This window comes from Phalangium opilio, unplaced genomic scaffold (genome assembly GCF_054372755.1).
Source record: "Phalangium opilio isolate 3A_F unplaced genomic scaffold, DU_Popi_V2 ptg000082l_1, whole genome shotgun sequence".
NCBI classification, from domain to species: Eukaryota; Metazoa; Arthropoda; class Arachnida; order Opiliones; family Phalangiidae; genus Phalangium; species Phalangium opilio.
This window is the reverse complement of record NW_028324189.1, coordinates 14,925,273-15,193,579: the sequence shown is the minus strand read 5'-3', so window position 1 is coordinate 15,193,579 and position 268,307 is coordinate 14,925,273. Positions and strand designations below refer to the sequence as shown.

Here is a 268,307-nt window from a genome sequence, read left to right as displayed (position 1 = left end):
AATATCGTTACATTTGCTTGAATTAAAGCAAAAAGTATAAAAATAATGGTTTCAGTGGTTATTTTTGAAAATAGTGAAGAAATACTCAAAATATGCTTCTTTGGCCGTGAAACGTCGATTTTTAAAATGTTATTAAAAATCGAGGTACATTTTTAATTATTGTTCAATCGAGATGAAATCACTTTTAATGAGTGTTTTATAGGGAATTAAGCTGAATTCGGTCAAAAATTTCTCCAGAAAAAAATTCATTCAAAAAAGTACCGAAAAAATCGCATGTTTTTTTTCTTCAAGATACAAAATCCGTGACAACGATTTCTTATTTAAAATTTAATTTTAACAGTTTGTTGAATGAATATCGTTACATTTGCTTGAATTAACGCAAAAATTACAAAAATAATGGTTTCAGTGGTTATATTTGAAAACAGTGAAGAAATACTCAAAATGTTTTTCTTAGGCCGAGTTACGTCGATTTTGAAAACGTTATTAAAAATCGAGGTAAATTTTTAATTATTGTTCAATCGAGATGAAATCACTTTTAATGAGTGTTTTATAGGGAATTAAGCTGAATTCGGTCAAAAATTTCCCTAGAAAAAAATGCATTCAAAAAAGTACCGAAAAAATCGCAGGTTTTTCTTCTTCAAGACACAAAATCCGTGAATACGATTTCTTATTGAAAATTGAATTTTAACAGTTTTTTGAATGAATATCGTTACATTGCTTGAATTAAAGCAAAAAGTATAAAAATAATGGTTTCAGTGAACATATTTGAAAATAGTGAAGAAATACTCAAAGTATGCTTCTTTGGCCGTGAAACGTCGATTTTGAAAATGTTATTAAAAATCGAGGTAAATTTTTAATTATTGTTCAATCAAGATGAAATTACTTTCAATGAGTGTTTTATAGGGAATTAAGCTGAATTCGGTCAAATATTTCTCCAGAAAAAAATGCATTCAAAAGTGCACCGAAAAAATCGCATGTTTTTTTCTTCAAGATACAATATCCGTGACAACGATTTCTTATTGAAAATTGAATTTTAACAGTTTGTTGAATGAATATCGTTACATTTGCTTGAATTAACGCAAAAAGTATAAAAATAATGGTTTCAGTGGTTATATTTGAAAACAGTGAACAAATACTCAAAATGTTTTTCTTAGGCCGTGAAACGTCGATTTTGAAAATGTTATTAAAAATCGAGGTACATTTTTAATTATTGTTCAATCGAGATGAAATCACTTTTATTGAGTGTTTTATAGGGAATTAAGCTGAATTCGGTCAAAAATTTCTCCAGAAAAAAATTCATTCAAAAAAGTACCGAAAAAATCGCATGTTTTTCTTCTTCAAGATACAAAATCCGTGACAACAATTTCTTATTGAAAATTGAATTTTAACAGTTTTTTGAATGAATATCGTTACATTGCTTGAATTAAAGCAAAAAGTATAAAAATAATGGTTTCAATGAATATATTTGAAAATAGTGAAGAAATACTCAAAGTATGCTTCTTTGGCCGTGAAACGTCGATTTTGAAAATGTTATTAAAAATCGAGGTAAATTTTTAATTATTGTTCAATCGAGATGAAATCACTTTCAATGAGTGTTTTATAGGAAATTAAGCTGAATTCGGTCAAAAATTTCTCCAGAAAAAAATGCATTCAAAAAAGTACCAAAAAATCGCATGTTTTTCTTCTTCAAGATACAAAATCAGTGACAACGATTTCTTATTGAAAAATTGAATTTTAACAGTTTTTGAATGAATATCGTTACATTTGCTTGAATTAAAGCAAAAAGTATAAAAATAATGGTTTCAGTGGTTATATTTGAAAATAGTGAAGAAATACTCAAAATATGCTTCTTTGGCCGTGAAACGTCGATCTTGAAAATGTTATTAAAAATCGAGGTACATTTTTATTTATTGTTCAATCGAGATGAAATCACTTTTAATGAGTGTTTTATAGGGAATTAAGCTGAATTCGGTCAAAAATTTCTCCTGAAAAAAATGCATTCAAAAAAGTACCGAAAAAATCGCATGTTTTTCTTCTTCAAGATACAAAATTCGTGACAACGATTTCTTATTTAAAATTGAATTTTAACAGTTTGTTGAATGAATATCGTTACATTTGCTTGAATTAAAGCAAAAATTACAAAAATAATGGTTTCAGTGGTTATATTTGAAAACAGTGAACAAATACTCAAAATGTTTTTCTTAGGCCGAGTTACGTCGATTTTGAAAATGTTATTAAAAATCGAGGTACATTTTTATTTATTGTTCAATCGAGATGAAATCACTTTTATTGAGTGTTTTATAGGCAATTAAGCTGAATTCGGTCAAAAATTTCTCCAGAAAAAAATGCATTCAAAAAAGTTCCGAAAAAATCGCATGTTTTTCTTCTTCAAGATACAAAATTCGTGACAACGATTTCTTATTGAAAAATTGAATTTTAACAGTTTTTTGAATGAATATCGTTACATTTGCTTGAATTAAAGCAAAAAGTATAAAAATAATGGTTTCGGTGGTTATTTTTGAAAATAGTGAAGAAATACTCAAAGTATGCTTCTTTGGCCGTGAAACGTCGATTTTGAAAATGTTATTAAAAATCGAGGTACATTTTTATTTATTGTTCAATCGAGATGAAATCACTTTTAATGAGTGTTTAATAGGGAATTAAGCTGAATTCGGTCAAGGATTTCTCCAGAAAAAAATGCATTCAAAAAAGTACCGAAAAAAATCGCATGTTTTTCTTCTTCAAGATACAAAATCCGTGACAACGATTTCTTATTGAAAAATTTAATTTTAACAGTTTTTTGATTGAATATCGTTACATTTGCTTGAATTAAAGCAAAAAGTATAAAAATAATGGTTTCAGTGAACATATTTGAAAATAGTGAAGAAATACTCAAAGTAAGCTTCTTTGGCCGTGAAACGTCGATTTTGAAAATGTTATTAAAAATCGAGGTAAATTTTTAATTATTGTTCAATCGAGATGAAATCACTTTCAATGAGTGTTTTATAGGGAATTAAGATGAATTCGGTCAAACATTTCTCCAGAAAAAAGTGCATTCAAAAGTGTACCGAAAAAATCGCATGTTTTTTTTCTTCAAGATACAAAATCCGTGACAACGATTTCTTATTTAAAATTGAATTTTAACAGTTTGTTGAATGAATATCGTTACATTTGCTTGAATTAAAGTAAAAAGTATAAAAATAATGGTTTCAGTGGTTATTTTTGAAAATAGTGAAGAAATACTCAAAATATGCTTCTTTGGCCGTGAAACGTCGATTTTGAAAATATTATTAAAAATCGAGGTACATCTTTATTATTGTTCAATCAAGATGAAATCACTTTTAATGAGTGTTTTATAGGGAATTAAGCTGAATTCGGTCAAAAATTTCTCCTGAAAAAAATGCATTCAAAAAAGTACCGAAAAAATCGCATGTTTTTCTTCTTCAAGATACAAAATCCGTGACAACGATTTCTTATTGAAAAATTTAATTTTAACAGTTTTTTGATTGAATATCGTTACATTTGCTTGAATTAAAGCAAAAAGTATAAAAATAATGGTTTCAGTGGTTATTTTTGAAAATAGTGAAGAAATACTCAAAATATGCTTCTTTGGCCGTGAAACGTCGATTTTGAAAATGTTATTAAAAATCGAGGTCCATTTTTATTTATTGTTCAATCGAGATGAAATCACTTTTAATGAGTGTTTTATAGGGAATTAAGCTGAATTCGGTCAAAAATTTCTCCTGAAAAAAATGCATTCAAAAAAGTACCGAAAAAATCGCATGTTTTTCTTCTTCAAGATACAAAATCCGTGACCACGATTTCTTATTGAAAAATTGAATTTTAACAGTTTTTTGAATGAATATCGTTACATTTGCTTGAATTAAAGCAAAAAGTATAAAAATAATGGTTTCAGTGAATATATTTGTAAATAGTGAACAAATACTCAAAATGTTTTTCTTAGGCCGAGTTACGTCGATTTTGAAAATGTTATTAAAAATCGAGGTACATTTTTATTTATTGTTCAATCGAGATGAAATCACTTTTATTGAGTGTTTTATAGGGAATTAAGCTGAATTCGGTCAAGGATTTCTCCAGAAAAAAATGCATTCAAAAAAGTACCGAAAAAAATCGCATGTTTTTCTTCTTCAAGATACAAAATCCGTGACAACGATTTCTTATTGAAAAATTTAATTTTAACAGTTTTTTGATTGAATATCGTTACATTTGCTTGAATTAAAGCAAAAAGTATAAAAATAATGGTTTCAGTGAACATATTTGAAAATAGTGAAGAAATACTCAAAGTAAGCTTCTTTGGCCGTGAAACGTCGATTTTGAAAATGTTATTAAAAATCGAGGTAAATTTTTAATTATTGTTCAATCGAGATGAAATCACTTTCAATGAGTGTTTTATAGGGAATTAAGATGAATTCGGTCAAACATTTCTCCAGAAAAAAGTGCATTCAAAAGTGTACCGAAAAAATCGCATGTTTTTTTTCTTCAAGATACAAAATCCGTGACAACGATTTCTTATTTAAAGTTGAATTTTAACAGTTTGTTGAATGAATATCGTTACATTTGCTTGAATTAACGCAAAAATTACAAAAATAATGGTTTCAGTGGTTATATTTGAAAACAGTGAACAAATACTCAAAATGTTTTTCTTAGGCCGAGTTACGTCGATTTTGAAAATGTTATTAAAAATCGAGGTACATTTTTATTTATTGTTCAATCGAGATGAAATCACTTTTATTGAGTGTTTTATAGGGAATTAAGCTGAATTCGGTCAAAAATTTCTCCAGAAAAAAATGCATTCAAAAAAGTACCGAAAAAATCGCATGTTTTTTTCTTCAAGATACAAAATCCGTGACAACGATTTCTTATTTAAAATTGAATTTTAACAGTTTGTTGAATGAATATCGTTACATTTGCTTGAATTAAAGTAAAAAGTATAAAAATAATGGTTTCAGTGGTTATTTTTGAAAATAGTGAAGAAATACTCAAAATATGCTTCTTTGGCCGTGAAACGTCGATTTTGAAAATATTATTAAAAATCGAGGTACATCTTTATTATTGTTCAATCGAGATGAAATCACTTTTAATGAGTGTTTTATAGGGAATTAAGCTGAATTCGGTCAAAAATTTCTCCTGAAAAAAATGCATTCAAAAAAGTACCGAAAAAATCGCATGTTTTTCTTCTTCAAGATACAAAATCCGTGACAACGATTTCTTATTGAAAAATTTAATTTTAACAGTTTTTTGATTGAATATCGTTACATTTGCTTGAATTAAAGCAAAAAGTATAAAAATAATGGTTTCAGTGGTTATTTTTGAAAATAGTGAAGAAATACTCAAAATATGCTTCTTTGGCCGTGAAACGTCGATTTTGAAAATGTTATTAAAAATCGAGGTTCATTTTTATTTATTGTTCAATCGAGATGAAATCACTTTTAATGAGTGTTTTATAGGGAATTAAGCTGAATTCGGTCAAAAATTTCTCCTGAAAAAAATGCATTCAAAAAAGTACCGAAAAAATCGCATGTTTTTCTTCTTCAAGATACAAAATCCGTGACCACGATTTCTTATTGAAAAATTGAATTTTAACAGTTTTTTGAATGAATATCGTTACATTTGCTTGAATTAAAGCAAAAAGTATAAAAATAATGGTTTCAGTGAATATATTTGTAAATAGTGAACAAATACTCAAAATGTTTTTCTTAGGCCGAGTTACGTCGATTTTGAAAATGTTATTAAAAATCGAGGTACATTTTTATTTATTGTTCAATCGAGATGAAATCACTTTTATTGAGTGTTTTATAGGGAATTAAGCTGAATTCGGTCAAAAATTTCTCCAGAAAAAAATGCATTCAAAAAAGTACCGAAAAAATCGCATGTTTTTTTCTTCAAGTAACAAAATCCGTGACAACGATTTCTTATTTAAAATTGAATTTTAACAGTTTGTTGAATGAATATCGTTACATTTGCTTGAATTAAGCTGAATTCGGTCAAAAATTTCTCCAGAAAAAAATTCATTCCAAAAAGTACCGAAAAAATCGCAGGTTTTTCTTCTTCAAGACACAAAATCCGTGAATACGATTTCTTACTGAAAATTGAATTTTAACAGTTTTTTGAATGAATATCGTTACATTGCTTGAATTAAAGCAAAAAGTATAAAAATAATGGTTTCAATGAATATATTTGAAAATAGTGAAGAAATACTCAAAGTATGCTTCTTTGGCCGTGAAACGTCGATTTTGAAAATGTTATTAAAAATCGAGGTAAATTTTTAATTATTGTTCAATCGAGATGAAATCACTTTAAATGAGTGTTTTATAGGGAATTAAGCTGAATTCAGTCAAAAATTTCTCCAGAAAAAAATTCATTCAAAAAAGTACCGAAAAAATCGCAGGTTTTTTTTCTTCAAGATACAAAATCCGTGACAACGATTTCTTATTGAAAAATTTAATTTTAACAGTTTTTTGATTGAATATCGTTACATTTGCTTGAATTAAAGCAAAAAGTATAAAAATAATGGTTTCAGTGAACATTTTTGGAAATAGTGAAGAAATAGTCAAAGTAAGCTTCTTTGGCCGTGAAATTCGATTTTGAAAATGTTATTAAAAATCGAGGTAAATTTTTAATTATTGTTCAATCGAGATGAAATCACTTTTATTGAGTGTTTTATAGGGAATTAAGCTGAATTCGGTCAAAAATTTCTCCAGAAAAAAATGCATTCAAAAAAGTACCGATAAAAATCGCATGTTTTTCTTCTTCAAGATACAAAATCCGTGACAACGATTTCTTATTTAAAATTGAATTTTAACAGTTTGTTGAATGAATATCGTTACATTTGCTTCAATTAAAGCAAAAAGTATAAAAATAATGGTTTCAGTGGTTATTTTTGAAAATAGTGAAGAAATACTCAAAATATGCTTCGTTGGCGGTGAAACGTCGATTTTTAAAATGTTATTAAAAATCGAGGTACTTTTTTAATTATTGTTCAATCGAGATGAAATCACTTTTAATGAGTGTTTTATAGGGAATTAAGCTGAATTCGGTCAAAAGTTTCTCCAGAAAAAAATTCATTCAAAAAAGTACCGAAAAAATCGCAGGTTTTTCTTCTTCATGACACAAAATCCGTGAATACGATTTCTTATTGAAAATTGAATTTTAACAGTTTTTTGAATGAATATCGTTACATTGCTTGAATTAAAGCAAAAAGTATAAAAATAATGGTTTCAATGAATATATTTGAAAATAGTGAAGAAATACTCAAAGTATGCTTCTTTGGCCGTGAAACGTCGATTTTGAAAATGTTATTAAAAATCGAGGTAAATTTTTAATTATTGTTCAATCGAGATGAAATCACTTTAAATGAGTGTTTTATAGGGAATTAAGCTGAATTCGGTCAAACATTTCTCCAGAAAAAAAATGCATTCAAAAGTGTACCGAAAAAATCGCATGTTTTTTTTCTTCAAGATACAAAATCCGTGACAACGATTTCTTATTTAAAATTGAATTTTAACAGTTTGTTGAATGAATATCGTTACATTTGCTTGAATTAACGCAAAAATTACAAAAATAATGGTTTCAGTGGTTATATTTGAAAACAGTCAACAAATACTCAAAATGTTTTTCTTTGGCCGAGTTACGTCGATTTTGAAAATGTTATTAAAAATCGAGGTACATTTCTATTTATTGTTCAATCGAGATGAAATCACTTTTATTGAGTGTTTTATAGGGAATTAAGCTGAATTCGGTCAAAAATTTCTCCAGAAAAAAATGCATTCAAAAGTGTACCGAAAAAATCCCATGTTTTTTTCTTCAAGATACAAAATCCGTGACAACGATTTCTTATTTAAAATTGAATTTTAACAGTTTGTTGAATGAATATCGTTACATTTGCTTGAATTAAAGCAAAAAGTATAAAAATAATGGTTTCAGTGGTTATTTTTGAAAATAGTGAAGAAATACTCAAAATATGCTTCTTTGGCCGTGAAACGTCGATTTTGAAAATGTTATTAAAAATCGAGGTACATTTTTATTTATTGTTCAATCGAGATGAAATCACTTTTAATGAGTGTTTTATAGGGAATTAAGCTGAATTCGGTCAAAAATTTCTCCAGAAAAAAATTCATTCCAAAAAGTACCGAAAAAATCGCAGGTTTTTCTTCTTCAAGACACAAAATCCGTGAATACGATTTCTTACTGAAAATTGAATTTTAACAGTTTTTTGAATGAATATCGTTACATTGCTTGAATTAAAGCAAAAAGTATAAAAATAATGGTTTCAGTGAACATATTTGAAAATAGTGAAGAAATACTCAAAGTATGCTTCTTTGGCCGTGAAACGTCGATTTTGAAAATGTTATTAAAAATCGAGGTAAATTTTTAATTATTGTTCAATCGAGATGAAATCACTTTCAATGAGTGTTTTATAGGGAATTAAGATGAATTCGGTCAAACATTTCTCCAGAAAAAAATGCATTCAAAAGTGTACCGAAAAAAATCGCATGTTTTTTTTCTTCAAGATACAAAATCCGTGACAACGATTTCTTATTTAAAATTGAATTTTAACAGTTTGTTGAATGAATATCGTTACATTTGCTTGAATTAACGCAAAAATTACAAAAATAATGGTTTCAGTGGTTATATTTGAAAACAGTGAACAAATACTCAAAATGTTTTTCTTAGGCCGAGTTACGTCGATTTTGAAAACGTTATTAAAAATCGAGGTACATTTTTATTTATTGTTCAATCGAGATGAAATCACTTTCAATGAGTGTTTTATAGGGAATTAAGCTGAATTCGGTCAAAAATTTCCCCAGAAAAAAATGCATTCAAAAGTGTACCGAAAAAATCGCATGTTTTTTTTCTTCAAGATACAAAATCCGTGACAACAATTTCTTATTGAAAATTGAATTTTAACAGTTTTTTGAATGAATATCGTTACATTGCTTGAATTAAAGCAAAAAGTATAAAAATAATGGTTTCAATGAATATATTTGAAAATAGTGAAGAAATACTCAAAGTATGCTTCTTTGGCCGTGAAACGTCGATTTTGAAAATGTTATTAAAAATCGAGGTAAATTTTTAATTATTGTTCAATCGAGATGAAATCACTTTCAATGAGTGTTTTATAGGAAATTAAGCTGAATTCGGTCAAAAATTTCTCCAGAAAAAAATGCATTCAAAAAAGTACCAAAATATCGCATGTTTTTCTTCTTCAAGATACAAAATCAGTGACAACGATTTCTTATTGAAAAATTGAATTTTAACAGTTTGTTGAATGAATATCGTTACATTTGCTTGAATTAACGCAAAAAGTATAAAAATAATGGTTTCAGTGGTTATATTTGAAAACAGTGAACAAATACTCAAAATGTTTTTCTTAGGCCGTGAAACGTCGATTTTGAAAATGTTATTAAAAATCGAGGTACATTTTTAATTATTGTTCAATCGAGATGAAATCACTTTTATTGAGTGTTTTATAGGGAATTAAGCTGAATTCGGTCAAAAATTTCTCCAGAAAAAAATTCATTCAAAAAAGTACAGAAAAAATCGCATGTTTTTCTTCTTCAAGATACAAAATCCGTGACAACAATTTCTTATTGAAAATTGAATTTTAACAGTTTTTTGAATGAATATCGTTACATTGCTTGAATTAAAGCAAAAAGTATAAAAATAATGGTTTCAATGAATATATTTGAAAATAGTGAAGAAATACTCAAAGTATGCTTCTTTGGCCGTGAAACGTCGATTTTGAAAATGTTATTAAAAATCGAGGTAAATTTTTAATTATTGTTCAATCGAGATGAAATCACTTTCAATGAGTGTTTTATAGGAAATTAAGCTGAATTCGGTCAAAAATTTCTCCAGAAAAAAATGCATTCAAAAAAGTACCAAAAAATCGCATGTTTTTCTTCTTCAAGATACAAAATCAGTGACAACGATTTCTTATTGAAAAATTGAACTTTAACAGTTTTTTGAATGAATATCGTTACATTTGCTTGAATTAAAGCAAAAAGTATAAAAATAATGGTTTCAGTGGTTATATTTGAAAATAGTGAAGAAATACTCAAAATATGCTTCTTTGGCCGTGAAACGTCGATCTTGAAAATGTTATTAAAAATCGAGGTACATTTTTATTTATTGTTCAATCGAGATGAAATCACTTTTAATGAGTGTTTTATAGGGAATTAAGCTGAATTCGGTCAAAAATTTCTCCTGAAAAAAATGCATTCAAAAAAGTACCGAAAAAATCGCTTGTTTTTCTTCTTCAAGATACAAAATTCGTGACAACGATTTCTTATTTAAAATTGAATTTTAACAGTTTGTTGAATGAATATCGTTACATTTGCTTGAATTAAAGCAAAAATTACAAAAATAATGGTTTCAGTGGTTATATTTGAAAACAGTGAACAAATACTCAAAATGTTTTTCTTAGGCCGAGTTACGTCGATTTTGAAAATGTTATTAAAAATCGAGGTACATTTTTATTTATTGTTCAATCGAGATGAAATCACTTTTATTGAGTGTTTTATAGGCAATTAAGCTGAATTCGGTCAAAAATTTCTCCAGAAAAAAATGCATTCAAAAAAGTTCCGAAAAAATCGCATGTTTTTCTTCTTCAAGATACAAAATTCGTGACAACGATTTCTTATTGAAAAATTGAATTTTAACAGTTTTTTGAATGAATATCGTTACATTTGCTTGAATTAAAGCAAAAAGTATAAAAATAATGGTTTCGGTGGTTATTTTTGAAAATAGTGAAGAAATACTCAAAGTATGCTTCTTTGGCCGTGAAACGTCGATTTTGAAAATGTTATTAAAAATCGAGGTACATTTTTATTTTTTGTTCAATCGAGATGAAATCACTTTTAATGAGTGTTTAATAGGGAATTAAGCTGAATTCGGTCAAGGATTTCTCCAGAAAAAAATGCATTCAAAAAAGTACCGAAAAAAATCGCATGTTTTTCTTCTTCAAGATACAAAATCCGTGACAACGATTTCTTATTGAAAAATTTAATTTTAACAGTTTTTTGATTGAATATCGTTACATTTGCTTGAATTAAAGCAAAAAGTATAAAAATAATGGTTTCAGAGAACATATTTGAAAATTGTGAAGAAATACTCAAAGTAAGCTTCTTTGGCCGTGAAACGTCGATTTTGAAAATGTTATTAAAAATCGAGGTAAATTTTTAATTATTGTTCAATCGAGATGAAATCACTTTCAATGAGTGTTTTATAGGGAATTAAGATGAATTCGGTCAAACATTTCTCCAGAAAAAAAATGCATTCAAAAGTGTACCGAAAAAAATCGCATGTTTTTTTTCTTCAAGATACAAAATCCGTGACAACGATTTCTTATTTAAAATTGAATTTTAACAGTTTGTTGAATGAATATCGTTACATTTGCTTGAATTAACGCAAAAATTACAAAAATAATGGTTTCAGTGGTTATATTTGAAAACAGTGAACAAATACTCAAAATGTTTTTCTTAGGCCGAGTTACGTCGATTTTGAAAACGTTATTAAAAATCGAGGTACATTTTTATTTATTGTTCAATCGAGATGAAATCACTTTCAATGAGTGTTTTATAGGGAATTAAGCTGAATTCGGTCAAAAATTTCCCCAGAAAAAAATGCATTCAAAAGTGTACCGAAAAAATCGCATGTTTTTTTTCTTCAAGATACAAAATCCGTGACAACAATTTCTTATTGAAAATTGAATTTTAACAGTTTTTTGAATGAATATCGTTACATTGCTTGAATTAAAGCAAAAAGTATAAAAATAATGGTTTCAATGAATATATTTGAAAATAGTGAAGAAATACTCAAAGTATGCTTCTTTGGCCGTGAAACGTCGATTTTGAAAATGTTATTAAAAATCGAGGTAAATTTTTAATTATTGTTCAATCGAGATGAAATCACTTTCAATGAGTGTTTTATAGGAAATTAAGCTGAATTCGGTCAAAAATTTCTCCAGAAAAAAATGCATTCAAAAAAGTACCAAAATATCGCATGTTTTTCTTCTTCAAGATACAAAATCAGTGACAACGATTTCTTATTGAAAAATTGAATTTTAACAGTTTTTTGAATGAATATCGTTACATTTGCTTGAATTAAAGCAAAAAGTATAAAAATAATGGTTTCAGTGAATATATTTGTAAATAGTGAACAAATACTCAAAATGTTTTTCTTAGGCCGAGTTACGTCGATTTTGAAAATGTTATTAAAAATCGAGGTACATTTTTATTTATTGTTCAATCGAGATGAAATCACTTTTATTGAGTGTGTCAAACTTTTTCCATAATACGTGATAACCATTTATTTTCTGAGCTTCCGTGGCTCAATGGTTAGCGCGTTCGGCTGTTATCCAATAGGTTGGTGGTTCGAGCCCACCCGGGAGCGGTGTTTTGGGATCTCAAATGTAACGTAAATAGCCAAAGTTTTTCCACAATACCCGACGACCATTTAATTTTTGGGCCTCAGTGGCGCAATGGTTAGCGCGTTCAGCTGTTAACCGAAAGGTTGGTGGTTCGAGCCCAAACGAGAGAGGATTTGTGGGGTCTCAGAAGTAGCGTGAAAAGTCGTAACTTTTCAACAATACCTGACAACCATTTAATTTTTGGGCGTCCTTGGCGCAATGGTTAGCGCGTTCGGCTGTTAACCGAAAGGTTGGTGGTTCGAGCCCATCCAGGAGCGGTGTTGTGACGTCTCAGATGTGACGTAAAAAGTCAAGGTTTTTACACAATATCTGACGAGCATCTAATTTTTGGGCTTCCGTATCGCAATGGTTAGCGCGTTCAGCTGTTAATCGAAAGGTTGGTGGTTCGAGCCCACCCGGGACAGGTGTTGTGGGGTCTCAAATGTAACGTAGAAAGCCAAAGTTTTTCCACAATACCTGACAACCGTTTAATTTCTGAGCTTCCGTGGCTCAATGGTTAGCGCGTTCAGCTGTTAACCAATAGGTTGGTGGTTCGAGCCCACCCGGGAGCGGTGTTGTGTGATCTCAAATGTAACGTAGAAAGCCAAAGTTTTTCCACAGTACCTGACGACCATTTAATTTTTGAGCTTCCGTGGCTCAATGGTTAGCGCGTTCGGCTGTTAACCAATAGGTTGGTGGTTCGAGCCCAACCGGGAGCGGTGTTGTGGGATCTGAAATGTAACGTAGAAAGACAAAGTTTTTGCACAATAAATGACGACCATTTAATTTTTGGGCTTCCGTGGCGCAATGGTTAGCGCGTTCGGCTGTTAACCAATAGGTTGGTGGTTCGACCCCATCCGGGAGCGGTGTTGTGAGGTCTCAGATGTGACGTAAAAAGTCAAGGTTTTTACATAATACCTGACGAGCATTTAACTTTTGGGCTTCCGTGGCGCAATGGTTAGCGCGTTCGGCTGTTAACCAATAGGTTGGTGGTTCGAGCCCATCCGGGAGCGGTGTTGTGAGGTCTCGGATGTGACGTAAAAAGTCAAGGTTTTTACACAATACCTAACAAGCATTTAACTTTTGGGCTTCCGTGGCGCAATGGTTAGCGCGTTCGGCTGTTAACCAATAGGTTGGTGGTTCGAGCCCATCCGGGAGCGGTGTTGTGAGGTCTCAGATGTGACGTAAAAAGTCAAGGTTTTTACACAATACCTGACGAGCATTTAACTTTTGGGCTTCCGTGGCGCAATGGTTTGCGCGTTCGGCTGTTAACCAATAGGTTGGTGGTTCGAGCCCATCCGGGAGCGGTGTTGTGAGGTCTCAGATGTGACGTAAAAAGTCAAGGTTTTTACACAATATCTGACGAGCATCTAATTTTTGGGCTTCCGTGGCGCAATGGTTAGCGCGTTCAGCTGTTAACCAATAGGTTATTGGTTCGAGCCCACCCGGGAGCGGTGTTGTGTGATCTCAAATGTAACGTAGAAAGCCAAAGTTTTTCCACAGTACCTGACGACCATTTAATTTTTGAGCTTCCGTGGCTCAATGGTTAGCGCGTTCGGCTGTTAACCAATAGGTTGGTGGTTCGAGCCCACCCGGGAGCGGTGTTGTGGGATCTGAAATGTAACGTAGAAAGCCAAAGTTTTTGCACAATAAATGACGACCATTTAATTTTTGGGCTTCCGTGGCGCAAAGGTTAGCGCGTTCGGCTGTTAACCAATAGGTTGGTGGTTCGAGCCCATCCGGGAGCGGTGTTGTGAGGTCTCAGATGTGACGTAAAAAGTCAAGGTTTTTACACAATACCTGACGAGCATTTAATTTTTGGGCTTCCGTGGCACAATGGTTAGCGCGTTCAGCTGTTAATCGAAAGGTTGGTGGTTCGAGCCCACCCGGGAGAGGTGTTGTGGGGTCTCAAATGTAACGTAGAAAGCCAAAGTTTTTCCACAATACCTGACAACAATTTAATTTCTGAGCTTCCGTGGCTCAATGGTTAGCGCGTTCGGCTGTTAACAAATAGGTTGGTGGTTCGACCCCATCCGGGAGCGGTGTTGTGAGGTCTCAGATGTGACGTAAAAAGTCAAGGTTTTTACATAATACCCCCAGTAGCACTGCCGACGTAGGGCCTACATGGTCGGCTTTGTGTGTTACCGACGAGTTGGTAAAAAGTCACTAATAAGTCGGGAGAGTAATGGTTTGAAAGTCGAAATGTCCGCCTGGAGGGACGATGGCCCGCCGGTTTTCCTACTGTTTTGAGGCTACTATAAAACGACTGTTGGCCGACTATATGTCGGCGTCATTATGCCTACCTAAAGCCGCGCTCAATCCGACGATTTCGCGGCTTTTTAGTATAGGAACGGTAAATCGTCGGTAAAGGGCTGGTAGAGTAAGGGTTTGAGAATCGAAATGTCCGCCCGGTGGGACGACGGCCCACTGGTTTACCGACTGTTACGACACGAATGAAATACGACCCTCATCCAACACGTTTGAGAGTCGACTTAACCGCCTGTCAGCAAGAGGTCCGACGTATTTGCGACGATCAAACCTTAACTCGAGGCCCGACGGTTTTGCGACGATCAAGCCTTAACTCGAGGCTTCATTCGCTTATAGTAAAGGATACTGATACCAAGTATTGAAATTTCTTTAATACATTTTCAATGAAAATCACTTTAGAATTTGTACTTTGGTTATTTCAAGTAACATACAGGTTGAGCATCAATTATAACAATTTCAAATATTAAACAATGTATTCGATATTACACGACTAGTCGAATGGTTGCCTAGCTAATTGGTTTTAACCAAAAGTAAAATTTTTCAGGGCGAGTATAATATTTAAATCAGTTAAAGCATTAATATTCATTGTTAATATCTTCGATGTGGCCAGTTACTATCTCTTAAATTAAAAAAATTCTTAATGAAAAATATACAGGGTTGCTACGGAATTTTCAGAACAAAATTCCCGGACTTTTCAAGGTTTTCCCTGACCTTTTTCTCAGATTTTCCCTGACCTTTTTCTCAGATTTTCCCAGACCTTTTAGGGCGGTAGGGTAAATTTTTACAGCACGTTTTAAGTGCTTATAATTAAATAAACTCTCTACATTAAGTTTTCCAATGTATTTGTTGCACCAAAATGAATAAGAATCATTTTAACTATAAATAACAGTCTTAAGAGCTTTTTTGAAGGCATTTACTTTATAAAAACAAATCTAGACATTTTTAAGGATTGCTCATGGAGTTTTCTGTGTTAAGAGAGGATAAGGAGAAACTTTCATTACTCTTTCAATAAATACTTTTACCCACTAAAATCAAGTTCCCAGAATTTGCTAAAATTTTTAAAATTTCCCGACTTTTCCCTGACCTTTTGGCCCATTTTTAAATTCCCTGACTTTTCCAGGATATCCAGGTACTGTGGCAACCCTGATATACACTTACAGATTTTTTTAAGGAAAAAGAAAAACATACAATTCTAAAGGGTATTATTTCACACATTTTTCTCTTAAAATGTTTGAAACCGCAAAAACATTCTGTAACTAAAAAAAATTTGAGATCTATTTTGGAATTCAGTATTATTTTCACAACCAAAAATCTTTAATATATAAGGTTTTTATTTCCAAGCGCCCCAAAGCACTTGCTTCTTTTATATTCAAACAAATAAACTGAAGGTATACATAAACAAAGTTTTGGTTTCACTTTATAGGGGTGTGGTTCCCAGCAGATGAGAAGCTAGGTAAAGAAGCAAAGGCTTATGCATAAAACTGGCTCTAAAAGGTAGATAAATTGATAAATCAATAACAAAATTCAAACCTTACGTGACAAACGAAGACGTTTCTAGTTTATATAGTGTGACAAAGAACCTTAGCGATGAAATTAAAAGTTAGCAAGCCTAGAACTAATCATTTTCGACCACAAAAATCTCGTTTAAACATTCTGACGACCCAGCCGCGTCAGAGATACTGGAAAGGCTATCTTGCTTTCGCACTAGCAGCGCCCTCTTCGATGATGACGTGCATGGCGTTATCTTAGTTACGCCAATAGAACAGAGGCGTGTCACCTGACCCGAGAAATTACAGGAGGGAAAATTCAAACTAGAAAATCAGATGTGTTTTCTTGCTTTGTAGTTTTTTTGTAACGTTATGTTTCTAGTGTTGCCAAAAATATAGTATTATCAACTTCTGCTTGTGGGTCGAAATATAGTATAAGTTAAATATATAACAAAAAAAAATTTGGTGGCATATGCGGAATAGTAAAAGTCAAAAAAACCGTCCCACGGAAAAAGAAGGCCTATATTACAACTTCGTTTATCATTTTACTCTTTTAAAACGTGACCATACCGACTAGCGGGAAGGAGATGGTAATCAATTGGCAGAAATGGGTTACATGATTAGGACGGTAGGCAAGCCTACTTCAAACCACCACAGTTCCAACAGTCGGATAAATGTCGGTTACAAAACGGCCTAAGAATAACTTTGATTTTAATTTTACTCGTCTTAAACGTCATAATAACGACTAGCGCGAGAGAGTCGGTAATCAATTGGCAAAAAATATGTTGAAATTCTTTAGACTGTAGGCAAGCCTACTTTAAACCATCTCAGTTCCAACTGTCGGATAAATGTCGGTTACTAAACGGCCTAAGCATAACTTTGCTTTTAAATTTACTCTTCTTAAACGTCACAATACCGACTAGCGCGAGAGAGTCGGTAATCAATTGGCAAAAAATATGTTGAAATTTTCTAGACGGTAGGCAAGCCTACTTTAAACCATCTCTGTTCCAACTGTCAGATAGATGTCGGCATTGCCAACTAAAAGAAGTAGTCGGCTTCATGAGTCGGAAAAGTATCGCAATAAGCATGGTACAGCTGACTGGACCGTAAACCGACTATTCGACCTTTAACCGACTGTTATGCGGAAGGCTTGTGCTACTGGGGACCTGACGAGCATTTAAGTTTTGGGCTTCCGTGTCGCAATGGTTAGCGCGTTCGGCTGTTAACCAATAGGTTGGTGGTTCGAGCCCATCCGGGAGCGGTGTTGTGTGGTCTCAGATGTGACGTAAAAAGTCAAGGTTTTTACACAATACCTAACGAGCATTTAACTTTTGGGCTTCCGTGGCACAATGGTTAGCGCGTTCAGCTGTTAATCGAAAGGTTGGTGGTTCGAGCCCACCCGGGAGAGGTGTTGTTGGGTCTCAAATGTAACGTAGAAAGCCAAAGTTTTTCCACAATACCTGACAAAAATTTAATTTCTGAGCTTCCGTGGCTCAATGGTTAGCGCGTTCGGCTGTTAACCAATAGGTTGGTGGTTCGAGCCCACCCGGGAGCGGTGTTGTGGGATCTGAAATGTAACGTAGAAAGCCAAAGTTTTTGCACAATAAATGACGACCATTTAATTTTTGGGCTTCCGTGGCGCAATGGTTAGCGCGTTCGGCTGTTAAGTAATAGGTTGGTGGTTCGAGCCCATCCGGGAGCGGTGTTGTGAGGTCTCAGATGTGACGTAAAAAGTCAAGTTTTTTGCACAATACCTGACGAGCAGTTAGCTTTTGGGCTTCCGTGGCGCAATGGTTAGCGCGTTCGGCTGTTAAGTAATAGGTTGGTGGTTCGAGCCCATCCGGGAGCGGTGTTGTGAGGTCTCAGATGTGACGTAAAAAGTCAAGGTTTTTACACAATATCTGACGAGCATTTAAATTTTGGGCTTCCTTGTCGCAATGGTTAGCGCGTTCGGCTGTTAACCAATAGGTTGGTGGTTCGAGCCCACCCGGGAGCGGTGTTGTGTGATCTCAAATGTAACGTAGAAAGCCAAAGTTTTTCCACAATACCTGACGACCATTTAATTTTTGGGCTTCCGTGGCGCAATGGTTAGCACGTTCGGCTGTTAACCAATAGGTTGGTGGTTCGACCCCATCCGGGAGCGGTGTTGTGAGGTCTCAGATGTGACGTAAAAAGTCAAGGTTTTTACATAATACCTGACGAGCATTTAACTTTTGGGCTTCCGTGGCGCAATGGTTAGCGCGTTCGGCTGTTAACCAATAGGTTGGTGGTTCGAGCCCATCCGGGAGCGGTGTTGTGAGGTCTCAGATGTGACGTAAAAAGTCAAGTTTTTTGCACAATACCTGACGAGCAGTTAGCTTTTGGGCTTCCGTGGCGCAATGGTTAGCGCGTTCGGCTGTTAAGTAATAGGTTGGTGGTTCGAGCCCATCCGGGAGCGGTGTTGTGAGGTCTCAGATGTGACGTAAAAAGTCAAGGTTTTTACACAATATCTGACGAGCATTTAAATTTTGGGCTTCCTTGTCGCAATGGTTAGCGCGTTCGGCTGTTAACCAATAGGTTGGTGGTTCGAGCCCACCCGGGAGCGGTGTTGTGGGATCTGAAATGTAACGTAGAAAGCCAAAGTTTTTGCACAATAAATGACGACCATTTAATTTTTGGGCTTCCGTGGCGCAATGGTTAGCGCGTTCGGCTGTTAACCAATAGGTTGGTGGTTCGACCCCATCCGGGAGCGGTGTTGTGAGGTCTCAGATGTGACGTAAAAAGTCAAGGTTATAAAGATGAAGGTTAATTTGTCTCACTTAATTTAAATTCGAATTTTTAACTAGCACTCTCGGCAACGGCCATATCACGCTGAGAACACCGGTTCTCGTCCGATCGCCGACGTTAGCAGCGTCGAGCGCAGTCAGTACTTGGGAATACTGCGTGCCGTTGGTTTTTCACTTTTGTTTCCTCTATTAAATTCCACCCGATTTGAAAAAAGCACACATATCTTCTTTTTGTTATTGTTTTATAAAGATGAAAGTTAATTAAATTCAAATTATTAACTAGCACTCTCGGCAACGGCCATATCACGCTGAATACACCGGTGTTCGTCCGAAAACCGAAGTTAATCAGCGTCGAGCGTAGTCACTTCTTGGGAGGGAGACCACTTAGGTACACTGCGTGCCGTTGGCTTTTTCACTTTTTTTGCTCTTTTAAATTCCAATAGATTTGAAAAGAGCAAACTTATTTTCTTTTTGTTATTGTTTTAAAAAGATGATGGTTTGTTTGTCTCACTTAATTTAAATTCGAATTATTAACTAGCACTCTCGGCAACGACCATATCACGCTGAAAAAAGCGGTTCTCGTCCGATCACCGAAGTTAAGCAGCGTCGAGCGCAGTCAGTACTTGGGATGGAGACCACTTAGGAACACTGCGAGCCGTTGGCTTTTTCACTTTTTTTCCTCTTTTAAATTTTAATAGATATGAAAAAAGCAAACATATCTTCTTTTTTGTTATTGTTTTATAAAGATGAAAGTTAATTAAATTCAAATTATTAACTAGCACTCTCGGCAACGGCCATATCACGCTGAATACACCGGTTCTCGTCCGATTACCGAAGTTAAGCAGCGTCGAGCGCAGTCGTACTTGGGAGGGAGACCACTTAGGAACACTGCGTGCCGTTGGCTTTTTCACTTTTGTTTCCTCTTTTAAATTCCACCCGATATGAAAAAAGCAAACATATCTTCTTTTTGTTATTGTTTTATAAAGATGAAAGTTAATTAAATTAAAATTATTAACCAGCACTCTCGGCAACGGCCATATCACGCTGAATACACCGGTTCTCGTCCGATAACCGATGTTAAGCAGCGTCGAGCGCAGTCACTACTTGGGAGGGAGACCACTTAGGAACACTGCGTGCCGTTGGCTTTTTCACTTTTTTTTCCTCTTTTAAATTTTAATAGATATGAAAAAAGCAAACATGTTTTCATTTTGTTATTGTTTTAAAATGATGAAGGTTAATTTGTCTCACTTAATTTAAATTCGAATTATTAACTAGCACTCTCGGCAACGACCATATCACGCTGAATACAGCGGTTCTCGTCCGATCACCGAAGTTAAGCAGCGTCGAGCGCAGTCAGTACTTGGGAGGGAGACCACTTAGGAACACTGCGTGCCGTTGGCTTTTTCACTTTTTTTTCCTCTTTTAAATTTTAATAGATATGAAAAAAGCAAACATGTTTTTTTGTTATTGTTTTAAAAAGATGAAGGTTAATTTGTCTCACTTAATTTAAATTCGAATTATTATCTAGCACTCTCGGCAACGGCCATATCACGCTGAGAACAACGGTTCTCGTCCGATCGCCGACGTTAGCAGCGTCGAGCGCAGTCAGTACTTGGGAATACTGCGTGCCGTTGGCTTTTTCACTTTTGTTTCCTCTTTTAAATTCCACCCGATATGAAAAAAGCAAATATATCTTCTTTTTGTTATTGTTTTATAAAGATGAAAGTTAATTAAATTAAAATTATTAACCAGCACTCTCGGCAACGGCCATATCACGCTGAATACACCGGTTCTCGTCCGATAACCGATGTTAAGCAGCGTCGAGCGCAGTCACTACTTGGGAGGGAGACCACTTAGGAACACTGCGTGCCGTTGGCTTTTTCACTTTTTTTTCCTCTTTTAAATTTTAATAGATATGAAAAAAGCAAACATGTTTTCATTTTGTTATTGTTTTAAAATGATGAAGGTTAATTTGTCTCACTTAATTTAAATTCGAATTATTATCTAGCACTCTCGGCAACGGCCATATCACGCTGAGAACAACGGTTCTCGTCCGATCGCCGACGTTAGCAGCGTCGAGCGCAGTCAGTACTTGGGAATACTGCGTGCCGTTGGCTTTTTCACTTTTGTTTCCTCTTTTAAATTCCACCCGATATGAAAAAAGCAAACATATCTTCTTTTTGTTATTGTTTTATAAAGATGAAAGTTAATTAAATTAAAATTATTAACCAGCACTCTCGGCAACGGCCATATCACGCTGAATACACCGGTTCTCGTCCGATAACCGATGTTAAGCAGCGTCGAGCGCAGTCACTACTTGGGAGGGAGACCACTTAGGAACACTGCGTGCCGTTGGCTTTTTCACTTTTTTTCCTCTTTTAAATTTTAATAGATATGAAAAAAGCAAACATGTTTTCATTTTGTTATTGTTTTAAAATGATGAAGGTTAATTTGTCTCACTTAATTTAAATTCGAATTATTAACTAGCACTCTCGGCAACGACCATATCACGCTGAATACAGCGGTTCTCGTCCGATCACCGAAGTTAAGCAGCGTCGAGCGCAGTCAGTACTTGGGAGGGAGACCACTTAGGAACATTGCGTGCCGTTGGCTTTTTCACTTTTTTTTCCTCTTTTAAATTTTAATAGATATGAAAAAAGCAAACATGTTTTTTTGTCATTGTTTTAAAATGATGAAGGTTAATTTGTCTCACTTAATTTAAATTCGAATTATTAACTAGCACTCTCGGCAACGGCCATATCACGCTGAAAACACCGGTTCTCGTCCGATCACCGAAGTTAAGCAGCGTCGAGCGCATACAGTACTTGGGAATACAGCGTGTTGTTGGCTTTTTCACTTTTATTTCCTCTTTCAAATTCCACCAGATATGAAAAAAGCAAACATATCTTCTTTTTGTTATTGTTTTATAAAGATGAAAGTTAATTTAATTCAAATTATTAACTAGCACTCTCGGCAACGGCCATATCACGCTGAGAACACCGGTTCTCGTCCGATCGCCGACGTTAGCAGCGTCGAGCGCAGTCAGTACTTGGGAATACTGCGTGCCGTTGGCTTTTTCACTTTTGTTTCCTCTTTTAAATTCCACCCGTTATGAAAAAAGCAAACATATTTTCTTTTTGTTAATGTTTTATAAAGATGAAGGTTAATTTGTCTCACTTAATTTAAATTCGAATTTTTAACTAGCACTCTCGGCAACGGCCATATCACGTTGAGAACACCGGTTCTCGTCCGATCGCCCTGGTAGCAGCGTCGAGCGCAGTCAGTACTTGGGAATACTGCGTGCCGTTGGTTTTTTCACTTTTGTTTCCTCTTTTAAATTCCACCCGATATGAAAAAAGCAAACATATCTTCTTTTTGTTATTGTTTTATAAAGATGAAAGTTAATTAAATTAAAATTATTAACCAGCACTCTCGGCAACGGCCATATCACGCTGAATACACCGGTTCTCGTCCGATAACCGATGTTAAGCAGCGTCGAGCGCAGTCACTACTTGGGAGGGAGACCACTTAGGAACACTGCGTGCCGTTGGCTTTTTCACTTTTTTTTCCTCTTTTAAATTCCAATAGATATGAAAAAAGCAAACATATTTTCTTTTTGTTATTGTTTTAAAAAGATGAAGGTTAATTTGTCTCACTTAATTTAAATTCGAATTATTATCTAGCACTCTCGGCAACGGCCATATCACGCTGAGAACAACGGTTCTCGTCCGATCGCCGACGTTAGCAGCGTCGAGCGCAGTCAGTACTTGGGAATACTGCGTGCCGTTGGCTTTTTCACTTTTGTTTCCTCTTTTAAATTCCACCCGATATGAAAAAAGCAAACATATCTTCTTTTTGTTATTGTTTTATAAAGATGAAAGTTAATTAAATTAAAATTATTAACCAGCACTCTCGGCAACGGCCATATCACGCTGAATACACCGGTTCTCGTCCGATAACCGATGTTAAGCAGCGTCGAGCGCAGTCACTACTTGGGTGGGAGACCACTTAGGAACACTGCGTGCCGTTGGCTTTTTCACTTTTTTTTCCTCTTTTAAATTTTAATAGATATGAAAAAAGCAAACATGTTTTCATTTTGTTATTGTTTTAAAATGATGAAGGTTAATTTGTCTCACTTAATTTAAATTCGAATTATTAACTGGCACTCTCGGCAACGACCATATCACGCTGAATACAGCGGTTCTCGTCCGATCACCGAAGTTAAGCAGCGTCGAGCGCAGTCAGTACTTGGGAGGGAGACCACTTAGGAACACTGCGTGCCGTTGGCTTTTTCACTTTTTTTTCCTCTTTTAAATTTTAATAGATATGAAAAAAGCAAACATGTTTTTTTGTTATTGTTTTAAAATGATGAAGGTTAATTTGTCTCACTTAATTTAAATTCGAATTATTAACTAGCACTCTCGGCAACGGCCATATCACGCTGAAAACACCGGTTCTCGTCCGATCACCGAAGTTAAGCAGCGTCGAGCGCATACAGTACTTGGGAATACAGCGTGCCGTTGGCTTTTTCACTTTTATTTCCTCTTTCAAATTCCACCAGATATGAAAAAAGCAAACATATCTTCTTTTTGTTATTGTTTTATAAAGATGAAAGTTAATTTAATTCAAATTATTAACTAGCACTCTCGGCAACGGCCATATCACGCTGAGAACACCGGTTCTCGTTCGATCGCCGACGTTAGCAGCGTCGAGCGCAGTCAGTACTTGGGAATACTGCGTGCCGTTGGCTTTTTCACTTTTGTTTCCTCTTTTAAATTCCACCCGTTATGAAAAAAGCAAACATATTTTCTTTTTGTTAATGTTTTATAAAGATGAAGGTTAATTTGTCTCACTTAATTTAATTTCGAATTTTTAACTAGCACTCTCGGCAACGGCCATATCACGTTGAGAACACCGGTTCTCGTCCGATCGCCCTGGTAGCAGCGTCGAGCGCAGTCAGTACTTGGGAATACTGCGTGCCGTTGGTTTTTTCACTTTTGTTTCCTCTTTTAAATTCCACCCGATATGAAAAAAGCAAACATATCTTCTTTTTGTTATTGTTTTATAAAGATGAAAGTTAATTAAATTAAAATTATTAACCAGCACTCTCGGCAACGGCCATATCACGCTGAATACACCGGTTCTCGTCCGATAACCGATGTTAAGCAGCGTCGAGCGCAGTCACTACTTGGGAGGGAGACCACTTAGGAACACTGCGTGCCGTTGGCTTTTTCACTTTTTTTTCCTCTAATAAATTTTAATAGATATGAAAAAAGCAAACATGTTTTCATTTTGTTATTGTTTTAAAATGATGAAGGTTAATTTGTCTCACTTATTTTAAATTCGAATTATTAACTAGCACTCTCGGCAACGACCATATCACGCTGAATACAGCGGTTCTCGTCCGATCACCGAAGTTAAGCAGCGTCGAGCGCAGTCAGTACTTGGGAGGGAGACCACTTAGGAACACTGCGTGCCGTTGGCTTTTTCACTTTTTTTTCCTCTTTTAAATTTTAATAGATATGAAAAAAGCAAACATGTTTTTTTGTTATTGTTTTAAAATGATGAAGGTTAATTTGTCTCACTTAATTTAAATTCGAATTATTAACTAGCACTCACGGCAACGGCCATATCACGCTGAAAACACCGGTTTTCGTCCGATCACCGAAGTTAAGCAGCGTCGAGCGCATACAGTACTTGGGAATACAGCGTGCCGTTGGCTTTTTCACTTTTATTTCCTCTTTCAAATTCCACCAGATATGAAAAAAGCAAACATATCTTCTTTTTGTTATTGTTTTATAAAGATGAAAGTTAATTTAATTCAAATTATTAACTAGCACTCTCGGCAACGGCCATATCACGCTGAGAACACCGGTTCTCGTCCGATCGCCGACGTTAGCAGCGTCGAGCGCAGTCAGTACTTGGGAATACTGCGTGCCGTTGGCTTTTTCACTTTTGTTTCCTCTTTTAAATTCCACCCGTTATGAAAAAAGCAAACATATTTTCTTTTTGTTAATGTTTTATAAAGATGAAGGTTAATTTGTCTCACTTAATTTAAATTCGAATTTTTAACTAGCACTCTCGGCAACGGCCATATCACGTTGAGAACACCGGTTCTCGTCCGATCGCCCTGGTAGCAGCGTCGAGCGCAGTCAGTACTTGGGAATACTGCGTGCCGTTGGTTTTTCACTTTTGTTTCCTCTTTTAAATTCCACCCGAATTGAAAAAAGCACACATATCTTCTTTTTGTTATTGTTTTATAAAGATGAAAGTTAATTTAATTCAAATTATTAACTAGCACTATCGGCAACGGCCATAACACGCTGAATACACCGGTTCTCGTACGATAACCGAAGTTAAGCAGCGTCGAGCGCAGTCAGTATTTGGGGGGCGACCACTTAGGAACACTGCGTGCCGTTAGCTTTTTCACTTTTTTTTCCTCTTTTAAATTCCAATAGATATGAAAAAAGCAAACATATTTTCTTTTTGTTATTGTTTTAAAAAGATGAAGGTTAATTGGTCTCACTTAATTTAAATTCGAATTATTATCTAGCACTCTCGGCAACGGCCATATCACGCTGAGAACACCGGTTCTCGTCCGATCGCCGACGTTAGCAGCGTCGAGCGCAGTCAGTACTTGGGAATACTGCGAGCCGTTGGCTTTTTCACTTTTGTTTCCTCTTTTAAATTCCACCCGATATGAAAAAAGCAAACATATCTTCTTTTTGTTATTGTTTTAGAAAGATGAAGGTTAATTTGTCTCACTTAATTTAAATTCGAATTTTTACCTAGCACTCTTGGCAACGGCCATATCACGCTGAATTCACCGGTTCTCGTCCGATAACCGAAGTTAAGCAGCGTCGAGCGCATACAGTACTTGGGAATACTGCGTGCCGTTTGCTTTTTCACTTTTGTTTCCTCTTTCAAATTCCACCAAATATGAAAAAAGCAAACATATCTTCTTTTTGTTATTGTTTTATAAAGATGAAAGTTAATTAAATTAAGATTATTAACTAGCACTCTCGGCAACGGCCATATCACGCTGAATACACCGGTTCTCGTCCGATAACTGAAGTTAAGCAGCGTCGAGCGCAGTCACTACTTGGGAGGGAGACCACTTAGGAACACTGCGTGCCGTTGGCTTTTTCACTTTTTTTTCCTCTTTTAAATTTTAATAGATATGAAAAAAGCAAACATGTTTTCATTTTGTTATTGTTTTAAAATGATGAAGGTTAATTTGTCTCACTTAATTTAAATTCGAATTATTAACTAGCACTCTCGGCAACGACCATATCACGCTGAGAACACCGGTTCTCGTCCGATCGCCGACGTTAGCAGCGTCGAGCGCAGTCAGTACTTGGGAATACTGCGTGCCGTTGGCTTTTTCACTTTTGTTTCCTCTTTTAAATTCCACCCGATATGAAAAAAGCAAACATATCTTCTTTTTGTTATTGTTTTATAAAGATGAAGGTTAATTAAATTCAAATTATTAACTAGCACTCTCGGCAACGGCCATATCACGCTGAATACACCGGTTCTCGTCCGATCGCCGACGTTAGCAGCGTCGAGCGCAGTCAGTACTTGGGAATACTGCGTGCCGTTGGCTTTTTCACTTTTGTTTCCTCTTTTAAATTCCACCCGATATGAAAAAAGCAAACATATCTTCTTTTGGTTATTGTTTTATAAAGATGAAAGTTGATTTAGTTCAAATTATTAACTAGCACTCTCGGCAACGGCCATATCACGCTGAATACACCGGTTCTCGTCCGATAACTGAAGTTAAGCAGCGTCGAGCGCAGTCACTACTTGGGAGGGAGACCACTTAGGAACACTGCGTGCCGTTGGCTTTTTCACTTTTTTTTCCTCTTTTAAATTTTAATAGATATGAAAAAAGCAAACATGTTTTCATTTTGTTATTGTTTTAAAATGATGAAGGTTAATTTGTCTCACTTAATTTAAATTCGAATTATTAACTAGCACTCTCGGCAACGACCATATCACGCTGAATACAGCGGTTCTCGTCCGATCACCGAAGTTAAGCAGCGTCGAGCGCAGTCAGTACTTGGGATGAAGACCACTTAGGAACACTGCGTGCCGTTTTTTCACTTTTTTTCCCTCTTATAAATTTTAATAGATATGAAAAAGCAAACATATCTTCTTTTTTGTTATTGTTTTATAAAGATGAAAGTTAATTAAATTCAAATTATTAACTAGCACTCTCGGCAACGGCCATATCACGCTGAATACACCGGTTCTCGTCCGATAACCGAAGTTAAGCAGCGTCGAGCGCATACAGTACTTGGGAATACTGCGTTCCGTTGGTTTTTCACTTTTGTTTCCTCTTTTAAATTACACCCGATATGAAAGAAGCAAACATATCTTCTTTTTGTTATTGTTTTATAAAGATGAAAGTTAATTAAATTCAAATTATTAACTAGCACTCTCGGCAACGGCCATATCACGCTGAATACACCGGTTCTCGTCCGATCACCGAAGTTAAGAAGCGTCGAGCGCAGTCAGTACTTGGGAGGGCGACCACTTAGGAACACTGCGTGCCGTTAGCTTTTTCACTTTTTTTCCTCTTTTAAATTCCAATAGATATAAAAAAGCAAACATATTTTCTTTTTGTTATTGTTTTATAAAGATGAAAGTTAATTAAATTCAAATTATTAACTAGCACTCTCGCAAACGGCCATATCACGCTGAATACACCGGTTCTCGTCCGATCGCCGACGTTAGCAGCGTCGAGCGCAGTCAGTACTTGGGAATACTGCGTGCCGTTGGCTTTTTCACTTTTGTTTCCTCTTTTAAATTCCACCCGATATGAAAAAAGCAAACATATCTTCTTTTGGTTATTGTTTTATAAAGATGAAAGATGATTTAGTTCAAATTATTAACTAGCACTCTCGGCAACGGCCATAACACGCTGAATACACCGGTTCTCGTCCGATCACCGAAGTTAAGCAGCGTCGAGCGCAGTCAGTACTTGGGAGGGAGACCACTTAGGAACACTGCGTGCCGTTGGGTTTTTCACTTTTTTTCCTCTTTTAAATTTTAATAGATATGAAAAAAGCAAACATGTTTTTTTTTGTTATTGTTTTAAAATTATGAAGGTTAATTTGTCTCACTTAATTTAAATTCGAATGATTAACTAGCACTCTCGGCAACGGCCATATCACGCTGAAAACACCGGTTCTCGTCCGATCACCGAAGTTAAGCAGCGTCGAGCGCAGTCAGTACTTGGGATGGAGACCACTTAGGAACACTGCGTGCCGTTGGCTTTTTCACTTTTTTTTCCTCTTTTAAATTTTAATAGATATGAAAAAAGCAAACATATCTTCTTTTTTGTTATTGTTTTATAAAGATGAAAGTTAATTAAATTCAAATTATTAACTAGCACTCTCGGCAACGGCCATATCACGCTGAATACACCGGTTCTCGTCCGATCACCGAAGTTAAGCAGCGTCGAGCGCAGTCAGTACTTGGGAGGGAGACCACTTAGGAACACTGCGTGCCGTTGGGTTTTTCACTTTTTTCCTCTTTTAAATTTTAATAGATATGAAAAAAGCAAACATGTTTTTTTTTGTTATTGTTTTAAAATTATGAAGGTTAATTTGTCTCACTTAATTTAAATTCGAATTATTAACTAGCACTCTCGGCAACGGCCATATCACGCTGAAAACACCGGTTCTCGTCCGATCACCGAAGTTAAGCAGCGTCGAGCGCATACAGTACTTGGGAATACTGCGTGCCGTTGGCTTTTTCACTTTTGTTTCCTCTTTCAAATTCCACCAGATATGAAAAAAAGCAAACATATCTTCTTTCTGTTATTGTTTTATAAAGATGAAAGATAATTTAAATCAAATTATTAACTAGCACTATCGGCAACGGCCATAACACGCTGAATACACCGGTTCTCGTACGATAACCGAAGTTCAGCAGCGTCGTGCGCAGTCAGTATTTGGGAGGGCGACCACTTAGGAACACTGCGTGCCGTTAGCTTTTTCACTTTTTTTTTCCTCTTTTAAATTCCAATAGATATGAAACAAGCAAACATATTTTCTTTTTGTTATTGTTTTAAAAAGATGAAGGTTAATTTGTCTCACTTAATTTAAATTCGAATTATTATCTAGCACTCTCGGCAACGGCCATATCACGCTGAGAACAACGGTTCTCGTCCGATCGCCGACGTTAGCAGCGTCGAGCGCAGTCAGTACTTGGGAATAATGCGTGCCGTTGGCTTTTTCACTTTTGTTTCCTCTTTTAAATTCCACCCGATATGAAAAAAGCAAACATATCTTCTTTTTGTTATTGTTTTATAAAGATGAAAGTTAATTAAATTAAAATTATTAACCAGCACTCTCGGCAACGGCCATATCACGCTGAATACACCGGTTCTCGTCCGATAACCGATGTTAAGCAGCGTCGAGCGCAGTCACTACTTGGGAGGGAGACCACTTAGGAACACTGCGTGCCGTTGGCTTTTTCACTTTTTTTTCCTCTTTTAAATTTTAATAGATATGAAAAAAGCAAACATGTTTTCATTTTGTTATTGTTTTAAAATGATGAAGGTTAATTTGTCTCACTTAATTTAAATTCGAATTATTAACTAGCACTCTCGGCAACGACCATATCACGCTGAATACAGCGGTTCTCGTCCGATCACCGAAGTTAAGCAGCGTCGAGCGCAGTCAGTACTTGGGAGGGAGACCACTTAGGAACACTGCGTGCCGTTGGCTTTTTCACTTTTTTTTCCTCTTTTAAATTTTAATAGATATGAAAAAAGCAAACATGTTTTTTTGTTATTGTTTTAAAAAGATGAAGGTTAATTTGTCTCACTTAATTTAAATTCGAATTATTATCTAGCACTCTCGGCAACGGCCATATCACGCTGAGAACAACGGTTCTCGTCCGATCGCCGACGTTAGCAGCGTCGAGCGCAGTCAGTACTTGGGAATACTGCGTGCCGTTGGCTTTTTCACTTTTGTTTCCTCTTTTAAATCCCACCCGATATGAAAAAAGCAAATATATCTTCTTTTTGTTATTGTTTTATAAAGATGAAAGTTAATTAAATTAAAATTATTAACCAGCACTCTCGGCAACGGCCATATCACGCTGAATACACCGGTTCTCGTCCGATAACCGATGTTAAGCAGCGTCGAGCGCAGTCACTACTTGGGAGGGAGACCACTTAGGAACACTGCGTGCCGTTGGCTTTTTCACTTTTTTTTCCTCTTTTAAATTTTAATAGATATGAAAAAAGCAAACATGTTTTCATTTTGTTATTGTTTTAAAATGATGAAGGTTAATTTGTCTCACTTAATTTAAATTCGAATTATTAACTAGCACTCTCGGCAACGACCATATCACGCTGAGAACACCGGTTCTCGTCCGATCGCCGACGTTAGCAGCGTCGAGCGCAGTCAGTACTTGGGAATACTGCGTGCCGTTGGCTTTTTCACTTTTGTTTCCTCTTTTAAATTCCACCCGATATGAAAAAAGCAAACATATCTTCTTTTTGTTATTGTTTTATAAAGATGAAGGTTAATTTTTCTCACTTAATTTAAATTCGAATTTTTAACTAGCACTCTCGGCAACGGCCAAATCACGCTGAGAACACCGGTTCTCGTCCGATCGCCGACGTTAGCAGCGTCGAGCGCAGTCAGTACTTGGGAATACTGCGTGCCGTTGGTTTTTCACTTTTGTTTCCTCTTTTAAATTCCACCCGATTTGAAAAAAGCACACATATCTTCTTTTTGTTATGGTTTTATAAAGATGAAAGTTAATTAAATTCAAATTAAGTTTCCAAAGTTTCCAAAGTTTATTTCCAATTCACGTTTACATTAGATTCGTTTTATAAGGGCCTAAGTCAACTAGCGACTTTTTAGCCCTGCTTCGCATAGATTTTTATAACAATACAAATAATAAAATTCTAGTATTTAAAACTGGTAATAAATTAATAAATAAATTAATTTAAAAACAAAGTTAATAATAAAAACAAAGTTTAAATCAAAAAATCAAGAAAAGTTGAGCCTATTATATTATTTCGATTAATTGAATCTACAACAGCTAATCCAAATTGAAAAGGGTTATTATCATGAAGGGTTTATTATCTAGGAGGTCCCAATTTAAATTCTTATCAGTTTTAATAATATAAGTTCTTTTAGTTTGAATTTGAATAGTTTAATATTATCCAAATCTCGTATTTCTTGGGGAAGGGTGTTAAATAACATCGGACCCATGTAAAATACGGAATTTAATTTTTTCGAGGTGTTACACTTGCTTACACTAAGTGTATCTTTAGACCTAGTATAAACGATTTTGTTAGCTCTGATCGTAAAGAAGGAATTCGTTAATAAATCTCTATATAATATTGTTAATGTTACAAAGTTTACTACTTCGCTTATTTTTAGCAGACGAGACTTTTCGAAGAGAGGTTCCGTATGAGCAAGGAAAGGAACATTATAAATATTTCTTATGGTGCGTTTTTGGATAATTTGTATTCTCTTAATGTTATGATTAGTAGTCCAACCCCAGATGGATATCCCGTATGTAAGGGTTGAGTAGAATAAGGAGTAGTAAATTTCAAATTATTAACTAGCACTCTCGGCAACGGCCATATCACGCTGAATACACCGGTTTTCGTCCGAAAACCGAAGTTTAGCAGCGTCGAGCGCAGTCAATACTTGGGAGGGAGACCACTTAGGTACACTGCGTGCCGTTGGCTTTTTCACTTTTTTTCCTCTTTTAAATTAAAATAGATTTGAAAAAAGCAAACTTATTTTCTTTTTGTTTTTGTTTTAAAAAGATGATGGTTAATTTGTCTCACTTAATTTAAATTCGAATTATTACCTAGCACTCTTGGCAACGGCCATATCACGCTGAATTCACCGGTTATCGTCCGATAACCGAAGTTAAGCAGCGTCGAGCGCATACAGTACTTGGGAATACTGCGTGCCGTTTGCTTTTTCACTTTTGTTTCCTCTTTCAAATTCCACCAAATATGAAAAAAGCAAACATATCTTCTTTTTGTTATTGTTTTATAAAGATGAAAGTTAATTAAATTAAGATTATTAACTAGCACTCTCGGCAACGGCCATATCACGCTGAATACACCGGTTCTAGTCCGATAACTGAAGTTAAGCAGCGTCGAGCGCAGTCACTACTTGGGAGGGAGACCACTTAGGAACACTGCGTGCCGTTGGCTTTTTCACTTTTTTTTCCTCTTTTAAATTTTAATAGATATGAAAAAAGCAAACATATCTTCTTTTTTGTTATTGTTTTATAAAGATGAAAGTTAATTAAATTCAAATTATTAACTAGCACTCTCGGCAACGGCCATATCACGCTGAATACACCCGTTCTCGTCCGATCAACGAAGTTAAGCAGCGTCGAGCGCAGTCAGTACTTGGGAGGGCGACCACTTAGGAACACTGCGTGCCGTTAGGTTTTTCACTTTTGTTTCCTCTTTTAAATTCCACCCGATATGAAAAAAGCAAACATATCTTCTTTTTGTTATTGTTTTATAAAGATGAAGGTTAATTTGTCTAACTTAATTTAAATTCGAATTTTTAACTAGCACTCTCGGCAACGGCCATATCACGCTGAGAACACCGGTTCTCGTCCGATCGCCGACGTTAGCAGCGTCGAGCGCAGTCAGTACTTGGGAATACTGCGTGCCGTTGGCTTTTTCACTTTTGTTTCCTCTTTTAAATTCCACCCGATATGAAAAAAGCAAACATATCTTCTTTTTGTTATTGTTTTATAAAGATGAAGGTTAATTTTTCTCACTTAATTTAAATTCGAATTTTTAACTAGCACTCTCGGCAACGGCCAAATCACGCTGAGAACACCGGTTCTCGTCCGATCGCCGACGTTAGCAGCGTCGAGCGCAGTCAGTACTTGGGAATACTGCGTGCCGTTGGTTTTTCACTTTTGTTTCCTCTTTTAAATTCCACCCGATTTGAAAAAAGCACACATATCTTCTTTTTGTTATGGTTTTATAAAGATGAAAGTTAATTAAATTCAAATTATTAACTAGCACTCTCGGCAACGGCCATATCACGCTGAATACACCGGTTTTCGTCCGAAAACCGAAGTTTAGCAGCGTCGAGCGCAGTCAATACTTGGGAGGGAGACCACTTAGGTACACTGCGTGCCGTTGGCTTTTTCACTTTTTTTTCCTCTTTTAAATTAAAATAGATTTGAAAAAAGCAAACTTATTTTCTTTTTGTTTTTGTTTTAAAAAGATGATGGTTAATTTGTCTCACTTAATTTAAATTCGAATTATTACCTAGCACTCTTGGCAACGGCCATATCACGCTGAATTCACCGGTTCTCGTCCGATAACCGAAGTTAAGCAGCGTCGAGCGCATACAGTACTTGGGAATACTGCGTGCCGTTTGCTTTTTCACTTTTGTTTCCTCTTTCAAATTCCACCAAATATGAAAAAAGCAAACATATCTTCTTTTTGTTATTGTTTTATAAAGATGAAAGTTAATTAAATTAAGATTATTAACTAGCACTCTCGGCAACGGCCATATCACGCTGAATACACCGGTTCTCGTCCGATAACTGAAGTTAAGCAGCGTCGAGCGCAGTCACTACTTGGGAGGGAGACCACTTAGGAACACTGCGTGCCGTTGGCTTTTTCACTTTTTTTTCCTCTTTTAAATTTTAATAGATATGAAAAAAGCAAACATGTTTTCATTTTGTTATTGTTTTAAAATGATGAAGGTTAATTTGTCTCACTTAATTTAAATTCGAATTATTAACTAGCACTCTCGGCAACGACCATATCACGCTGAATACAGCGGTTCTCGTCCGATCACCGAAGTTAAGCAGCGTCGAGCGCAGTCAGTACTTGGGATGGAGACCACTTAGGAACACTGCGTGCCGTTTTTTCACTTTTTTCCCTCTTATAAATTTTAATAGATATGAAAAAGCAAACATATCTTCTTTTTTGTTATTGTTTTATAAAGATGAAAGTTAATTAAATTCAAATTATTAACTAGCACTCTCGGCAACGGCCATATCACGCTGAATACACCGGTTCTCGTCCGATAACCGAAGTTAAGCAGCGTCGAGCGCATACAGTACTTGGGAATACTGCGTTCCGTTGGTTTTTCACTTTTGTTTCCTCTTTTAAATTACACCCGATATGAAAGAAGCAAACATATCTTCTTTTTGTTATTGTTTTATAAAGATGAAAGTTAATTAAATTCAAATTATTAACTAGCACTCTCGGCAACGGCCATATCACGCTGAATACACCGGTTCTCGTCCGATCACCGAAGTTAAGAAGCGTCGAGCGCAGTCAGTACTTGGGAGGGCGACCACTTAGGAACACTGCGTGCCGTTAGCTTTTTCACTTTTTTTCCTCTTTTAAATTCCAATAGATATAAAAAAGCAAACATATTTTCTTTTTGTTATTGTTTTATAAAGATGAAAGTTAATTAAATTCAAATTATTAACTAGCACTCTCGGCAACGGCCATATCACGCTGAATACACCGGTTCTCGTCCGATCGCCGACGTTAGCAGCGTCGAGCGCAGTCAGTACTTGGGAATACTGCGTGCCGTTGGCTTTTTCACTTTTGTTTCCTCTTTTAAATTCCACCCGATATGAAAAAAGCAAACATATCTTCTTTTGGTTATTGTTTTATAAAGATGAAAGTTGATTTAGTTCAAATTATTAACTAGCACTCTCGGCAACGGCCATAACACGCTGAATACACCGGTTCTCGTCCGATCACCGAAGTTAAGCAGCGTCGAGTGCAGTCAGTACTTGGGAGGGAGACCACTTAGGAACACTGCGTGCCGTTGGGTTTTTCACTTTTTTTCCTCTTTTAAATTTTAATAGATATGAAAAAAGCAAACATGTTTTTTTTTGTTATTGTTTTAAAATTATGAAGGTTAATTTGTCTCACTTAATTTAAATTCGAATGATTAACTAGCACTCTCGGCAACGGCCATAACACGCTGAATACACCGGTTCTCGTCCGATCACCGAAGTTAAGCAGCGTCGAGCGCAGTCAGTACTTGGGATGGAGACCACTTAGGAACACTGCGTGCCGTTGGCTTTTTCACTTTTTTTTCCTCTTTTAAATTTTAATAGATATGAAAAAAGCAAACATATCTTCTTTTTTGTTATTGTTTTATAAAGATGAAAGTTAATTAAATTCAAATTATTAACTAGCACTCTCGGCAACGGCCATATCACGCTGAATACACCGGTTCTCGTCCGATCACCGAAGTTAAGCAGCGTCGAGCGCAGTCAGTACTTGGGAGGGAGACCACTTAGGAACACTGCGTGCCGTTGGGTTTTTCACTTTTTTTCCTCTTTTAAATTTTAATAGATATGAAAAAAGCAAACATGTTTTTTTTGTTATTGTTTTAAAATTATGAAGGTTAATTTGTCTCACTTAATTTAAATTCGAATTATTAACTAGCACTCTCGGCAACGGCCATATCACGCTGAAAACACCGGTTCTCGTCCGATCACCGAAGTTAAGCAGCGTCGAGCGCATACAGTACTTGGGAATACTGCGTGCCGTTGGCTTTTTCACTTTTGTTTCCTCTTTCAAATTCCACCAGATATGAAAAAAAGCAAACATATCTTCTTTCTGTTATTGTTTTATAAAGATGAAAGATAATTTAAATCAAATTATTAACTAGCACTATCGGCAACGGCCATAACACGCTGAATACACCGGTTCTCGTACGATAACCGAAGTTCAGCAGCGTCGTGCGCAGTCAGTATTTGGGAGGGCGACCACTTAGGAACACTGCGTGCCGTTAGCTTTTTCACTTTTTTTTTCCTCTTTTAAATTCCAATAGATATGAAACAAGCAAACATATTTTCTTTTTGTTATTGTTTTAAAAAGATGAAGGTTAATTTGTCTCACTTAATTTAAATTCGAATTATTATCTAGCACTCTCGGCAACGGCCATATCACGCTGAGAACAACGGTTCTCGTCCGATCGCCGACGTTAGCAGCGTCGAGCGCAGTCAGTACTTGGGAATACTGCGTGCCGTTGGCTTTTTCACTTTTGTTTCCTCTTTTAAATTCCACCCGATATGAAAAAAGCAAACATATCTTCTTTTTGTTATTGTTTTATAAAGATGAAAGTTAATTAAATTAAAATTATTAACCAGCACTCTCGGCAACGGCCATATCACGCTGAATACACCGGTTCTCGTCCGATAACCGATGTTAAGCAGCGTCGAGCGCAGTCACTACTTGGGAGGGAGACCACTTAGGAACACTGCGTGCCGTTGGCTTTTTCACTTTTTTTTCCTCTTTTAAATTTTAATAGATATGAAAAAAGCAAACATGTTTTCATTTTGTTATTGTTTTAAAATGAAGGTTAATTTGTCTCACTTAATTTAAATTCGAATTATTAACTAGCACTCTCGGCAACGACCATATCACGCTGAATACAGCGGTTCTCGTCCGATCACCGAAGTTAAGCAGCGTCGAGCGCAGTCAGTACTTGGGAGGGAGACCACTTAGGAACACTGCGTGCCGTTGGCTTTTTCACTTTTTTTTCCTCTTTTAAATTTTAATAGATATGAAAAAAGCAAACATGTTTTTTTGTTATTGTTTTAAAAAGATGAAGGTTAATTTGTCTCACTTAATTTAAATTCGAATTATTATCTAGCACTCTCGGCAACGGCCATATCACGCTGAGAACAACGGTTCTCGTCCGATCGCCGACGTTAGCAGCGTCGAGCGCAGTCAGTACTTGGGAATACTGCGTGCCGTTGGCTTTTTCACTTTTGTTTCCTCTTTTAAATTCCACCCGATATGAAAAAAGCAAATATATCTTCTTTTTGTTATTGTTTTATAAAGATGAAAGTTAATTAAATTAAAATTATTAACCAGCACTCTCGGCAACGGCCATATCACGCTGAATACACCGGTTCTCGTCCGATAACCGATGTTAAGCAGCGTCGAGCGCAGTCACTACTTGGGAGGGAGACCACTTAGGAACACTGCGTGCCGTTGGCTTTTTCACTTTTTTTTCCTCTTTTAAATTTTAATAGATATGAAAAAAGCAAACATGTTTTCATTTTGTTATTGTTTTAAAATGATGAAGGTTAATTTGTCTCACTTAATTTAAATTCGAATTATTATCTAGCACTCTCGGCAACGGCCATATCACGCTGAGAACAACGGTTCTCGTCCGATCGCCGACGTTAGCAGCGTCGAGCGCAGTCAGTACTTGGGAATACTGCGTGCCGTTGGCTTTTTCACTTTTGTTTCCTCTTTTAAATTCCACCCGATATGAAAAAAGCAAACATATCTTCTTTTTGTTATTGTTTTATAAAGATGAAAGTTAATTAAATTAAAATTATTAACCAGCACTCTCGGCAACGGCCATATCACGCTGAATACACCGGTTCTCGTCCGATAACCGATGTTAAGCAGCGTCGAGCGCAGTCACTACTTGGGAGGGAGACCACTTAGGAACACTGCGTGCCGTTGGCTTTTTCACTTTTTTTCCTCTTTTAAATTTTAATAGATATGAAAAAAGCAAACATGTTTTCATTTTGTTATTGTTTTAAAATGATGAAGGTTAATTTGTCTCACTTAATTTAAATTCGAATTATTAACTAGCACTCTCGGCAACGACCATATCACGCTGAATACAGCGGTTCTCGTCCGATCACCGAAGTTAAGCAGCGTCGAGCGCAGTCAGTACTTGGGAGGGAGACCACTTAGGAACACTGCGTGCCGTTGGCTTTTTCACTTTTTTTTCCTCTTTTAAATTTTAATAGATATGAAAAAAGCAAACATGTTTTTTTGTCATTGTTTTAAAATGATGAAGGTTAATTTGTCTCACTTAATTTAAATTCGAATTATTAACTAGCACTCTCGGCAACGGCCATATCACGCTGAAAACACCGGTTCTCGTCCGATCACCGAAGTTAAGCAGCGTCGAGCGCATACAGTACTTGGGAATACAGCGTGTTGTTGGCTTTTTCACTTTTATTTCCTCTTTCAAATTCCACCAGATATGAAAAAAGCAAACATATCTTCTTTTTGTTATTGTTTTATAAAGATGAAAGTTAATTTAATTCAAATTATTAACTAGCACTCTCGGCAACGGCCATATCACGCTGAGAACACCGGTTCTCGTCCGATCGCCGACGTTAGCAGCGTCAAGCGCAGTCAGTACTTGGGAATACTGCGTGCCGTTGGCTTTTTCACTTTTGTTTCCTCTTTTAAATTCCACCCGTTATGAAAAAAGCAAACATATTTTCTTTTTGTTAATGTTTTATAAAGATGAAGGTTAATTTGTCTCACTTAATTTAAATTCGAATTTTTAACTAGCACTCTCGGCAACGGCCATATCACGTTGAGAACACCGGTTCTCGTCCGATCGCCCTGGTAGCAGCGTCGAGCGCAGTCAGTACTTGGGAATACTGCGTGCCGTTGGTTTTTTCACTTTTGTTTCCTCTTTTAAATTCCACCCGATATGAAAAAAGCAAACATATCTTCTTTTTGTTATTGTTTTATAAAGATGAAAGTTAATTAAATTAAAATTATTAACCAGCACTCTCGGCAACGGCCATATCACGCTGAATACACCGGTTCTCGTCCGATAACCGATGTTAAGCAGCGTCGAGCGCAGTCACTACTTGGGAGGGAGACCACTTAGGAACACTGCGTGCCGTTGGCTTTTTCACTTTTTTTTCCTCTTTTAAATTCCAATAGATATGAAAAAAGCAAACATATTTTCTTTTTGTTATTGTTTTAAAAAGATGAAGGTTAATTTGTCTCACTTAATTTAAATTCGAATTATTATCTAGCACTCTCGGCAACGGCCATATCACGCTGAGAACAACGGTTCTCGTCCGATCGCCGACGTTAGCAGCGTCGAGCGCAGTCAGTACTTGGGAATACTGCGTGCCGTTGGCTTTTTCACTTTTGTTTCCTCTTTTAAATTCCACCCGATATGAAAAAAGCAAACATATCTTCTTTTTGTTATTGTTTTATAAAGATGAAAGTTAATTAAATTAAAATTATTAACCAGCACTCTCGGCAACGGCCATATCACGCTGAATACACCGGTTCTCGTCCGATAACCGATGTTAAGCAGCGTCGAGCGCAGTCACTACTTGGGTGGGAGACCACTTAGGAACACTGCGTGCCGTTGGCTTTTTCACTTTTTTTTCCTCTTTTAAATTTTAATAGATATGAAAAAAGCAAACATGTTTTCATTTTGTTATTGTTTTAAAATGATGAAGGTTAATTTGTCTCACTTAATTTAAATTCGAATTATTAACTGGCACTCTCGGCAACGACCATATCACGCTGAATACAGCGGTTCTCGTCCGATCACCGAAGTTAAGCAGCGTCGAGCGCAGTCAGTACTTGGGAGGGAGACCACTTAGGAACACTGCGTGCCGTTGGCTTTTTCACTTTTTTTTCCTCTTTTAAATTTTAATAGATATGAAAAAAGCAAACATGTTTTTTTGTTATTGTTTTAAAATGATGAAGGTTAATTTGTCTCACTTAATTTAAATTCGAATTATTAACTAGCACTCTCGGCAACGGCCATATCACGCTGAAAACACCGGTTCTCGTCCGATCACCGAAGTTAAGCAGCGTCGAGCGCATACAGTACTTGGGAATACAGCGTGCCGTTGGCTTTTTCACTTTTATTTCCTCTTTCAAATTCCACCAGATATGAAAAAAGCAAACATATCTTCTTTTTGTTATTGTTTTATAAAGATGAAAGTTAATTTAATTCAAATTATTAACTAGCACTCTCGGCAACGGCCATATCACGCTGAGAACACCGGTTCTCGTTCGATCGCCGACGTTAGCAGCGTCGAGCGCAGTCAGTACTTGGGAATACTGCGTGCCGTTGGCTTTTTCACTTTTGTTTCCTCTTTTAAATTCCACCCGTTATGAAAAAAGCAAACATATTTTCTTTTTGTTAATGTTTTATAAAGATGAAGGTTAATTTGTCTCACTTAATTTAATTTCGAATTTTTAACTAGCACTCTCGGCAACGGCCATATCACGTTGAGAACACCGGTTCTCGTCCGATCGCCCTGGTAGCAGCGTCGAGCGCAGTCAGTACTTGGGAATACTGCGTGCCGTTGGTTTTTTCACTTTTGTTTCCTCTTTTAAATTCCACCCGATATGAAAAAAGCAAACATATCTTCTTTTTGTTATTGTTTTATAAAGATGAAAGTTAATTAAATTAAAATTATTAACCAGCACTCTCGGCAACGGCCATATCACGCTGAATACACCGGTTCTCGTCCGATAACCGATGTTAAGCAGCGTCGAGCGCAGTCACTACTTGGGAGGGAGACCACTTTGGAACACTGCGTGCCGTTGGCTTTTTCACTTTTTTTTCCTCTAATAAATTTTAATAGATATGAAAAAAGCAAACATGTTTTCATTTTGTTATTGTTTTAAAATGATGAAGGTTAATTTGTCTCACTTAATTTAAATTCGAATTATTAACTAGCACTCTCGGTAACGACCATATCACGCTGAATACAGCGGTTCTCGTCCGATCACCGAAGTTAAGCAGCGTCGAGCGCAGTCAGTACTTGGGAGGGAGACCACTTAGGAACACTGCGTGCCGTTGGCTTTTTCACTTTTTTTTCCTCTTTTAAATTTTAATAGATATGAAAAAAGCAAACATGTTTTTTTGTTATTGTTTTAAAATGATGAAGGTTAATTTGTCTCACTTAATTTAAATTCGAATTATTAACTAGCACTCTCGGCAACGGCCATATCACGCTGAAAACACCGGTTTTCGTCCGATCACCGAAGTTAAGCAGCGTCGAGCGCATACAGTACTTGGGAATACAGCGTGCCGTTGGCTTTTTCACTTTTATTTCCTCTTTCAAATTCCACCAGATATGAAAAAAGCAAACATATCTTCTTTTTGTTATTGTTTTATAAAGATGAAAGTTAATTTAATTCAAATTATTAACTAGCACTCTCGGCAACGGCCATATCACGCTGAGAACAACGGTTCTCGTCCGATCGCCGACGTTAGCAGCGTCGAGCGCAGTCAGTACTTGGGAATACTGCGTGCCGTTGGCTTTTTCACTTTTGTTTCCTCTTTTAAATTCCACCCGTTATGAAAAAAGCAAACATATTTTCTTTTTGTTAATGTGTTACGAGCCTCCAGAATTTAGTCTAATGTATTTCCTATGGAGGGGGTTTGTTTGTTTACGATTAGCTTAATTACTCGACTACTGTTTGTCGTAGCCCTAATTCTTGGTATGGCTAGATGAAGGACAAATTGGTCTATAACATACTCAAAGGACATCCCCGTATCTCCAGTAGAAACAGAGTTACGAGCCTGCAAAATTTATTTTCAAAAATCAAAAGTAACCTTCTAACAATAAGTGAGACAAAAAATAAGTTGACGACGATATTGCGGTAGCCTCAAGTTTAAAGTATCCTTGTATGGGGAGCAAAGAGTACTATAACATGTCCAAAGGAGATCCCAGTATCTCTTGTAGAACAAGAGTTATGAGCCTCCAAAGTTTAGTGCAAAAATCATAAGTAACATAATAAAAATAAGTGAGACGATACAAAAGTTGACGAACATTTTGCTTAATATCTCGGACCCTGTTTGTCCTAGCTCAATGTTTTTAGTATGGTTAGATGGGGGACAATTTGGACTATAACATATCCTAAGGACATCCCCGTATCTCTAGTAGACACAGAGTTATGGGCCTGCAAAGTATAGTCTAATGCATTTGCTATGGACGGGTTGTTTGTTTACGTTTAGCTTAATCACTCGGCCCCTGTTTGTCGTAGCTCAATGTTTTTAGTATGGTTAGATGGGGGACAAATTGGACTATAACATACTCAAAGGACATCCCCGTATCTCCAATAGAAACAGAGTTACGAGCCTGCAAACTATAGTCTAATGCATTTCCTATGGAGGGGGTTTGTTTCGTTACGTTTTGCTTAAGTACTCGGCCCCTGTTTGTCGTAGCCCAAAGTTTTTAGTATGGTTAGATGGGGACAATTTGGACTATAACATATCCTAAGGAAATCCCCGTGTCTCTAGTAGACACAGAGTTATGGGCCTGCAAAATATAGTCTAATGCATTTCCTATGGACGGGTTGTTTGTTTACGTTTAGCTTAATTACTCGGCCCTTGTTTGTCGTAGCTCATTATTTGTAGTATGGTTAGATGGGGGACAAATTGGACTATAACATACTCAAAGGACATCCCCGTATCTCCAGTAGAAACAGATATACGAGCCTGCAAAGTATAGTCTAATGCATTTCCTATGGAGGGGGTTTGTTTCGTTACGTTTTGCTTAAGTACTCGGCCCCTGTTTGTCGTAGCCCAAAGTTTTTAGTATGGTTAGATGGGGGACAATTTGGACTATAACATATCCTAAGGACATCCCCGTATCTCTAGTAGACACAGAGTTATGGGCCTGCAAAATATAGTCTACTGCATTTCCTATGGACGGGTTGTTTGTTTACGTTTAGCTTAATTACTCGGCCCCTGTTGGTCGTAGCTCAATATTTTTAGTATGGTTAGATGGGGGACAAATTGGACTATAACATACTTAAAGGACATCCCCGTATCTCCAGTAGAAACAGAGTTAGGAGCCTGCAAAGTATAGTCTAATGCATTTTCTATGGAGGGGTTTGTTTTTTCACGTATTGCTTAATTACTTGACCCTGTTCTTTCGATTAAAAATAATAACATATCTTTAGTGTAGCGGTTATCGCATCCGCCTCACTCCCGGAAGGCCACAGGTTCGAAACCGCGAAGTTTTTTTTTATAATTATCCGAACATTTGTGTCAAGGTCACATTATTTACATCCCCGTATCTCTGGTAGAACCAGAGTTACGAGCCTCCAGAATTTAGTCTAATGTATTTCCTATGGAGGGGGTTTGTTTGTTTACGATTAGCTTAATTACTCGACTACTGTTTGTCGTAGCCCTAATTCTTGGTATGGCTAGATGAAGGACAAATTGGTCTATAACATACTCAAAGGACATCCCCGTATCTCCAGTAGAAACAGAGTTACGAGCCTGCAAAATTTATTTTCAAAAATCAAAAGTAACCTTCTAACAATAAGTGAGACAAAAAATAAGTTGACGACGATATTGCGGTAGCCTCAAGTTTAAAGTATCCTTGTATGGGGAGCAAAGAGTACTATAACATATCCAAAGGAGATCCCAGTATCTCTTGTAGAACAAGAGTTATGAGCCTCCAAAGTTTAGTGCAAAAATCATAAGTAACATAATAAAAATAAGTGAGACGATACAAAAGTTGACGAACATTTTGCTTAATATCTCGGACCCTGTTTGTCCTAGCTCAATGTTTTTAGTATGGTTAGATGGGGGACAATTTGGACTATAACATATCCTAAGGACATCCCCGTATCTCTAGTAGACACAGAGTTATGGGCCTGCAAAGTATAGTCTAATGCATTTGCTATGGACGGGTTGTTTGTTTACGTTTAGCTTAATTACTCGGCCCCTGTTTGTCGTAGCTCAATGTTTTTAGTATGGTTAGATGGGGGACAAATTGGACTATAACATACTCAAAGGACATCCCCGTATCTCCAATAGAAACAGAGTTACGAGCCTGCAAACTATAGTCTAATGCATTTCCTATGGAGGGGGTTTGTTTCGTTACGTTTTGCTTAAGTACTCGGCCCCTGTTTGTCGTAGCCCAAAGTTTTTAGTATGGTTAGATGGCGACAATTTGGACTATAACATATCCTAAGGACATCCCCGTATCTCTAGTAGACACAGAGTTATGGGCCTGCAAAATATAGTCTAATGCATTTCCTATGGACGGGTTGTTTGTTTACGTTTAGCTTAATTACTCGGCCCTTGTTTGTCGTAGCTCATTATTTGTAGTATGGTTAGATGGGGGACAAATTGGACTATAACATACTCAAAGGACATCCCCGTATCTCCAGTAGAAACAGATTTACGAGCCTGCAAAGTATAGTCTAATGCATTTCCTATGGAGGGGGTTTGTTTCGTTACGTTTTGCTTAAGTACTCGGCCCCTGTTTGTCGTAGCCCAAAGTTTTTAGTATGGTTAGATGGGGGATAATTTGGACTATAACATATCCTAAGGACATCCCCGTATCTCTAGTAGACACAGAGTTATGGGCCTGCAAAATATAGTCTACTGCATTTCCTATGGACGGGTTGTTTGTTTACGTTTAGCTTAATTACTCGGCCCCTGTTGGTCGTAGCTCAATATTTTTAGTATGGTTAGATGGGGGACAAATTGGACTATAACATACTTAAAGGACATCACCGTATCTCCAGTAGAAACAGAGTTAGGAGCCTGCAAAGTATAGTCTAATGCATTTTCTATGGAGGGGTTTGTTTTTTCACGTATTGCTTAATTACTTGACCCTGTTCTTTCGATTAAAAATAATAACATATCTTTAGTGTAGCGGTTATCGCATCCGCCTCACTCTCGGAAGGCCACAGGTTCGAAACCGCGAAGTTTTTTTTTTGCTTGGAACATGCAAAGACCTTTATAATTATCCGAACATTTGTGTCAAGGTCACATTATTTACATCCCCGTATGTCTGGTAGAACCAGAGTTACGAGCCTGCAAAGTTTATTTTCAAAAATCAAAAGTAACCTTCTAACAATAAGTGAGACAAAAAATAAGTTGACGACGATATTGAGGTAGCCTCAAGTTTAAAGTATCCTTGTATGGGGAGCAAAGAATACTATAACATATCCAAAGGAGATCCCAGTATCTCTTGTAGAACAAGAGTTATGAGCCTCCAAAGTTTAGTGCAAAAATCATAAGTAACATAATAAAAATAAGTGAGACGATACAAAAGTTGACGAACATTTTGCTTAATATCTCGGACCCTGTTTGTCCTAGCTCAATGTTTTTAGTATGGTTAGATGGGGGACAATTTGGACTATAACATATCCTAAGGACATCCCCGTATCTCTAGTAGACACAGAGTTATGGGCCTGCAAAGTATAGTCTAATGCATTTGCTATGGACGGGTTGTTTGTTTACGTTTAGCTTAATTACTCGGCCCCTGTTTGTCGTAGCTCAATGTTTTTAGTATGGTTAGATGGGGGACAAATTGGACTATAACATACTCAAAGGACATCCCCGTATCTACAATAGAAACAGAGTTACGAGCCTGCAAACTATAGTCTAATGCATTTCCTATGGAGGGGGTTTGTTTCGTTACGTTTTGCTTAAGTACTCGGCCCCTGTTTGTCGTAGCCCAAAGTTTTTAGTATGGTTAGATGGCGACAATTTGGACTATAACATATCCTAAGGACATCCCCGTATCTCTAGTAGACACAGAGTTATGGGCCTGCAAAATATAGTCTAATGCATTTCCTATGGACGGGTTGTTTGTTTACGTTTAGCTTAATTACTCGGCCCTTGTTTGTCGTAGCTCATTATTTGTAGTATGGTTAGATGGGGGACAAATTGGACTATAACATACTCAAAGGACATCCCCGTATCTCCAGTAGAAACAGATTTACGAGCCTGCAAAGTATAGTCTAATGCATTTCCTATGGAGGGGGTTTGTTTCGTTACGTTTTGCTTAAGTACTCGGCCCCTGTTTGTCGTAGCCCAAAGTTTTTAGTATGGTTAGATGGGGGACAATTTGGACTATAACATATCCTAAGGACATCCCCGTATCTCTAGTAGACACAGAGTTATGGGCCTGCAAAGTATAGTCTAATGCATTTCCTATGGAGGGGTTTGTTTGTTTACGATTAGCTTAATTACTCGACTGCTGTTTGTCGTAGCTCAATGTTTTTAGTATGGTTAGATGGGGGACAAATTGGACTATAACATACTCAAAGGACATCCCCGTATCTCCAGTAGAAACAGAGTTACGAGCCTGCAAAGTATAGTCTAATGCATTTTCTATGGAGGGGTTTGTTTGTTCACGTATTGCTTAATTACTTGACCCTGTTCTTTCGATTAAAAATAATAACATATCTTTAGTGTAGCGGTTATCGCATCCGCCTCACTCTCGGAAGGCCACAGGTTCGAAACCGCGAAGTTTTTTTTTTGCTTGGAACATGCAAAGACCTTTATAATTATCCGAACATTTGTGTCAAGGTCACATTATTTACATCCCCGTATCTCTGGTAGAACCAGAGTTACGAGCCTGCAAAGTTTATTTTCAAAAATCAAAAGTAACCTTCTAACAATAAGTGAGACAAAAAATAAGTTGACGACGATATTGAGGTAGCCTCAAGTTTAAAGTATCCTTGTATGGGGAGCAAAGAGTACTATAACATATCCAAAGGAGATCCCAGTATCTCTTGTAGAACAAGAGTTATGAGCCTCCAAAGTTTAGTGCAAAAATCATAAGTAACATAATAAAAATAAGTGAGACGATACCAAAGTTGACGAACATTTTGCTTTTATCTCGGCCAATGTTTGTCGTAGCTCAATGTTTTTAGTATGGTTAGATGGGGGACAATTTGGACTATAACATATCCTAAGGACATCCCCGTATCTCCAGTAGAAACAGAGTTAGGAGCCTGCAAAGTATAGTCTAATGCATTTTCTATGGAGGGGTTTGTTTTTTCACGTATTGCTTAATTACTTGACCCTGTTCTTTCGATTAAAAATAATAACATATCTTTAGTGTAGCGGTTATCGCATCCGCCTCACTCCCGGAAGGCCACAGGTTCGAAACCGCGAAGATTTTTTTTATAATTATCCGAACATTTGTGTCAAGGTCACATTATTTACATCCCCGTATCTCTGGTAGAACCAGAGTTACGAGCCTCCAGAATTTAGTCTAATGTATTTCCTATGGAGGGGGTTTGTTTGTTTACGATTAGCTTAATTACTCGACTACTGTTTGTCGTAGCCCTAATTCTTGGTATGGCTAGATGAAGGACAAATTGGTCTATAACATACTCAAAGGACATCCCCGTATCTCCAGTAGAAACAGAGTTACGAGCCTGCAAAATTTATTTTCAAAAATCAAAAGTAACCTTCTAACAATAAGTGAGACAAAAAATAAGTTGACGACGATATTGCGGTAGCCTCAAGTTTAAAGTATCCTTGTATGGGGAGCAAAGAGTACTATAACATATCCAAAGGAGATCCCAGTATCTCTTGTAGAACAAGAGTTATGAGCCTCCAAAGTTTAGTGCAAAAATCATAAGTAACATAATAAAAATAAGTGAGACGATACAAAAGTTGACGAACATTTTGCTTAATATCTCGGACCCTGTTTGTCCTAGCTCAATGTTTTTAGTATGGTTAGATGGGGGACAATTTGGACTATAACATATCCTAAGGACATCCCCGTATCTCTAGTAGACACAGAGTTATGGGCCTGCAAAGTATAGTCTAATGCATTTCCTATGGAGGGGTTTGTTTGTTTACGATTAGCTTAATTACTCGACTGCTGTTTGTCGTAGCTCAATGTTTTTAGTATGGTTAGATGGGGGACAAATTGGACTATAACATACTCAAAGGACATCCCCGTATCTCCAGTAGAAACAGAGTTACGAGCCTGCAAAGTATAGTCTAATGCATTTTCTATGGAGGGGTTTGTTTGTTCACGTATTGCTTAATTACTTGACCCTGTTCTTTCGATTAAAAATAATAACATATCTTTAGTGTAGCGGTTATCGCATCCGCCTCACTCTCGGAAGGCCACAGGTTTGAAACCGCGAAGTTTTTTTTTTGCTTGGAACATGCAAAGACCTTTATAATTATCCGAACATTTGTGTCAAGGTCACATTATTTACATCCCCGTATCTCTGGTAGAACCAGAGTTACGAGCCTGCAAAGTTTATTTTCAAAAATCAAAAGTAACCTTCTAACAATAAGTGAGACAAAAAATAAGTTGACGACGATATTGAGGTAGCCTCAAGTTTAAAGTATCCTTGTATGGGGAGCAAAGAGTACTATAACATATCCAAAGGAGATCCCAGTATCTCTTGTAGAACAAGAGTTATGAGCCTCCAAAGTTTAGTGCAAAAATCATAAGTAACATAATAAAAATAAGTGAGACGATACCAAAGTTGACGGACATTTTGCTTTTATCTCGGCCAATGTTTGTCGTAGCTCAATGTTTTTAGTATGGTTAGATGGGGGACAATTTGGACTATAACATATCCTAAGGACATCCCCGTATCTCCAGTAGAAACAGAGTTAGGAGCCTGCAAAGTATAGTCTAATGCATTTTCTATGGAGGGGTTTGTTTTTTCACGTATTGCTTAATTACTTGACCCTGTTCTTTCGATTAAAAATAATAACATATCTTTAGTGTAGCGGTTATCGCATCCGCCTCACTCCCGGAAGGCCACAGGTTCGAAACCGCGAAGGTTTTTTTTATAATTATCCGAACATTTGTGTCAAGGTCACATTATTTACATCCCCGTATCTCTGGTAGAACCAGAGTTACGAGCCTCCAGAATTTAGTCTAATGTATTTCCTATGGAGGGGGTTTGTTTGTTTACGATTAGCTTAATTACTCGACTACTGTTTGTCGTAGCCCTAATTCTTGGTATGGCTAGATGAAGGACAAATTGGTCTATAACATACTCAAAGGACATCCCCGTATCTCCAGTAGAAACAGAGTTACGAGCCTGCAAAATTTATTTTCAAAAATCAAAAGTAACCTTCTAACAATAAGTGAGACAAAAAATAAGTTGACGACGATATTGCGGTAGCCTCAAGTTTAAAGTATCCTTGTATGGGGAGCAAAGAGTACTATAACATATCCAAAGGAGATCCCAGTATCTCTTGTAGAACAAGAGTTATGAGCCTCCAAAGTTTAGTGCAAAAATCATAAGTAACATAATAAAAATAAGTGAGACGATACAAAAGTTGACGAACATTTTGCTTAATATCTCGGACCCTGTTTGTCCTAGCTCAATGTTTTTAGTATGGTTAGATGGGGGACAATTTGGACTATAACATATCCTAAGGACATCCCCGTATCTCTAGTAGACACAGAGTTATGGGCCTGCAAAGTATAGTCTAATGCATTTGCTATGGACGGGTTGTTTGTTTACGTTTAGCTTAATTACTCGGCCCCTGTTTGTCGTAGCTCAATGTTTTTAGTATGGTTAGATGGGGGACAAATTGGACTATAACATACTCAAAGGACATCCCCGTATCTCCAATAGAAACAGAGTTACGAGCCTGCAAACTATAGTCTAATGCATTTCCTATGGAGGGGGTTTGTTTCGTTACGTTTTGCTTAAGTACTCGGCCCCTGTTTGTCGTAGCCCAAAGTTTTTAGTATGGTTAGATGGGGGACAATTTGGACTATAACATATCCTAAGGACATTCCCGTATCTCTAGTAGACACAGAGTTATGGGCCTGCAAAGTATAGTCTAATGCATTTCCTATGGAGGGGTTTGTTTGTTTACGATTAGCTTAATTACTCGACTACTGTTTGTCGTAGCTCAATGTTTTTAGTATGGTTAGATGGGGGACAAATTGGACTATAACATACTCAAAGGACATCCCCGTATCTCCAGTAGAAACAGAGTTACGAGCCTGCAAAGTATATTTTCAAAAATCAAAAGTAACCTTCTAACAATAAGTGAGACAAAAAGTATGTTGACGACGATATTGAGGTAGCCTCAAGTTTAAAGTATCCTTGTATGGGGAGCAAAGAGTACTATAACATATCCAAAGGAGATCCCAGTATCTCTTGTAGAACAAGAGTTATGAGCCTCCAAAGTTTAGTGCAAAAATCATAAGTAACATAATAAAAATAAGTGAGACGATACCAAAGTTGACGAACATTTTGCTTAATATCTCGGCTCTACGACAAACAGGGGCCGAACCACCAACCTATTGGTTAACAGCCGAACGCGCTAACCATTGCGCCACGGAAGCCCAAAAATTAAATGCTCGTCAGGTATTGTGTAAAAACCTTGACTTTTTACGTCACATCTGAGACCTCACAACACCGTTCCCGGATGGGCTCGAACCACTAACCTATAGGTTAACAGCCGAACGCGCTAACCATTGAGCCACGGAAGCTCAGAAATTAAATGGTTGTCACGAATTGTGGAAAAGTTATGACCTTTTACGCTACATCTGAGACCCCACAACACCTCTCCCGGGTGGGCTCGTACCACCAACCTTTCGATTAACAGCCGAACGCGCTAACCATTGAGCCACGGAAGCCCAAAGTTAAATGCTCGTCAGGTATTGTGTAAAAACCTTGACTTTTTACGTCACATCTGAGACCTCACAACACCGCTCCCGGATGGGCTCGAACCACCAACCTATTGGTTAACAGCCGAACGCGCTAACCATTGAGCCACGGAAGCTCAGAAATTAAATGGTTGTCACGTATTGTGGAAAAGTTTTGACTTTTTACGCTACATCTGAGACCCCACAACACCTCTCCCGGGTGGGTTCGAACCTTCAACCTTTCGATTAACAGCTGAACGCGCTAATCATTGCGCCACGGAAGCCCAAAAATTAAATGTTCGTCAGGTATTGTGGAAAAACTCTGACATTTTACGTTACATCTGAGACCTCACAACACCGCTCCCGGATGGGCTCGAACCACCAACCCATTGGTTAACAGCCGAACGCGCTAACCATTGCGCCACGGAAGCCCAAAAATTAAATGGTCGTCAGGTGTTGTGGAAAAAACCTTGACTTTTTACGTCACATCTGAGACCTCACAACACCGCTCCCGGATGAGCTCGAACCACCAACCTATTGGTTAACAGCCGAACGCGCTAACCATTGAGCCACGGAAGCTCAGAAATTAAATGATTGTCACGTATTGTGGATAAGTTTTGACTTTTTACGCTACATATGAGACCCTACAACACCTCTCCCGGGTGGGCTCGAACCTTCAACCTTTCGATTAACAGCTGAACGCGCTAATCATTGCGCCACGGAAGCCCAAAAATTGAATGTTCGTCAGGTATTGTGGATAAGTTATGACTTATTACGTTATATCTGATACCCTACAACACCTCTCCCGGTTGGCATCGAACCACCAACCTTTCGGTTAACAGCCGAACGCGCTAACCATTGCCCCAAGGAACCCCAAAAATTAAATGTTCGTCAGGTATTGTGGAAAAACCTTGAATTTTTACGTTACATTTGAGATCCCACAACACCGCTCCCGGGTGGGCTCGAACCACCAACCTATTGGTTAACAGCCGAACGCGCTAATCATTGAGCCACGGAAGCTCAGAAATTAATTGTTGTCACGTATTGTGGAAAAGTTTTGACTTTTTACGCTACATCTGAGACCCCACAACACCTCTCCCGGGAGGGCTCAAACCACCAGTCTTTTGAATAGCAGCTGAACGCGATAACCATTGCGCCACGGAAGCCCAAAAATTAAATGGTCGTCAGGTATTTTGGAAAAACCTTGACTTTTAACGTCACATCTGAGACGTCACAATACCGCTCCCGGATGGGCTCGAACCACCAACCGATTGGTTAACAGCCGAACGCGCTAACCATTGAGCCACGGAAGCCCAAAGTTAAATGCTCGTCAGGTATTGTGTAAAAACGTTGACTTTTTACGTCACATCTGAGACCTCACAACACCGCTCCCGGATGGGCTCGAACCACCAACCTATTTGTTAACAGCAGAACGCGCTAACCATTGAGCCACGGAAGCTCAGAAATTAAATGGTTGTCACGTATTGTGGAAAAGTTTTGACTTTTTACGCTACATCTGAGACCCCACAACACCTCTCCCGGGTGGGCTCGAACCTTCAACCTTTCGATTAACAGCTGAACGCGCTAATCATTGCGCCACGGAAGCCCGAAAATTAAATGTTCGTCAGGTATTGTGATAAAAACTCTGACATTTTACGTTACATCTGAGACCTCACAACACCGCTCCCGGATGGGCTCGAGCCACACACCTATTGGTTAACAGCCGAACGCGCTAACCTTTGAGCCACGGAAGCTCAGAAATTAAATGGTTGTCAGGTATTGTGGATAAGTTATGACTTTTTACGTTACATCTGAGACCCTACAACACCTCTTCCGGTTGGGCTCGAACCACCAACCTTTCGGTTAACAGCCGAACGCGCTAACCATTGCGCCAAGAAAGCCCAATAATTTAATGGTCGTCAGGTATTGTGGCAAAACTTTGGCTTTCTACGTTACATTTGAGATCCCACACCAACCGCTCCCGGGTGGGCTCGAACCACCAACCTATTGGTTAACAGCCGAACGCGCTAACCATTGCCCCAAGGAACCCCAAAAATTAAATGTTCGTCAGGTATTGTGGAAAAACCTTGAATTTTTACGTTACATTTGAGATCCCACAACACCGCTCCCGGGTGGGCTCGAACCACCAACCTATTGGTTAACAGCCGAACGCGCTAATCATTGAGCCACGGAAGCTCAGAAATTAGATGGTTGTCACGTATTGTGGAAAAGTTTTGACTTTTTACGCTACATCTGAGACCCCACAACACCTCTCCCGGGTGGGCTCGTACCACCAACCTTTCGATTAACAGCTGAACGCGCTAACCATTGCGCCACGGAAGCCCAAAAATTCAATGTTCGACAGGTATTGTGGAAAAACTCTGACATTTTATGTTACATTTGAGACGTCACAACACCGCTCCCGGGAGGGCTCAAACCACCAGTCTTTTGAATAGGAGCTGAACGCGATAACCATTGCGCCACGGAAGCCCAAAAATTAAATGGTCGTCAGGTATTTTGGAAAAACCTTGACTTTTAACGTCACATCTGAGACGTCACAATACCGCTCCCGGATGGGCTCGAACCACCAACCTATTGGTTAACAGCCGAACGCGCTAACCATTGAGCCACGGAAGCTCAGAAATTAAATGGTTGTCACGTATTGTGGAAAAGTTTTGACTTTTTACGCTTCATCTGAGACGTCACAACACCGCTCCCGGATGGGCTCGAACCACCAACCTATTGGTTAACAGCCGAACGCGCTAACCATTGAGCCACGGAAGCTCAGAAATTAAATGGTTGTCACGTATTGTGGAAAAGTTTTGACTTTTTACGCTACATCTGAGACCCCACAACACCTCTCCCGGGTGGGCTCGAACCTTCAACCTTTCGATTAACAGCTGAACGCGCTAATCATTGCGCCACGGAAGCCCAAAAATTAAATGTTCGTCAGGTATTGTGATAAAAACTCTGACATTTTACGTTACATCTGAGACCTCACAACACCGCTCCCGGATGGGCTCGAGCCACACACCTATTGGTTAACAGCCGAACGCGCTAACCTTTGAGCCACGGAAGCTCAGAAATTAAATGGTTGTCAGGTATTGTGGATAAGTTATGACTTTTTACGTTACATCTGAGACCCTACAACACCTCTTCCGGTTGGGCTCGAACCACCAACCTTTCGGTAAACAGCCGAACGCGCTAACCATTGCGCCAAGAAAGCCCAATAATTTAATGGTCGTCAGGTATTGTGGCAAAACTTTGGCTTTCTACGTTACATTTGAGATCCCACACCAACCGCTCCCGGGTGGGCTCGAACCACCAACCTATTGGTTAACAGCCGAACGCGCTAACCATTGCCCCAAGGAACCAAAAAAATTAAATGTTCGTCAGGTATTGTGGAAAAACCTTGAATTTTTACGTTACATTTGAGATCCCACAACACCGCTCCCGGGTGGGCTCGAACCACCAACCTATTGGTTAACAGCCGAACGCGCTAATCATTGAGCCACGGAAGCTCAGAAATTAAATGGTTGTCACGTATTGTGGAAAAGTTTTGACTTTTTACGCTACATCTGAGACCCCACAACACCTCTCCCGGGTGGGCTCGTACCACCAACCTTTCGATTAACAGCTGAACGCGCTAACCATTGCGCCACGGAAGCCCAAAAGTTAAATGTTCGACAGGTATTGTGGAAAAACTCTGACATTTTATGTTACATTTGAGACCTCACAACACCGCTCCCGGATGGGCTCAAACCACCAACCTTTTGAATAGCAGCCGAACGCGCTAACCATTGCGCCACGGAAGCCCAAAAGCTAAATGCCCGTCAGGTATTGTGCAAAAACCATGACTTTTTACGTCACATCTGAAACCTCACAACACCGCTCCCGGATGGGCTCGAACCACCAACCTATTGGTTAACAGCCGAACGCGCTAACCATTGCGCCACGGAAGCCCAAAAGTTAAATGCTCGTCAGGTATTGTGCAAAAACCATGACTTTTTACGTCACATCTGAGACCTCACAACACCGCTCCCGGATGGGCTCGAACCACCAACCTATTGGTTAACAGCCGAACGCGCTAACCATTGAGCCACGGAAGCTCAGAAATTTAATGGTTGTCAGGTGTTGTGGAAAAACTTTGGCTTTCTACGTTACATTTGAGACCCCACAACACCTCTCCCGGGTGGGCTCGAACCACCAACCTTTCGATTAACAGCTGAACGCGCTAACCATTGCGCCACGGAATCCCAAAAATTAAATGCTCGTCAGGTATTGTGTAAAAACCTTGACTTTTTACGTCACATCTGAGACCTCACAACACCGCTCCCGGATGGGCTCGAACCACCAACCTATTGGTTAACAGCCGAACGCGCTAACCATTGCGCCACGGAAGCCCAAAAGTTAAATGCTCGTCAGGTATTATGTAAAAACCTTGACTTTTTACGTCACATCTGAGACCTCACAACACCGCTCCCGGATGGGGTCGAACCACCAACCTATTGGTTAACAGCCGAACGCGCTAACCATTGAGCCACAGAAGCTCAGAAATTAAATGGTTGGCAGGTATTGTGGAAAACCTTGACTTTTTACGTCACATCTGAGACCTCACAACACCGCTCCCGGATGGGCTCGAACCACCAATCTATTGGTTAAAAGCCGAACGTGCTAACCATTGCGCCACGGAAGCCCAAAAGTTAAATGGTCGTCAGGTATTGTGGGAAAACTTTGGCTTTCTACGTTACATTTGAGATCACACAACACTGCTCCCGGATGGGCTCGAACCACCAACCTATTGGTTAACAGCCGAACGCGCTAACCATTGATCCACGGAAGCTCAGAAATTAAATGGTTGTCAGGTATTGTGGAAAAACTTTGGCTTTGTACGTTACATTTGAGACCCCACAACACCTCTCCCGGGTGGGCTCGAACCACCAACCTTTCGATTAACAGCTGAACGCGCTAACCATTGCGCCACGGAATCCCAAAAATTAAATGCTCGTCAGGTATTGTGTAAAAACCTTGACTTTTTACATCACATCTGAGACCTCACAACACCGCTCCCGGATGGGCTCGAACCACCAACCTATTGGTTAACAGCCGAACGCGCTAACCATTGATCCACGGAAGCTCAGAAATTAAATGGTTGTCAGGTATTGTGGAAAAACTTTGGCTTTGTACGTTACATTTGAGACCCCACAACACCTTTCCCGGATGGGCTCGAACCACCAACCTATTGCTTAACAGCCGAACGCGCTAACCATTGCGCCACGGAAGCCCAAAAGTCATAACTCGTCAGGTATTGTGCAAAAAAATTTACTTCTTACGTCACATCTGAGACCTCACAACACCGCTCCCGGATGGGCTCGAACCACCAACCTATTGGTTAACAGCCGAACGCGCTAACCATTGCGCCACGGAAGCCCAAAAGTTAAATGCTCGTCAGGTATTGTGTCAAAACCTTGACTTTTTACGTCACATCTGAGACCTCACAACACCGCTCCCGGATGGGCTCGAACCACCAACCTATTGGTTAACAGCCGAACGCGCTAACCATTGAGCCACGGAAGCTCAGAAATTAAATGGTTGTCAGGTGTTGTGGAAAAACTTTGGCTTTCTACGTTACATTTGAGACCCCACAACACCTCTCCCGGATGGGCTCGAACCACCAACCTTTCGATTAACAGCTGAACGCGCTAACCATTGCGCCACGGAATCCCAAAAATTAAATGGTCGTCAGGTATTGTGGAAAAACTTTGGCTTTCTACGTTACATTTGAGATCACACAACACCGCTCCCGGGTGGGCTCGAACCACCAACCTATTGGTTAACAGCCGAACGCGCTAACCATTGCGCCAAGGAAGCCCAAAATTTAAATGTTCGTCAGGTATTGTGTAAAAACCTTGACTTTTTACGTCACATCTGAGACCTCACAACACCGCTCCCGGATGGGCTCGAACCACCAACCTATTGCTTAACAGCCGAACGCGCTAACCATTGCGCCACGGAAGCCCAAAACCTAAATGCTCGTCAGGTATTGTGCAAAAAACTTGACTTTTTACGTCACAATTGAGACGTCACAACACCGCTCCCGGATGGGCTCGAACCACCAACCTATTGGTTAACAGCCGAACGCGCTAACCATTGCGCCACGGAAGCCCAAAAGTTAAATACTCGTCAGGTATTGTGTAAAAACCTTGACTTCTTACGTCACAATCAAGACCTCACAACACCGCTCCCGGATGGGCTCGAACCACCAATATTACCTCTCCGAGTCAAGAGAAGGACTACCTACAAACTTATTTACCCAGTTATTGAAATGTTTCTTTTTTTTTATGAACAAATACTGAAGTTAAAATTTATGAAATATTAAAGCAGTATACAAAGCATAGAAAATATACTGTAAATCAGACGACATTTTACATCCAATAAGGATATACTTGTACACATTAAAATCATCCGATGGGGGAAAAACGGGAAATGAAGAGATAAAACTTTGGAGGGATATTACCTTTACGTGTTTGTAAAGGCCCAACTTGCTACTCCTCAACTGTATACCCTCTATGTTCAAAGCCATATTCACAACAGGGTTGCCATGTAAACACTATCCTCTCCTTTCACCTCAACAATTTTCTTAGTTTGTCAACATGACGATTAAAGTTACATAACACCAAAGCTAATTTGTGGCTACACACACTGAAAGTAAACGTGCACCATTAAAATCATGATAACACGAAGCTATAATCCGATTACGATCAGACCTTTCACTGATCTGGGCTGCGTTCAGCAGAGCTCACCAAAAAAGACAGCGGATTTTGGAAAACGTTTACCGGGAGATCTGTCGTCATAGCTTTTCTCCGGTCATCGGTGTTTTAAAAATGAAGCTAGCGCAATAAAGCGTGCAAGGTACAAAGGCTTAACAAAAATTGTATGATAACATATTTATGGAGATAGATAAGAACAACTTTTATAATTAAACATAGAAACTAACATATCTCTTAAAATTCTCGCGTGATCAACTGGTTTCACGTCAAATAAATAGCTATAGTCCCATCAGAACATAGAGACTAGAAACCCCAAGGAGTGGCAGGTCCCCCGCTCTACAAGCGCAAATAATATGTTGCTCATAAATTGGTACATGAGAGCTTCCGGCCCGTTTAATTTTGCTTAGCGGAAGTCGCCGTGTACCCATTGCGTGTACCATGAAAAGGGCAACAAGTTGAGGCATTCCTGCCACTCCTTGGGGTTTCTAGTCTCTATGATCAGAATCAGCAAGAGCTATTTGTATTAATTCCTCCATGTTTTTTTCGTCAAGCTGAGAACTACGCGTTTTACGTCACGTTATCCAAAAACCTGACTATTTTCTTTGGTGACCGCGCTGGCTCAACGCTGAGCACCGTGCCGTCAAAATTCATAACCAAAATCCCGTTCTGTAGGACACTGCTAACAGCGCTGAGCTCTGCTCAACGCGGCCCAGACTTCCACCATGATTATAAAATCTTAGCCTGATTATTTAAAAGTGTAATTAACTTTCGGCTCACTCTGAACCGTTAATGTCTCTGCATTACAGAAACGAAAACCTAGCGTTTACTTTATGGTTCACTAGGCCTATTGACAGATGAAAGTTCATTTGACCAATATAGTGGCGTTCTTCTTGAAATCACTTTAGAAAGGATTATGCTATAAACAGATGTAGTATAGCTTAAGTAATATATAAACATCGATTTCAAATAATAATATTAAAAAAAGTTCTTGGGATATCAAAATGAAACAGAGCTTTATAGCTACAAAACCACTAAAGGCATCGAAATTACGAAAAATATTTCCATATATTAATTATACATTATGAGAAAACCAAATATTAAGGTTTTGTAGGATTTCTTTCCACAAAACAAAGCGAACTGCTAACGCGATGCACTAACGGACGGACATACACAGACTAAAACATAGACTGCTTTTTAACTCTTTCCGTTTTAATTTTGAGTTGAGAAACAAGATTATCTTAAATATTAAAATAAATATAATTAATATTAAATATTTTCTTCGTTAGTTGTTCGCCTTATTGAGCGTTACATCGCGTTGATAAAGAACAATTAGACATTCTTGAGAGACTTGACTAATATTGGCGTTTGAAATGAAGCATACGCCGGTTGCATTACCTTACTCAAATAGGTAGTATATAAGGGTGTCGAACTACAGCTAAAAGCAAGAACAACCGCAATTGCGAAAACCTTTGGTGGACAACCCACCCTAGGGAGGCTAGACGTTTCTCGTAACCCTAGCTGATCGCCGCGAATGTCTTAAACCCAACGATGACGATGGAGTAGAAGCCAGGTGTACAGACTGGTGTCCAAGTGGAATGGACGAAGACCAGAAGATGGTGGTGATTAGAAGCCAGTATGTACAGACTGGTGTCCATGTGGGATGGACGAAGACCAGAAGATGGTGGTGATTAGAAGCCAGTATGTACAGACTGGTGTCCATGTGGGATGGACGAAGACCAAAAGATGGTGGTGATTAGAAGCCAGTATGTACAGACTGGTGTCGAAGTGGAATGGACGAAGACGAGAAGATGGTGGTGTGAGAACTCAAGTAAAGGAGCCATTTCTGTGACTGTGAAAGCAGTTCGGAAATGGCGAACACGTTTGCTCCGATTTGGAAACTGCGAACGCGGTCACGTGGGTGTAACAACAGACACACACACACACAGACACACACACAGACACACACACAGACACACACACACGTCGAAATTAGAACCTCTCCGTGACATACGTCACTCGGAGAGGTAAAAAGTCAAGGTTTTTACACAATACCTGACGAGCATTTAACTTTTGGGCTTCCGTGGCGCAATGGTTAGCGCGTTCGGCTGTTAACCAATAGGTTGGTGGTTCGAGCCCATCCGGGAGCGGTGTTGTGAGGTCTCAGATGTGACGTAAAAAGTCATGGTTTTTGCACAATACCTGACGGGCATTTAGCTTTTGGGCTTCCGTGGCGCAATGGTTAGCGCGTTCGGCTGTTAACCAATAGGTTGGTGGTTCGAACCCATCCGGGAGCGGTGTTGTGAGGTCTCAGATGTGACGTAAAAAGTCAAGGTTTTTACACAATACCTGACGACCATTTAATTTTTGGGCTTCCGTGGCGCAATGGTTAGCACGTTCGGCTGTTAACCAATAGGTTGGTGGTTCGAGCTCATCCGGGAGCGGTGTTGTGAGGTCTCAGATGTGACGTAAAAAGTCAAGGTTTTCCACAATACCTGACAACCATTTAATTTCTGAGCTTCCGTGGCTCAATGGTTAGCGCGTTCGGCTGTTAACCAATAGGTTGGTGGTTCGAGCCCACCCGGGAGCGGTGTTGTGGGATCTGAAATGTAACGTAGAAAGCCAAAGTTTTTGCACAATAAATGACGACCATTTAATTTTTGGGCGTCCGTGGCGCAATGGTTAGCGCGTTCGGCTGTTAACCCATAGGGTGGTGGTTCGACCCCATCCGGGAGCGGTGTTGTGAGGTCTCAGATGTGACGTAAAAAATCAAGGTTTTTACATAATACCTGACGAGCGTTTAACTTTTGGGCTTCCGTGGCGCAATGGTTAGCGCGTTCGGCTGTTAACCAATAGGTTGGTGGTTCGAGCCCATCCGGGAGCGGTGTTGTGAGGTCTCAGATGTGACGTAAAAAGTCAAGGTTTTTACACAATACCTGACGAGCATTTAACTTTTGGGCTTCCGTGGCGCAATGGTTAGCGCGTTCGGCTGTTAACCAATAGGTTGGTGGTTTGAGCCCATCCGGGAGCGGTGTTGTGAGGTCTCAGATGTGACGTAAAAAGTCAAGGTTTTTACACAATACCTGACGAGCATTTAACTTTTGGGCTTCCGTGGCGCAATGGTTAGCGCGTTCGGCTGTTAACCAATAGGTTGGTGGTTCGAGCCCATCCGGGAGCGGTGTTGTGAGGTATCAGATGTGACGTAAAAAGTCATGGTTTTTGCACAATACCTGACGGGCATTTAGCTTTTGTGCTTCCGTGGCGCAATGGTTAGCGCGTTCGGCTGTTAACCAATAGGTTGGTGGTTCGAGCCCATCCGGGAGCGGTGTTGTGGGATCTCAAATGTAACGTAGAAAGCCAAAGTTTTTCCACAATACGTGACGACCATTTAATTTCTGAGCTTCCGTGGCTCAATGGTTAGCGCGTTCGGCTGTTAACCAATAGGTTGGTGGTTCGAGCCCATCCGGGAGCGGTGTTGTCAGGTCTCAGAAGTGACGTAAAAAGTCAAGGTTTTTCCACAATACCTGACGAACATTTAATTTTTGGGCTTCCTTGGCGCAATGGTTAGCGCGTTCGGCTGTTAACCGAAAGGTTGGTGGTTCGAGCCCAACCGGGAGAGGTGTTGTAGGGTCTCAGATGTAACGTAATAAGTCATAACTTATCCACAACACCTGACAACCATTTAATTTCTGAGCTTCCGTGGCTCAATGGTTAGCGCGTTCGGCTGTTAACCAATAGGTTGGTGGTTCGAGCCCATCCGGGAGCGGTGTTGTGACGTCTCAGATGTAACGTAAAATGTCAGAGTTTTTCCACAATACCTGACGAACATTTAATTTTTGGGCTTCCTTGGCGCAATTATTAGCACGTTCAACTGTTAATCGAAAGGCTGGTGGTTCAAGCCCACCCAGAAGAGGTGTTGTGGGGTCCCAGATGTAGCGTAACACGTCAAAACTTATCCACAATACGTGACAACCATTTAATTTCTGAGCTTCCGTGGCTCAATGGTTAGCGCGTTCGGCTGTTATCCAATAGGTTGGTGGTTCGAGCCCACCCGGGAGCGGTGGTGTGGGATCTCAAATGTAACGTAGAAAGCCAAAGTTTTGCCACAAAAACTGACGACCATTAAATTTTTGGGCTTCCTTGGCGCAATTGTTAGTGCGTTCGGCTGTTAACCGAAAGGTTGGTGGTTCGAGCCCAACCGGAAGAGGTGTTGTAGGGTCTCAGATGTAACGTAAAAAGTCATAACTTATCTACAATACCTGACAACCATTTAATTTCTGAGGTTCCGTTGCTCAAAGGTTAGCGCGTTCGGCTGTTAACCAATAGGTGTGTGGTTCGAGCCCATCCGGGAGCGGTGTTGTGACGTCTCAGATGTGACGTAAAAAGTCAAGGTTTTTTCCACAACATCTAACGACCATTTAAATTTTGGGCTTCCGTGGCGCAATGGTTAGCGCGTTCGGCTGTTAACCAATAGGTTGGTGGTTCGAGCCCATCCGGGAGCGGTGTTGTGAGGTCTCAGATGTAACGTAAAATGTCAGAGTTTTCCACAATACCTGACGAACATTTAATTTTTGGGCTTCCGTGGCGCAATGGTCAGCGCGTTCAGCTGTTAACCGAAAGGTTGGTGGTTCGAGCCCATCCGGGAGCGGTGTTGTGACGTCTCAGATGTAACGTAAAATGTCAGAGTTTTCCCACAATACCTGACGAACATTTAATTTTTGGGCTTCCGTGGCGCAATTATTAGCGCGTTCAACTGTTAATCGAAAGGCTGGTGGTTCAAGCGCACCCGGAAGAGGTGTTGTGGGGTCTCAGATGTAGCGTAAAAAGTCAAAACTTATCCACAATACGTGACAACCATTTAATTTCTGAGCTTCCGTGGCTCAATGGTTAGCGCGTTCGGCTGTTAACCAATAGGTTGGTGGTTCGAGCCCACCCGGGAGCGGTTGGTGTGGGATCTCAAATGTAACGTAGAAAGCCAAAGTTTTGCCACAATACCTGACGACCATTAAATTTTTGGGCTTTCTTGGCGCAATGGTTAGCGCGTTCGGCTGTTAACCGAAAGGTTGGTGGTTCGAGCCCAACCGGAAGAGGTGTTGTAGGGTCTCAGATGTAACGTAAAAAGTCATAACTTATCCACAATACCTGACAACCATTTAATTTCTGAGCTTCCGTGGCTCAAAGGTTAGCGCGTTCGGCTGTTAACCAATAGGTGTGTGGCTCGAGCCCATCCGGGAGCGGTGTTGTGACGTCTCAGATGTGACGTAAAAAGTCAAGGTTTTTTCCACAACACCTGACGACCATTTAATTTTTGGGCTTCCGTGGCGCAATGATTAGCGCGTTCGGCTGTTAACCAATAGGTTGGTGGTTCGAGCCCATCCGGGAGCGGTGTTGTGAGGTCTCAGATGTAACGTAAAATGTCAGAGTTTTTATCACAATACCTGACGAACATTTAATTTTTGGGCTTCCGTGGCGCAATGATTAGCGCGTTCAGCTGTTAATCGAAAGGTTGAAGGTTCGAGCCCACCCGGGAGAGGTGTTGTGGGGTCTCAGATGTAGCGTAAAAAGTCAAAACTTTTCCACAATACGTGACAACCATTTAATTTCTGAGCTTCCGTGGCTCAATGGTTAGCGCGTTCGGCTGTTAACCAATAGGTTGGTGGTTCGAGCCCATCCGGGAGCGGTATTGTGACGTCTCAGATGTGACGTTAAAAGTCAAGGTTTTTCCAAAATACCTGACGACCATTTAATTTTTGGGCTTCCGTGGCGCAATGGTTATCGCGTTCAGCTGCTATTCAAAAGACTGGTGGTTTGAGCCCTCCCGGGAGCGGTGTTGTGACGTCTCAAATGTAACATAAAATGTCAGAGTTTTTCCACAATACCTGTCGAACATTGAATTTTTGGGCTTCCGTGGCGCAATGGTTAGCGCGTTCAGCTGTTAATCGAAAGGTTGGTGGTACGAGCCCACCCGGGAGAGGTGCTGTGGGGTCTCAGATGTAGCGTAAAAAGTCAAAACTTTTCCACAATACGTGACAACCATTTAATTTCTGAGCTTCCGTGGCTCAATGATTAGCGCGTTCGGCTGTTAACCAATAGGTTGGTGGTTCGAGCCCACCCGGGAGCGGTGTTGTGGGATCTCAAATGTAACGTAAAAATTCAAGGTTTTTCCACAATACCTGACGAACATTTAATTTTTGGGGTTCCTTGGGGCAATGGTTAGCGCGTTCGGCTGTTAACCAATAGGTTGGTGGTTCGAGCCCACCCGGGAGCGGTTGGTGTGGGATCTCAAATGTAACGTAGAAAGCCAAAGTTTTGCCACAATACCTGACGACCATTAAATTTTTGGGCTTTCTTGGCGCAATGGTTAGCGCGTTCGGCTGTTAACCGAAAGGTTGGTGGTTCGAGCCCAACCGGAAGAGGTGTTGTAGGGTCTCAGATTTAACGTAAAAAGTCATAACTTATCCACAATACCTGACAACCATTTAATTTCTGAGCTTCCGTGGCTCAAAGGTTAGCGCGTTCGGCTGTTAACCAATAGGTGTGTGGCTCGAGCCCATCCGGGAGCGGTGTTGTGACGTCTCAGATGTGACGTAAAAAGTCAAGGTTTTTTCCACAACACCTGACGACCATTTAATTTTTGGGCTTCCGTGGCGCAATGGTTAGCGCGTTCGGCTGTTAACCAATAGATTGGTGGTTCGAGCCCACCCGGGAGCGGTGGTGTGGGATCTCAAATGTAACGTAGAAAGCCAAAGTTTTGCCACAATAACTGACGACCATTAAATTTTTGGGCTTCCTTGGCGCAATTGTTAGTGCGTTCGGCTGTTAACCGAAAGGTTGGTGGTTCGAGCCCAACCGGAAGAGGTGTTGTAGGGTCTCAGATGTAACGTAAAAAGTCATAACTTATCTACAATACCTGACAACCATTTAATTTCTGAGCTTCCGTTGCTCAAAGGTTAGCGCGTTCGGCTGTTAACCAATAGGTGTGTGGTTCGAGCCCATCCGGGAGCGGTGTTGTGACGTCTCAGATGTGACGTAAAAAGTCAAGGTTTTTTCCACAACATCTAACGACCATTTAAATTTTGGGCTTCCGTGGCGCAATGGTTAGCGCGTTCGGCTGTTAACCAATAGGTTGGTGGTTCGAGCCCATCCGGGAGCGGTGTTGTGAGGTCTCAGATGTAACGTAAAATGTCAGAGTTTTTCCACAATACCTGACGAACATTTAATTTTTGGGCTTCCGTGGCGCAATGGTCAGCGCGTTCAGCTGTTAACCGAAAGGTTGGTGGTTCGAGCCCATCCGGGAGCGGTGTTGTGACGTCTCAGATGTAACGTAAAATGTCAGAGTTTTCCCACAATACCTGACAACCATTTAATTTCTGAGCTTCCGTGGCTCAATGGTTAGCGCGTTCGGCTGTTAACCAATAGGTTGGTGGTTCGAGCCCATCCGGGAGCGGTGTTGTGACGTCTCAGATGAAGCGTAAAAAGTCAAAACTTTTCCACAATACGTGACAACCATTTAATTTCTGAGCTTCCGTGGCTCAATGGTTAGCGCGTTCGGCTGTTAACCAATAGGTTGGTGGTTCTAGCCCATCCGGGAGCGGTATTGTGACGTCTCAGATGTGACGTTAAAAGTCAAGGTTTTTCCAAAATACCTGACGACCATTTAATTTTTGGGCTTCCGTGGCGCAATGGTTATCGCGTTCAGCTGCTATTCAAAAGACTGGTGGTTTGAGCCCTCCCGGGAGCGGTGTTGTGACGTCTCAAATGTAACATAAAATGTCAGAGTTTTTCCACAATACCTGTCGAACATTGAATTTTTGGGCTTCCGTGGCGCAATGGTTAGCGCGTTCAGCTGTTAATCGAAAGGTTGGTGGTACGAGCCCACCCGGGAGAGGTGTTGTGGGGTCTCAGATGTAGCGTAAAAAGTCAAAACTTTTCCACAATACGTGACAACAATTAATTTCTGAGCTTCCGTGGCTCAATGATTAGCGCGTTCGGCTGTTAACCAATAGGTTGGTGGTTCGAGCCCACCCGGGAGCGGTGTTGTGGGATCTCAAATGTAACGTAAAAATTCAAGGTTTTTCCACAATACCTGACGAACATTTAATTTTTGGGGTTCCTTGGGGCAATGGTTAGCGCGTTCGGCTGTTAACCGAAAGGTTGGTGGTTCGATGCCAACCGGGAGAGGTGTTGTAGGGTATCAGATATAACGTAATAAGTCATAACTTATCCACAATACCTGACGAACATTTAATTTTTGGGCTTCCGTGGCGCAATGATTAGCGCGTTCAGCTGTTAATCGAAAGGTTGAAGGTTCGAGCCCACCCGGGAGAGGTGTTGTGGGGTCTCAGATGTAGCGTAAAAAGTCAAAACTTTTCCACGATACGTGACAACCATTTAATTTCTGAGCTTCCGTGGCTCAATGGTTAGCGCGTTCGGCTGTTAACCAATAGGTTGGTGGTTCGAGCCCATCCGGGAGCGGTGTTGTGAGGTCTCAGATGTGACGTAAAAAGTCAAGGTTTTTACACAATACCTGACGAGCATTTAACTTTGGGCTTCCGTGGCTCAATGGTTAGCGCGTTCGGCTGTTAACCAATAGGTTGGTGGTTCGAGCCCATCCGGGAGCGGTGTTGTGAGGTCTCAGATGTAACGTAAAATGTCAGAGTTTTTCCACAATACCTGACGAACATTTAATTTTTGGGTTTCCGTGACGCAATGATTAGCGCGTTCAGCTGTTAATCGAAAGGTTGAAGGTTCGAGCCCACCCGGGAGAGGTGTTGTGGGGTCTCAGATGTAGCGTAAAAAGTCAAAACTTTTCCACAATACGTGACAACCATTTAATTTCTGAGCTTCCGTGGCTCAATGGTTAGCGCGTTCCGCTGTTAACCAATAGGTTGGTGGTTCGAGCCCATCCGGGAGCGGTATTGTGACGTCTCAGATGTGACGTTAAAGGTCAAGGTTTTTCCAAAATACCTGACGACCATTTAATTTTTGGGCTTCCGTGGCGCAATGGTTAGCGCGTTCAGCTGCTATTCAAAAGACTGGTGGTTTGAGCCCTCCCGGGAGCGGTGTTGTGACGTCTCAAATGTAACATAAAATGTCAGAGTTTTTCCACAATACCTGTCGAACATTGAATTTTTGGGCTTCCGTGGCGCAATGGTTAGCGCGATCAGCTGTTAATCGAAAGGTTGGTGGTACGAGCCCACCCGGGAGAGGTGTTGTGGGGTCTCAGATGTAGCGTAAAAGGTCATAACTTTTCCACAATACGTGACATCCATTTAATTTCTGAGCTTCCTTGGGGCAATGGTTAGCGCGTTCGGCTGTTAACCAATAGGTTGGTGGTTCGAGCCCCCCCGGGAGCGGTTGGTGTGGGATCTCAAATGTAACGTAGAAAGCCAAAGTTTTGCCACAATACCTGACGACCATTAAATTTTTGGGCTTTCTTGGCGCAATGGTTAGCGCGTTCGGCTGTTAACCGAAAGGTTGGTGGTTCGAGCCCAACCGGAAGAGGTGTTGTAGGGTCTCAGATGTAACGTAAAAAGTCATAACTTATCCACAATACCTGACAACCATTTAATTTCTGAGCTTCCGTGGCTCAAAGGTTAGCGCGTTCGGCTGTTAACCAATAGGTGTGTGGCTCGAGCCCATCCGGGAGCGGTGTTGTGACGTCTCAGGTGTGACGTAAAAAGTCAAGGTTTTTTCCACAACACCGGACGACCATCTAATTTTTGGGCTTCCGTGGCGCAATGGTTAGCGCGTTCGGCTGTTAACCAATAGGTTGGTGGTTCGAGCCCATCCGGGAGCGGTGTTGTGAGGTCTCAGATGTAACGTAAAATGTCAGAGTTTTTATCACAATACCTGACGAACATTTAATTTTTGGGCTTCCGTGGCGCAATGATTAGCGCGTTCAGCTGTTAATCGAAAGGTTGAAGGTTCGAGCCCACCCGGGAGAGGTGTTGTGGGGTCTCAGATGTAGCGTAAAAAGTCAAAACTTTTCCACAATACGTGACAACCATTTAATTTCTGAGCTTCCGTGGCTCAATGGTTAGCGCGTTCGGCTGTTAACCAATAGGTTGGTGGTTCGAGCCCATCCGGGAGCGGTGTTGTGAGGTCTCAGATGTGACGTAAAAAGTCAACGTTTTTACACAATACCTGACGAGCATTTAACTTTGGGCTTCCGTGGCTCAATGGTTAGCGCGTTCGGCTGTTAACCAATCGGTTGGTGGTTCGAGCCCATCCGGGAGCGGTATTGTGACGTCTCAGATGTGACGTTAAAAGTCAAGGTTTTTCCAAAATACCTGACGACCATTTAATTTTTGGGCTTCCGTGGCGCAATGGTTATCGCGTTCAGCTGCTATTCAAAAGACTGGTGGTTTGAGCCCTCCCGGGAGCGGTGTTGTGACGTCTCAAATGTAACATAAAATGTCAGAGTTTTTCCACAATACCTGTCGAACATTGAATTTTTGGGCTTCCGTGGCGCAATGGTTAGCGCGTTCAGCTGTTAATCGAAAGGTTGGTGGTACGAGCCCACCCGGGAGAGGTGTTGTGGGGTCTCAGATGTAGCGTAAAAAGTCAAAACTTTTCCACAATACGTGACAACAATTAATTTCTGAGCTTCCGTGGCTCAATGATTAGCGCGTTCGGCTGTTAACCAATAGGTTGGTGGTTCGAGCCCACCCGGGAGCGGTGTTGTGGGATCTCAAATGTAACGTAAAAATTCAAGGTTTTTCCACAATACCTGACGAACATTTAATTTTTGGGGTTCCTTGGGGCAATGGTTAGCGCGTTCGGCTGTTAACCGAAAGGTTGGTGGTTCGATGCCAACCGGGAGAGGTGTTGTAGGGTATCAGATATAACGTAATAAGTCATAACTTATCCACAATACCTGACGAACATTTAATTTTTGGTCTTCCGTGGCGCAATGATTAGCGCGTTCAGCTGTTAATCGAAAGGTTGAAGGTTCGAGCCCACCCGGGAGAGGTGTTGTGGGGTCTCATATGTAGCGTAAAAAGTCAAAACTTATCCACAATACGTGACAATCATTTAATTTCTGAGCTTCCGTGGCTCAATGGTTAGCGCGTTCGGCTGTTAACCAATAGGTTGGTGGTTCGAGCTCATCCGGGAGCGGTGTTGTGAGGTCTCAGATGTGACGTAAAAAGTCAAGGTTTTTTCCACAACACCTGACGACCATTTAATTTTTGGGCTTCCGTGGCGCAATGGTTAGCGCGTTCGGCTGTTAACCAATGGGTTGGTGGTTCGAGCCCATCCGGGAGCGGTGTTGTGAGGTCTCAGATGTAACGTAAAATGTCAGAGTTTTTCCACAATACCTGACGAACATTTAATTTTTGGGCTTCCGTGGCGCAATGATTAGCGCGTTCAGCTGTTAATTGAAAGGTTGAAGGTTCGAGCCCACCCGGGAGAGGTGTTGTGGGGTCTCAGATGTAGCGTAAAAAGTCAAAACTTTTCCACAATACGTGACAACCATTTAATTTCTGAGCTTCCGTGGCTCAATGGTTAGCGCGTTCGGCTGTTAACCAATAGGTTGGTGGTTCGAGCCCATCCGGGAGCGGTGTTGTGAGGTCTCAGATGTGACGTAAAAAGTCAAGGTTTTTACACAATACCTGACGAGCATTTAACTTTGGGCTTCCGTGGCTCAATGGTTAGCGCGTTCGGCTGTTAACCAATAGGTTGGTGGTTCGAGCCCATCCGGGAGCGGTGTTGTGAGGTCTCAGATGTAACGTAAAATGTCAGAGTTTTTCCACAATACCTGACGAACATTTAATTTTTGGGTTTCCGTGACGCAATGATTAGCGCGTTCAGCTGTTAATCGAAAGGTTGAAGGTTCGAGCCCACCCGGGAGAGGTGTTGTGGGGTCTCAGATGTAGCGTAAAAAGTCAAAACTTTTCCACAATACGTGACAACCATTTAATTTCTGAGCCACCGTGGCTCAATGGTTAGCGCGTTTCGCTGTTAACCAATAGGTTGGTGGTTCGAGCCCATCCGGGAGCGGTATTGTGACGTCTCAGATGTGACGTTAAAGGTCAAGGTTTTTCCACAACACCTGACGACCATTTAATTTTTGGGCTTCCGTGGCGCAATGGTTAGCGCGTTCAGCTGCTATTCAAAAGACTGGTGGTTTGAGCCCTCCCGGGAGCGGTGTTGTGACGTCTCAAATGTAACATAAAATGTCAGAGTTTTTCCACAATACCTGTCGAACATTGAATTTTTGGGCTTCCGTGGCGCAATGGTTAGCGCGATCAGCTGTTAATCGAAAGGTTGGTGGTACGAGCCCACCCGGGAGAGGTGTTGTGGGGTCTCAGATGTAGCGTAAAAGGTCATAACTTTTCCACAATACGTGACAACCATTTAATTTCTGAGCTTCCGTGGCTCAATGGTTAGCGCGTTCGGCTGTTAACCTATAGGTTAGTGGTTCGAGCCCATCCGGGAACGGTGTTGTGAGGTCTCAGATGTGACGTAAAAAGTCAAGGTTTTTACACAATACCTGACGAGCATTTAATTTTTGGGCTTCCGTGGCGCAATGGTTAGCGCGTTCGGCTGTTAACCAATAGGTTGGTGGTTCGGCCCCTGTTTGTCGTAGAGCCGAGATATTAAGCAAAATGTTCGTCAACTTTGGTATCGTCTCACTTATTTTTATTATGTTACTTATGATTTTTGCACTAAACTTTGGAGGCTCATAACTCTTGTTCTACAAGAGATACTGGGATCTCCTTTGGATATGTTATAGTACTCTTTGCTCCCCATACAAGGATACTTTAAACTTGAGGCTACCTCAATATCGTCGTCAACATACTTTTTGTCTCACTTATTGTTAGAAGGTTACTTTTGATTTTTGAAAATATACTTTGCAGGCTCGTAACTCTGTTTCTACTGGAGATACGGGGATGTCCTTTGAGTATGTTATAGACCAATTTGTCCCCCATCTAGCCATACTAAGAATTAGGGCTACGACAAACAGTAGTCGAGTAATTAAGCTAATCGTATACAAACAAACCCCTCCATAGGAAATACATTAGACTAAATTCTGGAGGCTCGTAACTCTGGTTCTACCAGAGATACGGGGATGTAAATAATGTGACCTTGACACAAATGTTCGGATAATTATAAAAAAAAACTTCGCGGTTTCGAACCTGTGGCCTTCCGGGAGTGAGGCGGATGCGATAACCGCTACACTAAATATATGTTATTATTTTTAATCGAAAGAACAGGGTCAATTAATTAAGCAATACGTGAACAAACAAACCCCTCCATAGAAAATGCATTAGACTATACTTTGCAGGCTCGTAACTCTGTTTCTACAGGAGATACGGGGATGTCCTTTGAGTATGTTATAGTCCAATTTGTCCCCCATCTAACCATACTAAAAACATTGAGCTACGACAAACAGCAGTCGAGTAATTAAGCTAATCGTAAACAAACAAACCCCTCCATAGGAAATGCATTAGACTATACTTTGCAGGCCCATAACTCTGTGTCTACTAGAGATACGGGGATGTCCATAGGATATGTTATAGTCCAAATTGTCCCCCATCTAACCATACTAAAAACTTTGGGCTACGACAAGCAGGGGCCGAGTACTTAAGCAAAACGTAACGAAACAAACCCCCTCCATAGGAAATGCATTAGACTATACTTTGCAGGCTCGTAAATCTGTTTCTACTGGAGATACGGGGATGTCCTTTGAGTATGTTATAGTCCAATTTGTCCCCCATCTAACCATACTACAAATAATGAGCTACGACAAACAAGGGCCGAGTAATTAAGCTAAACGTAAACAAACAACCCGTCCATAGGAAATGCATTAGACTATACTTTGCAGGCCCATAACTCTGTGTATACTAGAGATACGGGGATGTCCTTAGGATATGTTATAGTCCAAATTGTCCCCCATCTAACCATACTAAAAACATTGAGCTACGACAAACATTGGCCGAGATATTAAGCAAAATGTTCGTCAACTTTGGTATCGTCTCACTTATTTTTATTATGTTACTTAAGATTTTTGCACTAAACTTTGGAGGCTCATAACTCTTGTTCTACAAGAGATACTGGGATCTCCTTTGGATATGTTATAGTACTCTTTGCTCCCCATACAAGGATACTTTAAACTTGAGGCTACCTCAATATCGTCGTCAACTTATTTTTTGTCTCACTTATTGTTAGAAGGTTACTTTTGATTTTTGAAAATAAACTTTGCAGGCTCGTAACTCTGGTTCTACCAGAGATACGGGGATGTAAATAATGTGACCTTGACACAAATGTTCGGATAATTATAAAGGTCTTTGCATGTTCCAAGCAAAAAAAAACTTCGCGGTTTCGAACCTGTGGCCTTCCGAAAGTGAGGCGGATGCGATAACCGCTACACTAAAGATATGTTATTATTTTTAATCGAAAGAACAGGGTCAATTAATTAAGCAATACGTGAACAAACAAACCCCTCCATAGAAAATGCATTAGACTATACTTTGCAGGCTCGTAACTCTGTTTCTACTGGAGATACGGGGATGTCCTTTGAGTATGTTATAGTCCAATTTGTCCCCCATCTAACCATACTAAAAACATTGAGCTACGACAAACAGCAGTCGAGTAATTAAGCTAATCGTAAACAAACAAACCCCTCCATAGGAAATGCATTAGACTATACTTTGCAGGCCCATAACTCTGTGTCTACTAGAGATACGGGGATGTCCTTAGGATATGTTATAGTCCAAATTGTCCCCCATCTAACCATACTAAAAACTTTGGGCTACGACAAACAGGGGCCGAGTACTTAAGCAAAACGTAACGAAACAAACCCCCTCCATAGGAAATGCATTAGACTATACTTTGCAGGCTCGTAAATCTGTTTCTACTGGAGATACGGGGATGTCCTTTGAGTATGTTATAGTCCAATTTGTCCCCCATCTAACCATACTACAAATAATGAGCTACGACAAACAAGGGCCGAGTAATTAAGCTAAACGTAAACAAACAACCCGTCCATAGGAAATGCATTAGACTATATTTTGCAGGCCCATAACTCTGTGTCTACTAGAGATACGGGGATGTCCTTAGGATATGTTATAGTCCAAATTGTCCCCCATCTAACCATACTAAAAACTTTGGGCTACGACAAGCAGGGGCCGAGTACTTAAGCAAAACGTAACGAAACAAACCCCCTCCATAGGAAATGCATTAGACTATACTTTGCAGGCTCGTAAATCTGTTTCTACTGGAGATACGGGGATGTCCTTTGAGTATGTTATAGTCCAATTTGTCCCCCATCTAACCATACTACAAATAATGAGCTACGACAAACAAGGGCCGAGTAATTAAGCTAAACGTAAACAAACAACCCGTCCATAGGAAATGCATTAGACTATATTTTGCAGGCCCATAACTCTGTGTCTACTAGAGATACGGGGATGTCCTTAGGATATGTTATAGTCCAAATTGTCGCCATCTAACCATACTAAAAACTTTGGGCTACGACAAACAGGGGCCGAGTACTTAAGCAAAACGTAACGAAACAAACCCCCTCCATAGGAAATGCATTAGACTATAGTTTGCAGGCTCGTAACTCTGTTTCTATTGGAGATACGGGGATGTCCTTTGAGTATGTTATAGTCCAATTTGTCCCCCATCTAACCATACTAAAAACATTTAGCTACGACAAACAGGGGCCGAGTAATTAAGCTAAACGTAAACAAACAACCCGTCCATAGCAAATGCATTAGACTATACTTTGCAGGCCCATAACTCTGTGTCTACTAGAGATACGGGGATGTCCTTAGGATATGTTATAGTCCAAATTGTCCCCCATCTAGCCATACTAAAAACATTGAGCTACGACAAACATTGGCCGAGATATTAAGCAAAATGTTCGTCAACTTTGGTATCGTCTCACTTATTTTTATTATGTTACTTAAGATTTTTGCACTAAACTTTGGAGGCTCATAACTCTTGTTCTACAAGAGATACTGGGATCTCCTTTGGATATGTTATAGTACTCTTTGCTCCCCATACAAGGATACTTTAAACTTGAGGCTACCTCAATATCGTCGTCAACTTATTTTTTGTCTCACTTATTGTTAGAAGGTTACTTTTGATTTTTGAAAATAAACTTTGCAGGCTCGTAACTCTGGTTCTACCAGAGATACGGGGATGTAAATAATGTGACCTTGACACAAATGTTCGGATAATTATAAAGGTCTTTGCATGTTCCAAGCAAAAAAAAACTTCGCAGTTTCGAACCTGTGGCCTTCCGAGAGTGAGGCGGATGCGATAACCGCTACACTAAAGATATGTTATTATTTTTAATCGAAAGAACAGGGTCAATTAATTAAGCAATACGTGAACAAACAAACCCCTCCATAGAAAATGCATTAGACTATACTTTGCAGGCTCGTAACTCTGTTTCTACTGGAGATACGGGGATGTCCTTTGAGTATGTTATAGTCCAATTTGTCCCCCATCTAACCATACTAAAAACATTGAGCTACGACAAACAGCAGTCGAGTAATTAAGCTAATCGTAAACAAACAAACCCCTCCATAGGAAATGCATTAGACTATACTTTGCAGGCCCATAACTCTGTTTCTATTGGAGATACGGGGATGTCCTTTGAGTATGTTATAGTCCAATTTGTCCCCCATCTAACCATACTAAAAACATTGAGCTACGACAAACAGCAGTCGAGTAATTAAGCTAATCGTAAACAAACAAACCCCTCCATAGGAAATGCATTAGACTATACTTTGCAGGCCCATAACTCTGTGTCTACTAGAGATACGGGGATGTCCTTAGGATATGTTATAGTCCAAATTGTCCCCCATCTAACCATACTAAAAACTTTGGGCTACGACAAACAGGGGCCGAGTACTTAAGCAAAACGTAACGAAACAAACCCCCTCCATAGGAAATGCATTAGACTATACTTTGCAGGCTCGTAAATCTGTTTCTACTGGAGATACGGGGATGTCCTTTGAGTATGTTATAGTCCAATTTGTCCCCCATCTAACCATACTACAAATAATGAGCTACGACAAACAAGGGCCGAGTAATTAAGCTAAACGTAAACAAACAACCCGTCCATAGGAAATGCATTAGACTATATTTTGCAGGCCCATAACTCTGTGTCTACTAGAGATACGGGGATGTCCTTAGGATATGTTATAGTCCAAATTGTCCCCATCTAACCATACTAAAAACTTTGGGCTACGACAAACAGGGGCCGAGTACTTAAGCAAAACGTAACGAAACAAACCCCCTCCATAGGAAATGCATTAGACTATAGTTTGCAGGCTCGTAACTCTGTTTCTATTGGAGATACGGGGATGTCCTTTGAGTATGTTATAGTCCAATTTGTCCCCCATCTAACCATACTAAAAACATTGAGCTACGACAAACAGGGGCCGAGTAATTAAGCTAAACGTAAACAAACAACCCGTCCATAGCAAATGCATTAGACTATACTTTGCAGGCCCATAACTCTGTGTCTACTAGAGATACGGGGATGTCCTTAGGATATGTTATAGTCCAAATTGTCCCCCATCTAACCATACTAAAAACATTGAGCTACGACAAACATTGGCCGAGATATTAAGCAAAATGTTCGTCAACTTTGGTATCGTCTCACTTATTTTTATTATGTTACTTATGATTTTTGCACTAAACTTTGGAGGCTCATAACTCTTGTTCTACAAGAGATACTGGGATCTCCTTTGGATATGTTATAGTACTCTTTGCTCCCCATACAAGGATACTTTAAACTTGAGGCTACCTCAATATCGTCGTCAACTTATTTTTTGTCTCACTTATTGTTAGAAGGTTACTTTTGATTTTTGAAAATAAACTTTGCAGGCTCGTAACTCTGGTTCTACCAGAGATACGGGGATGTAAATAATGTGACCTTGACACAAATGTTCGGATAATTATAAAGGTCTTTGCATGTTCCAAGCAAAAAAAACTTCGCGGTTTCGAACCTGTGGCCTTCCGAGAGTGAGGCGGACAATTTGGACTATAACATATCCTAAGGACATCCCCGTATCTCTAGTAGACACAGAGTTATGGGCCTGCAAAGTATAGTCTAATGCATTTCCTATGGAGGGGTTTGTTTGTTTACGATTAGCTTAATTACTCGACTGCTGTTTGTCGTAGCTCAATGTTTTTAGTATGGTTAGATGGGGGACAAATTGGACTATAACATACTCAAAGGACATCCCCGTATCTCCAGTAGAAACAGAGTTAGGAGCCTGCAAAGTATAGTCTAATGCATTTTCTATGGAGGGGTTTGTTTTTTCACGTATTGCTTAATTACTTGACCCTGTTCTTTCGATTAAAAATAATAACATATCTTTAGTGTAGCGGTTATCGCATCCGCCTCACTCCCGGAAGGCCACAGGTTTGAAACCGCGAAGTTTTTTTTTATAATTATCCGAACATTTGTGTCAAGGTCACATTATTTACATCCCCGTATCTCTGGTAGAACCAGAGTTACGAGCCTCCAGAATTTAGTCTAATGTATTTCCTATGGAAGGGGTTTGTTTGTTTACGATTACCTTAATTACTCGACTGCTGTTTGTCGTAGCTCAATGTTTTTAGTATGGTTAGATGGGGGACAAATTGGACTATAACATACTTAAAGGACATCCCCGTATCTCCAGTAGAAACAGAGTTAGGAGCCTGCAAAGTATAGTCTAATGCATTTTCTATGGAGGGGTTTGTTTTTTCACGTATTGCTTAATTACTTGACCCTGTTCTTTCGATTAAAAATAATAACATATCTTTAGTGTAGCGGTTATCGCATCCGCCTCACTCCCGGAAGGCCACAGGTTCGAAACCGCGAAGTTTTTTTTTATAATTATCCGAACATTTGTGTCAAGGTCACATTATTTACATCCCCGTATCTCTGGTAGAACCAGAGTTACGAGCCTCCAGAATTTAGTCTAATGTATTTCCTATGGAGGGGGTTTGTTTGTTTACGATTAGCTTAATTACTTGACTACTGTTTGTCGTAGCCCTAATTCTTGGTATGGCTAGATGAAGGACAAATTGGTCTATAACATACTCAAAGGACATCCCCGTATCTCCAGTAGAAACAGAGTTACGAGCCTGCAAAATTTATTTTCAAAAATCAAAAGTAACCTTCTAACAATAAGTGAGACAAAAAATAAGTTGACGACGATATTGCGGTAGCCTCAAGTTTAAAGTATCCTTGTATGGGGAGCAAAGAGTACTATAACATATCCAAAGGAGATCCCAGTATCTCTTGTAGAACAAGAGTTATGAGCCTCCAAAGTTTAGTGCAAAAATCATAAGTAACATAATAAAAATAAGTGAGACGATACAAAAGTTGACGAACATTTTGCTTAATATCTCGGACCCTGTTTGTCCTAGCTCAATGTTTTTAGTATGGTTAGATGGGGGACAATTTGGACTATAACATATCCTAAGGACATCCCCGTATCTCTAGTAGACACAGAGTTATGGGCCTGCAAAATATAGTCTAATGCATTTCCTATGGACGGGTTGTTTGTTTACGTTTAGCTTAATTACTCGGCCCTTGTTTGTCGTAGCTCATTATTTGTAGTATGGTTAGATGGGGGACAAATTGGACTATAACATACTCAAAGGACATCCCCGTATCTCCAGTAGAAACAGATTTACGAGCCTGCAAAGTATAGTCTAATGCATTTCCTATGGAGGGGGTTTGTTTCGTTACGTTTTGCTTAAGTACTCGGCTCCTGTTTGTCGTAGCCCAAAGTTTTTAGTATGGTTAGATGGGGGACAATTTGGACTATAACATATCGTAAGGACATCCCCGTATCTCTAGTAGACACAGAGTTATGGGCCTGCAAATTATAGTCTACTGCATTTCCTATGGACGGGTTGTTTGTTTACGTTTAGCTTAATTACTCGGCCCCTGTTGGTCGTAGCTCAATATTTTTAGTATGGTTAGATGGGGGACAAATTGGACTATAACATACTTAAAGGACATCCCCGTATCTCCAGTAGAAACAGAGTTAGGAGCCTGCAAAGTATAGTCTAATGCATTTTCTATGGAGGGGTTTGTTTTTTCACGTATTGCTTAATTACTTGACCCTGTTCTTTCGATTAAAAATAATAACATATCTTTAGTGTAGCGGTTATCGCATCCGCCTCACTCCCGGAAGGCCACAGGTTCGAAACCGCGAGGTTTTTTTTTATAATTATCCGAACATTTGTGTCAAGGTCACATTATTTACATCCCCGTATCTCTGGTAGAACCAGAGTTACGAGCCTCCAGAATTTAGTCTAATGTATTTCCTATGGAGGGGGTTTGTTTGTTTACGATTAGCTTAATTACTCGACTACTGTTTGTCGTAGCCCTAATTCTTGGTATGGCTAGATGAAGGACAAATTGGTCTATAACATACTCAAAGGACATCCCCGTATCTCCAGTAGAAACAGAGTTACGAGCCTGCAAAATTTATTTTCAAAAATCAAAAGTAACCTTCTAACAATAAGTGAGACAAAAAATAAGTTGACGACGATATTGCGGTAGCCTCAAGTTTAAAGTATCCTTGTATGGGGAGCAAAGAGTACTATAACATATCCAAAGGAGATCCCAGTATCTCTTGTAGAACAAGAGTTATGAGCCTCCAAAGTTTAGTGCAAAAATCATAAGTAACATAATAAAAATAAGTGAGACGATACAAAAGTTGACGAACATTTTGCTTAATATCTCGGACCCTGTTTGTCCTAGCTCAATGTTTTTAGTATGGTTAGATGGGGGACAATTTGGACTATAACATATCCTAAGGACATCCCCGTATCTCTAGTAGACACAGAGTTATGGGCCTGCAAAGTATAGTCTAATGCATTTGCTATGGACGGGTTGTTTGTTTACGTTTAGCTTAATTACTCGGCCCCTGTTTGTCGTAGCTCAATGTTTTTAGTATGGTTAGATGGGGGACAAATTGGACTATAACATACTCAAAGGACATCCCCGTATCTCCAATAGAAACAGAGTTACGAGCCTGCAAACTATAGTCTAATGCATTTCCTATGGAGGCGGTTTGTTTCGTTACGTTTTGCTTAAGTACTCGGCCCCTGTTTGTCGTAGCCCAAAGTTTTTAGTATGGTTAGATGGGGACAATTTGGACTATAACATATCCTAAGGACATCCCCGTATCTCTAGTAGACACAGAGTTATGGGCCTGCAAAATATAGTCTAATGCATTTCCTATGGACGGGTTGTTTGTTTACGTTTAGCTTAATTACTCGGCCCTTGTTTGTCGTAGCTCATTATTTGTAGTATGGTTAGATGGGGGACAAATTGGACTATAACATACTCAAAGGACATCCCCGTATCTCCAATAGAAACAGAGTTACGAGCCTGCAAACTATAGTCTAATGCATTTCCTATGGAGGGGGTTTGTTTCGTTACGTTTTGCTTAAGTACTCGGCCCCTGTTTGTCGTAGCCCAAAGTTTTTATTATGGTTAGATGGGGGACAATTTGGACTATGACATATCCTAAGGACATCCCCGTATCTCTAGTAGACACAGAGTTATGGGCCTGCAAAATATAGTCTACTGCATTTCCTATGGACGGGTTGTTTGTTTACGTTTAGCTTAATTACTCGGCCCCTGTTGGTCGTAGCTCAATATTTTTAGTATGGTTAGATGGGGGACAAATTGGACTATAACATACTCAAAGGACATCCCCGTATCTCCAGTAGAAACAGAGTTACGAGCCTGCAAAGTATAGTCTAATGCATTTTCTATGGAGGGGTTTGTTTGTTCACGTATTGCTTAATTACTTGACCCTGTTCTTTCGATTAAAAATAATAACATATCTTTAGTGTAGCGGTTATCGCATCCGCCTCACTCTCGGAAGGCCACAGGTTCGAAACCGCGAAGTTTTTTTTTTGCTTGGAACATGCAAAGACCTTTATAATTATCCGAACATTTGTGTCAAGGTCACATTATTTACATCCCCGTATCTCTGGTAGAACCAGAGTTACGAGCCTGCAAAGTTTATTTTCAAAAATCAAAAGTAACCTTCTAACAATAAGTGAGACAAAAAATAAGTTGACGACGATATTGAGGTAGCCTCAAGTTTAAAGTATCCTTGTATGGGGAGCAAAGAGTACTATAACATATCCAAAGGAGATCCCAGTATCTCTTGTAGAACAAGAGTTATGAGCCTCCAAAGTTTAGTGCAAAAATCATAAGTAACATAATAAAAATAAGTGAGACGATACCAAAGTTGACGAACATTTTGCTTAATATCTCGGCCAATGTTTGTCGTAGCTCAATGTTTTTAGTATGGTTAGATGGGGGACAATTTGGACTATAACATATCCTAAGGACATCCCCGTATCTCCAGTAGAAACAGAGTTAGGAGCCTGCAAAGTATAGTCTAATGCATTTTCTATGGAGGGGTTTGTTTTTTCACGTATTGCTTAATTACTTGACCCTGTTCTTTCGATTAAAAATAATAACATATCTTTAGTGTAGCGGTTATCGCATCCGCCTCACTCCCGGAAGGCCACAGGTTCGAAACCGCGAAGGTTTTTTTTATAATTATCCGAACATTTGTGTCAAGGTCACATTATTTACATCCCCGTATCTCTGGTAGAACCAGAGTTACGAGCCTCCAGAATTTAGTCTAATGTATTTCCTATGGAGGGGGTTTGTTTGTTTACGATTAGCTTAATTACTCGACTACTGTTTGTCGTAGCCCTAATTCTTGGTATGGCTAGATGAAGGACAAATTGGTCTATAACATACTCAAAGGACATCCCCGTATCTCCAGTAGAAACAGAGTTACGAGCCTGCAAAATTTATTTTCAAAAATCAAAAGTAACCTTCTAACAATAAGTGAGACAAAAAATAAGTTGACGACGATATTGCGGTAGCCTCAAGTTTAAAGTATCCTTGTATGGGGAGCAAAGAGTACTATAACATATCCAAAGGAGATCCCAGTATCTCTTGTAGAACAAGAGTTATGAGCCTCCAAAGTTTAGTGCAAAAATCATAAGTAACATAATAAAAATAAGTGAGACGATACAAAAGTTGACGAACATTTTGCTTAATATCTCGGACCCTGTTTGTCCTAGCTCAATGTTTTTAGTATGGTTAGATGGGGGACAATTTGGACTATAACATATCCTAAGGACATCCCTGTATCTCTAGTAGACACAGAGTTATGGGCCTGCAAAGTATAGTCTAATGCATTTGCTATGGACGGGTTGTTTGTTTACGTTTAGCTTAATTACTCGGCCCCTGTTTGTCGTAGCTCAATGTTTTTAGTATGGTTAGATGGGAGACAAATTGGACTATAACATACTCAAAGGACATCCCCGTATCTCCAATAGAAACAGAGTTACGAGCCTGCAAACTATAGTCTAATGCATTTCCTATGGAGGGGGTTTGTTTCGTTACGTTTTGCTTAAGTACTCGGCCCCTGTTTGTCGTAGCCCAAAGTTTTTAGTATGGTTAGATGGGGGACAATTTGTACTATAACATATCCTAAGGACATCCCCGTATCTCTAGTAGACACAGAGTTATGGGCCTGCAAAATATAGTCTAATGCATTTCCTATGGACGGGTTGTTTGTTTACGTTTAGCTTAATTACTCGGCCCTTGTTTGTCGTAGCTCATTATTTGTAGTATGGTTAGATGGGGGACAAATTGGACTATAACACACTCAAAGGACATCCCCGTATCTCCAGTAGAAACAGAGTTACGAGCCTGCAAAATATAGTCTAATGCATTTTCTATGGAGGGGTTTGTTTGTTCACGTATTGCTTAATTACTTGACCCTGTTCTTTCGATTAAAAATAATAACATATCTTTAGTGTAGCGGTTATCGCATCCGCCTCACTCTCGGAAGGCCACAGGTTCGAAACCACGAATTTTTTTTTTTTTGTTTGGAACATGCAAAGACCTTTATAATTATCCGAACATTTGTGTCAAGGTCACATTATTTACATCCCCGTATCTCTGGTAGAACCAGAGTTACGAGCCTCCAGAATTTAGTCTAATGTATTTCCTATGGAGGGGTTTGTTTGTATACGATTAGCTTAATTACTCGACTACTGTTTGTCGTAGCCCTAATTCTTAGTATGGCTAGATGGGGGACAAATTGGTCTATAACATACTCAAAGGACATCCCCGTATCTCCAGTAGAAACAGAGTTACGAGCCTGCAAAGTATATTTTCAAAAATCAAAAGTAACCTTCTAACATTAAGTGAGACAAAAAGTATGTTGACGACGATATTGAGGTAGCCTCAAGTTTAAAGTATCCTTGTATGGGGAGCAAAGAGTACTATAACATATCCAAAGGAGATCCCAGTATCTCTTGTAGAACAAGAGTTATGAGCCTCCAAAGTTTAGTGCAAAAATCATAAGTAACATAATAAAAATAAGTGAGACTATACCAAAGTTGACGAACATTTTGCTTAATATCTCGGCTCTACGACAAACAGGGGCCGAACCACCAACCTATTGGTTAACAGCCGAACGCGCTAACCATTGCGCCACGGAAGCCCAAAAATTAAATGCTCGTCAGGTATTGTGTAAAAACCTTGACTTTTTACGTCACATCTGAGACCTCACAACACCGTTCCCGGATGGGCTCGAACCACTAACCTATAGGTTAACAGCCGAACGCGCTAACCATTGAGCCACGGAAGCTCAGAAATTAAATGGTTGTCACGTATTGTGGAAAAGTTATGACCTTTTACGCTACATCTGAGACCCCACAACACCTCTCCCGGGTGGGCTCGTACCACCAACCTTTCGATTAACAGCTGATCGCGCTAACCATTGCGCCACGGAAGCCCAAAAATTCAATGTTCGACAGGTATTGTGGAAAAACTCTGACATTTTATGTTACATTTGAGACGACACAACACCGCTCCCGGGAGGGCTCAAACCACCAGTCTTTTGAATAGCAGCTGAACGCGCTAACCATTGCGCCACGGAAGCCCAAAAATTAAATGGTCGTCAGGTATTTTGGAAACACCTTGACCTTTAACGTCACATCTGAGACGTCACAATACCGCTCCCGGATGGGCTCGAACCACCAACCTATTGGTTAACAGCGGAACGCGCTAACCATTGAGCCACGGAAGCTCAGAAATTAAATGGTTGTCACGTATTGTGGATAAGTTTTGACTTTTTACGCTACATCTGAGACCCCACAACACCTCTCCCGGGTGGGCTCGAACCTTCAACCTTTCGATTAACAGCTGAACGCGCTAATCATTGCGTCACGGAAACCCAAAAATTAAATGGTCGTCAGGTGTTGTGGAAAAAACCTTGACTTTTTACGTCACATCTGAGACCTCACAACACCGCTCCCGGATGAGCTCGAACCACCAACCTATTGGTTAACAGCCGAACGCGCTAACCATTGAGCCACGGAAGCTCAGAAATTAAATGATTGTCACGTATTGTGGATAAGTTTTGACTTTTTACGCTACATATGAGACCCTACAACACCTCTCCCGGGTGGGCTCGAACCTTCAACCTTTCGATTAACAGCTGAACGCGCTAATCATTGCGCCACGGAAGCCCAAAAATTAAATGTTCGTCAGGTATTGTGGATAAGTTATGACTTATTACGTTATATCTGATACCCTACAACACCTCTCCCGGTTGGCATCGAACCACCAACCTTTCGGTTAACAGCCGAACGCGCTAACCATTGCCCCAAGGAACCCCAAAAATTAAATGTTCGTCAGGTATTGTGGAAAAACCTTGAATTTTTACGTTACATTTGAGATCCCACAACACCGCTCCCGGGTGGGCTCGAACCACCAACCTATTGGTTAACAGCCGAACGCGCTAATCATTGAGCCACGGAAGCTCAGAAATTAATTGTTGTCACGTATTGTGGAAAAGTTTTGACTTTTTACGCTACATCTGAGACCCCACAACACCTCTCCCGGGAGGGCTCAAACCACCAGTCTTTTGAATAGGAGCTGAACGCGATAACCATTGCGCCACGGAAGCCCAAAAATTAAATGGTCGTCAGGTATTTTGGAAAAACCTTGACTTTTAACGTCACATCTGAGACGTCACAATACCGCTCCCGGATGGGCTCGAACCACCAACCGATTGGTTAACAGCCGAACGCGCTAACCATTGAGCCACGGAAGCCCAAAGTTAAATGCTCGTCAGGTATTGTGTAAAAACGTTGACTTTTTACGTCACATCTGAGACCTCACAACACCGCTCCCGGATGGGCTCGAACCACCAACCTATTGGTTAACAGCCGAACGCGCTAACCATTGAGCCACGGAAGCTCAGAAATTAAATGGTTGTCACGTATTGTGGAAAAGTTTTGACTTTTTACGCTACATCTGAGACCCCACAACACCTCTCCCGGGTGGGCTCGAACCTTCAACCTTTCGATTAACAGCTGAACGCGCTAATCATTGCGCCACGGAAGCCCAAAAATTAAATGTTCGTCAGGTATTGTGATAAAAACTCTGACATTTTACGTTACCTCTGAGACCTCACAACACCGCTCCCGGATGGGCTCGAGCCACACACCTATTGGTTAACAGCCGAACGCGCTAACCTTTGAGCCACGGAAGCTCAGAAATTAAATGGTTGTCAGGTATTGTGGATAAGTTATGACTTTTTACGTTACATCTGAGACCCTACAACACCTCTTCCGGTTGGGCTCGAACCACCAACCTTTCGGTTAACAGCCGAACGCGCTAACCATTGCGCCAAGAAAGCCCAATAATTTAATGGTCGTCAGGTATTGTGGCAAAACTTTGGCTTTCTACGTTACATTTGAGATCCCACACCAACCGCTCCCGGGTGGGCTCGAACCACCAACCTATTGGTTAACAGCCGAACGCGCTAACCATTGCCCCAAGGAACCCCAAAAATTAAATGTTCGTCAGGTATTGTGGAAAAACCTTGAATTTTTACGTTACATTTGAGATCCCACAACACCGCTCCCGGGTGGGCTTGAACCACCAACCTATTGGTTAACAGCCGAACGCGCTAATCATTGAGCCACGGAAGCTCAGAAATTAGATGGTTGTCACGTATTGTGGAAAAGTTTTGACTTTTTACGCTACATCTGAGACCCCACAACACCTCTCCCGGGTGGGCTCGTACCACCAACCTTTCGATTAACAGCTGAACGCGCTAACCATTGCGCCACGGAAGCCCAAAAATTCAATGTTCGACAGGTATTGTGGAAAAACTCTGACATTTTATGTTACATTTGAGACGTCACAACACCGCTCCCGGGAGGGCTCAAACCACCAGTCTTTTGAATAGGAGCTGAACGCGATAACCATTGCGCCACGGAAGCCCAAAAATTAAATGGTCGTCAGGTATTTTGGAAAAACCTTGACTTTTAACGTCACATCTGAGACGTCACAATACCGCTCCCGGATGGGCTCGAACCACCAACCTATTGGTTAACAGCCGAACGCGCTAACCATTGAGCCACGGAAGCTCAGAAATTAAATGGTTGTCACGTATTGTGGAAAAGTTTTGACTTTTTACGCTTCATCTGAGACGTCACAACACCGCTCCCGGATGGGCTCGAACCACCAACCTATTGGTTAACAGCCGAACGCGCTAACCATTGAGCCACGGAAGCTCAGAAATTAAATGGTTGTCACGTATTGTGGAAAAGTTTTGACTTTTTACGCTACATCTGAGACCCCACAACACCTCTCCCGGCTGGGCTCGAACCTTCAACCTTTCGATTAACAGCTGAACGCGCTAATCATTGCGCCACGGAAGCCCAAAAATTAAATGTTCGTCAGGTATTGTGATAAAAACTCTGACATTTTACGTTACATCTGAGACCTCACAACACCGCTCCCGGATGGGCTCGAGCCACACACCTATTGGTTAACAGCCGAACGCGCTAACCTTTGAGCCACGGAAGCTCAGAAATTAAATGGTTGTCAGGTATTGTGGATAAGTTATGACTTTTTACGTTACATCTGAGACCCTACAACACCTCTTCCGGTTGGGCTCGAACCACCAACCTTTCGGTAAACAGCCGAACGCGCTAACCATTGCGCCAAGAAAGCCCAATAATTTAATGGTCGTCAGGTATTGTGGCAAAACTTTGGCTTTCTACGTTACATTTGAGATCCCACACCAACCGCTCCCGAGTGGGCTCGAACCACCAACCTATTGGTTAACAGCCGAACGCGCTAACCATTGCCCCAAGGAACCAAAAAAATTAAATGTTCGTCAGGTATTGTGGAAAAACCTTGAATTTTTACGTTACATTTGAGATCCCACAACACCGCTCCCGGGTGGGCTCGAACCACCAACCTATTGGTTAACAGCCGAACGCGCTAATCATTGAGCCACGGAAGCTCAGAAATTAAATGGTTGTCACGTATTGTGGAAAAGTTTTGACTTTTTACGCTACATCTGAGACCCCACAACACCTCTCCCGGGTGGGCTCGTACCACCAACCTTTTGAATAGCAGCCGAACGCGCTAACCATTGCGCCACGGAAGCCCAAAAGCTAAATGCCCGTCAGGTATTGTGCAAAAACCATGACTTTTTACGTCACATCTGAGACCTCACAACACCGCTCCCGGATGGGCTCGAACCACCAACCTATTGGTTAACAGCCGAACGCGCTAACCATTGCGCCACGGAAGCCCAAAAGTTAAATGCTCGTCAGGTATTGTGCAAAAACCATGACTTTTTACGTCACATCTGAGACCTCACAACACCGCTCCCGGATGGGCTCGAACCACCAACCTATTGGTTAACAGCCGAACGCGCTAACCATTGAGCCACGGAAGCTCAGAAATTTAATGGTTGTCAGGTGTTGTGGAAAAACTTTGGCTTTCTACGTTACATTTGAGACCCCACAACACCTCTCCCGGGTGGGCTCGAACCACCAACCTTTCGATTAACAGCTGAACGCGCTAACCATTGCGCCACGGAATCCCAAAAATTAAATGCTCGTCAGGTATTGTGTAAAAACCTTGACTTTTTACGTCACATCTGAGACCTCACAACACCGCTCCCGGATGGGCTCGAACCACCAACCTATTGGTTAACAGCCGAACGCGCTAACCATTGCGCCACGGAAGCCCAAAAGTTAAATGCTCGTCAGGTATTATGTAAAAACCTTGACTTTTTACGTCACATCTGAGACCTCACAACACCGCTCCCGGATGGGGTCGAACCACCAACCTATTGGTTAACAGCCGAACGCGCTAACCATTGAGCCACAGTAGCTCAGAAATTAAATGGTTGGCAGGTATTGTGGAAAACCTTGACTTTTTACGTCACATCTGAGACCTCACAACACCGCTCCCGGATGGGCTCGAACCACCAATCTATTGGTTAAAAGCCGAACGTGCTAACCATTGCGCCACGGAAGCCCAAAAGTTAAATGGTCGTCAGGTATTGTGGGAAAACTTTGGCTTTCTACGTTACATTTGAGATCACACAACACTGCTCCCGGATGGGCTCGAACCACCAACCTATTGGTTAACAGCCGAACGCGCTAACCATTGATCCACGGAAGCTCAGAAATTAAATGGTTGTCAGGTATTGTGGAAAAACTTTGGCTTTGTACGTTACATTTGAGACCCCACAACACCTCTCCCGGGTGGGCTCGAACCACCAACCTTTCGATTAACAGCTGAACGCGCTAACCATTGCGCCACGGAATCCCAAAAATTAAATGCTCGTCAGGTATTGTGTAAAAACCTTGACTTTTTACATCACATCTGAGACCTCACAACACCGCTCCCGGATGGGCTCGAACCACCAACCTATTGGTTAACAGCCGAACGCGCTAACCATTGCGCCACGGAAGCCCAAAAGTTAAATGCTCGTCAGGTATTATGTAAAAACCTTGACTTTTTACGTCACATCTGAGACCTCACAACACCGCTCCCGGATGGGCTCGAACCACCAACCTATTGGTTAACAGCCGAACGCGCTAACCATTGCGCCACGGAAGCCCAAAAGTTAAATGCTCGTCAGGTATTGTGCAAAAACCATGACTTTTTACGTCACATCTGAGACCTCACAACACCGCTCCCGGATGGGCTCGAACCACCAACCTATTGGTTAACAGCCGAACGCGCTAACCATTGAGCCACGGAAGCTCAGAAATTTAATGGTTGTCAGGTATTGTGGAAAAACTTTGGCTTTGTACGTTACATTTGAGACCCCACAACACCTCTCCCGGGTGGGCTCGAACCACCAACCTTTCGATTAACAGCTGAACGCGCTAACCATTGCGCCACGGAATCCCAAAAATTAAATGCTCGTCAGGTATTGTGTAAAAACCTTGACTTTTTACATCACATCTGAGACCTCACAACACCGCTCCCGGATGGGCTCAAACCACCAACCTTTTGAATAGCAGCCGAACGCGCTAACCATTGCGCCACGGAAGCCCAAAAGCTAAATGCCCGTCAGGTATTGTGCAAAAACCATGACTTTTTACGTCACATCTGAGACCTCACAACACCGCTCCCGGATGGGCTCGAACCACCAACCTATTGGTTAACAGCCGAACGCGCTAACCATTGCGCCACGGAAGCCCAAAAGTTAAATGCTCGTCAGGTATTGTGCAAAAACCATGACTTTTTACGTCACATCTGAGACCTCACAACACCGCTCCCGGATGGGCTCGAACCACCAACCTATTGGTTAACAGCCGAACGCGCTAACCATTGAGCCACGGAAGCTCAGAAATTTAATGGTTGTCAGGTGTTGTGGAAAAACTTTGGCTTTCTACGTTACATTTGAGACCCCACAACACCTCTCCCGGGTGGGCTCGAACCACCAACCTTTCGATTAACAGCTGAACGCGCTAACCATTGCGCCACGGAATCCCAAAAATTAAATGCTCGTCAGGTATTGTGTAAAAACCTTGACTTTTTACGTCACATCTGAGACCTCACAACACCGCTCCCGGATGGGCTCGAACCACCAACCTATTGGTTAACAGCCGAACGCGCTAACCATTGCGCCACGGAAGCCCAAAAGTTAAATGCTCGTCAGGTATTATGTAAAAACCTTGACTTTTTACGTCACATCTGAGACCTCACAACACCGCTCCCGGATGGGGTCGAACCACCAACCTATTGGTTAACAGCCGAACGCGCTAACCATTGAGCCACAGTAGCTCAGAAATTAAATGGTTGGCAGGTATTGTGGAAAACCTTGACTTTTTACGTCACATCTGAGACCTCACAACACCGCTCCCGGATGGGCTCGAACCACCAATCTATTGGTTAAAAGCCGAACGTGCTAACCATTGCGCCACGGAAGCCCAAAAGTTAAATGGTCGTCAGGTATTGTGGGAAAACTTTGGCTTTCTACGTTACATTTGAGATCACACAACACTGCTCCCGGATGGGCTCGAACCACCAACCTATTGGTTAACAGCCGAACGCGCTAACCATTGATCCACGGAAGCTCAGAAATTAAATGGTTGTCAGGTATTGTGGAAAAACTTTGGCTTTGTACGTTACATTTGAGACCCCACAACACCTCTCCCGGGTGGGCTCGAACCACCAACCTTTCGATTAACAGCTGAACGCGCTAACCATTGCGCCACGGAATCCCAAAAATTAAATGCTCGTCAGGTATTGTGTAAAAACCTTGACTTTTTACATCACATCTGAGACCTCACAACACCGCTCCCGGATGGGCTCGAACCACCAACCTATTGGTTAACAGCCGAACGCGCTAACCATTGCGCCACGGAAGCCCAAAAGTTAAATGCTCGTCAGGTATTATGTAAAAACCTTGACTTTTTACGTCACATCTGAGACCTCACAACACCGCTCCCGGATGGGCTCGAACCACCAATCTATTGGTTAAAAGCCGAACGTGCTAACCATTGCGCCACGGAAGCCCAAAAGTTAAATGGTCGTCAGGTATTGTGGAAAAACTTTGGCTTTCTACGTTACATTTGAGATCACACAACACCGCTCCCGGATGGGCTCGAACCACCAACCTATTGGTTAACAGCCGAACGCGCTAACCATTGATCCACGGAAGCTCAGAAATTAAATGGTTGTCAGGTATTGTGGAAAAACTTTGGCTTTGTACGTTACATTTGAGACCCCACAACACCTTTCCCGGATGGGCTCGAACCACCAACCTATTGCTTAACAGCCGAACGCGCTAACCATTGCGCCACGGAAGCCCAAAAGTTATAACTCGTCAGGTATTGTGCAAAAAAATTTACTTCTTACGTCACATCTGAGACCTCACAACACCGCTCCCGGATGGGCTCGAACCACCAACCTATTGTTTAACAGCCGAACGCGCTAACCATTGCGCCACGGAAGCCCAAAAGTTAAATGCTCGTCAGGTATTGTGTCAAAACCTTGACTTTTTACGTCACATCTGAGACCTCACAACACCGCTCCCGGATGGGCTCGAACCACCAACCTATTGGTTAACAGCCGAACGCGCTAACCATTGAGCCACGGAAGCTCAGAAATTAAATGGTTGTCAGGTGTTGTGGAAAAACTTTGGCTTTCTACGTTACATTTGAGACCCCACAACACCTCTCCCGGATGGGCTCGAACCACCAACCTTTCGATTAACAGCTGAACGCGCTAACCATTGCGCCACGGAATCCCAAAAATTAAATGGTCGTCAGGTATTGTGGAAAAACTTTGGCTTTCTACGTTACATTTGAGATCACACAACACCGCTTCCGGGTGGGCTCGAACCACCAACCTATTGGTTAACAGCCGAACGCGCTAACCATTGCGCCAAGGAAGCCCAAAATTTAAATGTTCGTCTTGTATTGTGTAAAAACCTTTACTTTTTACGTCACATCTGAGACCTCACAACACCGCTCCCGGATGGGCTCGAACCACCAACCTATTGGTTAACAGCCGAACGCGCTAACCATTGCGCCACGGAAGCCCAATAGTTAAATACTCGTCAGGTATTGTGTAAAAACCTTGACTTCTTACGTCACAATCAAGACCTCACAACACCGCTCCCGGATGGGCTCGAACCACCAATATTACCTCTCCGAGTCAAGAGAAGGACTACCTACAAACTTATTTACCCAGTTATTGAAATGTTTCTTTTTTTTATGAACAAATACTGAAGTTAAAATTTATGAAATATTAAAGCAGTATACAAAGCATAGAAAATATACTGTAAATCAGACGACATTTTACATCCAATAAGGATATACTTGTACACATTAAAATCATCCGATGGGGGAAAAACGGGAAATGAAGAGATAAAACTTTGGAGGGATATTACCTTTACGTGTTTGTAAAGGCCCAATTTGCTACTCCTCAACTGTATACCCTCTATGTTCAAAGCCATATTCACAACAGGGTTGCCATGTAAACACTATCCTCTCCTTTCACCTCAACAATTTTCTTAGTTTGTCAACATGACGATTAAAGTTACATAACACCAAAGCTAATCTGTGGCTACACACACTGAAAGTAAACGTGCACCATTAAAATCATGATAACACGAAGCTATAATCCGATTACGATCAGACCTTTCACTGATCTGGGCTGCGTTCAGCAGAGCTCACCAAAAAAGACAGCGGATTTTGGAAAACGTTTACCGGGAGATCTGTCGTCATAGCTTTTCTCCGGTCATCGGTGTTTTAAAAATGAAGCTAGCGCAATAAAGCGTGCAAGGTACAAAGGCTTAACAAAAATTGTATGATAACATATTTATGGAGATAGATAAGAACAACTTTTATAATTAAACATAGAAACTAACATATCTCTTAAAATTCTCGCGTGATCAACTGGTTTCACGTCAAATAAATAGCTATAGTCCCATCAGAACATAGAGACTAGAAACCCCAAGGAGTGGCAGGTCCCCCGCTCTACAAGCGCAAATAATATGTTGCTCATAAATTGGTACATGAGAGCTTCCGGCCCGTTTAATTTTGCTTAGCGGAAGTCGCCGTGTACCCATTGCGTGTACCATGAAAAGGGCAACAAGTTGAGGCATTCCTGCCACTCCTTGGGGTTTCTAGTCTCTATGATCAGAATCAGCAAGAGCTATTTGTATTAATTCCTCCATGTTTTTTTCGTCAAGCTGAGAACTACGCGTTTTACGTCACGTTATCCAAAAACCTGACTATTTTCTTTGGTGACCGCGCTGGCTCAACGCTGAGCACCGTGCCGTCAAAATTCATAACCAAAATCCCGTTCTGTAGGACACTGCTAACAGCGCTGAGCTCTGCTCAACGCGGCCCAGACTTCCACCATGATTATAAAATCTTAGCCTGATTATTTAAAAGTGTAATTAACTTTCGGCTCACTCTGAACCGTTAATGTCTCTGCATTACAGAAACGAAAACCTAGCGTTTACTTTATGGTTCACTAGGCCTATTGACAGATGAAAGTTCATTTGGCGTTCTTCTTGAAATCACTTTAGAAAGGATTATGCTATAAACAGATGTAGTATAGCTTAAGTAATATATAAACATCGATTTCAAATAATAATATTAAAAAAAGTTCTTGGGATATCAAAATGAAACAGAGCTTTATAGCTACAAAACCACTAAAGGCATCGAAATTACGAAAAATATTTCCATATATTAATTATACATTATGAGAAAACCAAATATTAAGGTTTTGTAGGATTTCTTTCCACAAAACAAAGCGAACTGCTAACGCGATGCACTAACGGACGGACATACACAGACTAAAACATAGACTGCTTTTTAACTCTTTCCGTTTTAATTTTGAGTTGAGAAACAAGATTATCTTAAATATTAAAATAAATATAATTAATATTAAATATTTTCTTCGTTAGTTGTTCGCCTTATTGAGCGTTACATCGCGTTGATAAAGAACAATTAGACATTCTTGAGAGACTTGACTAATATTGGCGTTTGAAATGAAGCATACGCCGGTTGCATTACCTTACTCAAATAGGTAGTATATAAGGGTGTCGAACTACAGCTAAAAGCAAGAACAACCGCAATTGCGAAAACCTTTGGTGGACAACCCACCCTAGGGAGGCTAGACGTTTCTCGTAACCCTAGCTGATCGCCGCGAATGTCTTAAACCCAACGATGACGATGGAGTAGAAGCCAGGTGTACAGACTGGTGTCCAAGTGGAATGGACGAAGACCAGAAGATGGTGGTGATTAGAAGCCAGTATGTACAGACTGGTGTCCATGTGGGATGGACGAAGACCAGAAGATGGTGGTGATTAGAAGCCAGTATGTACAGACTGGTGTCCATGTGGGAAGGACGAAGACCAAAAGATGGTGGTGATTAGAAGCCAGTATGTACAGACTGATGTCCATGTGGGATGGACGAAGACCAAAAGATGGTGGTGATTAGAAGCCAGTATGTACAGACTGGTGTCGAAGTGGAATGGACGAAGACGTGAAGATGGTGGTGTGAGAACTCAAGTAAAGGAGCCATTTCCGTGACTGTGAAAGCAGTTCGGAAATGGCGAACACGTTTGCTCCGATTTGGAAACTGCGAACGCTGTCACGTGGGTGTAACAACAGACACACACACACACAGACACACACACACGTCGAAATTAGAACCTCTCCGTGACATACGTCACTCGGAGAGGTAAAAAGTCAAGGTTTTTACACAATACCTGACGAGCATTTAACTTTTGGGCTTCCGTGGCGCAATGGTTAGCGCGTTCGGCTGTTAACCAATAGGTTGGTGGTTCGAGCCCATCCGGGAGCGGTGTTGTGAGGTCTCAGATGTGACGTAAAAAGTCATGGTTTTTGCACAATACCTGACGGGCATTTAGCTTTTGGGCTTCCGTGGCGCAATGGTTAGCGCGTTCGGCTGTTAACCAATAGGTTGGTGGTTCGAACCCATCCGGGAGCGGTGTTGTGAGGTCTCAGATGTGACGTAAAAAGTCAAGGTTTTTACACAATACCTGACGACCATTTAATTTTTGGGCTTCCGTGGCGCAATGGTTAGCACGTTCGGCTGTTAACCAATAGGTTGGTGGTTCGAGCTCATCCGGGAGCGGTGTTGTGAGGTCTCAGATGTGACGTAAAAAGTCAAGGTTTTCCACAATACCTGACAACCATTTAATTTCTGAGCTTCCGTGGCTCAATGGTTAGCGCGTTCGGCTGTTAACCAATAGGTTGGTGGTTCGAGCCCACCCGGGAGCGGTGTTGTGGGATCTGAAATGTAACGTAGAAAGCCAAAGTTTTTGCACAATAAATGACGACCATTTAATTTTTGGGCGTCCGTGGCGCAATGGTTAGCGCGTTCGGCTGTTAACCCATAGGGTGGTGGTTCGACCCCATCCGGGAGCGGTGTTGTGAGGTCTCAGATGTGACGTAAAAAATCAAGGTTTTTACATAATACCTGACGAGCGTTTAACTTTTGGGCTTCCGTGGCGCAATGGTTAGCGCGTTCGGCTGTTAACCAATAGGTTGGTGGTTCGAGCCCATCCGGGAGCGGTGTTGTGAGGTCTCAGATGTGACGTAAAAAGTCAAGGTTTTTACACAATACCTGACGAGCATTTAACTTTTGGGCTTCCGTGGCGCAATGGTTAGCGCGTTCGGCTGTTAACCAATAGGTTGGTGGTTTGAGCCCATCCGGGAGCGGTGTTGTGAGGTCTCAGATGTGACGTAAAAAGTCAAGGTTTTTACACAATACCTGACGAGCATTTAACTTTTGGGCTTCCGTGGCGCAATGGTTAGCGCGTTCGGCTGTTAACCAATAGGTTGGTGGTTCGAGCCCATCCGGGAGCGGTGTTGTGAGGTATCAGATGTGACGTAAAAAGTCATGGTTTTTGCACAATACCTGACGGGCATTTAGCTTTTGTGCTTCCGTGGCGCAATGGTTAGCGCGTTCGGCTGTTAACCAATAGGTTGGTGGTTCGAGCCCATCCGGGAGCGGTGTTGTGGGATCTCAAATGTAACGTAGAAAGCCAAAGTTTTTCCACAATACGTGACGACCATTTAATTTCTGAGCTTCCGTGGCTCAATGGTTAGCGCGTTCGGCTGTTAACCAATAGGTTGGTGGTTCGAGCCCATCCGGGAGCGGTGTTGTCAGGTCTCAGAAGTGACGTAAAAAGTCAAGGTTTTTCCACAATACCTGACGAACATTCAATTTTTGGGCTTCCTTGGCGCAATGGTTAGCGCGTTCGGCTGTTAACCGAAAGGTTGGTGGTTCGAGCCCAACCGGGAGAGGTGTTGTAGGGTCTCAGATGTAACGTAATAAGTCATAACTTATCCACAACACCTGACAACCATTTAATTTCTGAGCTTCCGTGGCTCAATGGTTAGCGCGTTCGGCTGTTAACCAATAGGTTGGTGGTTCGAGCCCATCCGGGAGCGGTGTTGTGACGTCTCAGATGTAACGTAAAATGTCAGAGTTTTTCCACAATACCTGACGAACATTTAATTTTTGGGCTTCCTTGGCGCAATTATTAGCGCGTTCAACTGTTAATCGAAAGGCTGGTGGTTCAAGCCCACCCAGAAGAGGTGTTGTGGGGTCCCAGATGTAGCGTAACACGTCAAAACTTATCCACAATACGTGACAACCATTTAATTTCTGAGCTTCCGTGGCTCAATGGTTAGCGCGTTCGGCTGTTATCCAATAGGTTGGTGGTTCGAGCCCACCCGGGAGCGGTGGTGTGGGATCTCAAATGTAACGTAGAAAGCCAAAGTTTTGCCACAATAACTGACGACCATTAAATTTTTGGGCTTCCTTGGCGCAATTGTTAGTGCGTTCGGCTGTTAACCGAAAGGTTGGTGGTTCGAGCCCAACCGGAAGAGGTGTTGTAGGGTCTCAGATGTAACGTAAAAAGTCATAACTTATCTACAATACCTGACAACCATTTAATTTCTGAGCTTCCGTTGCTCAAAGGTTAGCGCGTTCGGCTGTTAACCAATAGGTGTGTGGTTCGAGCCCATCCGGGAGCGGTGTTGTGACGTCTCAGATGTGACGTAAAAAGTCAAGGTTTTTTCCACAACATCTAACGACCATTTAATTTCTGAGCTTCCGTGGCTCAATGGTTAGCGCGTTCGGCTGTTATCCAATAGGTTGGTGGTTCGAGCCCACCCGGGAGCGGTGGTGTGGGATCTCAAATGTAACGTAGAAAGCCAAAGTTTTGCCACAATAACTGACGACCATTAAATTTTTGGGCTTCCTTGGCGCAATTGTTAGTGCGTTCGGCTGTTAACCGAAAGGTTGGTGGTTCGAGCCCAACCGGAAGAGGTGTTGTAGGGTCTCAGATGTAACGTAAAAAGTCATAACTTATCTACAATACCTGACAACCATTTAATTTCTGAGCTTCCGTTGCTCAAAGGTTAGCGCGTTCGGCTGTTAACCAATAGGTTGGTGGTTCGAGCCCATCCGGGAGCGGTGTTGTGAGGTCTCAGATGTAACGTAAAATGTCAGAGTTTTTCCACAATACCTGACGAACATTTAATTTTTGGGCTTCCGTGGCGCAATGGTCAGCGCGTTCAGCTGTTAACCGAAAGGTTGGTGGTTCGAGCCCATCCGGGAGCGGTGTTGTGACGTCTCAGATGTAACGTAAAATGTCAGAGTTTTCCCACAATACCTGACGAACATTTAATTTTTGGGCTTCCGTGGCGCAATTATTAGCGCGTTCAACTGTTAATCGAAAGGCTGGTGGTTCAAGCGCACCCGGAAGAGGTGTTGTGGGGTCTCAGATGTAGCGTAAAAAGTCAAAACTTATCCACAATACGTGACAACCATTTAATTTCTGAGCTTCCGTGGCTCAATGGTTAGCGCGTTCGGCTGTTAACCAATAGGTTGGTGGTTCGAGCCCACCCGGGAGCGGTTGGTGTGGGATCTCAAATGTAACGTAGAAAGCCAAAGTTTTGCCACAATACCTGACGACCATTAAATTTTTGGGCTTTCTTGGCGCAATGGTTAGCGCGTTCGGCTGTTAACCGAAAGGTTGGTGGTTCGAGCCCAACCGGAAGAGGTGTTGTAGGGTCTCAGATGTAACGTAAAAAGTCATAACTTATCCACAATACCTGACAACCATTTAATTTCTGAGCTTCCGTGGCTCAAAGGTTAGCGCGTTCGGCTGTTAACCAATAGGTGTGTGGCTCGAGCCCATCCGGGAGCGGTGTTGTGACGTCTCAGATGTGACGTAAAAAGTCAAGGTTTTTTCCACAACACCTGACGACCATTTAATTTTTGGGCTTCCGTGGCGCAATGATTAGCGCGTTCGGCTGTTAACCAATAGGTTGGTGGTTCGAGCCCATCCGGGAGCGGTGTTGTGAGGTCTCAGATGTGACGTAAAAAGTCATGGTTTTTGCACAATACCTGACGGGCATTTAGCTTTTGGGCTTCCGTGGCGCAATGGTTAGCGCGTTCGGCTGTTAACCAATAGGTTGGTGGTTCGAACCCATCCGGGAGCGGTGTTGTGAGGTCTCAGATGTGACGTAAAAAGTCAAGGTTTTTACACAATACCTGACGACCATTTAATTTTTGGGCTTCCGTGGCGCAATGGTTAGCACGTTCGGCTGTTAACCAATAGGTTGGTGGTTCGAGCTCATCCGGGAGCGGTGTTGTGAGGTCTCAGATGTGACGTAAAAAGTCAAGGTTTTCCACAATACCTGACAACCATTTAATTTCTGAGCTTCCGTGGCTCAATGGTTAGCGCGTTCGGCTGTTAACCAATAGGTTGGTGGTTCGAGCCCACCCGGGAGCGGTGTTGTGGGATCTGAAATGTAACGTAGAAAGCCAAAGTTTTTGCACAATAAATGACGACCATTTAATTTTTGGGCGTCCGTGGCGCAATGGTTAGCGCGTTCGGCTGTTAACCCATAGGGTGGTGGTTCGACCCCATCCGGGAGCGGTGTTGTGAGGTCTCAGATGTGACGTAAAAAGTCAAGGTTTTTACACAATACCTGACGAGCATTTAACTTTTGGGCTTCCGTGGCGCAATGGTTAGCGCGTTCGGCTGTTAACCAATAGGTTGGTGGTTTGAGCCCATCCGGGAGCGGTGTTGTGAGGTCTCAGATGTGACGTAAAAAGTCAAGGTTTTTACACAATACCTGACGAGCATTTAACTTTTGGGCTTCCGTGGCGCAATGGTTAGCGCGTTCGGCTGTTAACCAATAGGTTGGTGGTTCGAGCCCATCCGGGAGCGGTGTTGTGAGGTATCAGATGTGACGTAAAAAGTCATGGTTTTTGCACAATACCTGACGGGCATTTAGCTTTTGTGCTTCCGTGGCGCAATGGTTAGCGCGTTCGGCTGTTAACCAATAGGTTGGTGGTTCGAGCCCATCCGGGAGCGGTGTTGTGGGATCTCAAATGTAACGTAGAAAGCCAAAGTTTTTCCACAATACGTGACGACCATTTAATTTCTGAGCTTCCGTGGCTCAATGGTTAGCGCGTTCGGCTGTTAACCAATAGGTTGGTGGTTCGAGCCCATCCGGGAGCGGTGTTGTCAGGTCTCAGAAGTGACGTAAAAAGTCAAGGTTTTTCCACAATACCTGACGAACATTCAATTTTTGGGCTTCCTTGGCGCAATGGTTAGCGCGTTCGGCTGTTAACCGAAAGGTTGGTGGTTCGAGCCCAACCGGGAGAGGTGTTGTAGGGTCTCAGATGTAACGTAATAAGTCATAACTTATCCACAACACCTGACAACCATTTAATTTCTGAGCTTCCGTGGCTCAATGGTTAGCGCGTTCGGCTGTTAACCAATAGGTTGGTGGTTCGAGCCCATCCGGGAGCGGTGTTGTGACGTCTCAGATGTAACGTAAAATGTCAGAGTTTTTCCACAATACCTGACGAACATTTAATTTTTGGGCTTCCTTGGCGCAATTATTAGCGCGTTCAACTGTTAATCGAAAGGCTGGTGGTTCAAGCCCACCCAGAAGAGGTGTTGTGGGGTCCCAGATGTAGCGTAACACGTCAAAACTTATCCACAATACGTGACAACCATTTAATTTCTGAGCTTCCGTGGCTCAATGGTTAGCGCGTTCGGCTGTTATCCAATAGGTTGGTGGTTCGAGCCCACCCGGGAGCGGTGGTGTGGGATCTCAAATGTAACGTAGAAAGCCAAAGTTTTGCCACAATAACTGACGACCATTAAATTTTTGGGCTTCCTTGGCGCAATTGTTAGTGCGTTCGGCTGTTAACCGAAAGGTTGGTGGTTCGAGCCCAACCGGAAGAGGTGTTGTAGGGTCTCAGATGTAACGTAAAAAGTCATAACTTATCTACAATACCTGACAACCATTTAATTTCTGAGCTTCCGTTGCTCAAAGGTTAGCGCGTTCGGCTGTTAACCAATAGGTGTGTGGTTCGAGCCCATCCGGGAGCGGTGTTGTGACGTCTCAGATGTGACGTAAAAAGTCAAGGTTTTTTCCACAACATCTAACGACCATTTAAATTTTGGGCTTCCGTGGCGCAATGGTTAGCGCGTTCGGCTGTTAACCAATAGGTTGGTGGTTCGAGCCCATCCGGGAGCGGTGTTGTGAGGTCTCAGATGTAACGTAAAATGTCAGAGTTTTTCCACAATACCTGACGAACATTTAATTTTTGGGCTTCCGTGGCGCAATGGTCAGCGCGTTCAGCTGTTAACCGAAAGGTTGGTGGTTCGAGCCCATCCGGGAGCGGTGTTGTGACGTCTCAGATGTAACGTAAAATGTCAGAGTTTTCCCACAATACCTGACGAACATTTAATTTTTGGGCTTCCGTGGCGCAATTATTAGCGCGTTCAACTGTTAATCGAAAGGCTGGTGGTTCAAGCGCACCCGGAAGAGGTGTTGTGGGGTCTCAGATGTAGCGTAAAAAGTCAAAACTTATCCACAATACGTGACAACCATTTAATTTCTGAGCTTCCGTGGCTCAATGGTTAGCGCGTTCGGCTGTTAACCAATAGGTTGGTGGTTCGAGCCCACCCGGGAGCGGTTGGTGTGGGATCTCAAATGTAACGTAGAAAGCCAAAGTTTTGCCACAATACCTGACGACCATTAAATTTTTGGGCTTTCTTGGCGCAATGGTTAGCGCGTTCGGCTGTTAACCGAAAGGTTGGTGGTTCGAGCCCAACCGGAAGAGGTGTTGTAGGGTCTCAGATGTAACGTAAAAAGTCATAACTTATCCACAATACCTGACAACCATTTAATTTCTGAGCTTCCGTGGCTCAAAGGTTAGCGCGTTCGGCTGTTAACCAATAGGTGTGTGGCTCGAGCCCATCCGGGAGCGGTGTTGTGACGTCTCAGATGTGACGTAAAAAGTCAAGGTTTTTTCCACAACACCTGACGACCATTTAATTTTTGGGCTTCCGTGGCGCAATGATTAGCGCGTTCGGCTGTTAACCAATAGGTTGGTGGTTCGAGCCCATCCGGGAGCGGTGTTGTGAGGTCTCAGATGTAACGTAAAATGTCAGAGTTTTTATCACAATACCTGACGAACATTTAATTTTTGGGCTTCCGTGGCGCAATGATTAGCGCGTTCAGCTGTTAATCGAAAGGTTGAAGGTTCGAGCCCACCCGGGAGAGGTGTTGTGGGGTCTCAGATGTAGCGTAAAAAGTCAAAACTTTTCCACAATACGTGACAACCATTTAATTTCTGAGCTTCCGTGGCTCAATGGTTAGCGCGTTCGGCTGTTAACCAATAGGTTGGTGGTTCGAGCCCATCCGGGAGCGGTATTGTGACGTCTCAGATGTGACGTTAAAAGTCAAGGTTTTTCCAAAATACCTGACGACCATTTAATTTTTGGGCTTCCGTGGCGCAATGGTTATCGCGTTCAGCTGCTATTCAAAAGACTGGTGGTTTGAGCCCATCCGGGAGCGGTGTTGTGAGGTCTCAGATGTAACGTAAAATGTCAGAGTTTTTATCACAATACCTGACGAACATTTAATTTTTGGGCTTCCGTGGCGCAATGGTTAGCGCGTTCAGCTGTTAATCGAAAGGTTGGTGGTACGAGCCCACCCGGGAGAGGTGCTGTGGGGTCTCAGATGTAGCGTAAAAAGTCAAAACTTTTCCACAATACGTGACAACCATTTAATTTCTGAGCTTCCGTGGCTCAATGATTAGCGCGTTCGGCTGTTAACCAATAGGTTGGTGGTTCGAGCCCACCCGGGAGCGGTGTTGTGGGATCTCAAATGTAACGTAAAAATTCAAGGTTTTTCCACAATACCTGACGAACATTTAATTTTTGGGGTTCCTTGGGGCAATGGTTAGCGCGTTCGGCTGTTAACCAATAGGTTGGTGGTTCGAGCCCACCCGAGAGCGGTTGGTGTGGGATCTCAAATGTAACGTAGAAAGCCAAAGTTTTGCCACAATACCTGACGACCATTAAATTTTTGGGCTTTCTTGGCGCAATGGTTAGCGCGTTCGGCTGTTAACCGAAAGGTTGGTGGTTCGAGCCCAACCGGAAGAGGTGTTGTAGGGTCTCAGATGTAACGTAAAAAGTCATAACTTATCCACAATACCTGACAACCATTTAATTTCTGAGCTTCCGTGGCTCAAAGGTTAGCGCGTTCGGCTGTTAACCAATAGGTGTGTGGCTCGAGCCCATCCGGGAGCGGTGTTGTGACGTCTCAGATGTGACGTAAAAAGTCAAGGTTTTTTCCACAACACCTGACGACCATTTAATTTTTGGGCTTCCGTGGCGCAATGGTTAGCGCGTTCGGCTGTTAACCAATAGGTTGGTGGTTCGAGCCCACCCGGGAGCGGTGGTGTGGGATCTCAAATGTAACGTAGAAAGCCAAAGTTTTGCCACAATAACTGACGACCATTAAATTTTTGGGCTTCCTTGGCGCAATTGTTAGTGCGTTCGGCTGTTAACCGAAAGGTTGGTGGTTCGAGCCCAACCGGAAGAGGTGTTGTAGGGTCTCAGATGTAACGTAAAAAGTCATAACTTATCTACAATACCTGACAACCATTTAATTTCTGAGCTTCCGTTGCTCAAAGGTTAGCGCGTTCGGCTGTTAACCAATAGGTGTGTGGTTCGAGCCCATCCGGGAGCGGTGTTGTGACGTCTCAGATGTGACGTAAAAAGTCAAGGTTTTTTCCACAACATCTAACGACCATTTAAATTTTGGGCTTCCGTGGCGCAATGGTTAGCGCGTTCGGCTGTTAACCAATAGGTTGGTGGTTCGAGCCCATCCGGGAGCGGTGTTGTGAGGTCTCAGATGTAACGTAAAATGTCAGAGTTTTTCCACAATACCTGACGAACATTTAATTTTTGGGCTTCCGTGGCGCAATGGTCACCGCGTTCAGCTGTTAACCGAAAGGTTGGTGGTTCGAGCCCATCCGGGAGCGGTGTTGTGACGTCTCAGATGTAACGTAAAATGTCAGAGTTTTCCCACAATACCTGACGAACATTTAATTTTTGGGCTTCCGTGGCGCAATTATTAGCGCGTTCAACTGTTAATCGAAAGGCTGGTGGTTCAAGCGCACCCGGAAGAGGTGTTGTGGGTACTCAGATGTAGCGTAAAAAGTCAAAACTTATCCACAATACGTGACAACCATTTAATTTCTGAGCTTCCGTGGCTCAATGGTTAGCGCGTTCGGCTGTTAACCAATAGGTTGGTGGTTCGAGCCCACCCGGGAGCGGTTGGTGTGGGATCTCAAATGTAACGTAGAAAGCCAAAGTTTTGCCACAATACCTGACGACCATTAAATTTTTGGGCTTTCTTGGCGCAATGGTTAGCGCGTTCGGCTGTTAACCGAAAGGTTGGTGGTTCGAGCCCAACCGGAAGAGGTGTTGTAGGGTATCAGATGTAACGTAAAAAGTCATAACTTATCCACAATACCTGACAACCATTTAATTTCTGAGCTTCCGTGGCTCAAAGGTTAGCGCGTTCGGCTGTTAACCAATAGGTGTGTGGCTCGAGCCCATCCGGGAGCGGTGTTGTGACGTCTCAGATGTGACGTAAAAAGTCAAGGTTTTTTCCACAACACCTGACGACCATTTAATTTTTGGGCTTCCGTGGCGCAATGGTTAGCGCGTTCGGCTGTTAACCAATAGGTTGGTGGTTCGAGCCCATCCGGGAGCGGTGTTGTGAGGTCTCAGATGTAACGTAAAATGTCAGAGTTTTTATCACAATACCTGACGAACATTTAATTTTTGGGCTTCCGTGGCGCAATGATTAGCGCGTTCAACTGTTAATCGAAAGGTTGAAGGTTCGAGCCCACCCGGGAGAGGTGTTGTGGGGTCTCAGATGTAGCGTAAAAAGTCAAAACTTTTCCACAATACGTGACAACCATTTAATTTCTGAGCTTCCGTGGCTCAATGGTTAGCGCGTTCGGCTGTTAACCAATAGGTTGGTGGTTCTAGCCCATCCGGGAGCGGTATTGTGACGTCTCAGATGTGACGTTAAAAGTCAAGGTTTTTCCAAAATACCTGACGACCATTTAATTTTTGGGCTTCCGTGGCGCAATGTTTATCGCGTTCAGCTGCTATTCAAAAGACTGGTGGTTTGAGCCCTCCCGGGAGCGGTGTTGTGACGTCTCAAATGTAACATAAAATGTCAGAGTTTTTCCACAATACCTGTCGAACATTGAATTTTTGGGCTTCCGTGGCGCAATGGTTAGCGCGTTCAGCTGTTAATCGAAAGGTTGGTGGTACGAGCCCACCCGGGAGAGGTGTTGTGGGGTCTCAGATGTAGCGTAAAAAGTCAAAACTTTTCCACAATACGTGACAACAATTAATTTCTGAGCTTCCGTGGCTCAATGATTAGCGCGTTCGGCTGTTAACCAATAGGTTGGTGGTTCGAGCCCACCCGGGAGCGGTGTTGTGGGATCTCAAATGTAACGTAAAAATTCAAGGTTTTTCCACAATACCTGACGAACATTTAATTTTTGGGGTTCCTTGGGGCAATGGTTAGCGCGTTCGGCTGTTAACCGAAAGGTTGGTGGTTCGATGCCAACCGGGAGAGGTGTTGTAGGGTATCAGATATAACGTAATAAGTCATAACTTATCCACAATACCTGACGAACATTTAATTTTTGGGCTTCCGTGGCGCAATGATTAGCGCGTTCAGCTGTTAATCGAAAGGTTGAAGGTTCGAGCCCACCCGGGAGAGGTGTTGTGGGGTCTCATATGTAGCGTAAAAAGTCAAAACTTATCCACAATACGTGACAATCATTTAATTTCTGAGCTTCCATGGCTCAATGGTTAGCGCGTTCGGCTGTTAACCAATAGGTTGGTGGTTCGAGCTCATCCGGGAGCGGTGTTGTGAGGTCTCAGATGTGACGTAAAAAGTCTAGGTTTTTTCCACAACACCTGACGACCATTTAATTTTTGGGCTTCCGTGGCGCAATGGTTAGCGCGTTCGGCTGTTAACCAATAGGTTGGTGGTTCGAGCCCACCCGGGAGCGGTTGGTGTGGGATCTCAAATGTAACGTAGAAAGCCAAAGTTTTGCCACAATACCTGACGACCATTAAATTTTTGGGCTTTCTTGGCGCAATGGTTAGCGCGTTCGGCTGTTAACCGAAAGGTTGGTGGTTCGAGCCCAACCGGAAGAGGTGTTGTAGGGTCTCAGATGTAACGTAAAAAGTCATAACTTATCCACAATACCTGACAACCATTTAATTTCTGAGCTTCCGTGGCTCAAAGGTTAGCGCGTTCGGCTGTTAACCAATAGGTGTGTGGCTCGAGCCCATCCGGGAGCGGTGTTGTGACGTCTCAGATGTGACGTAAAAAGTCAAGGTTTTTTCCACAACACCTGACGACCATTTAATTTTTGGGCTTCCGTGGCGCAATGGTTAGCGCGTTCGGCTGTTAACCAATAGGTTGGTGGTTCGAGCCCACCCGGGAGCGGTGGTGTGGGATCTCAAATGTAACGTAGAAAGCCAAAGTTTTGCCACAATAACTGACGACCATTAAATTTTTGGGCTTCCTTGGCGCAATTGTTAGTGCGTTCGGCTGTTAACCGAAAGGTTGGTGGTTCGAGCCCAACCGGAAGAGGTGTTGTAGGGTCTCAGATGTAACGTAAAAAGTCATAACTTATCTACAATACCTGACAACCATTTAATTTCTGAGCTTCCGTTGCTCAAAGGTTAGCGCGTTCGGCTGTTAACCAATAGGTGTGTGGTTCGAGCCCATCCGGGAGCGGTGTTGTGACGTCTCAGATGTGACGTAAAAAGTCAAGGTTTTTTCCACAACATCTAACGACCATTTAAATTTTGGGCTTCCGTGGCGCAATGGTTAGCGCGTTCGGCTGTTAACCAATAGGTTGGTGGTTCGAGCCCATCCGGGAGCGGTGTTGTGAGGTCTCAGATGTAACGTAAAATGTCAGAGTTTTTCCACAATACCTGACGAACATTTAATTTTTGGGCTTCCGTGGCGCAATGGTCAGCGCGTTCAGCTGTTAACCGAAAGGTTGGTGGTTCGAGCCCATCCGGGAGCGGTGTTGTGACGTCTCAGATGTAACGTAAAATGTCAGAGTTTTCCCACAATACCTGACGAACATTTAATTTTTGGGCTTCCGTGGCGCAATTATTAGCGCGTTCAACTGTTAATCGAAAGGCTGGTGGTTCAAGCGCACCCGGAAGAGGTGTTGTGGGTACTCAGATGTAGCGTAAAAAGCCAAAACTTATCCACAATACGTGACAACCATTTAATTTCTGAGCTTCCGTGGCTCAATGGTTAGCGCGTTCGGCTGTTAACCAATAGGTTGGTGGTTCGAGCCCACCCGGGAGCGGTTGGTGTGGGATCTCAAATGTAACGTAGAAAGCCAAAGTTTTGCCACAATACCTGACGACCATTAAATTTTTGGGCTTTCTTGGCGCAATGGTTAGCGCGTTCGGCTGTTAACCGAAAGGTTGGTGGTTCGAGCCCAACCGGAAGAGGTGTTGTGGGGTCTCAGATGTAGCGTAAAAAGTCAAAACTTTTCCACAATACGTGACAACCATTTAATTTCTGAGCTTCCGTGGCTCAATGGTTAGCGCGTTCGGCTGTTAACCAATAGGTTGGTGGTTCGAGCCCATCCGGGAGCGGTGTTGTGACGTCTCAGATGAAGCGTAAAAAGTCAAAACTTTTCCACAATACGTGACAACCATTTAATTTCTGAGCTTCCGTGGCTCAATGGTTAGCGCGTTCGGCTGTTAACCAATAGGTTGGTGGTTCTAGCCCATCCGGGAGCGGTATTGTGACGTCTCAGATGTGACGTTAAAAGTCAAGGTTTTTCCAAAATACCTGACGACCATTTAATTTTTGGGGTTCCTTGGGGCAATGGTTAGCGCGTTCGGCTGTTAACCGAAAGGTTGGTGGTTCGATGCCAACCGGGAGAGGTGTTGTAGGGTATCAGATATAACGTAATAAGTCATAACTTATCCACAATACCTGACGAACATTTAATTTTTGGGCTTCCGTGGCGCAATGATTAGCGCGTTCAGCTGTTAATCGAAAGGTTGAAGGTTCGAGCCCACCCGGGAGAGGTGTTGTGGGGTCTCATATGTAGCGTAAAAAGTCAAAACTTATCCACAATACGTGACAATCATTTAATTTCTGAGCTTCCATGGCTCAATGGTTAGCGCGTTCGGCTGTTAACCAATAGGTTGGTGGTTCGAGCTCATCCGGGAGCGGTGTTGTGAGGTCTCAGATGTGACGTAAAAAGTCAAGGTTTTTTCCACAACACCTGACGACCATTTAATTTTTGGGCTTCCGTGGCGCAATGGTTAGCGCGTTCGGCTGTTAACCAATGGGTTGGTGGTTCGAGCCCATCCGGGAGCGGTGTTGTGAGGTCTCAGATGTAACGTAAAATGTCAGAGTTTTTCCACAATACCTGACGAACATTTAATTTTTGGGCTTCCGTGGCGCAATGATTAGCGCGTTCAGCTGTTAATCGAAAGGTTGAAGGTTCGAGCCCACCCGGGAGAGGTGTTGTGGGGTCTCAGATGTAGCGTAAAAAGTCAAAACTTTTCCACGATACGTGACAACCATTTAATTTCTGAGCTTCCGTGGCTCAATGGTTAGCGCGTTCGGCTGTTAACCAATAGGTTGGTGGTTCGAGCCCATCCGGGAGCGGTGTTGTGAGGTCTCAGATGTGACGTAAAAAGTCAAGGTTTTTACACAATACCTGACGAGCATTTAACTTTGGGCTTCCGTGGCTCAATGGTTAGCGCGTTCGGCTGTTAACCAATAGGTTGGTGGTTCGAGCCCATCCGGGAGCGGTGTTGTGAGGTCTCAGATGTAACGTAAAATGTCAGAGTTTTTCCACAATACCTGACGAACATTTAATTTTTGGGTTTCCGTGACGCAATGATTAGCGCGTTCAGCTGTTAATCGAAAGGTTGAAGGTTCGAGCCCACCCGGGAGAGGTGTTGTGGGGTCTCAGATGTAGCGTAAAAAGTCAAAACTTTTCCACAATACGTGACAACCATTTAATTTCTGAGCTTCCGTGGCTCAATGGTTAGCGCGTTCCGCTGTTAACCAATAGGTTGGTGGTTCGAGCCCATCCGGGAGCGGTATTGTGACGTCTCAGATGTGACGTTAAAGGTCAAGGTTTTTCCAAAATACCTGACGACCATTTAATTTTTGGGCTTCCGTGGCGCAATGGTTAGCGCGTTCAGCTGCTATTCAAAAGACTGGTGGTTTGAGCCCTCCCGGGAGCGGTGTTGTGACGTCTCAAATGTAACATAAAATGTCAGAGTTTTTCCACAATACCTGTCGAACATTGAATTTTTGGGCTTCCGTGGCGCAATGGTTAGCGCGATCAGCTGTTAATCGAAAGGTTGGTGGTACGAGCCCACCCGGGAGAGGTGTTGTGGGGTCTCAGATGTAGCGTAAAAGGTCATAACTTTTCCACAATACGTGACAACCATTTAATTTCTGAGCTTCCGTGGCTCAATGGTTAGCGCGTTCGGCTGTTAACCTATAGGTTAGTGGTTCGAGCCCATCCGGGAACGGTGTTGTGAGGTCTCAAATGTAACGTAAAAAGTCAAGGTTTTTACACAATACCTGACGAGCATTTAATTTTTGGGGTTCCTTGGGGCAATGGTTAGCGCGTTCGGCTGTTAACCAATAGGTTGGTGGTTCGAGCCCACCCGGGAGCGGTTGGTGTGGGATCTCAAATGTAACGTAGAAAGCCAAAGTTTTGCCACAATACCTGACGACCATTAAATTTTTGGGCTTTCTTGGCGCAATGGTTAGCGCGTTCGGCTGTTAACCGAAAGGTTGGTGGTTCGAGCCCAACCGGAAGAGGTGTTGTAGGGTCTCAGATGTAACGTAAAAAGTCATAACTTATCCACAATACCTGACAACCATTTAATTTCTGAGCTTCCGTGGCTCAAAGGTTAGCGCGTTCGGCTGTTAACCAATCGGTGTGTGGCTCGAGCCCATCCGGGAGCGGTGTTGTGACGTCTCAGGTGTGACGTAAAAAGTCAAGGTTTTTTCCACAACACCTGACGACCATTTAATTTTTGGGCTTCCGTGGCGCAATGGTTAGCGCGTTCGGCTGTTAACCAATAGGTTGGTGGTTCGAGCCCATCCGGGAGCGGTGTTGTGAGGTCTCAGATGTAACGTAAAATGTCAGAGTTTTTATCACAATACCTGACGAACATTTAATTTTTGGGCTTCCGTGGCGCAATGATTAGCGCGTTCAGCTGTTAATCGAAAGGTTGAAGGTTCGAGCCCACCCGGGAGAGGTGTTGTGGGGTCTCAGATGTAGCGTAAAAAGTCAAAACTTTTCCACAATACGTGACAACCATTTAATTTCTGAGCTTCCGTGGCTCAATGGTTAGCGCGTTCGGCTGTTAACCAATAGGTTGGTGGTTCGAGCCCATCCGGGAGCGGTGTTGTGAGGTCTCAGATGTGACGTAAAAAGTCAACGTTTTTACACAATACCTGACGAGCATTTAACTTTGGGCTTCCGTGGCTCAATGGTTAGCGCGTTCGGCTGTTAACCAATCGGTTGGTGGTTCGAGCCCATCCGGGAGCGGTATTGTGACGTCTCAGATGTGACGTTAAAAGTCAAGGTTTTTCCAAAATACCTGACGACCATTTAATTTTTGGGCTTCCGTGGCGCAATGGTTATCGCGTTCAGCTGCTATTCAAAAGACTGGTGGTTTGAGCCCTCCCGGGAGCGGTGTTGTGACGTCTCAAATGTAACATAAAATGTCAGAGTTTTTCCACAATACCTGTCGAACATTGAATTTTTGGGCTTCCGTGGCGCAATGGTTAGCGCGTTCAGCTGTTAATCGAAAGGTTGGTGGTACGAGCCCACCCGGGAGAGGTGTTGTGGGGTCTCAGATGTAGCGTAAAAAGTCAAAACTTTTCCACAATACGTGACAACAATTAATTTCTGAGCTTCCGTGGCTCAATGATTAGCGCGTTCGGCTGTTAACCAATAGGTTGGTGGTTCGAGCCCACCCGGGAGCGGTGTTGTGGGATCTCAAATGTAACGTAAAAATTCAAGGTTTTTCCACAATACCTGACGAACATTTAATTTTTGGGGTTCCTTGGGGCAATGGTTAGCGCGTTCGGCTGTTAACCGAAAGGTTGGTGGTTCGATGCCAACCGGGAGAGGTGTTGTAGGGTATCAGATATAACGTAATAAGTCATAACTTATCCACAATACCTGACGAACATTTAATTTTTGGGCTTCCGTGGCGCAATGATTAGCGCGTTCAGCTGTTAATCGAAAGGTTGAAGGTTCGAGCCCACCTGGGAGAGGTGTTGTGGGGTCTCATATGTAGCGTAAAAAGTCAAAACTTATCCACAATACGTGACAATCATTTAATTTCTGAGCTTCCGTGGCTCAATGGTTAGCGCGTTCGGCTGTTAACCAATAGGTTGGTGGTTCGAGCTCATCCGGGAGCGGTGTTGTGAGGTCTCAGATGTGACGTAAAAAGTCAAGGTTTTTTCCACAACACCTGACGACCATTTAATTTTTGGGCTTCCGTGGCGCAATGGTTAGCGCGTTCGGCTGTTAACCAATGGGTTGGTGGTTCGAGCCCATCCGGGAGCGGTGTTGTGAGGTCTCAGATGTAACGTAAAATGTCAGAGTTTTTCCACAATACCTGACGAACATTTAATTTTTGGGCTTCCGTGGCGCAATGATTAGCGCGTTCAGCTGTTAATCGAAAGGTTGAAGGTTCGAGCCCACCCGGGAGAGGTGTTGTGGGGTCTCAGATGTAGCGTAAAAAGTCAAAACTTTTCCACAATACGTGACAACCATTTAATTTCTGAGCTTCCGTGGCTCAATGGTTAGCGCGTTCGGCTGTTAACCAATAGGTTGGTGGTTCGAGCCCATCCGGGAGCGGTGTTGTGAGGTCTCAGATGTGACGTAAAAAGTCAAGGTTTTTACACAATACCTGACGAGCATTTAACTTTGGGCTTCCGTGGCTCAATGGTTAGCGCGTTCGGCTGTTAACCAATAGGTTGGTGGTTCGAGCCCATCCGGGAGCGGTGTTGTGAGGTCTCAGATGTAACGTAAAATGTCAGAGTTTTTCCACAATACCTGACGAACATTTAATTTTTGGGTTTCCGTGACGCAATGATTAGCGCGTTCAGCTGTTAATCGAAAGGTTGAAGGTTCGAGCCCACCCGGGAGAGGTGTTGTGGGGTCTCAGATGTAGCGTAAAAAGTCAAAACTTTTCCACAATACGTGACAACCATTTAATTTCTGAGCTTCCGTGGCTCAATGGTTAGCGCGTTTCGCTGTTAACCAATAGGTTGGTGGTTCGAGCCCATCCGGGAGCGGTATTGTGACGTCTCAGATGTGACGTTAAAGGTCAAGGTTTTTCCAAAATACCTGACGACCATTTAATTTTTGGGCTTCCGTGGCGCAATGGTTAGCGCGTTCAGCTGCTATTCAAAAGACTGGTGGTTTGAGCCCTCCCGGGAGCGGTGTTGTGACGTCTCAAATGTAACATAAAATGTCAGAGTTTTTCCACAATACCTGTCGAACATTGAATTTTTGGGCTTCCGTGGCGCAATGGTTAGCGCGATCAGCTGTTAATCGAAAGGTTGGTGGTACGAGCCCACCCGGGAGAGGTGTTGTGGGGTCTCAGATGTAGCGTAAAAGGTCATAACTTTTCCACAATACGTGACAACCATTTAATTTCTGAGCTTCCGTGGCTCAATGGTTAGCGCGTTCGGCTGTTAACCTATAGGTTAGTGGTTCGAGCCCATCCGGGAACGGTGTTGTGAGGTCTCAGATGTGACGTAAAAAGTCAAGGTTTTTACACAATACCTGACGAGCATTTAATTTTTGGGCTTCCGTGGCGCAATGGTTAGCGCGTTCGGCTGTTAACCAATAGGTTGGTGGTTCGGCCCCTGTTTGTCGTAGAGCCGAGATATTAAGCAAAATGTTCGTCAACTTTGGTATCGTCTCACTTATTTTTATTATGTTACTTATGATTTTTGCACTAAACTTTGGAGGCTCATAACTCTTGTTCTACAAGAGATACTGGGATCTCCTTTGGATATGTTATAGTACTCTTTGCTCCCCATACAAGGATACTTTAAACTTGAGGCTACCTCAATATCGTCGTCAACATACTTTTTGTCTCACTTATTGTTAGAAGGTTACTTTTGATTTTTGAAAATATACTTTGCAGGCTCGTAACTCTGTTTCTACTGGAGATACGGGGATGTCCTTTGAGTATGTTATAGACCAATTTGTCCCCCATCTAGCCATACTAAGAATTAGGGCTACGACAAACAGTAGTCGAGTAATTAAGCTAATCGTATACAAACAAACCCCTCCATAGGAAATACATTAGACTAAATTCTGGAGGCTCGTAACTCTGGTTCTACCAGAGATACGGGGATGTAAATAATGTGACCTTGACACAAATGTTCGGATAATTATAAAAAAAACTTCGCGGTTTCGAACCTGTGGCCTTCCGGGAGTGAGGCGGATGCGATAACCGCTACACTAAAGATATGTTATTATTTTTAATCGAAAGAACAGGGTCAATTAATTAAGCAATACGTGAACAAACAAACCCCTCCATAGAAAATGCATTAGACTATACTTTGCAGGCTCGTAACTCTGTTTCTACTGGAGATACGGGGATGTCCTTTGAGTATGTTATAGTCCAATTTGTCCCCCATCTAACCATACTAAAAACATTGAGCTACGACAAACAGCAGTCGAGTAATTAAGCTAATCGTAAACAAACAAACCCCTCCATAGGAAATGCATTAGACTATACTTTGCAGGCCCATAACTCTGTGTCTACTAGAGATACGGGGATGTCCTTAGGATATGTTATAGTCCAAATTGTCCCCCATCTAACCATACTAAAAACTTTGGGCTACGACAAACAGGGGCCGAGTACTTAAGCAAAACGTAACGAAACAAACCCCCTCCATAGGAAATGCATTAGACTATACTTTGCAGGCTCGTAAATCTGTTTCTACTGGAGATACGGGGATGTCCTTTGAGTATGTTATAGTCCAATTTGTCCCCCATCTAACCATACTACAAATAATGAGCTACGACAAACAAGGGCCGAGTAATTAAGCTAAACGTAAACAAACAACCCGTCCATAGGAAATGCATTAGACTATATTTTGCAGGCCCATAACTCTGTGTCTACTAGAGATACGGGGATGTCCTTAGGATATGTTATAGTCCAAATTGTCGCCATCTAACCATACTAAAAACTTTGGGCTACGACAAACAGGGGCCGAGTACTTAAGCAAAACGTAACGAAACAAACCCCCTCCATAGGAAATGCATTAGACTATAGTTTGCAGGCTCGTAACTCTGTTTCTATTGGAGATACGGGGATGTCCTTTGAGTATGTTATAGTCCAATTTGTCCCCCATCTAACCATACTAAAAACATTTAGCTACGACAAACAGGGGCCGAGTAATTAAGCTAAACGTAAACAAACAACCCGTCCATAGCAAATGCATTAGACTATACTTTGCAGGCCCATAACTCTGTGTCTACTAGAGATACGGGGATGTCCTTAGGATATGTTATAGTCCAAATTGTCCCCCATCTAACCATACTAAAAACATTGAGCTACGACAAACATTGGCCGAGATATTAAGCAAAATGTTCGTCAACTTTGGTATCGTCTCACTTATTTTTATTATGTTACTTAAGATTTTTGCACTAAACTTTGGAGGCTCATAACTCTTGTTCTACAAGAGATACTGGGATCTCCTTTGGATATGTTATAGTACTCTTTGCTCCCCATACAAGGATACTTTAAACTTGAGGCTACCTCAATATCGTCGTCAACTTATTTTTTGTCTCACTTATTGTTAGAAGGTTACTTTTGATTTTTGAAAATAAACTTTGCAGGCTCGTAACTCTGGTTCTACCAGAGATACGGGGATGTAAATAATGTGACCTTGACACAAATGTTCGGATAATTATAAAGGTCTTTGCATGTTCCAAGCAAAAAAAAAACTTCGCGGTTTCGAACCTGTGGCCTTCCGAGAGTGAGGCGGATGCGATAACCGCTACACTAAAGATATGTTATTATTTTTAATCGAAAGAACAGGGTCAATTAATTAAGCAATACGTGAACAAACAAACCCCTCCATAGAAAATGCATTAGACTATACTTTGCAGGCTCGTAACTCTGTTTCTACTGGAGATACGGGGATGTCCTTTGAGTATGTTATAGTCCAATTTGTCCCCCATCTAACCATACTAAAAACATTGAGCTACGACAAACAGCAGTCGAGTAATTAAGCTAATCGTAAACAAACAAACCCCTCCATAGGAAATGCATTAGACTATACTTTGCAGGCCCATAACTCTGTGTCTACTAGAGATACGGGGATGTCCTTAGGATATGTTATAGTCCAAATTGTCCCCCATCTAACCATACTAAAAACTTTGGGCTACGACAAACAGGGGCCGAGTACTTAAGCAAAACGTAACGAAACAAACCCCCTCCATAGGAAATGCATTAGACCATACTTTGCAGGCTCGTAAATCTGTTTCTACTGGAGATACGGGGATGTACTTTGAGTATGTTATAGTCCAATTTGTCCCCCATCTAACCATACTACAAATAATGAGCTACGACAAACAAGGGCCGAGTAATTAAGCTAAACGTAAACAAACAACCCGTCCATAGGAAATGCATTAGACTATATTTTGCAGGCCCATAACTCTGTGTCTACTAGAGATACGGGGATGTCCTTAGGATATGTTATAGTCCAAATTGTCCCCATCTAACCATACTAAAAACTTTGGGCTACGACAAACAGGGGCCGAGTACTTAAGCAAAACGTAACGAAACAAACCCCCTCCATAGGAAATGCATTAGACTATAGTTTGCAGGCTCGTAACTCTGTTTCTATTGGAGATACGGGGATGTCCTTTGAGTATGCTATAGTCCAATTTGTCCCCCATCTAACCATACTAAAAACATTGAGCTACGACAAACAGGGGCCGAGTAATTAAGCTAAACGTAAACAAACAACCCGTCCATAGGAAATGCATTAGACTATATTTTGCAGGCCCATAACTCTGTGTCTACTAGAGATACGGGGATGTCCTTAGGATATGTTATAGTCCAAATTGTCCCCCATCTAACCATACTAAAAACATTGAGCTAGGACAAACAGGGTCCGAGATATTAAGCAAAATGTTCGTCAACTTTTGTATCGTCTCACTTATTTTTATTATGTTACTTATGATTTTTGCACTAAACTTTGGAGGCTCATAACTCTTGTTCTACAAGAGATACTGGGATCTCCTTTGGATATGTTATAGTACTCTTTCCTCCCCATACAAGGATACTTTAAACTTGAGGCTACCTCAATATCGTCGTCAACTTATTTTTTGTCTCACTTATTGTTAGAAGGTTACTTTTGATTTTTGAAAATAAACTTTGCAGGCTCGTAACTCTGGTTCTACCAGAGATACGGGGATGTAAATAATGTGACCTTGACACAAATGTTCGGATAATTATAAAGGTCTTTGCATGTTCCAAGCAAAAAAAAAACTTCGCGGTTTCGAACCTGTGGCCTTCCGAGAGTGAGGCGGATGCGATAACCGCTACACTAAAGATATGTTATTATTTTTAATCGAAAGAACAGGGTCAATTAATTAAGCAATACGTGAACAAACAAACCCCTCCATAGAAAATGCATTAGACTATACTTTGCAGGCTCGTAACTCTGTTTCTACTGGAGATACGGGGATGTCCTTTGAGTATGTTATAGTCCAATTTGTCCGCCATCTAACCATACTAAAAACATTGAGCTACGACAAACAGCAGTCGAGTAATTAAGCTAATCGTAAACAAACAAACCCCTCCATAGGAAATGCATTAGACTATACTTTGCAGGCCCATAACTCTGTGTCTACTAGAGATACGGGGATGTCCTTAGGATATGTTATAGTCCAAATTGTCCCCCATCTAACCATACTAAAAACTTTGGGCTACGACAAACAGGGGCCGAGTACTTAAGCAAAACGTAACGAAACAAACCCCCTCCATAGGAAATGCATTAGACCATACTTTGCAGGCTCGTAAATCTGTTTCTACTGGAGATACGGGGATGTACTTTGAGTATGTTATAGTCCAATTTGTCCCCCATCTAACCATACTACAAATAATGAGCTACGACAAACAAGGGCCGAGTAATTAAGCTAAACGTAAACAAACAACCCGTCCATAGGAAATGCATTAGACTATATTTTGCAGGCCCATAACTCTGTGTCTACTAGAGATACGGGGATGTCCTTAGGATATGTTATAGTCCAAATTGTCCCCATCTAACCATACTAAAAACTTTGGGCTACGACAAACAGGGGCCGAGTACTTAAGCAAAACGTAACGAAACAAACCCCCTCCATAGGAAATGCATTAGACTATAGTTTGCAGGCTCGTAACTCTGTTTCTATTGGAGATACGGGGATGTCCTTTGAGTATGCTATAGTCCAATTTGTCCCCCATCTAACCATACTAAAAACATTGAGCTACGACAAACAGGGGCCGAGTAATTAAGCTAAACGTAAACAAACAACCCGTCCATAGGAAATGCATTAGACTATATTTTGCAGGCCCATAACTCTGTGTCTACTAGAGATACGGGGATGTCCTTAGGATATGTTATAGTCCAAATTGTCCCCCATCTAACCATACTAAAAACATTGAGCTAGGACAAACAGGGTCCGAGATATTAAGCAAAATGTTCGTCAACTTTTGTATCGTCTCACTTATTTTTATTATGTTACTTATGATTTTTGCACTAAACTTTGGAGGCTCATAACTCTTGTTCTACAAGAGATACTGGGATCTCCTTTGGATATGTTATAGTACTCTTTCCTCCCCATACAAGGATACTTTAAACTTGAGGCTACCTCAATATCGTCGTCAACTTATTTTTTGTCTCACTTATTGTTAGAAGGTTACTTTTGATTTTTGAAAATAAACTTTGCAGGCTCGTAACTCTGGTTCTACCAGAGATACGGGGATGTAAATAATGTGACCTTGACACAAATGTTCGGATAATTATAAAGGTCTTTGCATGTTCCAAGCAAAAAAAAAACTTCGCGGTTTCGAACCTGTGGCCTTCCGAGAGTGAGGCGGATGCGATAACCGCTACACTAAAGATATGTTATTATTTTTAATCGAAAGAACAGGGTCAATTAATTAAGCAATACGTGAACAAACAAACCCCTCCATAGAAAATGCATTAGACTATACTTTGCAGGCTCGTAACTCTGTTTCTACTGGAGATACGGGGATGTCCTTTGAGTATGTTATAGTCCAATTTGTCCCCCATCTAACCATACTAAAAACATTGAGCTACGACAAACAGCAGTCGAGTAATTAAGCTAATCGTAAACAAACAAACCCCTCCATAGGAAATGCATTAGACTATACTTTGCAGGCCCATAACTCTGTGTCTACTAGAGATACGGGGATGTCCTTAGGATATGTTATAGTCCAAATTGTCCCCCATCTAACCATACTAAAAACTTTGGGCTACGACAAACAGGGGCCGAGTACTTAAGCAAAACGTAACGAAACAAACCCCCTCCATAGGAAATGCATTAGACCATACTTTGCAGGCTCGTAAATCTGTTTCTACTGGAGATACGGGGATGTACTTTGAGTATGTTATAGTCCAATTTGTCCCCCATCTAACCATACTACAAATAATGAGCTACGACAAACAAGGGCCGAGTAATTAAGCTAAACGTAAACAAACAACCCGTCCATAGGAAATGCATTAGACTATATTTTGCAGGCCCATAACTCTGTGTCTACTAGAGATACGGGGATGTCCTTAGGATATGTTATAGTCCAAATTGTCCCCATCTAACCATACTAAAAACTTTGGGCTACGACAAACAGGGGCCGAGTACTTAAGCAAAACGTAACGAAACAAACCCCCTCCATAGGAAATGCATTAGACTATAGTTTGCAGGCTCGTAACTCTGTTTCTATTGGAGATACGGGGATGTCCTTTGAGTATGCTATAGTCCAATTTGTCCCCCATCTAACCATACTAAAAACATTGAGCTACGACAAACAGGGGCCGAGTAATTAAGCTAAACGTAAACAAACAACCCGTCCATAGGAAATGCATTAGACTATATTTTGCAGGCCCATAACTCTGTGTCTACTAGAGATACGGGGATGTCCTTAGGATATGTTATAGTCCAAATTGTCCCCCATCTAACCATACTAAAAACATTGAGCTAGGACAAACAGGGTCCGAGATATTAAGCAAAATGTTCGTCAACTTTTGTATCGTCTCACTTATTTTTATTATGTTACTTATGATTTTTGCACTAAACTTTGGAGGCTCATAACTCTTGTTCTACAAGAGATACTGGGATCTCCTTTGGATATGTTATAGTACTCTTTCCTCCCCATACAAGGATACTTTAAACTTGAGGCTACCTCAATATCGTCGTCAACTTATTTTTTGTCTCACTTATTGTTAGAAGGTTACTTTTGATTTTTGAAAATAAACTTTGCAGGCTCGTAACTCTGGTTCTACCAGAGATACGGGGATGTAAATAATGTGACCTTGACACAAATGTTCGGATAATTATAAAGGTCTTTGCATGTTCCAAGCAAAAAAAAACTTCGCGGTTTCGAACCTGTGGCCTTCCGAGAGTGAGGCGGATGCGATAACCGCTACACTAAAGATATGTTATTATTTTTAATCGAAAGAACAGGGTCAAGTAATTAAGCAATACGTGAACAAACAAACCACTCCATAGAAAATGCATTAGACTATACTTTGCAGGCTCGTAACTCTGTTTCTACTGGAGATACGGGGATGTCCTTTGAGTATGTTATAGTCCAATTTGTCCCCCATCTAACCATACTAAAAACATTGAGCTACGACAAACAGCAGTCGAGTAATTAAGCTAATCGTAAACAAACAAACCCCTCCATAGGAAATGCATTAGACTATACTTTGCAGGCCCATAACTCTGTGTCTACTAGAGATACGGGGATGTCCTTAGGATATGTTATAGTCCAAATTGTCCTTCATCTAACCATACTAAAAACTTTGGGCTACGACAAACAGGGGCCGAGTACTTAAGCAAAACGTAACGAAACAAACCCCCTCCATAGGAAATGCATTAGACCATACTTTGCAGGCTCGTAAATCTGTTTCTACTGGAGATACGGGGATGTCCTTTGAGTATGTTATAGTCCAATTTGTCCCCCATCTAACCATACTACAAATAATGAGCTACGACAAACAAGGGCCGAGTAATTAAGCTAAACGTAAACAAACAACCCGTCCATAGGAAATGCATTAGACTATATTTTGCAGGCCCATAACTCTGTGTCTACTAGAGATACGGGGATGTCCTTAGGATATGTTATAGTCCAAATTGTCCCCATCTAACCATACTAAAAACTTTGGGCTACGACAAACAGGGGCCGAGTACTTAAGCAAAACGTAACGAAACAAACCCCCTCCATAGGAAATGCATTAGACTATAGTTTGCAGGCTCGTAACTCTGTTTCTATTGGAGATACGGGGATGTCCTTTGAGTATGTTATAGTCCAATTTGTCCCCCATCTAACCATACTAAAAACATTGAGCTACGACAAACAGGGGCCGAGTAATTAAGCTAAACGTAAACAAACAACCCGTCCATAGCAAATGCATTAGACTATACTTTGCAGGCCCATAACTCTGTGTCTACTAGAGATACGGGGATGTCCTTAGGATATGTTATAGTCCAAATTGTCCCCCATCTAACCATACTAAAAACATTGAGCTACGACAAACATTGGCCGAGATATTAAGCAAAATGTTCGTCAACTTTGGTATCGTCTCACTTATTTTTATTATGTTACTTATGATTTTTGCACTAAACTTTGGAGGCTCATAACTCTTGTTCTACAAGAGATACTGGGATCTCCTTTGGGTATGTTATAGTACTCTTTGCTCCCCATACAAGGATACTTTAAACTTGAGGCTACCTCAATATCGTCGTCAACTTATTTTTTGTCTCACTTATTGTTAGAAGGTTACTTTTGATTTTTGAAAATAAACTTTGCAGGCTCGTAACTCTGGTTCTACCAGAGATACGGGGATGTAAATAATGTGACCTTGACACAAATGTTCGGATAATTATAAAGGTCTTTGCATGTTCCAAGCAAAAAAAAACTTCGCGGTTTCGAACCTGTGGCCTTCCGAGAGTGAGGCGGATGCGATAACCGCTACACTAAAGATATGTTATTATTTTTAATCGAAAGAACAGGGTCAAGTAATTAAGCAATACGTGAACAAACAAACCACTCCATAGAAAATGCTTTAGACTATACTTTGCAGGCTCGTAACTCTGTTTCTACTGGAGATACGGGGATGTCCTTTGAGTATGTTATAGTCCAATTTGTCCCCCATCTAACCATACTAAAAACATTGAGCTACGACAAACAGCAGTCGAGTAATTAAGCTAATCGTAAACAAACAAACCCCTCCATAGGAAATGCATTAGACTAATTATTAAATTAAATGCTCGTCAGGTATTGTGTAAAAACCTTGACTTTTTACGTCACATCTGAGACCTCACAACACCGCTCCCGGATGGGCTCGAACCACCAACCTATTGGTTAACAGCCGAACGCGCTAACCATTGCGCCACGGAAGCCCAAAAGTTAAATGCTCGTCAGGTATTGTGTAAAACCTTGACTTTTTACGTCAAATCTGAGACCTCACAACACCGCTCCCGGATGGGGTCGAACCACCAACCTATTGGTTCACAGCCGAACGCGCTAACCATTGCGCCACGGAAGCCCAAAAATTAAATGGTCGTCATTTATTGTGCAAAAACTTTGGCTTTCTACGTTACATTTGAGATCCCACAACACCGCTCCCGGATGGGCTCGAACCACCAACCTATTGGTTAACAGCCGAACGCGCTAACCATTGCGCCACGGAAGCCAAAAAATTAAAAGGTTGTCAGGTATTGTGGAAAAGTTTTGACTTTTCACGCTACGTCTGAGACCCCACAACACCTCTCTCGGGTGGGCTCGAACCACCAACCTTTTGAATAACAGCTGAGCGCGCTAACCATTGCGCCACGGAAGCCCAAAAATTAAATGTTCGTCAGGTATTGTGGAAAAACTCTGACATTTTACGTTACATCTGAGACGTCACAACACCGCTCCAGGGAGGGCTCAAACAAACAGTCTTCTGAATAGCAGCTGAACGCGCTAACCATTGCGCCACGCTAGCCCATAAATTAAATGGTCGTCAGGTATTGTGGAAAAACCTTGACTTTTTACGTTACATCTGAGACCTCACAACACCGCTCCCAGATGGGCTCGAACCACCAACCTTTCAGTCGGTTAACAGCCGAACGCGCTAACCATTGCGCCACGGAAGCCCAAATATTAAATGGTCGTCAGGTATTGTGGAAAAACCTTGACTTCTTACGTCACATCTGAGACCTCACAACACCGCTCCCGGGTGGGCTCGAACCTTCAACCTTTTGTATAACAGTTGAGCGCGCTAACCATTGCGCCACGGAAGCCCAAAAATAAAATGTTCGTCAGGTATTGTGGAAAAACCTTGATTTTACTTCACATCTGAGACGTCACAACATCGCTCCCGGATGGGCTCGAACCACCAATCTATTGGTTAACAGCCGAACGCGCTAACCATTGAGCCACGGAAGCTCAGAAATTAAATCGTTGTCAGGTATTGTGGAAAAACCTTGATTTTTTACGTCACATCTGAGACGTCACAACACCGCTCCTGGATTGGCTCGAACCACCAACCTATTTGTTAACAGCCAAACGCGCTAACCATTGAGCCACGGAAGCTCAGAAATTAAATGTTTGTCAGGTATTGTGGAAAAGTTATGACTTTTTACGTTACATCTGAGACCCTACAACACCTCTCCCGGGTGGGCTCGAACCACCAACCTTTCGGTTAACAGCCGAACGCGCTAACCATTGAGCCACGGAAGCTCAGAAATTAAATGGTTGTCACGTAATGTGTAAAAGTTTTGACTTTTTGCGCTACATCTGAGACCACACAACACCTCTCCCGGTTGGGCTCGAACCAACAATCTTTCGATTAACAGCTGAACGCGCTAACCAATTGCGCCACGGACGCCCAAAAATTAAATGTTCGTCAGGTATTTTGGAAAAACTAACATTTTACGTTACATCTGAGACGTCACAACACCGCTCCCGGGTGGGCTCAAACCACCAGTCTTTTGAATAGCAGCTGAACGCGCTAACCATTGCGCCACGGAAGCCCAAAAATTAATTGGTCGTCAGGTATTGTGGAAAAACCTTGACTTTTGACGTCATCTTGAGACGTCACAACACCTCTCCCGGATGGGCTCGAACCACCCATCTTTCGGTTAACAGCCGAACGCGCTAACCATTGAGCCACGGAAGCTCTGAAATTAAATGGTTGTCAAGTATTGTGGAAAAGTTTTGACTTTTTACGCTACATCTGAGACCACACAACACCTCTCCCGGATGGGCTCGAACCACCAACCTTTCGATTAACAGCTGAACGCGCTAACCAATTGCGCCACGGACGCCCAAAAATTAAATGTTCGTCAGGTATTTTGGAAAAACTCTAACATTTTACGTTACATCTGAGACGTCACAACACCGCTCCCGGGTGGGCTCAAACCACCAGTCTTTTGAATAGCAGCTGAACGCGCTAACCATTGCGCCACGGAAGCCCAAAAATTAATTGGTCGTCAGGTATTGTGGAAAAACCTTGACTTTTGACGTCATCTTGAGACGTCACAACACCGCTCCCGGATGGGCTCGAACCACCAACCTATTTGTTAACAGCCGAACGCGCTAACCATTGAGCCACGGAAGCTCTGAAATTAAATGGTTGTCACGTATTGTGGAAATGTTTTGACTTTTTCCGCTACATCTGAGACCGTACAACACCTCTCCCGGGTGGGCTCGAACCACCAACCTTTCGATTAACAGCTGAACGCGCTAACCATTGCGCCACGGAAGCGAAAAAATTAAATGTTCGTCAGGGATTGTGGAAAAACTCTGACATTTTACGTTACATCTGAGACGTCACAACAACGCTCCCGGGAGGGCTCAAACCACCAGTCTTTTGAATAGCAGCTGAACGCGCTAACCATTGCGCCACGGAAGCCCAAAAATTAAATGGTCGTCAGGTATTTTGGAAAAACCTTGACTTTTTACGTCACATCTGAGACGTCACAACACCGCTCCCGGATGGGCTCGAACCACCAACCTATTTGTTAACAGCCGAACGCGCTAACCATTGAGCCACGGAAGCTCAGAAATTAAATGGTTGTCACGTATTGTGGAAAAGGTTTGACTTTTTACGCTACATCTGAGACCACACAACACCTCTCCCGGGTGTGCTCGAACCACCAATCTTTCGATTAACAGCTGAACGCGCTAACCATTGCGCCACGGAAGCCCAAAAATTAAATGTTCGTCAGGTATTGTGGAAAAACTCTGATATTTTACGTTACATCTGAGACGTCACAACACCGCTCCCGGGAGGGCTCAACGATTTTGAAAATGTTATTAAAAATCGAGGTACATTTTTAATTATTGTTCAATCGAGATGAAATCACTTTCAATGAGTGTTTTATAGGGAATTAAGCTGAATTCGGTCAAACATTTCTCCAGAAAAAAATGCATTCAAAAGTGTACCGAAAAAATCGCATGTTTTTCTTCTTCAAGATACAAAATCCGTGACAACGATTTCTTATTGAAAAATTGAATTTTAACAGTTTTTTGAAGGAATATCGTTACATTTGCTTGAATTAAAGCCAAAAGTATAAAAATAATGGTTTCAGTGGTTATATTTGAAAATAGTGAAGAAATACTCAAAATATGCTTCTTTGGCCGTGAAACGTCGATTTTGAAAATGTTATTAAAAATCGAGGTACATTTTTATTTATTGTTCAATCGAGATGAAATCACTTTTAATGAGTGTTTTATAGGGAATTAAGCTGAATTCGGTCAAAAATTTCTCCAGAAAAAAATTCATTCAAAAAAGTACCGAAAAAATCGCATGTTTTTCTTCTTCAAGATACAAAATCCGTGACAACGATTTCTTATTGAAACATTTAATTTTAACAGTTTTTTGAATGAATATCGTTACATTGCTTGAATTAAAGCAAAAAGTATAAAAATAATGGTTTCAATGAATATATTTGAAAATAGAGAAGAACTACTCAAAATATGCTTCTTTGGCCGTGAAACGCCGATTTTGAAAATGTTATTAAAAATCGAGGTAAATTTTTAATTATGTTCAATCGAGATGAAATCACTTTTTATGGGTGTTTTATAGGGAATTAAGCTGAATTCGGTCAAACATTTCTCCAGAAAAAAATGCATTCAAAAGTGTACCGAAAAAATCGCATGTTTTTCTTCTTCAAGATACAAAATCCGTGACAACGATTTCTTATTGAAAAATTGAATTTTAACAGTTTTTTGAAGGAATATCGTTACATTTGCTTGAATTAAAGCCAAAAGTATAAAAATAATGGTTTCAGTGGTTATATTTGAAAATAATGAAGAAATACTCAAAATATGCTTCTTTGGCCGTGAAACGTCGATTTTGAAAATGTTATTAAAAATCGAGGTACATTTTTATTTATTGTTCAATCGAGATGAAATCACTTTTAATGAGTGTTTTATAGGGAATTAAGCTGAATTCGGTCAAAAATTTCTCCAGAAAAAAATTCATTCAAAAAAGTACCGAAAAAATCGCATGTTTTTCTTCTTCAAGATACAAAATCCGTGACAACGATTTCTTATTGAAACATTTAATTTTAACAGTTTTTTGATTGAATATCGTTACATTTGCTTGAATTAAAGCAAAAAGTATAAAAATAATGGTTTCAGTCAATATATTTGTAAATAGTGAAGAAATACTCAAAATATGCTTCGTTGGCGGTGAAACGTCGATTTTGAAAATGTTATTAAAAATCGAGGTACATTTTTAATTATTGTTCAATCGAGATGAAATCACTTTCAATGAGTGTTTTATGGGGAATTAAGCTGAATTCGGTCAAACATTTCTCCAGAAAAAATGCATTCAAAAGCGTACCGAAAAAATCGCATGTTTTTCTTCTTCAAGATACAAAATCCGTGACAACGATTTCTTATTGAAAAATTGAATTTTAACAGTTTTTTATAAAAGTATAAAAATAATGGTTTCAGTGATCATATTTGAAAATAGTGAGGAAATACTCAAAGTATGCTTCTTTGGCCGTGAAACGTCGATTTTGAAAATGTTATTAAAATCGAGGTAAATTTTTAATTATTGTTCAATCGAGATGAAATCACTTTCAATGAGTGTTTTATAGGGAATTAAGCTGAATTCGGTCAAACATTTCTCCAGAAAAAAATGCATTCAAAAGTGTACCGAAAAAATCGCTTGTTTTTTTTCTTCAAGATACAAAATCCGTGACAACGATTTCTTATTGAAAAATTGAAATTTAACAGTTTTTTATAAAAGTATAAAAATAATGGTTTCAGTGATCATATTTGAAAATAGTGAAGAAATACTCAAAGTATGCTTCTTTGGCCGTGAAACGTCGATTTTGAAAATGTTATTAAAAATCGAGGTAAATTTTTAATTATTGTTCAATCGAGATGAAATCACTTTCAATGAGTGTTTTATGGGGAATTAAGCTGAATTCGGTCAAACATTTCTCCAGAAAAAAATGCATTCAAAAGCGTACCGAAAAAATCGCATGTTTTTCTTCTTCAAGATACAAAATCCGTGACAACGATTTCTTATTGAAAAATTGAATTTTAACAGTTTTTTATAAAAGTATAAAAATAATGGTTTCAGTGATCATATTTGAAAATAGTGAAGAAATACTCAAAGTATGCTTCTTTGGCCGTGAAACGTCGATTTTGAAAATGTTATTAAAAATCGAGGTAAATTTTTAATTATTGTTCAATCGAGATGAAATCACTTTCAATGAGTGTTTTATAGGGAATTAAGCTGAATTCGGTCAAAAATTTCTCCAGAAAAAAATGCATTCAAAAAAGTACCGAAAAAATCGCATGTTTTTCTTCTTCAAGATACAAAATCCGTGACAACGATTTCTTATTGAAAAATTTAATTTAAACAGTTTTTTGATTGAATATCGTTACATTTGCTTGAATTAAAGCAAAAAGTATAAAAATAATGGTTTCAGTGATCATATTTGAAAATAGTGAAGAAATACTCAAAGTGGTCTCCCTCCCAAGTACTGACTGCGCTCGACGCTTCTTAACTTCGGTTATCGGACGAGAACCGGTGTATTCAGCGTGTTATGGCCGTTTCTCGAGAGTGCTAGTTAATAATTTGAATTAAATTAAATTTCATCTTTATAAAACAATAACAAAAAGAAGATATGTTTGCTTTTTTCATATTTGGTTTAATTTGAAAGAGGAAACAAAAGTGAAAAAGCCGACGGCACGCAGTATTCCCAAGTACTGTATGCGCTCGACGCTGCTTAACTTCGGTTATCGGACGAGAACCGGTGTATTCAGCGTGATATGGCCGTTGCCGAGAGTGCTAGGTAATAATTCGAATTTAAATTAAGTGAGACAAATTAACCATCATCTTTTTAAAACAATAACAAAAAGAAAATAAGTTTGCTTTTTTCAAATCTATTGGAATTTAAAAGAGGAAAAAAAAGTGAAAAAAAGCCAACGGCACGCAGTGTTCCTAAGTGGTCTCCCTCCCAAGTAGTGACTGCGCTCGACGCTGCTTAACTTCGGTTATCGGACGAGAACCGGTGTATTCAGCGTGATATGGCCGTTGCCGAGAGTGCTAGTTAATAATTTGAATTTAATTAACTTTCATCTTTATAAAACAATAACAAAATGAAGATATGTGTGCTTTTTTCAAATCGGGTGGAATTTAAAAGAGGAAACAAAAGTGAAAAACCAACGGCACGCAATATTCCCAAGTACTGACTGCGCTCGACGCTGCTAACGTCGGCGATCGGACGAGAACCGGTGTTCTCAGCGTGATATGGCCGTTGCCGAGAGTGCTAGTTAAAAATTCGAATTTAAATTAAGTGAGACAAATTAACCTTCATCTTTCTAAAACAATAACAAAAAGAAGATATGTTTGCTTTTTTCATATCGGGTGGAATTTAAAAGAGGAAACAAAAGTGAAAAAGCCAACGGCTCGCAGTATTCCCAAGTACTGACTGCGCTCGACGCTGCTAACGTCGGCGATCGGACGAGAACCGGTGTTCTCAGCGTGATATGGCCGTTGCCGAGAGTGCTAGATAATAATTCGAATTTAAATTAAGTGAGACAAATTAACCTTCATCTTTTTAAAACAATAACAAAAAGAAAATGTGTTTGCTTTTTTCATATCTATTGGAATTTAAAAGAGGAAAAAAAGTGAAAAAGCTAACGGCACGCAGTGTTCCTAAGTGGTCGCCCTCCCAAATACTGACTGCGCTCGACGCTGCTTAACTTCGGTTATCGTACGAGAACCGGTGTATTCAGCGTGTTATGGCCGTTGCCGATAGCGCTAGTTAATAATTTGAATTAAATTAACTTTCATCTTTATAAAACAATAACAAAAAGAAGATATGTGTGCTTTTTTCAATTCGGGTGGAATTTAAAAGAGGAAACAAAAGTGAAAAACCAACGGCACGCAGTATTCCCAAGTACTGACTGCGCTCGACGCTGCTACCAGGGCGATCGGACGAGAACCGGTGTTCTCAACGTGATATGGCCGTTGCCAAGAGTGCTAGTTAAAAATTCGAATTTAAATTAAGTGAGACAAATTAACCTTCATCTTTATAAAACATTAACAAAAAGAAAATATGTTTGCTTTTTTCATATCGGGTGGAATTTAAAAGAGGAAACAAAAGTGAAAAAGCCAACGGCACGCAGTATTCCCAAGTACTGACTGCGCTCGACGCTGCTAACGTCGGCGATCGGACGAGAACCGGTGTTCTCAGCGTGATATGGCCGTTGCCGAGAGTGCTAGTTAATAATTCGAATTTAAATTAAGTGAGACAAATTAACCTTCATCATTTTAAAACAATAACAAAAAAACATGTTTGCTTTTTTCATATCTATTAAAATTTAAAAGAGGAAAAAAAAGTGAAAAAGCCAACGGCACGCAGTGTTCCTAAGTGGTCTCCATCCCAAGTACTGACTGCGCTCGACGCTGCTTAACTTCGGTGATCGGACGAGAACCGCTGTATTCAGCGTGATATGGTCGTTGCCGAGAGTGCTAGTTAATAATTCGAATTTAAATTAAGTGAGACAAATTAACCTTCATCATTTTAAAACAATAACAAAATGAAAACATGTTTGCTTTTTTCATATCTATTAAAATTTAAAAGAGGAAAAAAAAGTGAAAAAGCAAACGGCACGCAGTGTTCCTAAGTGGTCTCCCTCCCAAGTACTGACTGCGCTCGACGCTGCCTAACTTCGGTGATCGGACGAGAACCGCTGTATTCAGCGTGATATGGTCGTTGCCGAGAGTGCTAGTTAATAATTCGAATTTAAATTAAGTGAGACAAATTAACCTTCATCATTTTAAAACAATAACAAAATGAAAACATGTTTGCTTTTTTCATATCTATTAAAATTTAAAAGAGGAAAAAAAAGTGAAAAAGCCAACGGCACGCAGTGTTCCTAAGTGGTCTCCCTCCCAAGTAGTGACTGCGCTCGACGCTGCTTAACATCGGTTATCGGACGAGAACCGGTGTATTCAGCGTGATATGGCCGTTGCCGAGAGTGCTGGTTAATAATTTTAATTTAATTAACTTTCATCTTTATAAAACAATAACAAAAAGAAGATATGTTTGCTTTTTTCATATCGGGTGGAATTTAAAAGAGGAAACAAAAGTGAAAAAGCCAACGGCACGCAGTATTCCCAAGGACCGACTGCGCTCGACGCTGCTAACGTCGGCGATCGGACGATAACCGTTGTTCTCAGCGTGATATGGCCGTTGCCAAGAGTGCTAGATAATAATTCGAATTTAAATTAAGTGAGACAAATTAACCTTCATCTTTTTAAAACAATAACAAAAAGAAAATATGTTTGCTTTTTTCATATCTGTTGGAATTTAAAAGAGGAAAAAAAATGTGAAAAAGCTAACGGCACGCAGTGTTCCTAAGTGGTCGCCCTCCCAAATACTGACTGCGCACGACGCTGCTTAACTTCGGTTATCGTACGAGAACCGGTGTATTCAGCGTGTTATGGCCGTTGCCGATAGTGCTAGTTAATAATTTGATTTAAATTAACTTTCATCTTTATAAAACAATAACAGAAAGAAGATATGTTTGCTTTTTTTCATATCTGGTGGAATTTGAAAGAGGAAACAAAAGTGAAAAAGCCAACGGCACGCAGTATACCCAAGTACTGTATGCGCTCGACGCTGCTTAACTTCGGTGATCGGACGAGAACCGGTGTTTTCAGCGTGATATGGCCGTTGCCGAGAGTGCTAGTTAATAATTCGAATTTAAATTAAGTGAGACAAATTAATCTTCATAATTTTAAAACAATAACAAAAAAAACATGTTTGCTTTTTTCATATCTATTAAAATTTAAAAGAGGAAAAAAAGTGAAAAACCCAACGGCACGCAGTGTTCCTAAGTGGTCACCCTCCCAAGTACTGACTGCGCTCGACGCTGCTTAACTTCGGTGATCGGACGAGAACCGGTGTATTCAGCGTGATATGGCCGTTGCCGAGAGTGCTAGTTAATAATTTGAATTTAATTAACTTTCATCTTTATAAAACAATAACAAAAAAGAAGATATGTTTGCTTTTTTCATATCTATTAAAATTTAAAAGAGGAAAAAAAAGTGAAAAAGCCAACGGCACGCAGTGTTCCTAAGTGGTCTCCATCCCAAGTACTGACTGCGCTCGACGCTGCTTAACTTCGGTGATCGGACGAGAACCGCTTTATTCAGCGTGATATGGTCGTTGCCGAGAGTGCTAGTTAATAATTCGAATTTAAATTAAGTGAGACAAATTAACCTTCATCATTTTAAAACAATAACAAAATGAAAACATGTTTGCTTTTTTCATATCTATTAAAATTTAAAAGAGGAAAAAAAAGTGAAAAAGCCAACGGCACGCAGTGTTCCTAAGTGGTCTCCATCCCAAGTACTGACTGCGCTCGACGCTGCTTAACTTCGGTGATCGGACGAGAACCGCTGTATTCAGCGTGATATGGTCGTTGCCGAGAGTGCTAGTTAATAATTCGAATTTAAATTAAGTGAGTCAAATTAACCTTCATCATTTTAAAACAATAACAAAAAAACATGTTTGCTTTTTTCATATCTATTAAAATTTAAAAGAGGAAAAAAAAGTGAAAAAGCCAACGGCACGCAGTGTTCCTAAGTGGTCTCCATCCCAAGTACTGACTGCGCTCGACGCTGCTTAACTTCGGTGATCGGACGAGAACCGCTGTATTCAGCGTGATATGGTCGTTGCCGAGAGTGCTAGTTAATAATTCGAATTTAAATTAAGTGAGACAAATTAACCTTCATCATTTTAAAACAATAACAAAATGAAAACATGTTTGCTTTTTTCATATCTATTAAAATTTAAAAGAGGAAAAAAAAAGTGAAAAAGCCAACGGCACGCAGTGTTCCTAAGTGGTCTCCCTCCCAAGTACTGACTGCGCTCGACGCTGCTTAACTTCGGTGATCGGACGAGAACCGCTGTATTCAGCGTGATATGGTCGTTGCCGAGAGTGCTAGTTAATAATTCGAATTTAAATTAAGTGAGACAAATTAACCTTCATCATTTTAAAACAATAACAAAATGAAAACATGTTTGCTTTTTTCATATCTATTAAAATTTAAAAGAGGAAAAAAAAGTGAAAAAGCCAACGGCACGCAGTGTTCCTAAGTGGTCTCCCTCCCAAGTAGTGACTGCGCTCGACGCTGCTTAACATCGGTTATCGGACGAGAACCGGTGTATTCAGCGTGATATGGCCGTTGCCGAGAGTGCTGGTTAATAATTTTAATTTAATTAACTTTCATCTTTATAAAACAATAACAAAAAGAAGATATGTTTGCTTTTTTCATATCGGGTGGAATTTAAAAGAGGAACTAAAAGTGAAAAAGCCAACGGCACGCAGTATTCCCAAGGACCGACTGCGCTCGACGCTGCTAACGTCGGCGATCGGTCGAGAACCGTTGTTCTCAGCGTGATATGGCCGTTGCCGAGAGTGCTAGATAATAATTCGAATTTAAATTAAGTGAGACAAATTAACCTTCATCTTTATAAAACATTAACAAAAAGAAAATATGTTTGCTTTTTTCATATCGGGTGGAATTTAAAAGAGGAAACAAAAGTGAAAAAGCCAACGGCACGCAGTATTCCCAAGGACCGACTGCGCTCGACGCTGCTAACGTCGGCGATCGGACGAGAACCGTTGTTCTCAGCGTGATATGGCCGTTGCCGAGAGTGCTAGATAATAATTCGAATTTAAATTAAGTGAGACAAATTAACCTTCATCTTTTTAAAACAATAACAAAAAGAAAATATGTTTGCTTTTTTCATATCTGTTGGAATTTAAAAGAGGAAAAAAAATGTGAAAAAGCTAACGGCACGCAGTGTTCCTAAGTGGTCGCCCTCCCAAATACTGACTGCGCACGACGCTGCTTAACTTCGGTTATCGTACGAGAACCGGTGTATTCAGCGTGTTATGGCCGTTGCCGATAGTGCTAGTTAATAATTTGATTTAAATTAACTTTCATCTTTATAAAACAATAACAGAAAGAAGATATGTTTGCTTTTTTTCATATCTGGTGGAATTTGAAAGAGGAAACAAAAGTGAAAAAGCCAACGGCACGCAGTATACCCAAGTACTGTATGCGCTCGACGCTGCTTAACTTCGGTGATCGGACGAGAACCGGTGTTTTCAGCGTGATATGGCCGTTGCCGAGAGTGCTAGTTAATAATTCGAATTTAAATTAAGTGAGACAAATTAACCTTCATAATTTTAAAACAATAACAAAAAAAACATGTTTGCTTTTTTCATATCTATTAAAATTTAAAAGAGGAAAAAAAGTGAAAAACCCAACGGCACGCAGTGTTCCTAAGTGGTCACCCTCCCAAGTACTGACTGCGCTCGACGCTGCTTAACTTCGGTGATCGGACGAGAACCGGTGTATTCAGCGTGATATGGCCGTTGCCGAGAGTGCTAGTTAATAATTTGAATTTAATTAACTTTCATCTTTATAAAACAATAACAAAAAAGAAGATATGTTTGCTTTTTTCATATCTATTAAAATTTAAAAGAGGAAAAAAAAGTGAAAAAGCCAACGGCACGCAGTGTTCCTAAGTGGTCTCCATCCCAAGTACTGACTGCGCTCGACGCTGCTTAACTTCGGTGATCGGACGAGAACCGCTTTATTCAGCGTGATATGGTCGTTGCCGAGAGTGCTAGTTAATAATTCGAATTTAAATTAAGTGAGACAAATTAACCTTCATCATTTTAAAACAATAACAAAATGAAAACATGTTTGCTTTTTTCATATCTATTAAAATTTAAAAGAGGAAAAAAAAGTGAAAAAGCCAACGGCACGCAGTGTTCCTAAGTGGTCTCCATCCCAAGTACTGACTGCGCTCGACGCTGCTTAACTTCGGTGATCGGACGAGAACCGCTGTATTCAGCGTGATATGGTCGTTGCCGAGAGTGCTAGTTAATAATTCGAATTTAAATTAAGTGAGACAAATTAACCTTCATCATTTTAAAACAATAACAAAAAAACATGTTTGCTTTTTTCATATCTATTAAAATTTAAAAGAGGAAAAAAAAGTGAAAAAGCCAACGGCACGCAGTGTTCCTAAGTGGTCTCCATCCCAAGTACTGACTGCGCTCGACGCTGCTTAACTTCGGTGATCGGACGAGAACCGCTGTATTCAGCGTGATATGGTCGTTGCCGAGAGTGCTAGTTAATAATTCGAATTTAAATTAAGTGAGACAAATTAACCTTCATCATTTTAAAACAATAACAAAATGAAAACATGTTTGCTTTTTTCATATCTATTAAAATTTAAAAGAGGAAAAAAAAAGTGAAAAAGCCAACGGCACGCAGTGTTCCTAAGTGGTCTCCCTCCCAAGTACTGACTGCGCTCGACGCTGCTTAACTTCGGTGATCGGACGAGAACCGCTGTATTCAGCGTGATATGGTCGTTGCCGAGAGTGCTAGTTAATAATTCGAATTTAAATTAAGTGAGACAAATTAACCTTCATCATTTTAAAACAATAACAAAATGAAAACATGTTTGCTTTTTTCATATCTATTAAAATTTAAAAGAGGAAAAAAAAGTGAAAAAGCCAACGGCACGCAGTGTTCCTAAGTGGTCTCCCTCCCAAGTAGTGACTGCGCTCGACGCTGCTTAACATCGGTTATCGGACGAGAACCGGTGTATTCAGCGTGATATGGCCGTTGCCGAGAGTGCTGGTTAATAATTTTAATTTAATTAACTTTCATCTTTATAAAACAATAACAAAAAGAAGATATGTTTGCTTTTTTCATATCGGGTGGAATTTAAAAGAGGAACTAAAAGTGAAAAAGCCAACGGCACGCAGTATTCCCAAGGACCGACTGCGCTCGACGCTGCTAACGTCGGCGATCGGACGAGAACCGTTGTTCTCAGCGTGATATGGCCGTTGCCGAGAGTGCTAGATAATAATTCGAATTTAAATTAAGTGAGACAAATTAACCTTCATCTTTATAAAACATTAACAAAAAGAAAATATGTTTGCTTTTTTCATATCGGGTGGAATTTAAAAGAGGAAACAAAAGTGAAAAAGCCAACGGCACGCAGTATTCCCAAGTACTGACTGCGCTCGACGCTGCTAACGTCGGCGATCGGACGAGAACCGGTGTTCTCAGCGTGATATGGCCGTTGCCGAGAGTGCTAGTTAATAATTCGAATTTAAATTAAGTGAGACAAATTAACCTTCATCATTTTAAAACAATAACAAAAAAACATGTTTGCTTTTTTCATATCTATTAAAATTTAAAAGAGGAAAAAAAAGTGAAAAAGCCAACGGCACGCAGTGTTCCTAAGTGGTCTCCATCCCAAGTACTGACTGCGCTCGACGCTGCTTAACTTCGGTGATCGGACGAGAACCGCTGTATTCAGCGTGATATGGTCGTTGCCGAGAGTGCTAGTTAATAATTCGAATTTAAATTAAGTGAGACAAATTAACCTTCATCATTTTAAAACAATAACAAAATGAAAACATGTTTGCTTTTTTCATATCTATTAAAATTTAAAAGAGGAAAAAAAAAGTGAAAAAGCCAACGGCACGCAGTGTTCCTAAGTGGTCTCCCTCCCAAGTACTGACTGCGCTCGACGCTGCTTAACTTCGGTGATCGGACGAGAACCGGTGTATTCAGCGTGATATGGCCGTTGCCGAGAGTGCTGGTTAATAATTTTAATTTAATTAACTTTCATCTTTATAAAACAATAACAAAAAGAAGATATGTTTGCTTTTTTCATATCGGGTGGAATTTAAAAGAGGAACTAAAAGTGAAAAAGCCAACGGCACGCAGTATTCCCAAGGACCGACTGCGATCGACGCTGCTAACGTCGGCGATCGGACGAGAACCGTTGTTCTCAGCGTGATATGGCCGTTGCCGAGAGTGCTAGATAATAATTCGAATTTAAATTAAGTGAGACAAATTAACCTTCATCTTTATAAAACATTAACAAAAAGAAAATATGTTTGCTTTTTTCATATCGGGTGGAATTTAAAAGAGGAAACAAAAGTGAAAAAGCCAACGGCACGCAGTATTCCCAAGGACCGACTGCGCTCGACGCTGCTAACGTCGGCGATCGGACGAGAACCGTTGTTCTCAGCGTGATATGGCCGTTGCCGAGAGTGCTAGATAATAATTCGAATTTAAATTAAGTGAGACAAATTAACCTTCATCTTTTTAAAACAATAACAAAAAGAAAATATGTTTGCTTTTTTCATATCTGTTGGAATTTAAAAGAGGAAAAAAAATGTGAAAAAGCTAACGGCACGCAGTGTTCCTAAGTGGTCGCCCTCCCAAATACTGACTGCGCACGACGCTGCTTAACTTCGGTTATCGTACGAGAACCGGTGTATTCAGCGTGTTATGGCCGTTGCCGATAGTGCTAGTTAATAATTTGATTTAAATTAACTTTCATCTTTATAAAACAATAACAGAAAGAAGATATGTTTGCTTTTTTTCATATCTGGTGGAATTTGAAAGAGGAAACAAAAGTGAAAAAGCCAACGGCACGCAGTATACCCAAGTACTGTATGCGCTCGACGCTGCTTAACTTCGGTGATCGGACGAGAACCGGTGTTTTCAGCGTGATATGGCCGTTGCCGAGAGTGCTAGTTAATAATTCGAATTTAAATTAAGTGAGACAAATTAACCTTCATAATTTTAAAACAATAACAAAAAAAACATGTTTGCTTTTTTCATATCTATTAAAATTTAAAAGAGGAAAAAAAGTGAAAAACCCAACGGCACGCAGTGTTCCTAAGTGGTCACCCTCCCAAGTACTGACTGCGCTCGACGCTGCTTAACTTCGGTGATCGGACGAGAACCGGTGTATTCAGCGTGATATGGCCGTTGCCGAGAGTGCTAGTTAATAATTTGAATTTAATTAACTTTCATCTTTATAAAACAATAACAAAAAAGAAGATATGTTTGCTTTTTTCATATCTATTAAAATTTAAAAGAGGAAAAAAAAGTGAAAAAGCCAACGGCACGCAGTGTTCCTAAGTGGTCTCCATCCCAAGTACTGACTGCGCTCGACGCTGCTTAACTTCGGTGATCGGACGAGAACCGCTTTATTCAGCGTGATATGGTCGTTGCCGAGAGTGCTAGTTAATAATTCGAATTTAAATTAAGTGAGACAAATTAACCTTCATCATTTTAAAACAATAACAAAATGAAAACATGTTTGCTTTTTTCATATCTATTAAAATTTAAAAGAGGAAAAAAAAGTGAAAAAGCCAACGGCACGCAGTGTTCCTAAGTGGTCTCCATCCCAAGTACTGACTGCGCTCGACGCTGCTTAACTTCGGTGATCGGACGAGAACCGCTGTATTCAGCGTGATATGGTCGTTGCCGAGAGTGCTAGTTAATAATTCGAATTTAAATTAAGTGAGACAAATTAACCTTCATCATTTTAAAACAATAACAAAAAAACATGTTTGCTTTTTTCATATCTATTAAAATTTAAAAGAGGAAAAAAAAGTGAAAAAGCCAACGGCACGCAGTGTTCCTAAGTGGTCTCCATCCCAAGTACTGACTGCGCTCGACGCTGCTTAACTTCGGTGATCGGACGAGAACCGCTGTATTCAGCGTGATATGGTCGTTGCCGAGAGTGCTAGTTAATAATTCGAATTTAAATTAAGTGAGACAAATTAACCTTCATCATTTTAAAACAATAACAAAATGAAAACATGTTTGCTTTTTTCATATCTATTAAAATTTAAAAGAGGAAAAAAAAAGTGAAAAAGCCAACGGCACGCAGTGTTCCTAAGTGGTCTCCCTCCCAAGTACTGACTGCGCTCGACGCTGCTTAACTTCGGTGATCGGACGAGAACCGCTGTATTCAGCGTGATATGGTCGTTGCCGAGAGTGCTAGTTAATAATTCGAATTTAAATTAAGTGAGACAAATTAACCTTCATCATTTTAAAACAATAACAAAATGAAAACATGTTTGCTTTTTTCATATCTATTAAAATTTAAAAGAGGAAAAAAAAGTGAAAAAGCCAACGGCACGCAGTGTTCCTAAGTGGTCTCCCTCCCAAGTAGTGACTGCGCTCGACGCTGCTTAACATCGGTTATCGGACGAGAACCGGTGTATTCAGCGTGATATGGCCGTTGCCGAGAGTGCTGGTTAATAATTTTAATTTAATTAACTTTCATCTTTATAAAACAATAACAAAAAGAAGATATGTTTGCTTTTTTCATATCGGGTGGAATTTAAAAGAGGAACTAAAAGTGAAAAAGCCAACGGCACGCAGTATTCCCAAGGACCGACTGCGCTCGACGCTGCTAACGTCGGCGATCGGACGAGAACCGTTGTTCTCAGCGTGATATGGCCGTTGCCGAGAGTGCTAGATAATAATTCGAATTTAAATTAAGTGAGACAAATTAACCTTCATCTTTATAAAACATTAACAAAAAGAAAATATGTTTGCTTTTTTCATATCGGGTGGAATTTAAAAGAGGAAACAAAAGTGAAAAAGCCAACGGCACGCAGTATTCCCAAGTACTGACTGCGCTCGACGCTGCTAACGTCGGCGATCGGACGAGAACCGGTGTTCTCAGCGTGATATGGCCGTTGCCGAGAGTGCTAGTTAATAATTCGAATTTAAATTAAGTGAGACAAATTAACCTTCATCATTTTAAAACAATAACAAAAAAACATGTTTGCTTTTTTCATATCTATTAAAATTTAAAAGAGGAAAAAAAAGTGAAAAAGCCAACGGCACGCAGTGTTCCTAAGTGGTCTCCATCCCAAGTACTGACTGCGCTCGACGCTGCTTAACTTCGGTGATCGGACGAGAACCGCTGTATTCAGCGTGATATGGTCGTTGCCGAGAGTGCTAGTTAATAATTCGAATTTAAATTAAGTGAGACAAATTAACCTTCATCATTTTAAAACAATAACAAAATGAAAACATGTTTGCTTTTTTCATATCTATTAAAATTTAAAAGAGGAAAAAAAAAGTGAAAAAGCCAACGGCACGCAGTGTTCCTAAGTGGTCTCCCTCCCAAGTACTGACTGCGCTCGACGCTGCTTAACTTCGGTGATCGGACGAGAACCGCTGTATTCAGCGTGATATGGTCGTTGCCGAGAGTGCTAGTTAATAATTCGAATTTAAATTAAGTGAGACAAATTAACCTTCATCATTTTAAAACAATAACAAAATGAAAACATGTTTGCTTTTTTCATATCTATTAAAATTTAAAAGAGGAAAAAAAAGTGAAAAGGCCAACGGCACGCAGTGTTCCTAAGTGGTCTCCCTCCCAAGTAGTGACTGCGCTCGACGCTGCTTAACATCGGTTATCGGACGAGAACCGGTGTATTCAGCGTGATATGACCGTTGCCGAGAGTGCTGGTTAATAATTTTAATTTAATTAACTTTCATCTTTATAAAACAATAACAAAAAGAAGATATGTTTGCTTTTTTCATATCTGTTGGAATTTAAAAGAGGAAAAAAAATGTGAAAAAGCTAACGGCACGCAGTGTTCCTAAGTGGTCGCCCTCCCAAATACTGACTGCGCACGACGCTGCTTAACTTCGGTTATCGTACGAGAACCGGTGTATTCAGCGTGTTATGGCCGTTGCCGATAGTGCTAGTTAATAATTTGATTTAAATTAACTTTCATCTTTATAAAACAATAACAGAAAGAAGATATGTTTGCTTTTTTTCATATCTGGTGGAATTTGAAAGAGGAAACAAAAGTGAAAAAGCCAACGGCACGCAGTATACCCAAGTACTGTATGCGCTCGACGCTGCTTAACTTCGGTGATCGGACGAGAACCGGTGTTTTCAGCGTGATATGGCCGTTGCCGAGAGTGCTAGTTAATAATTCGAATTTAAATTAAGTGAGACAAATTAACCTTCATAATTTTAAAACAATAACAAAAAAAACATGTTTGCTTTTTTCATATCTATTAAAATTTAAAAGAGGAAAAAAAGTGAAAAACCCAACGGCACGCAGTGTTCCTAAGTGGTCACCCTCCCAAGTACTGACTGCGCTCGACGCTGCTTAACTTCGGTGATCGGACGAGAACCGGTGTATTCAGCGTGATATGGCCGTTGCCGAGAGTGCTAGTTAATAATTTGAATTTAATTAACTTTCATCTTTATAAAACAATAACAAAAAAGAAGATATGTTTGCTTTTTTCATATCTATTAAAATTTAAAAGAGGAAAAAAAAGTGAAAAAGCCAACGGCACGCAGTGTTCCTAAGTGGTCTCCATCCCAAGTACTGACTGCGCTCGACGCTGCTTAACTTCGGTGATCGGACGAGAACCGCTTTATTCAGCGTGATATGGTCGTTGCCGAGAGTGCTAGTTAATAATTCGAATTTAAATTAAGTGAGACAAATTAACCTTCATCATTTTAAAACAATAACAAAATGAAAACATGTTTGCTTTTTTCATATCTATTAAAATTTAAAAGAGGAAAAAAAAGTGAAAAAGCCAACGGCACGCAGTGTTCCTAAGTGGTCTCCATCCCAAGTACTGACTGCGCTCGACGCTGCTTAACTTCGGTGATCGGACGAGAACCGCTGTATTCAGCGTGATATGGTCGTTGCCGAGAGTGCTAGTTAATAATTCGAATTTAAATTAAGTGAGACAAATTAACCTTCATCATTTTAAAACAATAACAAAAAAACATGTTTGCTTTTTTCATATCTATTAAAATTTAAAAGAGGAAAAAAAAGTGAAAAAGCCAACGGCACGCAGTGTTCCTAAGTGGTCTCCATCCCAAGTACTGACTGCGCTCGACGCTGCTTAACTTCGGTGATCGGACGAGAACCGCTGTATTCAGCGTGATATGGTCGTTGCCGAGAGAGCTAGTTAATAATTCGAATTTAAATTAAGTGAGACAAATTAACCTTCATCATTTTAAAACAATAACAAAATGAAAACATGTTTGCTTTTTTCATATCTATTAAAATTTAAAAGAGGAAAAAAAAAGTGAAAAAGCCAACGGCACGCAGTGTTCCTAAGTGGTCTCCCTCCCAAGTACTGACTGCGCTCGACGCTGCTTAACTTCGGTGATCGGACGAGAACCGCTGTATTCAGCGTGATATGGTCGTTGCCGAGAGTGCTAGTTAATAATTCGAATTTAAATTAAGTGAGACAAATTAACCTTCATCATTTTAAAACAATAACAAAATGAAAACATGTTTGCTTTTTTCATATCTATTAAAATTTAAAAGAGGAAAAAAAAGTGAAAAAGCCAACGGCACGCAGTGTTCCTAAGTGGTCTCCCTCCCAAGTAGTGACTGCGCTCGACGCTGCTTAACATCGGTTATCGGACGAGAACCGGTGTATTCAGCGTGATATGGCCGTTGCCGAGAGTGCTGGTTAATAATTTTAATTTAATTAACTTTCATCTTTATAAAACAATAACAAAAAGAAGATATGTTTGCTTTTTTCATATCGGGTGGAATTTAAAAGAGGAACTAAAAGTGAAAAAGCCAACGGCACGCAGTATTCCCAAGGACCGACTGCGCTCGACGCTGCTAACGTCGGCGATCGGACGAGAACCGTTGTTCTCAGCGTGATATGGCCGTTGCCGAGAGTGCTAGATAATAATTCGAATTTAAATTAAGTGAGACAAATTAACCTTCATCTTTATAAAACATTAACAAAAAGAAAATATGTTTGCTTTTTTCATATCGGGTGGAATTTAAAAGAGGAAACAAAAGTGAAAAAGCCAACGGCACGCAGTATTCCCAAGTACTGACTGCGCTCGACGCTGCTAACGTCGGCGATCGGACGAGAACCGGTGTTCTCAGCGTGATATGGCCGTTGCCGAGAGTGCTAGTTAATAATTCGAATTTAAATTAAGTGAGACAAATTAACCTTCATCATTTTAAAACAATAACAAAAAAACATGTTTGCTTTTTTCATATCTATTAAAATTTAAAAGAGGAAAAAAAAGTGAAAAAGCCAACGGCACGCAGTGTTCCTAAGTGGTCTCCATCCCAAGTACTGACTGCGCTCGACGCTGCTTAACTTCGGTGATCGGACGAGAACCGCTGTATTCAGCGTGATATGGTCGTTGCCGAGAGTGCTAGTTAATAATTCGAATTTAAATTAAGTGAGACAAATTAACCTTCATCATTTTAAAACAATAACAAAATGAAAACATGTTTGCTTTTTTCATATCTATTAAAATTTAAAAGAGGAAAAAAAAAGTGAAAAAGCCAACGGCACGCAGTGTTCCTAAGTGGTCTCCCTCCCAAGTACTGACTGCGCTCGACGCTGCTTAACTTCGGTGATCGGACGAGAACCGCTGTATTCAGCGTGATATGGTCGTTGCCGAGAGTGCTAGTTAATAATTCGAATTTAAATTAAGTGAGACAAATTAACCTTCATCATTTTAAAACAATAACAAAATGAAAACATGTTTGCTTTTTTCATATCTATTAAAATTTAAAAGAGGAAAAAAAAGTGAAAAAGCCAACGGCACGCAGTGTTCCTAAGTGGTCTCCCTCCCAAGTAGTGACTGCGCTCGACGCTGCTTAACATCGGTTATCGGACGAGAACCGGTGTATTCAGCGTGATATGACCGTTGCCGAGAGTGCTGGTTAATAATTTTAATTTAATTAACTTTCATCTTTATAAAACAATAACAAAAAGAAGATATGTTTGCTTTTTTCATATCGGGTGGAATTTAAAAGAGGAACTAAAAGTGAAAAAGCCAACGGCACGCAGTATTCCCAAGGACCGACTGCGCTCGACGCTGCTAACGTCGGCGATCGGACGAGAACCGTTGTTCTCAGCGTGATATGGCCGTTGCCGAGAGTGCTAGATAATAATTCGAATTTAAATTAAGTGAGACAAATTAACCTTCATCTTTATAAAACATTAACAAAAAGAAAATATGTTTGCTTTTTTCATATCGGGTGGAATTTAAAAGAGGAAACAAAAGTGAAAAAGCCAACGGCACGCAGTATTCCCAAGTACTGACTGCGCTCGACGCTGCTAACGTCGGCGATCGGACGAGAACCGGTGTTCTCAGCGTGATATGGCCGTTGCCGAGAGTGCTAGTTAATAATTCGAATTTAAATTAAGTGAGACAAATTAACCTTCATCATTTTAAAACAATAACAAAAAAACATGTTTGCTTTTTTCATATCTATTAAAATTTAAAAGAGGAAAAAAAAGTGAAAAAGCCAACGGCACGCAGTGTTCCTAAGTGGTCTCCATCCCAAGTACTGACTGCGCTCGACGCTGCTTAACTTCGGTGATCGGACGAGAACCGCTGTATTCAGCGTGATATGGTCGTTGCCGAGAGTGCTAGTTAATAATTCGAATTTAAATTAAGTGAGACAAATTAACCTTCATCATTTTAAAACAATAACAAAATGAAAACATGTTTGCTTTTTTCATATCTATTAAAATTTAAAAGAGGAAAAAAAAGTGAAAAAGCAAACGGCACGCAGTGTTCCTAAGTGGTCTCCCTCCCAAGTACTGACTGCGCTCGACGCTGCTTAACATCGGTTATCGGACGAGAACCGGTGTATTCAGCATGATATGGCCGTTGCCGAGAGTGCTGGTTAATAATTTTAATTTAATTAACTTTCATCTTTATAAAACAATAACAAAAAGAAGATATGTTTGCTTTTTTCATATCGGGTGGAATTTAAAAGAGGAAACAAAAGTGAAAAAGCCAACGGCACGCAGTATTCCCAAGGACCGACTGCGCTCGACGCTGCTAACGTCGGCGATCGGACGAGAACCGTTGTTCTCAGCGTGATATGGCCGTTGCCGAGAGTGCTAGATAATAATTCGAATTTAAATTAAGTGAGACAAATTAACCTTCATCTTTTTAAAACAATAACAAAAAGAAAATATGTTTGCTTTTTTCATATCTGTTGGAATTTAAAAGAGGAAAAAAAATGTGAAAAAGCTAACGGCACGCAGTGTTCCTAAGTGGTCGCCCTCCCAAATACTGACTGCGCACGACGCTGCTTAACTTCGGTTATCGTACGAGAACCGGTGTATTCAGCGTGTTATGGCCGTTGCCGATAGTGCTAGTTAATAATTTGATTTAAATTAACTTTCATATTTATAAAACAATAACAGAAAGAAGATATGTTTGCTTTTTTTCATATCTGGTGGAATTTGAAAGAGGAAACAAAAGTGAAAAAGCCAACGGCACGCAGTATACCCAAGTACTGTATGCGCTCGACGCTGCTTAACTTCGGTGATCGGACGAGAACCGGTGTTTTCAGCGTGATATGGCCGTTGCCGAGAGTGCTAGTTAATAATTCGAATTTAAATTAAGTGAGACAAATTAACCTTCATAATTTTAAAACAATAACAAAATGAAAACATGTTTGCTTTTTTCATATCTATTAAAATTTAAAAGAGGAAAAAAAAAGTGAAAAAGCCAACGGCACGCAGTGTTCCTAAGTGGTCTCCCTCCCAAGTACTGACTGCGCTCGACGCTGCTTAACTTCGGTGATCGGACGAGAACCGCTGTATTCAGCGTGATATGGTCGTTGCCGAGAGTGCTAGTTAATAATTCGAATTTAAATTAAGTGAGACAAATTAACCTTCATCATTTTAAAACAATAACAAAATGAAAACATGTTAGCTTTTTTCATATCTATTAAAATTTAAAAGAGGAAAAAAAAGTGAAAAAGCCAACGGCACGCAGTGTTCCTAAGTGGTCTCCCTCCCAAGTAGTGACTGCGCTCGACGCTGCTTAACATCGGTTATCGGACGAGAACCGGTGTATTCAGCGTGATATGGCCGTTGCCGAGAGTGCTGGTTAATAATTTTAATTTAATTAACTTTCATCTTTATAAAACAATAACAAAAAGAAGATATGTTTGCTTTTTTCATATCGGGTGGAATTTAAAAGAGGAACTAAAAGTGAAAAAGCCAACGGCACGCAGTATTCCCAAGGACCGACTGCGCTCGACGCTGCTAACGTCGGCGATCGGACGAGAACCGTTGTTCTCAGCGTGATATGGCCGTTGCCGAGAGTGCTAGATAATAATTCGAATTTAAATTAAGTGAGACAAATTAACCTTCATCTTTATAAAACATTAACAAAAAGAAAATATGTTTGCTTTTTTCATATCGGGTGGAATTTAAAAGAGGAAACAAAAGTGAAAAAGCCAACGGCACGCAGTATTCCCAAGTACTGACTGCGCTCGACGCTGCTAACGTCGGCGATCGGACGAGAACCGGTGTTCTCAGCGTGATATGGCCGTTGCCGAGAGTGCTAGTTAATAATTCGAATTTAAATTAAGTGAGACAAATTAACCTTCATCATTTTAAAACAATAACAAAAAAACATGTTTGCTTTTTTCATATCTATTAAAATTTAAAAGAGGAAAAAAAAGTGAAAAAGCCAACGGCACGCAGTGTTCCTAAGTGGTCTCCATCCCAAGTACTGTATGCGCTCGACGCTGCTTAACTTCGGTGATCGGACGAGAACCGGTGTTTTCAGCGTGATATGGCCGTTGCCGAGAGTGCTAGTTAATAATTCGAATTTAAATTAAGTGAGACAAATTAACCTTCATAATTTTAAAACAATAACAAAAAAAACATGTTTGCTTTTTTCATATCTATTAAAATTTAAAAGAGGAAAAAAAAGTGAAAAAGCCAACGGCACGCAGTGTTCCTAAGTGGTCTCCATCCCAAGTACTGACTGCGCTCGACGCTGCTTAACTTCGGTGATCGGACGAGAACCGCTGTATTCAGCGTGATATGGTCGTTGCCGAGAGTGCTAGTTAATAATTCGAATTTAAATTAAGTGAGACAAATTAACCTTCATCATTTTAAAACAATAACAAAATGAAAACATGTTTGCTTTTTTCATATCTATTAAAATTTAAAAGAGGAAAAAAAAGTGAAAAAGCAAACGGCACGCAGTGTTCCTAAGTGGTCTCCCTCCCAAGTACTGACTGCGCTCGACGCTGCTTAACATCGGTTATCGGACGAGAACCGGTGTATTCAGCATGATATGGCCGTTGCCGAGAGTGCTGGTTAATAATTTTAATTTAATTAACTTTCATCTTTATAAAACAATAACAAAAAGAAGATATGTTTGCTTTTTTCATATCGGGTGGAATTTAAAAGAGGAAACAAAAGTGAAAAAGCCAACGGCACGCAGTATTCCCAAGGACCGACTGCGCTCGACGCTGCTAACGTCGGCGATCGGACGAGAACCGTTGTTCTCAGCGTGATATGGCCGTTGCCGAGAGTGCTAGATAATAATTCGAATTTAAATTAAGTGAGACAAATTAACCTTCATCTTTTTAAAACAATAACAAAAAGAAAATATGTTTGCTTTTTTCATATCTGTTGGAATTTAAAAGAGGAAAAAAAATGTGAAAAAGCTAACGGCACGCAGTGTTCCTAAGTGGTCGCCCTCCCAAATACTGACTGCGCACGACGCTGCTTAACTTCGGTTATCGTACGAGAACCGGTGTATTCAGCGTGTTATGGCCGTTGCCGATAGTGCTAGTTAATAATTTGATTTAAATTAACTTTCATATTTATAAAACAATAACAGAAAGAAGATATGTTTGCTTTTTTTCATATCTGGTGGAATTTGAAAGAGGAAACAAAAGTGAAAAAGCCAACGGCACGCAGTATACCCAAGTACTGTATGCGCTCGACGCTGCTTAACTTCGGTGATCGGACGAGAACCGGTGTTTTCAGCGTGATATGGCCGTTGCCGAGAGTGCTAGTTAATAATTCGAATTTAAATTAAGTGAGACAAATTAACCTTCATAATTTTAAAACAATAACAAAATGAAAACATGTTTGCTTTTTTCATATCTATTAAAATTTAAAAGAGGAAAAAAAAAGTGAAAAAGCCAACGGCACGCAGTGTTCCTAAGTGGTCTCCATCCCAAGTACTGACTGCGCTCGACGCTGCTTAACTTCGGTGATCGGACGAGAACCGCTGTATTCAGCGTGATATGGTCGTTGCCGAGAGTGCTAGTTAATAATTCGAATTTAAATTAAGTGAGACAAATTAACCTTCATCATTTTAAAACAATAACAAAATGAAAACATGTTTGCTTTTTTCATATCTATTAAAATTTAAAAGAGGAAAAAAAAAGTGAAAAAGCCAACGGCACGCAGTGTTCCTAAGTGGTCTCCCTCCCAAGTACTGACTGCGCTCGACGCTGCTTAACTTCGGTGATCGGACGAGAACCGCTGTATTCAGCGTGATATGGTCGTTGCCGAGAGTGCTAGTTAATAATTCGAATTTAAATTAAGTGAGACAAATTAACCTTCATCATTTTAAAACAATAACAAAATGAAAACATGTTAGCTTTTTTCATATCTATTAAAATTTAAAAGAGGAAAAAAAAGTGAAAAAGCCAACGGCACGCAGTGTTCCTAAGTGGTCTCCCTCCCAAGTAGTGACTGCGCTCGACGCTGCTTAACATCGGTTATCGGACGAGAACCGGTGTATTCAGCGTGATATGGCCGTTGCCGAGAGTGCTGGTTAATAATTTTAATTTAATTAACTTTCATCTTTATAAAACAATAACAAAAAGAAGATATGTTTGCTTTTTTCATATCGGGTGGAATTTAAAAGAGGAACTAAAAGTGAAAAAGCCAACGGCACGCAGTATTCCCAAGGACCGACTGCGCTCGACGCTGCTAACGTCGGCGATCGGACGAGAACCGTTGTTCTCAGCGTGATATGGCCGTTGCCGAGAGTGCTAGATAATAATTCGAATTTAAATTAAGTGAGACAAATTAACCTTCATCTTTATAAAACATTAACAAAAAGAAAATATGTTTGCTTTTTTCATATCGGGTGGAATTTAAAAGAGGAAACAAAAGTGAAAAAGCCAACGGCACGCAGTATTCCCAAGTACTGACTGCGCTCGACGCTGCTAACGTCGGCGATCGGACGAGAACCGGTGTTCTCAGCGTGATATGGCCGTTGCCGAGAGTGCTAGTTAATAATTCGAATTTAAATTAAGTGAGACAAATTAACCTTCATCATTTTAAAACAATAACAAAAAAACATGTTTGCTTTTTTCATATCTATTAAAATTTAAAAGAGGAAAAAAAAGTGAAAAAGCCAACGGCACGCAGTGTTCCTAAGTGGTCTCCATCCCAAGTACTGTATGCGCTCGACGCTGCTTAACTTCGGTGATCGGACGAGAACCGGTGTTTTCAGCGTGATATGGCCGTTGCCGAGAGTGCTAGTTAATAATTCGAATTTAAATTAAGTGAGACAAATTAACCTTCATAATTTTAAAACAATAACAAAAAAAACATGTTTGCTTTTTTCATATCTATTAAAATTTAAAAGAGGAAAAAAAAAGTGAAAAAGCCAACGGCACGCAGTGTTCCTAAGTGGTCTCCCTCCCAAGTACTGACTGCGCTCGACGCTGCTTAACTTCGGTGATCGGACGAGAACCGCTGTATTCAGCGTGATATGGTCGTTGCCGAGAGTGCTAGTTAATAATTCGAATTTAAATTAAGTGAGACAAATTAACCTTCATCATTTTAAAACAATAACAAAATGAAAACATGTTTGCTTTTTTCATATCTATTAAAATTTAAAAGAGGAAAAAAAGTGAAAAAGCCAACAGCACGCAGTGTTCCTAAGTGGTCTCCCTCCCAGGTAGTGACTGCGCTCGACGCTGCTTAACATCGGTTATCGGACGAGAACCGGTGTATTCAGCGTGATATGACCGTTGCCGAGAGTGCTGGTTAATAATTTTAATTTAATTAACTTTCATCTTTATAAAACAATAACAAAAAGAAGATATGTTTGCTTTTTTCATATCGGGTGGAATTTAAAAGAGGAACTAAAAGTGAAAAAGCCAACGGCACGCAGTATTCCCAAGGACCGACTGCGCTCGACGCTGCTAACGTCGGCGATCGGACGAGAACCGTTGTTCTCAGCGTGATATGGCCGTTGCCGAGAGTGCTAGATAATAATTCGAATTTAAATTAAGTGAGACAATTAACCTTCATCTTTATAAAACATTAACAAAAAGAAAATATGTTTGCTTTTTTCATATCGGGTGGAATTTAAAAGAGGAAACAAAAGTGAAAAAGCCAACGGCACGCAGTATTCCCAAGTACTGACTGCGCTCGACGCTGCTAACGTCGGCGATCGGACGAGAACCGGTGTTCTCAGCGTGATATGTCCGTTGCCGAGAGTGCTAGTTAATAATTCGAATTTAAATTAAGTGAGACAAATTAACCTTCATCATTTTAAAACAATAACAAAAAAACATGTTTGCTTTTTTCATATCTATTAAAATTTAAAAGAGGAAAAAAAAGTGAAAAAGCCAACGGCACGCAGTGTTCCTAAGTGGTCTCCATCCCAAGTACTGACTGCGCTCGACGCTGCTTAACTTCGGTGATCGGACGAGAACCGCTGTATTCAGCGTGATATGGTCGTTGCCGAGAGTGCTAGTTAATAATTCGAATTTAAATTAAGTGAGACAAATTAACCTTCATCATTTTAAAACAATAACAAAATGAAAACATGTTTGCTTTTTTCATATCTATTAAAATTTAAAAGAGGAAAAAAAAGTGAAAAAGCAAACGGCACGCAGTGTTCCTAAGTGGTCTCCCTCCCAAGTACTGACTGCGCTCGACGCTGCTTAACATCGGTTATCGGACGAGAACCGGTGTATTCAGCATGATATGGCCGTTGCCGAGAGTGCTGGTTAATAATTTTAATTTAATTAACTTTCATCTTTATAAAACAATAACAAAAAGAAGATATGTTTGCTTTTTTCATATCGGGTGGAATTTAAAAGAGGAAACAAAAGTGAAAAAGCCAACGGCACGCAGTATTCCCAAGGACCGACTGCGCTCGACGCTGCTAACGTCGGCGATCGGACGAGAACCGTTGTTCTCAGCGTGATATGGCCGTTGCCGAGAGTGCTAGATAATAATTCGAATTTAAATTAAGTGAGACAAATTAACCTTCATCTTTTTAAAACAATAACAAAAAGAAAATATGTTTGCTTTTTTCATATCTGTTGGAATTTAAAAGAGGAAAAAAAATGTGAAAAAGCTAACGGCACGCAGTGTTCCTAAGTGGTCGCCCTCCCAAATACTGACTGCGCACGACGCTGCTTAACTTCGGTTATCGTACGAGAACCGGTGTATTCAGCGTGTTATGGCCGTTGCCGATAGTGCTAGTTAATAATTTGATTTAAATTAACTTTCATATTTATAAAACAATAACAGAAAGAAGATATGTTTGCTTTTTTTCATATCTGGTGGAATTTGAAAGAGGAAACAAAAGTGAAAAAGCCAACGGCACGCAGTATACCCAAGTACTGTATGCGCTCGACGCTGCTTAACTTCGGTGATCGGACGAGAACCGGTGTTTTCAGCGTGATATGGCCGTTGCCGAGAGTGCTAGTTAATAATTCGAATTTAAATTAAGTGAGACAAATTAACCTTCATAATTTTAAAACAATAACAAAATGAAAACATGTTTGCTTTTTTCATATCTATTAAAATTTAAAAGAGGAAAAAAAAAGTGAAAAAGCCAACGGCACGCAGTGTTCCTAAGTGGTCTCCATCCCAAGTACTGACTGCGCTCGACGCTGCTTAACTTCGGTGATCGGACGAGAACCGCTGTATTCAGCGTGATATGGTCGTTGCCGAGAGTGCTAGTTAATAATTCGAATTTAAATTAAGTGAGACAAATTAACCTTCATCATTTTAAAACAATAACAAAATGAAAACATGTTTGCTTTTTTCATATCTATTAAAATTTAAAAGAGGAAAAAAAAGTGAAAAAGCCAACGGCACGCAGTGTTCCTAAGTGGTCTCCCTCCCAAGTACTGACTGCGCTCGACGCTGCTTAACTTCGGTGATCGGACGAGAACCGCTGTATTCAGCGTGATATGGTCGTTGCCGAGAGTGCTAGTTAATAATTCGAATTTAAATTAAGTGAGACAAATTAACCTTCATCATTTTAAAACAATAACAAAATGAAAACATGTTAGCTTTTTTCATATCTATTAAAATTTAAAAGAGGAAAAAAAAGTGAAAAAGCCAACGGCACGCAGTGTTCCTAAGTGGTCTCCCTCCCAAGTAGTGACTGCGCTCGACGCTGCTTAACATCGGTTATCGGACGAGAACCGGTGTATTCAGCGTGATATGGCCGTTGCCGAGAGTGCTGGTTAATAATTTTAATTTAATTAACTTTCATCTTTATAAAACAATAACAAAAAGAAGATATGTTTGCTTTTTTCATATCGGGTGGAATTTAAAAGAGGAACTAAAAGTGAAAAAGCCAACGGCACGCAGTATTCCCAAGGACCGACTGCGCTCGACGCTGCTAACGTCGGCGATCGGACGAGAACCGTTGTTCTCAGCGTGATATGGCCGTTGCCGAGAGTGCTAGATAATAATTCGAATTTAAATTAAGTGAGACAAATTAACCTTCATCTTTATAAAACATTAACAAAAAGAAAATATGTTTGCTTTTTTCATATCGGGTGGAATTTAAAAGAGGAAACAAAAGTGAAAAAGCCAACGGCACGCAGTATTCCCAAGTACTGACTGCGCTCGACGCTGCTAACGTCGGCGATCGGACGAGAACCGGTGTTCTCAGCGTGATATGGCCGTTGCCGAGAGTGCTAGTTAATAATTCGAATTTAAATTAAGTGAGACAAATTAACCTTCATCATTTTAAAACAATAACAAAAAAACATGTTTGCTTTTTTCATATCTATTAAAATTTAAAAGAGGAAAAAAAGTGAAAAAGCCAACGGCACGCAGTGTTCCTAAGTGGTCTCCATCCCAAGTACTGACTGCGCTCGACGCTGCTTAACTTCGGTGATCGGACGAGAACCGCTGTATTCAGCGTGATATGGTCGTTGCCGAGAGTGCTAGTTAATAATTCGAATTTAAATTAAGTGAGACAAATTAACCTTCATCATTTTAAAACAATAACAAAATGAAAACATGTTTGCTTTTTTCATATCTATTAAAATTTAAAAGAGGAAAAAAAAGTGAAAAAGCAAACGGCACGCAGTGTTCCTAAGTGGTCTCCCTCCCAAGTACTGACTGCGCTCGACGCTGCTTAACATCGGTTATCGGACGAGAACCGGTGTATTCAGCATGATATGGCCGTTGCCGAGAGTGCTGGTTAATAATTTTAATTTAATTAACTTTCATCTTTATAAAACAATAACAAAAAGAAGATATGTTTGCTTTTTTCATATCGGGTGGAATTTAAAAGAGGAAACAAAAGTGAAAAAGCCAACGGCACGCAGTATTCCCAAGGACCGACTGCGCTCGACGCTGCTAACGTCGGCGATCGGACGAGAACCGTTGTTCTCAGCGTGATATGGCCGTTGCCGAGAGTGCTAGATAATAATTCGAATTTAAATTAAGTGAGACAAATTAACCTTCATCTTTTTAAAACAATAACAAAAAGAAAATATGTTTGCTTTTTTCATATCTGTTGGAATTTAAAAGAGGAAAAAAAATGTGAAAAAGCTAACGGCACGCAGTGTTCCTAAGTGGTCGCCCTCCCAAATACTGACTGCGCACGACGCTGCTTAACTTCGGTTATCGTACGAGAACCGGTGTATTCAGCGTGTTATGGCCGTTGCCGATAGTGCTAGTTAATAATTTGATTTAAATTAACTTTCATATTTATAAAACAATAACAGAAAGAAGATATGTTTGCTTTTTTTCATATCTGGTGGAATTTGAAAGAGGAAACAAAAGTGAAAAAGCCAACGGCACGCAGTATACCCAAGTACTGTATGCGCTCGACGCTGCTTAACTTCGGTGATCGGACGAGAACCGGTGTTTTCAGCGTGATATGGCCGTTGCCGAGAGTGCTAGTTAATAATTCGAATTTAAATTAAGTGAGACAAATTAACCTTCATAATTTTAAAACAATAACAAAATGAAAACATGTTTGCTTTTTTCATATCTATTAAAATTTAAAAGAGGAAAAAAAAAGTGAAAAAGCCAACGGCACGCAGTGTTCCTAAGTGGTCTCCATCCCAAGTACTGACTGCGCTCGACGCTGCTTAACTTCGGTGATCGGACGAGAACCGCTGTATTCAGCGTGATATGGTCGTTGCCGAGAGTGCTAGTTAATAATTCGAATTTAAATTAAGTGAGACAAATTAACCTTCATCATTTTAAAACAATAACAAAATGAAAACATGTTTGCTTTTTTCATATCTATTAAAATTTAAAAGAGGAAAAAAAAATCGAAAAAGCCAACGGCACGCAGTGTTCCTAAGTGGTCTCCCTCCCAAGTACTGACTGCGCTCGACGCTGCTTAACTTCGGTGATCGGACGAGAACCGCTGTATTCAGCGTGATATGGTCGTTGCCGAGAGTGCTAGTTAATAATTCGAATTTAAATTAAGTGAGACAAATTAACCTTCATCATTTTAAAACAATAACAAAATGAAAACATGTTTGCTTTTTTCATATCTATTAAAATTTAAAAGAGGAAAAAAAAGTGAAAAAGCCAACGGCACGCAGTGTTCCTAAGTGGTCTCCCTCCCAAGTAGTGACTGCGCTCGACGCTGCTTAACATCGGTTATCGGACGAGAACCGGTGTATTCAGCGTGATATGGCCGTTGCCGAGAGTGCTGGTTAATAATTTTAATTTAATTAACTTTCATCTTTATAAAACAATAACAAAAAGAAGATATGTTTGCTTTTTTCATATCGGGTGGAATTTAAAAGAGGAACTAAAAGTGAAAAAGCCAACGGCACGCAGTATTCCCAAGGACCGACTGCGCTCGACGCTGCTAACGTCGGCGATCGGACGAGAACCGTTGTTCTCAGCGTGATATGGCCGTTGCCGAGAGTGCTAGATAATAATTCGAATTTAAATTAAGTGAGACAAATTAACCTTCATCTTTATAAAACATTAACAAAAAGAAAATATGTTTGCTTTTTTCATATCGGGTGGAATTTAAAAGAGGAAACAAAAGTGAAAAAGCCAACGGCACGCAGTATTCCCAAGTACTGACTGCGCTCGACGCTGCTAACGTCGGCGATCGGACGAGAACCGGTGTTCTCAGCGTGATATGGCCGTTGCCGAGAGTGCTAGTTAATAATTCGAATTTAAATTAAGTGAGACAAATTAACCTTCATCATTTTAAAACAATAACAAAAAAACATGTTTGCTTTTTTCATATCTATTAAAATTTAAAAGAGGAAAAAAAAGTGAAAAAGCCAACGGCACGCAGTGTTCCTAAGTGGTCTAACTCCCAAGTACTGACTGCGCTCGACGCTGCTTAACTTCGGTGATCGGACGAGAACCGCTGTATTCAGCGTGATATGGTCGTTGCCGAGAGTGCTAGTTAATAATTCGAATTTAAATTAAGTGAGACAAATTAACCTTCATCATTTTAAAACAATAACAAAATGAAAACATGTTTGCTTTTTTCATATCTATTAAAATTTAAAAGAGGAAAAAAAAGTGAAAAAGCCAACGGCACGCAGTGTTCCTAAGTGGTCTCCCTCCCAAGTAGTGACTGCGCTCGACGCTGCTTAACATCGGTTATCGGACGAGAACCGGTGTATTCAGCGTGATATGGCCGTTGCCGAGAGTGCTGGTTAATAATTTTAATTTAATTAACTTTCATCTTTATAAAACAATAACAGAAAGAAGATATGTTTGCTTTTTTTCATATCTGGTGGAATTTGAAAGAGGAAACAAAAGTGAAAAAGCCAACGGCACGCAGTATTCCCAAGTACTGTATGCGCTCGACGCTGCTTAACTTCGGTGATCGGACGAGAACCGGTGTTTTCAGCGTGATATGGCCGTTGCCGAGAGTGCTAGTTAATAATTCGAATTTAAATTAAGTGAGACAAATTAACCTTCATCATTTTAAAACAATAACAAAATGAAAACATGTTTGCTTTTTTCATATCTATTAAAATTTAAAAGAGGAAAAAAAAGTGAAAAAGCCAACGGCACGCAGTGTTCCTAAGTGGTCTCCCTCCCAAGTAGTGACTGCGCTCGACGCTGCTTAACATCGGTTATCGGACGAGAACCGGTGTATTCAGCGTGATATGGCCGTTGCCGAGAGTGCTGGTTAATAATTTTAATTTAATTAACTTTCATCTTTATAAAACAATAACAAAAAGAAGATATGTTTGCTTTTTTCATATCGGGTGGAATTTAAAAGAGGAAACAAAAGTGAAAAAGCCAACGGCACGCAGTATTCCCAAGGACCGACTGCGCTCGACGCTGCTAACGTCGGCGATCGGACGAGAACCGTTGTTCTCAGCGTGATATGGCCGTTGCCGAGAGTGCTAGATAATAATTCGAATTTAAATTAAGTGAGACAAATTAACCTTCATCTTTTTAAAACAATAACAAAAAGAAAATATGTTTGCTTTTTTCATATCTATTGGAATTTAAAAGAGGAAAAAAAAAAGTGAAAAAGCTAACGGCACACAGTGTTCCTAAGTGGTCGCCCTCCCAAGTACTGACTGCGCTAAACGCTGTTTAACTTCGGTGATCGGACGAGAACCGGTGTATTCAGCTTGATATGGCCGTTGCCGAGAGTGCTAGTTAATAATTTGAATTTAATTAACTTTCATCTTTATAAAACAATAACAAAAAAGAAGATATGTTTGCTTTTTTCATATCTATTAAAATTTAAAAGAGGAAAAAAAAGTGAAAAAGCCAACGGCACGCAGTGTTCCTAAGTGGTCTCCATCCCAAGTACTGACTGCGCTCGACGCTGCTTAACTTCGGTGATCGGACGAGAACCGCTGTATTCAGCGTGATATGGTCGTTGCCGAGAGTGCTAGTTAATAATTCGAATTTAAATTAAGTGAGACAAATTAACCTTCATCATTTTAAAACAATAACAAAATGAAAACATGTTTGCTTTTTTCATATCTATTAAAATTTAAAAGAGGAAAAAAAAGTGAAAAAGCCAACGGCACGCAGTGTTCCTAAGTGGACTCCCTCCCAAGTAGTGACTGCGCTCGACGCTGCTTAACATCGGTTATCGGACGAGAACCGGTGTATTCAGCGTGATATGGCCGTTGCCGAGAGTGCTGGTTAATAATTTTAATTTAATTAACTTTCATCTTTATAAAACAATAACAAAAAGAAGATATGTTTGCTTTTTTCATATCGGGTGGAATTTAAAAGAGGAAACAAAAGTGAAAAAGCCAACGGCACGCAGTATTCCCAAGGACCGACTGCGCTCGACGCTGCTAACGTCGGCGATCGGACGAGAACCGTTGTTCTCAGCGTGATATGGCCGTTGCCGAGAGTGCTAGATAATAATTCGAATTTAAATTAAGTGAGACAAATTAACCTTCATCTTTTTAAAACAATAACAAAAAGAAAATATGTTTGCTTTTTTCATATCTATTGGAATTTAAAAGAGGAAAAAAAAAAAGTGAAAAAGCTAACGGCACACAGTGTTCCTAAGTGGTCGCCCTCCCAAGTACTGACTGCGCTAAACGCTGTTTAACTTCGGTGATCGGACGAGAACCGGTGTATTCAGCTTGATATGGCCGTTGCCGAGAGTGCTAGTTAATAATTTGAATTTAATTAACTTTCATCTTTATAAAACAATAACAAAAAAGAAGATATGTTTGCTTTTTTCATATCTATTAAAATTTAAAAGAGGAAAAAAAGTGAAAAAGCCAACGGCACGCAGTGTTCCTAAGTGGTCTAACTCCCAAGTACTGACTGCGCTCGACGCTGCTTAACTTCGGTGATCGGACGAGAACCGCTGTATTCAGCGTGATATGGTCGTTGCCGAGAGTGCTAGTTAATAATTCGAATTTAAATTAAGTGAGACAAATTAACCTTCATCATTTTAAAACAATAACAAAATGAAAACATGTTTGCTTTTTTCATATCTATTAAAATTTAAAAGAGGAAAAAAAGTGAAAAACCCAACCGCACGCAGTGTTCCTAAGTGGTCTCCCTCCCAAGTACTGACTGTGCTCGACGCTGCTTAACTTCGGTGATCGGACGAGAACCGGTGTATTCAGCGTGTTATGGCCGTTGCCGAGAGTGCTAGTTAATAATTTGAACTAAATCAACTTTCATCTTTATAAAACAATAACAAAAAGAAGATATGTTTGCTTTTTTCATATCGGGTGGAATTTAAAAGAGGAAACAAAAGTGAAAAAGCCAACGGCACGCAGTATTCCCAAGGACCGACTGCGCTCGACGCTGCTAACGTCGGCGATCGGACGAGAACCGTTGTTCTCAGCGTGATATGGCCGTTGCCGAGAGTGCTAGATAATAATTCGAATTTAAATTAAGTGAGACAAATTAACCTTCATCTTTTTAAAACAATAACAAAAAGAAAATATGTTTGCTTTTTTCATATCTATTGGAATTTAAAAGAGGAAAAAAAAAAGTGAAAAAGCTAACGGCACACAGTGTTCCTAAGTGGTCGCCCTCCCAAGTACTGACTGCGCTAAACGCTGTTTAACTTCGGTGATCGGACGAGAACCGGTGTATTCAGCTTGATATGGCCGTTGCCGAGAGTGCTAGTTAATAATTTGAATTTAATTAACTTTCATCTTTATAAAACAATAACAAAAAAGAAGATATGTTTGCTTTTTTCATATCTATTAAAATTTAAAAGAGGAAAAAAAAGTGAAAAAGCCAACGGCACGCAGTGTTCCTAAGTGGTCTCCATCCCAAGTACTGACTGCGCTCGACGCTGCTTAACTTCGGTGATCGGACGAGAACCGCTGTATTCAGCGTGATATGGTCGTTGCCGAGAGTGCTAGTTAATAATTCGAATTTAAATTAAGTGAGACAAATTAACCTTCATCATTTTAAAACAATAACAAAATGAAAACATGTTTGCTTTTTTCATATCTATTAAAATTTAAAAGAGGAAAAAAAAGTGAAAAAGCCAACGGCACGCAGTGTTCCTAAGTGGACTCCCTCCCAAGTAGTGACTGCGCTCGACGCTGCTTAACATCGGTTATCGGACGAGAACCGGTGTATTCAGCGTGATATGGCCGTTGCCGAGAGTGCTGGTTAATAATTTTAATTTAATTAACTTTCATCTTTATAAAACAATAACAAAAAGAAGATATGTTTGCTTTTTTCATATCGGGTGGAATTTAAAAGAGGAAACAAAAGTGAAAAAGCCAACGGCACGCAGTATTCCCAAGGACCGACTGCGCTCGACGCTGCTAACGTCGGCGATCGGACGAGAACCGTTGTTCTCAGCGTGATATGGCCGTTGCCGAGAGTGCTAGATAATAATTCGAATTTAAATTAAGTGAGACAAATTAACCTTCATCTTTTTAAAACAATAACAAAAAGAAAATATGTTTGCTTTTTTCATATCTATTGGAATTTAAAAGAGGAAAAAAAAAAAGTGAAAAAGCTAACGGCACACAGTGTTCCTAAGTGGTCGCCCTCCCAAGTACTGACTGCGCTAAACGCTGTTTAACTTCGGTGATCGGACGAGAACCGGTGTATTCAGCTTGATATGGCCGTTGCCGAGAGTGCTAGTTAATAATTTGAATTTAATTAACTTTCATCTTTATAAAACAATAACAAAAAAGAAGATATGTTTGCTTTTTTCATATCTATTAAAATTTAAAAGAGGAAAAAAAGTGAAAAAGCCATCGGCACGCAGTGTTCCTAAGTGGTCTAACTCCCAAGTACTGACTGCGCTCGACGCTGCTTAACTTCGGTGATCGGACGAGAACCGCTGTATTCAGCGTGATATGGTCGTTGCCGAGAGTGCTAGTTAATAATTCGAATTTAAATTAAGTGAGACAAATTAACCTTCATCATTTTAAAACAATAACAAAATGAAAACATGTTTGCTTTTTTCATATCTATTAAAATTTAAAAGAGGAAAAAAAGTGAAAAACCCAACCGCACGCAGTGTTCCTAAGTGGTCTCCCTCCCAAGTACTGACTGTGCTCGACGCTGCTTAACTTCGGTGATCGGACGAGAACCGGTGTATTCAGCGTGTTATGGCCGTTGCCGAGAGTGCTAGTTAATAATTTGAACTAAATCAACTTTCATCTTTATAAAACAATAACAAAAAGAAGATATGTTTGCTTTTTTCATATCGGGTGGAATTTAAAAGAGGAAACAAAAGTGAAAAAGCCAACGGCACGCAGTATTCCCAAGTACTGACTGCGCTCGACGCTGCTAACGTCGGCGATCGGACGAGAACCGGTGTTCTCAGCGTGATATGGCCGTTGCCGAGAGTGCTAGATAATAATTCGAACTTAAATTAAGTGAGACAAATTAACCTTCATCTTTTTAAAACAATAACAAAAAGAAAATATGTTTGCTTTTTTCAAATCTATTGGAATTTAAAAGAGGAAAAAAAGTGAAAAAGCCAACGGCACGCAGTGTACCTAAGTGGTCTCCCTCCCAAGTAGTGACTGCGCTCGACGCTGCTTAACTTCGGTTTTCGGACGAAAACCGGTGTATTCAGCGTGATATGGCCTTTGCCGAGAGTGCTAGTTAATAATTTGAATTTAATTAACTTTCATCTTTATAAAACAATAACAAAAAGAAGATATGTGTGCTTTTTTCAAATCGGGTAGAATTTAAAAGAGGAAACAAAAGTGAAAAACCAACGGCACGCAGTATTCCCAAGTACTGACTGCGCTCGACGCTGCTAACGTCGGCGATCGGACGAGAACCGGTGTTCTCAGCGTGATATGGCCGTTGCCGAGAGTGCTAGTTAAAAATTCGAATTTAAATTAAGTTAGACAAATTAACCTTCATCTTTATAAAACAATAACAAAAAGAAGATATGTTTGCTTTTTTCATATCGGGTGGAATTTAAAAGAGGAAACAAAAGTGAAAAAGCCAACGGCACACAGTGTTCCTAAGTGGTCGCCCTCCCAAGTACTGACTGCGCTAAACGCTGTTTAACTTCGGTGATCGGACGAGAACCGGTGTATTCAGCTTGATATGGCCGTTGCCGAGAGTGCTAGTTAATAATTTGAATTTAATTAACTTTCATCTTTATAAAACAATAACAAAAAAGAAGATATGTTTGCTTTTTTCATATCTATTAAAATTTAAAAGAGGAAAAAAAAGTGAAAAAGCCAACGGCACGCTGTGTTCTTAAGTGGTCTCCATCCCAAGTACTGACTGCGCTCGACGCTGCTTAACTTCGGTGATCGGACGAGAACCACTGTATTCAGCGTGATATGGTCGTTGCCGAGAGTGCTAGTTAATAATTCGAATTTAAATTAAGTGAGACAAATTAACCTTCATCATTTTAAAACAATAACAAAATGAAAACATGTTTGCTTTTTTCATATCTATTAAAATTTAAAAGAGGAAAAAAAAGTGAAAAAGCCAACGGCACGCAATGTTCCTAAGTGGTCTCCCTCCCAAGTAGTGACTGCGCTCGACGCTGCTTAACTTCAGTTATCGGACGAGAACCGGTGTATTCAGCGTGATATGGCCGTTGCCGAGAGTGCTAGTTAATAATTTTAATTTAATTAACTTTCATCTTTATAAAACAATATATATATATAAAACAATTTATTGTTCAATCGAGATGAAATCACTTTCAATGAGTGTTTTATAGGGAATTAAGCTGAATTCGGTCAAAAATTTCTCCAGAAAAAAATTCATTCAAAAAAGTACCGAAAAAATCGCAGGTTTTTCTTCTTCAAGACACAAAATCCGTGAATACGATTTCTTACTGAAAATTGAATTTTAACAGTTTTTTGAATGAATATCGTTACATTGCTTGAATTAAAGCAAAAAGTATAAAAATAATGGTTTCAGTGAACATATTTGAAAATAGTGAAGAAATACTCAAAGTATGCTTCTTTGGCCGTGAAACGTCGATTTTGAAAATGTTATTTAAAATCGAGGTAAATTTTTAATTATTGTTCAATCAAGATGAAATCACTTTCAAAGAGTGTTTTATAGGGAATTAAGCTGAATTCGGTCAAACATTTCTCCAAAAAAATGCATTCTAAAGTGTACCGAAAAAATCGCATGTTTTTTTCTTCAAGATACAATATCCGTGACAACGATTTCTTATTGAAAATTGAATTTTAACAGTTTTTTGAATGAATATCGTTACATTGCTTGAATTAATGCAAAAAGTATAAAAATAATGGTTACAGTGGTTATATTTGAAAATAGTGAAGAAATACTCAAAATATGCTTCTTTGGCCGTGAAACGTCGATTTTGAAAATGTTATTAAAAATCGAGTTACATTTTTATTTATTGTTCAATCGAGATGAAATCACTTTTAATGAGTGTTTTATAGGGAATTAAGCTGAATTCGGTCAAAAATTTCTCCTGAAAAAAATGCATTCAAAAAAGTACCGAAAAAATCGCATGTTTTTCTTCTTCAAGATACAAAATCCGTGACAACGATTTGTTATTGAAAAATTTAATTTTAACAGTTTTTTGATTGAATATCGTTACATTTGCTTGAATTAAAGCAAAAAGTATAAAAATAATGGTTTCAGTGGTTATTTTTGAAAATAGTGAAGAAATACTCAAAATATGCTTCTTTGGCCGTGAATCGTCGATTTTGAAAATGTTATTAAAATCGAGGTACATTTTTATTTATTGTTCAATCGAGATGAAATCACTTTTAATGAGTGTTTTATAGGGAATTAAGCTGAATTCGGTCAAAAATTTCTCCTGAAAAAAATGCATTCAAAAAAGTACCGAAAAAATCGCATGTTTTTCTTCTTCAAGATACAAAATCCGTGACAACGATTTCTTATTGAAAAATTTAATTTTAACAGTTTTTTGATTGAATATAGTTACATTTGCTTGAATTAAAGCAAAAAGTATAAAAATAATGCTTTCAGTGAACATATTTGAAAATAGTGTAGAAATACTCAAAGTATGCTTCTTTGGCCGTGAAACGTCGATTTTGAAAATGTTATTAAAAATCGAGGTAAATTTTTAATTATTGTTCAATCGAGATGAAATCACTTTCAATGAGTGTTTTATAGGGAATTAAGCTGAATTCGGTCAAAAATTTCTCCAGAAAAAAATGCATTCAAAAAAGTACCGAAAAAAATCGCATGTTATTCTTCTTCAAGATACAAAATCCGTGACAACGATTTCTTATTGAAAAATTGAATTTTAACAGTTTTTTGAATGAATATCGTTACATTTGCTTGAATTAAAGCAAAAAGTATAAAAATAATGGTTTCAGTGGTTATATTTGAAAATAGTGAAGAAATACTCAAAATATGCTTCTTTGGCCGTGAAACGTCGATTTTGAAAATGTTATTAAAAATCGAGGTAAATTTTTATTTATTGTTCAATCGAGATGAAATCACTTTTAATGAGTGTTTTATAGGGAATTAAGCTGAATTCGGTCAAAAATTTCTCCTGAAAAAAATGCATTCAAAAAAGTACCGAAAAATCGCATGTTTTTCTTCTTCAAGATACAAAATCCGTGACAACGATTTCTTATTGAAAAATTTAATTTTAACAGTTTTTTGATTGAATATCGTTACATTTGCTTGAATTAAAGCAAAAAGTATAAAACTAATGCTTTCAGTGAACATATTTGAAAATAGTGAAGAAATACTCAAAGTATGCTTCTTTGGCCGTGAAACGTCGATTTTGAAAATGTTATTAAAAATCGAGGTAAATTTTTAATTATTGTTCAATCGAGATGAAATCACTTTCAGTGAGTGTTTTATAGGAAATTAAGCTGAATTCGGTCAAAAATTTCTCCAGAAAAAAATTCATTCAAAAAAGTACCGAAAAAATCACAGGTTTTTCTTCAAGACACAAAATCCGTGAATACCATATCTTATTGAAAATTGAATTTTAACAGTTTTTTGAATGAATATCGTTACATTGCTTGAATTAAAGCAAAAAGTATAAAAATAATGGTTTCAATGAATATATTTGAAAATAGTGAAGAAATACTCAAAGTATGCTTCTTTGGCCGTGAAACGTCGATTTTGAAAATGTTATTAAAAATCGAGGTAAATTTTTAATTATTGTTCAATCGAGATGAAATCACTTTCAATGAGTGTTTTATAGGCAATGAAGCTGAATTCGGTCAAACATTTCTCCAGAAAAAAATGCATTCAAAAAAGTACCGAAAAAATCGCATGTTTTTCTTCTTCAAGATACAAAATCCGTGACAACGATTTCTTATTTAAAATTGAATTTTAACAGTTTGTTGAATGAATATCGTTACATTTGCTTGAATTAACGCAAAAATTACAAAAATAATGGTTTCAGTGGTTATATTTGAAAACAGTGAACAAATACTCAAAATGTTTTTCTTAGGCCGAGTTACGTCGATTTTGAAAATGTTATTAAAAATCGAGGTACATTTTTATTTATTGTTCAATCGAGATGAAATCACTTTTATTGAGTGTTTTATAGGGAATTAAGCTGAATTCGGTCAAAAATTTCTCCAGAAAAAATGCACTCAAAAGTGTACCGAAAAAATCGCATGTTTTTTTTCTTCAAGATACAAAATCCGTGACAACGATTTCTTATTTAAAATTGAATTTTAACAGTTTGTTGAATGAATATCGTTTCATTTTCTTGAATTAAAGCAAAAAGTATAAAAATAATGGTTTCAGTGGTTATTTTTGAAAATAGTGAAGAAATACTCAAAATATGCTTCTTTGGTCGTGAAACGTCGATTTTGAAAATGTTATTAAAAATCGAGGTACATTTATATTTATTGTTCAATCGAGATGAAATCACTTTTAATGAGTTTTTTATAGGGAATTAAGCTGAATTCGGTCAAAAATTTCTCCTGAAAAAAATGCATTCAAAAAAGTACCGAAAAAATCGCATGTTTTTCTTCTTCAAGATACAAAATCCGTGACAACGATTTCTTATTGAAAAATTTAATTTTAACAGTTTTTTGATTGAATATCGTTACATTTGCTTGAATTAAAGCAAAAAGTATAAAAATAATGGTTTCAGTGAACATATTTGAAAATAGTGAAGAAATAGTCAAAGTAAGCTTCTTTGGCCGTGAAACGTCGATATTGAAAATGTTATTAAAAATCGAGGTACATTTTTAATTATTGTTCAATCGAGATGAAATCACTTTTTATGAGTGTTTTATAGGGAATTAAGCTGAATTCGGTCAAAAATTTCTCCTGAAAAAAATGCATTCAAAAAAGTACCGAAAAATCGCATGTTTTTCTTCTTCAAGATACAAAATCCGTGACAACGATTTCTTATTGAAAAATTTAATTTTAACAGTTTTTTGATTGAATATCGTTACATTTGCTTGAATTAAAGCAAAAAGTATAAAACTAATGCTTTCAGTGAACATATTTGAAAATAGTGAAGAAATACTCAAAGTATGCTTCTTTGGCCGTGAAACGTCGATTTTGAAAATGTTATTAAAAATCGAGGTAAATTTTTAATTATTGTTCAATCGAGATGAAATCACTTTCAATGAGTGTTTTATAGGAAACTAAGCTGAATTCGGTCAAAAATTTCTCCAGAAAAAAATTCATTCAAAAAAGTACCGAAAAAATCACAGGTTTTTCTTCTTCAAGACACAAAATCCGTGAATACCATATCTTATTGAAAATTGAATTTTAACAGTTTTTTGAATGAATATCGTTACATTGCTTGAATTAAAGCAAAAAGTATAAAAATAATGGTTTCAATGAATATATTTGAAAATAGTGAAGAAATACTCAAAGTATGCTTCTTTGGCCGTGAAACGTCGATTTTGAAAATGTTATTAAAAATCGAGGTAAATTTTTAATTATTGTTCAATCGAGATGAAATCACTTTCAATGAGTGTTTTATAGGGAATTAAGCTGAATTCGCTCAAACATTTCTCCAGAAAAAAATGCATTCAAAAGTGTACCGAAAAAATCGCATGTTTTTTTTCTTCAAGATACAAAATCCGTGACAACGATTTCTTATTTAAAATTGAATTTTAACAGTTTGTTGAATGAATATCGTTACATTTGCTTGAATTAACGCAAAAATTACAAAAATAATGGTTTCAGTGGTTATATTTGAAAACAGTGAACAAATACTCAAAATGTTTTTCTTTGGCCGAGTTACGTCGATTTTGAAAATGTTATTAAAAATCGAGGTACATTTTTATTTATTGTTCAATCGAGATGAAATCACTTTTATTGAGTGTTTTATAGGGAATTAAGCTGAATTCGGTCAAAAATTTCTCCAGAAAAAAATGCATTCAAAAGTGTACCGAAAAAATCGCATGTTTTATTTCTTCAAGATACAAAATCCGTGACAACGATTTCTTATTTAAAATTGAATTTTAACAGTTTGTTGAATGAATATCGTTACATTTGCTTCAATTAAAGCAAAAAGTATAAAAATAATGGTTTCAGTGGTTATTTTTGAAAATAGTGAAGAAATACTCAAAATATGCTTCGTTGGCGGTGAACGTCGATTTTTAAAATGTTATTAAAAATCGAGGTACATTTTTAATTATTGTTCAATCGAGATGAAATCACTTTTAATGAGTGTTTTATAGGGAATTAAGCTGAATTCGGTCAAAAATTTCTCCAGAAAAAAATTCATTCAAAAAAGTACCGAAAAAATCGCAGGTTTTTTTTCTTCAAGATACAAAATCCGTGACAACGATTTTTTATTGAAAAATTTAATTTTAACAGTTTTTTGATTGAATATCGTTACATTTGCTTGAATTAAAGCAAAAAGTATAAAAATAATGGTTTCAGTGAACATATTTGAAAATAGTGAAGAAATAGTCAAAGTAAGCTTCTTTGGCCGTGAAACGTCGATTTTGAAAATGTTATTAAAAATCGAGGTAAATTTTTAATTATTGTTCAATCGAGATGAAATCACTTTCAATGAGTGTTTTATAGGGAATTAAGCTGAATTCGGTAAAAAATTTCTCCTGAAAAAAATGCATTCAAAAAAGTACCGAAAAAATCGCATGTTTTTCTTCTTCAAGATACAAAATCCGTGACAACGATTTCTTATTGAAAAATTTAATTTTAACAGTTTTTTGATTGAATATCGTTTCATTTGCTTGAATTAAAGCAAAAAGTATAAAAATAATGGTTTCAGTGAACATATTTGAAAATAGTGAAGAAATAGTCAAAGTAAGCTTCTTTGGCCGTGAAACGTCGATTTTGAAAATGTTATTAAAAATCGAGGTAAATTTTTAATTATTGTTCAATCGAGATGAAATCACTTTTATTGAGTGTTTTATAGGGAATTAAGCTGAATTCGGTCAAAAATTTCTCCAGAAAAAAATGCATTCAAAAAAGTACCGAAAAAATCGCATGTTTTTTTTCTTCAAGATACAAAATCCGTGACAACGATTTCTTATTTAAAATTGAATTTTAACAGTTTGTTGAATGAATATCGTTACATTTGCTTCAATTAAAGCAAAAAGTATAAAAATAATGGTTTCAGTGGTTATTTTTGAAAATAGTGAAGAAATACTCAAAATATGCTTCGTTGGCGGTGAAACGTCGATTTTTAAAATGTTATTAAAAATCGAGGTACATTTTTAATTATTGTTCAATCGAGATGAAATCACTTTTAATGAGTGTTTTATAGGGAATTAAGCTGAATTCGGTCAAAAATTTCTCCAGAAAAAAATTCATTCAAAAAAGTACCGAAAAAATCGCAGGTTTTTCTTCTTCATGACACAAAATCCGTGAATACGATTTCTTATTGAAAAATTGAATTTTAACAGTTTTTTGAATGAATATCGTTACATTTGCTTGAATTAAAGCAAAAAGTATAAAAATAATGGTTTCAGTGGTAATTTTTGAAAATAGTGAAGAAATACTCAAAATATGCTTCTTTGGCCGTGAAACGTCGATTTTGAAAATGTTATTAAAAATCGAGGTACATTTTTATTTATTGTTCAATCGAGATGAAATTACATTTAATGAGTGTTTTATAGGGAATTAAGCTGAATTCGGTCAAAAATTTCTCCTGAAAAAAATGCATTCAAAAAAGTACCGAAAAAATCGCATGTTTTTCTTCTTCAAGATACAAAATCCGTGACAACGATTTCTTATTGAAAAATTTAATTTTAACAGTTTTTTGATTGAATATCGTTACATTTGCTTGAATTAAAGCAAAAAGTATAAAAATAATGGTTTCAGTGAACATATTTGAAAATAGTGAAGAAATAGTCAAAGTAAGCTTCTTTGGCCGTGAAACGTCGATTTTGAAAATGTTATTAAAAATCGAGGTAAGTTTTTAATTATTGTTCAATCGAGATGAAATCACTTTCAATGAGTGTTTTATAGGGAATTAAGCTGAATTCGGTCAAACATTTCTCCAGAAAAAAATGCATTCAAAAGTGTACCGAAAAAATCGCATGTTTTTTTTCTTCAAGATACAAAATCCGTGACAACGATTTCTTATTTAAAATTGAATTTTAACAGTTTGTTGAATGAATATCGTTACATTTGCTTGAATTAACGCAAAAATTACAAAAATAATGGTTTCAGTGGTTATATTTGAAAACAGTGAACAAATACTCAAAATGTTTTTCTTTGGCCGAGTTACGTCGATTTTGAAAATGTTATTAAAAATCGAGGTACATTTTTATTTATTGTTCAATCGAGATGAAATCACTTTTATTGAGTGTTTTATAGGGAATTAAGCTGAATTCGGTCAAAAATTTCTCCAGAAAAAAATGCATTCAAAAGTGTACCGAAAAAATCCCATGTTTTTTTCTTCAAGATACAAAATCCGTGACAACGATTTCTTATTTAAAATTGAATTTTAACAGTTTGTTGAATGAATATCGTTACATTTGCTTGAATTAAAGCAAAAAGTATAAAAATAATGGTTTCAGTGGTTATTTTTGAAAATAGTGAAGAAATACTCAAAATATGCTTCTTTGGCCGTGAAACGTCGATTTTTAAAATGTTATTAAAAATCGAGGTACATTTTTAATTATTGTTCAATCGAGATGAAATCACTTTTAATGAGTGTTTTATAGGGAATTAAGCTGAATTCGGTCAAAAATTTCTCCAGAAAAAAATTCATTCAAAAAAGTACCGAAAAAATCGCAGGTTTTTTTTCTTCAAGATACAAAATCCGTGACAACGATTTCTTATTGAAAAATTTAATTTTAACAGTTTTTTGATTGAATATCGTTACATTTGCTTGAATTAAAGCAAAATGTATAAAAATAATGGTTTCAGTGAACATATTTGAAAATAGTGAAGAAATAGTCAAAGTAAGCTTCTTTGGCCGTGAAACGTCGATTTTGAAAATGTTATTAAAAATCGAGGTAAATTTTTAATTATTGTTCAATCGAGATGAAATCACTTTTATTGAGTGTTTTATAGGGAATTAAGCTGAATTCGGTCAAAAATTTCTCAAATGTAACGTAAAAATTCAAAGTTTTTCCACAGTACCTGACGAACATTTAATTTTTGGGGCTTCCGTTGCGCAATGGTTAGCGCGTTCAGCTGTTAAAAGAAAGGTTGGTGGTTCGAGCACACTCGGGAGCGGTGTTGTGAGATCTCAAATGTAACGTAAAAATCCAAAGTTTTTCCACAATACCTGACGAACATTTAATTTTTGGGCTTCCGTTGCGCAATGGTTAGCGCGTTCGGCTGTTAACCGAAAGGTTGGTGGTTCGAGCCCATCCGGGAGCGGTGTTGTGAGATCTCAGATGTAACTTAAAAAGTCAAAGTTTTTCCACAATACCTGACGACCATTTAATTTTTGGGCTTCTTTGGCTCCATGGTTAGCGCGTTCGGATGTTAAACAAAAGGTTGGTGGTTCGGGCCCACCCGGGTGCGGTGTTGTGAAGTTTCAAATGTAACGTAAAAAGCCAAAGTTTTTCCACAATACCTGACGAACATTTAATTTTTGGGCTTCCGTGTTGCAATGGTTAGCGCGTTCAGCTGTTAATCGAAAGGTTGGTGGTTCGAGCCCACCCGGGAGCGGTGTTGTGAGATCTCAAATGTAACGTAAAAATTCAAAGTTTTTCCACAATACCTGACGAACATATAATTTTTGGGCTTCCGTTGCGCAATGGTTAGCGCGTTCAGCTGTTAAGAGAAAGGTTGGTGGTTCGAGCCCACTCGGGAGCGGTGTTGTGAGATCTCAAATATAACGTAAAAATCCAAAGTTTTTCCACAATACCTGACGAACATTTAATTTTTGGGGCTTCCGTTGCGCAATGGTTAGCGCGTTCAGCTGTTAAAAGAAAGGTTGGTGGTTCGAGCACACTCGGGAGCGGTGTTGTGAGATCTCAAATGTAACGTAAAAATCCAAAGTTTTTCCACAATACCTGACGAACATTTAATTTTTGGGCTTCCGTTGCACAATGGTTAGCGCGTTCGGCTGTTAACCGAAAGGTTGGTGGTTCGAGCCCATCCGGGAGCGGTGTTGTGAGATCTCAGATGTAACTTAAAAAGTCAAAGTTTTTCCACAATACCTGACGACCATTTAATTTTTGGGCTTCTTTGGCTCCATGGTTAGCGCGTTCGGATGTTAAAAAAAAGGTTGGTGGTTCGGGCCCACCCGGGTGCGGTGTTGTGAAGTTTCAAATGTAACGTAAAAAGCCAAAGTTTTTCCACAATACCTGACGAACATTTAATTTTTGGGCTTCCGTGTTGCAATGGTTAGCGCGTTCAGCTGTTAATCGAAAGGTTGGTATTTCGAGCCCACCCGGGAGCGGTGTTGTGAGATCTCAAATGTAACGTAAAAATTCAAAGTTTTTCCACAATACCTGACGAACATTTAATTTTTGGGGCTTCCGTTGCGCAATGGTTAGCGCGTTCAGCTGTTAAAAGAAAGGTTGGTGGTTCGAGCACACTCGGGAGCGGTGTTGTGAGATCTCAAATGTAACGTAAAAATCCAAAGTTTTTCCACAATACCTGACGGCCATTTATTTTGTGAGCTTCCATGGCTCAATGGTTAGCGCGTTTGACTGTCAATCGAAAGGTTGGTGGTTCGAGCCCACCCGGGAGCGGTGTTGTGAGATCTCAAATGTAACGTAAAAATCCAAAGTTTTTCCACAATACCTGACGGCCATTTATTTTCTGAGCTTCCATGGCTCAATGGTTAGCGCGATCGACTGTCAATCGAAAGGTTGGTGGTTCGAGCCCACCCGGGAGCGGTGTTGTGAGATCTCAGATGTAACGTAAAAATCCAAAGTTTTTCCACAATACCTGACGAACATTTAATTTTTGGGCTTCCAAGGCTCAATGGTTAGCGCGTTCGGCTGTTAACCGAAAGGTTGGTGGTTCGAGCCCACCCGGGAGCGGTGTTGTGAGATCTCAAATGTAACGTAAAAATCCAAAGCTTTTCCACAATACCTGACGAACATTTAATTTTTGGGCTTCCGTTGCGCAATGGTTAGCGCGTTCGGCTGTTAACCGAAAGGTTGGTGGTTCGAGCCCATCCGGGAGCGGTGTTGTGAGGTCTTAGATGTATTGTAAAATCCAAAGTTTTTCCACAATACCTGACGGCCATTTATTTTCTGAGCTTCCATGGCTCAATGGTTAGCAAGTTCGGCTGTTAAGCGAAAGGTTGGTGGTTGTAGCCCATCCGGGAGCGGTGTTGTGAGATCTCAGATGTAACTTAAAAAGTCAAAGTTTTTCCACAATACCTGACGACCATTTAATTTTTGGGCTTCTTTGGCTCCATGGTTAGCGCGTTCGGATGTTAAACAAAAGGTTGGTGGTTCGGGACCACCCGGGTGCGGTGTTGTGAAGTTTCAAATGTAACGTAAAAAGCCAAAGTTTTTCCACAATACCTGACGAACATTTAATTTTTGGGCTTCCGTGTTGCAATGGTTAGCGCGTTCAGCTGTTAATCGAAAGGTTGTTATTTCGAGGCCACCCGGGAGCGGTGTTGTGAGATCTCTGATGTAACGTAAAAAGTCAAAGTTTTTCCACAATACCTGACGAACATTTAATTTTTGGGCTTCCGTGTTGCAATGGTTAGCGCGTTCAGCTGTTAATCGAAAGGTTGGTGGTTCGAGCCCACCCGGGAGCGGTGTTGTGAGGTCTCAGATGTGACGTAAAAAGTCAAAGTTTTTCCATAATACCTGACGGCCATTTATTTTCTGAGCTTCCATGGCTCAATGGTTAGCGCGTTCGACAGTCAATCGAAAGGTTGGTGGTTCGAGCCCATCCGGGAGCGGTGTTGTGAGATCTCAGATGTAACGTAAAAAGTCAAAGTTTTTCCACAATACCTGACGACCATTTAATTTTTGGGCTTCTTTGGCTCCGTGGTTAGCGCGTTCGGATGTTAAAGAAAAGGTTGGTGATTCAGGCCCACCCGGGTGCGGTGTTGTGAAGTTTCAAATGTAACGTAAAAAGCCAAAGTCTTTCACAATACCTGACGAACATTTAATTTTTGGGCTACCGTGTTGCAATGGTTAGCGCGTTCAGCTGTTAATCGAAAGGTTGGTGGTTCGAGCCCACCCGGGAGCGGTGTTGTGAGATCTCTGATGTAACGTAAAAATCCAAAGTTTTTCCACAATACCTGACGAACATTTAATTTTTGGGCTTCCGTGTTGCAATGGTTAGCGCGTTCAGCTGTTAATCGAAAGGTTGGTGGTTCGAGCCCACCCGGGAGCGGTGTTGTGAGGTCTCAGATGTGACGTAAAAAGTCAAAGTTTTTCCACAATACCTGACGACCATTTAATTTCTGAGCTTCCGTGGATCAATGGTTAGCGCGTTCGGCTGTTAACCAATAGGTTGGTGGTTCGAGCCCATCCGGGAGCAGTGTTGTGTGATCTCAAATGTAACGTAGAAAGCCAAAGTTTTCCCACAATACCTGACGACCATTTAACTTTTGGGCTTCCGTGGCGCAATGGTTAGCACGTTCGGCTTTTAACCAATAGATTGGTGGTTCGAGCCCATCCGGGAGCGGTGTTGTGAGGTCTCAGATGTGACGTAAAAAGTCAAGGTTTTCCACAATACCTGCCAACCATTTAATTTCTGAGCTTCTGTGGCTCAATGGTTAGCGCGTTCGGCTGTTAACCAATAGGTTGGTGGTTCGACCCCATCCGGGAGCGGTGTTGTGAGGTCTCAGATGTGACGTAAAAAGTCAAGGTTTTTACATAATACCTGACGAGCATTTAACTTTTGGGCTTCCGTGGCGCAATGGTTAGCGCGTTCGGCTGTTAACCAATAGGTTGGTGGTTCGAGCCCATCCGGGAGCGGTGTTGTGAGGTCTCAGATGTGACGTAAAAAGTCAAGGTTTTTACACAATACCTGACGAGCATTTAATTTTTGGGATTCCGTGGCGCAATGGTTAGCGCGTTCAGCTGTTAATCGAAAGGTTGGTGGTTCGAGCCCACCCGGGAGAGGTGTTGTGGGGTCTCAAATGTAACGTAGAAAGCCAAAGTTTTTCCACAACACCTGACAACCATTAAATTTCTGAGCTTCCGTGGCTCAATGGTTAGCGCGTTCGGCTGTTAACCAATAGGTTGGTGGTTCGAGCCCATCCGGGAGCGGTGTTGTGAGGTCTCAGATGTGACGTAAAAAGTCATGGTTTTTGCACAATACCTGACGAGCATTTAACTTTTGGGCTTCCGTGGCGCAATGGTTAGCGCGTTCGGCTGTTAACCAATAGGTTGGTGGTTCGAGCCCATCCGGGAGCGGTGTTGTGAGGTCTCAGATGTGACGTAAAAAGTCATGGTTTTTGCACAATACCTGACGGGCATTTAGCTTTTGGGCTTCCGTGGCGCAATGGTTAGCGCGTTCGGCTGCTATTCAAAAGGTTGGTGGTTTGAGCCCATCCGGGAGCGGTGTTGTGAGGTCTCAAATGTAACATAAAATGTCAGAGTTTTTCCACAATACCTGTCGAACATTTAACTTTTGGGCTTCCGTGGCGCAATGGTTAGCGCGTTCAGCTGTTAATCGAAAGGTTGGTGGTACGAGCCCACCCGGGAGAGGTGTTGTGGGGTCTCAGATGTAGCGTAAAAAGTCAAAACTTTTCCACAATACGTGACAACCATTTAATTTCTGAGCTTCCGTGGCTCAATGATTAGCGCGTTCGGCTGTTAACCAATAGGTTGGTGGTTCGAGCCCACCCGGGAGCGGTGTTGTGGGATCTCAAATGTAACGTAAAAATTCAAGGTTTTTCCACAATACCTGACGAACATTTAATTTTTTTGGTTCCTTGGGGCAATGGTTAGCGCGTTCGGCTGTTAACCAATAGGTTGGTGGTTCGAGCCCACCCGGGAGCGGTGTTGTGTGATCTCAAATGTAACGTAGAAAGCCAAAGTTTTTCCACAATACCTGACGACCATTTAATTTTTGGGCTTCCGTGGCGCAATGGTTAGCACGTTCGGCTGTTAACCAATAGGTTGGTGGTTCGACCCCATCCGGGAGCGGTGTTGTGAGGTCTCAGATGTGACGTAAAAAGTCAAGGTTTTTACATAATACCTGACGAGCATTTAACTTTTGGGCTTCCGTGGCGCAATGGTTAGCGCGTTCGGCTGTTAACCAATAGGTTGGTGGTTCGAGCCCATCCGGGAGCGGTGTTGTGAGGTCTCAGATGTGACGTAAAAAGTCAAGTTTTTTGCACAATACCTGACGAGCAGTTAGCTTTTGGGCTTCCGTGGCGCAATGGTTAGCGCGTTCGGCTGTTAAGTAATAGGTTGGTGGTTCGAGCCCATCCGGGAGCGGTGTTGTGAGGTCTCAGATGTGACGTAAAAAGTCAAGGTTTTTACACAATATCTGACGAGCATTTAAATTTTGGGCTTCCTTGTCGCAATGGTTAGCGCGTTCGGCTGTTAACCAATAGGTTGGTGGTTCGAGCCCACCCGGGAGCGGTGTTGTGGGATCTGAAATGTAACGTAGAAAGCCAAAGTTTTTGCACAATAAATGACGACCATTTAATTTTTGGGCTTCCGTGGCGCAATGGTTAGCGCGTTCGGCTGTTAACCAATAGGTTGGTGGTTCGACCCCATCCGGGAGCGGTGTTGTGAGGTCTCAGATGTGACGTAAAAAGTCAAGGTTATAAAGATGAAGGTTAATTTGTCTCACTTAATTTAAATTCGAATTTTTAACTAGCACTCTCGGCAACGGCCATATCACGCTGAGAACACCGGTTCTCGTCCGATCGCCGACGTTAGCAGCGTCGAGCGCAGTCAGTACTTGGGAATACTGCGTGCCGTTGGTTTTTCACTTTTGTTTCCTCTATTAAATTCCACCCGATTTGAAAAAAGCACACATATCTTCTTTTTGTTATTGTTTTATAAAGATGAAAGTTAATTAAATTCAAATTATTAACTAGCACTCTCGGCAACGGCCATATCACGCTGAATACACCGGTGTTCGTCCGAAAACCGAAGTTAATCAGCGTCGAGCGTAGTCACTTCTTGGGAGGGAGACCACTTAGGTACACTGCGTGCCGTTGGCTTTTTCACTTTTTTTGCTCTTTTAAATTCCAATAGATTTGAAAAGAGCAAACTTATTTTCTTTTTGTTATTGTTTTAAAAAGATGATGGTTAGTTTGTCTCACTTAATTTAAATTCGAATTATTAACTAGCACTCTCGGCAACGACCATATCACGCTGAAAAAAGCGGTTCTCGTCCGATCACCGAAGTTAAGCAGCGTCGAGCGCAGTCAGTACTTGGGATGGAGACCACTTAGGAACACTGCGAGCCGTTGGCTTTTTCACTTTTTTTCCTCTTTTAAATTTTAATAGATATGAAAAAAGCAAACATATCTTCTTTTTTGTTATTGTTTTATAAAGATGAAAGTTAATTAAATTGAAATTATTAACTAGCACTCTCGGCAACGGCCATATCACGCTGAATACACCGGTTCTCGTCCGATTACCGAAGTTAAGCAGCGTCGAGCGCAGTCGTACTTGGGAGGGAGACCACTTAGGAACACTGCGTGCCGTTGGCTTTTTCACTTTTGTTTCCTCTTTTAAATTCCACCCGATATGAAAAAAGCAAACATATCTTCTTTTTGTTATTGTTTTATAAAGATGAAAGTTAATTAAATTAAAATTATTAACCAGCACTCTCGGCAACGGCCATATCACGCTGAATACACCGGTTCTCGTCCGATAACCGATGTTAAGCAGCGTCGAGCGCAGTCACTACTTGGGAGGGAGACCACTTAGGAACACTGCGTGCCGTTGGCTTTTTCACTTTTTTTTCCTCTTTTAAATTTTAATAGATATGAAAAAAGCAAACATGTTTTCATTTTGTTATTGTTTTAAAATGATGAAGGTTAATTTGTCTCACTTAATTTAAATTCGAATTATTAACTAGCACTCTCGGCAACGACCATATCACGCTGAATACAGCGGTTCTCGTCCGATCACCGAAGTTAAGCAGCGTCGAGCGCAGTCAGTACTTGGGAGGGAGACCACTTAGGAACACTGCGTGCCGTTGGCTTTTTCACTTTTTTTTCCTCTTTTAAATTTTAATAGATATGAAAAAAGCAAACATGTTTTTTTGTTATTGTTTTAAAAAGATGAAGGTTAATTTGTCTCACTTAATTTAAATTCGAATTATTATCTAGCACTCTCGGCAACGGCCATATCACGCTGAGAACAACGGTTCTCGTCCGATCGCCGACGTTAGCAGCGTCGAGCGCAGTCAGTACTTGGGAATACTGCGTGCCGTTGGCTTTTTCACTTTTGTTTCCTCTTTTAAATTCCACCCGATATGAAAAAAGCAAATATATCTTCTTTTTGTTATTGTTTTATAAAGATGAAAGTTAATTAAATTAAAATTATTAACCAGCACTCTCGGCAACGGCCATATCACGCTGAATACACCGGTTCTCGTCCGATAACCGATGTTAAGCAGCGTCGAGCGCAGTCACTACTTGGGAGGGAGACCACTTAGGAACACTGCGTGCCGTTGGCTTTTTCACTTTTTTTCCTCTTTTAAATTTTAATAGATATGAAAAAAGCAAACATGTTTTCATTTTGTTATTGTTTTAAAATGATGAAGGTTAATTTGTCTCACTTAATTTAAATTCGAATTATTATCTAGCACTCTCGGCAACGGCCATATCACGCTGAGAACAACGGTTCTCGTCCGATCGCCGACGTTAGCAGCGTCGAGCGCAGTCAGTACTTGGGAATACTGCGTGCCGTTGGCTTTTTCACTTTTGTTTCCTCTTTTAAATTCCACCCGATATGAAAAAAGCAAACATATCTTCTTTTTGTTATTGTTTTATAAAGATGAAAGTTAATTAAATTAAAATTATTAACCAGCACTCTCGGCAACGGCCATATCACGCTGAATACACCGGTTCTCGTCCGATAACCGATGTTAAGCAGCGTCGAGCGCAGTCACTACTTGGGAGGGAGACCACTTAGGAACACTGCGTGCCGTTGGCTTTTTCACTTTTTTTCCTCTTTTAAATTTTAATAGATATGAAAAAAGCAAACATGTTTTCATTTTGTTATTGTTTTAAAATGATGAAGGTTAATTTGTCTCACTTAATTTAAATTCGAATTATTAACTAGCACTCTCGGCAACGACCATATCACGCTGAATACAGCGGTTCTCGTCCGATCACCGAAGTTAAGCAGCGTCGAGCGCAGTCAGTACTTGGGAGGGAGACCACTTAGGAACATTGCGTGCCGTTGGCTTTTTCACTTTTTTTTCCTCTTTTAAATTTTAATAGATATGAAAAAAGCAAACATGTTTTTTTGTCATTGTTTTAAAATGATGAAGGTTAATTTGTCTCACTTAATTTAAATTCGAATTATTAACTAGCACTCTCGGCAACGGCCATATCACGCTGAAAACACCGGTTCTCGTCCGATCACCGAAGTTAAGCAGCGTCGAGCGCATACAGTACTTGGGAATACAGCGTGTTGTTGGCTTTTTCACTTTTATTTCCTCTTTCAAATTCCACCAGATATGAAAAAAGCAAACATATCTTCTTTTTGTTATTGTTTTATAAAGATGAAAGTTAATTTAATTCAAATTATTAACTAGCACTCTCGGCAACGGCCATATCACGCTGAGAACACCGGTTCTCGTCCGATCGCCGACGTTAGCAGCGTCGAGCGCAGTCAGTACTTGGGAATACTGCGTGCCGTTGGCTTTTTCACTTTTGTTTCCTCTTTTAAATTCCACCCGTTATGAAAAAAGCAAACATATTTTCTTTTTGTTAATGTTTTATAAAGATGAAGGTTAATTTGTCTCACTTAATTTAAATTCGAATTTTTAACTAGCACTCTCGGCAACGGCCATATCACGTTGAGAACACCGGTTCTCGTCCGATCGCCCTGGTAGCAGCGTCGAGCGCAGTCAGTACTTGGGAATACTGCGTGCCGTTGGTTTTTTCACTTTTGTTTCCTCTTTTAAATTCCACCCGATATGAAAAAAGCAAACATATCTTCTTTTTGTTATTGTTTTATAAAGATGAAAGTTAATTAAATTAAAATTATTAACCAGCACTCTCGGCAACGGCCATATCACGCTGAATACACCGGTTCTCGTCCGATAACCGATGTTAAGCAGCGTCGAGCGCAGTCACTACTTGGGAGGGAGACCACTTAGGAACACTGCGTGCCGTTGGCTTTTTCACTTTTTTTTCCTCTTTTAAATTCCAATAGATATGAAAAAAGCAAACATATTTTCTTTTTGTTATTGTTTTAAAAAGATGAAGGTTAATTTGTCTCACTTAATTTAAATTCGAATTATTATCTAGCACTCTCGGCAACGGCCATATCACGCTGAGAACAACGGTTCTCGTCCGATCGCCGACGTTAGCAGCGTCGAGCGCAGTCAGTACTTGGGAATACTGCGTGCCGTTGGCTTTTTCACTTTTGTTTCCTCTTTTAAATTCCACCCGATATGAAAAAAGCAAACATATCTTCTTTTTGTTATTGTTTTATAAAGATGAAAGTTAATTAAATTAAAATTATTAACCAGCACTCTCGGCAACGGCCATATCACGCTGAATACACCGGTTCTCGTCCGATAACCGATGTTAAGCAGCGTCGAGCGCAGTCACTACTTGGGTGGGAGACCACTTAGGAACACTGCGTGCCGTTGGCTTTTTCACTTTTTTTTCCTCTTTTAAATTTTAATAGATATGAAAAAAGCAAACATGTTTTCATTTTGTTATTGTTTTAAAATGATGAAGGTTAATTTGTCTCACTTAATTTAAATTCGAATTATTAACTGGCACTCTCGGCAACGACCATATCACGCTGAATACAGCGGTTCTCGTCCGATCACCGAAGTTAAGCAGCGTCGAGCGCAGTCAGTACTTGGGAGGGAGACCACTTAGGAACACTGCGTGCCGTTGGCTTTTTCACTTTTTTTTCCTCTTTTAAATTTTAATAGATATGAAAAAAGCAAACATGTTTTTTTGTTATTGTTTTAAAATGATGAAGGTTAATTTGTCTCACTTAATTTAAATTCGAATTATTAACTAGCACTCTCGGCAACGGCCATATCACGCTGAAAACACCGGTTCTCGTCCGATCACCGAAGTTAAGCAGCGTCGAGCGCATACAGTACTTGGGAATACAGCGTGCCGTTGGCTTTTTCACTTTTATTTCCTCTTTCAAATTCCACCAGATATGAAAAAAGCAAACATATCTTCTTTTTGTTATTGTTTTATAAAGATGAAAGTTAATTTAATTCAAATTATTAACTAGCACTCTCGGCAACGGCCATATCACGCTGAGAACACCGGTTCTCGTTCGATCGCCGACGTTAGCAGCGTCGAGCGCAGTCAGTACTTGGGAATACTGCGTGCCGTTGGCTTTTTCACTTTTGTTTCCTCTTTTAAATTCCACCCGTTATGAAAAAAGCAAACATATTTTTTTTTTGTTAATGTTTTATAAAGATGAAGGTTAATTTGTCTCACTTAATTTAATTTCGAATTTTTAACTAGCACTCTCGGCAACGGCCATATCACGTTGAGAACACCGGTTCTCGTCCGATCGCCCTGGTAGCAGCGTCGAGCGCAGTCAGTACTTGGGAATACTGCGTGCCGTTGGTTTTTTCACTTTTGTTTCCTCTTTTAAATTCCACCCGATATGAAAAAAGCAAACATATCTTCTTTTTGTTATTGTTTTATAAAGATGAAAGTTAATTAAATTAAAATTATTAACCAGCACTCTCGGCAACGGCCATATCACGCTGAATACACCGGTTCTCGTCCGATAACCGATGTTAAGCAGCGTCGAGCGCAGTCACTACTTGGGAGGGAGACCACTTAGGAACACTGCGTGCCGTTGGCTTTTTCACTTTTTTTTCCTCTAATAAATTTTAATAGATATGAAAAAAGCAAACATGTTTTCATTTTGTTATTGTTTTAAAATGATGAAGGTTAATTTGTCTCACTTATTTTAAATTCGAATTATTAACTAGCACTCTCGGCAACGACCATATCACGCTGAATACAGCGGTTCTCGTCCGATCACCGAAGTTAAGCAGCGTCGAGCGCAGTCAGTACTTGGGAGGGAGACCACTTAGGAACACTGCGTGCCGTTGGCTTTTTCACTTTTTTTTCCTCTTTTAAATTTTAATAGATATGAAAAAAGCAAACATGTTTTTTTGTTATTGTTTTAAAATGATGAAGGTTAATTTGTCTCACTTAATTTAAATTCGAATTATTAACTAGCACTCACGGCAACGGCCATATCACGCTGAAAACACCGGTTTTCGTCCGATCACCGAAGTTAAGCAGCGTCGAGCGCATACAGTACTTGGGAATACAGCGTGCCGTTGGCTTTTTCACTTTTATTTCCTCTTTCAAATTCCACCAGATATGAAAAAAGCAAACATATCTTCTTTTTGTTATTGTTTTATAAAGATGAAAGTTAATTTAATTCAAATTATTAACTAGCACTCTCGGCAACGGCCATATCACGCTGAGAACACCGGTTCTCGTCCGATCGCCGACGTTAGCAGCGTCGAGCGCAGTCAGTACTTGGGAATACTGCGTGCCGTTGGCTTTTTCACTTTTGTTTCCTCTTTTAAATTCCACCCGTTATGAAAAAAGCAAACATATTTTCTTTTTGTTAATGTTTTATAAAGATGAAGGTTAATTTGTCTCACTTAATTTAAATTCGAATTTTTAACTAGCACTCTCGGCAACGGCCATATCACGTTGAGAACACCGGTTCTCGTCCGATCGCCCTGGTAGCAGCGTCGAGCGCAGTCAGTACTTGGGAATACTGCGTGCCGTTGGTTTTTCACTTTTGTTTCCTCTTTTAAATTCCACCCGAATTGAAAAAAGCACACATATCTTCTTTTTGTTATTGTTTTATAAAGATGAAAGTTAATTTAATTCAAATTATTAACTAGCACTATCGGCAACGGCCATAACACGCTGAATACACCGGTTCTCGTACGATAACCGAAGTTAAGCAGCGTCGAGCGCAGTCAGTATTTGGGGGGCGACCACTTAGGAACACTGCGTGCCGTTAGCTTTTTCACTTTTTTTTCCTCTTTTAAATTCCAATAGATATGAAAAAAGCAAACATATTTTCTTTTTGTTATTGTTTTAAAAAGATGAAGGTTAATTGGTCTCACTTAATTTAAATTCGAATTATTATCTAGCACTCTCGGCAACGGCCATATCACGCTGAGAACACCGGTTCTCGTCCGATCGCCGACGTTAGCAGCGTCGAGCGCAGTCAGTACTTGGGAATACTGCGAGCCGTTGGCTTTTTCACTTTTGTTTCCTCTTTTAAATTCCACCCGATATGAAAAAAGCAAACATATCTTCTTTTTGTTATTGTTTTAGAAAGATGAAGGTTAATTTGTCTCACTTAATTTAAATTCGAATTTTTACCTAGCACTCTTGGCAACGGCCATATCACGCTGAATTCACCGGTTCTCGTCCGATAACCGAAGTTAAGCAGCGTCGAGCGCATACAGTACTTGGGAATACTGCGTGCCGTTTGCTTTTTCACTTTTGTTTCCTCTTTCAAATTCCACCAAATATGAAAAAAGCAAACATATCTTCTTTTTGTTATTGTTTTATAAAGATGAAAGTTAATTAAATTAAGATTATTAACTAGCACTCTCGGCAACGGCCATATCACGCTGAATACACCGGTTCTCGTCCGATAACTGAAGTTAAGCAGCGTCGAGCGCAGTCACTACTTGGGAGGGAGACCACTTAGGAACACTGCGTGCCGTTGGCTTTTTCACTTTTTTTTCCTCTTTTAAATTTTAATAGATATGAAAAAAGCAAACATGTTTTCATTTTGTTATTGTTTTAAAATGATGAAGGTTAATTTGTCTCACTTAATTTAAATTCGAATTATTAACTAGCACTCTCGGCAACGACCATATCACGCTGAGAACACCGGTTCTCGTCCGATCGCCGACGTTAGCAGCGTCGAGCGCAGTCAGTACTTGGGAATACTGCGTGCCGTTGGCTTTTTCACTTTTGTTTCCTCTTTTAAATTCCACCCGATATGAAAAAAGCAAACATATCTTCTTTTTGTTATTGTTTTATAAAGATGAAGGTTAATTAAATTCAAATTATTAACTAGCACTCTCGGCAACGGCCATATCACGCTGAATACACCGGTTCTCGTCCGATCGCCGACGTTAGCAGCGTCGAGCGCAGTCAGTACTTGGGAATACTGCGTGCCGTTGGCTTTTTCACTTTTGTTTCCTCTTTTAAATTCCACCCGATATGAAAAAAGCAAACATATCTTCTTTTGGTTATTGTTTTATAAAGATGAAAGTTGATTTAGTTCAAATTATTAACTAGCACTCTCGGCAACGGCCATATCACGCTGAATACACCGGTTCTCGTCCGATAACTGAAGTTAAGCAGCGTCGAGCGCAGTCACTACTTGGGAGGGAGACCACTTAGGAACACTGCGTGCCGTTGGCTTTTTCACTTTTTTTTCCTCTTTTAAATTTTAATAGATATGAAAAAAGCAAACATGTTTTCATTTTGTTATTGTTTTAAAATGATGAAGGTTAATTTGTCTCACTTAATTTAAATTCGAATTATTAACTAGCACTCTCGGCAACGACCATATCACGCTGAATACAGCGGTTCTCGTCCGATCACCGAAGTTAAGCAGCGTCGAGCGCAGTCAGTACTTGGGATGGAGACCACTTAGGAACACTGCGTGCCGTTTTTTCACTTTTTTTCCCTCTTATAAATTTTAATAGATATGAAAAAGCAAACATATCTTCTTTTTTGTTATTGTTTTATAAAGATGAAAGTTAATTAAATTCAAATTATTAACTAGCACTCTCGGCAACGGCCATATCACGCTGAATACACCGGTTCTCGTCCGATAACCGAAGTTAAGCAGCGTCGAGCGCATACAGTACTTGGGAATACTGCGTTCCGTTGGTTTTTCACTTTTGTTTCCTCTTTTAAATTACACCCGATATGAAAGAAGCAAACATATCTTCTTTTTGTTATTGTTTTATAAAGATGAAAGTTAATTAAATTCAAATTATTAACTAGCACTCTCGGCAACGGCCATATCACGCTGAATACACCGGTTCTCGTCCGATCACCGAAGTTAAGAAGCGTCGAGCGCAGTCAGTACTTGGGAGGGCGACCACTTAGGAACACTGCGTGCCGTTAGCTTTTTCACTTTTTTTCCTCTTTTAAATTCCAATAGATATAAAAAAGCAAACATATTTTCTTTTTGTTATTGTTTTATAAAGATGAAAGTTAATTAAATTCAAATTATTAACTAGCACTCTCGGCAACGGCCATATCACGCTGAATACACCGGTTCTCGTCCGATCGCCGACGTTAGCAGCGTCGAGCGCAGTCAGTACTTGGGAATACTGCGTGCCGTTGGCTTTTTCACTTTTGTTTCCTCTTTTAAATTCCACCCGATATGAAAAAAGCAAACATATCTTCTTTTGGTTATTGTTTTATAAAGATGAAAGATGATTTAGTTCAAATTATTAACTAGCACTCTCGGCAACGGCCATAACACGCTGAATACACCGGTTCTCGTCCGATCACCGAAGTTAAGCAGCGTCGAGCGCAGTCAGTACTTGGGAGGGAGACCACTTAGGAACACTGCGTGCCGTTGGGTTTTTCACTTTTTTTCCTCTTTTAAATTTTAATAGATATGAAAAAAGCAAACATGTTTTTTTTTGTTATTGTTTTAAAATTATGAAGGTTAATTTGTCTCACTTAATTTAAATTCGAATGATTAACTAGCACTCTCGGCAACGGCCATATCACGCTGAAAACACCGGTTCTCGTCCGATCACCGAAGTTAAGCAGCGTCGAGCGCAGTCAGTACTTGGGATGGAGACCACTTAGGAACACTGCGTGCCGTTGGCTTTTTCACTTTTTTTTCCTCTTTTAAATTTTAATAGATATGAAAAAAGCAAACATATCTTCTTTTTTGTTATTGTTTTATAAAGATGAAAGTTAATTAAATTCAAATTATTAACTAGCACTCTCGGCAACGGCCATATCACGCTGAATACACCGGTTCTCGTCCGATCACCGAAGTTAAGCAGCGTCGAGCGCAGTCAGTACTTGGGAGGGAGACCACTTAGGAACACTGCGTGCCGTTGGGTTTTTCACTTTTTTCCTCTTTTAAATTTTAATAGATATGAAAAAAGCAAACATGTTTTTTTTTGTTATTGTTTTAAAATTATGAAGGTTAATTTGTCTCACTTAATTTAAATTCGAATTATTAACTAGCACTCTCGGCAACGGCCATATCACGCTGAAAACACCGGTTCTCGTCCGATCACCGAAGTTAAGCAGCGTCGAGCGCATACAGTACTTGGGAATACTGCGTGCCGTTGGCTTTTTCACTTTTGTTTCCTCTTTCAAATTCCACCAGATATGAAAAAAAGCAAACATATCTTCTTTCTGTTATTGTTTTATAAAGATGAAAGATAATTTAAATCAAATTATTAACTAGCACTATCGGCAACGGCCATAACACGCTGAATACACCGGTTCTCGTACGATAACCGAAGTTCAGCAGCGTCGTGCGCAGTCAGTATTTGGGAGGGCGACCACTTAGGAACACTGCGTGCCGTTAGCTTTTTCACTTTTTTTTTCCTCTTTTAAATTCCAATAGATATGAAACAAGCAAACATATTTTCTTTTTGTTATTGTTTTAAAAAGATGAAGGTTAATTTGTCTCACTTAATTTAAATTCGAATTATTATCTAGCACTCTCGGCAACGGCCATATCACGCTGAGAACAACGGTTCTCGTCCGATCGCCGACGTTAGCAGCGTCGAGCGCAGTCAGTACTTGGGAATAATGCGTGCCGTTGGCTTTTTCACTTTTGTTTCCTCTTTTAAATTCCACCCGATATGAAAAAAGCAAACATATCTTCTTTTTGTTATTGTTTTATAAAGATGAAAGTTAATTAAATTAAAATTATTAACCAGCACTCTCGGCAACGGCCATATCACGCTGAATACACCGGTTCTCGTCCGATAACCGATGTTAAGCAGCGTCGAGCGCAGTCACTACTTGGGAGGGAGACCACTTAGGAACACTGCGTGCCGTTGGCTTTTTCACTTTTTTTTCCTCTTTTAAATTTTAATAGATATGAAAAAAGCAAACATGTTTTCATTTTGTTATTGTTTTAAAATGATGAAGGTTAATTTGTCTCACTTAATTTAAATTCGAATTATTAACTAGCACTCTCGGCAACGACCATATCACGCTGAATACAGCGGTTCTCGTCCGATCACCGAAGTTAAGCAGCGTCGAGCGCAGTCAGTACTTGGGAGGGAGACCACTTAGGAACACTGCGTGCCGTTGGCTTTTTCACTTTTTTTTCCTCTTTTAAATTTTAATAGATATGAAAAAAGCAAACATGTTTTTTTGTTATTGTTTTAAAAAGATGAAGGTTAATTTGTCTCACTTAATTTAAATTCGAATTATTATCTAGCACTCTCGGCAACGGCCATATCACGCTGAGAACAACGGTTCTCGTCCGATCGCCGACGTTAGCAGCGTCGAGCGCAGTCAGTACTTGGGAATACTGCGTGCCGTTGGCTTTTTCACTTTTGTTTCCTCTTTTAAATTCCACCCGATATGAAAAAAGCAAATATATCTTCTTTTTGTTATTGTTTTATAAAGATGAAAGTTAATTAAATTAAAATTATTAACCAGCACTCTCGGCAACGGCCATATCACGCTGAATACACCGGTTCTCGTCCGATAACCGATGTTAAGCAGCGTCGAGCGCAGTCACTACTTGGGAGGGAGACCACTTAGGAACACTGCGTGCCGTTGGCTTTTTCACTTTTTTTTCCTCTTTTAAATTTTAATAGATATGAAAAAAGCAAACATGTTTTCATTTTGTTATTGTTTTAAAATGATGAAGGTTAATTTGTCTCACTTAATTTAAATTCGAATTATTAACTAGCACTCTCGGCAACGACCATATCACGCTGAGAACACCGGTTCTCGTCCGATCGCCGACGTTAGCAGCGTCGAGCGCAGTCAGTACTTGGGAATACTGCGTGCCGTTGGCTTTTTCACTTTTGTTTCCTCTTTTAAATTCCACCCGATATGAAAAAAGCAAACATATCTTCTTTTTGTTATTGTTTTATAAAGATGAAGGTTAATTTTTCTCACTTAATTTAAATTCGAATTTTTAACTAGCACTCTCGGCAACGGCCAAATCACGCTGAGAACACCGGTTCTCGTCCGATCGCCGACGTTAGCAGCGTCGAGCGCAGTCAGTACTTGGGAATACTGCGTGCCGTTGGTTTTTCACTTTTGTTTCCTCTTTTAAATTCCACCCGATTTGAAAAAAGCACACATATCTTCTTTTTGTTATGGTTTTATAAAGATGAAAGTTAATTAAATTCAAATTAAGTTTCCAAAGTTTCCAAAGTTTATTTCCAATTCACGTTTACATTAGATTCGTTTTATAAGGGCCTAAGTCAACTAGCGACTTTTTAGCCCTGCTTCGCATAGATTTTTATAACAATACAAATAATAAAATTCTAGTATTTAAAACTGGTAATAAATTAATAAATAAATTAATTTAAAAACAAAGTTAATAATAAAAACAAAGTTTAAATCAAAAAATCAAGAAAAGTTGAGCCTATTATATTATTTCGATTAATTGAATCTACAACAGCTAATCCAAATTGAAAAGGGTTATTATCATGAAGGGTTTATTATCTAGGAGGTCCCAATTTAAATTCTTATCAGTTTTAATAATATAAGTTCTTTTAGTTTGAATTTGAATAGTTTAATATTATCCAAATCTCGTATTTCTTGGGGAAGGGTGTTAAATAACATCGGACCCATGTAAAATACGGAATTTAATTTTTTCGAGGTGTTACACTTGCTTACACTAAGTGTATCTTTAGACCTAGTATAAACGATTTTGTTAGCTCTGATCGTAAAGAAGGAATTCGTTAATAAATCTCTATATAATATTGTTAATGTTACAAAGTTTACTACTTCGCTTATTTTTAGCAGACGAGACTTTTCGAAGAGAGGTTCCGTATGAGCAAGGAAAGGAACATTATAAATATTTCTTATGGTGCGTTTTTGGATAATTTGTATTCTCTTAATGTTATGATTAGTAGTCCAACCCCAGATGGATATCCCGTATGTAAGGGTTGAGTAGAATAAGGAGTAGTAAATTTCAAATTATTAACTAGCACTCTCGGCAACGGCCATATCACGCTGAATACACCGGTTTTCGTCCGAAAACCGAAGTTTAGCAGCGTCGAGCGCAGTCAATACTTGGGAGGGAGACCACTTAGGTACACTGCGTGCCGTTGGCTCTTTCACTTTTTTTTCCTCTTTTAAATTAAAATAGATTTGAAAAAAGCAAACTTATTTTCTTTTTGTTTTTGTTTTAAAAAGATGATGGTTAATTTGTCTCACTTAATTTAAATTCGAATTATTACCTAGCACTCTTGGCAACGGCCATATCACGCTGAATTCACCGGTTCTCGTCCGATAACCGAAGTTAAGCAGCGTCGAGCGCATACAGTACTTGGGAATACTGCGTGCCGTTTGCTTTTTCACTTTTGTTTCCTCTTTCAAATTCCACCAAATATGAAAAAAGCAAACATATCTTCTTTTTGTTATTGTTTTATAAAGATGAAAGTTAATTAAATTAAGATTATTAACTAGCACTCTCGGCAACGGCCATATCACGCTGAATACACCGGTTCTAGTCCGATAACTGAAGTTAAGCAGCGTCGAGCGCAGTCACTACTTGGGAGGGAGACCACTTAGGAACACTGCGTGCCGTTGGCTTTTTCACTTTTTTTTCCTCTTTTAAATTTTAATAGATATGAAAAAAGCAAACATATCTTCTTTTTTGTTATTGTTTTATAAAGATGAAAGTTAATTAAATTCAAATTATTAACTAGCACTCTCGGCAACGGCCATATCACGCTGAATACACCCGTTCTCGTCCGATCAACGAAGTTAAGCAGCGTCGAGCGCAGTCAGTACTTGGGAGGGCGACCACTTAGGAACACTGCGTGCCGTTAGGTTTTTCACTTTTGTTTCCTCTTTTAAATTCCACCCGATATGAAAAAAGCAAACATATCTTCTTTTTGTTATTGTTTTATAAAGATGAAGGTTAATTTGTCTAACTTAATTTAAATTCGAATTTTTAACTAGCACTCTCGGCAACGGCCATATCACGCTGAGAACACCGGTTCTCGTCCGATCGCCGACGTTAGCAGCGTCGAGCGCAGTCAGTACTTGGGAATACTGCGTGCCGTTGGCTTTTTCACTTTTGTTTCCTCTTTTAAATTCCACCCGATATGAAAAAAGCAAACATATCTTCTTTTTGTTATTGTTTTATAAAGATGAAGGTTAATTTTTCTCACTTAATTTAAATTCGAATTTTTAACTAGCACTCTCGGCAACGGCCAAATCACGCTGAGAACACCGGTTCTCGTCCGATCGCCGACGTTAGCAGCGTCGAGCGCAGTCAGTACTTGGGAATACTGCGTGCCGTTGGTTTTTCACTTTTGTTTCCTCTTTTAAATTCCACCCGATTTGAAAAAAGCACACATATCTTCTTTTTGTTATGGTTTTATAAAGATGAAAGTTAATTAAATTCAAATTATTAACTAGCACTCTCGGCAACGGCCATATCACGCTGAATACACCGGTTTTCGTCCGAAAACCGAAGTTTAGCAGCGTCGAGCGCAGTCAATACTTGGGAGGGAGACCACTTAGGTACACTGCGTGCCGTTGGCTTTTTCACTTTTTTTTCCTCTTTTAAATTAAAATAGATTTGAAAAAAGCAAACTTATTTTCTTTTTGTTTTTGTTTTAAAAAGATGATGGTTAATTTGTCTCACTTAATTTAAATTCGAATTATTACCTAGCACTCTTGGCAACGGCCATATCACGCTGAATTCACCGGTTCTCGTCCGATAACCGAAGTTAAGCAGCGTCGAGCGCATACAGTACTTGGGAATACTGCGTGCCGTTTGCTTTTTCACTTTTGTTTCCTCTTTCAAATTCCACCAAATATGAAAAAAGCAAACATATCTTCTTTTTGTTATTGTTTTATAAAGATGAAAGTTAATTAAATTAAGATTATTAACTAGCACTCTCGGCAACGGCCATATCACGCTGAATACACCGGTTCTCGTCCGATAACTGAAGTTAAGCAGCGTCGAGCGCAGTCACTACTTGGGAGGGAGACCACTTAGGAACACTGCGTGCCGTTGGCTTTTTCACTTTTTTTTCCTCTTTTAAATTTTAATAGATATGAAAAAAGCAAACATGTTTTCATTTTGTTATTGTTTTAAAATGATGAAGGTTAATTTGTCTCACTTAATTTAAATTCGAATTATTAACTAGCACTCTCGGCAACGACCATATCACGCTGAATACAGCGGTTCTCGTCCGATCACCGAAGTTAAGCAGCGTCGAGCGCAGTCAGTACTTGGGATGGAGACCACTTAGGAACACTGCGTGCCGTTTTTTCACTTTTTTCCCTCTTATAAATTTTAATAGATATGAAAAAGCAAACATATCTTCTTTTTTGTTATTGTTTTATAAAGATGAAAGTTAATTAAATTCAAATTATTAACTAGCACTCTCGGCAACGGCCATATCACGCTGAATACACCGGTTCTCGTCCGATAACCGAAGTTAAGCAGCGTCGAGCGCATACAGTACTTGGGAATACTGCGTTCCGTTGGTTTTTCACTTTTGTTTCCTCTTTTAAATTACACCCGATATGAAAGAAGCAAACATATCTTCTTTTTGTTATTGTTTTATAAAGATGAAAGTTAATTAAATTCAAATTATTAACTAGCACTCTCGGCAACGGCCATATCACGCTGAATACACCGGTTCTCGTCCGATCACCGAAGTTAAGAAGCGTCGAGCGCAGTCAGTACTTGGGAGGGCGACCACTTAGGAACACTGCGTGCCGTTAGCTTTTTCACTTTTTTTCCTCTTTTAAATTCCAATAGATATAAAAAAGCAAACATATTTTCTTTTTGTTATTGTTTTATAAAGATGAAAGTTAATTAAATTCAAATTATTAACTAGCACTCTCGGCAACGGCCATATCACGCTGAATACACCGGTTCTCGTCCGATCACCGAAGTTAAGCAGCGTCGAGCGCAGTCAGTACTTGGGAGGGAGACCACTTAGGAACACTGCGTGCCGTTGGGTTTTTCACTTTTTTTCCTCTTTTAAATTTTAATAGATATGAAAAAAGCAAACATGTTTTTTTTTGTTATTGTTTTAAAATTATGAAGGTTAATTTGTCTCACTTAATTTAAATTCGAATGATTAACTAGCACTCTCGGCAACGGCCATATCACGCTGAAAACACCGGTTCTCGTCCGATCACCGAAGTTAAGCAGCGTCGAGCGCATACAGTACTTGGGAATACTGCGTGCCGTTGGCTTTTTCACTTTTGTTTCCTCTTTCAAATTCCACCAGATATGAAAAAAAGCAAACATATCTTCTTTCTGTTATTGTTTTATAAAGATGAAAGATAATTTAAATCAAATTATTAACTAGCACTATCGGCAACGGCCATAACACGCTGAATACACCGGTTCTCGTACGATAACCGAAGTTCAGCAGCGTCGTGCGCAGTCAGTATTTGGGAGGGCGACCACTTAGGAACACTGCGTGCCGTTAGCTTTTTCACTTTTTTTTTCCTCTTTTAAATTCCAATAGATATGAAACAAGCAAACATATTTTCTTTTTGTTATTGTTTTAAAAAGATGAAGGTTAATTTGTCTCACTTAATTTAAATTCGAATTATTATCTAGCACTCTCGGCAACGGCCATATCACGCTGAGAACAACGGTTCTCGTCCGATCGCCGACGTTAGCAGCGTCGAGCGCAGTCAGTACTTGGGAATACTGCGTGCCGTTGGCTTTTTCACTTTTGTTTCCTCTTTTAAATTCCACCCGATATGAAAAAAGCAAACATATCTTCTTTTTGTTATTGTTTTATAAAGATGAAAGTTAATTAAATTAAAATTATTAACCAGCACTCTCGGCAACGGCCATATCACGCTGAATTATATAAAAACGTCTTGGTTTGGACCAAGGCCGAAAAAACAAACGATATGTGTGAGGTTTATCAATTGACTGAAGTTTCAGATATTGAAATTTTTTCTAGTTATTTTTATACACTCAATCCTTAATCATTATTTAATTCAATCAACTGATTTTACTGTTAATCGACCTAGTCCCTCTAAATTAATTTAAAAAATTACATATCTACGCTTTTTCAAGAACAATTACATTTTCCGAAAACATTTTATCGTGAAATTAATTTATCATGTTGAGGATACAGTATTGAATATTTGAAATGTTCTACTGGATGTCTAAAAAAAGCAAGCGAACTTTGGCATAACTCGAATGGAAAATGTAAATATTTGATCGTGGATGCCAAACAAGGGTGTTGCGCGAATTTATACATTTAATTTCGTATATCGAAATGCTACATTTCTATTGTCGCCTCTTTGATGGTAAAGTTGCACTGGAACTTCCTTTTCCGTACTTAAGTATTTCTTGGTCATAACTCAGTCTATGGTAATATTGGCTGAGTGTGTTGCGACGGCTCAGATGACTCATACACTGAAACCACTGGTGATTATAAAATGCCATATATTGGGAAAATAGAGGAAGGGAGGGGGTGTCGGAGTTAAATGTGACCTTCTTGGCATAACAAGTAATGAATGATGTGTTTAACCATATTATTTCCGCGGGAAATGAATATAACAAGTCTGAGAAGTATTTCTGTTTATGTGATCTTTACCCTTTACCACACAGGATAAACTTTGTTGCTTTGTCTTAAGTAGACGACATTCACTCTAAACGACAGTCTTATCAACAACTTAAAACAGATTTAAACTTCTTTTGGTGCAAACTTGAAAATTTGTCAAGCCAGCAACAATTAAAACTATGTCGGTCAAGATGCTCACAAGTTAGTGAGCATCGACACGAAATCCCTTCAAAATAATTAATTTCATGATAAAATGTTTTCGGAAAATGTAATTGTTCTTGAAAAAGCGTAGATATGTAATTTTTTAAATTAATTTAGAGGGACTAGGTCGATTAACAGTAAAATCAGTTGATTGAATTAAATAATGATTAAGGATTGAGTGTATAAAAATAACTAGAAAAAATTTCAATATCTGAAACTTCAGTCAATTGATAAACCTCACACATATCGTTTGTTTTTTCGGCCTTGGTCCAAACCAAGACGTTTTTATATAATATCTGTCGCTTCAGTCTTAATGTAATTAAATTTTGATTAATTATGTTTTCTTTACCGCTTATTATTATGTCCAATTACGATGGTCAAAACATGTATCAAGCAGGGCCCGAACGTTGCACCTTCCGCGTGTTAGGCGGACGAGATAACCACTACACTACACATACCTGGTAATACTGAGATTCCTAAGAGATCTAGCTTATTATTATGTCCAATCACGATGGTCAAAACATGTATCTACCTGGGCTCGAACCCGGGACCTTCCGCGTGTAAAGCGGACGTGATAACCACTACACAATGAATACTTGGTTATTCTGAGTTTTCGAAGAGCTCTAGCTTATTATTGTGTCCAATAACTATAGTCAAGTCATGTATCTACCAGGGCTCGAACCTGGGACCTTCCGAGTGTAAAGCGGACGTGATAACCACTACACCATAGATACTTGGTTATTTTGAGTTTTCGAAGAGCTCTAGCATTATTATTATGTCCAATCACGATGGTCGAAACAAGTACTTCTGTAATTAACTAAAATTAACATACTTAGACTTAATTGTTTCTGATTAGACTAGCCGATCGCACACCCTGAATACTTAATTGTTAAATTAAGAGTATTCCGAAAAGTAACTTCGCTCTAGTTTTTCAGTTAGAGGTGGTTAAATATCACGAAAAACCCCATGTTAATCTCCATAGGAAAATTGGTAAAAGCATGTGAATTTTGCTTTAACGTTACAAAAGAGTATGAAGTCATATCTACAAGGGCCTACCGGCCCTGTAGAATACACCGGTTCTCGTCCGATAACCGATGTTAAGCAGCGTCGAGCGCAGTCACTACTTGGGAGGGAGACCACTTAGGAACACTGCGTGCCGTTGGCTTTTTCACTTTTTTTTCCTCTTTTAAATTTTAATAGATATGAAAAAAGCAAACATGTTTTCATTTTGTTATTGTTTTAAAATGAAGGTTAATTTGTCTCACTTAATTTAAATTCGAATTATTAACTAGCACTCTCGGCAACGACCATATCACGCTGAATACAGCGGTTCTCGTCCGATCACCGAAGTTAAGCAGCGTCGAGCGCAGTCAGTACTTGGGAGGGAGACCACTTAGGAACACTGCGTGCCGTTGGCTTTTTCACTTTTTTTTCCTCTTTTAAATTTTAATAGATATGAAAAAAGCAAACATGTTTTTTTGTTATTGTTTTAAAAAGATGAAGGTTAATTTGTCTCACTTAATTTAAATTCGAATTATTATCTAGCACTCTCGGCAACGGCCATATCACGCTGAGAACAACGGTTCTCGTCCGATCGCCGACGTTAGCAGCGTCGAGCGCAGTCAGTACTTGGGAATACTGCGTGCCGTTGGCTTTTTCACTTTTGTTTCCTCTTTTAAATTCCACCCGATATGAAAAAAGCAAATATATCTTCTTTTTGTTATTGTTTTATAAAGATGAAAGTTAATTAAATTAAAATTATTAACCAGCACTCTCGGCAACGGCCATATCACGCTGAATACACCGGTTCTCGTCCGATAACCGATGTTAAGCAGCGTCGAGCGCAGTCACTACTTGGGAGGGAGACCACTTAGGAACACTGCGTGCCGTTGGCTTTTTCACTTTTTTTTCCTCTTTTAAATTTTAATAGATATGAAAAAAGCAAACATGTTTTCATTTTGTTATTGTTTTAAAATGATGAAGGTTAATTTGTCTCACTTAATTTAAATTCGAATTATTATCTAGCACTCTCGGCAACGGCCATATCACGCTGAGAACAACGGTTCTCGTCCGATCGCCGACGTTAGCAGCGTCGAGCGCAGTCAGTACTTGGGAATACTGCGTGCCGTTGGCTTTTTCACTTTTGTTTCCTCTTTTAAATTCCACCCGATATGAAAAAAGCAAACATATCTTCTTTTTGTTATTGTTTTATAAAGATGAAAGTTAATTAAATTAAAATTATTAACCAGCACTCTCGGCAACGGCCATATCACGCTGAATACACCGGTTCTCGTCCGATAACCGATGTTAAGCAGCGTCGAGCGCAGTCACTACTTGGGAGGGAGACCACTTAGGAACACTGCGTGCCGTTGGCTTTTTCACTTTTTTTCCTCTTTTAAATTTTAATAGATATGAAAAAAGCAAACATGTTTTCATTTTGTTATTGTTTTAAAATGATGAAGGTTAATTTGTCTCACTTAATTTAAATTCGAATTATTAACTAGCACTCTCGGCAACGACCATATCACGCTGAATACAGCGGTTCTCGTCCGATCACCGAAGTTAAGCAGCGTCGAGCGCAGTCAGTACTTGGGAGGGAGACCACTTAGGAACACTGCGTGCCGTTGGCTTTTTCACTTTTTTTTCCTCTTTTAAATTTTAATAGATATGAAAAAAGCAAACATGTTTTTTTGTCATTGTTTTAAAATGATGAAGGTTAATTTGTCTCACTTAATTTAAATTCGAATTATTAACTAGCACTCTCGGCAACGGCCATATCACGCTGAAAACACCGGTTCTCGTCCGATCACCGAAGTTAAGCAGCGTCGAGCGCATACAGTACTTGGGAATACAGCGTGTTGTTGGCTTTTTCACTTTTATTTCCTCTTTCAAATTCCACCAGATATGAAAAAAGCAAACATATCTTCTTTTTGTTATTGTTTTATAAAGATGAAAGTTAATTTAATTCAAATTATTAACTAGCACTCTCGGCAACGGCCATATCACGCTGAGAACACCGGTTCTCGTCCGATCGCCGACGTTAGCAGCGTCAAGCGCAGTCAGTACTTGGGAATACTGCGTGCCGTTGGCTTTTTCACTTTTGTTTCCTCTTTTAAATTCCACCCGTTATGAAAAAAGCAAACATATTTTCTTTTTGTTAATGTTTTATAAAGATGAAGGTTAATTTGTCTCACTTAATTTAAATTCGAATTTTTAACTAGCACTCTCGGCAACGGCCATATCACGTTGAGAACACCGGTTCTCGTCCGATCGCCCTGGTAGCAGCGTCGAGCGCAGTCAGTACTTGGGAATACTGCGTGCCGTTGGTTTTTTCACTTTTGTTTCCTCTTTTAAATTCCACCCGATATGAAAAAAGCAAACATATCTTCTTTTTGTTATTGTTTTATAAAGATGAAAGTTAATTAAATTAAAATTATTAACCAGCACTCTCGGCAACGGCCATATCACGCTGAATACACCGGTTCTCGTCCGATAACCGATGTTAAGCAGCGTCGAGCGCAGTCACTACTTGGGAGGGAGACCACTTAGGAACACTGCGTGCCGTTGGCTTTTTCACTTTTTTTTCCTCTTTTAAATTCCAATAGATATGAAAAAAGCAAACATATTTTCTTTTTGTTATTGTTTTAAAAAGATGAAGGTTAATTTGTCTCACTTAATTTAAATTCGAATTATTATCTAGCACTCTCGGCAACGGCCATATCACGCTGAGAACAACGGTTCTCGTCCGATCGCCGACGTTAGCAGCGTCGAGCGCAGTCAGTACTTGGGAATACTGCGTGCCGTTGGCTTTTTCACTTTTGTTTCCTCTTTTAAATTCCACCCGATATGAAAAAAGCAAACATATCTTCTTTTTGTTATTGTTTTATAAAGATGAAAGTTAATTAAATTAAAATTATTAACCAGCACTCTCGGCAACGGCCATATCACGCTGAATACACCGGTTCTCGTCCGATAACCGATGTTAAGCAGCGTCGAGCGCAGTCACTACTTGGGTGGGAGACCACTTAGGAACACTGCGTGCCGTTGGCTTTTTCACTTTTTTTTCCTCTTTTAAATTTTAATAGATATGAAAAAAGCAAACATGTTTTCATTTTGTTATTGTTTTAAAATGATGAAGGTTAATTTGTCTCACTTAATTTAAATTCGAATTATTAACTGGCACTCTCGGCAACGACCATATCACGCTGAATACAGCGGTTCTCGTCCGATCACCGAAGTTAAGCAGCGTCGAGCGCAGTCAGTACTTGGGAGGGAGACCACTTAGGAACACTGCGTGCCGTTGGCTTTTTCACTTTTTTTTCCTCTTTTAAATTTTAATAGATATGAAAAAAGCAAACATGTTTTTTTGTTATTGTTTTAAAATGATGAAGGTTAATTTGTCTCACTTAATTTAAATTCGAATTATTAACTAGCACTCTCGGCAACGGCCATATCACGCTGAAAACACCGGTTCTCGTCCGATCACCGAAGTTAAGCAGCGTCGAGCGCATACAGTACTTGGGAATACAGCGTGCCGTTGGCTTTTTCACTTTTATTTCCTCTTTCAAATTCCACCAGATATGAAAAAAGCAAACATATCTTCTTTTTGTTATTGTTTTATAAAGATGAAAGTTAATTTAATTCAAATTATTAACTAGCACTCTCGGCAACGGCCATATCACGCTGAGAACACCGGTTCTCGTTCGATCGCCGACGTTAGCAGCGTCGAGCGCAGTCAGTACTTGGGAATACTGCGTGCCGTTGGCTTTTTCACTTTTGTTTCCTCTTTTAAATTCCACCCGTTATGAAAAAAGCAAACATATTTTCTTTTTGTTAATGTTTTATAAAGATGAAGGTTAATTTGTCTCACTTAATTTAATTTCGAATTTTTAACTAGCACTCTCGGCAACGGCCATATCACGTTGAGAACACCGGTTCTCGTCCGATCGCCCTGGTAGCAGCGTCGAGCGCAGTCAGTACTTGGGAATACTGCGTGCCGTTGGTTTTTTCACTTTTGTTTCCTCTTTTAAATTCCACCCGATATGAAAAAAGCAAACATATCTTCTTTTTGTTATTGTTTTATAAAGATGAAAGTTAATTAAATTAAAATTATTAACCAGCACTCTCGGCAACGGCCATATCACGCTGAATACACCGGTTCTCGTCCGATAACCGATGTTAAGCAGCGTCGAGCGCAGTCACTACTTGGGAGGGAGACCACTTTGGAACACTGCGTGCCGTTGGCTTTTTCACTTTTTTTTCCTCTAATAAATTTTAATAGATATGAAAAAAGCAAACATGTTTTCATTTTGTTATTGTTTTAAAATGATGAAGGTTAATTTGTCTCACTTAATTTAAATTCGAATTATTAACTAGCACTCTCGGTAACGACCATATCACGCTGAATACAGCGGTTCTCGTCCGATCACCGAAGTTAAGCAGCGTCGAGCGCAGTCAGTACTTGGGAGGGAGACCACTTAGGAACACTGCGTGCCGTTGGCTTTTTCACTTTTTTTTCCTCTTTTAAATTTTAATAGATATGAAAAAAGCAAACATGTTTTTTTGTTATTGTTTTAAAATGATGAAGGTTAATTTGTCTCACTTAATTTAAATTCGAATTATTAACTAGCACTCTCGGCAACGGCCATATCACGCTGAAAACACCGGTTTTCGTCCGATCACCGAAGTTAAGCAGCGTCGAGCGCATACAGTACTTGGGAATACAGCGTGCCGTTGGCTTTTTCACTTTTATTTCCTCTTTCAAATTCCACCAGATATGAAAAAAGCAAACATATCTTCTTTTTGTTATTGTTTTATAAAGATGAAAGTTAATTTAATTCAAATTATTAACTAGCACTCTCGGCAACGGCCATATCACGCTGAGAACAACGGTTCTCGTCCGATCGCCGACGTTAGCAGCGTCGAGCGCAGTCAGTACTTGGGAATACTGCGTGCCGTTGGCTTTTTCACTTTTGTTTCCTCTTTTAAATTCCACCCGTTATGAAAAAAGCAAACATATTTTCTTTTTGTTAATGTTTTATAAAGATGAAGGTTAATTTGTCTCACTTAATTTAATTTCGAATTTTTAACTAGCACTCTCGGCAACGGCCATATCACGTTGAGAACACCGGTTCTCGTCCGATCGCCCTGGTAGCAGCGTCGAGCGCAGTCAGTACTTGGGAATACTGCGTGCCGTTGGTTTTTTCACTTTTGTTTCCTCTTTTAAATTCCACCCGATATGAAAAAAGCAAACATATCTTCTTTTTGTTATTGTTTTATAAAGATGAAAGTTAATTAAATTAAAATTATTAACCAGCACTCTCGGCAACGGCCATATCACGCTGAATACACCGGTTCTCGTCCGATAACCGATGTTAAGCAGCGTCGAGCGCAGTCACTACTTGGGAGGGAGACCACTTAGGAACACTGCGTGCCGTTGGCTTTTTCACTTTTTTTTCCTCTAATAAATTTTAATAGATATGAAAAAAGCAAACATGTTTTCATTTTGTTATTGTTTTAAAATGATGAAGGTTAATTTGTCTCACTTAATTTAAATTCGAATTATTAACTAGCACTCTCGGCAACGACCATATCACGCTGAATACAGCGGTTCTCGTCCGATCACCGAAGTTAAGCAGCGTCGAGCGCAGTCAGTACTTGGGAGGGAGACCACTTAGGAACACTGCGTGCCGTTGGCTTTTTCACTTTTTTTTCCTCTTTTAAATTTTAATAGATATGAAAAAAGCAAACATGTTTTTTTGTTATTGTTTTAAAATGATGAAGGTTAATTTGTCTCACTTAATTTAAATTCGAATTATTAACTAGCACTCTCGGCAACGGCCATATCACGCTGAAAACACCGGTTTTCGTCCGATCACCGAAGTTAAGCAGCGTCGAGCGCATACAGTACTTGGGAATACAGCGTGCCGTTGGCTTTTTCACTTTTATTTCCTCTTTCAAATTCCACCAGATATGAAAAAAGCAAACATATCTTCTTTTTGTTATTGTTTTATAAAGATGAAAGTTAATTTAATTCAAATTATTAACTAGCACTCTCGGCAACGGCCATATCACGCTGAGAACACCGGTTCTCGTCCGATCGCCGACGTTAGCAGCGTCGAGCGCAGTCAGTACTTGGGAATACTGCGTGCCGTTGGCTTTTTCACTTTTGTTTCCTCTTTTAAATTCCACCCGTTATGAAAAAAGCAAACATATTTTCTTTTTGTTAATGTTTTATAAAGATGAAGGTTAATTTGTCTCACTTAATTTAAATTCGAATTTTTAACTAGCACTCTCGGCAACGGCCATATCACGTTGAGAACACCGGTTCTCGTCCGATCGCCCTGGTAGCAGCGTCGAGCGCAGTCAGTACTTGGGAATACTGCGTGCCGTTGGTTTTTCACTTTTGTTTCCTCTTTTAAATTCCACCCGAATTGAAAAAAGCACACATATCTTCTTTTTGTTATTGTTTTATAAAGATGAAAGTTAATTTAATTCAAATTATTAACTAGCACTATCGGCAACGGCCATAACACGCTGAATACACCGGTTCTCGTACGATAACCGAAGTTAAGCAGCGTCGAGCGCAGTCAGTATTTGGGGGGCGACCACTTAGGAACACTGCGTGCCGTTAGCTTTTTCACTTTTTTTTCCTCTTTTAAATTCCAATAGATATGAAAAAAGCAAACATATTTTCTTTTTGTTATTGTTTTAAAAAGATGAAGGTTAATTGGTCTCACTTAATTTAAATTCGAATTATTATCTAGCACTCTCGGCAACGGCCATATCACGCTGAGAACACCGGTTCTCGTCCGATCGCCGACGTTAGCAGCGTCGAGCGCAGTCAGTACTTGGGAATACTGCGAGCCGTTGGCTTTTTCACTTTTGTTTCCTCTTTTAAATTCCACCCGATATGAAAAAAGCAAACATATCTTCTTTTTGTTATTGTTTTAGAAAGATGAAGGTTAATTTGTCTCACTTAATTTAAATTCGAATTTTTAACTAGCACTCTCGGCAACGGCCATATCACGTTGAGAACACCGGTTCTCGTCCGATCGCCCTGGTAGCAGCGTCGAGCGCAGTCAGTACTTGGGAATACTGCGTGCCGTTGGTTTTTTCACTTTTGTTTCCTCTTTTAAATTCCACCCGATATGAAAAAAGCAAACATATCTTCTTTTTGTTATTGTTTTATAAAGATGAAAGTTAATTAAATTAAAATTATTAACCAGCACTCTCGGCAACGGCCATATCACGCTGAATACACCGGTTCTCGTCCGATAACCGATGTTAAGCAGCGTCGAGCGCAGTCACTACTTGGGAGGGAGACCACTTAGGAACACTGCGTGCCGTTGGCTTTTTCACTTTTTTTTCCTCTTTTAAATTCCAATAGATATGAAAAAAGCAAACATATTTTCTTTTTGTTATTGTTTTAAAAAGATGAAGGTTAATTTGTCTCACTTAATTTAAATTCGAATTATTATCTAGCACTCTCGGCAACGGCCATATCACGCTGAGAACAACGGTTCTCGTCCGATCGCCGACGTTAGCAGCGTCGAGCGCAGTCAGTACTTGGGAATACTGCGTGCCGTTGGCTTTTTCACTTTTGTTTCCTCTTTTAAATTCCACCCGATATGAAAAAAGCAAACATATCTTCTTTTTGTTATTGTTTTATAAAGATGAAAGTTAATTAAATTAAAATTATTAACCAGCACTCTCGGCAACGGCCATATCACGCTGAATACACCGGTTCTCGTCCGATAACCGATGTTAAGCAGCGTCGAGCGCAGTCACTACTTGGGTGGGAGACCACTTAGGAACACTGCGTGCCGTTGGCTTTTTCACTTTTTTTTCCTCTTTTAAATTTTAATAGATATGAAAAAAGCAAACATGTTTTCATTTTGTTATTGTTTTAAAATGATGAAGGTTAATTTGTCTCACTTAATTTAAATTCGAATTATTAACTGGCACTCTCGGCAACGACCATATCACGCTGAATACAGCGGTTCTCGTCCGATCACCGAAGTTAAGCAGCGTCGAGCGCAGTCAGTACTTGGGAGGGAGACCACTTAGGAACACTGCGTGCCGTTGGCTTTTTCACTTTTTTTTCCTCTTTTAAATTTTAATAGATATGAAAAAAGCAAACATGTTTTTTGTTATTGTTTTAAAATGATGAAGGTTAATTTGTCTCACTTAATTTAAATTCGAATTATTAACTAGCACTCTCGGCAACGGCCATATCACGCTGAAAACACCGGTTCTCGTCCGATCACCGAAGTTAAGCAGCGTCGAGCGCATACAGTACTTGGGAATACAGCGTGCCGTTGGCTTTTTCACTTTTATTTCCTCTTTCAAATTCCACCAGATATGAAAAAAGCAAACATATCTTCTTTTTGTTATTGTTTTATAAAGATGAAAGTTAATTTAATTCAAATTATTAACTAGCACTCTCGGCAACGGCCATATCACGCTGAGAACACCGGTTCTCGTTCGATCGCCGACGTTAGCAGCGTCGAGCGCAGTCAGTACTTGGGAATACTGCGTGCCGTTGGCTTTTTCACTTTTGTTTCCTCTTTTAAATTCCACCCGTTATGAAAAAAGCAAACATATTTTCTTTTTGTTAATGTTTTATAAAGATGAAGGTTAATTTGTCTCACTTAATTTAATTTCGAATTTTTAACTAGCACTCTCGGCAACGGCCATATCACGTTGAGAACACCGGTTCTCGTCCGATCGCCCTGGTAGCAGCGTCGAGCGCAGTCAGTACTTGGGAATACTGCGTGCCGTTGGTTTTTTCACTTTTGTTTCCTCTTTTAAATTCCACCCGATATGAAAAAAGCAAACATATCTTCTTTTTGTTATTGTTTTATAAAGATGAAAGTTAATTAAATTAAAATTATTAACCAGCACTCTCGGCAACGGCCATATCACGCTGAATACACCGGTTCTCGTCCGATAACCGATGTTAAGCAGCGTCGAGCGCAGTCACTACTTGGGAGGGAGACCACTTAGGAACACTGCGTGCCGTTGGCTTTTTCACTTTTTTTTCCTCTAATAAATTTTAATAGATATGAAAAAAGCAAACATGTTTTCATTTTGTTATTGTTTTAAAATGATGAAGGTTAATTTGTCTCACTTAATTTAAATTCGAATTATTAACTAGCACTCTCGGCAACGACCATATCACGCTGAATACAGCGGTTCTCGTCCGATCACCGAAGTTAAGCAGCGTCGAGCGCAGTCAGTACTTGGGAGGGAGACCACTTAGGAACACTGCGTGCCGTTGGCTTTTTCACTTTTTTTTCCTCTTTTAAATTTTAATAGATATGAAAAAAGCAAACATGTTTTTTTGTTATTGTTTTAAAATGATGAAGGTTAATTTGTCTCACTTAATTTAAATTCGAATTATTAACTAGCACTCTCGGCAACGGCCATATCACGCTGAAAACACCGGTTTTCGTCCGATCACCGAAGTTAAGCAGCGTCGAGCGCATACAGTACTTGGGAATACAGCGTGCCGTTGGCTTTTTCACTTTTATTTCCTCTTTCAAATTCCACCAGATATGAAAAAAGCAAACATATCTTCTTTTTGTTATTGTTTTATAAAGATGAAAGTTAATTTAATTCAAATTATTAACTAGCACTCTCGGCAACGGTCATATCACGCTGAGAACAACGGTTCTCGTCCGATCGCCGACGTTAGCAGCGTCGAGCGCAGTCAGTACTTGGGAATACTGCGTGCCGTTGGCTTTTTCACTTTTGTTTCCTCTTTTAAATTCCACCCGATATGAAAAAAGCAAACATATCTTCTTTTTGTTATTGTTTTATAAAGATGAAAGTTAATTAAATTAAAATTATTAACCAGCACTCTCGGCAACGGCCATATCACGCTGAATACACCGGTTCTCGTCCGATAACCGATGTTAAGCAGCGTCGAGCGCAGTCACTACTTGGGTGGGAGACCACTTAGGAACACTGCGTGCCGTTGGCTTTTTCACTTTTTTTTCCTCTTTTAAATTTTAATAGATATGAAAAAAGCAAACATGTTTTCATTTTGTTATTGTTTTAAAATGATGAAGGTTAATTTGTCTCACTTAATTTAAATTCGAATTATTAACTGGCACTCTCGGCAACGACCATATCACGCTGAATACAGCGGTTCTCGTCCGATCACCGAAGTTAAGCAGCGTCGAGCGCAGTCAGTACTTGGGAGGGAGACCACTTAGGAACACTGCGTGCCGTTGGCTTTTTCACTTTTTTTTCCTCTTTTAAATTTTAATAGATATGAAAAAAGCAAACATGTTTTTTTGTTATTGTTTTAAAATGATGAAGGTTAATTTGTCTCACTTAATTTAAATTCGAATTATTAACTAGCACTCTCGGCAACGGCCATATCACGCTGAAAACACCGGTTCTCGTCCGATCACCGAAGTTAAGCAGCGTCGAGCGCATACAGTACTTGGGAATACAGCGTGCCGTTGGCTTTTTCACTTTTATTTCCTCTTTCAAATTCCACCAGATATGAAAAAAGCAAACATATCTTCTTTTTGTTATTGTTTTATAAAGATGAAAGTTAATTTAATTCAAATTATTAACTAGCACTCTCGGCAACGGCCATATCACGCTGAGAACACCGGTTCTCGTTCGATCGCCGACGTTAGCAGCGTCGAGCGCAGTCAGTACTTGGGAATACTGCGTGCCGTTGGCTTTTTCACTTTTGTTTCCTCTTTTAAATTCCACCCGTTATGAAAAAAGCAAACATATTTTCTTTTTGTTAATGTTTTATAAAGATGAAGGTTAATTTGTCTCACTTAATTTAATTTCGAATTTTTAACTAGCACTCTCGGCAACGGCCATATCACGTTGAGAACACCGGTTCTCGTCCGATCGCCCTGGTAGCAGCGTCGAGCGCAGTCAGTACTTGGGAATACTGCGTGCCGTTGGTTTTTTCACTTTTGTTTCCTCTTTTAAATTCCACCCGATATGAAAAAAGCAAACATATCTTCTTTTTGTTATTGTTTTATAAAGATGAAAGTTAATTAAATTAAAATTATTAACCAGCACTCTCGGCAACGGCCATATCACGCTGAATACACCGGTTCTCGTCCGATAACCGATGTTAAGCAGCGTCGAGCGCAGTCACTACTTGGGAGGGAGACCACTTAGGAACACTGCGTGCCGTTGGCTTTTTCACTTTTTTTTCCTCTAATAAATTTTAATAGATATGAAAAAAGCAAACATGTTTTCATTTTGTTATTGTTTTAAAATGATGAAGGTTAATTTGTCTCACTTAATTTAAATTCGAATTATTAACTAGCACTCTCGGCAACGACAATATCACGCTGAATACAGCGGTTCTCGTCCGATCACCGAAGTTAAGCAGCGTCGAGCGCAGTCAGTACTTGGGAGGGAGACCACTTAGGAACACTGCGTGCCGTTGGCTTTTTCACTTTTTTTTCCTCTTTTAAATTTTAATAGATATGAAAAAAGCAAACATGTTTTTTTGTTATTGTTTTAAAATGATGAAGGTTAATTTGTCTCACTTAATTTAAATTCGAATTATTAACTAGCACTCTCGGCAACGGCCATATCACGCTGAAAACACCGGTTTTCGTCCGATCACCGAAGTTAAGCAGCGTCGAGCGCATACAGTACTTGGGAATACAGCGTGCCGTTGGCTTTTTCACTTTTATTTCCTCTTTCAAATTCCACCAGATATGAAAAAAGCAAACATATCTTCTTTTTGTTATTGTTTTATAAAGATGAAAGTTAATTTAATTCAAATTATTAACTAGCACTCTCGGCAACGGCCATATCACGCTGAGAACACCGGTTCTCGTCCGATCGCCGACGTTAGCAGCGTCGAGCGCAGTCAGTACTTGGGAATACTGCGTGCCGTTGGCTTTTTCACTTTTGTTTCCTCTTTTAAATTCCACCCGTTATGAAAAAAGCAAACATATTTTCTTTTTGTTAATGTTTTATAAAGATGAAGGTTAATTTGTCTCACTTAATTTAAATTCGAATTTTTAACTAGCACTCTCGGCAACGGCCATATCACGTTGAGAACACCGGTTCTCGTCCGATCGCCGACGTTAGCAGCGTCGAGCGCAGTCAGTACTTGGGAATACTGCGTGCCGTTGGTTTTTCACTTTTGTTTCCTCTTTTAAATTCCACCCGATTTGAAAAAAGCACACATATCTTCATTTTGTTATTGTTTTATAAAGATGAAAGTTAATTAAATTCAAATTATTAACTAGCACTCTCGGCAACGGCCATATCACGCTGAATACACCGGTTTTCGTCCGAAAACCGAAGTTTAGCAACGTCGAGCGCAGTCAATACTTGGGAGGGAGACCACTTAGGTACACTGCGTGCCGTTGGCTTTTTCACTTTTTTTCCTCTTTTAAATTAAAATAGATTTGAAAAAAGCAAACTTATTTTCTTTTTGTTATTGTTTAAAAAAGATGATGGTTAATTTGTCTCACTTAATTTAAATTCGAATTATTACCTAGCACTCTCGGCAACGGCCATATCACGCTGAAAACACCGGTTCTCGTCCGATCACCGAAGTTAAGCAGCGTCGAGCGCATACAGTACTTGGGAATACAGCGTGTTGTTGGCTTTTTCACTTTTATTTCCTCTTTCAAATTCCACCAGATATGAAAAAAGCAAACATATCTTCTTTTTGTTATTGTTTTATAAAGATGAAAGTTAATTTAATTCAAATTATTAACTAGCACTCTCGGCAACGGCCATATCACGCTGAGAACACCGGTTCTCGTCCGATCGCCGACGTTAGCAGCGTCGAGCGCAGTCAGTACTTGGGAATACTGCGTGCCGTTGGCTTTTTCACTTTTGTTTCCTCTTTTAAATTCCACCCGTTATGAAAAAAGCAAACATATTTTCTTTTTGTTAATGTTTTATAAAGATGAAGGTTAATTTGTCTCACTTAATTTAAATTCGAATTTTTAACTAGCACTCTCGGCAACGGCCATATCACGTTGAGAACACCGGTTCTCGTCCGATCGCCGACGTTAGCAGCGTCGAGCGCAGTCAGTACTTGGGAATACTGCGTGCCGTTGGTTTTTCACTTTTGTTTCCTCTTTTAAATTCCACCCGATTTGAAAAAAGCACACATATCTTCATTTTGTTATTGTTTTATAAAGATGAAAGTTAATTAAATTCAAATTATTAACTAGCACTCTCGGCAACGGCCATATCACGCTGAATACACCGGTTTTCGTCCGAAAACCGAAGTTTAGCAGCGTCGAGCGCAGTCAATACTTGGGAGGGAGACCACTTAGGTACACTGCGTGCCGTTGGCTTTTTCACTTTTTTTCCTCTTTTAAATTAAAATAGATTTGAAAAAAGCAAACTTATTTTCTTTTTGTTATTGTTTAAAAAAGATGATGGTTAATTTGTCTCACTTAATTTAAATTCGAATTATTACCTAGCACTCTCGGCAACGGCCATATCACGCTGAAAACACCGGTTCTCGTCCGATCACCGAAGTTAAGCAGCGTCGAGCGCATACAGTACTTGGGAATACAGCGTGTTGTTGGCTTTTTCACTTTTATTTCCTCTTTCAAATTCCACCAGATATGAAAAAAGCAAACATATCTTCTTTTTGTTATTGTTTTATAAAGATGAAAGTTAATTTAATTCAAATTATTAACTAGCACTCTCGGCAACGGCCATATCACGCTGAGAACACCGGTTCTCGTCCGATCGCCGACGTTAGCAGCGTCGAGCGCAGTCAGTACTTGGGAATACTGCGTGCCGTTGGCTTTTTCACTTTTGTTTCCTCTTTTAAATTCCACCCGTTATGAAAAAAGCAAACATATTTTCTTTTTGTTAATGTTTTATAAAGATGAAGGTTAATTTGTCTCACTTAATTTAAATTCGAATTTTTAACTAGCACTCTCGGCAACGGCCATATCACGTTGAGAACACCGGTTCTCGTCCGATCGCCCTGGTAGCAGCGTCGAGCGCAGTCAGTACTTGGGAATACTGCGTGCCGTTGGTTTTTTCACTTTTGTTTCCTCTTTTAAATTCCACCCGATATGAAAAAAGCAAACATATCTTCTTTTTGTTATTGTTTTATAAAGATGAAAGTTAATTAAATTAAAATTATTAACCAGCACTCTCGGCAACGGCCATATCACGCTGAATACACCGGTTCTCGTCCGATAACCGATGTTAAGCAGCGTCGAGCGCAGTCACTACTTGGGAGGGAGACCACTTAGGAACACTGCGTGCCGTTGGCTTTTTCACTTTTTTTTCCTCTTTTAAATTCCAATAGATATGAAAAAAGCAAACATATTTTCTTTTTGTTATTGTTTTAAAAAGATGAAGGTTAATTTGTCTCACTTAATTTAAATTCGAATCATTATCTAGCACTCTCGGCAACGGCCATATCACGCTGAGAACAACGGTTCTCGTCCGATCGCCGACGTTAGCAGCGTCGAGCGCAGTCAGTACTTGGGAATACTGCGTGCCGTTGGCTTTTTCACTTTTGTTTCCTCTTTTAAATTCCACCCGATATGAAAAAAGCAAACATATCTTCTTTTTGTTATTGTTTTATAAAGATGAAAGTTAATTAAATTAAAATTATTAACCAGCACTCTCGGCAACGGCCATATCACGCTGAATACACCGGTTCTCGTCCGATAACCGATGTTAAGCAGCGTCGAGCGCAGTCACTACTTGGGTGGGAGACCACTTAGGAACACTGCGTGCCGTTGGCTTTTTCACTTTTTTTTCCTCTTTTAAATTTTAATAGATATGAAAAAAGCAAACATGTTTTCATTTTGTTATTGTTTTAAAATGATGAAGGTTAATTTGTCTCACTTAATTTAAATTCGAATTATTAACTGGCACTCTCGGCAACGACAATATCACGCTGAATACAGCGGTTCTCGTCCGATCACCGAAGTTAAGCAGCGTCGAGCGCAGTCAGTACTTGGGAGGGAGACCACTTAGGAACACTGCGTGCCGTTGGCTTTTTCACTTTTTTTTCCTCTTTTAAATTTTAATAGATATGAAAAAAACAAACATGTTTTTTTGTTATTGTTTTAAAATGATGAAGGTTAATTTGTCTCACTTAATTTAAATTCGAATTATTAACTAGCACTCTCGGCAACGGCCATATCACGCTGAAAACACCGGTTCTCGTCCGATCACCGAAGTTAAGCAGCGTCGAGCGCATACAGTACTTGGGAATACAGCGTGCCGTTGGCTTTTTCACTTTTATTTCCTCTTTCAAATTCCACCAGATATGAAAAAAGCAAACATATCTTCTTTTTGTTATTGTTTTATAAAGATGAAAGTTAATTTAATTCAAATTATTAACTAGCACTCTCGGCAACGGCCATATCACGCTGAGAACACCGGTTCTCGTTCGATCGCCGACGTTAGCAGCGTCGAGCGCAGTCAGTACTTGGGAATACTGCGTGCCGTTGGCTTTTTCACTTTTGTTTCCTCTTTTAAATTCCACCCGTTATGAAAAAAGCAAACATATTTTCTTTTTGTTAATGTTTTATAAAGATGAAGGTTAATTTGTCTCACTTAATTTAATTTCGAATTTTTAACTAGCACTCTCGGCAACGGCCATATCACGTTGAGAACACCGGTTCTCGTCCGATCGCCCTGGTAGCAGCGTCGAGCGCAGTCAGTACTTGGGAATACTGCGTGCCGTTGGTTTTTTCACTTTTGTTTCCTCTTTTAAATTCCACCCGATATGAAAAAAGCAAACATATCTTCTTTTTGTTATTGTTTTATAAAGATGAAAGTTAATTAAATTAAAATTATTAACCAGCACTCTCGGCAACGGCCATATCACGCTGAATACACCGGTTCTCGTCCGATAACCGATGTTAAGCAGCGTCGAGCGCAGTCACTACTTGGGAGGGAGACCACTTAGGAACACTGCGTGCCGTTGGCTTTTTCACTTTTTTTTCCTCTAATAAATTTTAATAGATATGAAAAAAGCAAACATGTTTTCATTTTGTTATTGTTTTAAAATGATGAAGGTTAATTTGTCTCACTTAATTTAAATTCGAATTATTAACTAGCACTCTCGGCAACGACCATATCACGCTGAATACACCGGTTTTCGTCCGAAAACCGAAGTTTAGCAGCGTCGAGCGCAGTCAATACTTGGGAGGGAGACCACTTAGGTACACTGCGTGCCGTTGGCTTTTTCACTTTTTTTCCTCTTTTAAATTAAAATAGATTTGAAAAAAGCAAACTTATTTTCTTTTTGTTATTGTTTAAAAAAGATGACGGTTAATTTGTCTCACTTAATTTAAATTCGAATTATTACCTAGCACTCTCGGCAACGGCCATATCACGCTGAATACACCGGTTCTCGTCCGATAACCGAAGTTAAGCAGCGTCGAGCGCATACAGTACTTGGGAATACTGCGTGCCGTCGGCTTTTTCACTTTTGTTTCCTCTTTCAAATTCCACCAAATATGAAAAAAGCAAACATATCTTCTTTTTGTTATTGTTTTATAAAGATGAAAGTTAATTTAATTCAAATTATTAACTAGCACTCTCGAGAAACGGCCATAACACGCTGAATACACCGGTTCTCGTCCGATAACCGAAGTTAAGAAGCCGCGAGCGCAGTCAGTACTTGGGAGGGAGACCACTTTGAGTATTTCTTCACTATTTTCAAATATGATCACTGAAACCATTATTTTTATACTTTTTGCTTTAATTCAAGCAAATGTAACGATATTCAATCAAAAAACTGTTAAAATTAAATTTTTCAATAAGAAATCTTTGTCACGGATTTTGTATCTTGAAGAAGAAAAACATGCGATTTTTTCGGTACTTTTTTGAATACATTTTTTTCTGGAGAAATTTTTGACCGAATTCAGCTTAATTCCCAATAAATCACTCATTAAAAGTGATTTCATCTCGATTGAACAATAAATAAAAACGTACCTCGATTTTTATTAACATTTTCAAAATCGACGTTTCACGGCCAAAGAAGCATATTTTGAGTATTTCTTCACTATTTTCAAATATAACCACTGAAACCATTATTTTTATACTTTTTGCTTTAATTCAAGCAAATGTAACGATATTCATTCAAAAAACTGTTAAAATTAAATTTTTCAATAAGAAATCGTTGTCACGGATTTTGTATCTTGAAGAAGAAAAACATGCGATTTTTTCGGTACTTTTTTGAATGCATTTTTTTCTGGAGAAATTTTTGACCGAATTCAGCTTAATTCCCTATAAAACACTCATTAAAAGTGATTTCATCTCGATTGAACAATAAATAAAAACGTACCTCGATTTTTAATAACATTTTCAAAATCGACGTTTCACGGCCAAAGAAGCATATTTTGAGTATTTCTTCACTATTTTCAAATATAACCACTGAAACCATTATTTTTATACTTTTTGCTTTAATTCAAGCAAATGTAACGATATTCATTCAAAAAACTGTTAAAATTCAATTTTTCAATAAGAAATCGTTGTCACGGATTTTGTATCTTGAAGAAGAAAAACAAGCGATTTTTTCGGTACACTTTTGAATGCATTTTTTTCTGGAGAAATGTTTGACCGAATTCAGCTTAATTCCCTATATAAAACACTCATTGAAAGTGATTTCATCTCGATTGAACAATAATTAAAAATTTACCTCGATTTTTAATAACATTTTCAAAATCGACGTTTCACGGCCAAAGAAGCATACTTTGAGTATTTCTTCACTATTTTCAAATATGATCACTGAAACCATTATTTTTATACTTTTATAAAAAACTGTTAAAATTCAATTTTTCAATAAGAAATCGTTGTCACGGATTTTGTATCTTGAAGAAGAAAAACATGCGATTTTTTCGGTACTTTTTTGAATGCATTTTTTTCTGGAGAATTTTTTGACCGAATTCAGCTTAATTCCCTATAAAACACTCAATAAAAGTGATTTCATCTCGATTGAACAATAAATAAAAATGTACCTCGATTTTTAATAACATTTTCAAAATCGACGTAACTCGGCCAAAGAAAAACATTTTGAGTATTTCTTCACTATATTCAAATATAACCACTGAAACCATTATTTTTGTAATTTTTGCGTTAATTCAAGCAAATGTAACGATATTCATTCAACAACCTGTTAAAATTCAATTTTAAATAAGAAATCGTTGTCACGGATTTTGTATCTTGAAGAGAAAAAACATGCGATTTTTTCGGTACACTTTTAAATGCATTTTTTTCTGGAGAAATGTTTGACCGAATTCAGTTTATTTCCCTATAAAACACTCATTAAAAGTGATTTCATCTCGATTGAACAATAATTAAAAATGTACCTCGATTTTTAATAACATTTTCAAAATCGACGTTTCACCGCCAACGAAGCATATTTTGAGTATTTCTTCACTATTTACAAATATATTCACTGAAACCATTATTTTTATACTTTTTGCTTTAATTCAAGCAAATGTAACGATATTCAATCAAAAAACTGTTAAAATTAAATTTTTCAATAAGAAATCGTTGTCACGGATTTTGTATCTTGAAGAAGAAAAACATGCGATTTTTTCGGTACTTTTTTGAATGCATTTTTTTCTGGAGAATTTTTTGACCGAATTCTGTTTAATTCCCTATAAAACACTCATTGAAAGTGATTTCATCTCGATTGAACAATAATTAAAAATTTACCTCGATTTTTAATAACATTTTCAAAATCGACGTTTCACGGCCAAAGAAGCATACTTTGAGTATTTCTTCACTATTTTCAAATATGATCACTGAAACCATTATTTTTATACTTTTTGCTTTAATTCAAGCAAATGTAACGATATTCAATCAAAAAACTGTTAAAATTAAATTTTTCAATAAGAAATCGTTGTCACGGATTTTGTATCTTGAAGAAGAAAAACATGCTATTTTTTCGGTACTTTTTTGAATGCATTTTTTTCTGGAGAAATTTTTGACCGAATTCAGCTTAATTCCCAATAAAACACTCATTAAAAGTGATTTCATCTCGATTGAACAATAAATAAAAATGTATCTCGATTTTTAATAACATTTTCAAAATCGACGTTTCACGGCCAAAGAAGCATATTTTGAGTATTTCTTCACTATTTTCAAATATAACCACTGAAACCATTATTTTTATACCTTTTGCTTTAATTCAAGCAAATGTAACGATATTCATTTAAAAAACTGTTAAAATTAAATTTTTCAATAAGAAATCGTTGTCACGGATTTTGTATCTTGAAGAAGAAAAACACGCGATTTTTTCGGTACACTTTTGAATGCATTTTTTTCTGGAGAAATGTTTGACCGAATTCAGCTTAATTCCCTATAAAACACCCATAAAAAGTGATTTCATCTCGATTGAACATAATTAAAAATTTACCTCGATTTTTAATAACATTTTCAAAATCGTTGACCCTCCCGGGAGCGGTGTTGTGACGTCTCAGATGTAACGTAAAATATCAGAGTTTTTCCACAATACCTGACGAACATTTAATTTTTGGGCTTCCGTGGCGCAATGGTTAGCGCGTTCAGCTGTTAATCGAAAGATTGGTGGTTCGAGCACACCCGGGAGAGGTGTTGTGTGGTCTCAGATGTAGCGTAAAAAGTCAAAACTTTTCCACAATACGTGACAACCATTTAATTTCTGAGCTTCCGTGGCTCAATGGTTAGCGCGTTCGGCTGTTAACAAATAGGTTGGTGGTTCGAGCCCATCCGGGAGCGGTGTTGTGACGTCTCAGATGTGACGTAAAAAGTCAAGGTTTTTCCAAAATACCTGACGACCATTTAATTTTTGGGCTTCCGTGGCGCAATGGTTAGCGCGTTCAGCTGCTATTCAAAAGACTGGTGGTTTGAGCCCTCCCGGGAGCGTTGTTGTGACGTCTCAGATGTAACGTAAAATGTCAGAGTTTTTCCACAATCCCTGACGAACATTTAATTTTTTGGCTTCCGTGACGTAATGGTTAGCGCGTTCAGCTGTTAATCGAAAGGTTGGTGGTTCGAGCCCACCCGGGAGAGGTGTTGTACGGTCTCAGATGTAGCGGAAAAAGTCAAAACATTTCCACAATACGTGACAACCATTTAATTTCAGAGCTTCCGTGGCTCAATGGTTAGCACGTTCGGCTGTTAACAAATAGGTTGGTGGTTCGAGCCCATCCGGGAGCGGTGTTGTGACGTCTCAAGATGACGTCAAAAGTCAAGGTTTTTCCACAATACCTGACGACCAATTAATTTTTGGGCTTCCGTGGCGCAATGGTTAGCGCGTTCAGCTGCTCTTCAAAAGACTGGTGGTTTGAGCCCACCCGGGAGCGGTGTTGTGACGTCTCAGATGTAACGTAAAATGTTAGAGTTTTTCCAAAATACCTGACGAACATTTAATTTTTGGGCGTCCGTGGCGCAATTGGTTAGCGCGTTCAGCTGTTAATCGAAAGGTTGGTGGTTCGAGCCCATCCGGGAGAGGTGTTGTGTGGTCTCAGATGTATCGTAAAAAGTCAAAACTTTTCCACAATACTTGACAACCATTTAATTTCAGAGCTTCCTTGGCTCAATGGTTAGCGCGTTCGGCTGTTAACAAATAGGTTGGTGGTTCGAGCCCATCCGGGAGCGGTGTTGTGACGTCTCAAGACGACGTCAAAAGTCAAGGTTTTTCCACAATACCTGACGACCATTTAATTTTTGGGCTTCCGTGGCGCAATGGTTAGCAAGTTCAGCTGCTATTCAAAAGACTGGTGGTTTGAGCCTACCCGGGAGCGGTGTTGTGACGTCTCAGATGTAACGTAAAATGTTAGAGTTTTTCCAAAATACCTGACGAACATTTAATTTTTGGGCGTCCGTGGCGCAATTGGTTAGCGCGTTCAGCTGTTAATCGAAAATTTGGTGGTTCGAGCCCACCCGGGAGAGGTGTTGTGGGGTCTCAGATGTAGCGTAAAAAGTCAAAACATTTCCACAATACGTGACAACCATTTAATTTCTGAGCTTCAGTGGCTCAATGGTTAGCGCGTTCGGCCCACCCAGGAGCGGTGTTGTGGGGTCTCAAATGTAACGTAGAAAGCCAAAGTTTTTCCACAATACCTGACGACCATTTCATTTTTGGGCTTCCGTGGCGCAATGGTTAGCGCGTTCAGCTGTTAATCGAAAGATTGTTGGTTCGAGCCCAACCGGGAGAGGTGTTGTGTGGTCTCAGATGTAGCGCAAAAAGTCAAAACTTTTACACATTACGTGACAACAATTTAATTTCTGAGCTTCCGTGGCTCAATGGTTAGCGCGTTCGGCTGTTAACCGAAAGGTTGGTGGTTCGAGCCCACCCGGGAGAGGTGTTATAGGGTCTCAGATGTAACGTAAAAAGTCATAACTTTTCCACAATACCTGACAAACATATAATTTCTGATCTTCCGTGGCTCAATGGTTAGCGCGTTTGGCTGTTAACAAATAGGTTGGTGGTTCGAGCCAATCCAGGAGCGGTGTTGTGACGTCTCAGATGTGACGTAAAAAATCAAGGTTTTTCCACAATACCTGACAACGATTTAATTTCTGAGCTTCCGTGGCTCAATGGTTAGCGCGTTCGGCTGTTAACCAATAGGTTGGTGGTTCGAGCCCATCCGGGAGCGGTGTTGTGACGTCTCAGATGTGAAGTAAAATCAAGGTTTTTCCACAATACCTGACGAACATTTTATTTTTGGGCTTCCGTGGCGCAATGGTTAGCGCGCTCAACTGTTATACAAAAGGTTGAAGGTTCGAGCCCACCCGGGAGCGGTGTTGTGAGGTCTCAGATGTGACGTAAGAAGTCAAGGTTTTTCCACAATACCTGACGACCATTTAATATTTGGGCTTCCGTGGCGCAATGGTTAGCGCGTTCGGCTGTTAACCGACTGAAAGGTTGGTGGTTCGAGCCCATCTGGGAGCGGTGTTGTGAGGTCTCAGATGTAACGTAAAAAGTCAAGGTTTTTCCACAATACCTGACGACCATTTAATTTATGGGCTAGCGTGGCGCAATGGTTCGCGCGTTCAGCTGCTATTCAGAAGACTGTTTGTTTGAGCCCTCCCTGGAGCGGTGTTGTGAGTGTCAGATGTAACGTAAAATGTCAGAGTTTTTCCACAATACCTGACGAACATTTAATTTTTGGGCTTCCGTGGCGCAATGGTTAGCGCGCTCAGCTGTTATTCAAAAGGTTGGTGGTTCGAGCCCACCCGAGAGAGGTGTTGTGGGGTCTCAGACGTAGCGTGAAAAGTCAAAACTTTTCCACAATACCTGACAACCTTTTAATTTCTTGGCTTCCGTGGCGCAATGGTTAGCGCGTTCGGCTGTGAACCAATAGGTTGGTGGTTCGAGCCCACCCGGGAGCGGTGTTGTGACGTCTCAGATGTGAAGTAAAGCCAAAGTTTTTCCACAATACCTGACGAACATTTTATTTTTGGGCTTCCGTGGCGCAAAGGTTAGCGCGCTCAACTGTTATACAAAAGGTTGAAGGTTCGAGCCCACCCGGGAGCGGTGTTGTGAGGTCTCAGATGTGACGTAAGAAGACAAGGTTTTTCCACAATACCTGACGACCATTTAATATTTGGGCTTCCGTGGCGCAATGGTTAGCGCGTTCGGCTGTTAACCGACTGAAAGGTTGGTGGTTCGAGCCCATCTGGGAGCGGTGTTGTGAGGTCTCAGATGTAACGTAAAAAGTCAAGGTTTTTCCACAATACCTGACCACCATTTAATTTATGGGCTAGCGTGGCGCAATGGTTAGCGCGTTCAGCTGCTATTCAGAAGACTGTTTGTTTGAGCCCTCCCTGGAGCGGTGTTGTGACGTCTCAGATGTAACGTAAAATGTCAGAGTTTTTCCACAATACCTGACGAACATTTAATTTTTGGGCTTCCGTGGCGCAATGGTTAGCGCGCTCAGCTGTTAACCAATAGGTTGGTGGTTCGAGCCCATCCGGGAGCGGTGTTGTGGGATCTCAAATGTAACGTAGAAAGCCAAAGTTTTTGCACAATAAATGACGACCATTTAATATTTGGGCTTTCGTGGCGCAATGGTTAGCGCGTTCGGCTGTGAACCAATAGGTTGGTGGTTCGACCCCATCCGGGAGCGGTGTTGTGAGGTCTCAGATTTGACGTAAAAAGTCAAGACTTTTACACAATACCTGACGAGCATTTAACTTTTGGGCTTCCGTGGCTCAATGGTTAGCGCGTTTGGCTGTTAACAAATAGGTTGGTGGTTCGAGCCAATCCAGGAGCGGTGTTGTGACGTCTCAGATGTGACGTAAAAAATCAAGGTTTTTCCACAATACCTGACAACGATTTAATTTCTGAGCTTCCGTGGCTCAATGGTTAGCGCGTTCGGCTGTTAACCAATAGGTTGGTGGTTCGAGCCCATCCGGGAGCGGTGTTGTGACGTCTCAGATGTGAAGTAAAATCAAGGTTTTTCCACAATACCTGACGAACATTTTGTTTTTGGGCTTCCGTGGCGCAATGGTTAGCGCGCTCAACTGTTATACAAAAGGTTGAAGGTTCGAGCCCACCCGGGAGCGGTGTTGTGAGGTCTCAGATGTGACGTAAGAAGTCAAGGTTTTTCCACAATACCTGACGACCATTTAATATTTGGGCTTCCGTGGCGCAATGGTTAGCGCGTTCGGCTGTTAACCGACTGAAAGGTTGGTGGTTCGAGCCCATCTGGGAGCGGTGTTGTGAGGTCTCAGATGTAACGTAAAAAGTCAAGGTTTTTCCACAATACCTGACGACCATTTAATTTATGGGCTAGCGTGGCGCAATGGTTCGCGCGTTCAGCTGCTATTCAGAAGACTGTTTGTTTGAGCCCTCCCTGGAGCGGTGTTGTGAGTGTCAGATGTAACGTAAAATGTCAGAGTTTTTCCACAATACCTGACGAACATTTAATTTTTGGGCTTCCGTGGCGCAATGGTTAGCGCGCTCAGCTGTTATTCAAAAGGTTGGTGGTTCGAGCCCACCCGAGAGAGGTGTTGTGGGGTCTCAGACGTAGCGTGAAAAGTCAAAACTTTTCCACAATACCTGACAACCTTTTAATTTCTTGGCTTCCGTGGCGCAATGGTTAGCGCGTTCGGCTGTGAACCAATAGGTTGGTGGTTCGAGCCCACCCGGGAGCGGTGTTGTGACGTCTCAGATGTGAAGTAAAGCCAAAGTTTTTCCACAATACCTGACGAACATTTTATTTTTGGGCTTCCGTGGCGCAAAGGTTAGCGCGCTCAACTGTTATACAAAAGGTTGAAGGTTCGAGCCCACCCGGGAGCGGTGTTGTGAGGTCTCAGATGTGACGTAAGAAGTCAAGGTTTTTCCACAATACCTGACGACCATTTAATATTTGGGCTTCCGTGGCGCAATGGTTAGCGCGTTCGGCTGTTAACCGACTGAAAGGTTGGTGGTTCGAGCCCATCTGGGAGCGGTGTTGTGAGGTCTCAGATGTAACGTAAAAAGTCAAGGTTTTTCCACAATACCTGACGACCATTTAATTTATGGGCTAGCGTGGCGCAATGGTTAGCGCGTTCAGCTGCTATTCAGAAGACTGTTTGTTTGAGCCCTCCCTGGAGCGGTGTTGTGACGTCTCAGATGTAACGTAAAATGTCAGAGTTTTTCCACAATACCTGACGAACATTTAATTTTTGGGCTTCCGTGGCGCAATGGTTAGCGCGCTCAGCTGTTAACCAATAGGTTGGTGGTTCGAGCCCATCCGGGAGCGGTGTTGTGGGATCTCAAATGTAACGTAGAAAGCCAAAGTTTTTGCACAATAAATGACGACCATTTAATATTTGGGCTTTCGTGGCGCAATGGTTAGCGCGTTCGGCTGTGAACCAATAGGTTGGTGGTTCGACCCCATCCGGGAGCGGTGTTGTGAGGTCTCAGATTTGACGTAAAAAGTCAAGACTTTTACACAATACCTGACGAGCATTTAACTTTTGGGCTTCCGTGGCGCAATGGTTAGCGCGTTCGGCTGTTAACCAATAGGTTGGTGGTTCGAGCCCATCTGGGAGCGGTGTTGTGAGGTCTCAGATGTAACGTAAAAAGTCAAGGTTTTTCCACAATACCTGACGACCATTTAATTTATGGGCTAGCGTGGCGCAATGGTTAGCGCGTTCAGCTGCTATTCAGAAGACTGTTTGTTTGAGCCCTCCCTGGAGCGGTGTTGTGACGTCTCAGATGTAACGTAAAATGTCAGAGTTTTTCCACAATACCTGACGAACATTTAATTTTTGGGCTTCCGTGGCGCAATGGTTAGCGCGCTCAGCTGTTATTCAAAAGGTTGGTGGTTCGAGCCCACCCGAGAGAGGTGTTGTGGGGTCTCAGACGTAGCGTGAAAAGTCAAAACTTTTCCACAATACCTGACAACCTTTTAATTTCTTGGCTTCCGTGGCGCAATGGTTAGCGCGTTCGGCTGTGAACCAATAGGTTGGTGGTTCGAGCCCATCCGGGAGCGGTGTTGTGTGATCTAAAATGTAACGTAGAAAGCCAAAGTTTTTCCACAATACCTGACGACCATTTAATTTTTGGGCTTCCGTGGCGCAATAGTTAGCGCGTTCGGCTGTTAACCAATAGGTTGGTGGTTCGACCCCATCCGGGAGCGGTGTTGTGAGGTCTCAGATGTGACGTAAAAAGTCAAGGTTTTTACATAATACCTGACGAGCATTTAACTTTTGGGCTTCCGTGGCGCAATGGTTAGCGCGTTCGGCTGTTAACCAATAGGTTGGTGGTTCGAACCCATCCGGGAGCGGTGTTGTGAGGTCTCAGATGTGACGTAAAAAGTCAAGGTTTTTACACAATACCTAACGAGCATTTAACTTTTGGGCTTTTGTGGCGCAATGGTTAGCGCGTTCGGCTGTTAACCAATAGGTTGGTGGTTCGAGCCCATCCGGGAGCGGTGTTGTGAGGTCTCAGATGTGACGTAAAAAGTCAAGGTTTTTACACAATACCTGACGAGCATTTAACTTTTGGGCTTCCGTGGCGCAATGGTTAGCGCGTTCGGCTGTTAACCAATAGGTTGGTGGTTCGAACCCATCCGGGAGCGGTGTTGTGAGGTCTCAGATGTGACGTAAAAAGTCAAGGTTTTTACACAATACCTAACGAGCATTTAACTTTTGGGCTTTTGTGGCGCAATGGTTAGCGCGTTCGGCTGTTAACCAATAGGTTGGTGGTTCGAGCCCATCCGGGAGCGGTGTTGTGAGGTCTCAGATTTGACGTAAAAAGTCAAGGTTTTTACACAATACCTGACGAGCATTTAACTTTTGGGCTTCCGTGGCGCAATGGTTGGCGCGTTCGGCTGTTAACCAATAGGTTGGTGGTTCGAGCCCATCCGGGAGCGGTGTTGTTAGGTCTCAGATGTGACGTAAAAAGTCAAGGTTTTTACACAATACCTGACGAGCATTTAATTTTTGGGCTTCCGTGGCGCAATGGTTAGCGCGTTCAGCTGTTAATCGAAAGGTTGGTGGTTCGAGCCCACCCGGGAAAGGTGTTGTGGGGTCTCAAATGTAACGTAGAAAGCCAAAGTTTTTCCACAATACCTGACAACCATTTAATTTCTGAGCTTCCGTGGATCAATGGTTAGCGCGTTCGGCTGTTAACCAATAGGTTGGTGGTTCGAGCCCATCCGGGAGCGGTGTTGTGTGATCTCAAATGTAACGTAGAAAGCCAAAGTTTTTCCACAATACCTGACGACCATTTAATTTTTGGGCTTCCGTGGCGCAATAGTTAGCGCGTTCGGCTGTTAACCAATAGGTTGGTGGTTCGACCCCATCCGGGAGCGGTGTTGTGAGGTCTCAGATGTGACGTAAAAAGTCAAGGTTTTTACATAATACCTGACGAGCATTTAACTTTTGGGCTTCCGTGGCGCAATGGTTAGCGCGTTCGGCTGTTAACCAATAGGTTGCTGGTTCGAGCCCATCCGGGAGCGGTGTTGTGAGGTCTCAGATGTGACGTAAAAAGTCAAGGTTTTTACACAATACCTAACGAGCATTTAACTTTTGGGCTTCCGTGGCGCAATGGTTAGCGCGTTCGGCTGTTAACCAATAGGTTGGTGGTTCGAGCCCATCCGGGAGCGGTGTTGTGAGGTCTCAGATGTGACGTAAAAAGTCAAGGTTTTTACACAATACCTGACGAGCATTTAACTTTTGTGCTTCCGTGGCGCAATGGTTAGCGCGTTCGGCTGTTAACCAATAGGTTGGTGGTTCGAGCCCATCCGGGAGCGGTGTTGTGAGGTCTCAGATGTGACGTAAGAAGTCAAGGTTTTTACACAATACCTGACGAGTATTTAACTTTTGGGCTTCCGTGGCGCAATGGTTAGCGCGTTCGGCTGTTAACCAATAGGTTGGTGGTTCGAGCCCATCCGGGAGCGGTGTTGTGAGGTCTCAGATGTGACGTAAAAAGTCAAGGTTTTTACACAATACCTGACGAGCATTTAATTTTTGGGATTCCGTGGCAAAATGGTTAGCGCGTTCGGCTGTTAACCGACTGAAAGGTTGGTGGTTCGAGCCCATCTGGGAGCGGTGTTGTGAGGTCTCAGATGTAACGTAAAAAGTCAAGGTTTTTCCACAATACCTGACGACCATTTAATTTATGGGCTAGCGTGGCGCAATGGTTAGCAAGTTCAGCTGCTATTCAGAAGACTGTTTGTTTGAGCCCTCCCTGGAGCGGTGTTTTGACGTCTCAGATGTAACGTAAAATGTCAGAGTTTTTCCACAATACCTGACGAACATTTAATTTTTGGGCTTCCGTGGCGCAATGGTTAGCGCGCTCAGCTGTTATTCAAAAGGTTGGTGGTTCGAGCCCACCCGAGAGAGGTGTTGTGGGGTCTCAGAAGTAGCGTGAAAAGTCAAAACTTTTCCACAATACCTGACAACCTTTTAATTTCTTGGCTTCCGTGGCGCAATGGTTAGCGCGTTCGGCTGTGAACCAATAGGTTGGTGGTTCGAGCCCACCCGGGAGTGGTGTTGTGTGATCTCAAATGTAACGTAGAAAGCCAAAGTTTTTCCACAATACCTGACGACCATTTAATTTTTGGGCTTCCGTGGCGCAATGGTTAGCACGTTCGGCTGTTAACCAATAGGTTGGTGGTTCGAGCCCATCCGGGAGCGGTGTTGTGGGATCTCAAATGTAACGTAGAAAGCCAAAGTTTTTGCACAATAAATGACGACCATTTAATTTTTGGGCTTCCGTGGCGAAATGGTTAGCGCGTTCGGCTGTGAACCAATAGGTTGGTGGTTCGACCCCATCCGGGAGCGGTGTTGTGAGGTCTCAGATTTGACGTAAAAAGTCAAGGTTTTTACACAATACCTGACGAGCATTTAACTTTTGGGCTTCCGTGGCGCAATGGTTAGCGCGTTCGGCTGTTAACCAATAGGTTGGTGGTTCGAGCCCATCCGGGAGCGGTGTTGTGAGGTCTCAGATGTGACGTAAAAAGTCAAGGTTTTTACACAATACCTGACGAGCATTTAATTTTTGGGCTTCCGTGGCGCAATGGTTAGCGCGTTCAGCTGTTAATCGAAAGGTTGATGGTTCGAGCAAACCCGGGAAAGGTGTTGTGGGGTCTCAAATGTAACGTAGAAAGCCAAAGTTTTTCCACAATACCTGACAACCATTTAATTTCTGAGCTTCCGTGGATCTATGGTTAGCGCGTTCGGCTGTTAACCAATAGGTTGGTGGTTCGAGCCCATCCGGGAGCGGTGTTGTGTGATCTCAAATGTAACGTAGAAAGCCAAAGTTTTTCCACAATACCTGACGACCATTTAATTTTTGGGCTTCCGTGGCGCAATAGTTAGCGCGTTCGGCTGTTAACCAATAGGTTGGTGGTTCGACCCCATCCGGGAGCGGTGTTGTGAGGTCTCAGATGTGACGTAAAAAGTCAAGGTTTTTACATAATACCTGATGAGCATTTAATTTTTGGGATTCCGTGGCAAAATGGTTAGCGCGTTCGGCTGTTAACCGACTGAAAGGTTGGTGGTTCGAGCCCATCTGGGAGCGGTGTTGTGAGGTCTCAGATGTAACGTAAAAAGTCAAGGTTTTTCCACAATACCTGACGACCATTTAATTTATGGGCTAGCGTGGCGCAATGGTTAGCAAGTTCAGCTGCTATTCAGAAGACTGTTTGTTTGAGCCCTCCCTGGAGCGGTGTTGTGACGTCTCAGATGTAACGTAAAATGTCAGAGTTTTTCCACAATACCTGACGAACATTTAATTTTTGGGCTTCCGTGGCGCAATGGTTAGCGCGCTCAGCTGTTATTCAAAAGGTTGGTGGTTCGAGCCCACCCGAGAGAGGTGTTGTGGGGTCTCAGAAGTAGCGTGAAAAGTCAAAACTTTTCCACAATACCTGACAACCTTTTAATTTCTTGGCTTCCGTGGCGCAATGGTTAGCGCGTTCGGCTGTGAACCAATAGGTTGGTGGTTCGAGCCCACCCGGGAGCGGTGTTGTGTGATCTCAAATGTAACGTAGAAAGCCAAAGTTTTTCCACAATACCTGACGACCATTTAATTTTTGGGCTTCCGTGGCGCAATGGTTAGCACGTTCGGCTGTTAACCAATAGGTTGGTGGTTCGAGCCCATCCGGGAGCGGTGTTGTGGGATCTCAAATGTAACGTAGAAAGCCAAAGTTTTTGCACAATAAATGACGACCATTTAATTTTTGGGCTTCCGTGGCGCAATGGTTAGCGCGTTCGGCTGTGAACCAATAGGTTGGTGGTTCGACCCCATCCGGGAGCGGTGTTGTGAGGTCTCAGATTTGACGTAAAAAGTCAAGGTTTTTACACAATACCTGACGAGCATTTAACTTTTGGGCTTCCGTGGCGCAATGGTTAGCGCGTTCGGCTGTTAACCAATAGGTTGGTGGTTCGAGCCCATCCGGGAGCGGTGTTGTGAGGTCTCAGATGTGACGTAAAAAGTCAAGGTTTTTACACAATACCTGACGAGCATTTAATTTTTGGGCTTCCGTGGCGCAATGGTTAGCGCGTTCAGCTGTTAATCGAAAGGTTGATGGTTCGAGCAAACCCGGGAAAGGTGTTGTGGGGTCTCAAATGTAACGTAGAAAGCCAAAGTTTTTCCACAATACCTGACAACCATTTAATTTCTGAGCTTCCGTGGATCTATGGTTAGCGCGTTCGGCTGTTAACCAATAGGTTGGTGGTTCGAGCCCATCCGGGAGCGGTGTTGTGTGATCTCAAATGTAACGTAGAAAGCCAAAGTTTTTCCACAATACCTGACGACCATTTAATTTTTGGGCTTCCGTGGCGCAATAGTTAGCGCGTTCGGCTGTTAACCAATAGGTTGGTGGTTCGACCCCATCCGGGAGCGGTGTTGTGAGGTCTCAGATGTGACGTAAAAAGTCAAGGTTTTTACATAATACCTGATGAGCATTTAACTTTTGGGCTTCCGTGGCGCAATGGTTAGCGCGTTCGGCTGTTAACCAATAGGTTGGTGGTTCGAGCCCATCCGGGAGCGGTGTTGTGAGGTCTCAGATGTGACGTAAAAAGTCAAGGTTTTTACACAATACCTGACGAGCATTTAACCTTTGTGCTTCCGTGGCGCAATGGTTAGCGCGTTCGGCTGTTAACCAATAGGTTGGTGGTTCGAGCCCATCCGGGAGCGGTGTTGTGAGGTCTCAGATGTGACGTAAGAAGTCAAGGTTTTTACACAATACCTGACGAGTATTTAACTTTTGGGCTTCCGTGGCTCAATGGTTAGCGCGTTCGGCTGTTAACCAATAGGTTGGTGGTTCGAGCCCATCCGGGAGCGGTGTTGTGAGGTCTCAGATGTGACGTAAAAAGTCAAGGTTTTTACACAATACCTGACGAGCATTTAATTTTTGGGATTCCGTGGCAAAATGGTTAGCGCGTTCGGCTGTTAACCGACTGAAAGGTTGGTGGTTCGAGCCCATCTGGGAGCGGTGTTGTGAGGTCTCAGATGTAACGTAAAAAGTCAAGGTTTTTCCACAATACCTGACGACCATTTAATTTATGGGCTAGCGTGGCGCAATGGTTAGCAAGTTCAGCTGCTATTCAGAAGACTGTTTGTTTGAGCCCTCCCTGGAGCGGTGTTGTGACGTCTCAGATGTAACGTAAAATGTCAGAGTTTTTCCACAATATCTGACGAACATTTAATTTTTGGGCTTCCGTGGCGCAATGGTTAGCGCGCTCAGCTGTTATTCAAAAGGTTGGTGGTTCGAGCCCACCCGAGAGAGGTGTTGTGGGGTCTCAGACGTAGCGTGAAAAGTCAAAACTTTTCCACAATACCTGACAACCTTTTAATTTCTTGGCTTCCGTGGCGCAATGGTTAGCGCGTTCGGCTGTGAACCAATAGGTTGGTGGTTCGAGCCCACCCGGGAGCGGTGTTGTGTGATCTCAAATGTAACGTAGAAAGCCAAAGTTTTTCCACAATACCTGACGACCATTTAATTTTTGGGCTTCCGTGGCGCAATGGTTAGCACGTTCGGCTGTTAACCAATAGGTTGGTGGTTCGAGCCCATCCGGGAGCGGTGTTGTGGGATCTCAAATGTAACGTAGAAAGCCAAAGTTTTTGCACAATAAATGACGACCATTTAATTTTTGGGCTTCCGTGGCGAAATGGTTAGCGCGTTCGGCTGTGAACCAATAGGTTGGTGGTTCGACCCCATCCGGGAGCGGTGTTGTGAGGTCTCAGATTTGACGTAAAAAGTCAAGGTTTTTACACAATACCTGACGAGCATTTAACTTTTGGGCTTCCGTGGCGCAATGGTTAGCGCGTTCGGCTGTTAACCAATAGGTTGGTGGTTCGAGCCCATCCGGGAGCGGTGTTGTGAGGTCTCAGATGTGACGTAAAAAGTCAAGGTTTTTACACAATACCTGACGAGCATTTAATTTTTGGGCTTCCGTGGCGCAATGGTTAGCGCGTTCAGCTGTTAATCGAAAGGTTGATGGTTCGAGCAAACCCGGGAAAGGTGTTGTGGGGTCTCAAATGTAACGTAGAAAGCCAAAGTTTTTCCACAATACCTGACAACCATTTAATTTCTGAGCTTCCGTGGATCTATGGTTAGCGCGTTCGGCTGTTAACCAATAGGTTGGTGGTTCGAGCCCATCCGGGAGCGGTGTTGTGTGATCTCAAATGTAACGTAGAAAGCCAAAGTTTTTCCACAATACCTGACGACCATTTAATTTTTGGGCTTCCGTGGCGCAATAGTTAGCGCGTTCGGCTGTTAACCAATAGGTTGGTGGTTCGACCCCATCCGGGAGCGGTGTTGTGAGGTCTCAGATGTGACGTAAAAAGTCAAGGTTTTTACATAATACCTGATGAGCATTTAATTTTTGGGATTCCGTGGCAAAATGGTTAGCGCGTTCGGCTGTTAACCGACTGAAAGGTTGGTGGTTCGAGCCCATCTGGGAGCGGTGTTGTGAGGTCTCAGATGTAACGTAAAAAGTCAAGGTTTTTCCACAATACCTGACGACCATTTAATTTATGGGCTAGCGTGGCGCAATGGTTAGCAAGTTCAGCTGCTATTCAGAAGACTGTTTGTTTGAGCCCTCCCTGGAGCGGTGTTGTGACGTCTCAGATGTAACGTAAAATGTCAGAGTTTTTCCACAATACCTGACGAACATTTAATTTTTGGGCTTCCGTGGCGCAATGGTTAGCGCGCTCAGCTGTTATTCAAAAGGTTGGTGGTTCGAGCCCACCCGAGAGAGGTGTTGTGGGGTCTCAGAAGTAGCGTGAAAAGTCAAAACTTTTCCACAATACCTGACAACCTTTTAATTTCTTGGCTTCCGTGGCGCAATGGTTAGCGCGTTCGGCTGTGAACCAATAGGTTGGTGGTTCGAGCCCACCCGGGAGCGGTGTTGTGTGATCTCAAATGTAACGTAGAAAGCCAAAGTTTTTCCACAATACCTGACGACCATTTAATTTTTGGGCTTCCGTGGCGCAATGGTTAGCACGTTCGGCTGTTAACCAATAGGTTGGTGGTTCGAGCCCATCCGGGAGCGGTGTTGTGGGATCTCAAATGTAACGTAGAAAGCCAAAGTTTTTGCACAATAAATGACGACCATTTAATTTTTGGGCTTCCGTGGCGCAATGGTTAGCGCGTTCGGCTGTGAACCAATAGGTTGGTGGTTCGACCCCATCCGGGAGCGGTGTTGTGAGGTCTCAGATTTGACGTAAAAAGTCAAGGTTTTTACACAATACCTGACGAGCATTTAACTTTTGGGCTTCCGTGGCGCAATGGTTAGCGCGTTCGGCTGTTAACCAATAGGTTGGTGGTTCGAGCCCATCCGGGAGCGGTGTTGTGAGGTCTCAGATGTGACGTAAAAAGTCAAGGTTTTTACACAATACCTGACGAGCATTTAATTTTTGGGCTTCCGTGGCGCAATGGTTAGCGCGTTCAGCTGTTAATCGAAAGGTTGATGGTTCGAGCAAACCCGGGAAAGGTGTTGTGGGGTCTCAAATGTAACGTAGAAAGCCAAAGTTTTTCCACAATACCTGACAACCATTTAATTTCTGAGCTTCCGTGGATCTATGGTTAGCGCGTTCGGCTGTTAACCAATAGGTTGGTGGTTCGAGCCCATCCGGGAGCGGTGTTGTGTGATCTCAAATGTAACGTAGAAAGCCAAAGTTTTTCCACAATACCTGACGACCATTTAATTTTTGGGCTTCCGTGGCGCAATAGTTAGCGCGTTCGGCTGTTAACCAATAGGTTGGTGGTTCGACCCCATCCGGGAGCGGTGTTGTGAGGTCTCAGATGTGACGTAAAAAGTCAAGGTTTTTACATAATACCTGATGAGCATTTAACTTTTGGGCTTCCGTGGCGCAATGGTTAGCGCGTTCGGCTGTTAACCAATAGGTTGGTGGTTCGAGCCCATCCGGGAGCGGTGTTGTGAGGTCTCAGATGTGACGTAAAAAGTCAAGGTTTTTACACAATACCTGACGAGCATTTAACCTTTGTGCTTCCGTGGCGCAATGGTTAGCGCGTTCGGCTGTTAACCAATAGGTTGGTGGTTCGAGCCCATCCGGGAGCGGTGTTGTGAGGTATTAGATGTGACGTAAGAAGTCAAGGTTTTTACACAATACCTGACGAGTATTTAACTTTTGGGCTTCCGTGGCTCAATGGTTAGCGCGTTCGGCTGTTAACCAATAGGTTGGTGGTTCGAGCCCATCCGGGAGCGGTGTTGTGAGGTCTCAGATGTGACGTAAAAAGTCAAGGTTTTTACACAATACCTGACGAGCATTTAATTTTTGGGATTCCGTGGCAAAATGGTTAGCGCGTTCGGCTGTTAACCGACTGAAAGGTTGGTGGTTCGAGCCCATCTGGGAGCGGTGTTGTGAGGTCTCAGATGTAACGTAAAAAGTCAAGGTTTTTCCACAATACCTGACGACCATTTAATTTATGGGCTAGCGTGGCGCAATGGTTAGCAAGTTCAGCTGCTATTCAGAAGACTGTTTGTTTGAGCCCTCCCTGGAGCGGTGTTGTGACGTCTCAGATGTAACGTAAAATGTCAGAGTTTTTCCACAATATCTGACGAACATTTAATTTTTGGGCTTCCGTGGCGCAATGGTTAGCGCGCTCAGCTGTTATTCAAAAGGTTGGTGGTTCGAGCCCACCCGAGAGAGGTGTTGTGGGGTCTCAGACGTAGCGTGAAAAGTCAAAACTTTTCCACAATACCTGACAACCTTTTAATTTCTTGGCTTCCGTGGCGCAATGGTTAGCGCGTTCGGCTGTGAACCAATAGGTTGGTGGTTCGAGCCCACCCGGGAGCGGTGTTGTGTGATCTCAAATGTAACGTAGAAAGCCAAAGTTTTTCCACAATACCTGACGACCATTTAATTTTTGGGCTTCCGTGGCGCAATGGTTAGCACGTTCGGCTGTTAACCAATAGGTTGGTGGTTCGAGCCCATCCGGGAGCGGTGTTGTGGGATCTCAAATGTAACGTAGAAAGCCAAAGTTTTTGCACAATAAATGACGACCATTTAATTTTTGGGCTTCCGTGGCGAAATGGTTAGCGCGTTCGGCTGTGAACCAATAGGTTGGTGGTTCGACCCCATCCGGGAGCGGTGTTGTGAGGTCTCAGATTTGACGTAAAAAGTCAAGGTTTTTACACAATACCTGACGAGCATTTAACTTTTGGGCTTCCGTGGCGCAATGGTTAGCGCGTTCGGCTGTTAACCAATAGGTTGGTGGTTCGAGCCCATCCGGGAGCGGTGTTGTGAGGTCTCAGATGTGACGTAAAAAGTCAAGGTTTTTACACAATACCTGACGAGCATTTAATTTTTGGGCTTCCGTGGCGCAATGGTTAGCGCGTTCAGCTGTTAATCGAAAGGTTGATGGTTCGAGCAAACCCGGGAAAGGTGTTGTGGGGTCTCAAATGTAACGTAGAAAGCCAAAGTTTTTCCACAATACCTGACAACCATTTAATTTCTGAGCTTCCGTGGATCTATGGTTAGCGCGTTCGGCTGTTAACCAATAGGTTGGTGGTTCGAGCCCATCCGGGAGCGGTGTTGTGTGATCTCAAATGTAACGTAGAAAGCCAAAGTTTTTCCACAATACCTGACGACCATTTAATTTTTGGGCTTCCGTGGCGCAATAGTTAGCGCGTTCGGCTGTTAACCAATAGGTTGGTGGTTCGACCCCATCCGGGAGCGGTGTTGTGAGGTCTCAGATGTGACGTAAAAAGTCAAGGTTTTTACATAATACCTGATGAGCATTTAATTTTTGGGATTCCGTGGCAAAATGGTTAGCGCGTTCGGCTGTTAACCGACTGAAAGGTTGGTGGTTCGAGCCCATCTGGGAGCGGTGTTGTGAGGTCTCAGATGTAACGTAAAAAGTCAAGGTTTTTCCACAATACCTGACGACCATTTAATTTATGGGCTAGCGTGGCGCAATGGTTAGCAAGTTCAGCTGCTATTCAGAAGACTGTTTGTTTGAGCCCTCCCTGGAGCGGTGTTGTGACGTCTCAGATGTAACGTAAAATGTCAGAGTTTTTCCACAATACCTGACGAACATTTAATTTTTGGGCTTCCGTGGCGCAATGGTTAGCGCGCTCAGCTGTTATTCAAAAGGTTGGTGGTTCGAGCCCACCCGAGAGAGGTGTTGTGGGGTCTCAGAAGTAGCGTGAAAAGTCAAAACTTTTCCACAATACCTGACAACCTTTTAATTTCTTGGCTTCCGTGGCGCAATGGTTAGCGCGTTCGGCTGTGAACCAATAGGTTGGTGGTTCGAGCCCACCCGGGAGCGGTGTTGTGTGATCTCAAATGTAACGTAGAAAGCCAAAGTTTTTCCACAATACCTGACGACCATTTAATTTTTGGGCTTCCGTGGCGCAATGGTTAGCACGTTCGGCTGTTAACCAATAGGTTGGTGGTTCGAGCCCATCCGGGAGCGGTGTTGTGGGATCTCAAATGTAACGTAGAAAGCCAAAGTTTTTGCACAATAAATGACGACCATTTAATTTTTGGGCTTCCGTGGCGCAATGGTTAGCGCGTTCGGCTGTGAACCAATAGGTTGGTGGTTCGACCCCATCCGGGAGCGGTGTTGTGAGGTCTCAGATTTGACGTAAAAAGTCAAGGTTTTTACACAATACCTGACGAGCATTTAACTTTTGGGCTTCCGTGGCGCAATGGTTAGCGCGTTCGGCTGTTAACCAATAGGTTGGTGGTTCGAGCCCATCCGGGAGCGGTGTTGTGAGGTCTCAGATGTGACGTAAAAAGTCAAGGTTTTTACACAATACCTGACGAGCATTTAATTTTTGGGCTTCCGTGGCGCAATGGTTAGCGCGTTCAGCTGTTAATCGAAAGGTTGATGGTTCGAGCAAACCCGGGAAAGGTGTTGTGGGGTCTCAAATGTAACGTAGAAAGCCAAAGTTTTTCCACAATACCTGACAACCATTTAATTTCTGAGCTTCCGTGGATCTATGGTTAGCGCGTTCGGCTGTTAACCAATAGGTTGGTGGTTCGAGCCCATCCGGGAGCGGTGTTGTGTGATCTCAAATGTAACGTAGAAAGCCAAAGTTTTTCCACAATACCTGACGACCATTTAATTTTTGGGCTTCCGTGGCGCAATAGTTAGCGCGTTCGGCTGTTAACCAATAGGTTGGTGGTTCGACCCCATCCGGGAGCGGTGTTGTGAGGTCTCAGATGTGACGTAAAAAGTCAAGGTTTTTACATAATACCTGATGAGCATTTAACTTTTGGGCTTCCGTGGCGCAATGGTTAGCGCGTTCGGCTGTTAACCAATAGGTTGGTGGTTCGAGCCCATCCGGGAGCGGTGTTGTGAGGTCTCAGATGTGACGTAAAAAGTCAAGGTTTTTACACAATACCTGACGAGCATTTAACCTTTGTGCTTCCGTGGCGCAATGGTTAGCGCGTTCGGCTGTTAACCAATAGGTTGGTGGTTCGAGCCCATCCGGGAGCGGTGTTGTGAGGTCTCAGATGTGACGTAAGAAGTCAAGGTTTTTACACAATACCTGACGAGTATTTAACTTTTGGGCTTCCGTGGCTCAATGGTTAGCGCGTTCGGCTGTTAACCAATAGGTTGGTGGTTCGAGCCCATCCGGGAGCGGTGTTGTGAGGTCTCAGATGTGACGTAAAAAGTCAAGGTTTTTACACAATACCTGACGAGCATTTAATTTTTGGGATTCCGTGGCAAAATGGTTAGCGCGTTCGGCTGTTAACCGACTGAAAGGTTGGTGGTTCGAGCCCATCTGGGAGCGGTGTTGTGAGGTCTCAGATGTAACGTAAAAAGTCAAGGTTTTTCCACAATACCTGACGACCATTTAATTTATGGGCTAGCGTGGCGCAATGGTTAGCAAGTTCAGCTGCTATTCAGAAGACTGTTTGTTTGAGCCCTCCCTGGAGCGGTGTTGTGACGTCTCAGATGTAACGTAAAATGTCAGAGTTTTTCCACAATACCTGACGAACATTTAATTTTTGGGCTTCCGTGGCGCAATGGTTAGCGCGCTCAGCTGTTATTCAAAAGGTTGGTGGTTCGAGCCCACCCGAGAGAGGTGTTGTGGGGTCTCAGAAGTAGCGTGAAAAGTCAAAACTTTTCCACAATACCTGACAACCTTTTAATTTCTTGGCTTCCGTGGCGCAATGGTTAGCGCGTTCGGCTGTGAACCAATAGGTTGGTGGTTCGAGCCCACCCGGGAGCGGTGTTGTGTGATCTCAAATGTAACGTAGAAAGCCAAAGTTTTTCCACAATACCTGACGACCATTTAATTTTTGGGCTTCCGTGGCGCAATGGTTAGCACGTTCGGCTGTTAACCAATAGGTTGGTGGTTCGAGCCCATCCGGGAGCGGTGTTGTGGGATCTCAAATGTAACGTAGAAAGCCAAAGTTTTTGCACAATAAATGACGACCATTTAATTTTTGGGCTTCCGTGGCGCAATGGTTAGCGCGTTCGGCTGTGAACCAATAGGTTGGTGGTTCGACCCCATCCGGGAGCGGTGTTGTGAGGTCTCAGATTTGACGTAAAAAGTCAAGGTTTTTACACAATACCTGACGAGCATTTAACTTTTGGGCTTCCGTGGCGCAATGGTTAGCGCGTTCGGCTGTTAACCAATAGGTTGGTGGTTCGAGCCCATCCGGGAGCGGTGTTGTGAGGTCTCAGATGTGACGTAAAAAGTCAAGGTTTTTACACAATACCTGACGAGCATTTAATTTTTGGGCTTCCGTGGCGCAATGGTTAGCGCGTTCAGCTGTTAATCGAAAGGTTGATGGTTCGAGCAAACCCGGGAAAGGTGTTGTGGGGTCTCAAATGTAACGTAGAAAGCCAAAGTTTTTCCACAATACCTGACAACCATTTAATTTCTGAGCTTCCGTGGATCTATGGTTAGCGCGTTCGGCTGTTAACCAATAGGTTGGTGGTTCGAGCCCATCCGGGAGCGGTGTTGTGTGATCTCAAATGTAACGTAGAAAGCCAAAGTTTTTCCACAATACCTGACGACCATTTAATTTTTGGGCTTCCGTGGCGCAATAGTTAGCGCGTTCCGCTGTTAACCAATAGGTTGGTGGTTCGACCCCATCCGGGAGCGGTGTTGTGAGGTCTCAGATGTGACGTAAAAAGTCAAGGTTTTTACATAATACCTGATGAGCATTTAACTTTTGGGCTTCCGTGGCGCAATGGTTAGCGCGTTCGGCTGTTAACCAATAGGTTGGTGGTTCGAGCCCATCCGGGAGCGGTGTTGTGAGGTCTCAGATGTGACGTAAAAAGTCAAGGTTTTTACACAATACCTGACGAGCATTTAACCTTTGTGCTTCCGTGGCGCAATGGTTAGCGCGTTCGGCTGTTAACCAATAGGTTGGTGGTTCGAGCCCATCCGGGAGCGGTGTTGTGAGGTCTCAGATGTGACGTAAGAAGTCAAGGTTTTTACACAATACCTGACGAGTATTTAACTTTTGGGCTTCCGTGGCTCAATGGTTAGCGCGTTCGGCTGTTAACCAATAGGTTGGTGGTTCGAGCCCATCCGGGAGCGGTGTTGTGAGGTCTCAGATGTGACGTAAAAAGTCAAGGTTTTTACACAATACCTGACGAGCATTTAATTTTTGGGATTCCGTGGCAAAATGGTTAGCGCGTTCGGCTGTTAACCGACTGAAAGGTTGGTGGTTCGAGCCCATCTGGGAGCGGTGTTGTGAGGTCTCAGATGTAACGTAAAAAGTCAAGGTTTTTCCACAATACCTGACGACCATTTAATTTATGGGCTAGCGTGGCGCAATGGTTAGCAAGTTCAGCTGCTATTCAGAAGACTGTTTGTTTGAGCCCTCCCTGGAGCGGTGTTGTGACGTCTCAGATGTAACGTAAAATGTCAGAGTTTTTCCACAATATCTGACGAACATTTAATTTTTGGGCTTCCGTGGCGCAATGGTTAGCGCGCTCAGCTGTTATTCAAAAGGTTGGTGGTTCGAGCCCACCCGAGAGAGGTGTTGTGGGGTCTCAGACGTAGCGTGAAAAGTCAAAACTTTTCCACAATACCTGACAACCTTTTAATTTCTTGGCTTCCGTGGCGCAATGGTTAGCGCGTTCGGCTGTGAACCAATAGGTTGGTGGTTCGAGCCCACCCGGGAGCGGTGTTGTGGGATCTCAAATGTAACGTAGAAAGCCAAAGTTTTTGCACAATAAATGACGACCATTTAATTTTTGGGCTTCCGTGGCGCAATGGTTAGCGCGTTCGGCTGTGAACCAATAGGTTGGTGGTTCGACCCCATCCGGGAGCGGTGTTGTGAGGTCTCAGATTTGACGTAAAAAGTCAAGGTTTTTACATAATACCTGACGAGCATTTAACTTTTGGGCTTCCGTGGCGCAATGGTTAGCGCGTTCAGCTGTTAATCGAAAGGTTGGTGGTTCGAGCCCACCCGGGAAAGGTGTTGTGGGGTCTCAAATGTAACGTAGAAAGCCAAAGTTTTTCCACAATACCTGACAACCATTTAATTTCTGAGCTTCCGTGGATCAATGGTTAGCGCGTTCGGCTGTTAACCAATAGGTTGGTGGTTCGAGCCCATCCGGGAGCGGTGTTGTGTGATCTCAAATGTAACGTAGAAAGCCAAAGTTTTTCCACAATACCTGACGACCATTTAATTTTTGGGCTTCCGTGGCGCAATAGTTAGCGCGTTCGGCTGTTAACCAATAGGTTGGTGGTTCGACCCCATCCGGGAGCGGTGTTGTGAGGTCTCAGATGTGACGTAAAAAGTCAAGGTTTTTACATAATACCTGACGAGCATTTAACTTTTGGGCTTCCGTGGCGCAATGGTTAGCGCGTTCGGTTGTTAACCAATAGGTTGGTGGTTCGAACCCATCCGGGAGCGGTGTTGTGAGGTCTCAGATGTGACGTAAAAAGTCAAGGTTTTTACACAATACCTGACGAGCATTTAATTTTTGGGATTCCGTGGCAAAATGGTTAGCGCGTTCAGCTGTTAATCGAAAGGTTGGTGGTTCGAGCCCAGCCGGGAAAGGTGTTGTGGGGTCTCAAATGCAACGTAGAAAGCCAAAGTTTTTCCACAACACCTGACAACCATTTAATTTCTGAGCTTCCGTGGCTCAATGGTTAGCGCGTTCGGCTGTTAACCAATAGGTTGGTGGTTCGAGCCCATCCGGGAGCGGTGTTGTGAGGTCTCAGATGTGACCTAAGAAGTCAAGGTTTTTACACAATACCTGACGAGTATTTAACTTTTGGGCTTCCGTGGCTCAATGGTTAGCGCGTTCGGCTGTTAACCAATAGGTTGGTGGTTCGAGCCCATCCGGGAGCGGTGTTGTGAGGTCTCAGATGTGACGTAAAAAGTCAAGGTTTTTACACAATACCTGACGAGCATTTAATTTTTGGGATTCCGTGGCAAAATGGTTAGCGCGTTCGGCTGTTAACCGACTGAAAGGTTGGTGGTTCGAGCCCATCTGGGAGCGGTGTTGTGAGGTCTCAGATGTAACGTAAAAAGTCAAGGTTTTTCCACAATACCTGACGACCATTTAATTTATGGGCTAGCGTGGCGCAATGGTTAGCAAGTTCAGCTGCTATTCAGAAGACTGTTTGTTTGAGCCCTCCCTGGAGCGGTGTTGTGACGTCTCAGATGTAACGTAAAATGTCAGAGTTTTTCCACAATACCTGACGAACATTTAATTTTTGGGCTTCCGTGGCGCAATGGTTAGCGCGCTCAGCTGTTATTCAAAAGGTTGGTGGTTCGAGCCCACCCGAGAGAGGTGTTGTGGGGTCTCAGACGTAGCGTGAAAAGTCAAAACTTTTCCACAATACCTGACAACCTTTTAATTTCTTGGCTTCCGTGGCGCAATGGTTAGCGCGTTCGGCTGTGAACCAATAGGTTGGTGGTTCGAGCCCACCCGGGAGCGGTGTTGTGGGATCTCAAATGTAACGTAGAAAGCCAAAGTTTTTGCACAATAAATGACGACCATTTAATTTTTGGGCTTCCGTGGCGCAATGGTTAGCGCGTTCGGCTGTGAACCAATAGGTTGGTGGTTCGACCCCATCCGGGAGCGGTGTTGTGAGGTCTCAGATTTGACGTAAAAAGTCAAGGTTTTTACATAATACCTGACGAGCATTTAACTTTTGGGCTTCCGTGGCGCAATGGTTAGCGCGTTCGGCTGTTAACCAATAGGTTGGTGGTTCGAGCCCATCCGGGAGCGGTGTTGTGAGGTCTCAGATGTGACGTAAAAAGTCAAGGTTTTTACACAATACCTGACGAGCATTTAATTTTTGGGCTTCCGTGGCGCAATGGTTAGCGCGTTCAGCTGTTAATCGAAAGGTTGGTGGTTCGAGCCCACCCGGGAAAGGTGTTGTGGGGTCTCAAATGTAACGTAGAAAGCCAAAGTTTTTCCACAATACCTGACAACCATTTAATTTCTGAGCTTCCGTGGATCAATGGTTAGCGCGTTCGGCTGTTAACCAATAGGTTGGTGGTTCGAGCCCATCCGGGAGCGGTGTTGTGTGATCTCAAATGTAACGTAGAAAGCCAAAGTTTTTCCACAATACCTGACGACCATTTAATTTTTGGGCTTCCGTGGCGCAATAGTTAGCGCGTTCGGCTGTTAACCAATAGGTTGGTGGTTCGACCCCATCCGGGAGCGGTGTTGTGAGGTCTCAGATGTGACGTAAAAAGTCAAGGTTTTTACATAATACCTGACGAGCATTTAACTTTTGGGCTTCCGTGGCGCAATGGTTAGCGCGTTCGGTTGTTAACCAATAGGTTGGTGGTTCGAACCCATCCGGGAGCGGTGTTGTGAGGTCTCAGATGTGACGTAAAAAGTCAAGGTTTTTACACAATACCTGACGAGCATTTAATTTTTGGGATTCCGTGGCAAAATGGTTAGCGCGTTCAGCTGTTAATCGAAAGGTTGGTGGTTCGAGCCCATCCGGGAGCGGTGTTGTGAGGTCTCAGATGTGACCTAAGAAGTCAAGGTTTTTACACAATACCTGACGAGTATTTAACTTTTGGGCTTCCGTGGCGCAATGGTTAGCGCGTTCGGCTGTTAACCAATAGGTTGGTGGTTCGAGCCCATCCGGGAGCGGTGTTGTGAGGTCTCAGATGTGACGTAAAAAGTCAAGTTTTTTGCACAATACCTGACGAGCATTTAGGTTTTGGGCTTCCGTGGCGCAATGGTTAGCGCGTTCGGCTGTTAAGCAATAGGTTGGTGGTTCGAGCCCATCCGGGAGCGGTGTTGTGAGGTCTCAGATGTGACGTAAAAAGTCAAGGTTTTTACACAATACCTGACGACCATTTAATTTTTGGGCTTCCGTGGCGCAATGGTTAGCACGTTCGGCTGTTAACCAATAGGTTGGTGGTTCGAGCCCATCCGGGAGCAGTGTTGTGAGGTCTCAGATGTGACGTAAGAAGTCAAGGTTTTTACATAATACCTGACGAGTATTTAACTTTTGGGCTTCCGTGGCGCAATGGTTAGCGCGTTCGGCTGTTAACCGAAAGGTTGGTGGTTCGAGCCCACCCGGGAGAGGTGTTTTAGGGTCTCAGATGTAACGTAAAAAGTCATAACTTTTCCACAATACCTGACAAACATTTAATTTCTGAGCTTCCGTGGCTCAATGGTTAGCGCGTTTGGCTGTTAACAAATAGGTTGGTGGTTCGAGCCAATCCAGGAGCGGTGTTGTGACGTCTCAGATGTGACGTAAAAAATCAAGGTTTTTCCACAATACCTGACAACGATTTAATTTCTGAGCTTCCGTGGCTCAATGGTTAGCGCGTTCGGCTGTTAACCAATAGGTTGGTGGTTCGAGCCCATCCGGGAGCGGTGTTGTTACGTCTCAGATGTGAAGTAAAATCAAGGTTTTTCCACAATACCTGACGAACATTTTATTTTTGGGCTTCCGTGGCGCAATGGTTAGCGCGCTCAACTGTTATACAAAAGGTTGAAGGTTCGAGCCCACCCGGGAGCGGTGTTGTGAGGTCTCAGATGTGACGTAAGAAGTCAAGGTTTTTCCACAATACCTGACGACCATTTAATATTTGGGCTTCCGTGGCGCAATGGTTAGCGCGTTCGGCTGTTAACCGACTGAAAGGTTGGTGGTTCGAGCCCATCTGGGAGCGGTGTTGTGAGGTCTCAGATGTAACGTAAAAAGTCAAGGTTTTTCCACAATACCTGACGACCATTTAATTTATGGGCTAGCGTGGCGCAATGGTTAGCGCGTTCAGCTGCTATTCAGAAGACTGTTTGTTTGAGCCCTCCCTGGAGCGGTGTTGTGACGTCTCAGACGTAACGTAAAATGTCAGAGTTTTTCCACAATGCCTGACGAACATTTAATTTTTGGGCGCCCGTGGCGCAATGGTTAGCGCGCTCAGCTGTTATTCAAAAGGTTGGTGGTTCGAGCCCACCCGAGAGAGGTGTTGTGGGGTCTCAGACGTAGCGTGAAAAGTCAAAACTTTTCCACAATACCTGACAACCTTTTAATTTCTTGGCTTCCGTGGCGCAATGGTTAGCGCGTTCGGCTGTGAACCAATAGGTTGGTGGTTCGAGCCCACCCGGGAGCGGTATTGTGTGATCTCAATTGTAACGTAGAAAGCCAAAGTTTTTCCACAATACCTGACGACCATTTAATTTTTGGGCTTCCGTGGCGCAATGGTTAGCACGTTCGGCTGTTAACCAATAGGTTGGTGGTTCGAGCCCATCCGGGAGCGGTGTTGTGGGATCTCAAATGTAACGTAGAAAGCCAAAGTTTTTGCACAATAAATGACGACCATTTAATTTTTGGGCTTCCGTGGCGCAATGGTTAGCGCGTTCGGCTGTGAACCAATAGGTTGGTGGTTCGACCCCATCCGGGAGCGGTGTTGTGAGGTCTCAGATTTGACGTAAAAAGTCAAGGTTTTTACACAATACCTGACGAGCATTTAACTTTTGGGCTTCCGTCGCGCAATGGTTAGCGCGTTCGGCTGTTAACCAATAGGTGGGTGGTTCGAGCCCATCCGGGAGCGGTGTTGTGAGGTCTCAGATGTGACGTAAAAAGTCAAGGTTTTTACACAATACCTGACGAGCATTTAATTTTTGGGCTTCCGTGGCGCAATGGTTAGCGCGTTCAGCTGTTAATCGAAAGGTTGGTGGTTCGAGCCCACCCGGGAAAGGTGTTGTGGGGTCTCAAATGTAACGTAGAAAGCCAAAGTTTTTCCACAATACCTGACAACCATTTAATTTCTGAGCTTCCGTGGATCAATGGTTAGCGCGTTCGGCTGTTAACCAATAGGTTGGTGGTTCGAGCCCATCCGGGAGCGGTGTTGTGTGATCTCAAATGTAACGTAGAAAGCCAAAGTTTTTCCACAATACCTGACGACCATTTAATTTTTGGGCTTCCGTGGCGCAATAGTTAGCGCGTTCGGCTGTTAACCAATACGTTGGTGGTTCGACCCCATCCGGGAGCGGTGTTGTGAGGTCTCAGATGTGACGTAAAAAGTCAAGGTTTTTACATGATACCTGACGAGCATTTAACTTTTGGGCTTCCGTGGCGCAATGGTTAGCGCGTTCGGCTGTTATCCAATAGGTTGGTGGTTCGAACCCATCCGGGAGCGGTGTTGTGAGGTCTCAGATGTGACGTAAAAAGTCAAGGTTTTTACACAATACCTGACGAGCATTTAATTTTTGGGCTTCCGTGGCGCAATGGTTAGCGCGTTCAGCTGTTAATCGAAAGGTTGGTGGTTCGAGCCCACCCGGGAAAGGTGTTGTGGGGTCTCAAATGTAACGTAGAAAGCCAAAGTTTTTCCACAATACCTGACAACCATTTAATTTCTGAGCTTCCGTGGATCAATGGTTAGCGCGTTCGGCTGTTAACCAATAGGTTGGTGGTTCGAGCCCATCCGGGAGCGGTGTTGTGTGATCTCAAATGTAACGTAGAAAGCCAAAGTTTTTCCACAATACCTGACGACCATTTAATTTTTGGGCTTCCGTGGCGCAATAGTTAGCGCGTTCGGCTGTTAACCAATAGGTTGGTGGTTCGACCCCATCCGGGAGCGGTGTTGTGAGGTCTCAGATGTGACGTAAAAAGTTAAGGTTTTTACATAATACCTGATGAGCATTTAACTTTTGGGCTTCCGTGGCGCAATGGTTAGCGCGTTCGGCTGTTAACCAATAGGTTGCTGGTTCGAGCCCATCCGGGAGCGGTGTTGTGAGGTCTCAGATGTGACGTAAAAAGTCAAGGTTTTTACACAATACCTAACGAGCATTTAACTTTTGGGCTTCCGTGGCGCAATGGTTAGCGCGTTCGGCTGTTAACCAATAGGTTGGTGGTTCGAGCCCATCCGGGAGCGGTGTTGTGAGGTCTCAGATGTGACGTAAAAAGTCAAGGTTTTTACATAATACCTGACGAGCATTTAACTTTTGGGCTTCCGTGGCGCAATGGTTAGCGCGTTCGGTTGTTAACCAATAGGTTGGTGGTTCGAACCCATCCGGGAGCGGTGTTGTGAGGTCTCAGATGTGACGTAAAAAGTCAAGGTTTTTACACAATACCTGACGAGCATTTAATTTTTGGGATTCCGTGGCAAAATGGTTAGCGCGTTCAGCTGTTAATCGAAAGGTTGGTGGTTCGAGCCCAGCCGGGAAAGGTGTTGTGGGGTCTCAAATGCAACGTAGAAAGCCAAAGTTTTTCCACAACACCTGACAACCATTTAATTTCTGAGCTTCCGTGGCTCAATGGTTAGCGCGTTCGGCTGTTAACCAATAGGTTGGTGGTTCGAGCCAATCCGGGAGCGGTGTTGTGAGGTCTCAGATGTGACGTAAGAAGTCAAGGTTTTTACACAATACCTGACGAGTATTTAACTTTTGGGCTTCCGTGGCGCAATGGTTAGCGCGTTCGGCTGTTAACCAATAGGTTGGTGGTTCGAGCCCATCCGGGAGCGGTGTTGTGAGGTCTCAGATGTGACGTAAAAAGTCAAGTTTTTTGCACAATACCTGACGAGCATTTAGGTTTTGGGCTTCCGTGGCGCAATGGTTAGCGCGTTCGGCTGTTAAGCAATAGGTTGGTGGTTCGAGCCCATCCGGGAGCGGTGTTGTGAGGTCTCAGATGTGACGTAAAAAGTCAAGGTTTTTACACAATACCTGACGACCATTTAATTTTTGGGCTTCCGTGGCGCAATGGTTAGCACGTTCGGCTGTTAACCAATAGGTTGGTGGTTCGAGCCCATCCGGGAGCAGTGTTGTGAGGTCTCAGATGTGACGTAAGAAGTCAAGGTTTTTACATAATACCTGACGAGTATTTAACTTTTGGGCTTCCGTGGCGCAATGGTTAGCGCGTTCGGCTGTTAACCGAAAGGTTGGTGGTTCGAGCCCACCCGGGAGAGGTGTTTTAGGGTCTCAGATGTAACGTAAAAAGTCATAACTTTTCCACAATACCTGACAAACATTTAATTTCTGAGCTTCCGTGGCTCAATGGTTAGCGCGTTTGGCTGTTAACAAATAGGTTGGTGGTTCGAGCCAATCCAGGAGCGGTGTTGTGACGTCTCAGATGTGACGTAAAAAATCAAGGTTTTTCCACAATACCTGACAACGATTTAATTTCTGAGCTTCCGTGGCTCAATGGTTAGCGCGTTCGGCTGTTAACCAATAGGTTGGTGGTTCGAGCCCATCCGGGAGCGGTGTTGTTACGTCTCAGATGTAAAGTAAAATCAAGGTTTTTCCACAATACCTGACGAACATTTTATTTTTGGGCTTCCGTGGCGCAATGGTTAGCGCGCTCAACTGTTATACAAAAGGTTGAAGGTTCGAGCCCACCCGGGAGCGGTGTTGTGAGGTCTCAGATGTGACGTAAGAAGTCAAGGTTTTTCCACAATACCTGACGACCATTTAATATTTGGGCTTCCGTGGCGCAATGGTTAGCGCGTTCGGCTGTTAACCGACTGAAAGGTTGGTGGTTCGAGCCCATCTGGGAGCGGTGTTGTGAGGTCTCAGATGTAACGTAAAAAGTCAAGGTTTTTCCACAATACCTGACGACCATTTAATTTATGGGCTAGCGTGGCGCAATGGTTAGCGCGTTCAGCTGCTATTCAGAAGACTGTTTGTTTGAGCCCTCCCTGGAGCGGTGTTGTGACGTCTCAGACGTAACGTAAAATGTCAGAGTTTTTCCACAATGCCTGACGAACATTTAATTTTTGGGCTTCCGTGGCGCAATGGTTAGCGCGCTCAGCTGTTATTCAAAAGGTTGGTGGTTCGAGCCCACCCGAGAGAGGTGTTGTGGGGTCTCAGACGTAGCCTGAAAAGTCAAAACTTTTCCACAATACCTGACAACCTTTTAATTTCTTGGCTTCCGTGGCGCAATGGTTAGCGCGTTCGGCTGTGAACCAATAGGTTGGTGGTTCGAGCCCACCCGGGAGCGGTATTGTGTGATCTCAATTGTAACGTAGAAAGCCAAAGTTTTTCCACAATACCTGACGACCATTTAATTTTTGGGCTTCCGTGGCGCAATGGTTAGCACGTTCGGCTGTTAACCAATAGGTTGGTGGTTCGAGCCCATCCGGGAGCGGTGTTGTGGGATCTCAAATGTAACGTAGAAAGCCAAAGTTTTTGCACAATAAATGACGACCATTTAATTTTTGGGCTTCCGTGGCGCAATGGTTAGCGCGTTCGGCTGTGAACCAATAGGTTGGTGGTTCGACCCCATCCGGGAGCGGTGTTGTGAGGTCTCAGATTTGACGTAAAAAGTCAAGGTTTTTACACAATACCTGACGAGCATTTAACTTTTGGGCTTCCGTCGCGCAATGGTTAGCGCGTTCGGCTGTTAACCAATAGGTGGGTGGTTCGAGCCCATCCGGGAGCGGTGTTGTGAGGTCTCAGATGTGACGTAAAAAGTCAAGGTTTTTACACAATACCTGACGAGCATTTAATTTTTGGGCTTCCGTGGCGCAATGGTTAGCGCGTTCAGCTGTTAATCGAAAGGTTGGTGGTTCGAGCCCACCCGGGAAAGGTGTTGTGGGGTCTCAAATGTAACGTAGAAAGCCAAAGTTTTTCCACAATACCTGACAACCATTTAATTTCTGAGCTTCCGTGGATCAATGGTTAGCGCGTTCGGCTGTTAACCAATAGGTTGGTGGTTCGAGCCCATCCGGGAGCGGTGTTGTGTGATCTCAAATGTAACGTAGAAAGCCAAAGTTTTTCCACAATACCTGACGACCATTTAATTTTTGGGCTTCCGTGGCGCAATAGTTAGCGCGTTCGGCTGTTAACCAATACGTTGGTGGTTCGACCCCATCCGGGAGCGGTGTTGTGAGGTCTCAGATGTGACGTAAAAAGTCAAGGTTTTTACATGATACCTGACGAGCATTTAACTTTTGGGCTTCCGTGGCGCAATGGTTAGCGCGTTCGGCTGTTATCCAATAGGTTGGTGGTTCGAACCCATCCGGGAGCGGTGTTGTGAGGTCTCAGATGTGACGTAAAAAGTCAAGGTTTTTACACAATACCTGACGAGCATTTAATTTTTGGGCTTCCGTGGCGCAATGGTTAGCGCGTTCAGCTGTTAATCGAAAGGTTGGTGGTTCGAGCCCACCCGGGAAAGGTGTTGTGGGGTCTCAAATGTAACGTAGAAAGCCAAAGTTTTTCCACAATACCTGACAACCATTTAATTTCTGAGCTTCCGTGGATCAATGGTTAGCGCGTTCGGCTGTTAACCAATAGGTTGGTGGTTCGAGCCCATCCGGGAGCGGTGTTGTGTGATCTCAAATGTAACGTAGAAAGCCAAAGTTTTTCCACAATACCTGACGACCATTTAATTTTTGGGCTTCCGTGGCGCAATAGTTAGCGCGTTCGGCTGTTAACCAATAGGTTGGTGGTTCGACCCCATCCGGGAGCGGTGTTGTGAGGTCTCAGATGTGACGTAAAAAGTTAAGGTTTTTACATAATACCTGATGAGCATTTAACTTTTGGGCTTCCGTGGCCCAATGGTTAGCGCGTTCGGCTGTTAACCAATAGGTTGCTGGTTCGAGCCCATCCGGGAGCGGTGTTGTGAGGTCTCAGATGTGACGTAAAAAGTCAAGGTTTTTACACAATACCTAACGAGCATTTAACTTTTGGGCTTCCGTGGCGCAATGGTTAGCGCGTTCGGCTGTTAACCAATAGGTTGGTGGTTCGAGCCCATCCGGGAGCGGTGTTGTGAGGTCTCAGATGTGACGTAAAAAGTCAAGGTTTTTACATAATACCTGACGAGCATTTAACTTTTGGGCTTCCGTGGCGCAATGGTTAGCGCGTTCGGTTGTTAACCAATAGGTTGGTGGTTCGAACCCATCCGGGAGCGGTGTTGTGAGGTCTCAGATGTGACGTAAAAAGTCAAGGTTTTTACACAATACCTGACGAGCATTTAATTTTTGGGATTCCGTGGCAAAATGGTTAGCGCGTTCAGCTGTTAATCGAAAGGTTGGTGGTTCGAGCCCAGCCGGGAAAGGTGTTGTGGGGTCTCAAATGCAACGTAGAAAGCCAAAGTTTTTCCACAACACCTGACAACCATTTAATTTCTGAGCTTCCGTGGCTCAATGGTTAGCGCGTTCGGCTGTTAACCAATAGGTTGGTGGTTCGAGCCCATCCGGGAGCGGTGTTGTGAGGTCTCAGATGTGACGTAAGAAGTCAAGGTTTTTACACAATACCTGACGAGTATTTAACTTTTGGGCTTCCGTGGCGCAATGGTTAGCGCGTTCGGCTGTTAACCAATAGGTTGGTGGTTCGAGCCCATCCGGGAGCGGTGTTGTGAGGTCTCAGATGTGACGTAAAAAGTCAAGTTTTTTGCACAATACCTGACGAGCATTTAGGTTTTGGGCTTCCGTGGCGCAATGGTTAGCGCGTTCGGCTGTTAAGCAATAGGTTGGTGGTTCGAGCCCATCCGGGAGCGGTGTTGTGAGGTCTCAGATGTGACGTAAAAAGTCAAGGTTTTTACACAATACCTGACGACCATTTAATTTTTGGGCTTCCGTGGCGCAATGGTTAGCGCGTTCGGCTGTTAACCGAAAGGTTGGTGGTTCGAGCCCACCCGGGAGAGGTGTTTTAGGGTCTCAGATGTAACGTAAAAAGTCATAACTTTTCCACAATACCTGACAAACATTTAATTTCTGAGCTTCCGTGGCTCAATGGTTAGCGCGTTTGGCTGTTAACAAATAGGTTGGTGGTTCGAGCCAATCCAGGAGCGGTGTTGTGACGTCTCAGATGTGACGTAAAAAATCAAGGTTTTTCCACAATACCTGACAACGATTTAATTTCTGAGCTTCCGTGGCTCAATGGTTAGCGCGTTCGGCTGTTAACCAATAGGTTGGTGGTTCGAGCCCATCCGGGAGCGGTGTTGTTACGTCTCAGATGTGAAGTAAAATCAAGGTTTTTCCACAATACCTGACGAACATTTTATTTTTGGGCTTCCGTGGCGCAATGGTTAGCGCGCTCAACTGTTATACAAAAGGTTGAAGGTTCGAGCCCACCCGGGAGCGGTGTTGTGAGGTCTCAGATGTGACGTAAGAAGTCAAGGTTTTTCCACAATACCTGACGACCATTTAATATTTGGGCTTCCGTGGCGCAATGGTTAGCGCGTTCGGCTGTTAACCGACTGAAAGGTTGGTGGTTCGAGCCCATCTGGGAGCGGTGTTGTGAGGTCTCAGATGTAACGTAAAAAGTCAAGGTTTTTCCACAATACCTGACGACCATTTAATTTATGGGCTAGCGTGGCGCAATGGTTAGCGCGTTCAGCTGCTATTCAGAAGACTGTTTGTTTGAGCCCTCCCTGGAGCGGTGTTGTGACGTCTCAGACGTAACGTAAAATGTCAGAGTTTTTCCACAATGCCTGACGAACATTTAATTTTTGGGCTTCCGTGGCGCAATGGTTAGCGCGCTCAGCTGTTATTCAAAAGGTTGGTGGTTCGAGCCCACCCGAGAGAGGTGTTGTGGGGTCTCAGACGTAGCGTGAAAAGTCAAAACTTTTCCACAATACCTGACAACCTTTTAATTTCTTGGCTTCCGTGGCGCAATGGTTAGCGCGTTCGGCTGTGAACCAATAGGTTGGTGGTTCGAGCCCACCCGGGAGCGGTATTGTGTGATCTCAATTGTAACGTAGAAAGCCAAAGTTTTTCCACAATACCTGACGACCATTTAATTTTTGGGCTTCCGTGGCGCAATGGTTAGCACGTTCGGCTGTTAACCAATAGGTTGGTGGTTCGAGCCCATCCGGGAGCGGTGTTGTGGGATCTCAAATGTAACGTAGAAAGCCAAAGTTTTTGCACAATAAATGACGACCATTTAATTTTTGGGCTTCCGTGGCGCAATGGTTAGCGCGTTCGGCTGTGAACCAATAGGTTGGTGGTTCGACCCCATCCGGGAGCGGTGTTGTGAGGTCTCAGATTTGACGTAAAAAGTCAAGGTTTTTACACAATACCTGACGAGCATTTAACTTTTGGGCTTCCGTCGCGCAATGGTTAGCGCGTTCGGCTGTTAACCAATAGGTGGGTGGTTCGAGCCCATCCGGGAGCGGTGTTGTGAGTTCTCAGATGTGACGTAAAAAGTCAAGGTTTTTACACAATACCTGACGAGCATTTAATTTTTGGGCTTCCGTGGCGCAATGGTTAGCGCGTTCAGCCGTTAATCGAAAGGTTGGTGGTTCGAGCCCACCCGGGAAAGGTGTTGTGGGGTCTCAAATGTAACGTAGAAAGCCAAAGTTTTTCCACAATACCTGACAACCATTTAATTTCTGAGCTTCCGTGGATCAATGGTTAGCGCGTTCGGCTGTTAACCAATAGGTTGGTGGTTCGAGCCCATCCGGGAGCGGTGTTGTGTGATCTCAAATGTAACGTAAAAAGTCAAGTTTTTTGCACAATACCTGACGAGCATTTAGGTTTTGGGCTTCCGTGGCGCAATGGTTAGCGCGTTCGGCTGTTAAGCAATAGGTTGGTGGTTCGAGCCCACCCGGGAGCGGTGTTGTGAGGTCTCAGATGTGACGTAAGAAGTCAAGGTTTTTCCACAATACCTGACGACCATTTAATATTTGGGCTTCCGTGGCGCAATGGTTAGCGCGTTCGGCTGTTAACCGACTGAAAGGTTGGTGGTTCGAGCCCATCTGGGAGCGGTGTTGTGAGGTCTCAGATGTAACGTAAAAAGTCAAGGTTTTTCCACAATACCTGACGACCATTTAATTTATGGGCTAGCGTGGCGCAATGGTTAGCGCGTTCAGCTGCTATTCAGAAGACTGTTTGTTTGAGCCCTCCCTGGAGCGGTGTTGTGACGTCTCAGACGTAACGTAAAATGTCAGAGTTTTTCCACAATGCCTGACGAACATTTAATTTTTGGGCTTCCGTGGCGCAATGGTTAGCGCGCTCAGCTGTTATTCAAAAGGTTGGTGGTTCGAGCCCACCCGAGAGAGGTGTTGTGGGGTCTCAGACGTAGCGTGAAAAGTCAAAACTTTTCCACAATACCTGACAACCTTTTAATTTCTTGGCTTCCGTGGCGCAATGGTTAGCGCGTTCGGCTGTGAACCAATAGGTTGGTGGTTCGAGCCCACCCGGGAGCGGTATTGTGTGATCTCAATTGTAACGTAGAAAGCCAAAGTTTTTCCACAATACCTGACGACCATTTAATTTTTGGGCTTCCGTGGCGCAATGGTTAGCACGTTCGGCTGTTAACCAATAGGTTGGTGGTTCGAGCCCATCCGGGAGCGGTGTTGTGGGATCTCAAATGTAACGTAGAAAGCCAAAGTTTTTGCACAATAAATGACGACCATTTAATTTTTGGGCTTCCGTGGCGCAATGGTTAGCGCGTTCGGCTGTGAACCAATAGGTTGGTGGTTCGACCCCATCCGGGAGCGGTGTTGTGAGGTCTCAGATTTGACGTAAAAAGTCAAGGTTTTTACACAATACCTGACGAGCATTTAACTTTTGGGCTTCCGTCGCGCAATGGTTAGCGCGTTCGGCTGTTAATCGAAAGGTTGGTGGTTCGAGCCCACCCGGGAAAGGTGTTGTGGGGTCTCAAATGTAACGTAGAAAGCCAAAGTTTTTCCACAATACCTGACAACCATTTAATTTCTGAGCTTCCGTGGATCAATGGTTAGCGCGTTCGGCTGTTAACCAATAGGTTGGTGGTTCGAGCCCATCCGGGAGCGGTGTTGTGTGATCTCAAATGTAACGTAAAAAGTCAAGTTTTTTGCACAATACCTGACGAGCATTTAGGTTTTGGGCTTCCGTGGCGCAATGGTTAGCGCGTTCGGCTGTTAAGCAATAGGTTGGTGGTTCGAGCCCATCCGGGAGCGGTGTTGTGAGGTCTCAGATGTGACGTAAAAAGTCAAGGTTTTTACACAATACCTGACGACCATTTAATTTTTGGGCTTCCGTGGCGCAATGGTTAGCACGTTCGGCTGTTAACCAATAGGTTGGTGGTTCGAGCCCATCCGGGAGCAGTGTTGTGAGGTCTCAGATGTGACGTAAGAAGTCAAGGTTTTTACATAATACCTGACGAGTATTTAACTTTTGGGCTTCCGTGGCGCAATGGTTAGCGCGTTCGGCTGTTAACCGAAAGGTTGGTGGTTCGAGCCCACCCGGGAGAGGTGTTTTAGGGTCTCAGATGTAACGTAAAAAGTCATAACTTTTCCACAATACCTGACAAACATTTAATTTCTGAGCTTCCGTGGCTCAATGGTTAGCGCGTTTGGCTGTTAACAAATAGGTTGGTGGTTCGAGCCAATCCAGGAGCGGTGTTGTGACGTCTCAGATGTGACGTAAAAAATCAAGGTTTTTCCACAATACCTGACAACGATTTAATTTCTGAGCTTCCGTGGCTCAATGGTTAGCGCGTTCGGCTGTTAACCAATAGGTTGGTGGTTCGAGCCCATCCGGGAGCGGTGTTGTTACGTCTCAGATGTGAAGTAAAATCAAGGTTTTTCCACAATACCTGACGAACATTTTATTTTTGGGCTTCTGTGGCGCAATGGTTAGCGCGCTCAACTGTTATACAAAAGGTTGAAGGTTCGAGCCCACCCGGGAGCGGTGTTGTGAGGTCTCAGATGTGACGTAAGAAGTCAAGGTTTTTCCACAATACCTGACGACCATTTAATATTTGGGCTTCCGTGGCGCAATGGTTAGCGCGTTCGGCTGTTAACCGACTGAAAGGTTGGTGGTTCGAGCCCATCTGGGAGCGGTGTTGTGAGGTCTCAGATGTAACGTAAAAAGTCAAGGTTTTTCCACAATACCTGACGACCATTTAATTTATGGGCTAGCGTGGCGCAATGGTTAGCGCGTTCAGCTGCTATTCAGAAGACTGTTTGTTTGAGCCCTCCCTGGAGCGGTGTTGTGACGTCTCAGACGTAACGTAAAATGTCAGAGTTTTTCCACAATGCCTGACGAACATTTAATTTTTGGGCTTCCGTGGCGCAATGGTTAGCGCGCTCAGCTGTTATTCAAAAGGTTGGTGGTTCGAGCCCACCCGAGAGAGGTGTTGTGGGGTCTCAGACGTAGCGTGAAAAGTCAAAACTTTTCCACAATACCTGACAACCTTTTAATTTCTTGGCTTCCGTGGCGCAATGGTTAGCGCGTTCGGCTGTGAACCAATAGGTTGGTGGTTCGAGCCCACCCGGGAGCGGTATTGTGTGATCTCAATTGTAACGTAGAAAGCCAAAGTTTTTCCACAATACCTGACGACCATTTAATTTTTGGGCTTCCGTGGCGCAATGGTTAGCACGTTCGGCTGTTAACCAATAGGTTGGTGGTTCGAGCCCATCCGGGAGCGGTGTTGTGGGATCTCAAATGTAACGTAGAAAGCCAAAGTTTTTGCACAATAAATGACGACCATTTAATTTTTGGGCTTCCGTGGCGCAATGGTTAGCGCGTTCGGCTGTGAACCAATAGGTTGGTGGTTCGACCCCATCCGGGAGCGGTGTTGTGAGGTCTCAGATTTGACGTAAAAAGTCAAGGTTTTTACACAATACCTGACGAGCATTTAACTTTTGGGCTTCCGTCGCGCAATGGTTAGCGCGTTCGGCTGTTAACCAATAGGTGGGTGGTTCGAGCCCATCCGGGAGCGGTGTTGTGAGGTCTCAGATGTGACGTAAAAAGTCAAGGTTTTTACACAATACCTGACGAGCATTTAATTTTTGGGCTTCCGTGGCGCAATGGTTAGCGCGTTCAGCTGTTAATCGAAAGGTTGGTGGTTCGAGCCCACCCGGGAAAGGTGTTGTGGGGTCTCAAATGTAACGTAGAAAGCCAAAGTTTTTCCACAATACCTGACAACCATTTAATTTCTGAGCTTCCGTGGATCAATGGTTAGCGCGTTCGGCTGTTAACCAATAGGTTGGTGGTTCGAGCCCATCCGGGAGCGGTGTTGTGTGATCTCAAATGTAACGTAGAAAGCCAAAGTTTTTCCACAATACCTGACGACCATTTAATTTTTGGGCTTCCGTGGCGCAATAGTTAGCGCGTTCGGCTGTTAACCAATACGTTGGTGGTTCGACCCCATCCGGGAGCGGTGTTGTGAGGTCTCAGATGTGACGTAAAAAGTCAAGGTTTTTACATGATACCTGACGAGCATTTAACTTTTGGGCTTCCGTGGCGCAATGGTTAGCGCGTTCGGCTGTTATCCAATAGGTTGGTGGTTCGAACCCATCCGGGAGCGGTGTTGTGAGGTCTCAGATGTGACGTAAAAAGTCAAGGTTTTTACACAATACCTGACGAGCATTTAATTTTTGGGCTTCCGTGGCGCAATGGTTAGCGCGTTCAGCTGTTAATCGAAAGGTTGGTGGTTCGAGCCCACCCGGGAAAGGTGTTGTGGGGTCTCAAATGTAACGTAGAAAGCCAAAGTTTTTCCACAATACCTGACAACCATTTAATTTCTGAGCTTCCGTGGATCAATGGTTAGCGCGTTCGGCTGTTAACCAATAGGTTGGTGGTTCGAGCCCATCCGGGAGCGGTGTTGTGTGATCTCAAATGTAACGTAGAAAGCCAAAGTTTTTCCACAATACCTGACGACCATTTAATTTTTGGGCTTCCGTGGCGCAATAGTTAGCGCGTTCGGCTGTTAACCAATAGGTTGGTGGTTCGACCCCATCCGGGAGCGGTGTTGTGAGGTCTCAGATGTGACGTAAAAAGTTAAGGTTTTTACATAATACCTGATGAGCATTTAACTTTTGGGCTTCCGTGGCGCAATGGTTAGCGCGTTCGGCTGTTAACCAATAGGTTGCTGGTTCGAGCCCATCCGGGAGCGGTGTTGTGAGGTCTCAGATGTGACGTAAAAAGTCAAGGTTTTTACACAATACCTAACGAGCATTTAACTTTTGGGCTTCCGTGGCGCAATGGTTAGCGCGTTCGGCTGTTAACCAATAGGTTGGTGGTTCGAGCCCATCCGGGAGCGGTGTTGTGAGGTCTCAGATGTGACGTAAAAAGTCAAGGTTTTTACACAATACCTGACGAGCATTTAACTTTTGTGCTTCCGTGGCGCAATGGTTAGCGCGTTTGGCTGTTAACCAATAGGTTGGTGGTTCGAGCCCATCCGGGAGCGGTGTTGTGAGGTCTCAGATGTGACGTAAAAAGTCAAGGTTTTTACACAATACCTGACGAGCATTTAATTTTTGGGATTCCGTGGCAAAATGGTTAGCGCGTTCGGCTGTTAACCGACTGAAAGGTTGGTGGTTCGAGCCCATCTGGGAGCGGTGTTGTGAGGTCTCAGATGTAACGTAAAAAGTCAAGGTTTTTCCACAATACCTGACGAGCATTTAACTTTTGGGCTTCCGTGGCGCAATGGTTAGCGCGTTCGGCTGTTAACCAATAGGTTGGTGGTTCGAACCCATCCGGGAGCGGTGTTGTGAGGTCTCAGATGTGACGTAAAAAGTCAAGGTTTTTACACAATACCTGACGAGCATTTAATTTTTGGGCTTCCGTGGCGCAATGGTTAGCGCGTTCAGCTGTTAATCGAAAGGTTGGTGGTTCGAGCCCACCCGGGAAAGGTGTTGTGGGGTCTCAAATGTAACGTAGAAAGCCAAAGTTTTTCCACAATACCTGACAACCATTTAATTTCTGAGCTTCCGTGGATCAATGGTTAGCGCGTTCGGCTGTTAACCAATAGGTTGGTGGTTCGAGCCCATCCGGGAGCGGTGTTGTGTGATCTCAAATGTAACGTAGAAAGCCAAAGTTTTTCCACAATACCTGACGACCATTTAATTTTTGGGCTTCCGTGGCGCAATAGTTAGCGCTTTCGGCTGTTAACCAATAGGTTGGTGGTTCGACCCCATCCGGGAGCGGTGTTGTGAGGTCTCAGATGTGACGTAAAAAGTCAAGGTTTTTACATAATACCTGATGAGCATTTAACTTTTGGGCTTCCGTGGCGCAATGGTTAGCGCGTTCGGCTGTTAACCAATAGGTTGGTGGTTCGAGCCCATCCGGGAGCGGTGTTGTGAGGTCTCAGATGTGACGTAAAAAGTCAAGGTTTTTACACAATACCTAACGAGCATTTAACTTTTGGGCTTCCGTGGCGCAATGGTTAGCGCGTTCGGCTGTTAACCAATAGGTTGGTCGTTCGAGCCCATCCGGGAGCGGTGTTGTGAGGTCTCAGATGTGACGTAAAAAGTCAAGGTTTTTACACAATACCTGACGAGCATTTAACTTTTGTGCTTCCGTGGCGCAATGGTTAGCGCGTTCGGCTGTTAACCAATAGGTTGGTGGTTCGAGCCCATCCGGGAGCGGTGTTGTGAGGTCTCAGATGTGACGTAAGAAGTCAAGGTTTTTACACAATACCTGACGAGTATTTAACTTTTGGGCTTCCGTGGCGCAATGGTTGGCGCGTTCGGCTGTTAACCAATAGGTTGGTGGTTCGAGCCCATCCGGGAGCGGTGTTGTGAGGTCTCAGATGTGACGTAAAAAGTCAAGGTTTTTACACAATACCTGACGAGCATTTAATTTTTGGGATTCCGTGGCAAAATGGTTAGCGCGTTCGGCTGTTAACCGACTGAAAGGTTGGTGGTTCGAGCCCATCTGGGAGCGGTGTTGTGAGGTCTCAGATGTAACGTAAAAAGTCAAGGTTTTTCCACAATACCTGACGACCATTTAATTTATGGGCTAGCGTGGCGCAATGGTTAGCAAGTTCAGCTGCTATTCAGAAGACTGTTTGTTTGAGCCCTCCCTGGAGCGGTGTTGTGACGTCTCAGATGTAACGTAAAATGTCAGAGTTTTTCCACAATACCTGACGAACATTTAATTTTTGGGCTTCCGTGGCGCAATGGTTAGCGCGCTCAGCTGTTATTCAAAAGGTTGGTGGTTCGAGCCCACCCGGGAAAGGTGTTGTGGGGTCTCAAATGTAACGTAGAAAGCCAAAGTTTTTCCACAATACCTGACAACCATTTAATTTCTGAGCTTCCGTGGATCAATGGTTAGCGCGTTCGGCTGTTAACCAATAGGTTGGTGGTTCGAGCCCATCCGGGAGCGGTGTTGTGTGATCTCAAATGTAACGTAGAAAGCCAAAGTTTTTCCACAATACCTGACGACCATTTAATTTTTGGGCTTCCGTGGCGCAATAGTTAGCGCGTTCGGCTGTTAACCAATAGGTTGGTGGTTCGACCCCATCCGGGAGCGGTGTTGTGAGGTCTCAGATGTGACGTAAAAAGTCAAGGTTTTTACATAATACCTGACGAGCATTTAACTTTTGGGCTTCCGTGGCGCAATGGTTAGCGCGTTCGGCTGTTAACCAATAGGTTGGTGGTTCGAACCCATCCGGGAGCGGTGTTGTGAGGTCTCAGATGTGACGTAAAAAGTCAACTTTTTTACACAATACCTGACGAGCATTTAATTTTTGGGCTTCCGTGGCGCAATGGTTAGCGCGTTCAGCTGTTAATCGAAAGGTTGGTGGTTCGAGCCCACCCGGGAAAGGTGTTGTGGGGTCTCAAATGTAACGTAGAAAGCCAAAGTTTTTCCACAATACCTGACAACCATTTAATTTCTGAGCTTCCGTGGATCAATGGTTAGCGCGTTCGGCTGTTAACCAATAGGTTGGTGGTTCGAGCCCATCCGGGAGCGGTGTTGTGTGATCTCAAATGTAACGTAGAAAGCCAAAGTTTTTCCACAATACCTGACGACCATTTAATTTTTGGGCTTCCGTGGCGCAATAGTTAGCGCTTTCGGCTGTTAACCAATAGGTTGGTGGTTCGACCCCATCCGGGAGCGGTGTTGTGAGGTCTCAGATGTGACGTAAAAAGTCAAGGTTTTTACATAATACCTGATGAGCATTTAACTTTTGGGCTTCCGTGGCGCAATGGTTAGCGCGTTCGGCTGTTAACCAATAGGTTGGTGGTTCGAGCCCATCCGGGAGCGGTGTTGTGAGGTCTCAGATGTGACGTAAAAAGTCAAGGTTTTTACACAATACCTAACGAGCATTTAACTTTTGGGCTTCCGTGGCGCAATGGTTAGCGCGTTCGGCTGTTAACCAATAGGTTGGTCGTTCGAGCCCATCCGGGAGCGGTGTTGTGAGGTCTCAGATGTGACGTAAAAAGTCAAGGTTTTTACACAATACCTGACGAGCATTTAACTTTTGTGCTTCCGTGGCGCAATGGTTAGCGCGTTCGGCTGTTAACCAATAGGTTGGTGGTTCGAGCCCATCCGGGAGCGGTGTTGTGAGGTCTCAGATGTGACGTAAGAAGTCAAGGTTTTTACACAATACCTGACGAGTATTTAACTTTTGGGCTTCCGTGGCGCAATGGTTGGCGCGTTCGGCTGTTAACCAATAGGTTGGTGGTTCGAGCCCATCCGGGAGCGGTGTTGTGAGGTCTCAGATGTGACGTAAAAAGTCAAGGTTTTTACACAATACCTGACGAGCATTTAATTTTTGGGATTCCGTGGCAAAATGGTTAGCGCGTTCGGCTGTTAACCGACTGAAAGGTTGGTGGTTCGAGCCCATCTGGGAGCGGTGTTGTGAGGTCTCAGATGTAACGTAAAAAGTCAAGGTTTTTCCACAATACCTGACGACCATTTAATTTATGGGCTAGCGTGGCGCAATGGTTAGCAAGTTCAGCTGCTATTCAGAAGACTGTTTGTTTGAGCCCTCCCTGGAGCGGTGTTGTGACGTCTCAGATGTAACGTAAAATGTCAGAGTTTTTCCACAATACCTGACGAACATTTAATTTTTGGGCTTCCATGGCGCAATGGTTAGCGCGCTCAGCTGTTATTCAAAAGGTTGGTGGTTCGAGCCCACCCGGGAAAGGTGTTGTGGGGTCTCAAATGTAACGTAGAAAGCCAAAGTTTTTCCACAATACCTGACAACCATTTAATTTCTGAGCTTCCGTGGATCAATGGTTAGCGCGTTCGGCTGTTAACCAATAGGTTGGTGGTTCGAGCCCATCCGGGAGCGGTGTTGTGTGATCTCAAATGTAACGTAGAAAGCCAAAGTTTTTCCACAATACCTGACGACCATTTAATTTTTGGGCTTCCGTGGCGCAATAGTTAGCGCGTTCGGCTGTTAACCAATAGGTTGGTGGTTCGACCCCATCCGGGAGCGGTGTTGTGAGGTCTCAGATGTGACGTAAAAAGTCAAGGTTTTTACATAATACCTGACGAGCATTTAACTTTTGGGCTTCCGTGGCGCAATGGTTAGCGCGTTCGGCTGTTAACCAATAGGTTGGTGGTTCGAACCCATCCGGGAGCGGTGTTGTGAGGTCTCAGATGTGACGTAAAAAGTCAAGGTTTTTACACAATACCTGACGAGCATTTAATTTTTGGGCTTCCGTGGCGCAATGGTTAGCGCGTTCAGCTGTTAATCGAAAGGTTGGTGGTTCGAGCCCACCCGGAAAGGTGTTGTGGGGTCTCAAATGTAACGTAGAAAGCCAAAGTTTTTCCACAATACCTGACAACCATTTAATTTCTGAGCTTCCGTGGATCAATGGTTAGCGCGTTCGGCTGTTAACCAATAGGTTGGTGGTTCGAGCCCATCCGGGAGCGGTGTTGTGTGATCTCAAATGTAACGTAGAAAGCCAAAGTTTTTCCACAATACCTGACGACCATTTAATTTTTGGGCTTCCGTGGCGCAATAGTTAGCGCGTTCGGCTGTTAACCAATAGGTTGGTGGTTCGACCCCATCCGGGAGCGGTGTTGTGAGGTCTCAGATTTGACGTAAAAAGTCAAGGTTTTTACACAATACCTGACGAGCATTTAATTTTTGGGCTTCCGTGGCGCAATGGTTAGCGCGTTCAGCTGTTAATCGAAAGGTTGGTGGTTCGAGCCCACCCGGGAAAGGTGTTGTGGGGTCTCAAATGTAACGTAGAAAGCCAAAGTTTTTCCACAATACCTGACAACCATTTAATTTCTGAGCTTCCGTGGATCAATGGTTAGCGCGTTCGGCTGTTAACCAATAGGTTGGTGGTTCGAGCCCATCCGGGAGCGGTGTTGTGTGATCTCAAATGTAACGTAGAAAGCCAAAGTTTTTCCACAATACCTGACGACCATTTAATTTTTGGGCTTCCGTGGCGCAATAGTTAGCGCGTTCGGCTGTTAACCAATAGGTTGGTGGTTCGACCCCATCCGGGAGCGGTGTTGTGAGGTCTCAGATGTGACGTAAAAAGTCAAGGTTTTTACATAATACCTGATGAGCATTTAACTTTTGGGCTTCCGTGGCGCAATGGTTAGCGCGTTCGGCTGTTAACCAATAGGTTGGTGGTTCGAGCCCATCCGGGAGCGGTGTTGTGAGGTCTCAGATGTGACGTAAAAAGTCAAGGTTTTTACACAATACCTAACGAGCATTTAACTTTTGGGCTTCCGTGGCGCAATGGTTAGCGCGTTCGGCTGTTAACCAATAGGTTGGTGGTTCGAGCCCATCCGGGAGCGGTGTTGTGAGGTCTCAGATGTGACGTAAAAAGTCAAGGTTTTTACACAATACCTGACGAGCATTTAACTTTTGTGCTTCCGTGGCGCAATGGTTAGCGCGTTCGGCTGTTAACCAATAGGTTGGTGGTTCGAGCCCATCCGGGAGCGGTGTTGTGAGGTCTCAGATGTGACGTAAGAAGTCAAGGTTTTTACACAATACCTGACGAGTATTTAACTTTTGGGCTTCCGTGGCGCAATGGTTAGCGCGTTCGGCTGTTAACCAATAGGTTGGTGGTTCGAGCCCATCCGGGAGCGGTGTTGTGAGGTCTCAGATGTGACGTAAAAAGTCAAGGTTTTTACACAATACCTGACGAGCATTTAATTTTTGGGATTCCGTGGCAAAATGGTTACCGCGTTCGGCTGTTAACCGACTGAAAGGTTGGTGGTTCGAGCCCATCTGGGAGCGGTGTTGTGAGGTCTCAGATGTAACGTAAAAAGTCAAGGTTTTTCCACAATACCTGACGACCATTTAATTTATGGGCTAGCGTGGCGCAATGGTTAGCAAGTTCAGCTGCTATTCAGAAGACTGTTTGTTTGAGCCCTCCCTGGAGCGGTGTTGTGACGTCTCAGATGTAACGTAAAATGTCAGAGTTTTTCCACAATACCTGACGAACATTTAATTTTTGGGCTTCCGTGGCTTAATGGTTAGCGCGCTCAGCTGTTATTCAAAAGGTTGGTGGTTCGAGCCCACCCGAGAGAGGTGTTGTGGGGTCTCAGAAGTAGCGTGAAAAGTCAAAACTTTTCCACAATACCTGACAACCTTTTAATTTCTTGGCTTCCGTGGCGCAATGGTTAGCGCGTTCGGCTGTGAACCAATAGGTTGGTGGTTCGAGCCCACCCGGGAGCGGTGTTGTGTGATCTCAAATGTAACGTAGAAAGCCAAAGTTTTTCCACAATACCTGACGACCATTTAATTTTTGGGCTTCCGTGGCGCAATGGTTAGCACGTTCGGCTGTTAACCAATAGGTTGGTGGTTCGAGCCCATCCGGGAGCGGTGTTGTGGGATATCAAATGTAACGTAGAAAGCCAAAGTTTTTGCACAATAAATGACGACCATTTAATTTTTGGGCTTCCGTGGCGCAATGGTTAGCGCGTTCGGCTGTGAACCAATAGGTTGGTGGTTCGACCCCATCCGGGAGCGGTGTTGTGAGGTCTCAGATTTGACGTAAAAAGTCAAGGTTTTTACACAATACCTGACGAGCATTTAACTTTTGGGCTTCCGTGGCGCAATGGTTAGCGCGTTCGGCTGTTAACCAATAGGTTGGTGGTTCGAGCCCATCCGGGAGCGGTGTTGTGAGGTCTCAGATGTGACGTAAAAAGTCAAGGTTTTTACACAATACCTGACGAGCATTTAATTTTTGGGCTTCCGTGGCGCAATGGTTAGCGCGTTCAGCTGTTAATCGAAAGGTTGATGGTTCGAGCAAACCCGGGAAAGGTGTTGTGGGGTCTCAAATGTAACGTAGAAAGCCAAAGTTTTTCCACAATACCTGACAACCATTTAATTTCTGAGCTTCCGTGGATCTATGGTTAGCGCGTTCGGCTGTTAACCAATAGGTTGGTGGTTCGAGCCCATCCGGGAGCGGTGTTGTGTGATCTCAAATGTAACGTAGAAAGCCAAAGTTTTTCCACAATACCTGACGAACATTTAATTTTTGGGCTTCCGTGGCGCAATAGTTAGCGCGTTCGGCTGTTAACCAATAGGTTGGTGGTTCGACCCCATCCGGGAGCGGTGTTGTGAGGTCTCAGATGTGACGTAAAAAGTCAAGGTTTTTACATAATACCTGATGAGCATTTAACTTTTGGGCTTCCGTGGCGCAATGGTTAGCGCGTTCGGCTGTTAACCAATAGGTTGGTGGTTCGAGCCCATCCGGGAGCGGTGTTGTGAGGTCTCAGATGTGACGTAAAAAGTCAAGGTTTTTACACAATACCTAACGAGCATTTAACTTTTGGGCTTCCGTGGCGCAATGGTTAGCGCGTTCGGCTGTTAACCAATAGGTTGGTGGTTCGAGCCCATCCGGGAGCGGTGTTGTGAGGTCTCAGATGTGACGTAAAAAGTCAAGGTTTTTACACAATACCTGACGAGCATTTAACTTTTGTGCTTCCGTGGCGCAATGGTTAGCGCGTTCGGCTGTTAACCAATAGGTTGGTGGTTCGAGCCCATCCGGGAGCGGTGTTGTGAGGTCTCAGATGTGACGTAAGAAGTCAAGGTTTTTACACAATACCTGACGAGTATTTAACTTTTGGGCTTCCGTGGCTCAATGGTTAGCGCGTTCGGCTGTTAACCAATAGGTTGGTGGTTCGAGCCCATCCGGGAGCGGTGTTGTGAGGTCTCAGATGTGACGTAAAAAGTCAAGGTTTTTACACAATACCTGACGAGCATTTAATTTTTGGGATTCCGTGGCAAAATGGTTAGCGCGTTCGGCTGTTAACCGACTGAAAGGTTGGTGGTTCGAGCCCATCTGGGAGCGGTGTTGTGAGGTCTCAGATGTAACGTAAAAAGTCAAGGTTTTTCCACAATACCTGACGACCATTTAATTTATGGGCTAGCGTGGCGCAATGGTTAGCAAGTTCAGCTGCTATTCAGAAGACTGTTTGTTTGAGCCCTCCCTGGAGCGGTGTTGTGACGTCTCAGATGTAACGTAAAATGTCAGAGTTTTTCCACAATACCTGACGAACATTTAATATTTGGGCTTCCGTGGCGCAATGGTTAGCGCGCTCAGCTGTTATTCAAAAGGTTGGTGGTTCGAGCCCACCCGAGAGAGGTGTTGTGGGGTCTCAGACGTAGCGTGAAAAGTCAAAACTTTTCCACAATACCTGACAACCTTTTAATTTCTTGGCTTCCGTGGCGCAATGGTTAGCGCGTTCGGCTGTGAACCAATAGGTTGGTGGTTCGAGCCCACCCGGGAGCGGTGTTGTGGGATCTCAAATGTAACGTAGAAAGCCAAAGTTTTTGCACAATAAATGACGACCATTTAATTTTTGGGCTTCCGTGGCGCAATGGTTAGCGCGTTCGGCTGTGAACCAATAGGTTGGTGGTTCGACCCCATCCGGGAGCGGTGTTGTGAGGTCTCAGATTTGACGTAAAAAGTCAAGGTTTTTACACAATACCTGACGAGCATTTAACTTTTGGGCTTCCGTGGCGCAATGGTTAGCGCGTTCGGCTGTTAACCAATAGGTTGGTGGTTCGAGCCCATCCGGGAGCGGTGTTGTGAGGTCTCAGATGTGACGTAAAAAGTCAAGGTTTTTACACAATACCTGACGAGCATTTAATTTTTGGGCTTCCGTGGCGCAATGGTTAGCGCGTTCAGCTGTTAATCGAAAGGTTGGTGGTTCGAGCCCACCCGGGAAAGGTGTTGTGGGGTCTCAAATGTAACGTAGAAAGCCAAAGTTTTTCCACAATACCTGACAACCATTTAATTTCTGAGCTTCCGTGGATCAATGGTTAGCGCGTTCGGCTGTTTACCAATAGGTTGGTGGTTCGAGCCCATCCGGGAGCGGTGTTGTGTGATCTCAAATGTAACGTAGAAAGCCAAAGTTTTTCCACAATACCTGACGACCATTTAATTTTTGGGCTTCCGTGGCGCAATAGTTAGCGCGTTCGGCTGTTAACCAATAGGTTGGTGGTTCGACCCCATCCGGGAGCGGTGTTGTGAGGTCTCAGATGTGACGTAAAAAGTCAAGGTTTTTACATAATACCTGACGAGCATTTAACTTTTGGGCTTCCGTGGCGCAATGGTTAGCGCGTTCGGTTGTTAACCAATAGGTTGGTGGTTCGAACCCATCCGGGAGCGGTGTTGTGAGGTCTCAAATGTGACGGAAAAAGTCAAGGTTTTTACACAATACCTAACGAGCATTTAACTTTTGGGCTTCCGTGGCGCAATGGTTAGCGCGTTCGGCTTTTAACCAATAGGTTGGTGGTTCGAGCCCATCCGGGAGCGGTGTTGTGAGGTCTCAGATGTGACGTAAGAAGTCAAGGTTTTTACACAATACCTGACGAGTATTTAACTTTTGGGCTTCCGTGGCGCAATGGTTAGCGCTTTCGGCTGTGAACCAATAGGTTGGTGGTTCGACCCCATCCGGGAGCGGTGTTGTGAGGTCTCAGATTTGACGTAAAAAGTCAAGGTTTTTACACAATACCTGACGAGCATTTAACTTTTGGGCTTCCGTGGCGCAATGGTTAGCGCGTTCGGCTGTTAACCAATAGGTTGGTGGTTCGAGCCCATCCGGGAGCGGTGTTGTGAGGTCTCAGATGTGACGTAAAAAGTCAAGGTTTTTACACAATACCTGACGAGCATTTAATTTTTGGGCTTCCGTGGCGCAATGGTTAGCGCGTTCATCTGTTAATCGAAAGGTTGGTGGTTCGAGCCCACCCGGGAAAGGTGTTGTGGGGTCTCAAATGTAACGTAGAAAGCCAAAGTTTTTCCACAATACCTGACGACCATTTAATTTTCGGGCTTCCGTGGCGCAATAGTTAGCGCGTTCGGCTGTTAACCAATAGGTTGGTGGTTCGACCCCATCCGGGAGCGGTGTTGTGAGGTCTCAGATGTGACGTAAAAAGTCAAGGTTTTTACATAATACCTGACGAGCATTTAACTTTTGGGCTTCCGTGGCGCAATGGTTAGCGCGTTCGGCTTTTAACCAATAGGTTGGTGGTTCGAGCCCATCCGGGAGCGGTCTTGTGAGGTCTCAGATGTGACGTAAAAAGTCAAGGTTTTTACACAATACCTAACGAGCATTTAAGTTTTGGGCTTCCGTGGCGCAATGGTTAGCGCGTTCGGCTGTTAACCAATAGGTTGGTGGTTCGAGCCCATCCGGGAGCGGTGTTGTGAGGTCTCAGATGTGACGTAAAAAGTCAAGGTTTTTACACAATACCTGACGAGCATTTAACTTTTGTGCTTCCGTGGCGGAATGGTTAGCGCGTTCGGCTGTTAACCTATAGGTTGGTGGTTCGAGCCCATCCGGGGGCGGTGTTGTGAGGTCTCAGATGTGACGTAAAAAGTCAAGGTTTTTACACAATACCTGACGAGCATTTAACTTTTGGGCTTCCGTGGCGCAATGGTTAGCGCGTTCGGCTGTTAACCAATAGGTTGGTGGTTCGAGCCCATCCGGGAGCGGTGTTGTGAGGTCTCAGATGTGACGTAAGAAGTCAAGGTTTTTACACAATACCTGACGAGTATTTAACTTTTGGGCTTCCGTGGCGCAATGGTTAGCGCGTTCGGCTGTTAACCATTAGGTTCGTGGTTCGAGCCCATCCGGGAGCGGTGTTGTGAGGTCTCAGATGTGACGTAAAAAGTCAAGTTTTTTGCACAATACCTGACGAGCATTTAGGTTTTGGGCTTCCGTGGCGCAATGGTTAGCGCGTTCGGCTGTTAAGCAATAGGTTGGTGGTTCGAGCCCATCCGGGAGCGGTGTTGTGAGGTCTCAGATGTGACGTAAAAAGTCAAGGTTTTTACACAATACCTGACGAGCATTTAAATTTTGGGCTTCCTTGGCGCAATGGTTAGCGCGTTCGGCTGTTAACCAATAGGTTGGTGGTTCGAGCCCTCCCGGGAGCGGTGTTGTGTGATCTCAAATGTAACGTAGAAAGCCAAAGTTTTTCCACAATACCTGACGACCATTTAATTTTTGGGCTTCCGTGGCGAAATGGTTAGCACGTTCGGCTGTTAACCAATAGGTTGGTGGTTCGAGCCCATCCGGGAGCAGTGTTGTGAGGTCTCAGATGTGACGTAAGAAGTCAAGGTTTTTACACAATACCTGACGAGCATTTAACTTTTGGGCTTCCGTGGCGCAATGGTTAGCGCGTTCGGCTGTTAACCAATAGGTTGGTGGTTCGAGCCCATCCGGGAGCGGTGTTGTGAGGTCTCAGATGTGACGTAAGAAGTCAAGTTTTTTGCACAATACCTGACGAGTTATAACTTTTGGGCTTCCGTGGCGCAATGGTTAGCGCGTTCGGCTGTTAAGCAATAGGTTGGTGGTTCGAGCCCATCCGGGAGCGGTGTTGTGAGGTCTCAGATGTGATGTAAAAAGTCAAGGTTTTTACACAATACCTGACGAGCATTTAATTTTTGGGATTCCGTGGCGCAATGGTTAGCGCGTTCAGCTGTTAATCGAAAGGTTGGTGGTTCGAGCCCATCCGGGAGAGGTGTTGTGGGGTCTCAAATGTAACGTAGAAAGTCAAGGTTTTGACACAATACCTGACGAGCATTTAACTTTTGGGCTTCCGTGGCGCAATGGTTAGCGCGATGGGCTGTTAACCAATAGGTTGGTGGTTCGAGCCCATCCGGGAGCGGTGTTGTGAGGTCTCAGATGTGACGTAAGAAGTCAAGTTTTTTGCACAATACCTGACGAGTTATAACTTTTGGGCTTCCGTGGCGCAATGGTTAGCGCGTTCGGCTGTTAAGCAATAGGTTGGTGGTTCGAGCCCATCCGGGAAAGGTGTTGTGGGGTCTCAAATGTAACGTAGAAAGCCAAAGTTTTTCCACAATACCTGACGACCATTTAATTTTTGGGCTTCCTTGGCGCAATGGTTAGCACGTTCGGCTTTTAACCAATAGATTGGTGGTTCGAGCCCATCCGGGAGCGGTGTTGTGAGGTCTCAGATGTGACGTAAAAAGTCAAGGTTTTCCACAATACCTGACAACCATTTAATTTCTGAGCTTCCGTGGCTCAATGGTTAGCGCGTTCGGCTGTTAACCATTAGGTTGGTGGTTCGAGCCCATCCGGGAGCGGTGTTGTGAGGTCTCAGATGTGACGTAAAAAGTCAAGGTTTTTACACAATACCTGACGAGCATTTAATTTTTGGGATTCCGTGGCGCAATGGTTAGCGCGTTCAGCTGTTAATCGAAAGGTTGGTGGTTCGAGCCCACCCGGGAGAGGTGTTGTGGGGTCTCAAATGTAACGTAGAAAGCCAAAGTTTTTCCACAACACCTGACAACCATTAAATTTCTGAGCTTCCGTGGCTCAATGGTTAGCGCGTTCGGCTGTTAACCAATGGGTTGGTGGTTCGACCCCATCCGAGAGCGGTGTTGTGAGGTCTCAGATGTGACGTAAAAAGTCAAGGTTTTTACATAATACCTGACGAGCATTTAAATTTTGGGCTTCCGTGGCGCAATGGTTAGCGCGTTCGGCTGTTAACCAATACGTTGGTGGTTCGAGCCCATCCGGGAGCGGTGTTGTGAGGTCTCAGATGTGACGTAAAAAGTCAAGGTTTTTACACAATACCTGACGAGCATTTAATTTTTGGGATTCCGTGGCGCAATGGTTAGCGCGTTCAGCTGTTAATCGAAAGGTTGGTGGTTCGAGCCCACCCGGGAGAGGTGTTGTGGGGTCTCAAATGTAACGTAGAAAGCCAAAGTTTTTCCACAACACCTGACAACCATTAAATTTCTGAGCTTCCGTGGCTCAATGGTTAGCGCGTTCGGCTGTTAACCAATAGGTTGGTGGTTCGAGCCCATCCGGGAGCGGTGTTGTGAGATCTCAGATGTGACGTAAGAAGTCAAAGTTTTTACACAATACCTGACGAGTGTTTAACTTTTGGGCTTCCGTGGCGCAATGGTTAGCGCGTTCGGCTGTTAACCAATAGGTTGGTGGTTCGACCCCATCCGGGAGCGGTGTTGTGAGGTCTCAGATGCGACGTAAAAAGTCAAGTTTTTTGCACAATACCTGACGAGCATTTAGGTTTTGGGCTTCCGTGGCGCAATGGTTAGCGCGTTCGGCTGTTAAGCAATAGGTTGGTGGTTCGAGCCCACCCGGGAGCGGTGTTGTGTGATCTCAAATGTAACGTAGAAAGCCAATGTTTTTCCACAATACCTGACGACCATTTAATTTTTGGGCTTCCGTGGCGCAATGGTTAGCACGTTCGGCTGTTAACCAATAGGCTGGTGGTTCGAGCTCATCCGGGAGCGGTGTTGTGAGGTCTCAGATGTGACGTAAAAGTCAAGGTTTTCCACAATACCTGACAACCATTTAATTTCTGAGCTTCCGTGGCTCAATGGTTAGCGCGTTCGGCTGTTAACCAAAAGGTTGGTGGTTCGAGCCCACCCGGGAGCGGTGTTGTGGGATCTGAAATGTAACGTAGAAAGCCAAAGTTTTTGCACAATAAATGACGACCATTTAATTTTTGGGCTTCCGTGGCGCAATGGTTAGCGCGTTCGGCTGTTAACCCATAGGGTGGTGGTTCGACCCGATCCGGGAGCGGTGTTGTGAGGTCTCAGATGTGACGTAAAAAATCAAGGTTTTTACATAATACCTGACGAGCGTTTAACTTTCGGGCTTCCGTGGCGCAATGGTTAGCGCGTTCGGCTGTTAACCAATAGGTTGGTGGTTCGTGCCCATCCGGGAGCGGTGTTGTGAGGTCTCAGATGTGACGTAAAACGTCAAGGTTTTTACACAATACCTGACGAGCATTTAACTTTTGGGCTTCCGTGGCGCAATGGTTAGCGCGTTCGGCTGTTAACCAATAGGTTGGTGGTTCGAGCCCATCCGGGAGCGGTGTTGTGAGGTCTCAGATGTGACGTAAAAAGTCAAGTTTTTTGCACAATACCTGACGAGCATTTAGCTTTTGGGCTTCCGTGGCGCAATGGTTAGCGCGTTCGGCTGTTAACCAATAGGTTGGTGGTTCGAGCCCATTCGGGAGCGGTGTTGTGAGGTGTCAGATGTGACGTAAAAAGTCAAGGTTTTTACACGATACCTGACGAGCATTTAACTTTTGGGCTTCCGTGGCGCAATGGTTAGCGCGTTCGGCTGTTAACCAATAGGTTGGTGGTTCGAGCCCATCCTGGAGCGGTGTTGTGGGATCTCAAATGTAACGTAGAAAGCCAAAGTTTTTGCACAATAAATGACGACCATTTAATTTTTGGGCTTCCGTGGCGCAATGGTTAGCGCGTTCGGCTGTTAACCAGTAGGTTGGTGGTTCGACCCCATCCGGGAGCGGTGTTGTGAGGTCTCAGATGTGACGTAAAAAGTCAAGGTTTTTACACAATACCTGACGAGCATTTAACTTTTGGGCTTCCGTGGCGCAATGGTTAGCTCGTTCGGCTGTTAACCAATAGGTTGGTGGTTCGAGCCCATCCGGGAGCGGTGTTGTGAGGTCTCAGATGTGACGTAACAAGTTGGGAAAACCAAAATATTACCTCTCCGAGTCAAGAGAAGGACTACCTACAAACTTATTTACCCAGTTATGGAAATGTTTCTTTTTTTTTATGAACAAATACTGAAGTTAAAATTTATGAAATATTAAAGCAGTATACAGAGCATAGAAAATATACTGTAAATCAGACGACATTTTACATCCAATAAGGATATACTTGTACACATTAAAATCATCCGATGGGGGAAAAACGGGAAATGAAGAGATAAAACTTTGGAGGGATATTACCTTTACGTGTTTGTAAAGGCCCAATTTGCTACTCCTCAACTGTATACCCTCTATGTTCAAAGCCATATTCACAACAGGGTTGCCATGTAAACACTATCCTCTCCTTTCACCTCAACAATTTTCTTAGTTTGTCAACATGACGATTAAAGTTACATAACACCAAAGCTAATTTGTGGCTACACACACTGAAAGTAAACGTGCACCATTAAAATCATGATAACACGAAGCTATAATCCGATTACGATCAGACCTTTCACTGATCTGGGCTGCGTTCAGCAGAGCTCACCAAAAAAGACAGCGGATTTTGGAAAACGTTTACCGGTGAGATCTGTCGTCATAGCTTTTCTCCGGTCATCGGTGTTTTAAAAATGAAGCTAGCGCAATAAAGCCTGCAAGGTACAAAGGCTTAACAAAAATTGTATGATAACATATTTATGGAGATAGATAAGAACAACTTTTATAATTAAACATAGAAACTAACATATCTCTTAAAATTCTCGCGTGATCAACTGGTTTCACGTCAAATAAATAGCTATAGTCCCATCAGAACATAGAGACTAGAAACCCCAAGGAGTGGCAGGTCCCCTGCTCTACAAGCGCAAATAATATGTTGCTCATAAATTGGTACATGAGAGCTTCCGGCCCGTTTAATTTTGCTTAGCGGAAGTCGCCGTGTACCCATTGCGTGTACCATGAAAAGGGCAACAAGTTGGGGCATTCCTGCCACTCCTTGGGGTTTCTAGTCTCTATGATCAGAATCAGCAAGAGCTATTTGTATTAATTCCTCCATTTTTTTTTCGCCAAGCTGAGAACTACGCGTTTTACGTCACGTTATCCAAAAACCTGACTATTTTCTTTGGTGACCGCGCTGGCTCAACGCTGAGCACCGTGCCGTCAAAATTCATAACCAAAATCCCGTTCTGTAGGACACTGCTAACAGCGCTGAGCTCTGCTCAACGCGGCCCAGACTTCCACCATGATTATAAAATCTTAGCCTGATTATTTAAAAGTGTAATTAACTTTCGGCTCACTCTGAACCGTTAATGTCTCTGCATTACAGAAACGAAAACCTAGCGTTTACTTTATGGTTCACTAGGCCTATTGACAGATGAAAGTTCATTTGACCAATATAGTGGCGTTCTTCTTGAAATCACTTTAGAAAGGATTATGCTATAAACAGATGTAGTATAGCTTAAGTAATATATAAACATCGATTTCAAATAATAATATTAAAAAAAGTTCTTGGGATATCAAAATGAAACAGAGCTTTATAGCTACAAAACCACTAAAGGCATCGAAATTACGAAAAATATTTCCATATATTAATTATACATTATGAGAAAACCAAATATTAAGGTTTTGTAGGATTTCTTTCCACAAAACAAAGCGAACTGCTAACGCGATGCACTAACGGACGGACATACACAGACTAAAACATAGACTGCTTTTTAACTCTTTCCGTTTAAATTTTGAGTTGAGAAACAAGATTATCTTAAATATTAAAATAAATATAATTAATATTAAATATTTTCTTCGTTAGTTGTTCGCCTTATTGAGCGTTACATCGCGTTGATAAAGAACAATTAGACATTCTTGAGAGACTTGACTAATATTGGCGTTTGAAATGAAGCATACGCCGGTTGCATTACCTTACTCAAATAGGTAGTATATAAGGGTGTCGAACTACAGCTAAAAGCAAGAACAACCGCAATTGCGAAAACCTTTGGTGGACAACCCACCCTAGGGAGGCTAGACGTTTCTCGTAACCCTAGCTGATCGCCGCGAATGTCTTAAACCCAACGATGACGATGGAGTAGAAGCCAGGTGTACAGACTGGTGTCCAAGTGGAATGGACGAAGACCAGAAGATGGTGGTGATTAGAAGCCAGTATGTACAGACTGGTGTCCATGTGGGATGGACGAAGACCAGAAGATGGTGGTGATTAGAAGCCAGTATGTACAGACTGGTGTCCATGTGGGAAGGACGAAGACCAAAAGATGGTGGTGATTAGAAGCCAGTATGTACAGACTGGTGTCCAAGTGGAATGGACGAAGACGAGAAGATGGTGGTGTGAGAACTCAAGTAAAGGAGCCATTTCCGTGACTGTGAAAGCAGTTCGGAAATGGCGAACACGTTTGCTCCGATTTGGAAACTGCGAACGCGGTCACGTGGGTGTAACAACAGACACACACACACACAGACACACACACACGTCGAAATTAGAACCTCTCCGTGACATACGTCACTCGGAGAGGTAAAAAGTCAAGGTTTTTACACAATACCTGACGAGCATTTAACTTTTGGGCTTCCGTGGCGCAATGGTTAGCGCGTTCGGCTGTTAACCAATAGGTTGGTGGTTCGAGCCCATCCGGGAGCGGTGTTGTGAGGTCTCAGATGTGACGTAAAAAGTCATGGTTTTTGCACAATACCTGACGGGCATTTAGCTTTTGGGCTTCCGTGGCGCAATGGTTAGCGCGTTCGGCTGTTAACCAATAGGTTGGTGGTTCGAGCCCATCCGGGAGCGGTGTTGTGAGGTCTCAGATGTGACGTAAAAAGTGAAGGTTTTTACACAATACCTGACGAGCATTTAAATTTTGGGCTTCCTTGGCGCAATGGTTAGCGCGTTCGGCTGTTAACCAATAGGTTGGTGGTTCGAGCCCACCCGGGAGCGGTGTTGTGTGATCTCAAATGTAACGTAGAAAGCCAATGTTTTTCCACAATACCTGACGACCATTTAATTTTTGGGCTTCCGTGGCGCAATGGTTAGCACGTTCGGCTGTTAACCAATAGGTTGGTGGTTCGAGCTCATCCGGGAGCGGTGTTGTGAGGTCTCAGATGTGACGTAAAAAGTCAAGGTTTTCCACAATACCTGACAACCATTTAATTTCTGAGCTTCCGTGGCTCAATGGTTAGCGCGTTCGGCTGTTAACCAATAGGTTGGTGGTTCGAGCCCACCCGGGAGCGGTGTTGTGGGATCTGAAATGTAACGTAGAAAGCCAAAGTTTTTGCACAATAAATGACGACCATTTAATTTTTGGGCGTCCGTGGCGCAATGGTTAGCGCGTTCGGCTGTTAACCCATAGGGTGGTGGTTCGACCCCATCCGGGAGCGGTGTTGTGAGGTCTCAGATGTGACGTAAAAAGTCAAGGTTTTTACACAATACCTGACGAGCATTTAATTTTTGGGATTCCGTGGCGCAATGGTTAGCGCGTTCAGCTGTTAATCGAAAGGTTGGTGGTTCGAGCCCACCCGGGAGAGGTGTTGTGGGGTCTCAAATGTAACGTAGAAAGCCAAAGTTTTTCCACAACACCTGACAACCATTAAATTTCTGAGCTTCCGTGGCTCAATGGTTAGCGCGTTCGGCTGTTAACCAATGGGTTGGTGGTTCGACCCCATCCGAGAGCGGTGTTGTGAGGTCTCAGATGTGACGTAAAAAGTCAAGGTTTTTACATAATACCTGACGAGCATTTAAATTTTGGGCTTCCGTGGCGCAATGGTTAGCGCGTTCGGCTGTTAACCAATACGTTGGTGGTTCGAGCCCATCCGGGAGCGGTGTTGTGAGGTCTCAGATGTGACGTAAAAAGTCAAGGTTTTTACACAATACCTGACGAGCATTTAATTTTTGGGATTCCGTGGCGCAATGGTTAGCGCGTTCAGCTGTTAATCGAAAGGTTGGTGGTTCGAGCCCACCCGGGAGAGGTGTTGTGGGGTCTCAAATGTAACGTAGAAAGCCAAAGTTTTTCCACAACACCTGCCAACCATTAAATTTCTGAGCTTCCGTGGCTCAATGGTTAGCGCGTTCGGCTGTTAACCAATAGGTTGGTGGTTCGAGCCCATCCGGGAGCGGTGTTGTGAGATCTCAGATGTGACGTAAGAAGTCAAAGTTTTTACACAATACCTGACGAGTGTTTAACTTTTGGGCTTCCGTGGCGCAATGGTTAGCGCGTTCGGCTGTTAACCAATAGGTTGGTGGTTCGACCCCATCCGGGAGCGGTGTTGTGAGGTCTCAGATGCGACGTAAAAAGTCAAGTTTTTTGCACAATACCTGACGAGCATTTAGGTTTTGGGCTTCCGTGGCGCAATGGTTAGCGCGTTCGGCTGTTAAGCAATAGGTTGGTGGTTCGAGCCCATCCGGGAGCGGTGTTGTGAGGTCTCAGATGTGACGTAAAAAGTCAAGGTTTTTACACAATACCTGACGAGCATTTAAATTTTGGGCTTCCTTGGCGCAATGGTTAGCGCGTTCGGCTGTTAACCAATAGGTTGGTGGTTCGAGCCCACCCGGGAGCGGTGTTGTGTGATCTCAAATGTAACGTAGAAAGCCAATGTTTTTCCACAATACCTGACGACCATTTAATTTTTGGGCTTCCGTGGCGCAATGGTTAGCACGTTCGGCTGTTAACCAATAGGCTGGTGGTTCGAGCTCATCCGGGAGCGGTGTTGTGAGGTCTCAGATGTGACGTAAAAGTCAAGGTTTTCCACAATACCTGACAACCATTTAATTTCTGAGCTTCCGTGGCTCAATGGTTAGCGCGTTCGGCTGTTAACCAAAAGGTTGGTGGTTCGAGCCCACCCGGGAGCGGTGTTGTGGGATCTGAAATGTAACGTAGAAAGCCAAAGTTTTTGCACAATAAATGACGACCATTTAATTTTTGGGCTTCCGTGGCGCAATGGTTAGCGCGTTCGGCTGTTAACCCATAGGGTGGTGGTTCGACCCGATCCGGGAGCGGTGTTGTGAGGTCTCAGATGTGACGTAAAAAATCAAGGTTTTTACATAATACCTGACGAGCGTTTAACTTTCGGGCTTCCGTGGCGCAATGGTTAGCGCGTTCGGCTGTTAACCAATAGGTTGGTGGTTCGTGCCCATCCGGGAGCGGTGTTGTGAGGTCTCAGATGTGACGTAAAACGTCAAGGTTTTTACACAATACCTGACGAGCATTTAACTTTTGGGCTTCCGTGGCGCAATGGTTAGCGCGTTCGGCTGTTAACCAATAGGTTGGTGGTTCGAGCCCATCCGGGAGCGGTGTTGTGAGGTCTCAGATGTGACGTAAAAAGTCAAGTTTTTTGCACAATACCTGACGAGCATTTAGCTTTTGGGCTTCCGTGGCGCAATGGTTAGCGCGTTCGGCTGTTAACCAATAGGTTGGTGGTTCGAGCCCATTCGGGAGCGGTGTTGTGAGGTGTCAGATGTGACGTAAAAAGTCAAGGTTTTTACACGATACCTGACGAGCATTTAACTTTTGGGCTTCCGTGGCGCAATGGTTAGCGCGTTCGGCTGTTAACCAATAGGTTCATAACCAAAATCCCGTTCTGTAGGACACTGCTAACAGCGCTGAGCTCTGCTCAACGCGGCCCAGACTTCCACCATGATTATAAAATCTTAGCCTGATTATTTAAAAGTGTAATTAACTTTCGGCTCACTCTGAACCGTTAATGTCTCTGCATTACAGAAACGAAAACCTAGCGTTTACTTTATGGTTCACTAGGCCTATTGACAGATGAAAGTTCATTTGACCAATATAGTGGCGTTCTTCTTGAAATCACTTTAGAAAGGATTATGCTATAAACAGATGTAGTATAGCTTAAGTAATATATAAACATCGATTTCAAATAATAATATTAAAAAAAGTTCTTGGGATATCAAAATGAAACAGAGCTTTATAGCTACAAAACCACTAAAGGCATCGAAATTACGAAAAATATTTCCATATATTAATTATACATTATGAGAAAACCAAATATTAAGGTTTTGTAGGATTTCTTTCCACAAAACAAAGCGAACTGCTAACGCGATGCACTAACGGACGGACATACACAGACTAAAACATAGACTGCTTTTTAACTCTTTCCGTTTAAATTTTGAGTTGAGAAACAAGATTATCTTAAATATTAAAATAAATATAATTAATATTAAATATTTTCTTCGTTAGTTGTTCGCCTTATTGAGCGTTACATCGCGTTGATAAAGAACAATTAGACATTCTTGAGAGACTTGACTAATATTGGCGTTTGAAATGAAGCATACGCCGGTTGCATTACCTTACTCAAATAGGTAGTATATAAGGGTGTCGAACTACAGCTAAAAGCAAGAACAACCGCAATTGCGAAAACCTTTGGTGGACAACCCACCCTAGGGAGGCTAGACGTTTCTCGTAACCCTAGCTGATCGCCGCGAATGTCTTAAACCCAACGATGACGATGGAGTAGAAGCCAGGTGTACAGACTGGTGTCCAAGTGGAATGGACGAAGACCAGAAGATGGTGGTGATTAGAAGCCAGTATGTACAGACTGGTGTCCATGTGGGATGGACGAAGACCAGAAGATGGTGGTGATTAGAAGCCAGTATGTACAGACTGGTGTCCATGTGGGAAGGACGAAGACCAAAAGATGGTGGTGATTAGAAGCCAGTATGTACAGACTGGTGTCCAAGTGGAATGGACGAAGACGAGAAGATGGTGGTGTGAGAACTCAAGTAAAGGAGCCATTTCCGTGACTGTGAAAGCAGTTCGGAAATGGCGAACACGTTTGCTCCGATTTGGAAACTGCGAACGCGGTCACGTGGGTGTAACAACAGACACACACACACACAGACACACACACACGTCGAAATTAGAACCTCTCCGTGACATACGTCACTCGGAGAGGTAAAAAGTCAAGGTTTTTACACAATACCTGACGAGCATTTAACTTTTGGGCTTCCGTGGCGCAATGGTTAGCGCGTTCGGCTGTTAACCAATAGGTTGGTGGTTCGAGCCCATCCGGGAGCGGTGTTGTGAGGTCTCAGATGTGACGTAAAAAGTCATGGTTTTTGCACAATACCTGACGGGCATTTAGCTTTTGGGCTTCCGTGGCGCAATGGTTAGCGCGTTCGGCTGTTAACCAATAGGTTGGTGGTTCGAGCCCATCCGGGAGCGGTGTTGTGAGGTCTCAGATGTGACGTAAAAAGTGAAGGTTTTTACACAATACCTGACGAGCATTTAAATTTTGGGCTTCCT

General features: G+C 41.4%; 1 long non-coding RNA gene, 52 other non-coding genes and 206 pseudogenes across 53 annotated transcripts; 158 read left to right on the top strand and 101 right to left on the bottom strand.

Moving 5' to 3' along the window:
- Positions 1-15,056: 15,056 nt before the first annotated feature.
- LOC149652326 (uncharacterized) lies at positions 15,057-16,395 on the bottom strand. The gene is made up of 2 exons (XR_016370897.1): positions 16,234-16,395; positions 15,057-16,147 (listed from the first exon to the last, which is right to left on the bottom strand). It is a non-coding gene; the product is annotated as an uncharacterized LOC149652326 (long non-coding RNA).
- Positions 16,396-19,240: 2,845 nt separating this feature from the next.
- On the top strand, positions 19,241-19,359 carry LOC149652325 (5S ribosomal RNA; annotated as a pseudogene).
- A 136-nt stretch (positions 19,360-19,495) lies between these two features.
- LOC149652324 (5S ribosomal RNA) lies at positions 19,496-19,614 on the top strand (annotated as a pseudogene).
- Positions 19,615-19,736: 122 nt separating this feature from the next.
- Positions 19,737-19,854, top strand: LOC149652323 (5S ribosomal RNA; annotated as a pseudogene).
- A 122-nt stretch (positions 19,855-19,976) lies between these two features.
- Positions 19,977-20,095, top strand: LOC149652322 (5S ribosomal RNA; annotated as a pseudogene).
- Positions 20,096-20,232: 137 nt separating this feature from the next.
- LOC149652321 (5S ribosomal RNA) lies at positions 20,233-20,351 on the top strand (annotated as a pseudogene).
- Positions 20,352-20,709: 358 nt separating this feature from the next.
- On the top strand, positions 20,710-20,828 carry LOC149652320 (5S ribosomal RNA; annotated as a pseudogene).
- Positions 20,829-21,189: 361 nt separating this feature from the next.
- On the top strand, positions 21,190-21,308 carry LOC149652319 (5S ribosomal RNA; annotated as a pseudogene).
- Positions 21,309-21,444: 136 nt separating this feature from the next.
- Positions 21,445-21,563, top strand: LOC149652318 (5S ribosomal RNA; annotated as a pseudogene).
- An 821-nt stretch (positions 21,564-22,384) lies between these two features.
- Positions 22,385-22,503, top strand: LOC149652317 (5S ribosomal RNA; annotated as a pseudogene).
- A 361-nt stretch (positions 22,504-22,864) lies between these two features.
- On the top strand, positions 22,865-22,983 carry LOC149652316 (5S ribosomal RNA; annotated as a pseudogene).
- A 137-nt stretch (positions 22,984-23,120) lies between these two features.
- Positions 23,121-23,239, top strand: LOC149652315 (5S ribosomal RNA; annotated as a pseudogene).
- A 134-nt stretch (positions 23,240-23,373) lies between these two features.
- On the top strand, positions 23,374-23,476 carry LOC149652314 (5S ribosomal RNA; annotated as a pseudogene).
- Positions 23,477-24,060: 584 nt separating this feature from the next.
- LOC149652313 (5S ribosomal RNA) lies at positions 24,061-24,179 on the top strand (annotated as a pseudogene).
- Positions 24,180-24,316: 137 nt separating this feature from the next.
- On the top strand, positions 24,317-24,435 carry LOC149652312 (5S ribosomal RNA; annotated as a pseudogene).
- Positions 24,436-25,255: 820 nt separating this feature from the next.
- On the top strand, positions 25,256-25,373 carry LOC149652311 (5S ribosomal RNA; annotated as a pseudogene).
- Positions 25,374-25,974: 601 nt separating this feature from the next.
- LOC149652310 (5S ribosomal RNA) lies at positions 25,975-26,093 on the top strand (annotated as a pseudogene).
- A 585-nt stretch (positions 26,094-26,678) lies between these two features.
- On the top strand, positions 26,679-26,797 carry LOC149652309 (5S ribosomal RNA; annotated as a pseudogene).
- Positions 26,798-26,934: 137 nt separating this feature from the next.
- Positions 26,935-27,053, top strand: LOC149652308 (5S ribosomal RNA; annotated as a pseudogene).
- Positions 27,054-27,395: 342 nt separating this feature from the next.
- On the top strand, positions 27,396-27,514 carry LOC149652307 (5S ribosomal RNA; annotated as a pseudogene).
- A 344-nt stretch (positions 27,515-27,858) lies between these two features.
- LOC149652306 (5S ribosomal RNA) lies at positions 27,859-27,977 on the top strand (annotated as a pseudogene).
- A 135-nt stretch (positions 27,978-28,112) lies between these two features.
- Positions 28,113-28,231, top strand: LOC149652305 (5S ribosomal RNA; annotated as a pseudogene).
- Positions 28,232-28,354: 123 nt separating this feature from the next.
- On the top strand, positions 28,355-28,473 carry LOC149652304 (5S ribosomal RNA). Its single transcript, XR_016371441.1, has one exon. It is a non-coding gene; the product is annotated as a 5S ribosomal RNA (ribosomal RNA).
- Positions 28,474-28,607: 134 nt separating this feature from the next.
- On the top strand, positions 28,608-28,710 carry LOC149652303 (5S ribosomal RNA; annotated as a pseudogene).
- Positions 28,711-28,833: 123 nt separating this feature from the next.
- Positions 28,834-28,952, top strand: LOC149652302 (5S ribosomal RNA; annotated as a pseudogene).
- A 362-nt stretch (positions 28,953-29,314) lies between these two features.
- Positions 29,315-29,433, top strand: LOC149652301 (5S ribosomal RNA; annotated as a pseudogene).
- A 137-nt stretch (positions 29,434-29,570) lies between these two features.
- On the top strand, positions 29,571-29,689 carry LOC149652300 (5S ribosomal RNA; annotated as a pseudogene).
- A 358-nt stretch (positions 29,690-30,047) lies between these two features.
- On the top strand, positions 30,048-30,166 carry LOC149652299 (5S ribosomal RNA; annotated as a pseudogene).
- A 1,392-nt stretch (positions 30,167-31,558) lies between these two features.
- LOC149652298 (5S ribosomal RNA) lies at positions 31,559-31,677 on the top strand (annotated as a pseudogene).
- A 361-nt stretch (positions 31,678-32,038) lies between these two features.
- On the top strand, positions 32,039-32,157 carry LOC149652297 (5S ribosomal RNA; annotated as a pseudogene).
- Positions 32,158-32,280: 123 nt separating this feature from the next.
- On the top strand, positions 32,281-32,399 carry LOC149652296 (5S ribosomal RNA; annotated as a pseudogene).
- Positions 32,400-32,998: 599 nt separating this feature from the next.
- Positions 32,999-33,117, top strand: LOC149652295 (5S ribosomal RNA; annotated as a pseudogene).
- Positions 33,118-33,479: 362 nt separating this feature from the next.
- Positions 33,480-33,598, top strand: LOC149652294 (5S ribosomal RNA; annotated as a pseudogene).
- Positions 33,599-33,735: 137 nt separating this feature from the next.
- On the top strand, positions 33,736-33,854 carry LOC149652293 (5S ribosomal RNA; annotated as a pseudogene).
- A 341-nt stretch (positions 33,855-34,195) lies between these two features.
- LOC149652292 (5S ribosomal RNA) lies at positions 34,196-34,314 on the top strand (annotated as a pseudogene).
- A 344-nt stretch (positions 34,315-34,658) lies between these two features.
- LOC149652291 (5S ribosomal RNA) lies at positions 34,659-34,777 on the top strand (annotated as a pseudogene).
- Positions 34,778-34,912: 135 nt separating this feature from the next.
- Positions 34,913-35,031, top strand: LOC149652290 (5S ribosomal RNA; annotated as a pseudogene).
- A 123-nt stretch (positions 35,032-35,154) lies between these two features.
- On the top strand, positions 35,155-35,273 carry LOC149652289 (5S ribosomal RNA). Its single transcript, XR_016371440.1, has one exon. It is a non-coding gene; the product is annotated as a 5S ribosomal RNA (ribosomal RNA).
- A 134-nt stretch (positions 35,274-35,407) lies between these two features.
- LOC149652288 (5S ribosomal RNA) lies at positions 35,408-35,510 on the top strand (annotated as a pseudogene).
- A 123-nt stretch (positions 35,511-35,633) lies between these two features.
- Positions 35,634-35,752, top strand: LOC149652287 (5S ribosomal RNA; annotated as a pseudogene).
- A 362-nt stretch (positions 35,753-36,114) lies between these two features.
- Positions 36,115-36,233, top strand: LOC149652286 (5S ribosomal RNA; annotated as a pseudogene).
- Positions 36,234-36,367: 134 nt separating this feature from the next.
- LOC149652285 (5S ribosomal RNA) lies at positions 36,368-36,486 on the top strand (annotated as a pseudogene).
- A 358-nt stretch (positions 36,487-36,844) lies between these two features.
- LOC149652284 (5S ribosomal RNA) lies at positions 36,845-36,963 on the top strand (annotated as a pseudogene).
- Positions 36,964-37,324: 361 nt separating this feature from the next.
- On the top strand, positions 37,325-37,443 carry LOC149652283 (5S ribosomal RNA; annotated as a pseudogene).
- A 136-nt stretch (positions 37,444-37,579) lies between these two features.
- On the top strand, positions 37,580-37,698 carry LOC149652282 (5S ribosomal RNA; annotated as a pseudogene).
- An 821-nt stretch (positions 37,699-38,519) lies between these two features.
- On the top strand, positions 38,520-38,638 carry LOC149652281 (5S ribosomal RNA; annotated as a pseudogene).
- A 361-nt stretch (positions 38,639-38,999) lies between these two features.
- Positions 39,000-39,118, top strand: LOC149652280 (5S ribosomal RNA; annotated as a pseudogene).
- Positions 39,119-39,255: 137 nt separating this feature from the next.
- On the top strand, positions 39,256-39,374 carry LOC149652279 (5S ribosomal RNA; annotated as a pseudogene).
- Positions 39,375-39,508: 134 nt separating this feature from the next.
- Positions 39,509-39,611, top strand: LOC149652278 (5S ribosomal RNA; annotated as a pseudogene).
- Positions 39,612-40,195: 584 nt separating this feature from the next.
- Positions 40,196-40,314, top strand: LOC149652277 (5S ribosomal RNA; annotated as a pseudogene).
- A 137-nt stretch (positions 40,315-40,451) lies between these two features.
- Positions 40,452-40,570, top strand: LOC149652276 (5S ribosomal RNA; annotated as a pseudogene).
- A 13,292-nt stretch (positions 40,571-53,862) lies between these two features.
- Positions 53,863-53,935, bottom strand: TRNAS-GCU (transfer RNA serine (anticodon GCU)). Its single transcript has one exon. It is a non-coding gene; the product is annotated as a tRNA-Ser (tRNA).
- Positions 53,936-87,226: 33,291 nt separating this feature from the next.
- TRNAS-GCU (transfer RNA serine (anticodon GCU)) lies at positions 87,227-87,299 on the bottom strand. Its single transcript has one exon. It is a non-coding gene; the product is annotated as a tRNA-Ser (tRNA).
- A 31,636-nt stretch (positions 87,300-118,935) lies between these two features.
- On the bottom strand, positions 118,936-119,008 carry TRNAH-GUG (transfer RNA histidin (anticodon GUG)). The gene has a single exon. It is a non-coding gene; the product is annotated as a tRNA-His (tRNA).
- A 5,886-nt stretch (positions 119,009-124,894) lies between these two features.
- On the bottom strand, positions 124,895-125,013 carry LOC149652272 (5S ribosomal RNA; annotated as a pseudogene).
- A 598-nt stretch (positions 125,014-125,611) lies between these two features.
- Positions 125,612-125,730, bottom strand: LOC149652271 (5S ribosomal RNA; annotated as a pseudogene).
- Positions 125,731-126,325: 595 nt separating this feature from the next.
- Positions 126,326-126,444, bottom strand: LOC149652270 (5S ribosomal RNA; annotated as a pseudogene).
- Positions 126,445-126,581: 137 nt separating this feature from the next.
- Positions 126,582-126,700, bottom strand: LOC149652269 (5S ribosomal RNA; annotated as a pseudogene).
- Positions 126,701-126,837: 137 nt separating this feature from the next.
- LOC149652268 (5S ribosomal RNA) lies at positions 126,838-126,956 on the bottom strand (annotated as a pseudogene).
- A 362-nt stretch (positions 126,957-127,318) lies between these two features.
- On the bottom strand, positions 127,319-127,437 carry LOC149652267 (5S ribosomal RNA; annotated as a pseudogene).
- Positions 127,438-127,560: 123 nt separating this feature from the next.
- LOC149652266 (5S ribosomal RNA) lies at positions 127,561-127,663 on the bottom strand (annotated as a pseudogene).
- A 134-nt stretch (positions 127,664-127,797) lies between these two features.
- LOC149652265 (5S ribosomal RNA) lies at positions 127,798-127,916 on the bottom strand. The gene has a single exon (XR_016371426.1). It is a non-coding gene; the product is annotated as a 5S ribosomal RNA (ribosomal RNA).
- Positions 127,917-128,039: 123 nt separating this feature from the next.
- On the bottom strand, positions 128,040-128,158 carry LOC149652264 (5S ribosomal RNA; annotated as a pseudogene).
- Positions 128,159-128,295: 137 nt separating this feature from the next.
- LOC149652263 (5S ribosomal RNA) lies at positions 128,296-128,414 on the bottom strand (annotated as a pseudogene).
- Positions 128,415-128,548: 134 nt separating this feature from the next.
- LOC149652262 (5S ribosomal RNA) lies at positions 128,549-128,667 on the bottom strand (annotated as a pseudogene).
- A 138-nt stretch (positions 128,668-128,805) lies between these two features.
- LOC149652261 (5S ribosomal RNA) lies at positions 128,806-128,924 on the bottom strand (annotated as a pseudogene).
- Positions 128,925-129,061: 137 nt separating this feature from the next.
- LOC149652260 (5S ribosomal RNA) lies at positions 129,062-129,180 on the bottom strand (annotated as a pseudogene).
- Positions 129,181-129,781: 601 nt separating this feature from the next.
- LOC149652259 (5S ribosomal RNA) lies at positions 129,782-129,900 on the bottom strand (annotated as a pseudogene).
- Positions 129,901-130,023: 123 nt separating this feature from the next.
- LOC149652258 (5S ribosomal RNA) lies at positions 130,024-130,126 on the bottom strand (annotated as a pseudogene).
- A 134-nt stretch (positions 130,127-130,260) lies between these two features.
- LOC149652257 (5S ribosomal RNA) lies at positions 130,261-130,379 on the bottom strand. Its single transcript, XR_016371425.1, has one exon. It is a non-coding gene; the product is annotated as a 5S ribosomal RNA (ribosomal RNA).
- Positions 130,380-130,502: 123 nt separating this feature from the next.
- Positions 130,503-130,621, bottom strand: LOC149652256 (5S ribosomal RNA; annotated as a pseudogene).
- Positions 130,622-130,758: 137 nt separating this feature from the next.
- Positions 130,759-130,877, bottom strand: LOC149652255 (5S ribosomal RNA; annotated as a pseudogene).
- A 134-nt stretch (positions 130,878-131,011) lies between these two features.
- Positions 131,012-131,130, bottom strand: LOC149652254 (5S ribosomal RNA; annotated as a pseudogene).
- A 138-nt stretch (positions 131,131-131,268) lies between these two features.
- On the bottom strand, positions 131,269-131,387 carry LOC149652253 (5S ribosomal RNA; annotated as a pseudogene).
- Positions 131,388-131,524: 137 nt separating this feature from the next.
- Positions 131,525-131,643, bottom strand: LOC149652252 (5S ribosomal RNA; annotated as a pseudogene).
- Positions 131,644-132,240: 597 nt separating this feature from the next.
- On the bottom strand, positions 132,241-132,359 carry LOC149652251 (5S ribosomal RNA; annotated as a pseudogene).
- A 138-nt stretch (positions 132,360-132,497) lies between these two features.
- On the bottom strand, positions 132,498-132,616 carry LOC149652250 (5S ribosomal RNA). The gene has a single exon (XR_016371464.1). It is a non-coding gene; the product is annotated as a 5S ribosomal RNA (ribosomal RNA).
- Positions 132,617-133,217: 601 nt separating this feature from the next.
- On the bottom strand, positions 133,218-133,336 carry LOC149652249 (5S ribosomal RNA; annotated as a pseudogene).
- A 123-nt stretch (positions 133,337-133,459) lies between these two features.
- On the bottom strand, positions 133,460-133,562 carry LOC149652248 (5S ribosomal RNA; annotated as a pseudogene).
- Positions 133,563-133,696: 134 nt separating this feature from the next.
- On the bottom strand, positions 133,697-133,815 carry LOC149652247 (5S ribosomal RNA). Its single transcript, XR_016371423.1, has one exon. It is a non-coding gene; the product is annotated as a 5S ribosomal RNA (ribosomal RNA).
- Positions 133,816-133,938: 123 nt separating this feature from the next.
- Positions 133,939-134,057, bottom strand: LOC149652246 (5S ribosomal RNA; annotated as a pseudogene).
- Positions 134,058-134,194: 137 nt separating this feature from the next.
- Positions 134,195-134,313, bottom strand: LOC149652245 (5S ribosomal RNA; annotated as a pseudogene).
- Positions 134,314-134,447: 134 nt separating this feature from the next.
- Positions 134,448-134,566, bottom strand: LOC149652244 (5S ribosomal RNA; annotated as a pseudogene).
- A 138-nt stretch (positions 134,567-134,704) lies between these two features.
- Positions 134,705-134,823, bottom strand: LOC149652243 (5S ribosomal RNA; annotated as a pseudogene).
- Positions 134,824-134,960: 137 nt separating this feature from the next.
- Positions 134,961-135,079, bottom strand: LOC149652242 (5S ribosomal RNA; annotated as a pseudogene).
- Positions 135,080-135,676: 597 nt separating this feature from the next.
- LOC149652241 (5S ribosomal RNA) lies at positions 135,677-135,795 on the bottom strand (annotated as a pseudogene).
- Positions 135,796-135,933: 138 nt separating this feature from the next.
- On the bottom strand, positions 135,934-136,052 carry LOC149652240 (5S ribosomal RNA; annotated as a pseudogene).
- A 137-nt stretch (positions 136,053-136,189) lies between these two features.
- On the bottom strand, positions 136,190-136,308 carry LOC149652239 (5S ribosomal RNA; annotated as a pseudogene).
- Positions 136,309-136,431: 123 nt separating this feature from the next.
- On the bottom strand, positions 136,432-136,550 carry LOC149652238 (5S ribosomal RNA; annotated as a pseudogene).
- A 123-nt stretch (positions 136,551-136,673) lies between these two features.
- Positions 136,674-136,776, bottom strand: LOC149652237 (5S ribosomal RNA; annotated as a pseudogene).
- A 134-nt stretch (positions 136,777-136,910) lies between these two features.
- LOC149652236 (5S ribosomal RNA) lies at positions 136,911-137,029 on the bottom strand. The gene has a single exon (XR_016371405.1). It is a non-coding gene; the product is annotated as a 5S ribosomal RNA (ribosomal RNA).
- A 123-nt stretch (positions 137,030-137,152) lies between these two features.
- Positions 137,153-137,271, bottom strand: LOC149652235 (5S ribosomal RNA; annotated as a pseudogene).
- Positions 137,272-137,408: 137 nt separating this feature from the next.
- Positions 137,409-137,527, bottom strand: LOC149652234 (5S ribosomal RNA; annotated as a pseudogene).
- Positions 137,528-137,661: 134 nt separating this feature from the next.
- LOC149652233 (5S ribosomal RNA) lies at positions 137,662-137,780 on the bottom strand (annotated as a pseudogene).
- A 138-nt stretch (positions 137,781-137,918) lies between these two features.
- Positions 137,919-138,037, bottom strand: LOC149652232 (5S ribosomal RNA; annotated as a pseudogene).
- Positions 138,038-138,174: 137 nt separating this feature from the next.
- On the bottom strand, positions 138,175-138,293 carry LOC149652231 (5S ribosomal RNA; annotated as a pseudogene).
- Positions 138,294-138,890: 597 nt separating this feature from the next.
- On the bottom strand, positions 138,891-139,009 carry LOC149652230 (5S ribosomal RNA; annotated as a pseudogene).
- A 138-nt stretch (positions 139,010-139,147) lies between these two features.
- On the bottom strand, positions 139,148-139,266 carry LOC149652229 (5S ribosomal RNA; annotated as a pseudogene).
- A 137-nt stretch (positions 139,267-139,403) lies between these two features.
- Positions 139,404-139,522, bottom strand: LOC149652228 (5S ribosomal RNA; annotated as a pseudogene).
- A 597-nt stretch (positions 139,523-140,119) lies between these two features.
- On the bottom strand, positions 140,120-140,238 carry LOC149652227 (5S ribosomal RNA; annotated as a pseudogene).
- Positions 140,239-140,375: 137 nt separating this feature from the next.
- Positions 140,376-140,494, bottom strand: LOC149652226 (5S ribosomal RNA; annotated as a pseudogene).
- A 362-nt stretch (positions 140,495-140,856) lies between these two features.
- Positions 140,857-140,975, bottom strand: LOC149652225 (5S ribosomal RNA; annotated as a pseudogene).
- Positions 140,976-141,098: 123 nt separating this feature from the next.
- Positions 141,099-141,201, bottom strand: LOC149652224 (5S ribosomal RNA; annotated as a pseudogene).
- Positions 141,202-141,339: 138 nt separating this feature from the next.
- LOC149652223 (5S ribosomal RNA) lies at positions 141,340-141,458 on the bottom strand (annotated as a pseudogene).
- A 137-nt stretch (positions 141,459-141,595) lies between these two features.
- Positions 141,596-141,714, bottom strand: LOC149652222 (5S ribosomal RNA; annotated as a pseudogene).
- Positions 141,715-142,311: 597 nt separating this feature from the next.
- Positions 142,312-142,430, bottom strand: LOC149652221 (5S ribosomal RNA; annotated as a pseudogene).
- Positions 142,431-142,565: 135 nt separating this feature from the next.
- On the bottom strand, positions 142,566-142,684 carry LOC149652220 (5S ribosomal RNA; annotated as a pseudogene).
- A 137-nt stretch (positions 142,685-142,821) lies between these two features.
- Positions 142,822-142,940, bottom strand: LOC149652219 (5S ribosomal RNA; annotated as a pseudogene).
- Positions 142,941-143,302: 362 nt separating this feature from the next.
- LOC149652218 (5S ribosomal RNA) lies at positions 143,303-143,421 on the bottom strand (annotated as a pseudogene).
- A 123-nt stretch (positions 143,422-143,544) lies between these two features.
- Positions 143,545-143,647, bottom strand: LOC149652217 (5S ribosomal RNA; annotated as a pseudogene).
- A 138-nt stretch (positions 143,648-143,785) lies between these two features.
- On the bottom strand, positions 143,786-143,904 carry LOC149652216 (5S ribosomal RNA; annotated as a pseudogene).
- A 138-nt stretch (positions 143,905-144,042) lies between these two features.
- On the bottom strand, positions 144,043-144,161 carry LOC149652215 (5S ribosomal RNA; annotated as a pseudogene).
- Positions 144,162-144,298: 137 nt separating this feature from the next.
- On the bottom strand, positions 144,299-144,417 carry LOC149652214 (5S ribosomal RNA; annotated as a pseudogene).
- Positions 144,418-145,014: 597 nt separating this feature from the next.
- LOC149652213 (5S ribosomal RNA) lies at positions 145,015-145,133 on the bottom strand (annotated as a pseudogene).
- A 136-nt stretch (positions 145,134-145,269) lies between these two features.
- On the bottom strand, positions 145,270-145,388 carry LOC149652212 (5S ribosomal RNA; annotated as a pseudogene).
- A 136-nt stretch (positions 145,389-145,524) lies between these two features.
- LOC149652211 (5S ribosomal RNA) lies at positions 145,525-145,643 on the bottom strand (annotated as a pseudogene).
- Positions 145,644-146,239: 596 nt separating this feature from the next.
- Positions 146,240-146,358, bottom strand: LOC149652210 (5S ribosomal RNA; annotated as a pseudogene).
- Positions 146,359-146,495: 137 nt separating this feature from the next.
- On the bottom strand, positions 146,496-146,614 carry LOC149652209 (5S ribosomal RNA; annotated as a pseudogene).
- Positions 146,615-146,976: 362 nt separating this feature from the next.
- Positions 146,977-147,095, bottom strand: LOC149652208 (5S ribosomal RNA; annotated as a pseudogene).
- Positions 147,096-147,218: 123 nt separating this feature from the next.
- Positions 147,219-147,321, bottom strand: LOC149652207 (5S ribosomal RNA; annotated as a pseudogene).
- Positions 147,322-147,459: 138 nt separating this feature from the next.
- Positions 147,460-147,578, bottom strand: LOC149652206 (5S ribosomal RNA; annotated as a pseudogene).
- Positions 147,579-147,715: 137 nt separating this feature from the next.
- On the bottom strand, positions 147,716-147,834 carry LOC149652205 (5S ribosomal RNA; annotated as a pseudogene).
- Positions 147,835-147,971: 137 nt separating this feature from the next.
- Positions 147,972-148,090, bottom strand: LOC149652204 (5S ribosomal RNA; annotated as a pseudogene).
- A 596-nt stretch (positions 148,091-148,686) lies between these two features.
- LOC149652203 (5S ribosomal RNA) lies at positions 148,687-148,805 on the bottom strand (annotated as a pseudogene).
- Positions 148,806-148,942: 137 nt separating this feature from the next.
- Positions 148,943-149,061, bottom strand: LOC149652202 (5S ribosomal RNA; annotated as a pseudogene).
- Positions 149,062-149,423: 362 nt separating this feature from the next.
- Positions 149,424-149,542, bottom strand: LOC149652201 (5S ribosomal RNA; annotated as a pseudogene).
- Positions 149,543-149,665: 123 nt separating this feature from the next.
- On the bottom strand, positions 149,666-149,768 carry LOC149652200 (5S ribosomal RNA; annotated as a pseudogene).
- Positions 149,769-149,906: 138 nt separating this feature from the next.
- Positions 149,907-150,025, bottom strand: LOC149652199 (5S ribosomal RNA; annotated as a pseudogene).
- A 138-nt stretch (positions 150,026-150,163) lies between these two features.
- LOC149652198 (5S ribosomal RNA) lies at positions 150,164-150,282 on the bottom strand (annotated as a pseudogene).
- Positions 150,283-150,419: 137 nt separating this feature from the next.
- LOC149652197 (5S ribosomal RNA) lies at positions 150,420-150,538 on the bottom strand (annotated as a pseudogene).
- A 597-nt stretch (positions 150,539-151,135) lies between these two features.
- On the bottom strand, positions 151,136-151,254 carry LOC149652196 (5S ribosomal RNA; annotated as a pseudogene).
- A 137-nt stretch (positions 151,255-151,391) lies between these two features.
- Positions 151,392-151,510, bottom strand: LOC149652195 (5S ribosomal RNA; annotated as a pseudogene).
- A 123-nt stretch (positions 151,511-151,633) lies between these two features.
- Positions 151,634-151,736, bottom strand: LOC149652194 (5S ribosomal RNA; annotated as a pseudogene).
- A 137-nt stretch (positions 151,737-151,873) lies between these two features.
- LOC149652193 (5S ribosomal RNA) lies at positions 151,874-151,992 on the bottom strand (annotated as a pseudogene).
- A 363-nt stretch (positions 151,993-152,355) lies between these two features.
- Positions 152,356-152,474, bottom strand: LOC149652192 (5S ribosomal RNA; annotated as a pseudogene).
- Positions 152,475-152,597: 123 nt separating this feature from the next.
- LOC149652191 (5S ribosomal RNA) lies at positions 152,598-152,716 on the bottom strand (annotated as a pseudogene).
- Positions 152,717-152,853: 137 nt separating this feature from the next.
- Positions 152,854-152,972, bottom strand: LOC149652190 (5S ribosomal RNA; annotated as a pseudogene).
- Positions 152,973-153,336: 364 nt separating this feature from the next.
- LOC149652189 (5S ribosomal RNA) lies at positions 153,337-153,455 on the bottom strand (annotated as a pseudogene).
- A 122-nt stretch (positions 153,456-153,577) lies between these two features.
- LOC149652188 (5S ribosomal RNA) lies at positions 153,578-153,696 on the bottom strand (annotated as a pseudogene).
- A 136-nt stretch (positions 153,697-153,832) lies between these two features.
- Positions 153,833-153,951, bottom strand: LOC149652187 (5S ribosomal RNA; annotated as a pseudogene).
- A 363-nt stretch (positions 153,952-154,314) lies between these two features.
- LOC149652186 (5S ribosomal RNA) lies at positions 154,315-154,433 on the bottom strand (annotated as a pseudogene).
- Positions 154,434-154,556: 123 nt separating this feature from the next.
- Positions 154,557-154,675, bottom strand: LOC149652185 (5S ribosomal RNA; annotated as a pseudogene).
- Positions 154,676-154,812: 137 nt separating this feature from the next.
- On the bottom strand, positions 154,813-154,931 carry LOC149652184 (5S ribosomal RNA; annotated as a pseudogene).
- Positions 154,932-155,295: 364 nt separating this feature from the next.
- LOC149652183 (5S ribosomal RNA) lies at positions 155,296-155,414 on the bottom strand (annotated as a pseudogene).
- Positions 155,415-155,536: 122 nt separating this feature from the next.
- LOC149652182 (5S ribosomal RNA) lies at positions 155,537-155,655 on the bottom strand (annotated as a pseudogene).
- A 136-nt stretch (positions 155,656-155,791) lies between these two features.
- LOC149652181 (5S ribosomal RNA) lies at positions 155,792-155,910 on the bottom strand (annotated as a pseudogene).
- A 360-nt stretch (positions 155,911-156,270) lies between these two features.
- LOC149652180 (5S ribosomal RNA) lies at positions 156,271-156,389 on the bottom strand (annotated as a pseudogene).
- A 360-nt stretch (positions 156,390-156,749) lies between these two features.
- Positions 156,750-156,868, bottom strand: LOC149652179 (5S ribosomal RNA; annotated as a pseudogene).
- Positions 156,869-156,991: 123 nt separating this feature from the next.
- LOC149652178 (5S ribosomal RNA) lies at positions 156,992-157,110 on the bottom strand (annotated as a pseudogene).
- A 137-nt stretch (positions 157,111-157,247) lies between these two features.
- LOC149652177 (5S ribosomal RNA) lies at positions 157,248-157,366 on the bottom strand (annotated as a pseudogene).
- A 9,400-nt stretch (positions 157,367-166,766) lies between these two features.
- On the top strand, positions 166,767-166,839 carry TRNAD-GUC (transfer RNA aspartic acid (anticodon GUC)). Its single transcript has one exon. It is a non-coding gene; the product is annotated as a tRNA-Asp (tRNA).
- Positions 166,840-166,913: 74 nt separating this feature from the next.
- Positions 166,914-166,986, top strand: TRNAD-GUC (transfer RNA aspartic acid (anticodon GUC)). The gene has a single exon. It is a non-coding gene; the product is annotated as a tRNA-Asp (tRNA).
- Positions 166,987-167,941: 955 nt separating this feature from the next.
- TRNAD-GUC (transfer RNA aspartic acid (anticodon GUC)) lies at positions 167,942-168,014 on the top strand. The gene has a single exon. It is a non-coding gene; the product is annotated as a tRNA-Asp (tRNA).
- Positions 168,015-169,556: 1,542 nt separating this feature from the next.
- Positions 169,557-169,629, top strand: TRNAS-GCU (transfer RNA serine (anticodon GCU)). The gene has a single exon. It is a non-coding gene; the product is annotated as a tRNA-Ser (tRNA).
- A 1,500-nt stretch (positions 169,630-171,129) lies between these two features.
- On the top strand, positions 171,130-171,248 carry LOC149652172 (5S ribosomal RNA; annotated as a pseudogene).
- Positions 171,249-171,384: 136 nt separating this feature from the next.
- Positions 171,385-171,503, top strand: LOC149652171 (5S ribosomal RNA; annotated as a pseudogene).
- Positions 171,504-171,625: 122 nt separating this feature from the next.
- Positions 171,626-171,743, top strand: LOC149652170 (5S ribosomal RNA; annotated as a pseudogene).
- Positions 171,744-171,865: 122 nt separating this feature from the next.
- LOC149652169 (5S ribosomal RNA) lies at positions 171,866-171,984 on the top strand (annotated as a pseudogene).
- Positions 171,985-172,121: 137 nt separating this feature from the next.
- LOC149652168 (5S ribosomal RNA) lies at positions 172,122-172,240 on the top strand (annotated as a pseudogene).
- A 358-nt stretch (positions 172,241-172,598) lies between these two features.
- Positions 172,599-172,717, top strand: LOC149652167 (5S ribosomal RNA; annotated as a pseudogene).
- A 360-nt stretch (positions 172,718-173,077) lies between these two features.
- LOC149652166 (5S ribosomal RNA) lies at positions 173,078-173,196 on the top strand (annotated as a pseudogene).
- A 136-nt stretch (positions 173,197-173,332) lies between these two features.
- On the top strand, positions 173,333-173,451 carry LOC149652165 (5S ribosomal RNA; annotated as a pseudogene).
- Positions 173,452-174,272: 821 nt separating this feature from the next.
- On the top strand, positions 174,273-174,391 carry LOC149652164 (5S ribosomal RNA; annotated as a pseudogene).
- A 361-nt stretch (positions 174,392-174,752) lies between these two features.
- LOC149652163 (5S ribosomal RNA) lies at positions 174,753-174,871 on the top strand (annotated as a pseudogene).
- A 137-nt stretch (positions 174,872-175,008) lies between these two features.
- LOC149652162 (5S ribosomal RNA) lies at positions 175,009-175,127 on the top strand (annotated as a pseudogene).
- Positions 175,128-175,261: 134 nt separating this feature from the next.
- LOC149652161 (5S ribosomal RNA) lies at positions 175,262-175,364 on the top strand (annotated as a pseudogene).
- Positions 175,365-175,948: 584 nt separating this feature from the next.
- On the top strand, positions 175,949-176,067 carry LOC149652160 (5S ribosomal RNA; annotated as a pseudogene).
- A 137-nt stretch (positions 176,068-176,204) lies between these two features.
- On the top strand, positions 176,205-176,323 carry LOC149652159 (5S ribosomal RNA; annotated as a pseudogene).
- Positions 176,324-177,143: 820 nt separating this feature from the next.
- LOC149652158 (5S ribosomal RNA) lies at positions 177,144-177,261 on the top strand (annotated as a pseudogene).
- A 601-nt stretch (positions 177,262-177,862) lies between these two features.
- Positions 177,863-177,981, top strand: LOC149652157 (5S ribosomal RNA; annotated as a pseudogene).
- A 585-nt stretch (positions 177,982-178,566) lies between these two features.
- On the top strand, positions 178,567-178,685 carry LOC149652156 (5S ribosomal RNA; annotated as a pseudogene).
- Positions 178,686-178,822: 137 nt separating this feature from the next.
- On the top strand, positions 178,823-178,941 carry LOC149652155 (5S ribosomal RNA; annotated as a pseudogene).
- A 342-nt stretch (positions 178,942-179,283) lies between these two features.
- LOC149652154 (5S ribosomal RNA) lies at positions 179,284-179,402 on the top strand (annotated as a pseudogene).
- Positions 179,403-179,746: 344 nt separating this feature from the next.
- Positions 179,747-179,865, top strand: LOC149652153 (5S ribosomal RNA; annotated as a pseudogene).
- Positions 179,866-180,000: 135 nt separating this feature from the next.
- Positions 180,001-180,119, top strand: LOC149652152 (5S ribosomal RNA; annotated as a pseudogene).
- Positions 180,120-180,242: 123 nt separating this feature from the next.
- On the top strand, positions 180,243-180,361 carry LOC149652151 (5S ribosomal RNA). Its single transcript, XR_016371439.1, has one exon. It is a non-coding gene; the product is annotated as a 5S ribosomal RNA (ribosomal RNA).
- A 134-nt stretch (positions 180,362-180,495) lies between these two features.
- LOC149652150 (5S ribosomal RNA) lies at positions 180,496-180,598 on the top strand (annotated as a pseudogene).
- Positions 180,599-180,721: 123 nt separating this feature from the next.
- Positions 180,722-180,840, top strand: LOC149652149 (5S ribosomal RNA; annotated as a pseudogene).
- Positions 180,841-181,202: 362 nt separating this feature from the next.
- Positions 181,203-181,321, top strand: LOC149652148 (5S ribosomal RNA; annotated as a pseudogene).
- A 137-nt stretch (positions 181,322-181,458) lies between these two features.
- On the top strand, positions 181,459-181,577 carry LOC149652147 (5S ribosomal RNA; annotated as a pseudogene).
- A 358-nt stretch (positions 181,578-181,935) lies between these two features.
- Positions 181,936-182,054, top strand: LOC149652146 (5S ribosomal RNA; annotated as a pseudogene).
- A 1,392-nt stretch (positions 182,055-183,446) lies between these two features.
- Positions 183,447-183,565, top strand: LOC149652145 (5S ribosomal RNA; annotated as a pseudogene).
- A 362-nt stretch (positions 183,566-183,927) lies between these two features.
- Positions 183,928-184,046, top strand: LOC149652144 (5S ribosomal RNA; annotated as a pseudogene).
- Positions 184,047-184,169: 123 nt separating this feature from the next.
- On the top strand, positions 184,170-184,288 carry LOC149652143 (5S ribosomal RNA; annotated as a pseudogene).
- Positions 184,289-184,887: 599 nt separating this feature from the next.
- Positions 184,888-185,006, top strand: LOC149652142 (5S ribosomal RNA; annotated as a pseudogene).
- Positions 185,007-185,368: 362 nt separating this feature from the next.
- Positions 185,369-185,487, top strand: LOC149652141 (5S ribosomal RNA; annotated as a pseudogene).
- A 137-nt stretch (positions 185,488-185,624) lies between these two features.
- LOC149652140 (5S ribosomal RNA) lies at positions 185,625-185,743 on the top strand (annotated as a pseudogene).
- A 341-nt stretch (positions 185,744-186,084) lies between these two features.
- On the top strand, positions 186,085-186,203 carry LOC149652139 (5S ribosomal RNA; annotated as a pseudogene).
- A 120-nt stretch (positions 186,204-186,323) lies between these two features.
- LOC149652138 (5S ribosomal RNA) lies at positions 186,324-186,442 on the top strand. The gene has a single exon (XR_016371438.1). It is a non-coding gene; the product is annotated as a 5S ribosomal RNA (ribosomal RNA).
- Positions 186,443-186,577: 135 nt separating this feature from the next.
- LOC149652137 (5S ribosomal RNA) lies at positions 186,578-186,680 on the top strand (annotated as a pseudogene).
- Positions 186,681-186,803: 123 nt separating this feature from the next.
- Positions 186,804-186,922, top strand: LOC149652136 (5S ribosomal RNA; annotated as a pseudogene).
- Positions 186,923-188,879: 1,957 nt separating this feature from the next.
- Positions 188,880-188,952, bottom strand: TRNAV-UAC (transfer RNA valine (anticodon UAC)). The gene has a single exon. It is a non-coding gene; the product is annotated as a tRNA-Val (tRNA).
- Positions 188,953-189,517: 565 nt separating this feature from the next.
- On the top strand, positions 189,518-189,636 carry LOC149652134 (5S ribosomal RNA; annotated as a pseudogene).
- A 358-nt stretch (positions 189,637-189,994) lies between these two features.
- LOC149652133 (5S ribosomal RNA) lies at positions 189,995-190,113 on the top strand (annotated as a pseudogene).
- A 361-nt stretch (positions 190,114-190,474) lies between these two features.
- LOC149652132 (5S ribosomal RNA) lies at positions 190,475-190,593 on the top strand (annotated as a pseudogene).
- Positions 190,594-190,729: 136 nt separating this feature from the next.
- On the top strand, positions 190,730-190,848 carry LOC149652131 (5S ribosomal RNA; annotated as a pseudogene).
- An 821-nt stretch (positions 190,849-191,669) lies between these two features.
- Positions 191,670-191,788, top strand: LOC149652130 (5S ribosomal RNA; annotated as a pseudogene).
- Positions 191,789-192,149: 361 nt separating this feature from the next.
- LOC149652129 (5S ribosomal RNA) lies at positions 192,150-192,268 on the top strand (annotated as a pseudogene).
- Positions 192,269-192,405: 137 nt separating this feature from the next.
- Positions 192,406-192,524, top strand: LOC149652128 (5S ribosomal RNA; annotated as a pseudogene).
- Positions 192,525-192,658: 134 nt separating this feature from the next.
- LOC149652127 (5S ribosomal RNA) lies at positions 192,659-192,761 on the top strand (annotated as a pseudogene).
- A 584-nt stretch (positions 192,762-193,345) lies between these two features.
- On the top strand, positions 193,346-193,464 carry LOC149652126 (5S ribosomal RNA; annotated as a pseudogene).
- A 137-nt stretch (positions 193,465-193,601) lies between these two features.
- Positions 193,602-193,720, top strand: LOC149652125 (5S ribosomal RNA; annotated as a pseudogene).
- Positions 193,721-194,541: 821 nt separating this feature from the next.
- On the top strand, positions 194,542-194,660 carry LOC149652124 (5S ribosomal RNA; annotated as a pseudogene).
- A 137-nt stretch (positions 194,661-194,797) lies between these two features.
- Positions 194,798-194,916, top strand: LOC149652123 (5S ribosomal RNA; annotated as a pseudogene).
- An 820-nt stretch (positions 194,917-195,736) lies between these two features.
- On the top strand, positions 195,737-195,854 carry LOC149652122 (5S ribosomal RNA; annotated as a pseudogene).
- Positions 195,855-196,453: 599 nt separating this feature from the next.
- LOC149652121 (5S ribosomal RNA) lies at positions 196,454-196,572 on the top strand (annotated as a pseudogene).
- Positions 196,573-196,933: 361 nt separating this feature from the next.
- Positions 196,934-197,052, top strand: LOC149652120 (5S ribosomal RNA; annotated as a pseudogene).
- Positions 197,053-197,189: 137 nt separating this feature from the next.
- On the top strand, positions 197,190-197,308 carry LOC149652119 (5S ribosomal RNA; annotated as a pseudogene).
- Positions 197,309-197,441: 133 nt separating this feature from the next.
- On the top strand, positions 197,442-197,544 carry LOC149652118 (5S ribosomal RNA; annotated as a pseudogene).
- Positions 197,545-198,128: 584 nt separating this feature from the next.
- On the top strand, positions 198,129-198,247 carry LOC149652117 (5S ribosomal RNA; annotated as a pseudogene).
- A 137-nt stretch (positions 198,248-198,384) lies between these two features.
- Positions 198,385-198,503, top strand: LOC149652116 (5S ribosomal RNA; annotated as a pseudogene).
- Positions 198,504-199,086: 583 nt separating this feature from the next.
- Positions 199,087-199,205, top strand: LOC149652115 (5S ribosomal RNA; annotated as a pseudogene).
- A 137-nt stretch (positions 199,206-199,342) lies between these two features.
- Positions 199,343-199,461, top strand: LOC149652114 (5S ribosomal RNA; annotated as a pseudogene).
- Positions 199,462-199,595: 134 nt separating this feature from the next.
- LOC149652113 (5S ribosomal RNA) lies at positions 199,596-199,698 on the top strand (annotated as a pseudogene).
- A 584-nt stretch (positions 199,699-200,282) lies between these two features.
- On the top strand, positions 200,283-200,401 carry LOC149652112 (5S ribosomal RNA; annotated as a pseudogene).
- Positions 200,402-200,538: 137 nt separating this feature from the next.
- LOC149652111 (5S ribosomal RNA) lies at positions 200,539-200,657 on the top strand (annotated as a pseudogene).
- Positions 200,658-201,478: 821 nt separating this feature from the next.
- Positions 201,479-201,597, top strand: LOC149652110 (5S ribosomal RNA; annotated as a pseudogene).
- An 823-nt stretch (positions 201,598-202,420) lies between these two features.
- Positions 202,421-202,539, top strand: LOC149652109 (5S ribosomal RNA; annotated as a pseudogene).
- An 823-nt stretch (positions 202,540-203,362) lies between these two features.
- On the top strand, positions 203,363-203,481 carry LOC149652108 (5S ribosomal RNA; annotated as a pseudogene).
- A 361-nt stretch (positions 203,482-203,842) lies between these two features.
- Positions 203,843-203,961, top strand: LOC149652107 (5S ribosomal RNA; annotated as a pseudogene).
- A 137-nt stretch (positions 203,962-204,098) lies between these two features.
- On the top strand, positions 204,099-204,217 carry LOC149652106 (5S ribosomal RNA; annotated as a pseudogene).
- Positions 204,218-204,351: 134 nt separating this feature from the next.
- Positions 204,352-204,454, top strand: LOC149652105 (5S ribosomal RNA; annotated as a pseudogene).
- A 584-nt stretch (positions 204,455-205,038) lies between these two features.
- LOC149652104 (5S ribosomal RNA) lies at positions 205,039-205,157 on the top strand (annotated as a pseudogene).
- Positions 205,158-205,294: 137 nt separating this feature from the next.
- Positions 205,295-205,413, top strand: LOC149652103 (5S ribosomal RNA; annotated as a pseudogene).
- A 6,072-nt stretch (positions 205,414-211,485) lies between these two features.
- Positions 211,486-211,558, top strand: TRNAH-GUG (transfer RNA histidin (anticodon GUG)). Its single transcript has one exon. It is a non-coding gene; the product is annotated as a tRNA-His (tRNA).
- A 664-nt stretch (positions 211,559-212,222) lies between these two features.
- Positions 212,223-212,295, top strand: TRNAH-GUG (transfer RNA histidin (anticodon GUG)). Its single transcript has one exon. It is a non-coding gene; the product is annotated as a tRNA-His (tRNA).
- A 957-nt stretch (positions 212,296-213,252) lies between these two features.
- On the top strand, positions 213,253-213,325 carry TRNAH-GUG (transfer RNA histidin (anticodon GUG)). Its single transcript has one exon. It is a non-coding gene; the product is annotated as a tRNA-His (tRNA).
- Positions 213,326-213,989: 664 nt separating this feature from the next.
- On the top strand, positions 213,990-214,062 carry TRNAH-GUG (transfer RNA histidin (anticodon GUG)). The gene has a single exon. It is a non-coding gene; the product is annotated as a tRNA-His (tRNA).
- Positions 214,063-214,577: 515 nt separating this feature from the next.
- On the top strand, positions 214,578-214,650 carry TRNAH-GUG (transfer RNA histidin (anticodon GUG)). Its single transcript has one exon. It is a non-coding gene; the product is annotated as a tRNA-His (tRNA).
- Positions 214,651-217,080: 2,430 nt separating this feature from the next.
- TRNAH-GUG (transfer RNA histidin (anticodon GUG)) lies at positions 217,081-217,153 on the top strand. The gene has a single exon. It is a non-coding gene; the product is annotated as a tRNA-His (tRNA).
- A 1,401-nt stretch (positions 217,154-218,554) lies between these two features.
- TRNAH-GUG (transfer RNA histidin (anticodon GUG)) lies at positions 218,555-218,627 on the top strand. Its single transcript has one exon. It is a non-coding gene; the product is annotated as a tRNA-His (tRNA).
- Positions 218,628-218,848: 221 nt separating this feature from the next.
- Positions 218,849-218,921, top strand: TRNAH-GUG (transfer RNA histidin (anticodon GUG)). The gene has a single exon. It is a non-coding gene; the product is annotated as a tRNA-His (tRNA).
- A 1,548-nt stretch (positions 218,922-220,469) lies between these two features.
- Positions 220,470-220,542, top strand: TRNAH-GUG (transfer RNA histidin (anticodon GUG)). The gene has a single exon. It is a non-coding gene; the product is annotated as a tRNA-His (tRNA).
- A 1,401-nt stretch (positions 220,543-221,943) lies between these two features.
- TRNAH-GUG (transfer RNA histidin (anticodon GUG)) lies at positions 221,944-222,016 on the top strand. Its single transcript has one exon. It is a non-coding gene; the product is annotated as a tRNA-His (tRNA).
- Positions 222,017-222,237: 221 nt separating this feature from the next.
- On the top strand, positions 222,238-222,310 carry TRNAH-GUG (transfer RNA histidin (anticodon GUG)). The gene has a single exon. It is a non-coding gene; the product is annotated as a tRNA-His (tRNA).
- Positions 222,311-223,858: 1,548 nt separating this feature from the next.
- On the top strand, positions 223,859-223,931 carry TRNAH-GUG (transfer RNA histidin (anticodon GUG)). The gene has a single exon. It is a non-coding gene; the product is annotated as a tRNA-His (tRNA).
- Positions 223,932-225,332: 1,401 nt separating this feature from the next.
- TRNAH-GUG (transfer RNA histidin (anticodon GUG)) lies at positions 225,333-225,405 on the top strand. Its single transcript has one exon. It is a non-coding gene; the product is annotated as a tRNA-His (tRNA).
- A 221-nt stretch (positions 225,406-225,626) lies between these two features.
- TRNAH-GUG (transfer RNA histidin (anticodon GUG)) lies at positions 225,627-225,699 on the top strand. The gene has a single exon. It is a non-coding gene; the product is annotated as a tRNA-His (tRNA).
- A 1,548-nt stretch (positions 225,700-227,247) lies between these two features.
- On the top strand, positions 227,248-227,320 carry TRNAH-GUG (transfer RNA histidin (anticodon GUG)). Its single transcript has one exon. It is a non-coding gene; the product is annotated as a tRNA-His (tRNA).
- Positions 227,321-227,541: 221 nt separating this feature from the next.
- Positions 227,542-227,614, top strand: TRNAH-GUG (transfer RNA histidin (anticodon GUG)). Its single transcript has one exon. It is a non-coding gene; the product is annotated as a tRNA-His (tRNA).
- Positions 227,615-229,162: 1,548 nt separating this feature from the next.
- TRNAH-GUG (transfer RNA histidin (anticodon GUG)) lies at positions 229,163-229,235 on the top strand. Its single transcript has one exon. It is a non-coding gene; the product is annotated as a tRNA-His (tRNA).
- A 74-nt stretch (positions 229,236-229,309) lies between these two features.
- On the top strand, positions 229,310-229,382 carry TRNAH-GUG (transfer RNA histidin (anticodon GUG)). The gene has a single exon. It is a non-coding gene; the product is annotated as a tRNA-His (tRNA).
- Positions 229,383-230,930: 1,548 nt separating this feature from the next.
- On the top strand, positions 230,931-231,003 carry TRNAH-GUG (transfer RNA histidin (anticodon GUG)). Its single transcript has one exon. It is a non-coding gene; the product is annotated as a tRNA-His (tRNA).
- Positions 231,004-231,077: 74 nt separating this feature from the next.
- TRNAH-GUG (transfer RNA histidin (anticodon GUG)) lies at positions 231,078-231,150 on the top strand. Its single transcript has one exon. It is a non-coding gene; the product is annotated as a tRNA-His (tRNA).
- A 2,428-nt stretch (positions 231,151-233,578) lies between these two features.
- TRNAH-GUG (transfer RNA histidin (anticodon GUG)) lies at positions 233,579-233,651 on the top strand. Its single transcript has one exon. It is a non-coding gene; the product is annotated as a tRNA-His (tRNA).
- Positions 233,652-233,872: 221 nt separating this feature from the next.
- TRNAH-GUG (transfer RNA histidin (anticodon GUG)) lies at positions 233,873-233,945 on the top strand. The gene has a single exon. It is a non-coding gene; the product is annotated as a tRNA-His (tRNA).
- Positions 233,946-237,402: 3,457 nt separating this feature from the next.
- Positions 237,403-237,475, top strand: TRNAH-GUG (transfer RNA histidin (anticodon GUG)). The gene has a single exon. It is a non-coding gene; the product is annotated as a tRNA-His (tRNA).
- Positions 237,476-237,696: 221 nt separating this feature from the next.
- TRNAH-GUG (transfer RNA histidin (anticodon GUG)) lies at positions 237,697-237,769 on the top strand. Its single transcript has one exon. It is a non-coding gene; the product is annotated as a tRNA-His (tRNA).
- A 3,310-nt stretch (positions 237,770-241,079) lies between these two features.
- On the top strand, positions 241,080-241,152 carry TRNAH-GUG (transfer RNA histidin (anticodon GUG)). The gene has a single exon. It is a non-coding gene; the product is annotated as a tRNA-His (tRNA).
- Positions 241,153-241,373: 221 nt separating this feature from the next.
- On the top strand, positions 241,374-241,446 carry TRNAH-GUG (transfer RNA histidin (anticodon GUG)). Its single transcript has one exon. It is a non-coding gene; the product is annotated as a tRNA-His (tRNA).
- A 1,107-nt stretch (positions 241,447-242,553) lies between these two features.
- TRNAH-GUG (transfer RNA histidin (anticodon GUG)) lies at positions 242,554-242,626 on the top strand. Its single transcript has one exon. It is a non-coding gene; the product is annotated as a tRNA-His (tRNA).
- Positions 242,627-242,847: 221 nt separating this feature from the next.
- On the top strand, positions 242,848-242,920 carry TRNAH-GUG (transfer RNA histidin (anticodon GUG)). The gene has a single exon. It is a non-coding gene; the product is annotated as a tRNA-His (tRNA).
- A 1,693-nt stretch (positions 242,921-244,613) lies between these two features.
- Positions 244,614-244,686, top strand: TRNAH-GUG (transfer RNA histidin (anticodon GUG)). Its single transcript has one exon. It is a non-coding gene; the product is annotated as a tRNA-His (tRNA).
- Positions 244,687-244,907: 221 nt separating this feature from the next.
- Positions 244,908-244,980, top strand: TRNAH-GUG (transfer RNA histidin (anticodon GUG)). Its single transcript has one exon. It is a non-coding gene; the product is annotated as a tRNA-His (tRNA).
- A 7,733-nt stretch (positions 244,981-252,713) lies between these two features.
- Positions 252,714-252,786, top strand: TRNAH-GUG (transfer RNA histidin (anticodon GUG)). The gene has a single exon. It is a non-coding gene; the product is annotated as a tRNA-His (tRNA).
- Positions 252,787-253,007: 221 nt separating this feature from the next.
- On the top strand, positions 253,008-253,080 carry TRNAH-GUG (transfer RNA histidin (anticodon GUG)). The gene has a single exon. It is a non-coding gene; the product is annotated as a tRNA-His (tRNA).
- A 1,695-nt stretch (positions 253,081-254,775) lies between these two features.
- Positions 254,776-254,848, top strand: TRNAH-GUG (transfer RNA histidin (anticodon GUG)). Its single transcript has one exon. It is a non-coding gene; the product is annotated as a tRNA-His (tRNA).
- Positions 254,849-254,922: 74 nt separating this feature from the next.
- TRNAH-GUG (transfer RNA histidin (anticodon GUG)) lies at positions 254,923-254,995 on the top strand. The gene has a single exon. It is a non-coding gene; the product is annotated as a tRNA-His (tRNA).
- A 956-nt stretch (positions 254,996-255,951) lies between these two features.
- TRNAH-GUG (transfer RNA histidin (anticodon GUG)) lies at positions 255,952-256,024 on the top strand. Its single transcript has one exon. It is a non-coding gene; the product is annotated as a tRNA-His (tRNA).
- The last annotated feature ends 12,283 nt before the right edge of the window (positions 256,025-268,307 follow it).